This window comes from Falco rusticolus, chromosome 3, assembly GCF_015220075.1.
Source record: "Falco rusticolus isolate bFalRus1 chromosome 3, bFalRus1.pri, whole genome shotgun sequence".
Taxonomy (NCBI): Eukaryota; Metazoa; Chordata; class Aves; order Falconiformes; family Falconidae; genus Falco; species Falco rusticolus.
The window spans coordinates 98,544,936-98,833,293 of NC_051189.1; positions in this window are offsets into that span (position 1 = coordinate 98,544,936).

The following is a 288,358-nucleotide window of genomic DNA, read 5'->3' on the forward strand; positions in this document are numbered from 1 at the left end:
GCCCCATATTACCATGTAACTTCCCAGCAGACCCGGAGATCTTTGCAGAGCTTCTGGAATAATAAAAGACACTGGGATGAACTTAGTTTAATAAAGCAAAGTCTGCTTACTATGGGGAATTCTTTCCCCTTTTTTACTACATTTTCTGGTATCCCTGAAAGAAGGAATGAAGAAACCTTTGAATTTCAAGAGTGTTATCTCCTGTGGGGGGACCTCTGATGCTTCAGGAGCAATCCTCCCATGTGCAGTTGTCTGTGGTGGCCAGCCTGAAGAACACACTGGTGCAGCCAGTGCGGTCACGTTCTAACAATATATTTCACAAAAAAAAATGCAGCGCTTGCATCTATGGTGATTTTCTTTGATCAACAGTTGTTAATCTCATTACTTTAAAGACTTGCCTTCATGGGATTGGTGAGTCAGTAATTTGAGTCTACTTTATAATCCAATCTAATAGAAGTCAATTATGAAAAATAAGAAATGGGAAAGGAAGCAAGCTCACTAGGTTCATTCCTCTTTGGATTTGTCATAAGCTGATCTTCTAAAGAATGCAGAGAAATATTTCCTTCCAGCCAGCTTTGTGGATACAACTCAGGTTTCAGAAACTCAACCTCTGTCAGCTTCCTACTCTTGCATGTAAATCCTGATGAGGTCTTTTTTTAGTTTTATTGTTTGTACCCCTTTGTTCTGAAGCAAACATACTTTTCATTGAAGGTGCCAGTAGTCTCATTGGTCAAATGTACAAAGAGAATAAACATAAATAATCTTTTTTTCTCTTTGTAAATTTTATAAGATCCATAGGTTCTACAGAAAAAAAATCCGTTACATTTTGACAACATATAAATACCTAGCTACATAGGAAGACGAGTATACTGCAGCATTGGTAACTGTCATGGGAGCAGCAGGTATTCCGTAAAATGCCACTTTATTTACTTGTGTCCATGAGGGCACTTGCATTTAGAAATGGGAGAAAGAGCATGTACAATCCCTTCCTATTACTTGAAAAATTGGAATTAAGTGAATCTCTCTAACAAATGTTCTTCCCAAATCTGATTCTGGATATTACCGAGTTGTTTTTGTAAGATTTTTTGGGGCTTTTTCTTCCAATAAGGAATTGCTGAACATTGTGATCTGATATAAAGGTTTATGTTTAACACTGGGGCTATTTGCAAGGCTATTTGTAGAAAGATGTGTAGTGTGGGATCAGTGATCAGATATCATACCCTCAGAGTGTCATTAAAACTCAACCTTTTTTGTAGTGCACTGTTGTGAACATTTATGATCAGGCTATAACAAGAGAAGGTAATGTTAATGAAGTTGAAGCCATTTAGTACCCTACCATCTATTTAAGACATCATGCAGAAGAGGATTTACTTCCAAAAGGAGACTGAAAACAGCAGACTAAACTTTGCAGATTCAATACTTGACCTTCAATCACTACCATGCAGGTTTGGGGTGGAGAGGGGTTGAAAAAGAAAAAGCAAATTGTGGAAGCAGCTAAGCCCTAACCTGGGTTCAGAGCAGCTTTCCTTCTCGATGTAAATTTAATATCACAACATCCTAAAGATCTTAGTGCATTATCAAAAGAGTATGCAGATTCTCAATGTCACAACTCTCATATATGTGACTGGAAATATTAGTGTAGTATTGTGAACACTCTGCACTGTTAAGCTACTGCTGCCCTCCACATCCAGACACAACCAGCCTTCAGTTGCCTGTGAAATCACAGCAGGACACATTACCGTGGAGAAAGCTCTGACTCTCTGTGCCTGAATAACATGGGTATACTGTTACTTGCTGTGGAAGCCTGTTGGATGAGGCAGTTTTATTGTTACTTACTGTCCTAGAAGCTGTCAAGCTGCAACCCAATGCACCTCCCGAGAAACATCCCTTTTGTTAAATCACAACAGTTTTTTCCATGCGTATCCACCAATACATGGATTTTTTTGAAATAGCAAAGACTAGCTGCTTGTGAGCTCTACCACATCAGTTTTACCTGAATTGATGTGATAGTATGAACCACTGTGAACATAAGAACCTTGGAAGTACAACTGTGAGGAAAAGTTTAAATTAGATTCCATCAGAACTTTGATTTATTACTAACAAAGCAAAAAAATATTTGTATTTGTTGTGATAACTTTAGAACTGTGATGACTTAAGCTAAAAGAGATATTTTTTTTGTTTTCACAAGAATGTAAGTGCAATGTTATTTACTTCACCTACTGGCAGCTTCAATGAAAGTTCAGCTTTCAATGGGAGGAAAGATGTGTTCTTAGCATGTTTCTAGCATGCAATCAATAGTAATTTCCCTCTCCTGGCCTTCAGCTTGAATATCCTGGTGCACTTCTGAGGGACTGATAGGAATTTTGGTGTACAACAAGGTGTACACAGTGGTTTAATTCACTATATGAATGTGTTTCCATTCAGAGGAAGAAGTGACATAGCAAGGTTAAGCACATTTTGGAATTATTTTATTAAATCCCAATGCCTGCACTGACTTCTTGCCTGCAAACTGGAGCTCATCAGCCTGACCATTGCCTCTGAACTAGGCTCATTTGTACTGAATTATGGAACTATAATTCCCACTACTGTTTATGTGACATGAGCATGTTGATCATGTTTTACCTTTTCTAGGAAATATTAAATACTGCAAACCGGGAGATACCGAGGTCAAAATGGATTATGCTTTCTTTCCATGCATATCTGCTTTACTGTAGAGGAATGAAGCTGGGTTAATTAGCATTGATAACATACAGTTGTGGCTGCCTTCAGGGGTGGTGGGTTGGTTGATGTAGACAAGGTGCAGGTGTGGCTGGTTCTGTTAAGTGATTGAGAGCCAATGAAGAGAGAGCAGCCGAGGAAGAAGCAAGGGGAGAGAGAATACATGCCCTGGATGAAGTGAGGAGAGGGCAGCAGAAGGACTGTATGGAGAATATACTGGATGAGATGGTAAAAGACCTTGTTGCAGCTTGATAGTTTGGAGAGTGCTGTGACACTTTACTTGTGCCTTCTTCAGAGAAAAATAAATATATGGGTAATTGTTCTATGTTGCATTTAGAATCAGATGTAGACATCATTCTAGTCCAGTGTTTACTTTGCTTTACTATTTGGTGATGTTTTTTTGGTTTCTAAGACCACTTTGGAGCAGAGAGGTTGTGTATTGACCTGTGCATGCAAAGAGAGCAAAAATGCTGCTGGTGCAGGGTCTAAAACCTGATGTCATTAACTTACCTCTCCTAAAATTAGGGCAGGTTCCCAATGATTTATCAGCCTCTGTAGCTAACAAGCATTGCCAGCGAGAGTATCACCCACAGAAACCCTGTTTGACTTCTGCCCAGTGCAAACACGCTGGCCCCTAAAGCGAATGTGGTGAATCTTAGCTCTGGCTGCTCAGTCCCTATCGCACCCCACCTCCATAACCCCGGAAAGCAGACGCAGTCCTGTGTAATGTACAGATATAGTAGCTTGCATGACAGGACCACCATTCTGAATGCAAAGATATACAAGCATTCTGTTCCCAGGGCCTTACAGGTCTAGCATAAAGGTTGTTGAGAGCTGCATCTTGGGGTCATGGCATCGTGTAATCTCATGGGTGTGCCCCCACTACATATGACCTCTTGATAATGTTGTGGAAGCTTTATTTAAAAAGAAGACAAAACAGTTCAAGCCCTCGCTTCAAAAATGGGGAAATAAATGACATTGTCTACAAGCTCAATGAGCCATATTTCTCAACTTACAAGCAATGAATTAACTGCTAAATAAATAGGTTGACACAATCAGAATGTAAATTGTAAGGAGGGGAAAGGAGAAGAAGGGAAATAATTTGGAAAACTTTAATTGTTCACAGTAGGTTAAATTCTTACCCTAAGGCACATTGACAATAGCTCCTTACAAAGCCTTCTTGTAGTAGTCAGTGGGTGTACCACATTAGCATTTGAGTTTGGATCAGGCATGCATTTGTGCAATAAATCTCCTGGCTGCCCCCACACTCCTACTACGCTCGGCTCATACTGTGGAGTGGTCTTGGAACATGCAAACTGGGGTCCTTTTAGATGAAACTCAATTGCAATATGTGCTCCAGCAGTGCACTTAGTGTGATCCAGCTGCCAGTAGAATTCATAACTTTGGGACCAAACTAAAGCTAGTATAAATTAACCCCCAACCAACCACAGATAGTGCAGATATGTGATGCGCAGTACCATTTATTCCACTCTATGGATGCTCTTTTGGCCACAAGACTTGCTAATGAACAGCCAAGTTGCTTGCTACTACTTTTTCTCTGGTTTCACTCTTCTCAGAGACTGCTTGTCAGGCTCAGAAAGGTCATCTGAAAGGTGTTCCAGCCAAGGTGAAGCTTGGGTTAGTCATTCTGAACATGCAAAGAGTAGTTGTTGCATACACAACAGTGATAATCAGAGAGATTAAAATCGGGAGGCACCAAAAAGGAGAGCTGTATTGCTGTTAAAAGACCACAAAAGTGTGAGGGGTGAAATCTGATGACATTTTTGCACCTGAACTTTGCAGGGGGTTTTCTAGGCTCAAAGCAGCTTTGGAATAATGTTTCCTGAGAAGAATATAAGGCCAGAATAAAGATCCAGTGCAATATCATGTCTCTGCCTGTGGCTGGTAGTAGAGAAAGAGTAAGGAACGTAAACTGTGGTTCTAGCTTCAGAAAATCTGAAGCTTTTCCTGACCTGTAAATTACATCTACATCATTTAACTCGTCACAGACTTTTCTTCCATTAATTTGTATAATTTCTTTTTGAACTCATTTATGGCTTTGGCCTTGCAAGCATCCTGTGTAATGTGTTCCACAATTTCATTATGCTGTGTGTGAAAAAATACTTCCTTTTGCTTTAAGCCTGTTGCCTGATAATTTAATTTGGTATCTTTATTTCTTATGTTAGAAGAAAACGGGAATCATTGTCCCTTGTTTACCTTTCCCAAGTAATCTTAAATTTTGTAGACCTCTGTTATAGCCCTTTCCAACCACTTTTCTTCTACTCTGGACAAGAAGATGCTATGTAATTAAAAAAGGCATACAAACAAACCCCCAACCACTCTGTCTGTACATTAGTACTTTTGTTTAATGTGAGGTCTGAAGCAGCTACTTTAATTTACTCTTCATTGTTTGGTTGCTTCTGGCTGTACCAAACAAGAAGCTCTGCCCCAGGGTTGCTGTAAACATGCTCCAGGTCCTACCAGAAACAGAAGGGTCCAAACCACTGGCTGGTTCCACAGTCAGCTGTGGACCCCATGTGTGGTAAGGACATTCAGCCAAGGTGGCTGAACTAAATCTAGCCTGAAATGATTGCCCTTCAGATGCAGATAGAGCTCTCAGCATCAATTGCTTCTATCGGTCAGTCCACTCTTCAACACCCAATTACTTCCTAATATAGATGTGACCTTATTCTTCCAGTATGGAAGCTTTATCTAAATCCTAGTCATCCCAGTTGCCTGCTCTGCACTTTGTCTCAGTCTAGTGATTCCTCTTTGTGGTAATGGGAGCAGCACAAAACTTTTATACAATGTCATAGCCATGTTTTCTTTTTTTGCCCTCGATTTCTTCCTAACTAATTCTTAACATCTGCTTTGCAGATGATAGGTGCTGAACCGATGTTTTCAGAGCCTTGTCCACATGACGCAAAGTCTCCTTCCTGAGTGGTAAGAGCTCAACCAGAACACACTGTGTATATGTGTACATACATCGGTGTTGTTTTCTTAATGTATGATATTTCACAACTGTCAGAATCAGATTTACTTTGCCCTGTTATTTTCCAGTCACTCAATATCATGAGATATTCCTGAACTCTTTGCAAATTGCGTTTTCACTGCCTTGAATTATTTAGTATCATCAACATACTTCTTTATTTACCCAGGTTTTCGTCTTAGAATATAGCTCCAGTACTCATCACTGTGATTCCACTAGGGTTCCCTACACTGTCATATATTCCTTTGCTTCCTATCCTTTACCAGTTTACCACTTCACATGAGAATCTTATCTTTTACTGTAAGAATTAATCAAAACCTTTTTGGATATGCAGGTAAACTGTGCCAGTGAGATCACCCTTCTCCAGCTGTCCACCCTCTGACGACCTTCGTAAGTTTCGGTGGTGTGACTTCCTTCCTCAAAAGCTTTGTTGACCATGCCATTATATTGAATTTATCCATGTGTAAACGGATTACTTTCTTTTTCATAGTTGCACATAATTAACCTGCTGTGGAATCAGACAAATTGCCTCTAGTTTTCTGGACCACCTCCCCTTCAGGACTCTATTTTAATTAGTGGCAACACTTCTGCCATTTTCTGAACCTCTGAGATGGAGAACAGTTTTCAATATTTTAGTTTCTTCAGAACTTTTGGGTAACTCCACATGAAAGTAAGAATTTACTATTAATTTTGATGATGTATTTTAAAACCTCTTCTACTGACATTTTGATATTAAACAGTTGCTCAGACTTATTCCTTCATGTTCCACTGTGGAAAATTCCCTAAGCTTTCCTGTAATGAAAACTGATACAGGCAATTAATTTGGGTTCTTGTGATTCTGGCTAAAATACTCTAGGTTTTCATTCACAAAACTGTCTCAGATTTCCATTAACAAAAAAGCCCAGTCATTCCCACTGAAGTGTTGCAGATCATCAGGAGTTAAAGAAGTTGCAGAGGGAAGAGCCCTATTACTTCAATTGTTTATTCTCCTTGTCTCCTCTGAGATCACTGTGGTGGCTATGCCAGATAAAGCTGTCTGTGGAAACTGGACATTCTCTTATCTCTGCTACACCCATCAGTGAAATACCAAGGTATCTAGGAGACATTTAAAAGTAGAGATAAGTTGTTGGGTTTTTTTCCTGCTTCTGACTTCTTTTGCTATTTCTTTTACAGAAATCTCATTGGAACTCCATTTACTGACAGAATATGTAGGGTAATTAAAAAAAAAAATCAGTATCTATACTCCCAGTCAAGAAGGATTCATTGACTTTCATGGTTTCTTTCCATTAAGACCATTGCTGTCTACTCATAGGACTTCCAAGCCTTTTGTTTTCAACTTTCTTCAAGGATTCTGGACTCTGACTTCTCATGTTGTGGATCTCTAATCAGGAATCACCAGCCAGCTGGAACAGCAGGAGAAGGATAGTTTGTACATGCCCTGTGCTCCAGTTAGGCTCTGTGAGAAGTGCACAGAAGCTCTGCTGTTTCCTGTCTAATGCTGGCAGAGAAATTACCAGCAGCTTATCACCCCAGCAAGTTTTAAGGTAAGCTTAGCAGCTAAGTGTTGATACTGGAATATTTGTCATCAGCACTCAGGGGAACCATTCACACCTCAGATTTGTATAAACTTTACATCTTAATGTGAAAAACCATATGCATCCAACACATGTAAAGCTGCATTTGAATTCAAATGAGATTAAGAAGTGGTTCCCTGACAGTCTTGCTTTTAGAAGTCCGTAGTAATGCCTTGCTGCTGAAATATTTTTCTTTTTTTTTTTTTTTCCTTTTTTTATCTTTTGGTCCCCCGTGGTGCTAAATACCATTTACTCTGAATTGCTGAACCTTCAACAACAAAAGCAACAGCAAACCTTGATTCCTATGGCAGAGGCCACTTCTGGCCTTTGTGAATTGCTATTCCTATATACTTTTGCCATCACTGTTTGTTAGGGTTAAGTCCAACAAATGGCCCTTTGTGATACTGATATGAATCAATGGAGATATGTGGAAGTGGGAGATGACAATAATTGGAGAACCTTGATGACTAAGGACTTGCTAGCTCAGGGACTTCCAAGTAACAGCTCAGCCATCTGGCCAGCCATTCAGCTGCCTGCTGTGAAGGCTCTGCATTTAAAAATTGTGTTATCAACTTTACAATAAAGAAGCAGCCACTTGAGCATCAGCTTGCAGAGCAGACAAGACTAAGGGATCCATTATTTAAATATGACCCTTTCAGCCAGATAGGAGTAGGAGGAAAAAACAAGAACTCTCCCTTATCACTCAACCACCCAAGCAGCAAGAAATGAACAGAGAGAGACAGGGTTTGAATAGTTACTTCATGTTGCTAGAGGAAGATCAAATTAGTGGTGGTGTGTTCTATCCATCTGTTCCCCACTACCTTCTCCTCCTTCCAGAGGAACTGCACAAGGTACTGTTTCATATGAAAAACAGACAAATTGAAAGGCACTGCCAAAATCCATACCTTAACAAAAAACCCAACCAACCAAACTACTGAGTGCTTGCATAGGTGATGAAACAGATGTAAATAGATGGGGAAAAAACCAGCCTCTGATAGCAGTTAGACAGGCTAAGGTCTATCTTGGCCTGAAGAACCACCTTAGATGGTTTTGTGCAAAGATGGATGCTTTCTTCCTGGGTAAGCTAGTACAGCAATTATGACAGCATTTTTTTCTCTTAGTTGGCATGCAATTGTTAGAGAGAATAAACTCCTCCCAGCACCATCTTTACAAGCAATAACTTGATTTACTGTGTAGAAGATTCACTGGACATTTGGTAAAGCTGCTGTAAGAAAGCAATACCCTTCTGCTGCTGTGAACACGTCATCTGCTCAATGCAGATAATCCAAGCTCCCTTCTTTCAGGCATTTAGCCTTACTAATAATTCAGATCTTCCTGGGTAGTGACTGTAAATGTTGTCAGATTGAAGCTGCCCACCAAACTAATTTTTCTTGCTATTCTGGGAACTAGGTACTGGTTACCTTCTTCACTCATATGAACTAATCATTAGCTGTAAGCAGTGCATTGGTAATGAAAGAATAACGAGTATACAAGTATACAATGACTTGGCAAGTTTCACAGAACTGTGCGATAACATGCTGTGGGGAAAAGGTGGGAGGCAGGAGACTTGCCTGTGATTTCAGTGACTCAGAATATATCATTACACACAGTAACATACATATGTATATGTACGTGCCTGCCATCAAATACTGTTTATAATGGTCCAACAAAACATTAGCCATGAATGTGTCCTTCTTGTTCTTGAGAAAAAAAGATTATTTTTTTTTAGTCTTATTTGTATGTTATATGATTAAAACATTCATACATTTACTGTGCATGTATTATGCTCAAGTGCTGTCCTACAACTGGTTTAGGACACATTTTTACTTCTATCGAAATTAATAGTGAAATCTCAGTGTCCTCTATTACAGGAATGGACTTACAGCTTTTTAGTGGTCTCTGAAAGTAGTACACAACTCTTTGTTGTGCAGTGCATACTAAAAAGCTAGTCAGGGGCTAAACTTAATGTCAAGGCTTAGACCCTTAGATATGCCTGACTGTAAAGTGAATAGGAAACACACTTTAAGTGTACTTATTTGCTCACTGTGTATCTGCCTCTGTGATATCATCAAGTAAAACAGTAGTTTGGGATCTCTCAAAGCACACAGAGCCTTGTTCACCTCACTTGGTTTCCTAAGGGAAGGGGACTGAAGGTCAAGACTGAAGGTGTAACTTATTTCTAATTTCATCCTCACAATCTCTGAGTCAGCAGTAATTCTCAGTTATAAAAAGGAGGCACACAGTTTAAGCTTAAAAAACCCGCTAGAGCTCTTCAGGATGGTTATGTTTTGAGCCTTATAGTTGTGGCTGCTCCCTCACACCTTGGTGAATCCTGTGGATGTCCTTCAACAGGCCTTCACAAAAATTCAGGATCCCATTTTGGGTGGTACACTGGCCAATTCTGTGAAAAGAAAGGAAGAAACCTGTTATTTTCCTTTCTCCCCAGGTGAGCTCTCTGGTGTCCTGTTTCTTTGGAAACCTATTTCTCATCCAGAGAAAAGGAGAGAGTGGGTGAACAGACACTGGGGAGTGCAGATGCTTCACAGACATAATTTTTTCTTTTCTCAGCAAGGTATCATCTGTGCCTCAAAGTACTTTATTTTCTCTTCTGCTTGCTTGGAAACATGGTCCAGACAAGGATCAGATGGTTTTTGTCAGCTCCAGGATGGATTATTGACTTGTGTCATGTCTGAATGTGAACACAGCATGCAAGTTCTGGCTGGTATAGAAATTGGCTGTGCACTTTCTGGAGGGTTCAGTCCTGTGCTCAAGTCTCTTCCTAACTGGTTCCCAGACAGCTTCTGGTTCTTCTTCATTTGCAGAAGAACAAAAGGTTCAAGCCTTTTCTATGTGGGACACCGCAGTTTGATCTAGGAGCTATCTTTTTCCTGGCCAGTGCAGATTTCAAAGCCCAAGATGAGGTGTGATAGGACTGGGAGTCCCTCATTCCTTGTGACTGGGGCCCAGCTATGTACTGGAGCACCTTCCAGAAGAGATCAAGTGAATCATGAGTCTGCCTGCTTGCATTAAGCATTGAAAAACCATCTTTGAGGGGCATCTTTCTTTTATGCTTCCAGATCAAAGAGCCCTTTTGTTCTAATGAATCCCTCAATCCTAAACACAGTTTTGACTTTCTAAATGCCAAAGCGCTAGATAACACAAAGACTACTGCTTTTGTGATTTTATGCTGATGGGGCTCTGTTGATGATGGACAGCAAATATAAGACTCTTCTTAATGTTGAACATTGATACCAAGTCTACTTACGTAATCTTCTGCCTAATTTTGGTCTCCTGTGGAAACAGGCATTGCAGAGGCTCAGAAAGCGGATAGGGAATTGATACGCTTAAGGATGGGAAACCCTTTTACTCCTAGCTTCAAAGCTTGAAAGAAAAACACAGAGAATAAAGAAGAGTCTTCAGAGCCTGTCTTCTGGCCTAAGGCAACGGAACAACCCTATAATAGGCTCCTTTTTTTTTTCTCAGGCACCCTGGTAACATAAATTACTTCTGTTCTGTCACAGGATCACATTAGGGATGTGTCATGTAGGATCCCACAATCTTGAGGCATGACTCCGAATGGCAACAGAAAACCACATGAAGCTTCACAGAGTTATTAACTCAACTCGTGTCACACCCGGACACAGCCAGATATAGAATGTACCATGGCAAATTACCACCATAAGGAGCTTTGGCAAAAATGCTACTTGACAAGTGAGCTCTTTGTCTCGACAATCCCCCTAAAAGTACGATCAAAGAGGAACAGGTTTGCTTTTTTATATTGCTACCAGGAGGATACCTATGAATCTCAGTGGTGCAGTGCTTTTAAGTCTTGTAAGTCAGTAGTAGCTACTAAGGGCTATGATACCCAGCTGACACTGTCAAATTACTGTGGTTTACCAGCTATTTTACCAGGCGTAGCAGACTGGTGCATGACCTGTTTAAATACCAATGCAAGCACACTCCTGATTGAAGACACACACACAGGAACTGCTTTAGAGTTGTCCTTGGTGGGCCCACGATGCCCCACTGATGATTTGGGTTGCTTGCTCCTCTTCCCGCCACACTGTGCATAACATTTGGGATGTCTGCTTCTCTTCCAGCACTCACTTTTCCTTCACAGTTGCATATGCCCTTGAAACAGGCAGAATGTGGAAGTTTGTGTGTGGGAGGGGGTGGGGAGGCATTGGGGAAGAAGTGGGACACCTTCATGGAGTACTGTGTGTTGAATAACAGACTGAGAGAGGGAGTGATGAGTCTCTCAAGGAAGCATAAACACTATGTACTCATTAGAAGACTCATTATAAATAAAGTACAGGGAAGGTGCTCTGAGAGCAAGCTTTTTCGTTGGTATTTATTAGGACAAAGATCTCCTTTAATAGGGCAACTGAAAAGCACTCTGCCGCAGTCATTAATAGGCATTACCACTTTTACTGACTTCTTGGGAACAGTTTTGCCCTTCTCACTGCCTCTGCATTAAAGGGACAGGCTCTTTATTTCATATTTATTCCAAAAGTACAAACCAGGCCAAAACTTGGGGGGAAAAGTGCAAAACCCCAAGAACTTTTACATCTCAACCCAGAGGCAAAGCTTTGCTGATGGAGCGAGACACGGCAGGCTGCTGGTAGACTTGGATAGGCTCTTCTGCCTGGATTTCCTTTATTTTGGGAGGTCCAACTGGGTACCTCGACCCACCAGAGGAAAAATATAGCAAAAAAGGGGAGTAAGAGAGAAAAAATGGAGCTTAGTCTCTGAAGTTCCACTATGTATTTTATCACTTCTGCCAGGCTGGAGCAGAGTTGCCTGCTTTAACTAAGAACTGTGCTTCTGGCTTTCAAACCACTAGGATGGTTGTAATCTGTGCCTGAAGATGGCAGCCATTTTCTCTGTCAAGTTAACATGCCTTTCCTGGAAGCTGTGGGAACCACCAGCCTGCTGGAATGCAGCTGTGGTGAATGGGAAGGTTTGCTTTCTGCCCTTTTTAGGGTTTTTTTTATCCCTCTGCCCAGTAGAATTTTAAGGTATGAAAACATTACTTTTTTTCTGAGATTTCTTTCCTGCTTGTTGGTGGATTTTACCAGGCTGCGCTTGATAAATGTGCATGGAAGGCTGAGCACTGTGAACAATTTGCAAATTTTGCATTATGTGATCTTGAGCCAACACATGTGATGAGCACTTGGAAGGGAAAATATTACAAATGATTGTAAAGAGAAGTGAACTTTGTTTTTTCCTTTAAAAACATACACGTGACTTTGAATTGGCTGGCTCTTCCATCTGTACAGGCACATATGCACGTAGAAGTCCTTCTGCTTTTCAGAAGGAAATGAAACAGGTGAAATGTTTTTTTGTTGTGCCTGCAATTGCAAATGTTGCGTTCCATAGATATTGTCCCTGTAGGGCTGCAGAGTCACCACAGCAAGGTGCAGTGGAGAACGAGGCTTGGAGTAACCTGTCTCCTTCACCAGCTGGATGAATTGCATGGTGCTGAACCCCACCGGACTTGGCTACATTGCTTCTGGGCTAGAGGCGCTTGCTTCAGGCTGTCCCAAAATGTAGAAGGAGTCGATGCACGACAGCCTATGCCCAGAAAGGTCTGTGTCTGGCACTGCTTGGCAGACAAGCACTGCACAGAATGTGAACTTCTGTGCATCGCAGCTTTAGGTCCTTATTATTTCCCAATTTTTCTCTCAAGGCAAGCACATCAGCTACCAGTCAAACCCTTGAGAAGACTTTGTCTTCAGTCTCAGTTTCAGTCCTCTGTGTTTCTGTTTTCTCTTTGCTTGCTTTCTCCTTCTCTCCTCTAGTTCTGTTTGTACAGTTCAACACTGCATGGTTCCCTCAGCCCCTGATGTGTGGCAGTGCTGGGTGAGATCAATGGTCTGCCCTGCTCAGCACCTTGTTTCTGAAAGGAGCCAGAACCAGGTGCTCTGAAGAGTGCAAGAACAGTGCAAAAATGTGGATAGAAGTAATGTCTTTGCCTTTTCATATAACATTAGGCTTTGATTCATATAACAATAACTTTGATATTCATTTTGTCTATAGAGGAGCTTACTTAGAATGAACAAAGTAATCTAGATGAATTCTCCGGCCCATTATTTCTCATTCTTATTGCTGTCACACAAAATAAGAATCTTTTTCTAGGTTGCCTTTGCTATATATTTACTTAGGCAAAGTATTGACCGTTCCATGCTCCAAATAACTTTCCTCAGCTGCCTGCAGTGAAGGTTAATGAGAGAACTGTCAAAATCAGTATCGAGCTGTGAGTTTTGTCTTTGTGAGAAACATGCAGCATTTTGGTCAAAGGTTTTCTTTTAAATTCATGGACTTGTAAACAAGTGCATAGCGCTCTTCAGACAGGCTTAGTTCATTTGAAATCAGGCTTATATCAATTTAGATTAGACAGACAAGAATCAATGCAAGCTGTCATCCATGCCAGCCAATGTTAAATTGAACTGAGAGCAACCACACGGTGGTTTACACTAGTTTAATCACTGGTTTAAAAAAGAACTTACATTGAACTGCTGTGACTACGGTGTAAAGAGAGGGCTTTGCTTTATCCCCAAACATGTTGGCTGTGGGCTTTAGCTGAAACAACAGGACCAACAATGAGCATTTCTTAGCTTTCTCTGTCTGCATGCACCTCCCTCAAGATCTATTTCATAGGGTAGAGGCCCCAGGAGGTTTTAAGAAAGGGCATGCACAGGTGGTACAACCCAGCACTGTGTAGCAGTACTTGCTCCAAGCAAGGTAGCTCAGGGGCTGTGTGAAGTGTGATGCCTCCTGCAGTGTAATGTCCAGCCTAATTAAGCTGGGCTATATCTGACTAAAAAGGTACAGCTAGGTAGGACTGTGGGCTGCATGGCAGCTGAGAGGTATATGGCATGAAGAAATGCGGATGAGCATTTAACCCTGTTCTTGCTGACCTCCCATTTTCTGCTGCGGACTGCTGGGCTCTGGGTAGGAACATCTGCTGCCATTCCCTGTAGCACAAGCTGAACTCGGAGCCTCCTGGAGCAAGTGGAAAATCCCCTCAGAGCTTCCCTCCTGATGCAGACAGACCTCTGGAGGAGGCCTCTTTCGCTTTTGAATGTTGTAGAGGGGGTCGAGTGATTATTTTACAAAATCTCTCTGAATTTCAATTTGCCGAGCAGACCTAAAAAGCAAAATGATGAGAGGTTTGCCTATTAATAAGTTGCATCCAGGTCACTAAAATTTGCAGTTATGGAAGAATCAGGGGAGCTTGTGCTCTCTATAATGTCCTGATTGCCTTATGATGGTGTTACAACCAACCAACACTACTCTTCCCCAAAGAAATCAAGGTAGGAAAAAAGCCCCAAACCCAAACAACCTTACTTACAACAGGCCTGTGGTGAGTATCTAACTTCCTTAGAAATTAATCTGGACAACTTCCCAGGTAACATAGCTGCCCCTCTAATGCCTGCCTCAGGGATGAAGCCGATCAGAGAAGAACTGTACAGGACTGGTGAGTTATTGTCAGTGTTTATCAGGGTAGCACCTGGAGGTGATCTGATCTTCCCGCCTCCTCAAAAAAAAGAAATCTGTCTTCCCTTGGCTAGCTTGCAAATCTGTGAGCCAAACAAGTGCAGGTGTACAGTATGTGTGTTACTACTGAGCCATCTGCAGCCTCCCCTGCATGGCAGTTGTTTCACTTTGGAGTTCCTTTCCCAACCAAATGGAAGTCCACAGAACAGTTTCAATAGCACAAATTAAGAAGCTAATGCTTTCTCACAGTGAGATCAGCTCTGCCTGAGCTCACATTGCAGGAACAGGAGATCTTTCTCTCATCCTGCTTGTCTCACTAGAGAACATACATGACAGGCAAAGGAAGTGATATCAGAGGGTCCAGCTCAACCCACCACAAAGGGCATTAGTTGCACAAACAGTCTCTCTGAAGGGAAACAAATGCTAGGATTAATTTTCACCCTGAGGAGTTTTGGTCAGTTGGTCAGAGCATCATGGTCTGACAGCACTGAGGATGTGTCCTCCCCCAGACCTGGCCCCCTTAGCAGTACAACCCTTGATCTCAAGATCACCCTGAGCATCCACTGTCAGACGTATGAGGCATCCCAGCTTCCCAACCCTCTCCCAAAAAGCACTGGCTTCTCCCCAGAGTAAGCCATTCCCTCTCTCTAGCCCCTTCAGATCATGACGTGCTCAGCATTACTGTGAACAAACAATGCAGTCCCTGTGTTTGTAAGAGAAGGCAGGCAGCAGTCTGTCCGTGAAACTGGGAATGTCACCACTTCTAGTTCTTGTTCCAGTTGGTGCAACAGAAAGCATCAATGTGCCCTCCTGTTTTTCTTGTAAACCTCAAGGAGCTGCCAGCCAACACGCTGAGCTGGTGAAATTGATGGCTGACTGGATGAACAAAAGTGCACTTTGGGGACCTCCCCATAGTCTGTCATTCACTAATGTTGTCCTCCCCTTGACTTCCGTAGGCTTCCCGGGGAGCCAGCTGTTCCCCACACGTAGGTCGGTGGCAGTGTTGTGTTTGCGAGCTTAGGCACAGCTGTGAGTGGTGAACCAGAAACGGGTAGAGAACTTGTCCTAGTGCCAGCAGGAGGTAGTATGGATGACGTTATATCTGGGGGCTTCCCGAAGAGTCTAGGCACTTCTGCCTAACGTAGCTCCAGATCCCCAAAGCTAAGCCCAGCTAACCACAGGGGGCCTACAAATAACATGCTTTTTTAAAAAAATCCAACACTGAAACTTTTGGCCCTACTGAGCAGATTAATTGTGTAACGTTTTCAGAGATCTCTTCCCAAGAAAAGGCAAGTAGAAACTGTTCTCTGTTTATAGTTCTTCCTGTTTCTCTAGCACCAATATTTAAGCCAGTGTTACTGTAGAAGCACACTCTGCCTGTGCCCACAACTGTTCAGGCCCACAAAGAGAGGTGGAAATTGTGACAGGATGAACAAAGTAGCGTGTAACTGCTTTGAAAGAAGTGTTAGCTGAACAAAGTCTGTTTCTGCTGCTTATGATTTCAAGAGCTTGTTTTACTTGCATGTTTTCCATGCCCCTGTATGCTATATTTTAGCAGGAGGGACAAAAGGGTGATAGTCCATATCATCTGATGAATAGGAAGAAGTCCAGGATGTGGAATGCTGTGTGTCAATGGGAGAAACATGTCAGCTCAGACTTTTCTGGACTGCAGTCAGAATGTTTAAAATTTAAAAGTGAGCCACACAGCAAAGGTATGCTTTCCCCAAAAGTCTAAAATGGACTCAAAAAATTGTTGAGATCCTCCATTACTGGTGTCACATAAATAATCTGGACAGCACAATATTTAATGTAAGGAGTCAAGCTGTTTGCACAGGGTTGAGTTGCATCGACAGTGTACTGCATTGGTAGAAATACTGCCTGTGTTTGCTGAAACAGCAGAGCGAGCCTCAGCCAGTGCCTCAGGTGAGTGCAGGAGTTAAGCCTTCACTTCTCCCAGTACCTGCAAAGCACTGACTGTCTGCATCTCTTATAAAGTTGCCGGTGTCCCCAGTTCTGAGAAGTCACTTAAGGTTTCTTCAGTTCTACTTTGTATTCTCTTTGCTTTCTCCCCCTCCTCTTCCCCTGGCCCCCACCACCAGAGCTTCCTTTTGCATGTTTGTGCCAAAACAGAACAAGAAAAGGGAGAAAAGTAGCTTGTAACTGGCATTCAATTATCATAGAAAGTTTTTGTATATGCATTTTTTAAGTTTCAGTGTGTGTTCTTTTTACTAGAAAAGATTTACTAATCCCTCTGGAATGAAAATGATTCAGAAAACGTCGGTTCAAAGTTATTTAGAGAAGTAATTAGCAACCTTAGCCAGCTCTTAGAAATATCTGTTTAGGCCAAATCCTTTTGCACAAAACTTTCTAATGACTTACTGTGTCTGCAACTCCGACCTTGAGTAGATATTCTGTTCACTGTTTGTCTCTACATGCAAGTAGCCATTAATCTAGTGTAAACATCAATATTTTTGTAAAATATAATCTTCTCCCAGCATCACTTTATGACTCCATGATTTACGAAGTCTTCAACTTAGTTAAAATCATCACGTGCATTGTTTATGGCTTAATTACATAGCTGTTTTCCAGCAACAATCAGGTGTTATTCACACAGAACTTCTTGACTGTCCTTGGCTCTGCCTGGAAAGGGAACACACCCTCTCTGAGGCAGAGATGCAAGAGTAAACATTTGGCAAAGGTTATGTTCCTTTCCAACCTGCTCCCTCTGTGCATGGTCAAGGATTTTATTTTAGCAAAGGTATTGTATTCTTTCCAATGAACCTGAACACTCTGCTGTCTTACTGACATCAATCTGGCAGTTTCTGTGTGAATGATATCACTGTCATTCCCACCTAGAGGAGCTGTTTGTAAAAGCGAGCAGTGGCATCAGTTTCCAAACAGACTAAACACAATGGCCTGTCTTACAAATAAAGCACTTTCCAACCTGACAGTTGTCAAAGTGCCTACCTTCCAGTGTCTAGCGTGCATTTTGTTTTCATTTTTAAGTGGATTTCAGTCAAAGCATTGGTGTGCTTGCATACTGTATACGAAATCACCTCTGAAAATGATTCTTTGCTTCCAGCCTCCCCGGGTTTCACGGAAGCTTCTCTCAGTCATATGTACAGAAGAAACCAGTCTGGGATCAACAATGTTATCGTTAGCCCAGAAGTTTCCTCTTTGTAAGTCCCCAGGGTGGAAGACAGCCATTCCTTTTTACAGGGCTGTGTTCTGGTATAAAAGGTAGGAACTGAGAGCTTAGCAACATTTGGGAAGCCAAAGCATTACTTTAATGGAAGAAGTGATCAAATTAGCCAAAGAAACTTAACTATGACAGATGCCATCTCGACTGAGCGGTTTACAATTTACTACCACAGAAAGAGCACAGAGGAAGGTGAATACTGACAAAAAAGCGTTCTTTTCCAAGCTAACTGCTTTTGAGATGAATGTCATCTCCTTACCTTATAATGAGACATATCTATAAATCCTTTATGTGAGAGGTTAATAGGAGCTGGCAGTCTCTGACTCGTGTGGTTCGTTCAGTGCTACAAGGAAGGAACCACAGGCGGCACATCAGCAGAAATGAGCCTAAGTGCCAGGAGTCAAAACTGGTATCCCCCACAGTGATTAGATGGCACATTTGATATATGCTAGAGCAGGACGACTGACAGATAGCCCTGTGGAAGTGGCAAAATCTTATACATAATAACTACTTTGGCTTTCTCAAAGCAAGCTATACCAATAGCTGCATATGTTTTTTAAGAAGTCCTGAAAAACTAGAGCCAACCACAGTAATGAATTCAGGGGGTAGTTTAATGGAAATCTCAAGAAGGAATGTAATTAGATGAAGTCAATTAGGCTGCTTGGGGATTTCTAGCTGCTGTTGTTGCTATCTGGGAACCCTAATAGGACGATTAGGATTAACTGAAATCAGCCTGATTGATTAGGGCATATAAAACCTACATATGCCAAATTCCAGGGGGACAGTGTGCTCGAGCTTGAATCCATCTGGAGCTATGAGTCAGGAGGATGAGTTTACTTTGCTGGCCTTGGAGAAAGTGACAGATCAAGACTAGATACACACAACATAAGCAAAGCCAAGCGGTGACACAAAAAGGCTGCTAGGGAAAGGACTGATTTTATCTGTTATGGCACTGCGTGTGAAGGCCATCCAGTCTGTCCTGAGGAAGTGAGACTAATACCAAGCAGATCTTTTTCTTTAACAAAAAAAAAAAAAAAAAAAAAAAAAAGGTAAAAAAAAGGTAAAGTGTATATAATAAAATACATCTACATCTTCTTTATACAGCTTTTCAGGTTCAAGTCCTTACTCAGTATGGCTGTGAAATTTCCCAAGGATGTTGGAATCTTGTTATTACTGCATTTCTGTTAGTTTTGTAGCCAAATTTGCAAATGTGAATTTAAAAGTGCATGACAAAACTGTCAGTGAGTAAATCCTGATGCTTTTGTGTCATGGGGTCAAGCACACAAATGCTTATTTACATACATTTAAAATCCAATCTACTCTGTGCATGGGAACCCCACCTGCAACCTGCTTAGAGGACAACTGAGTTATCTTGGCTCTATTTGTTGCAAAGAAAGATCCTTACGGCCACTAAAGAGTTTCAGGAATAAAGACTGGTGTATGTGTCTGTGTGCATGCGTCTTGGCAGGGGCAGGGGGAAGTGGAGGGAATCGACGGGGCGGGGGGGGGTGACAGACCAGCTCTCTGTTATTCAAAGAAACTGCTCTAAAGCAAGGTAAAGCAGTCCAGGCAGGAGCCTGAGGGATCTGATCCCAGTCATTACCACTCATGCGAGGGAGAGGATATGTCAAGGGTAGGGAACGTCTTGGGGGACCTGCAATATGGTAACTCACTTTCAGCTAAGTGGAGAACAACAGCTTTAGCTGTACAGTTTAATAACAGGCTAGGCCACTTTGTGCACCGGCAGGGCTGTTAATGCACAGTAGTCTGCCTTTCATTGTTAGGAGAGGAACCCTGCAGTTCCCATTTGACAGCCAGGAGTGAAATTATTTTGCCGCTAACATTTCTCTTTGGCAGGAGACAGTGGGGTTGCGCATTGCACTCATCCTGCCTGCAGCCCCCTGCACCTGCAGCTCCCTCCTCACAACACAGGAAGGTTCCCATGGGCTTGGAAGCAAGGGTTTTTTACTTTCCTCCTGCAGCTCCTGTGCTATTCAGCTCTATTTGGGTGGCATACCCGCCTGTGTACCATGGCTGCCAGCTGTGGAGTGCTGTGCAGCATCCTGGAGTGCCTCCAATGGTATTTTGAACAATTAGTAACCAGCCCGGCATGATCATATCCTAATGAATTACTGAACTGTTTTCTTCTGGTTGAATACTGGGCTAAATGCTGAAAGAAAGTGGACACCTGCAGATAGTATTGGCCAAAACCTGTCAGTGAGAATTTGCCTGAGTTAGGACCACAGGACTTGCCTCAATTCTTCCCAAATATGTCCTATATTCACCTTAATATTGTTAATTTCTCTTGATGTTTTAGAAAGCATGTGTCACACAAGCATCACGCAGCAATTCAAAGAAAGAGAGGCCCTATCATAACATCAAATACCACAATCACTAAATGGCCCTTTCCTTAGTTACCTGTTGACCCATGAAAGCATTTTTCTTCCATTAACTGGGCTTTATTAGGAACTGATGGGGAGCAGAGGATTTTTCCCAGTACTGCCACCTTGCCGATATTAATAATAATCCAGCTCATGTATTCACAAAGCCAGTGTAAATCTTCCAAGAGAAAAGCCATTATAAAAAATAGATTACTCAGAGAAAAATGTCTGGATTTATCCAATATTTTTTGCATCTCTTGCTCTATTTTGCAACATCTTTATCAATACATTAATTTGGATGGTTATAAAAATGCTACTGATCACTGTTGAAATCACCTTAATCAAAGCACTTGCTTTACTGAAAAATACTGTATAATATATTCAATAACAATCTTAACATAAAATCTGGTAAAAATAATGACAGGAAATCTCCTTTGAATTTTGCTCAGTAGAAATTATTCTGCTATTACCCCCCCAACAAGTCAAGGATGTTTTTTTCCTTTCATAAACGTTTCATATCTATGGATCTGACTTTGTGGTAGGTGTAATCATAGAGGTAATTCTTTCAGCAAAACAGATCACCTCTGACAGCAGATACCACTGTGTTTTCTCTTCTATAACAAACCAGTTATAATTGACTGGGGCATCTGCTAACAGAGCTGTTCTTCTTTGTGCCGATTTTTTTGTGTGCTATAATCGTTTTCATAATCTATTTTTCAATAAGTTGTTTTATTGCACCTGGCTTGCAGGAAGATTTCATCTATATCATAAATGGTTCGACTGTTCATTTTTTATTCTAGTTTAAAGAACTAAAATCACCATATATCACGGAGTTAATGTCATTTTTCTTCACAATGAATCCCAGTATCCAGACAGTCCTGGATACGCAAGAGATACTGCAGCCAGCACTTCCTTCTATTGCTAGACTATTTCACAGCTTATTTCATTTGCTCTAAGTTTTCACAAGGTTCGATAGAAAGTCTGTAGGACTTTGGGGGAAAAATACAGATTGTTTTTTAACATGGTGGCATTTGACCAAACAGGAGGGAAGAGGAAGGGGAACGTGAAAGTCAAAAGTGTAATAAAGGCTGGAAATTCTTGAACAGATGTAGCAGGTGTAAACATGTTTCCTTATTTTGGTTCCTGGATTTAACATCCTCCTACAAGACTTCCATGTGCTCAGAAAAAAAGGTTATATGTGCAGATGGTAAACTGCTAAAATGCCCAGAAGGTTCAAACTCATCTGTGCTTGTGAAGACAGGGAGAATTTCCCATCGTCTGACTCACAGGTGTTTGGAGCACTCTGAGTTAGAAGCAGGTTAGGCAGTGCTGCTTTGCTTGAGCAGATGCCTTAGGTCGTGTGTTGGAAACATGCAGGCTCTTTTTCTCATGATGTCCAAGCGGCTAAGAACATTAGGAGAGCTCCCTGGAGCAAGGAGGTGGGGAGAGACTTTTTGGCATGTGGTCCACACAGTCATTACAAATTGAGGCTCTGGGCTGTTGCTGTCCCTGGGCTGCTGCTCTCTCTTCCTGACACATTGTGCTGCCTCGGGTCACTGCCTCGCTGCTTGCCTGCCCATTGTAGTTTTGATCATGCATTCCCTTTTGGCACAGGATGATTATTTTCTGCATTCTGCTAGGTCCTCTTCCTGTTTGTCCCTATTAGTCCATGGCCAGCGCAGGAGCGAAAAGAAGCAGGTGTCTTAAACGCTTGGCTGACACGTTGGAATGGGGACGCACCGGGGACAGCTCTAACTGTGCAAGTACCGCTCACAGCATGCTCTGACCAGCCTCACTCAGCACCAACAAGCAGCGAGAAAGCACAGGGCCTGCCTCCAAAAGCCTTGCTCGTTATTAATAATAATCATACCTGCCTTGCGTGTAGGGAGGCATGGTGATACCACCACGAGATGGTATCAAACCTCCCTCAACGCAGGACTGCCCTGGGGACTCTCAGGCCACCACACCTGTCTCAACTGCAGCATCCAGCTGAGGACATCGCACCGCCATGTCACATGTCCCCATCCCCCTGATGGGCTGACTAGCACTTGCGACTCCATGTCTTTGTCCAGATCCTCGGCTAGCATAAATTGGTTATGTCAGCTGAACAGCTGGCCCTACGCATGCCGGCCGGCCTTCACCAGCATCCCTCCCAATATGCTGCAGGGTTGGAAAGAGCCTGCCAGCACCTCCCTGAGGAGCATCTGGCTCAATCTAAACCTAGATGAGATGTAAGCCATGCTGATGGAAAGACAAGAAATAGTCAAGGTACCCACTACCTCCTCCCCCCAGCATCCTTTGTGTTTTGCCAGGATCTTAAGTAGGTATCAAATTCATCTGCTGGACTCACATACTGGAAAGGGGATGAACAGCAAGGTGGCAAACTTGTGGGTGACACAACGTTATTTATGGTAGCAAAAACATGACACATGACAAAAACACCATCTCATGATACTGAGTAATTGGGTGATAAAATGAAGGAGGAAATGCAGCATAGATATGTGTATTACAATGTCAGTGGGCAAAGCAGACAACTTTATGTACAGAGCTGAGGGTGCTGGACTAGCAGTTAGCTCTCAGAGAATAAAACCTTGAAGTGCTGTGAAATCTAGACATATTTATGAAAATGCCAGATCCATCCTTAGCAGTATTCAGAAAAACAAATCGAATTTAGGATTTAGTATGGAAGGAACAAAACTGAAAATACTGCTACCTCCTGGTATAAACACATTTGACATGCCTGCACCCTGAACATGGTGTTGTTCAAGCCCACTAGCTCAAAAATGGTAGTGGTGGAGGTAGAGGAAGGTCCAGGCATGTTTCTGGGACAGTTTCTGTATTAGGATTTCAAAAAGCATATGTATGTGGAAAATGAAAATGTGAGTAGGATATGAGAGAAGTCTACAAAATCAAGAATGGCACTGAGAAGGCAAATGGGGAATGATTGTAATTGACTCTCATACTATGAGAACTAGGAGCATCAGATGAAATTATAAGGTGGCCTGTTCAAAACAAACAAAATAAGGGCTCTTTATACCCTGCTTTGTTGGAGCGTGCCACTAATTGTCACAGGATGCTGCAATGTCAAAAATTGATATGGGTTCAAAAAGCAATTACACAAATTCATGGAAGCAAAAATCCATCAAGGGCTATTAAATTTAAAGATAGCACATCTGTCTCAGGGAAGTCCCTGAGCCACAGCTTTCTGGAGTTTGGGACAGCATGCCAGGGAACTATCACTGTGTGCTTAGCCCTCTCTTATGCTGTTCCCCAGGCATCAGCTGTTGTTTATGTTTGAGGCAGGCTACTGGGCTGGATGGACTTGTCTCAACCAGCATGGCTGTTCTTATGTTTGGATGCCAGGAAATTAATTTTTCCACATCCAGTCTGTCGGAAATGATGGCCTTTCTTTCATACAAGGACTTGGGTAGGATCATTCGTGAATTTGCTATCTCTTGATTATTGTAATCACTTGTAATGGGATTTGAAGTCTGAGGCAACACAGGCGTTGCTCTGAGCAGAACATGGTAGTACATCTTGAAAGCACGAGAAAAAGCAGGGGGTATATGCTTCGCTGGATTTTAGGTCCCCCCACATGCTAATTCCAGGCCTAGTGCTCAGTCTTCAAGGCCTAAGTAGACAGGGCTTCACTGATAATCAGAAATTCACCTAGCAGAAGTTTCTGAGACACACTTTGAGGTCTCACTTCCGTGGGACTGGAGCAAACTGCAGAGGCTTATGAGAGCCTGAAGCCTCACAAGCAGCCTGTGACAGACAAGGAATCATTTCTTCTTTAATTATTTACAATGTAGATATATTCTAAGACGAAGCCTACACTTTATTTTAAGCTTTTCACCACCCACCAATGCATCTAACTGCAACCGATTCCTATGGTCACCAGCTTCCTGATGCTCCTAACGAACAACAGATCGCAGATACCTATTTTTTAATCGCGAAGGCACATGTCTCCTTCACATTGTGCTGGCTGAGGTGAAGCCTGAGAGCAGCTGCACCATGAGTGACCACAAGTTACCATGGTACACACACCAGAAGGTTGGCCTTTTCTGCCCATTATCTTCAACAGCCGCATGGCCGCAGAGCCCCGACCCTGTACTTCACAGCCGTGCAAAGCCCACACAGATCTAAATTTGCCTGCAGCATGGCTGTATTAATCAGCTTTTCAGGGGAAACCGTATTTGAGTTAATGGGCCCCATGTGTTGGTAGCTATCGTTTGAGGTGGCTATTGTTATTCCAGAGCCTTCTGCCTTTAAAGGGGGATGTCCATGTAATGATTACTGATTAATTTTGTAATAATTATTATTGTTATTATTTATTACTACACAGATGCTGAAGCAGGGGGTGACCCTCCTGGCTTGCAAAAGCAGCTGTGAGGCTCGGCACCCCTCACAGCTTGCCCCCGGCTGCCACCCCGCTTTCCCAGTGGGCCCCAAGCCAGCATTCGTAGCCGGCTGCTGCGCTGCGGCCGCAGCCACCTCCGTGAGGGAAAGACGGAGCCCCGCCTTGAAGATCAGCCCCTGGACAGATCATTAATTTAGCGCGGGGGTCCAGCGACCCACCGGGCCACACCGGGCGGAGCCCTCAGGTAACTGGCTCCGCGCCGGTCTCCGGGCAACGCCGCCGCCCGCCGCCCGCCACCCCTAGGGGGAGCCCGGCGGCCGTTGGCCGCTCAAGCGCCGCCCGCGGTGCCGGGGCGGGCGGTGCGGGCCGCCGAGCGCCATTAGCGCGGGCCCGGGGAGCGGCGGCCTCCGGAGGCAGAGTGCTGAGGAGGGAGGGCGGGAAAACTCAGCCCTCCCCACCCCCACCCCCCGCGCCTTTCCGTAAGGCGGGAGGTCTGAGGAGAAAGCTGCGCCTCAGCCTCGGCGTACCAAACATCCCTCCTTGCCAGGGATTGCACGTACACAACGAAAACCAGTTTTCACTTGGGGTTTTTTGTGGTAATCGTGCGTGTTGAGGAGCTGTTTGTTGTTTGGTGGAGGAGAGGGGGACACTAGGGAATCTGCAGAACATTTCTGTTCGGATTTCTGAGGTGGCGAGGGTTGTCCTCCCCACCACCACCCCCAGATACACACCGAAAAGAGGTTACAGACTCAATCCCCTCACATCTATCTACAGCCAGTTCTTGCCACACTGTTGTGGGGCAGATGAGTAAATATTGTAATGAGAGTAAATCCTTCAGTATCTGAAATACTCAGTAAAAGTACAAGTAAAGGAGTATACAAGACAATTAAGTTAACTCTGGTAGCTGAGTCAGGGCATTGGGGCTTGTTATACCACAGGGGAAGATGGGGCATGGGCAATTTGCCCAAGGTCATGGAGGCAGCCCTGGCAGCGCCTTGTTGGAGCCAGCTGCTGTCTGATCCTGTTTCCTTGGGGCTGAGCTTTACTCACAAGCGTATTGCCTGCGCGGTTTGTGGTGGGTAGGGCTGGGTGGGCATGAGAGCGTGCTGCCAGCAGCTCTGAGGTTATATAGCCAGCACAACTGTAGGACAGAAATGACAAGTGATTTCAAAGACAGAGTTTGTTTTATTCTTAGGTGATTGCACACTGTTGCTTGGCTCTGGGGAGAACAGAGGAAGCGGGGTTTTATTATAAAAAATAATAATGTAAACTGACAATTTATGTTTTCCCAGAAGGTATGTAGGGGCCGTCAGCTCTTAGAGCCAAATCTTGTGTTTGGCACATTCAGGGGCATGGAGGTATGCTGGAAATGAGTGTGTGTGTGTGTGTGTGTGTGTGTGCAGACACAGGACATACATAAAGGCTCTGTTTTGCCATGGCACAAGTGTTTCAATCCTCCTGCTTGACTCTGGTAATTCTGCTCATAGTCAGTGTTGGGGAAGGGATTTTTTTTCCAATGGATGGTGGACAGACATCTGGAAAAGCCTCAAAGGGTCAAAGCACACATACAGAGCAGCTCCAGACTGGCATTATGAAAATGCAGAGTCAAAGAAATCCCTCCTCCAGCTACTTAACTTCCCTGCAAGAAACTTTAGCATGCAGATGTGGTGAATTCATGCAACGGCTGTGTTGATGTTTTGATCCGGTTGCACTGATTCAGCCTATTTCTGCATCTCACTGTTGCTGTCTTGATCTGGCAGTGCTGCCTCTGTTATCAAGAGTGTACTTCTGTACATCTCACTGACTGGAGGGCATTTTGCAGGGAGGCACTCAGGCCCTGGACTGTACGTGGCAGGGCAGGTGCCATCCAGAAAGCTGTGCCCTTGCAAGGAGGCTCCTTCCATTAAACAGAGGAGCTCCTCAAGCACATGCAACTACTGAATAAATAGCGAAACAAAACAAGCTAGCTAGCTGAGACCGCCACTGGTGGTTTCTTGATTCAGCAGGCTGGATTGTTTAACCTGGAGAGTGATATTCAGCTGAGGAGCTGTATCTTCTACCTGAATGTATTTCCTTAGAGGTGCTAATATGATTTAAGTGTACTCTTGCCTTAACCCTGAGGAAAAGAGATGCCTCCCACAACATTACATTCTTTCTGGCATACCTCTAATCATCTGTCACACAACTACAGGTAGAGTGACAATGGAAAGATATGAATGTTCCTTACCTTTGTCAAAGGGTGCCAGTGATGATCGCATTAGTGTTCTTTCATAATGAACCCTAATCATTGGCAGACAAGTTACAATCAAGGTTTTCTTTCCGTCCTCGTCCCCACTGCTGGTTTGAGTAGTGTATCATTAGAATGATTGGATAACAGGTTCATGCACAATGCTGAAATTAAACTTGACCTGTCTAATCATATCATGAACAGCAGTTGGAAGTTGGGTTTTTTTCAGCTGTCAACCACAGATCCCATCTAAAATGTGTTGACATTGGGGAAACAGTTGTAGTTGGTAAGAGGAGGAGGAAATATTAGCAGAAAAGGTATGCAGAACATCAAGATACACAAATGATCATGTTGTACCTGAATGGTGTGCTTGTTTAGGAAAATACCTGGGGAAAAAAAAATTTCAGTGTATTTGGCACCTGGGAGGCTGAAGATGAGTGCTTCGTATGGGACTTCTGCATTTGGTTTGGCATAACTTTGCAAAAGGTTAACTGGTTAGGCCTGTCTGCCCTTGTCAGTGTTTGTCAACAGTCACAACAGTTGCCAAGAGAGAATTCCCCCTCTATACACTGAATAAGATATAGCTGTCCCCTCTCACACACCACTCTCGAGTGATGAGTATTGTGCAAGGTCAAACAACCCTCTGTGGAGCTTTAGGAAAGGAAAGACATGAGAAAGTGCAATAATTTAATGAAGTGTCATAACAAATAACATAAATAATCTATACACCACATAAAAGTGTAATAGAAACCAAACCAAGAAACAGATTCTCAGGTTCTTTTAAGACTTATCCAAATTCTCTGGTGTAGAGTGTGATAGAGCTGATCCAACTTGGTGCATTGCAAGGGAGTTCACTAGAGGTCTATAACAGCCACATTTCATCGTTCAAGCCTTTGCTCAGTAGTTTAGTTGTGAGAAAAGTGGGGAAAAAAAAACCCCAAGTTAGAGTTTATCATATTGTGGTGTTTTTAAAAAAAGGGAAGGTAGGATGAAACAGAGACAGGAGACTGCAAAATCTGTCCCAATATTACATTGTATAGTATCCCCAAAATGCTGTGAGTTAGCATAAGTGCATAATGCATACTAAATGCACAGTTTGGCCTGTTACGTTATTCCAAAAGCAGGCATGAAGAACATGAGCTATTATTCCAGGTAGCACCCAAAAATCCCAGACAGAAAATACGATTCATAGCAAGATCAGCAATATGTTACTGAAAATCTTTATTGTCTTGTAGATGGGGAAAGTTCAGAATTTATGGAAATAGTTAAGGAAAATATATTTTTTAAGATTTAGGAAAAAAGAAAAAAATGCAAGAATTTTGAAAGTATAATTCAGAGATGAAAAGGTTCTGTTTTATTTATTTCAATGTTCTTTTAAAAAAATATTAAGGGTAATTTCTATTTAAGGATTACTAGTAGTGACAGATAATGGTATCCATTTAGGATAAGTGTCGTCTTTCCTAGTACCGAGTGTCTCCCATTTATGTTGCAATGTTCAGACTGTCAATATTATTTCATTACAACACAAATAGGAGATATATGAGTATTACAGTTGTTTTGGTACTAGATAGCAGGAGTCCTTAGTGATATGACAGTATAATTAAACCATTTTTCAACTGTCCTATTATCATGTAGGTAATAATAGTGCATATGACATGAACTATATGTGAACATGTGAAGACGGTATGAAAAGGTCTGTATAAAACTTAGCCAATAATACAGTATTTTAAATTAGCCTTTAAAATAACATTCAGATCTTTCAAATGTGTGCAATATCTGCATTTAGAAATAGGAATTTTTTTGGACAATGGATTTTTTCCCCAGAACTGTATCACCAGCAATCTTTGATAAAAAAATTCCCACTAGTTCTTGCCATGTATAGGTTTTGAAAGGAATGAGTCAGCTGCCTGACCTTCCAGGCTCCTTCTTCAAGCATCCCCCAGGGGAAGTGTGGCTGAAAGGCTGCTGTCTCTGATTACTTGTTCGTGGACCATGCAGGATGGTCTGATTGCCCCAGCATTTCCATACTTTCAGGTGCACCTATGGAAGAATGTTGAGGAAAAGACATATGCCTAGCACAGATTTTAGACTTCTCCTGGGCATCAGGTAAGCCTCAGTGAGCCCTAGGAAAGAATCAATGGGTAACCATTCCTCTGTTTGCCCAGGTTCAAGCACTGTTATGCAGAACCAAAAATCAGACCCTACCTGTGCCCATCATTTTTGCTTGACTGAAAAGACTAGAGAATCTTGGAGTCTGCTTTTAAACCTCTCTGTGCTCTGGACCATTGTTCAGTGCTCTCAATCACTTGTCTTTGGTTATTTCACAGGGAAAGTAAAAGGTATTTTAAAGTCTAAAATGATGACTTCTATAAAGACAGTGTGTCCAGTCTTTAAAGTAGTGGTTTTCCACCTTCTTTCTTTTTTTCTTAAATTTGTGGCTGAAGCAAGTATAAATCCTTGTGTGGCCAGTTTACACCCACAGGCTGACACTAGGTTTGCTTGTTGTGGTTACCCTTCATAGACCTCCTTTAGAAATAAGCCATGGAGCAGGAATCTGCAAGGCAAAGGTAGAAAAATCTGCCTCACGATAATGAGACATTGCTGGAGACAGAAGGTACGCAGGGGTTCGCATCTTAGACCAAGCAAAACTGCATTGCTGGCAAGCTACATTCAGCAAAGAATTAATTCTTCCATGAATTATTTACAGTACATACTGCCTTTTCAGTAGAGATACGCACAGATCCAAACTAAATAGAGCTTCAGTCACTAGGGCCTCCGAGTATTACCACAATGCAAATGTGAAACAGTAATAATAAGGCCCTAACTACAACTGGTTTCCCATTTACTCGATACGAATATTCAAACCTTCTATTCCCAGTGAACACATTGGGCACAACACAGAGCAAATGATAAGCCCAGATTTTTTAGGTATATAATAAAAGAGGGTAACACACTGAAGTGGATGAATTTCAAGTGCAACCAATAAAAGTAAGCTCCTTATGTAAGTATTTTGAATATATTCAATGCTAGCAAGATGAGAAATCACATAAATCAAAAGTTAGCCATTGCAGAGTGAAACCTGCTGTGGACAGAGGAATTGTAATTTTATAGGCAACACTTAATTCAGTTCCAGGCAAAATGTACACCAAATATAGCTGTCTTGACAACCCCATTCAAAGAGCTACTCAAGATGGAAGCTGTGTGAATAAAAAGCCTTTGGAAACCATAAAAACAGCACTCTGAATCTAAGGTGAAAAAGCTCTAAATTACTGGGATGTGTCACAACCTGTCAATTTATTAGCAGATGCTTCTAAATCAGGGTTAGGAACAAAATAACAAAACCTACAAAAGTGGCATAATGGAGCTGTTCTGAAAAGGGAGAGAAAATATGCGCCACAGGACTGGGGTTTGTAGGACTTTTGCTAATGATCTTCAGAAGGATGTAGACAACAAAGCAGGTCGCAAGCAGCTGATGTCAGTTTTTCAAAACAGTAATTGATTTTAGGTGTATAGGACCAGAGAAATTTTGCAGTGACTTTCTGAGGAAACTTTTTTGTCAGGAATATAAATAGCTAAGCAAAAGAATAAGGAGCTGATTCTGCTCTACCTTGCCTTTTGTTTAGAAAGTGTCAAATGCTATCATCAAATCAGGATTTTTCTTTCCCACAGGGTTGTGTTAATATTTTACTTCCAAGGATAGGCATGACTATAGCTAGTGACAACAGACAGCCTATGCAGTCTAACCTAACGTTAAAGGGTCACAGCCGTTGATTCAGAAGGCTTTTGGCCTGTGGGTTAAGCAAGATGTAGCTTTAGCTGAGTGTCAAGAGTACTGATTCTCAGCAAAAAGCTGCTTATGACGTCTGAATTACCAGATTAGCAAGAGCAAAGCTGAGAATAGATCACTGAATAAAAACCTGGGACTAGATCACTCCTAACAAAGCTGAGGGTAGGATCGCTTGCACAGGATGATGGAAGTACTGAGGCAAGTCCCAGGTCAGTTTGTTGAGAAAAAGGATGCTTAACTACTGCAAATGTTCATTCAGCAGCAAATGGTGTACCTGGCAGAAAGGGAGGAAGGTGTAAGGGCAAAGGAAGGAATAAACCACCTATCTGACCTCTTTAAACATGGTGGAGCTTTAAATGAATCCTGACAGCTTGTTGGCTGATGGCACAAAGGAGATCCTGACCTGACGCATGAATTCTGTCAATCAAGTCCTAACAGTTAGGTTAGGATTGGGGGAAACTGCCTGCCGAGATACATGGCAGCCTTAAGCCGGGTGCTGTAAACAGAGCAAAAGAGCTACGGAGGAAGGACGTAGGCAGGAGGCAGGCAGCAGGCAGGAGGGTGCCTCAAGCTGTGCAGCAGCAGTGGTGCTGCGGACTGGAACCTCGCTGTGGGGTTGCTGCACAAGCCCAGGGCTGCAGAGCTCTTGCAGCTCGCGCTGGAAAAGAGCCGGATACACCTGCGGTGGCTGAGAAGGAAAGGACAGGATGAGACGGTTACCCGTCTCCTACATGGGGAGTAGTCACAGCCAGAGCAAGGGGCTAGGGATATCAATTACCCCAAATGCCATGCCTGTCCTTCTCAGATGATGTGTGGCTAAGCAGGCCAGCGAGTACTATGGGGCTGGAGGCGGCTTGTCGCTCCTGCTGACACTGTTCCACTTTGCTGAAGCGCTTCAGTCCATGCTGGAACCCCTGTGTTTCCCCTCTCCGGCAAGTGCCCTAAGCTCTTCACTAAAGAGTTATTCTCATGCTCTCTGACTCAGTGAATATGCAAACATTGCAAACAAAGTGGAACAGATCCAAAAGGAGAGGTTGAGGCAAATAGCCTCATAAGGCAATCTCCTTGCATTTAGGGCAAGCTTCTGAGGATGTGGTTCAGTGGTGCATTAAGTCCAGTTCCAGTGCTCCTCCTATGTGCTCAGATACATCCCAGCTAGATTTGTATGGCAAGTGCTGACACTGGGTTCACACTGGTTCCAAAAATGTTGATGGCTTATCTTTGACACCCAGCTTCATGCTGGCTGAGACTGGCTGTTGTCTTGCAGCCAGCAAAAGGTCAGGGTAAGGATAAAGGCAGCATAAAGACCAACCACATGGCACATCCAAGAGGAATAAACTTGAGTGTTCCCCTCTGGCCTGGATCAGTTTGGTACTGTTGATGTCTGTACTGACTTGTACAAATCTAGGATTGACCCATAGATTCAGAGGGGAGAGACGTGTTCTCAAATCCTTGCTCTGAGAGTGATTGGGACAGAGAAAGAATAATGTAGAGTAGATTATTGAAGATACTTGGTCGAGAGGGCAGATCTTTTGTTCAAACTCTGATCAAGTGACTGTCAATTTATTGAAAATGGAAGAAATTAATGACACGTAAACCTGAGAATACCTACTGTCTCTTATGTGGCAACCTTACCAGAGCTTGTTGGAACTGTTTCAAAGTTTTAAAAGTAAAATGGATTTTACTCCCACCCCCAATCCGTTTTCCTCTTACTCAGAACGCTTGTGGTTTTCAGCAGAAATGGAAGTAAATTGGCAATCCCAAACTCCGTCTTCTGCTGAGGACTCAGCAGAATCAAGCACTTTAGTTTACATACCATCTACCCATAACTGGATGCTTCATGCAAAACGCTGCTTACCTTCTCCAGTGCCTGGGGAAAACTCACCCCTTTCTCAAAGGCTAAGCCAAATATATACCATTCACTGGATGTTAATGAAGAAACGATGGTCTCGGCAAAGGGCATTTTCTGGGGATTAATGACTGGATGAGTGAGTGGATGGCCTGAGATTTTTAATTAAAAGTGCAAACTTCCTCTGTTCTGGCACGTGAACTTCCATTTAAATCAGAGGTTTTTCATGGCATGAAGTTCACAAGTGCTGACAGGTCCATGCCTGCCTGTTTAATGGGTGGCAGCACACTCTAGAAGGACAGGTTTCAACTGTCTCATCAGTGCCAAAGTATTGCTGCCGTGAGTGTGGCCAAAGACACCCATACTGATGGAGCCTTCAGAAAATTTAACTGGTTCATCTGTGGTAGCGAAGAGGCATTGTTTTCAAAGTTGTAGGTGTGTGAGGTGATACCAGAGGATCTTTTCCATGCAGAGTCTACACTGAACCCCATCACTGCCCATCACCTACATAAGGATGGATGTGGGGAGTGGTAGGAGATGGGTTTATGGAGAGAATGATAAAAAGAGAGTATATGGAAACCAGAGATGTGTCTTGCCTGAGAACAACTAGAAGAAGCTTCCTTATGTGTCGAGTGGGCCATTTTGATAGCTGTGGCATAAACTCAAGATAAATTAAAACTCCTTGAGCTTGATTCCTTAAAAGCAAGAGAAAATGCAGCTGTTATGAGTTTTTTGCTGGTGAAAATCAAAGACCTTTGCCCTTCCTGAGCAGAGAGTATGCTATATGCAACCTTTGTTCCAGTTGAAGAGTAAAGCCCCAAGGGCCAGCAGCAGAGCTGCTGCCAAAAGCAGTATCTGTGTAGCTCAGTCAGGCCTGGACAGACCTGTTGGTCACAGCAGAGGTGGGTTGAACCCAGAGCAGGAACACTAGTTACCTCTGTTGGGCATGAAAATGTCTCAACTGCTCCACTGCACACCTGCCTTTGGTTACTGAGCTGGGCCGTTATTTCTGTCTTTAGTTTGTCTGAAGATCATGCATTATCTCCCTTTAGTACTCATTAGCAAAACAAAAGCAGGATCAGGCCCTAAATTTATGGAAATTAAATGCTGTCAAATCTGTTTAACTCCTCTAGGACTTTTCCACAACTTTATTATAGTTGCATCAGAGGCTGCTTTGTTAGGAAATAGTAACATATTTTCCGCTCCCACACCTCATAGCACTACTGTACAGAAACTGATCTGACAGGGAGCAAAAATACACTATTGGAAATAAATTCGTTCTTATGCTGAAAGTCAGCCATGAAATCTCACTGAAGATGGTGGGTGAGAAAGCTTCCCTCCTCTAAGGAAAAGCCTATGGACTACGTTTTTATGGGACATGCTCATGGAGATCCCAGGAGCCATACCGTACACACCACAGCATGCATACCGCAGCACACATGCCTGGCAGTGCTGAGCTGTGGGGGCCGAGGCATTTCTCCAGGATCTAACTGCAAATGTTGGGGACAAGGTGACATATGATAAAATGGAGTAACTCAGAAAGTGACAGCAGAAACATCAGAGAAGCAGACAGAGGAAGCTGCAAGGACACACCAGAGCCCGCAAGGAAAACCCTTGTAGCCTGACCCTGAGAGAATGCTAACAGAGAGCGAGCTTGAGTTGTGGCTTAAAGAAGCTTGGAAGTGTGAAAGGAGAAAGCACTGCCTATTGTTTTGACCTCCCGCTGGTGCCCAGAGTAATGGGACATTGTGTGCATTTTTTCTAAACAAATAGAAGCGTGTTAAAAGCCCAGTTCAGTCCCTCATCCATTTATTCTCCAACAGAAACACCTGTAGGGACCCTGAAATATTGGCTAACCACCCGGGTTAAAGAGGGTAAGAAGAAGTATATTAATAAAGGGAACTTTCTCTTCAGAACTGATTTTGTCTTTTCTTGCCTCTAGTAAAGATTTTAGTCCTTGTCTGTGGTGATATTGTCATTAGCATTGTCATAGCAACTGATAAACAAGGAGAAAGAGATGTGTAACACTTTTTTTTGTTTTGTTTTTTTAAACAGGCAGTCCAAATGTCGTTACTAACAAGTAATTTGGTGACAGAATTTAGCAAGCAGTTGCGCAGTAAATGGGTTATCTTAAACATAATGCTCTTTTCCATTTTAACTGAGCATAAAATTGTATCTTTAAAAGAATCGGCAAAAAGCAGGGCTTCATGCCTCTTGAGCAGTTTCATGTGACATATGGTCTTTTCAAGCAATAGTTTTATCGGCTATGCACAGTAGCGGCAGATTTGGAGCTAATGTTCCTGTGAAAACAAGTAAGGGCTTATCCAAAAACTGAGAAGGGGAGGAGAAAGGCACCTTTGCCCTGCTGTGCAGAAAAAACAAATCATATCTTACGTCAAACTTACGCATACCTCTATAAATATAGCAGATACTGGTAGTGACTAACTTCAGCACACCACTGAGTGGGTTGAAGAGGGCTCGGTGACCTGTTTGGTTCCCTGCCCACCAGTGATGCTCCCAGTGTGTGTTTCAGCCACATGCCACCTCCGAAGCCTTGGATGGAGCAGGGTGGCTTTCAGGGGCAGGTAGGGCATCACTGCCCAGAGGGGCTTAGCCCCAACCTTGCTGTGTGACCAGGTCGCCAGTTCCCAACCACAGGTGCTGTAATCAGCATTGAGCGCTCGCAGAGAGCACGTGTTGTCTTGTTGCTAGACGAATCGCATGGGTTGCTGAAGAGCACCCTGCCTCTCTGCTCCCAAACATCCTGCTTTGTGCTGGGAAAAGGGTTGGGGACTGTTGCTCAGCAGCTGGGCAGCAGTGGAAGGGCAGGATGAGCCTCGCACACAAACACACATGCCCTGTGTTTATTTTAGCATACAGCTCTGGCCAAATATTGGCCTAAAATTATTTTTGAGCTCACTGCTACCTCGGTTGGGGACCGCTGCCACTGACTAGCACCAGAAATAATCCCTTTAAATTAATTGGTGCTGGCATTACAAATGCAGGAAGAAGGCAAAAATTAATGGATGCAAAACATTTCTGCATCTAAAGGATCTTGCTATAGAAGTTGTACACAGAGAGAACAGAAATAAACAAACATATGCTCATATGGTTTTATTCCTGCATACACACAGACATACATACAGATATTTATATTTACATTTACATTTTTATGTGTATATATAAATAACAGGTAACATAGCAGGGAAAATTGAATTGCAAAGGAACAAAGTTGGAAAAAAACTTCCTGTGGCTCCATAGCTCCACAGAAGGCATGTTTTCAGAAAAGCTTTCAATATGCTTGAATGGCTCTATGATGCTTTTGTAGTCATGAGTGATTTTCTCTCATTCTTGCAACAATGAAATAATTTGTAGGTTGAGTTCCTCAAGGCCTTCTCATCAGCAAGAATGAATTCCCTCCATTTGGAAGTGTTTCATGAGCACTTCTCTCTCCCCTGCTGTTTGTGCCTCCCTCTTATCCCCAAGCTCAGTAATCAGTTTACTCCAATTCTGTCCGAAGTTCAGTGAGATTGGTTTCTGGGAGGTTGCTGAGATCTCTGTGTATCAGTCATGCAAGTTTTTCAGAGCTGACACGAGGTTTCACAGTTGCAGCGATGTTGCCGTTTTATACAATTGTGATTCCCCCCGGGCGCCATGGAGAAAGATATTGGTTCAGGGGAACATCGGAGTCAGAACTGAGGCAGTCCTAAAACTGCAGGGGAAACAGATATGCATTTGATTTCAGACCTGCCACTACACTTGGGAATAGCATCTGCCTGTAGTAGAACAACATGGTGAAGAGTAGGAGATTACTCTTTTGTGTTCTGTAGAGATACAGAAGGAGCAAGCAGAGGCACAAAAGAAATACCCACCATTAGTGATGGCCAGAGGTGAAAGGCTGACCTTCGAAAGCAGGAAACTGCATCTCCTGAAAGTGTCTTCTCTTCTCTGAGTTTCTCTTGGGACAATGGCACTGTGCGGAGTTACTAACCCCAGGATAGTAATACCAGACCTTAAATACTGCATGCTTACAAAGGACACCATGTTATACACACTGCACACAAAGTACTCTGCAACAAAGTAAGAAAGGCTTTGTGCTGACTCAGCAGAACTAGGTAACAAATGCAGCTTTAAAAATAGCTCTGTCTCAGTAAAGGGTAATCGGTTCTTGCTTTTTCTCATTGTGTGAGATACTCTATAGACTTTATTCATTAGAGAGCAGTCTGCAAAGCTGAAGTAAGAAAAAGGAAAAATAAAGATGGCAATAGAGTTGTAAATTCAGGTTTATGTCAAGGAAATGACAATAAACTGATACAAGTTCTTGAAAAAATCACTGTTATATATGCCATTCCTAGAATAAAAGTAACAGACATTCAGTGTACTGATATTTGCAAGGTGTAGATGAACAAGTGGCTGTCACAGAATCAAATAATGGCTGAGGTGGAAAGGGACCTGTGGAGATCATCTGTTCCACCCCACCCCTCCTTCTCAAAGCAGGGGAAACTGTAGCTCAGTCCTCAGGGCTATGTCTGCTGAGGTTTTTTTGAATATCTCCAAGGAGAGAAACTCCACATCCTCCCTGGGCAACTTATTCCAGTGTTCAGTCATCCTCACAGTAAAAAAGGGTTTTCTTATCTTTAAAATGAATTCCCTGTATTTCAGTTTGTGCCCATTACCTCTTGCCTTGTCACTGGGTGCCACTAAGAATCTGGCTGCAGCTCCCATGCTATTTACTGTTGGGTGTTTATATATCCTGATAAGATCCCTCAGTGCCTTCTCTCTTCCAGGCTGAACAGTCCCAGCTCTCAGTCTCTCCTCATACATCAGGTGCTCTAAACCCTTAATCATCTTTGTGGTCCTTCACTGGACTTGCTGCAGGAAGTCCATGTCTCACTTATACTGGGGAGCCCTGAACTGGACCCAGCACTCCAGGTTGTGTCTCACCAGGGCTGAGCAGACAGAGGGGATCACCTCCCTCACCCTGCTGGTGGTGCTCTGCCTGATGCAGCCCAGAAGGATGTTGCTCTTCTTTGCCCTGAGGGTGCATTGCTGGCTCCTTGTCAACTTGTTGTTCACCAGGACCCACACACAGGGAATTTTCTACAATGCTACTTTCCAGCCAGTTGGCCCCAGCCTATCCTGGTGCACAGGGCTGTTCCTCCCTAGGGGCAGGACTTGTCATTTCACTTTGTTAAACTTCATGAGATTCCTGTCAGCCTAGTTCTTCAGTGTGTCAAGGTCCCTTTGAATGGAGCCACAATTATCTGGTCTAACACTCTTCCCAGTTTATAGCATCTACAAACTTGCTGAGGATGCACTCTGTCCTACTGTTCAGGTTGTTAATGAACATGGCAAATAGTACTGGTCTCAATGTCTTCTCCTGGGGTACACCACTAGTGACTGGCCTCCAGGTGGACATGCCAGTGATCACAAGCCTTTGAGCCCAGCAGTTCTGCCCGTTTACAGTCAACCTCACTGTCCATTTCTTTACGCTCTAATTCATCAGTTTGTTGGATGTCATGTGAGTGGTGTTATGAGAGACAGTGCTGAAAGTCCTGCCAAAGTGGAGCGAAATCACATCCACTGTTTTTCCCCTAAAACACCAAGCCTGTCATTTCATCATTGAAGTCTAAAGTCTGCCAGATTGGCCAAGCATCCAATAACTTCAGTGTAGACCTTGTTGGCTTGATAGGAGAGAGCTGAATAACTTCTAAGGAATCATTTATTTAGTGATATCTGACTTCCTGATCAGAAAATGCCCCTGAGCTGACTATATCTCTGTCTCCTTCATCCTCCATGCCCCCTGCCCCCCAATGTATTTCACATACTGAGACTGGAGTTATTCTTGATCTGCATGTTATTCACATGGTTTGTTATAATGCTCAGACAATTTGCAAAACCTTAGCTGATTGTTGTGGCCATTTATTCATGTAGCGTGCTTTGGTTCCCTGATGAATTCTTAGAATAAGGCTTCAAGTACATCTGGTCAAAATTGGCTTTCAGCAAGTATTGATATGCAGTGAAAAATCACAGGATTCCATGTACATCACTATATTTTTACTGGAAAATTCGGGGAAACTAAGATGTGGACTGAAGACTAACTTAAAGTGAGAGCTAACATCATCAAAACCTGAATTTTTCATGAAGGTCAAATATTTAACAAAAAGACTGTAGCTTGAGATTTTGTTTTGCTGTTCTTAGGGTCAAATTTGTCAAAATACTGTGCAAATCCTGGGGACATTCTGAGAACTTTCATGTTTGTTCCTTCAGTGGGTTCCCAGCTCCTTGGTTCCTCGTGGATGTAGACTCCTGGAAACAGAAGGTAACTAATGACCCTCAGTCTCGTGAGCTGCCCTGCCTTGTGGCACTATAGCCATCTTGCTTGGAGTAGTCAGGACAGCCAGAATTCAGGCCAGGAATCAAGCTACTGCTCTTCTTGCTTTTCCAACCTTTTCTTGAATGGAATATCAACTTCTTTAGGCTGAATTAGACAGAGAAGAGTAGAAACAACGTATGTATCTCCTTTAATCTGTGATATATTCACAACAGCTGTCAGTTTTAGTTTGTTCATCGATCATTCAGTTGAGCAAGAGCAAGAAGATGAAGGACCATTCACCCCTTGATGTTGTTAGCAAGCCTGTCAGGCTTTGACAGCTTGAATGAGAGACATTTCATAAAATTATGAGTGAAATTTTAAATGTCTCATTGAGGCATACCACAAAATCCTTTGCTGTCAAAGGAACACTTGCAGTAACTTTTTTTTTTTTTCCTGACTCAATGCTCTGCTCACATCAAGACCCACTGGGTTTTTGGAAACATGTCTTTTTATAGTGGGCATTAACACAAGCGTTAACACTCAGTTTACCTGCTGACATTACTGTTGCACAGCAGTACTGTCATTTGTGTGGACACAGCAAAAGGGCAAGATAGTTTAATGAAGACTTTTTAAAATGGACTAAGTTTCTCTATTTTCCTTTTAGTACCACCATCTGATTCAAACTTACAATATTTACAACCAATTCAATGTGCTGCTTCTCCCCTGCCACTGATGGAGTGAGTGGTCCACATGGATTTTAGGTGATGCTTTAATCCCACAACGAATACCCTATGTGTGTGGATTTTAATGACTTCTTACTACAGCCATATCCTGACCTCACACATTTTGCAATATATTTGGCCTTTGTCCCAAACAAGAGGCCTTGTGCAGTAGGCAATGCCACCAGCATTTGTAAGAACAGCTGTGGCCCGGTTCTGCTGCCCATCAGTCTGGCACAATAGCTGCAGGAGCCCTTGCATCTGCCATGCGCGATGAAGTCCATCACCCAAAGCACAGGGCCAAAGGTTGGTTTGTCTTTCACTGGGACAGGTTTGTTCCAGCAGCCTCTGCAAGGGCTTCCCAAACTTTGCTCTTCAAGGTGCATCAAAGTGTCGTAGTTTCTTTCCACACAGGTTTCTGCTGAGGAGAGCATAAGCAGCCTTTTCTCAGTTGCCTACAAACCCCATCTGAATAGAAAATTTTGTTTTCATAGTGTACACGCGTGTGGTGCCAGAAGGATCTATTGTATTAAATGAATAACAGTCATTATAAGCTCGCTTCAAACAGAATACGTATCTGTTTCTGAGCAGTAGCCAAAATTCATAGTTAACTAGGTAATCCATCAGCACATAGGCTTCAGCTTGGAAAAACATTTTGAGTACTCGCTTGACTCTTAAGTGTATGTTTATACGTATAGATTTCAGTGGGGTAAACATATGTGCCTAGAGCTATGTGTGATTTAAGTGCATCACTGAAAGAATGTCATTAGAAAAAACCCAAAATTTTAGCTGTATGGATTTGTCTAGGGGTAAATATAACATAGCTCTGCCTTGCCTGGCTCTGTTTCTTTTTGGTGTAGTGCAATGTAAGCAAGATCCTATTTCTCTGCAATATGGATGGCATACCTTCCTGCATATGTGATAACACATTTCCAGAATATTATATAGTTTAAAACTGATCTTTTCCACTACTGTGATGGTGTTTTTTCCTGTTTTACTCCTCAGAATCTTCTAGAAACATTTAATATTGATCCTGTGTGTTCAAACTATTTAAGGAGGAGGACCCTACGCAGTTTCCTATTTTCTTACTCTGTCCTTCTCTGCTGCCCTTCATGTCCATACTCTTTTTTTCTTGCTCAGGAGCAAGCATGCTGTCACTTTCAGCGTATTCCTGTGTCACACATTCTCCTGCTTGGAGCTCTTTTGTTCTAATACTTTTGACATTTAAGCTTGGGCACTTTAAAGGTTCTTTCTCTTTACTTTATTCTATGATTTATTGATTACTTCCAGCTTCTGTTTCCCTAAGTCTATTTCCTTTCATGTTTTCTCACCCTTCCCACTTCTTGTTATTTTATCTCTCGATACAAATAATCCTTCACAATTCTGGTTTTAAAGCCACCACCACTACACACGTTTTTCTCCCATTGGCTTGGCATAGCAGCATTTTTTTTTTTTTACACATGGAGGCCCAAAGGCATTGTAAATGATTAGAGGGGTCATTGTTGCTGATGAATGTGTCACGGCCACAAATTTACAAAGAGGCTGCTGAGCTGCCCTGTCCTTTGCAAGTAGTCCCTCTAGAAGTCATAGGCCCTACTCACAGATCAAGGGACTACTCAGTGTGGGAAAGTGACACTCCACACTGGGACTCAAGTCAGCATTGTATGGGGAGAAGCCTCCTTCCCAAAGGCCGAGCTACCCTGGCTGTGTGAGCCTGATTTAATACCAGAATAGCTCTGACGCCAAACGAGGGGGGTTGCCAGGAGTTTAGAATTATTGCATCTACATATTGTGGGGCAAATTCTGTGCTAATTGCTACCTGGTCACAGCTGGTGACAGAGCATGGCTGCCTGTGCCCTTATCCACACTTCTGCAAGGTGCTAATTTGTGCTGGTTTTGCTTACCATGCAGCAGCCAAGTATAAAAGGAGGCAGGCTTCCATTTGCCCGAAAGACCAGTTCTAGCACAAGAAACAAGCATGCAGCAGGAGCTGTGGGTCTCAGTGTGAGTCTTGGACTGAGTTACCTAATTTGTCTGTGTCAGCACTTCCCTGCCGTAGTGTGGGCATAATATTTGTGTCCACCTTGGCATCTTCTGATGACTCAAACTATGCAAATAGTTTTGAAATCATCAGATGAGAGAGCCTAGAATGGAGCAAAGCGTTACTGTGTGGCCAAACTCTATGCAAGGCTTTGACTAGCCTTCCTTCTCTGTCTCCTGACTTGTTATGGGAAATGGCCATTGTCTTTCTCATCGAAACATCTGTGTTCCCATCCTGGACTGAGTGAAAACGTTGGGCCCTTTTACTTCCCCTCCATGTCCCAAGATGGTGCAGTGTTTTGCTGCTGTACGTATGCTACAGCAAAACAGTAATTCACCTAGATTCAGCTAAAAGTTTGTATATCAGGTATTAAGGGGTAAATTGCCCCAAGGTACCAGCTCGGTTCTGTGCAGTACAGTGCTGTGTTTGGATGGGCACTTTTGCCCACTTCAGCTGAGACATTGAGAAGCAGACTGTAACCAATACTCGCATACAAAGCATGCTCTAGTCAATTAGCGAGTGATTTTCTGTCAACCAGGACTGGGTGCAAAAGAAGATGTATCAAGGATGTAGACAACAATTGAACTCAGCTGAAAATGTACCTCTTGCTTCTGTTCCAAAGTAAATACTCTTTTCTAGCCAAAAAAGAGCATGGTTCTTTATATTTTAGCATCTCAATACAAATGAAAAATGAAATTGCCAATAAAATTTTATAAGAAAGGAAATTCTTGTTAGAAATTTTATCTCAGAGTATTGATTTTGCTACTGTGGAGAAAATTGCTCCCTAAAAGTTAATAAATAGGAGTGACTTTTGATTGTCTGATTTAATTTAGAATCTTCTAATATATAAAATGCTGGTAAGATTATGTTTTAAAAGAAAGAGGTAACTGTCTTGTTTTCCTACATTTAAGTGTCAGTTAGAAGATTTTGGATGGTGAAAAGTTGGTCTTGGGTATGTGTTAGTCTATGAACATAGCTCCTTATTAATCTGTGAATAAAGATGACTAAATCATTGGCTTCTGGTTTGCCTGTCAGATTATCTGATGCACATACCAGAAGGGTGTTACTTTGGTTCATTTATCATACAGCACAACAAAGAGGTCTGTTGTCCTAGAGGCCTGAGCTAGGTTTTACTTTACATTAAAAACTCAAATAAAAAATGATGCAGCCTAAGACTGAGAGATTTTTAAATAGTAATAACAGTGCTTTCACTAACACCAGAAATCTGGCAGTTATGCTTCTGGTGAGAAGATGAATTTTACCAATAACAAATATTAGTAAGAAATACTGTCGCTGGTTTTTTGCACATATGTATGTACGTATACACATATGCACATGTGTATTTTACACATGTACTTGCCTTTGGTTTAAGTCACCACACAATGACGTCTTCTGATGAATAAGAAACTGAATGAGCAAGTAAGAGAATGCTGTAGGTTTTTTTCTTTTTCAGCAGTGGAAATAATATTACTCAACTATGTGGCCAGAAATATTTTGGAGAGATCCTTCAGTAAATTGCCATTTATTTTCTCCTTTCAGAATCTCCACAAAACACATAACAAAAAAATAGTCAAGATATTTCAAGATGACCTCTTCTCCTCATCTAAGAGGAATTTTAGCTACTTTATAGAAGCTGTTGGTTTGTTTCTTCCAGATTGCCTGAAGAATTACCCCAAAGCAACCAGAGATGTGTTCCCCTTTCCTAGTACTTCAGTATGATCCACGGGACCCCAGTGCTCTGCCAACTCCAAGGGTGCAACACAAGTGAGAGATTCTGCTTTGGACCCCCACATGGCAGAGTGATGCTCTTACATGGGTTTTAACAGTGTTATCCTCAGATGAATTCAAGTGAGGCAAGCTCAGGCGCTGACAAGCACAAATAAATCTCCAAGTAAATGATCTGGTAGTTTGTGTGTGTATATGTGTGTGTCCTTCTTTCCTATTTAATTTTATTTCAGGAGTGGCTACTGTCTTGTGCTGTTGTGGCTTTGTTTTCTAATCTCACGGATGCCTGCCAGCTGCTGGATACTCAGAAGAAGACAGTCTCTTGGGCAATTTTCCCATAAACCATGTCCCCAAGTAAGTTCTCACATGCAGAATAGAGATTCAGGACAACAAAAAGATATCAGTGAAAAGGTTCTTTTAGAGCAAAAATTTGGTGGAGATTAAAATAAGGCAAAAGTTCAAACAAGAACGAGCCACTGCCAAGCAAGCAAGAATCTTGGCAAAAAGGAAGGAAAAGAAACTGGTTTAAAAGGCAAGTAACCATGGCAAGGCAACAGCTCAATACTAGAATTTGGTTAAGAACTAATATCACACAGAGCTGTGATTGTTTATTCAAGGCTAGCCCATGAGAGAACAGTTGTCTCCAATGAGTGTTCTCACAGCTTGGATCCAAAATTATAACCACTTTTTTAAAGCATCCAGCACTTCTTCACAACCCATTTGCTGTTAGACAAAAGAAAAGGAAAGTACAAAATTTATTCTTGGTGTCCCTTGTGTGTTTAAGGCACAGCTTTACATATGGAAAGGCATTTCATGTCAGCTGTTGAACCGATATCATGCTACGCTGCAGCAGTTGCCAATGGAAACTGTTGATACATTCTCAGTACCTTTCCCAAGTTCCAGAAACTGGAAACATTGTATGGTGTAGGCATATTTTGTTATGGGGTTTTAGAGGGTGAGAGAAGAGGTCTTGCACCTATGAGTTGCATTACTGCAGTAGCAATATGGAACAGATAACGGACTGTGGGAGCTAACAGCTGTGGAATTAAGTTTAGGAATGAAATAAAAATAATGGCAGCTTTGATACAAGTAATAATTTACTGAAGATGTTTTGTGGCTATCAGCAAACTCACAACATATGCACACATCCATACACCTGCTTAAGTTGTGCACCTGTTGTCCTACAAATAAATCAAAAGGAAAAAATGGAAGCTTCCAATGTTCAGCTATAAATAAAAGATGATTAATACCATTATAGTGACAAACAGGTATTGGCAGCACACAGAAAGAATGGAAGATTGTCATCTAATTTGTGCTTTTGTTTCAACATCTAGATGAGCTTGGAATACTATACAGTGCTAGAGGGCACAGCTGCAGCCCAACAGATGAGAAAGAGCAGGTCAAATTCATCTCTCATTGTAAGTCAAAAGTAGCTCAACCAAAGCAGGGTTTTTCATGGAAATGAACACAACCTGATTTTTCTACAAAATGGGTAATTTTATTGCTTACACTATTTTATTACTCAGAACATCTTGGGCTAAACGAAGATACAATGGTCTGTACTGGGTCTGCCCCTCTCAGCACTTCTGCAGCTATTCTTTGGAGACCTACCGGTCTCCGTGGAATGTCTCTTTTTGGAATTAGTATGCATGTCCTTAAAAATATCTTTCATGCTAAAACCTAAATCACCACATTTGCACTTTTTGGAACCATTTACACGTGTGCAGAGGACAGCTTTGAATGTTGCTGGAGTCTTTGGTCTCTTCAGGTCAACAGGGCACATGAAAAATGCTGTGTAGACAACTTCAAAGTCAGTTCCCTGTTTACCCACAGACTAATTAAAATGTAGGGAATAGAAGCACAGTATCTTTGAACTTTCCTACTCCAAAGCTGGCTATACTGGCTGTCAAGGTGATTTTGAAATAAATTGTTCTTAAAGGAGAGGATTGGATTTTAGAGGGTAAAGCTAAAGTATTTCCTTTTTGCTCCTGTTCTTCTCCTCTTCCTCCCCAACGAATGGATGCCATTCCCCTCCACCAAAGCAGCTAGCTGCCTGTGGAATTGCCTCACCTGGACCCAGGTTCTCTGGTAGGCTAAGAATGGCAGTCAGACAAATCAACTTCATATCAGCACCACCCCTTGTTTTATGGGGCAAGGCTACTATTCCAAGATGCAATTTGTTTTGGGGTGTTTATGGGATCTCAAGTGTGTTTTGGCCACTCTTAAGTAAAAGTAACGTATATTAGGGGCAGGTAGCTGCAGTGCTGTGCGATGGAGGGCTCTGTGTCTGATACGACTGCATTTTCCCTATGCCTTCACAGTTCCAAGAAGTACCTCCCCGAACTCCCATCTGCCATTGTATCAAGCCACAGTGCTACAGCATGTTGGAGAGATACACACAGTCTTCTATTCCATTTTTTTCCTTTGTCTGTCATCTAAAGTGAAATCGCTTAGAGCAGGAGTCCTTTGTCAGCCTTTCTAAATAGAAAAATCATAATATTGTCTTTTTGTGGTGCTCTGGATCCCAACTGCACTGTGCTAAAGTCCTAATGTCAAGACTCTGTCATTGTATCCCTGGCACGTCAATGGAGCTGCACAGGGAAACAGAATTTGGCACGTTGTTTTTAACTATTTTTTATTTAAGAGCTCAGAGGTCTTCAGGAGCACTGAGACTTTACGTTTATTTTTATTATTATATATAATTTCCGGGGCACAGACCACAGGAATGACACATTTGGTCCCATGCTTTTGTGCAGGGCAAAATCTGCTCTCAGATTCCCTCTGCATATCACTGATCTGTTGTGAAGATCTCTGTGGTGTCTTTTGTATTCACAGCCTGATCCAAAGGGCACTGAGTCCCTCTCTGTGCAGATAGATCACTGCTATAAACAGGCACTTGTACAGAAATCAAGAGGCAATCCAAAGCATATGTGAAAGCAGAACTTGTCCCACTGTTAGTGCACATCTTAAGTCTGCTAAAGTGGAATATATGTTCCACTTTTGTGTCATTGTCTTTTCCTTGGTTGACAATGAGAACCTTTGGATTCTGCAGTATGAAGTGGGGACATGTTGTCATTCTTTCTTGACAACCTTCCCATTCTTCATCATTGTCAGGAATTCACAATCCAAATGACTCATGTTATGTGAGCAAATATTGTCTTAGTTTGAATTATTTTATTTTCATTGCAGCCACCTTTGAATGTTACTATAGTAATATCTCTGTTTTTCCTTGTCAAGGAACTGTCACAGACAATTTCATAAACCTTTTATGTAGCTATAGAGCAAAGAAAATTATGCATTTATTTTACTCTTATGCTTGCATGTAAATGAAAAGGATATTTTAAATGGATACCATGTAATTGCATCATAAGGAAAGAATATGAAGGTACCAGAGTCAAACAGATTAAAACCCAAGGAAATACTGGAATTAAGTTTGAGATTACCTTCCTTGTTCAACCTTTTCCCAGAAGTCTATCTCATCCTTTTCACTTCTTTTTCTAAGCATGAGCAGATGGAGAACTAGGAATTGAAAGAGAGAATTCCCTGGCTTTGTGCTCCAGTGACAGTAACACTTTCAGCAACTGGAAGGGAAGACTAGGTTGTACTGCTGGCTGGAATGTGCCAAGTCAATTCATAGCAAGACCGTGTAATTTGGTCTTTAGGCATGAGAGGATGAAGTGTCCTCACTGGAAGGGTCTGAAAGTGGGACTCTAGATACTTCAGTTGCTAAGCTTCAAAAAGTCTTCTCCAGACATGAACATATGGTGATTTTCATTTTTATATAATTTGCCACATTTGAGAAAAATGTCCACTAAAATGGCAAACAAGCATATGCACAGTAACATCCTGAAAGTAGGTAACCAAGTTTCAAGTAGCACAGTGTTAAAGCGTGTTAATGAAAATTGTATACTTTCTTTTTTCCTAAACAAATATTCTTCCTTGATTTCAGTCTCAAGAAAAAAAAAAATGATGAAGTATTTTGGTTGAACCTCTCCCAGATACTTATCTTTGGATGGAGAACAGGAAGACAAAAATATTCTGTTCAATAATTTTGTTCAAACAAAACAGAATTTTGATAAAGTTCTGAGAACATGAAAGCAGCGTGTTGCAATGGGAAGACCTTCATGGTAGAAAGTAAGACCTGTGTTTCCTCTGAAGCAGGATTATCCATCAGGTGGGCCAGTTCAGTCTGGCCTGCAGACTTTGTCCACTGCAGAGCAATGTGACACCCTAGAGCTGAATGTCACTGGTGTGTGTGGAAAGACACCTAGACTTCTGAGACATCCATCAGGGGTGGAAGAGAGACTGGTAAGGGGTCATCTCATCCACATGGTCTTAGAGCAGACCTAATAGCAATACCTGGTCTCCCCACAGCCATCACCACTGTTGTCACAATAGAGGCTGTGAGACACTGCTAGCATTGTTTACATACATGTCTATCCTGTTACAAATAACATCCCATACCAAACAGGTCTGCCTGGCACGTCCATGTGCGTGGCTTGGTGCATATCGTATGGGTTGGCTGCCTTGCCTTACATTGGTTATCCAAGCATGGCTTTTTCTGAAATTCATAAGTTTGCTCAAAGCACCCGAGAAGGGGTTGATTTGTGAACCCTGCTCCACACGTTGACATGTGTGCAGTGAGCAGGCCAAGACCCAAAGGGAGAATTCGACATCCCTGCCGTGTCTGGCAGGAATTCCTCTTTCTTCTGCTCTCTGCCCCTCTTGAGCCTCCTGCTGCCAGTTCTCCCCCTCGGAAGAATGGGAACACCAATAATAGAGATGTCAGAGGCTGCAGAAGACGCTGGCTGCTGCTGTATGAGCAACGCCAGCCAAGTGTCTGAGTTTGTGTTTGAGCAACAGGATCTGGCAAAAAGTGAATACAGGTTTTCTCTGAGCCTGAGATGAACCAGGGAACCATCCACACTCCTGTAGAGCCTCAGCAGAGCCTCAGTCGGCACCATCCAGCCCTGCCCTGGGAAAGTGACCTCTCTTTGCAATGACTTTGTAGGTTTTTCATGTGGGCATTAGGAATTCTTCACTGAAACCATTCCTGAGTAAATTATTATCTCTTTAAAAGAGATTGAAAGCATGGACCAGCTGGGAGAAGGTACAGTATTCTCCATGTTCAGTGAGGTTACGGTGGCAGAGTCCCACTGCTGGAGTCACAATTTTCTGCTGCTATACCGTATGCTTCCCAGGGAGGCCTGTTATTTAAGTTTCCTTATATAACCTTCAGAAAATGGTGCTGTTAGGTAACAAAAATCTGCCAATTTCTTCATGCTTAGACCAGCGTTAGACCAAAGACAAGGATTATTGCATGGATGGATGCTTTGTCAGGGTCATGAACCAGCCCACACAGATTCATTTTATATTTTAGGCTTCTTGTGGTTGCCATTTTATCAGTCACTGTAAGAAGCCAGCAGGCTCTCATTTAATCTGTGAAGAATGCAGCATTTTAGATGATGCAAATGGTGTTAGAAACTTGACATAGCTGTGGGATAAGATCTTTAAAAAAGAATGTGCCTGTGCCTCGTGCAAATGCAAACAAATGCCCATAATTGGCTAGGGGCAAAGGATGAAGGAAGTGCTAGTGTGGAAACACTGCTTCAGGACAGCTGCCAGGGGAGCTTACAAGTTCTAGCTGGAGTCTACAGACTAGACAGAGGGTAAAACGTGATGGTTCACGGTGGGCTGTTGCACAAAATGTCCAAAAGGAAAGCCAATGAGAGAAGGCAAGAGTGAGAAGAGAAGCTTGAAGAAAAGAGAACCACTGGAGAAGGGAGCAGCCGACAGCACAGGCATGGCATTTAATCAAAAATAGAGAAATGAAAAAGTGCAGGAAAGAAATATTTTAGCACTGTAGGAGGATAAGCTTGCAGACAAATTCTGTTTACTTCCTTGGCCAGAAACAGGCCCTCAGACTTTATGCAACAAACAAAGCTCTGGTGGCATCTCTTATGACAGCTCACTGAGCTTTCTGCTTCAGAGGTAACCACTCTTTATTTGTGTGCCATGGCTGCTCTCCCTGTGGTGCAGGAGGATGGTGCTTGGGAACATTTTGTCAAAGTCATTTTCAATGGGACAAAATTCCAGTATCTGGGGCTGGGGTCCAACCTGAAGAACTTGGTACTCCTGAACAGTTTAATCTCAACCTTTTTTAAACAAAAAGTATATTTGAAAAGAGGAAACCACTGTTCAGTATTTCACTTAGCAGCTCTGAAATGAGGCCATATTCAAGCTATCTGCAGGGATGTGTTTGCAGAGATTTCATCACTAGCAAACAATTCTTGGTAGGCTCACAATGTAAAGTAGAGACTTATTATTTCCCATCTGTTTTACCATTTAGCATTTGTCCATCTTGCACTGACACTTCAAGCTGGCTTGCTGTGATTAGCTTAGTGTGGCAGAGATTGCTCACATCATCAGTCAGGGCTCAGGCTCACAGTCCTGGGCTGAAGTTGCAGGTTAAATCCACACTAAATGCTTGTACTGTCGTAACAGCACTGGTGGTATGGGAAAATTATTTCCTTCTTTCTTTCTTTTTTAGAAAGTTTTGGTGAATAAGGTCTAGAAACAAGAATGAGGTGTGGGGGCGAGAAAGCAGCTGTAGCAGGGGAAGGGCAGAAGAGACAACCCGTTTCATACATATGTACTGTCCATATGTCATGACTCACCAGGACATGAATCTGCAATGGGAATTAAAGAGCAAAGGGGAAAAGCAGAGTAAGTTTTTCATCTGGAGTCACAGTGGCTTTTCTTATGAAGTCATCTTGGTCTTGGCTTTCCACAGTGTTGGGACTGGTCAAGGGTTTTTTAGTTAAGTAACATTTCCAGCTAAAGCTGTTAGTAATAAGAGGACTGGCTGGCTGATGTGAGCAGTGATCAGTCAGCTGGGTCACCAGTTGAAATGTGCTCAGCTTTGTATGGTAGTAGTTCCGACTGGATGTTGGTTGTGGTGGTAGCCTGTGTGAGTTCGAGATCTTGGCCCAGTTTTCCTTGGCCGCAGGTTCATAGCACAAAAAGGAAGGACAAGCTCACATTTAAGAGTTTCCGTGGAAGTCTTTGCAGATACCACAAAAGCACAGACGTAAAGGAAAAAATCCTACAAAGTGAGAACTTGCCGTTCAGAAGGCAAACCCATCACAGATGTGTCACAGGTAGGAGAGAACCTCTTGTGTAGGATTGTTGAGCACCTTCTTCTGGTGAAGGGGCAGAAAATGCTTGACATTCTGTTACTGCCTGGCTGCCATGGGAGTCCCTTCATGCTGTAAGAAATCATGACAAAAAAAGACAGTGATCATATCACTTTAATTTATGCAGCCAGCAAGGATGCAGCATTTTGAGGGAAATATGTAGAAAAGACCTACCCAGACAGGAAACGCTGCATATGGAGACCTATAGGAATGTGAGGGCTTCCAGAATAACAACTCACCTTTGTAAGAAAAGGAAAAGAACTAAGTTGTGGGGTTCCCCCTTCCCCGCTCCCCGCCCCCCGCCCCCTCCCCAAATACTGCTTCTATTTAGCCAGAAGCTCCTGTAAGCAGGGGCTAGTCTTGGTCCCACAGAATACAAGAGGAATACGCCCATTCAGTTTGTAGATGCAGAATCGATTCCTGATTTTTCCTGGATCCAGATACTTTAAGGGTTTTTAATTTAGTAGTTTCCACTGAATTAAGAATTGATGACATTTCTTCCAATGCAGTAAATGGAAGGTCTGTTGCCAAAATTGCTGCTACTCTATGAGCGTGGAAAACCTGATGGTTTCTTGAGACATAGTATCTGAATAACTCTATTGACTTGCTACGGAGCAGCACTCCCACTGAAGAGCTACAGTCCTTTGAAATGTGTGTTGCTGGAAAACAATTAGTACATAAGGCACATGCCAGTTTAAAGCCAAGGGAGGTGTTATGGGATAGGTAAGAAATGTGCTTTTGGAGTAAGATGCCTCAATAGGTAATCAAGGCCACCTCAGGCACTCTCATAGATGAGGTATGGTTGTCTCTACTCTTGCCTTGACCTCGAGTGCCAAAGGCAGGGAACAAGGCTGCACGTCAAGTCATCCTGTTGGTGCTTCTCAGCACAGCAACCAGTCCACTGTATAACGAGATACATGACAACATGCCTGAGTTCCCTGTTGGAACAGCACACTTCTTAATAAAACAGGGTCTCAGAGGCTTCATTTATTCACCTTTTGTCACATCTTTGAGATCAGAGTCACGGAAAGGTTGAGGTGGGATGGGACCTCTAGGGGTCATCTTGTCTGACCCCCCTGCTCAAGCAGGGCCACCTGCAGCACGCTGTCCAGGACCATGTCCAGATGGCTTTTGAATATCTCCAAGAAGGAAGACTCTACTACCTCTCTTGGCAACGTGCGCTAGTGCTTGGTCACTCTCACACTGTAAACTTTTTCCTGATGTTGCAGGACCCTCCTGTGTTTCAGGTTGTGCTCACTGCCTCTGGTCATGTCACTGGGGCACAACTGAAGGGAACCTGTCTGTTGTCTTTACATGGTCCCATTATGTATTTATATACTTTGATAAGATCCCCCCTGAGCTTTTTCTCCTCCAGGCTGAACAGCCCCAGCTCTCTCAGCCTCTCCTCATACGAGAGATGCTCCAGTCCCTTAGTCATCTTTGTGGCCCTTTGCTGAACTCTTACCAGTATGTCCATGTCTCTCTTCTGCTGAGCAGCCTAGAACTGGACACAGGGCTCTAGGCATGGCCTTATCAGTGCTGAGCGGAGGGGAAGAATCACCTCCCTTGACCTACTGGCAATATTCCTAATGCAGTCCAGGATACCACTTCCATTCTCTGCTGTATGGGCACATTGCTGGCTCATGTTCAACTTCGTGTCCACCAGGACACCCCAGGTCCTTTTCTGCAAGTTGCTTTGCAGCTAGGTGGCCCCCAAGCTGTCCTGGTGCACTCATGAGAACAGACAGCAAAAGAGATAAAGCACACTGTGAGCAGGCCATGGCTATCAGATTGCTAAGACATATTTTACCCACAAAGGACAAAAGTAATGTGTAGTCAGACCTAGAGCAAACGTTTCCTCTTATGGAGGATACAGATGCAGTACAAACCCTAGTGCTGTTACAATCCTCTTCAGTGACAGGAATAGCTTGTAAAACCCTAGAATATCAAATCATGTCTGAAGCAATTTTCACCTATTGCTGTCCATGGTGGGGAGGATAAGTGGTTCAGGTGATCTCTGCTGATTTGTGAATACACGTGTGAGCACGTGTATATGAATGTGCTGATCTAGGTAGCCTTTGCTATCTAAATGCTCAATAGATAAAAAGAAAGATTCGTATGGTTTCAGGTTTTAAAACCTTTCTCCCACTTCTGCATGTTTTCAGTCCCTGAGTCTCTTTTCCCTCTCTTCCTCTTGGATGTTTCTTCAGCTACGTGGTAATCAGCTTCAGTTAAATCTGAAATACTCTGAAATTTTCACTGCTGTGCAAATGGTAGAGAAGAGGAGAAGCTTGCAGGTGATTTGCAAGGGTTCAGGTGTGGGGGACTGTACAGTGAGCTACATTGGCTCTGTCAATAACTGTCTAAGCATTACTTTCAAATAGGAAATTATTGCAGGTTTGAGGTTTGTTGTTCCTGTAATGCAGGTGAACGCATGCCATTCTCTCCCCCTCCTGCCTCCACTCAGACCCAAAACTGGCAACTGTCTTTACTTTTTTTGTTCTTCATTCATGAACAACATGGCTAACATTGATTCTGGGAGAGAAAAGATGTGAAGACAGTAAATGTCATGTTTTGTGAAATGAATCCTCTCTACCTTCACATTTTAAAGTACTTTGGACCAGTTTCATTAGAAAAGGTAAATCCCTGAGCCCAGAGACCAAGAGCTAACCCCCCCCCTCCCTCTCACCATACAGGGAGGGGTGGGACAGCAGGTGCCAAGGGTACCCAGGAAGAGTGCCCCATGCTCTGGTGCCCGTCACAAACGGTGCCCACCTGGCGTGGCATCCAGCACTCCTAAGCTGTGCTCAGCACCACCTGACTGAGGAGGAAGCTGGCACTGCAGCAGCACGGGCAGAAGCCCTCATGCTTCTTGTGGTACTGTCAAAGACACCCAACTGCTGCAAACTCTCCTTTCCATGGGAGCTCAATGAGCTGTGGGACCAGATCACCTCCTGACAGAAATCCACTCCAGGCTCTGACAGGCTCTCTTGGCCCACAAGCTGTATGATGGAGGCCAGGCTGGTGGGACCATCCTGCCCCTGTGCCTTGTCCTCATGCTGGCAGCAGAAGTGCCTTGGCTGGCTTTGGCTGCTGCACAGGGCCACAGAGCTAGCACCCATCTCAGATCACCCACATCCTAAATCATTCAGGGCTGGTTCTCTCCCTTTCACACAGTAACTAGATTGATAAATTGAGACTTAATTAAAAATGATCAGCTACTGCAAGGACAGGCTTTTTCTTTTTTTTCTTCTTTCCCCAGGCACTTGGTTTACATGTTTACTGTGCTAAAAACAGTTACGAGCAATCTGGATAGCCCTCTGTTAGCTGTGATGAAAACATTCTCCAGTATATCTGACAGTGCCTGCCACTGAAGAAGCCCGAGAAACACTGCAGCTCGATGGGGAGTGAGCCTTGCTTCCTACAAATAGTACAGTGAAGACCTGACGACGGCTTTCACCTGGGGTCAGTGCTGTGGCATTCTCCCTGGTGGGCTCTGGCATGTTCATGGCAAGGTGCCTTTGGTGATTCCTACAGCCATGACACAGGTAGCGATGCTTGTGGGCATCTTCCCACCACCACGCCACACCGCTCACGGAGCTGTGGGAGACACAGATGCGTGACGCAGAGCTTGCCGTCATGGCTCTTGGGGATGGCTGCTGCATTCAGCAGAGGGAATAACAATTCCTAACAGTCCCTGGCCTTCAGTGAGCTCAGGCACACAAAAACCAAGCTTATTCCCAAAATCTTTGCAGAAGCGTTACCCCAACAGGAGGCTGGGTAGGAGGCAGTAGCAGCTGAGAGCTCTCAAGCCAGATGTGTGTCTGCCTCAGAAATGGCTGACCATTGCTTGCCCTCATGGGACACAGCTGAGCACCACTGCCCAAGCAGCAGCAATGTGGTGCTGCGGCCACAGCCAGCTCTCCTTCACCTGACTTTACTCTTCAGGGCATGCACAGCACCTTTCTCCAGAAGCGATGATTCATACCTTTCTCTGGCTGCAAAGCTGGTTTCTGCTTCCTGCTTGCCAGTGCTCATTCCCATACCCACCCTGCAGTTCACCACCCTCCCGTGCCAGTCTGGGGAATCTGTGTGCTGGGTCAGGGTTAAAAATTCCTCTGTGCAAAGTTGCACAGAGGTCAGTGGTCAAAGGGGGCCACTCCTGTGAGCAGGGTTGGTGAAAAGAAAAGAATGTTCATCTCTTCCTTTCGGTGATAAAGCATCTGTGCATTACCAACTGACTACTCCTGAGAGTCCTTCTGGTTTGCTCACAGACGTCTACTGGTAATGCAAAAATTGTCCTTCCTTCCTGCCTCACACACGGTATGAATATACACGCAGATACATGCACACAGATATAAACATTAAATTAATCTTGTGGTTAGGATTTTTTTTTTAGGTGCTAGTGGGCTGTAGCGAGTCAGAACATTCCCAAAGCAAAGCTGCTTTATTACCAATTTTGAAAACACCCCTGTCCATCATTATCAAATATCCTAAATACCCGTGTTCAGCAGTGTTCTGCTGGTACTTAGATTATGAGTCACTGGGTAATTTAGCCCTGTGAGGGAGATTGTAAGCTCTTCCCCCCCTGTCTTTTCGAGAGAGGAGATGCCAGTGGGGGACCTTCATTAATATTCACTGTAATGTACATCTGTTTGCCCCCTCAGCCACTGCATGAAAATACACAGGGAGAGGGGGAAGGGCAGAGGGAGAGCTTAAAAATGTTTGCAGCTAAGACAGGAGCCAGGGGTGCACCCCGAGCTGTTTCTGTCAGTCTGACAGGGACAGCAAACATTTACCATCTCTACGAGCCATTCTCTGTGGCTTTACAAGCACGGGAGCATTTGAAATAAGAAAGGCGCTAGCCCTGGCTGAGGAATAGTAGCGGAGCTCAGGCTGATAATGCTCCTCAACAGCTCAGTGTTAGGGCTGGATCTTGGGTGTGGATGCGAGTGACCCACTTAAGATTTTTTGTTGCTGTTGTTCAGAAAACCTCACTGTCTACCTTCTGTCCCATTGAGACTTGGCTACGACAGAGTCATACTTCATATTCATCTATAGGAACATCTGGCCCATGTCTAACATTTAATTTCCACACCATTAGAGTCAAACAATACGTGTACATCAGTAGATAATGTAATGCATTATCACGCAAGGCAGAGAGCAGCAATTTATTAGCCTAATTTAAAATAGCCTTCAGCAAAAAATAGTGCATCTTAATTCATGGATCTGAAAGGAATGACTATTTTCCTGTAAAATGCAGAGGTATGAACAGAGACATGCTTTTCCACAGTGGTGCATATATTATTTCTTTCTCTTGTAAATCTTTTAAAAGATGAAATATCAGTTCTCTACAAAAAAAAAAAAAAAGGAAAAGTTCAGAACCAAGGTACATCCATAATAATACAAAAGGAGAGATCTTACCAAGGGGACAAAAGAGAAAAAGCTGCCCCAGAACACAAGCAAAAGTGACCTTTCCTTTATAGCGAAGTTGTGATCTGAATGTGAAGATCACTCAGACTTTCCATGTTCATATTTGAACAAATCCAGGCTCCTCAAGTGCACATCAAGCATTTCCCCCTCATTTTTTATCTGTTGGGTTTTTTTTATCTGTCTTTTCCAATAAAGGACATTCCCAAGATAGGACCAAAAATACAAAAAAAAAATTGGAAGCCTTTGCTACCCTAGCAAAATGAGTCACTTTTCACAAGACTTTGATTAAAGACCATAACTTCCTTCTAGGGGGAAATTAACTTCCTAAATGGCAGAACAACACCAGGTTTATGTGCCACCCAAAGTTCAGTTCTCTGATGTGGGATGGATTTTCTCACTTTTGGTTCATAAATACATCACGGGCTCTGGACATTCTGCTCAGCTTCTATCTCCAATATACCCATAGTTTACAGCTGTCTGAAGCTGAGATTTGTATTTGGCATCATTTCTGTCTATCTTTTTTTTTATTTGACATCAAAATGCCATTGAAAAAAAACACATAGACAGGAGCCTTGGAGCAAAGTCTAACCCAATAAGTCCTGAATTGTCTTTCCTGCAGCGTTACAACTGGGTAGGAGAACTGGGGGGGGGGGGGGGGGGGGGGGGGGGGGGCTGCTCTGCCCAGCCTGGGGTACAGCCTGGAGGTGGGAGAGTGCCCGCTCCCTCAACAGTGCTTTAGAAGAAAGCAGTATTATGTGGGCAGCTCAATCCTGCTGGCATGTGTCAGGTGCTTTGAGGGCTTCTTGGGACACTTAGGTAGGAGAACCCACAGTTCTGGATCTGATCTGTTTGAGCCCTGCCAAAACTGAAACTGCAACATTTGAAGCAGGACTTTTAGATGATCAGGAAACTTTTAAAGTGTGTGTGTGTGGGGAACATCCTTTTCTCAAAGATCTGTGTCAACACCACCCTTGTTTGGCAGCACCTGAATGGGGATTCCCAAGATCTCAGCTGTGGTCATTGTCCCAGGAAACATAAATGAATATCCCAAATAAAAGCTGTACAGATAGTTATTCTTCCAGCATCACAGCCAGTTTCAAAGCCAGTTATGTCTACTTCATCAGGACGAAGTGCTTGCACAGAATAGCGTCAGGATGATTGGTCATGGGGAATTATAAACATAAAAGAGGTGACACAGCACTGCAATGTACAGAGAGAGAAAAGCTGGCAGTCCCAGGTTCAAGTGGGAGCTCTTCTCATCAGCCATAGGCAGGACATCACAGCTGTGCAGAGGCCGAGGGGCTGGGCTGGGAGGGGGGGCAGGGGGAGTGTTAGCTGTTCCCCTCCGGCTGCTGGCAGCTTTCTGAATGGGTGTGTGGGCACACCGGTCAGGTCAAGTACAGGCTGGTGGTGACTCCAGGAGAGAGCTGCAAGTGCCAAGGACAATGAAACTGGAGATACAGCCCCATGCAGAGCATCCCCCAGCAGAACTGTGGCAGGGCATGCCTGTCAGCAGCAGCAAGGGGAATTCTGGAGGTGAAGGTGAAAAACTGATGTGTTTTACAGAATGAAACAAGCCTTACTTCAACCTGGCAGACAATCTCCCTGCTCAGAGGAGGGCTGGTACTCTTGTACTTATAAAAATACTCTGCCCACTGACTTGAAACATGAAAAGCAGCAAGAACAGGCAGGATCCAAGATCGAGGCGGGTCATCCAGCTCAGCAGTCAAATAGACCACTGCTCTGAGAGGAGGAGGACTATGGACACAGTAGGTCTTGGAGATTCACAAGTCATGCTTGACGCATGTCCACTTGACACATGACAAGAGAAAGAGAAAACAAACAAATCTTACACCAAACACAAGTTGTCTCATCCAACGGGCTGGTGTACTGGAAGGCTTCCTTTGGATGGTTTACTAATTGGCTGCATCACAGCCCGGTGGCTTGGGGCGGGCGGTGGTGGTGGCCAGTCTTGGCCTGTGTGTGGAGGAAGTGAAAGATGGCACATTAGCAAAAGATTTTGGCTGCCCATCTCAGCTGCAAAAGAAGGGGAGTCTTCTGTCTACCTGACCCCATGGCATATAAAGTGGCCTGGAATAAAGCTGATACATCTCACCTGACCTTCTGTTTATCATCCCTTCGCTAAGAGGCAGGTGGACATATTCTCCTGGCACAGTTATCACCCTTAGAAGGATAAAGCTTATGCTGAGATACCTGCGTCTCTCTAGGAAGGAAATAAGACAAAGAAAAGGTGCTTGCATTAATGCTGCCTCAGGGCACCAGCAAGTTACGGGTTGGTGGGTTTTACAAGACTACTTACTATGCTATTCAATTAAAAAAAAGAGCAGTTACCATAGCAACACCCACATCTAATGGCTCTTATGCTACCTCTGAGATACAAAGCACCTTCTTACAGAGATACATTGACCAATACAGCATGTCGTGGGAAGTTTTATGCTTCTAGCGATGGTTTAAGGGGGAGAATGTACGTTCCAATAACCAGACATATTTATATCCCCAGGTTGTAATATTAATTTGTAACAAATTATTTTGGTTCCTTGATATCTCTTTTCTTCTCATTACCATTTCCTTTCTAATAGCGCCTTCATTTTTTCTACTACCCCCCACCCCCCCTTCCCCCTCAGATGGATGATATTCGATTAAGTACAGGATGAGATTTGCATATGGGAGCTCAGGGATGTGTCCGGCAGTTAGGTGGGTCATATCTGTCTGTAGATCTCATATCTAGGAAACGCTACCACTTTATCACAGTTGAGCAGTCATGGCCAAGTGGAAGCCAGGGGCTAGAGGGTGTTTTTGGAATGCAGCCTGACACTACCATGGTAAAGGATGGCTTTGCTGTCCTGAAAAGGGATGGAAGGCAACATTTTTTAAATCTCTTGCCCAGGGGGAAAAAGTGGGAAGGTGAAGGGGTGGTGCAATGCCCCTGGCAATGGAGAAGAGGGTGAGGAAGTCTCTTTCTTGTCCTTCCTTACAGGCATGGTTGGATGGGAGAGAAGTTACCTGACCCCCTGAACGTGGCAAGGGCTGAGCTAACATCCCACAGGCACGCCAGAGCTGGAGGGCCACTGTTAGAGATGTGAGGAAGAGAGAAGGGACAGCTGGGCCTCAGGACGTCCTCCTCAACCCTCGGCCCTCTCTGTGGGTATTTTATTTCTTTGTAACATCACAGAGGGCACAAGCACTGTTTGTGGAAGAGCAAGATACTGCAGGATGCTGTGTCCCTGTCCCCAACTGCTGCTTTAAATACATCCCTGAGAAGTGGCGTGTTGCTGGACCATCATCCCTTGGGCAGGTGGGACTGGCTTCTGCCCCACAGGAGCTTGAAGACTTGTGGGGCAATGCGAGGGGCACAGGGCTTCTTACCCTTCCCTGGGCAAAGCCCAGCTTGGGCTCGCTGGGTCTCACAGCTCACCTGCTGCTTGAGCTCCCACTTCTGAAAAGTGGGGTCAAAACTGACAGTTAGTTTCCAGAAACGGCAACAACAAAAAGAAAGCGAATCTTAAATAACCCTCGATTTTCAGTCATCTAATTATGTAGCCAGCTCAGTAGGAGAGGAACAACATGTTTGTCCTTCCTACAGCAAATACTCCTTGTAAATCTAAAAAAAATTCCAGACCCCCCCTAAAGATTTAAAGAAGGAGATAGATACAGATTAATCACAGTAATTACTATTTAGATATAGATGATCTGCATAAACACAGGACACTGCTATTTTGTTACTGCAACATCACTGAAAAATCTCTTTCATTCAAATTGCAAGTCTGAGTATCAGTTCCATGTTATTTTTTCATGAACGTAGGACTCCATGTATTATTTGCAATGCTCCTAATTTTTAATTAACCCAAATTAAAACAAAGGGATGATATATGGTGAGTGAAACCAAGCATATGTTAAAAACATCTAAACAGTTTTACCTGGGAAAATGAACAGAAACATAAATTGCTTGTAGTGCATGTTTAAAAATTCAATAGCAAGCTAAAATTATCATTTGCATTAATGTATTCTGAAATATGAATTATTAAGTGATTTGCATTGGCGCAACAAAAGCCAGTTTGGAGAACCTAGCTTTAGCCTGAAGCATTCCTCAGCAGCCTTATCTTCCCAGTCCCCTCTAAATAGTGCTAAATATATAAAGGAGATTCTTCTAATTGGAAAAAAGTATACACAACACCTGTATGAAAAAAAAACCACAATCCTCCACTTTTCCAAGGGGCTTAAAAAACCCCAGCCCTCTCAAACAAAAGAAATTCAAATATTCAATGCTATTCAAATCTCCCGTCTCTTTTTCTTTCTTTCCTTTTTTAACCCCCTTTGTACTTTGCACTCCTGTAATTTTTTCTTTGCTTTAATCCCAGCCATCTCTTAGTTTATTTTTTTTTAAATTTTATTCCCTTCATTCTTTAAATATAGTCCCATTGTTTAGAGGTCAAGGCAACAGCTTGCCAGAAGGAAGCATGGTGAGTGCCTGGGTTGCAGGGGGAGCAGCGGCAGCAGCAGCCGAGAGGAGCAGCGGACGAGCAGTGGGACGAGGAGGTTTCTCTGCCTGTGGGTCAGGAACGCTGCCTTTCTCCTCTACACAGCTACAGGGGGGCCGGGGGGGTGAGCAGCGTAGGGAGGCTATGGCAAGGGGAGACATCATTTGGTGCTGCACCCAGTAAAATCTCAGTTCACAGAGATGCTTCCTCCTCTGCATTGTGTAAGAAGGGAGAAACCTGTCAGTGGGGTTTTCTGGGACTGGGGCTTGGACTTCCTAACTCACGATACCTGTATAGAGGATTTTTTTTCTGCCCTGCCTTTTTGTTTTGGGCTGAGGAAGTGAGATCCTGCTGGATAGCAAGACAAACAAGTGCTAGTTAAAGAGGGACAGCCCAGTGACAGAAAAACAGCCCCAGATCACTCTTGGACTCCTGTCCTCCTGCTGACGTGCTGAAGGTCAAGCAATGTGTTTGTGGAAGAGCCAAAGTTAGCAGCCTGTATTCCCAGCGCTCTGCTTTCACTGTACAGGCTTGATTTCCCAGAACACTTCCTTAGCTCCGGTTAACTTCAGTGAGAAGACGGTTGCAAAATATCTTTGACTAATCAGTACTGAGATGCTGCTGCTTCTCAGAACAGGTTTGTCAGTCATAAATGCCAGATCTGTGATGTGTGTGGTGCAGCTCAAGATTGCAGACTCCTCCTGCACCGACACAAAAAGCTCAGCAATTCTGAAATTTAATTTCTCTTTGTGCCATGTGATTACAGATATATTCTGACTTACTAGTTCTATTTCTCTTATGTATTAGTAGAAAGAAAAAAAAAAAGGTTGGAAAAAAATATCTCTGTAGCATTATTTCTATAAAAATTCATTTCATATGCAAAGTGTTACACTGCTCTGGGAAAAGTGACACCAAAGGACTTATGTGTAATTATGTCTATGTGTTGTGCATATACAAACACACACATACACAGCGCCTGATGAGCTATGCTAATAAAGAGACATAAAGTGGACGTGACATTTACGCAATACAATAAACATAGGTCAGAAAATAAGTTGCCATGGGATCATTGGGAGCACAGGTATACATAGAGACCTTTACATGACCAGCAGTATTGCTAGTCCAGGGTATTGTCACCACACAAACACCCTTATGAACCCTTGTTCCCAGGAATATTTTAGACCTAGGCACAGCTCAATAGAAATGGGTATAAACCTTGAAGTTGAAGAGATTCTTTTGCCTTTGTCAGTTCTGTTATCTTGTGAGGTATCAGGTCCTTTTAAAAAAAATAAAAATCTGCTATGTTCTTGGTCCCTGAGATCACCTGGAGCAGTGAATAGATTAGTTGCATGCAGGCATAATAAATCACCTGTCTTTCATTAGCTTTCATTTTTCCACTTTCCTATGTCTTTGAATTTCCCAGTGTTCTGGTACCAGGGTCCCATCACATCTGCTGGGAGAGGAGCAGGCAAGGCAGGAGTTGTGGAACAGCTACTTGCTCATACAAAGCTCCCATGCTTCTGTGTAGGAGACCCCAGCCCAAAGTGCAGCTCTCAAGCTTACCCGTTGAGTCCATGCTTTGTGCATGCCCTGTGTTGGTTGACCCAGGGAGACCAAACATCATTTAAAATACATGGAGATCAATGTGGAGGTACTGCCCCATGCGAATTTCCAGGTGGCCAGGAAATGCTGACAGATGAATGGCAAGAGGAGCATCTACTTTGTCCCACTTTGCCCACACTTACTTCAGACAACTGTCTCACACTTTGCTGCTTTTCATGAGATGTGGTCCCTAGTCCGAAGTCAACATGGGTAAAGTGGCCTGGCTTCACCTACCCCTGAAGAGGTATTCCCAGGGAAACACACTGGCCCCTGAAGGGATGCTTCCAGTCACTGGTGGTCTAGAGCAGCCAGATCCCCCCCTAGTTCTCCACATGGGACAGAACTGAGGCCAACATTTCCCCCAACCATCCCATGCCTCATCATTCTCCATATCAAACCATGGCTGGGGCTACCTCCCCAGGAAACCAGGGCTGAGCACCCTGATTCACATTCCTTTTTGGCAAGATTTCCAACCTCCTCCTGGCCCAGCAAACCCTGGGTGGAAAGCACTCCTTTTGGGCACCTCATAGCTGGGTGCCAGGACCTCTCGCCTTGCATCTGTCTGCTGAGCATAGAGCAATTGCTGCTTGGACCCCTTCCTGTTGCCTCTCTCTCCCACCTGCCAAGCTCAGCCGGGCAGTGGTGAGTCAGGGGCCACACTTGCCCATTTCTCCACATTGTTTCACGTTCAGTTAAAAACAAAGCTGTCAGTAATTAACAAAACATGAGATATTTGAGAAACCAGATTTTCCAAGCTGCTATTTTAGCAAATCATAATGGTGTCGCTGCCAAAATCATCACTTCTCTTCTCCCCTCTGCCCCCCCTCTGGAGTCAGTGGTGTGCTGTGAAATTGAAAAACTCTGTGTGCAGGAAGAGAGGTTCAAAGAGAGCTGTGGTTTTTCAGTTTGTTATACTACCAATGCAAAACACGCCGTAAAAAAAATTAATGGCACCATCTAAAAAATTCTCGCTTCTTTGATTTTTTCTTAGTTTCTGAGTAATAATAATCAAGCCCGTCCTAATCAAACAAAGCAAGCACCTACCAAAGAGTTCTGTGAAAAAATTATCATTCTCTTCCTCGAAACAGAGGAAAATCCAGGCTGGCAGAATTGTTTAATTCATACAGTGTTGTTTGTAGGCCAGGAGTAAAGCACAGAGCTCCAAGGACTGGGACCAGCACATCAACTGCTGGGCTGCGATTCTGTTCCCTCCGGTGGGTGACCTTGTTGCAGGGTGGGCTCCCACCATCAAAAGTTATTATAGGCTTCATTCTGCACCACACTTATTTAGTGTTTTAAGATGTGCATAAGTCTGGTGTCTCACAACCTGTAACCTCTCACCCTCTCACCAGAGCTGCTCAGTATTAGCCAAAACGAACCCTATACTCTATAAAACCTTATTGTCTAGATGTGTATGTGTTTAAAGAAGTTACATATTCAGCAGACTTCAGGCTTTGTTCTGAGTTCAACAGTGCTAGCAATCGACCTTGCTATTTCTAAGAAATGAGTCGGAAGTCAGGTACTGGACAGAATGAGATTCTCTCGTTTTGTTACAGGAACAAAGCCCTATGAGGTCAGACACTAAATAGGTTGGAAAAATGTCATATTAAAAGCCTGAGTCAAGATCTGTTTGAGTCATCAGAAATTTTCTGTCTGACTTCTGCGGATGCTGGATCAGGCTGTGAAAGAACATGATGATTTCACATGTCAGTATTCAAACTTCAGGATGTCAAAGTTAGGCTATTTACACTGCCCCGAGGCGTTTGGATCTGATAGCCCTGGTTTTCATATAACCCAGTCCAATAGGAGACAACTACTTTTAGAGACCATACAATAAACCTTGAGGAATTAATTCAATACTGGGATGCTAATGTTAAACTTACTGATGTAATGGATTAGCACATCTTTGTTGACTCATGGTGACATTTTCTAAAGTGCTTAAACAGCTGAAGGATACAAAACAATTAAAATGAATTTACCTCCCATTGAAAAAAGGAGGCCTTTTCAGAGGTGCCCAGTTTGGCTACCCTTTTCCCACTAGAAATGAGGGACAATTGAGTGTCAGCTTTCTAAAACTAGTTTTTAAAATCTCACCTTGACTTCTTTCTGTGGCCCATATTTTAGTATTTTTCCATACCAACACATTTATGGAAGCACCGTCACTCCATCTTGCTCTTCTAACAGGTACTTTCACCAAACACAGCAATACTGCAACACCCATGTAACCAAGATAGCTCCTCCAGTGCTGCAGCATCACACTTCTCAACATGTGAGACAACATCTATCCAGGGATTTGATGGAATTTCCTGGAGTACTTTAGCTTCTCTCCAGTTTCTCACTCTCCTCTTACTAGTTGTTTCTTATCACAGACAGCCCCTTAAAATACAGTCTGCCACCAGCTGTGAGTGCATATGTAGACACAAAGTTGCCTTATTATTCCTAAGAGTGACCCATCTCAGCTGAGAACTTTGCTGAATATTTTTATTCCATTGTGCTCCTTCATGGGGACTGTAGACACTCCATGTCCCTGATGTGCTGCTAATATGGGAGTTAACTTTTACAATTACTCTGACCTCTTCCTAGAGGCATTTGCATAATTATTTCACGCTAAGTAGAACAGCTTCATGTCTTGAGGAAGCTTCTTTGCACCATTTCCAACAGTGCACATGGGAGCCCTTGAGCCCCTTCTAGTGTTCCTTCAAAATTGGGTCTCACATCTGAAGGTATTGTTTAGCATGGTCACTTCTCCCCTTCCCTCCTCCCAGCACTAGCCCTCGACGGCAAGTTAGATATGCTCTGGGAGTGCCTGTTTGGTTGGGCATACCAGGTATTAAAGGCAGAGGGACCCCAGAGCTTGAGAAACCCACCAGACCTTTCATGTGAGGTAGGTCTCCAAGCAGCTCAACAGTTACACGGCTTAAATGGTTTTGCAGGTCAGCACAAACAAGCGTGGCCGTTGGAGGGCTCTAGGTACCTCCACAGTTAGCAGGCAATTAGAGTCCGTGATGTTCAAACACTGAGATTAGACAGTGCTCAGAGATGCTGTGTAGGCTGCTGCTGGTCCACACCAAAATATTGCTTCTTCTAGCCCAGCTCCAAGCGTGGCTGATTGGCTACCATGTCCATAACACATCTCAAGACTTATACTCCAACCCGGTTAAGGGAAAACAAGCTTGTTTAGCCTTAACATTTTTGGTAAACGGTGTTTGTTGTTTTTTGGGGGTTTTTTATTTATTTATTTTTTTAAATAAAATATTTAGACCATTTTGGCCAGGCAGGGAGTTACAAAGGTACAAGCAGTTCTGAACTGGAAGGAGAGAGGGAGGCAAATGCCTGTAAGGAAGATAACAGATGAACAGCTGAGAACATGCTGTGTTTGGTGATCTCTTAGTCCATATCAGCTGCAGCCAAAAGTGCTGTTTTACATCTGATTACCACCTTTGTCTTCTAAAGAGCTCTGAGTCCCTTGGTGGATCTTAGCAGTTTCAAGATCTGCTATCTGCATATTCTACATTGGTTAGGTATACCATACCAGTAAGATATTCCTTACTGCTCCTCCCTCAGACACTCTGGAGACAGGAGACAGACGATTCCAGTCTGGATCCATTCCACTCCAATTATCCACTGTTTTTTTGTAACATATTTTTTATTTAAATAAATCAAGAGGTTCCATTTAGCACGTTGCGTTTGTCTTGGCATACACTTCACACATGCAGAAACTCTATATTAAGGCTTTCATACAGCCGTTAGTGAAAGAAAAGCCAAATGTATCCCTGGTGTAACTCTACTGATTTCAGTGAAGTTTCACCAGGGTATCCCTGTTCTGTTGATTTGTCCCCTTCTTTCTCATTCCAAAAGACAAAACCCAAGAAAATGTATGTTTGTATTTAGTTTGCAATGTATTCCCTGTATGATAAACATGTAATCTCCTGCACTTCATTGTCTGCTATATTGCTTGCCGGTTTATAGGAATGATTTTCACGTTTATATATCATTCTGGTTTTACAACAGGTGTTGTAACAACATAGATGTCGCAAGAACAAGCAGTGGGAAGTCAGGAAACATTAAACTTTAAGTCGCTGTTTGCCCCATGAACATAAGCCAGCAACCTTGAAGCGAGCCTGCTGGCACCAGCAAACGTAAGAGCAGCAGGAGTCACTTAGGTGATGAGTTGTGAGTGCCAGTCTCTGAGGATCAGTTCTTGATGCTATTTCAATGTAAGGGTTGGAGCAGCAGCATCAGAGGTGAGAAGAAGCAGCTCAAATAGCAGGGTGTTGGTCTGTGTGAGACTCGTTGGTCTGGTGGCCAGGGTGGCCTGGCTTACGATGGGGTGCCTTGCATTGCCTGGGCTGTCCTGCCACGGCTCCATGTGTGCTTCAACAGGCGTCAAGAGATGTGCTGCTCCGAGCTGTATAAAACCCAGGTAGGCAGAGCAGTGCCTACTGCGAGGGTCAGTTCAGAAGAACTAAAACAGAGTGATGTCAGGCAAGGAGGTAAGACTTGGGCGAGCTCTCCTACACATTAATTTTTGCCTCTCTGCTGCTAAACATTTTATCAATGGCATCGATGGAAACACAGCTGCATTACCAGCTGAGTCTACCCTGACAAAAAGTCAGTGGGAGTGGTGAAGATGGCAGACCACCAGTCTAAGGCACCTGCTAAATCAGGTACAAGCAAATGATATGCCTGATGATACAAGCCTATATCTGCTAACAGAGCATTCCTCGCACCAAAGAGATGCACAGGCTACCTCAACAGTCACTGTCCAGAGGTGTGGTAGGTGACATGGCAGGTGGCATCTAAGGGTGCATCAGCCATTGTGGTGCTTAGTTTTATTAACAGAAAATATTGTTTCTCCTGCCATTGGTAGGTCTCCTTTGTATTTAATAGTGGCATGATCTCTGCAGTACTGTGTCTGTTCCTGGCTGTGAAGGCATGTTGAGCATTCCAAAAATATCCACTCAGGGGAATGATGGGCTCAGGGCACATGACTAGGGTACAGACCTGAAGGCAAGAGTGTGGTTATTATGTCAAGGAGAAGGTAAAAGACTTATTTATTCACCATCAAAACAGGAGGCAGAAACCTGAAAATGTGTGAGCTTTTCGGTTTAGCAGCTATATAATGACATTCTGTGGCTGGAAGTTGAAACCAGTCAAATTCAGAAGTGACATACAGATTTTTAACATTCAGGATAATGAAACAATGGAGTTGTTTCCCAAGGGCTATAATAGAGTGTACAGCATTGGAAAACTTTACAATCAAGAGAGAATGGTGTGTGTTGTTTTTTTGTTTTTGGGGTTTTTTTTGTGGTTTTTTTTTGGTTTTGGTTTTTGTTTGTTTGTTTTTGTTTTTTGTTTTTGGGGGTTTTTTTGGTTTTTTTTTTTTCCCAAAAAGATATGCTCTAATTCAAGGAGGAATTAATTGATGCCAGTACTGCAGTCTGCGTGATATAGGAGACTACATTAAATGTAACTCTTGATGTTTTGGACATCTCCTACTGGCATAGAGGCCCAAAAGCATGACTGTACATCAATAAAAATAGTCTTATTTATTGCTAACACACACAGCAGTGGGCCAGGACTAACATTATTTGGCTAAGCATTCATATGCTGAGTATCCACAGGCAGTCACCTTGTGAGTCTCTGCTGGCCAAGGTGCTGTCAATCAAGCAGACATGTCAGCCCCTGTTTCTCCTTAGAATAGGCTGATCCTCAGTCCTGTTGACGCACTGCCTTCCTCCTCTCTGCCTCTTCTCATAAGGTTTTTAGATCTTGTCAAGTCCATGATGGTTTTCTGCTTTTTTCCCCTGCTGAATCTCTGATGATTTTACTTCTCTGCTTCAAACTGTTACTAACTGGTACTGACTCAACAAGCTCACCTCTGTGGTCCCTCTTTGTTTCTGCCTTCTTGCCTTGCACGGCTTAGTTGCTTATAAAAATCTCTTTACTTCCAGATTAAAGTGGGAATGACAGCTACAGCTCTTCTCCATGAAAACTGAACCCTGAGTCACGTAAATAGTTCCAGTGGTACCTTTTGATTTTACAGTCAATGAGCATGCTAGGACACTAGCTGCTCCAAGACTTCCCTTCACAGGTGGCATCCCATGTGAACATATATCTTAATGGAAAGTGCCTGCTCATGCACGAGGGTTGCAAGCATACATGAAGAGATAAAAGGAATTGTTCCCACCTTACTTACCTCCATATAATGTGAGCCATGACTATGAAAAGCTGAAAAATCAGTAATTAAAAGCAAATTCTGCTGCTCTACACTAATACTGAGGGTATGTATGAGAGAATAAATATTCATTTACTCATAGAGGTAAGTGAAACTGTTAGATAAATAGACAGTAATAGGTACTGCTCTGCTCTTAGTTTCACATTTCATATCTGGCCTGATAACTTAACTACTCAGAAAACCCAAAGGCAGAGCTGTGGTTGGGCTAATGTATGTGCCAAAGTTCAAACATCTACACCAATTCTCTGAGGTGTTAGAACTGCCTAAAAAATGTAACAGAAAGTGTATTTCCTCCCCCCATTCTCTGTTATTCAAAACTTATTTACAAACCAAAATCCAGCAACTTCACTCTGGGCTCTTCAAGGGATATGTAACATTTTGGGCAAAATGTTGACAGAATGATAAACATTCTGCAAATGCCTTGTAGAATAGAAGTATTTTAACTATGGGGGTCTCCAGAATGTAAAGCAAAGGATTTTCTAGCACTGATAGCACATGAAGACATAGTCCTGCTTGTACTAAGGTTCTTAAGACACTTAAGCAGGTACTTAATGTCCTGATTCATAAGCCTTTATAGCATGGCCCTATCCTGCGAGCTACACAGAACCTGTGCATGCGTCCCACTCAGCACTGCTAAGAGGCAATCAAAACTTCCTTCAGCTCTGGTGCAAGCCCTCGTTGGTGGATAAGCAAGTAATGTTTGTTCTGGCTGTAGTAGCTCTTTTAAATGTTATATATTGCAGTGTCTGGAAACTCCACTAATGGCTGTGTGTGAAACTGTGACAGATGGATTACAGAGATAGATAATGCTGGACATTTTTACGTTCTTGTAACCTGATCAAAAATTTTTCATTTTTATATCCATGGATAACTTCAAAGAGTAAAACAATAGGACACCCCCACTCCCAAACACTAGTAGAGATGCAAAAGAATCTAAGAAGACAATGAAATTAATCATACACACATCTACATCACCTTGAAATAAGATTCAAGTGAAGTTTCAGCAGGAATCACGCTTGGGGCTTGAGTGCCAGTCACACCAGCATGTACTGCTGGTATGCAGAGCTAAGAAGTGATTTTCCTTTTTTTACATGAAGCTCAAGGGATGCAAGAGAAGCAAATTCATCCCTTTTGCATTGCCTCGACTTTGATCATTCTGGTGGCACTGCTGCAGGTCCACAGCCCACGAGGCTTCACCTTGCCACCCCCCCTCACCGTTAACACGTTGGGATCTGCAGAACTGCCCATGCTTTTGCAGAAAGTTAGGGCACACCCCCAAGAGCCCTCCGAAAGCTCCCCATGGGAACCTTCTGCAGTGGGATGTGACATGCTTTCAGCCTGGCTCACAACTAAGAGCCCATCTGATGAATTTAGCTGAAAAGTCACTGATCTGAATGCCACTTCACATCTTTATGCTTATGAGTACCTTGTCTTCCTTCAGGTTGTGGAAGAGAAATACAACACATCTCTTCTTCTCTGTCTCCTCACCCAAAGAGCACCAGCGTGATTCACAGAAATTTGTAAATGTTTATATTTGTTCCTTTTTCTAAGAGTCGAAAAGATTACCGGGTAACTGCTCCCCAAGCAGGACGCTACTCCTGCTTCTAACAGGAAAAATTACAGGGCAGATCTGTACTAACTGTTTGCTGGTTTTGCTTTAAATTAAAGCACTTCCATTCTCAGAGAGACTGTTTCAATCTGGATGTTGAAGCAATGTTTGGGTTGTTTCTTATTTAAAAGTGCTCATCCATTCTCAGTCACGGCAGCAGGTCTGAGCACAGCATTACTTAGGTGTCCGCCTGGGGTGTGTATATGCACGCGTATGCATGTGTCCTATTTTTGAGCTATTTTAACTTATGCTTCATATTCTAGCGCTTTCTGATAAGTAGAGTTTATGTCAGAATAATTGGCCTGAGGATTTTTCTTTCCAGTCCAGTACATTTCTGAGGTACAGCTACATGGGAGATAATGGAAATGCCTCTAGAGTATCTGTCTGGCAAGGGAAATAGCAAGAGTAAGAAGTGAACACAAAACAGGGACCTTGTCAAAGAGTGTGCAAGTGAATCAGTCCAATCAGTCACTGTGGGTGACGTATCTGAACAAATTGAAGCTGACACAATGGTCAATTTGACTGGGGAAAGTATAATTTTGGATTAGGGTGAACACCTTTAATCTGTCAATTGTGGCAGTCTTAAACCTGTAATTGAAAGAGCACAGCACCGCTTTACTCCAGATGTCAGTCAAACCCATTCACCACCCTCTGATCGCTGATCAGTTTGCAGTCCCTTCTGTGTTTGCTTCTTAGACTCCTCTTTACTTCCTCTTTTAGACAAAATTCTTTGCTCTACTTTAAGAAAATCTCGATGTAATAAGGACAGCCCTTCAGAATAACACTTGGATTCACCTGATTTTCAAGCAGATGGTATTCAGGGCACAGGAAACAACAAAACAGAGTATCACCATGTGTTTAATTTTAGCTCTCACTCCCTGAATTGCTGTTTCAACCATAAAACACTATCTTATTTTTAGTCTGCTTGTGTGCCTGAATAGTGTCAGCCCTTGCCACTCCAGCATTGCAGTCACGCCTCTCCAGTGTAATTCAGAGTGGGGTAATTTCTGCCCTGGGAGCACTGCTCCCAGAAGGTGGTTGAGCTTCCAGCCCAGCTTACTTATTCCTCCTGTCCCAGTCTGGAACAGGTAAGCGAGTGATTTCCACAGGCGTCTTACCCATAGACTGGTCTGTGAAATACAGGGTGAGGATACCGACTCACGGGATGCAGGGATCTCTTAACAGCTTCAGGAGAAGAATTACTCCATCCCTACCCACTTGCAGGCAGATGGTTCTATGATTTATCAAGAGAAATGGTCCATATGCTGCTCACAATCTCCTGAGACTTTTACCCCAACATTACCTCTTCCAATGTTTAGATTAAAGCAACGTGAAACGGAGAATACAATTAGCCTGACCTTGCAATAAACAAACAGATAACAGAATGACTTGCTGTGTGAGAGGCTCTCCAGTTCTATTCAGCATCTCAGGCAAATTCAAGACGAGAGTTTCCTTATCTTTGCTCGTGCTGCAGGTAAGCCATGCCCCACACTAACAGCCTTCTCGGAATAGTGAACCTGACATTCTCCACAGCATTTTGAATTCTAGCCTCTTTAGTGTCATGGTTATGGCAGATACAGTTGTTTTAAATGTTTGCTGAGCCTCTTCTGTCGCAGCTGTAGAGGCAAAAGGAGAGAGAAGCCTCTTGTTATTCTTAACAGCAATCTCATCTTTGGGAGGCAGGCCACAGGGAAACACTGAAGAAAGGAGCAGATTCCCATCCCCTGGTAGGAGAAAATGCAGCAAAGGATTGAGGCAGCTAAGCAAACTCATTTCTTCAGCATGTGAGGTTGAAATAAACAGGCAAAGAAGCATCCCACCCTCCAGAGCTTCTCAAGAGTAAATCATCCAAACTATTAGTTATCTGTCCTCTACTCTGTCATTATTCTCTGCCTGTCAGCTCCTTGTAGGGGCTGTCTGTTCCATCCCTCTTGTGTTATTATGGTTGCCATGCCCTCCTCTCAGCAGCTCCTATCAGTTATAATGAAACAGTGAGGGAAAAAAACCCACAGTTGGGCTCCCAAATTACCAGGAATTAAAGGAACAACAACAAAATTGTTAAAAAATAAAACAAACCAAAACCAACAAACAGAATAAAAGGAAAACCAAAAAGAGAGAGTGAGAGAATTTTGCAGTCTGTAGATGATTTCTGCTTCTAGGATTACATACGTCATTAAGATTTATAGGCCAGTCCAGAGCTTAAATAGCAGATGTTTTCTCATTCTTTATCTTCCTAGCTAAGTCACAAGATTCCTTTTTAAGGAAATCTGCGTAACACACGCAATGAAAATAGACCAGGTCCTAAGATCAGCCCTTCTAACCAGCTCATAAAGGCTGAGCCGAAACATCCATCAACAAGAAGTTTCATTTCACCCTTCCACAACAGGAAGAAATGTGCTCACTAGGGTCTGATCTTGAAAATTTCAGATTAAATAGCAGAATAACAGAACTGAATTTTATCTCTTCTGGGCGTCCTCTGACTATGGTTATGAACACTTGAAGACTTTCTTGTATGAACAGTCAACTGCCTAGCAGGCTTCAGCTGCTGCACCCCATCCCAAGACCTGGGTTTCTGAGCTTTAATCAAAAGAGGACTCTAATCAAAGTACTACTCCAAATAATATCACTGCTATACATCTTTATAAAGCACAACCTGTTAGTGCTCTGCTGCAGTCACCCAAACTTATCAAATTGATGTCACTTCCACACTCATAAGAGCCCTTCTGGGCTTTTTACATATGCAGTCACAGAACTGAAACCACTTTGAAGGATCTACTTTTCTAACCATTGCATCCCTTTGGATTCAAATCAGTGGCGACTTTTTTCCAAGCTGTTTGCAAGCTATTTGCATGTGCCATCATCTGTGGTGGAGGTGGAAGGGAAAAATCAAACCAAACAAAATATCCCAAAAAGCTTGAATTCTGAACTTTATTCTTTTGTTCTTGACATCAGAAACACCTGCTGATTCAGAACTAAATATCCTTTCCATCCTGTAACATACTTCCAACACATAACGCATTGCACATGTTTACAACCACTACAACTTTTGCATGTACTGTTCAGTCTTTCCAGTCAGTGTAATTGGACTGAATAGGGATCCCACATTCGCCCAAGCCAGCTGAGTCAAGGTCTGACCTTGGGAGTGTTTCTAAGTCTGGGACCACAGGATAGCTTGTATGTGAAGATCCCCTTCTGGGCTGTTCTTCCCAATTCTCCTCCAGGCCTTGCAAGCACTACCGAGACCACTCATGCCTGAACAACCTACTCAAAACCATGCACCTCCAGGGTGATGGATTCACTTTAGAATCAAAAGTAATTAAGAGAAAAAGGAATACAGATTTGCACAGCAACTTCAGTCTCAAACCACACAAGTGTTACAGCTCTTCCAGCAAATCATAAAAAGCCTTCATAATCCTTGCAGTGTCAATGGCCTCTTCTTTGGAGTCTATGGGACCTCCTTGCCACTGCAGATGTTGAGGCACAGAATGAAAGAAACCTCGTCCCTTTTCCCGAGATCTCAGTTTCTTACACCAACCACCCTGCTTCTCGGCATCTTCAGGCAATTAAAGCCCAAACCCCATTGCAGATGAACTGGAACAACCAGTTCCCTTGAGCTTGCCTGCCCTGATTAGCAAATCTTTTGCTCTGAGAAATACCGCTGCTGACCCCCACAGCAGCTGTGATGGTGAGGTACCATGTAAGACTTTAATTATAAGCACTGCCCTGCACAAGTGTTGTGTAAGCATCACTCCTCCCAGTGCACCTCTACACCCAAGGGCGCTGCTCATTTGCTGCTAGTCCAGAGCTTCAGAGCACCGAAGTCACAGCACCTGCCTGCTCCCTCAGCTAGATCACAGCCAACAGTAACTGCAGGAAACCTGAAGAGCCTCTATTTCATAAATAACTACAGGCCTGTCAGCCTGACCCTGGTCAGGGAAGGTCATGGAGCAGATCACCTTGAGTGCCATCATGCACCATGTGCAGGACAACTGGGGGATCAGGCCCAGCCAGCATGGGTTTAGGAAAGGCAGGTCCTGCTCGATGAACCTGATCTCCTTCTATGACAAGGTGACCTGCTCAGTGGGTGAGGGAAAGGCTGTGGATGTTGCCTGCCTCGGCTTTGGTAAAGCTTTTGACACCATCTCCTACAGCATTCTCCTGGAGAAACTGGCTGCTCATGGTGTGGACAGGCATACACTTCACTGGGTAAATAACTGGCTGGATGGCCAAGCCCAAAGAGCGGTGGTGAATGGAGTGACATCTTGGTCACAAGTGGTGTTCCCCAGGGCTCAGTGTTGGGGCCAGGCCTATTTAATATCTTTATCATCAATCTGGATGAGGGGATCAAGTGCACCCTCAGTAAGTTTGCAGATGACACCAAGTTGGGCAGGAGTGTTGATCTGCTTGAGGGTAAGGTGGCTCTACAGCAGGTTCTGGACAGGCTGGATCAATGGGCCAAGGCCAGTTGTATGCGGTTCAACAAGGAGAAAGGCTAGGTCCTGCACTTGGGTCACAACAACTCCCCGCAATGCTACAGGCTTGGGGAAGAGTGGCTGGGAAGCTGCCTGGCAGAAAAGGACCTGGGGGTGTTGGCCAACAGTTGGCTGAACGTGAGCCAGCAGTGTGCCCAGGTGGCCAAAAAGGCCAACAGCGTCATGGCTTGTATCAGAAATAGTATGGCCAGCAGGGCCAGGGCAGTGATCGTACCCCTGTACTCATGACAGGTCAGGTTAAAAAAGAGACAAGACCAAAGACAAGACTGGAAACAACCAAACAACTATGACAGCTGGGAAAGCCATCCAGAAAACAAACCACCTACAACATAGGAGATGTCTCCTCCATCCAGGAGACAGTGCCAGGGACAAAACTAGAGGCAGGCACTTGTTTCCCACTGTATTTACCACTGGTGCACCCTCACCTTGAATACTGTGTGCAGTTCTGGGATCCACAATTTCAAAAGGATGTTAAGGCCCTTGAATGCATCCAGAGCATGGCACCAAACCTGTGTCTTGGCAGTGGGTGCTCCAAAGACCTGGGACCCTGGAAACAGCTCTGCATCCCAGTTCTTATGGCTGCTACCACTGGCTCCGCTGGAGATGAGGATGGAGAGCTCTGCAGTGCTCCTCCAGAAAGCATTCCCTTGCTCTTGCCACTGCTCTCCAGCTGAGAAGGCCTGATAGCCTCAGGCACCTCCAGCTCTTGCTGGTTCTTCTCCTCTCCAGCAGCCTTCTTCAGCCTCTGTTCTTCCTCCCTCCCTCAGCCCCCTCCAAGTAATTCCGATGGCTCCTCTAGGGCTTCCTCTTGCATACCTGTGGGATGCCCCCTTTATCCTGCCCCTGGGCCTTGTGACTGCTGTGCTGCCAGCTGGTGGTACTGACACAGGGATGACGGTCCCCCCACATACAACCCCACCTGCTGCCCCTCTGCCTAGCATCCCTGGGAGGAAGGCCTGTGGGGCGCTGGCCTAGAGAGAGCCCCTGTTCCCTGGAGGCTCAGGGGGCTGTCCTTGCCCTTGGTGGCCATGCACAGGGCACAGCTGCTGGGTGTCCCTGTTAATTCAGCTGTATGTTCAGACTGTGTAAATACAGACATTTGTATCATAGGCATTCATTTGGTTTTGGGGAGGCCAAAGGCCAAAACCAGAGTTTGCTTCCTTCTGCATTAGCTCCACAGGGGTGTAGGGAGCACACACGTTTTCCTCACCATTCCCTAGCAATGTACTAAGGGACATTTGCTGCCACACTGTTGATGGTGAGGTCTTCCGCTTGGAAAGAAGTATTGGTTAGTGTTCCTGACTTTTTCCTTCACTTCAAGAACTCTTTTCTTCCTTTGGCCTTTGTGCTTGATATCTTTCTTGAAAGCAATGGCAGCTCTCTCACCCTTTGTCTTGCTTCTTCCAGTCATCTTCTATAGGCCCTCCAAGTCCCTAACTGACTGCTTAGTCTTTGCCTTCACCCCAGATGAAATTTATCTTTCTTGAGTTTAAGAAATGAGAAACGCCAGTAGCAGTACATAGAGTTCTCACCAGGGCTTTGCACAATGCTGCCTTTCCTCCAAAAATATCTTGCCTGACACACAGGAAGGTATTTGCCTACCATTGGTCAGGTTCTACTGTCCATGCTGTTTTTCCATCCTCCCAAGGCCAGCCCATACTCCTGGTCTCTGCTTCATCCAGGTGTTTCCTTCTCCAAGCTCCCCCTCCATCCAGCCACCTCTCCCACCCTTCTCAGGGCTATTTAATCACTTTGTGGGAACAAGCTACAGCTGCACATCTTCCATGTCAATCAACCCACTGCCTTCATTCCTCTACATTTGCCTGTATCACACTGGTGGGTTGTAGTCACCCTGTAATCTACTTATGCCTCCAAGAACACTTACCTACTCCTGTGTTTCCAAAGTGGAGCAGAAAGTCATGGTGCTCCACCTGACACTGTGTTACCTACTTCTACCCTGCAGTTCTTCATGCATGGTTGATGTAGGGGCTATCTCTTCTGTCAGAGCTTTGGTTGGTATGGAGTATAGTGGCCACAGAAGTATAACATGAGATACAGCTTTTTCTGGTTTGTGGATGGCATCAAATCCAGAATATGATGGGGACAATGAAGGAAACCTACATATCTTAAACAATTTTTTTTTTTTTAAATCTAAATTTAAAATACCTCATCATAAACTTCATTGTTTTGTACGTTTGACGACATCAAAGCATGAAGGGTAGAGCCTGAGAGATGTGTTCAAGGAGGCTTCTACTCATCAGTAGCCTGCTGGAGTCTAGCTCCATGCAGTCAGGACCAAGCAGATCCAGCCTTCCACTGGCCAGGTGAGCAACGGATGCACTGTGTGGGTGGGCTCTGAGCACGAAGCTGGTAGTCTCAGTCTAGTCACTTTAGAAATGGATATCTTCTCCTAGGAAAGGAAATGACCACAGCTGGCATTACTTGAGCTGCCAAATTGAAACTTCCAAAACTTTTATTTTGGAAGTGTCATTGGAGAAAGTGCCAGATCCACCCAGACACTGAAAAAGCTGCAAGAGATGCAACACTGGAGGGTCGGTGTGATGCAGTTTGTGATGCTGCTGCCTGTGGGGATAAGTGTTACTCTCCAGGAGTGTGAAGACAGGTCACTGAGGTTTTAAATGAATTCTACAGGTGTTTAATAAAGAGGGAAGTTGTTGCTGATCGTGCTGATATTGGTAAGGAGTTGGCTGGCCAGGTGGTCATCTGACACTACAAGGCAGCTGCCTCTCTGTAAGAGTCCCTGTGTGCCTGTAACAGAACTGCAAAGAAGGACTGAGGATTCGGCTTTTTATACGCCTACCTGAAACCACTTGAGAATGTCAGTGTGATGAAATTACTGATGATGTTATTCAGATACAAAGGAACTTCATTGTTTGTTTGTTGAGGGTTTTTTTTTTTGTAAATTGATAAATGAAACTACAAAAAACACTCTTCTAGCATACACTCGGTAATTAGTTTGCAAAACTGGTGCAATTAGTGCAGAAAGCTGCCAGCGTATGTCTATTCGGTTAAAGAATCTCAACATTTTGATGCCAGCTCAGTGGGAAGAGACAACCAGCCCAAACATGGATCTGGTGGATCAGCTGGCAGTAAGGCTAGAGCTGAATGCCCTTGCCATGGGTGCCCCCTGTCCAGAGGGCTTTTAGAAAGAAGACAGGCTTTAAGGGGCCGGGAGCTCAAACGATGTGGAGTTTGTAAGCTAAAACCTGTGTTTTGAGTTACACCTTGAGTTATGAAGTGGTAGCCAGTGCTTTTTCAGACCATGTGTTCCTCTTTGCAAAGGACCCCAAAAGGCAAATGCATGCTGAAGTAGCACATCCTGAAATAATTTGCTGTAGCTGTACTAATTGCATTCCTGTACTGTGAGGGAACACCGTATGGGAGTGCAATCCCATCAGTTGGTCCCCACAATTTCAAAAGGATGTTAAGGCCCTTAAATGCATACAGAGCACGACACCAAAGCTGGTGAGGACGCTGGAAGACATGTCCAGTGAGGAGCAGCTGGGGACACTGGGTTTGTCTAGTTTGGAGAGAAGGAGGCTGAGGGGTGACCTCAGTTTCCTGACCTTAGAAACCCTTACAGTTTCCTGAGGAGGGAAAGGGGAGAGGGAGATGCTAATGTCTTCTCCCTGGGATCCAGTGGCAGAACATGTGGGAATGGCTCAAAGCTGTATCCCTCAGGGGAGGTTTGGACTTGACACAAAGAAGCATTTCTTTACCAAGAGGGTGCTCAGACCCTGGCACAGGCTTCCTAGCGAGGTGGTGAATGCCCAGTGCCAGTCAGTGTTGAGGAGGTATTTGGACATTGCCCTTAATAACATGCTATAACTTTAGGTCAGCCCTGAAGCAGTCAGGCAGTTGGACTCGATTGTTTTAGGCCCTTTCCAACTCATCTCTTCTCTTCTATTCCATTCCACCTACCACACAGCTCAGAGGTGGATCCCAGGCCTGAGCTGGAAGGGGGCTCTTGGGCCCCTGGGAAGATGTGTGAAAGGAGGTCCCAGGTTAGGCTGGTCATGACCATTAAGACTTATTAGTGCCCTCAGGGTACTAGATGACATCTATCATGGGGCATTGACCTGTCCACCTTTAGGTCTGCCAGCGAGGCACGTCAGTTAGGCTGACCTCCCTATATCACCCATGGCAGATATTCAGATTCACTTGGACAATTGAGTGTGGATGTGCTTAGATTAGCTGGCTGGTGTGGTGATCCCAGTGCAGGCCTCACTGCCTGACCCGCTGCCTGACCTGCTCTGCAGGATTTTGCTTTAGGTAGACTCCACTCTCGCTTTAATCTTGTGAGTCCCAAAGTTTGCTCAGTCCTTCCTAGAGCAAGTCACCCTCTGATTCTTGTCTTTAACCTCTTTCCCATGTATCTGCATAGCAGCTTAATGAACTGTCTGTGGTGTCAGTCCATCCAAGCTGTTCCACTATGTCATGATCAAGTAAAGAAAAGGCGTTTTAAAACTCTGAAGTCAGTGCTGTGTGCTAACTGGATGTGTCCTTTGGAAAATATTTGCACTGTTTGTTGTTGATGTGAAAGTTCTTTTGATACTTTGTATGCTGATTTTAGCTCTTCAGGATTCCCTCCCTCTTTGGCTTCCCTGAAGAAATGTGCTGTACAGGCTAATATGAGCCTTCAGCTGAGCTCCAGTCCAGTACTTTTCTGTATTAGGCAAAAATGTTGTTTTCATTACCAATCTTTAATCCTTTAAAAAAAAAAAAACAAACCCTGCAAATGAAACTGTTTCTCATAAAGTCCACATTGCATAAACTGTTGCCACAGGTCCTGGGAACAACAGCCAGTCCACACATGGACTGCGCCACAAAAGCAACAGCTCTTAGTGGTCAGGCCAGGGCAGAACAAGGACGTTCTCACTTCAAGGGACAGATGGTATCTATTTAGCTCAGCATTCTTCCACTAAGGCTGTTTTAACGCCCAGATCATTTTTATCAGCTTCTTATCACATTTGGGAGCCCAGCATGCTTCTGATGGAGGCTGTGTAAGTGCTTCCCAGAGTGCTGTAGTTTCAGGGTTCAAGGCAACATACCAGCATGAAGAGGAGGTGTGTGGATGTGGAGGGGGGGAATAAAAACAACCCCATGCCATGTTTGCTGATTTTGAAATGTTCTTGGATGAATTTCCAGGTAGAATATAGATACAAGAATGTGGGAGGCCTCCGCCATCCATACTCAGTTTTGCTGTACGTTCAGGGCCAGACTGTGAGCCTTTAACTCATCTGTGTCTGTGCAGTCTTTTGTAGGCTGACGTGAATGAGGTCTGCCAGTGCTCTGAACAACACAGAGATGCCTTCCTGGCATCTGTAGTGTGGTATTAAGCCCAAGCTATCCTGGCTCACATCTGACTGCAAAATTCAGTGTAGACATGCAACTTAGCCTGGCACCCACTCCTAGGAATGGTTCCCTTCCCAGATACTTCTGTTGTGAGGACAAGGTGTTACTCATCCTCACTATGCGTATCGCCGGGTGCCTTACTGTTAGACTGTCAGGCAGAGCTGTCATCTGAAAGCTCCAGTGCAGTGAGGTGATACAGCCCTGTGTCAGTCCTCTTGAACTGTGAAAGTACCACATGCGAAACTAGGAGCGTGACATCTGCACAGTGTAGCATGCACCAAAGCACCGCGATGTAAAGAACGGGAGGGCGTTCAGAGAGAGCAGAGAGGAAAGTGTGGGACACCTATGAAAGGCAAAGAAAAGTCTCTCTCTCCCTTTCTTTCTTCACCAGGGAACTGGCTCACACAGTACTACAATAACAAGCACTGGCAGGCTGCCCAGCATCACTGTACTCTGGCTGTAAGTGAACTGTGAGGCTCAAGCAATCTTCTGGGAAAAGTTCACACCGAATATATGTTACGTTTTTCCCTCATTGTTTTTGGTTTGGATGGGTTTTGTTTGTTGTTGGGTTTTTTTTGGGTTTTTTTTTCCCGCAATCCAGTCTATTATATTCCTTCTCTGTTGCATTATGGATTTCTTTAAGATCCCCAGGAGCTGGCCTTTGAAAAAACCAAACACTGAATAATCGAACAGATCTGTTTTTTAACATTACACAGGTAAACTAGTAATCCCCCTCTCAGACACAGCCCTTAGAATAAAACAAGGGCCACAACTTATGAAATGGTGGGGATTTCTGTTGCTGGGAATTTGTTTGCTTGGGATTTCTCAGCTAAAACCAAGAAGTTAAGTGAAAGAAGTGTGTTATTAAGACACTATCATTATCCAGGCAATGTATATCTTCCATGGAGTGGAAGCCAAAGCAGAACAGACTTGACACTAGTAGTGCAGTAAAACGAAAAATGTTCCAAAGTGCATGTCCTGTGTTTGACCTGCACCCTTCAAAGCAAGTCTGATGTGGTTTTATGTGATAGTCCTGGTCACCTCGAAGATGCCAACTGTAACTCCCAATGTAAATTTAATGGGTTCACAAGGATTTAATAGAAGTACATGAATCTGTAGTGCTTCAATAGTGAAGGGAGGAGTCCCTCGTTCTGTCCTGAAGGCAATAAAAAGATGAATTCATTTATTTTTGACTGTTCTCAAAGTGGCTCTTACAGGCTCATAAAAAGACAAATTTTCTAAGTTCACAAAAACTGTGAACACACTGGATATAATTTGTCCAACAAATCAGACCATGGACAGTCAGTTGGAAACTGGGGAACAAAAGGGGGCCCATTATACATAACCAGCCAAACAGGTGTTCCCCATTGCCCTGCAAATACAGATACTGTTCATTTATAATTTCTGTTGTTTTTTACTAATTAATTCTATTGTACTAGTGCCTAGAGGCCTTTGCTAAGCTCTGTGTGGCGTTGTTTGAGATGCTGTACCTATGCATAGGAAGGCTTAGGAGGTTAACTGAGGGTTTTGCAGATGTGATGGCATGGTCCAGACAGCCAACTCGCAGCAAACATGAAACAGTTCATTCAGCTTTAATCTGCAGTGGTATTGAGCTCCTGTAATTCTCGGAGACCTTAGTAGGAGTTTTGGGTGTTCGACACTTTTGAAAACCAGACTGGAGTTGCTTGCTATGCTTCTGACAAAAGGTCCTTAGAAATTAGAGAGAGAAAAGACTTATAAGGTTATCAGGCCAAATTCATCCCAGAAGAAAACCCATTGAAGTCAATGGAATTTCATTGGGGATGGATTTACCATAGAAAGATTGTTCCCTGTAGTATATTTAGAAGTGCTTTGTCCTATACAGTTTTAATTAGCTCTACATTAGTCAAGGTACTGTACCATTGTTTCAATCAGCTACCCTTGCAGAGAACTGTCTCTAGCTATCCTTGTCCATGTTTCCCCTCCCACCCCCATCTCTTGCTGCCTCATTCTCATCCCCTCATTTTTTCATGTCTAATTTGGCTAATGAATTTCTCAGACAGAGCCTTCTTTCATGTTTGAGAAGAACCTAGCCTGTATTGAGGTTAAAAGAAAGAAAAAAAAACCCCCACAACCCACCAACAACTGAAAACCACAAAAAAAGACCAGGAAGAGAGAGCAAAATCTGCTATTGAGAAAAGCAAAGGTGTTTATGAAGCCTGAAGCTTTCCTTTGTCCCTCCATCAATCCACATATAGCGAGGCTACAGTTTTTCACAACATATTCTGCATTAAGATGAACATGGGTACTTTAGTCTTGACTTCCCAGTTTCATCACTGACTCACTGCATTGTTAGAGCAAGTGGCTTCATTTTTCAAATCTCAGCTTTACCACTATTGCAATAGCCATAGTCATGCCCATGTAAAGAATTTCTCAAGTTACTTCAGAGAAATCAGGAAAACATGTTAAGTTCCATAGTGGAAAAGCACAGTAATACAAGGCAAATGACAGTTGCCATCAGTACTACTGTCTTTTTTTTTTTTTTTTTTTCCCCAATCATTCTAGCACAAACATTCATCTTTTCTCTGAATCTTGCCCCATTATTTTTTTATACCTTCTGTAATGAAAGTTCTGACAACATTATAAGGAATCTGTACTCTCTCCCTGCTTTCAGTCATATAATTACAACTAAAACAACTGTGTTGAGAATATCTGCAGAAACCGTGGGTTCAGTGCTGCCTTCTGCTAAAGAAAAAAATGTCCACAACTAAGAAACAGATTCTAAAACCACATTGGACAAGTTACTAAATCCCATCTACGTAAAGACGTGTGTGTTCACTTCTGAGTCACTGTATCATTTGACCACGCAAGAAGCAAGACAGTTTGCTTGTGGAATGTCAGGAAGACCAGAATATAATTAAAAAACAGCTATGTTTTCAGTTTTCTTAATGCTCTTCTAAAACAGGAACACACTCACTTTAAAATTAACCACAGAACCTAATTAAACTTCTGATCGTGCCGGGAGGGTTCCATGTTGTCTTCCTGTGGTCATTTCGTCAGCCAGGGCTTTTCATGTAAGAATGTGCTGCATGCATGTCACAGCATGGGATCTCATCACAGACACCTGCTCTCAGCCTGTGAACACAGATTTTAATCCCCCTCCCCTGCAAAAATGATGACAGAAGGGCATATTATTTAATTACTCATGCATGGTCTCCAAGACAGGGTCCACAGCTCCGCTTGTTTCATATGGCTTGTGCTATTTTTGGGGGGTGATCAAATAGGATGGTTGTTAAAAAAGGAGAAAGCTTCACCACAGCCTTCTCCTTGCTGTTTGATGAGAATGATAGATGAGGAGATTGGCAAGATGAGAACAGTTAGAACAGGAACCGAAGAAAATCTAGGTACAGTAAATATAGTCATAAAAATTATTTGTGATTTCTTTAGCTCTCACTGTGAAGGTATGTAAGCTAAGCTGCACTGTGTTGCTTCACTCTCCTCCACTACAAGACCATGGAGCCAGCAAAAATTAGTTGTGATAGCCTGCTCTAATGTACTGAAGAAGGTGAAACCAACTTAAACGTACTAAAGCCTTCATCTGAGTTAGACATGCATTAGTAGTTATGTTTCACTCAAATGCCAGAAGGGGAGAAAAAACAGGTGGAAGACAAAAGAAGTATGAACGTTTAGCTCTGCTGAAACAATACAATTATTAAATCACTTCAGTCAAAACCTTTCAGCACTTCCTACAAAATCCTATCATGGACCAAAGCAAAGCAAAACTAAATGAAATGTTACATATTGTATCCGGCAAGCAACCACCATACTTGCATTCCTACTGCCCTCAGCAGCACCTGCATTCTTTGATCACAGTCCTTTTATGTGCTACGCGGCATACAAAAGACCAAGCCAGCAATTAGCCATTCTAGCACTGGGTCCTGAAATCTCCGCAAATGCTTCAGCCCTTTAATGAATTCCTAAATAGAAGGAAGTTGCAAACAAAGTTCAGCTTGTGTATTTTATGCCAGGTTCCCACAGTACTGTAGGTTCTTAGAGCTTAATTAATGACACTTGCATCCTGTATGCCTTCCAGAGTTTTAGTGGAAATTTTACTGGTCACTTCAAACTCTGACATCTTTTGGACAATTGTCCTCAGAATATTGGGCAACGTCCCCAGTCTTTAGAAGGAAAAGACAAGGCTTTGCTGCTAATCATGACTCATCTGTATCAACAGGATGGGCAAAAACTGGGGGGACAAAATGTGCATCATTTAAAGTAAACTACTCATCAGAAATCCTATGCATTGTACAGGAACCAAAACGGACGATGAAAATGAAAACCACAGCCTAATATACCAGCATTTGGGAACTCTGCCAATGCCCCTAATTAAAATTTTGTACTAATCTCTTCAGGGAATCGAAGAAATTCTTTCAGAAAATGGAACATTCTTCTGTGCACATCCAACTACTTACCCTGTAAGAGGGAATATAAAGGAGATTGTATACGATCAGACAGAGGTCAGTGGAGTGGAAAGGACAGTGTGAAAGCTACAGGAAATGAGCCATCTATGAATAAAAATACTGGAATCCCTTCTTGAACCCTGACTCACATCATATATGATTTTCCTGGTCCTGGTCTAAGGATCATTACATCAATGGAAAGACTTAATTAATTTTAGTGGGGTTTTAATCAGTTTCCAAAACAGAAGAATATGAAATAGGTATTTAAAATTACAAGGTACATCAACATGTCCTTTCCCTTTTCCTTTTGTCCTACCATCATTAGAGAGCTTGGTGAGAGTGGTTTGAGATGAATGAGGAGTGTAGAGGCTGGACTGGAGAGGGTCTAAGAAAGCACCTGACATTGGCTTATAGGCAATAAACAACACATTCAGTGCTGTTAGAGATGCAATTACAGATGAAAGGAAGGAAAGAGTTGGTAATTGGTTGGTAACTGGAGAGGGGAGGGGTGCTGATATGTAAGTATTTCTAAGAAGGGAAAGACAAAATCCGCTTTATTGTTCGTAAAAAAAGAGCCAGAGTGAGGTTTTAAGAAGAAAAATAGGGTGATTCGCAGGTGTGAAGGGGAGGGGAATAAGGTAACTAGAGCAAGCTTACAATGCTAAGTTAGAATCTCATCCATCTGGATGGAAAAAGAGACAAGGTAGGTAGGAGGCATGAGGAGAGTCACAAAGAGCAGGGAAACATCATAATACTTTATCAGTTTTCTCTTTGGAGAAACCAGCAGGGTCCTCTAAAGAAAAATAAGTAAAGGCAGTAGGAGAGAACTACCAAAGATGAATCTAGGCTGGCTCTGCACTAAGTAAATCTTCTGTTTAGTTATGCAACTGAGCCTTATAAGTCAAACAGTCCTATCCTGAGCTTGAGTTACTCAAATCTAAGGCTTTTGTTTGGCCAACGTGGAGCTACAAGATTTAATCATTGATTGTCTTACACCTTCCATAGCCCCTGAGACTCACCCAAACTGGCTGAACCTAGCTAAAGGGAAATGGAGGCACCAGCATGTATGGCATCCACGCTTTGCATGGCCACAAATGACTACGTCAAATCAAGAGAGTGGGGACTCGGTTCCTTCGGCTAATTCTCCCAAGTGAACGAGATCTGCAATGAACGCAGAGGACCTTAGCACTGACTCACTTGTCATTTGCAGAGCTTTTCCTCTGGGTTAGAAACAAACAAAACTTCCTCTCTGCTACCTTTTTCTAAAGGATCTTTCTGTGACTAAGCCATTTATGTATCTATATTACATGTAATTCTTGGACGTCAGATGAGATAACAGGTAATCCTCATAAAGGATTTGTGGTATTATAGATTACAGCTTCCATTTGTGTGTTGTATGCATTGCCTTCGAGAGGTCCTAAGTGATGCTGTAAGATCTCTGCATTCAGATATAAGATATCTGCATTCAGCACTGCCTTATTATAGGTTTAGAAACACCAACAACCCAGTTAAGCGACCAGCTGTTCCGATCTTGCTGTTCTCTTAACCTGTGCAAAGGTAAAATACTATTGTGGTCAGTGGGATCCTTGCCAGGGTAACAAGATTTAAACCATTTTCCTTGTATTTCTTCACCTTCCATTTCGCTATAAAATAAAGTGATTGCTTAGCAAACAGAACAGTTTATTCCAGAAAGAAATCACCTTTGTTTCAACCATAGTTTGTACAAACCAGAAAGGTACTTAATTACTGTGCTGTTGTTTGGGTTTTTGGTTTTCTGTTTTTTTGGTTTTTGTTGTTTTTTTTTTAATATCTAAACCCCAGTTGATGCAACCAGTAGGAGTCTTGACATTGGATTTTACTTACAGCTCAGGGCCCTACCTAGGGTTTAAATAGTTCTGTGAATCTGCCTGAAGGTGCCCTCGGTGGGCATCTCCCAGGAAAAAAACTGAACAGTTACAGCTGAACTGCTGCTCCAGAACTCCGTTTCTCCACCAGGAGAATGAATATGGCATTAATACTTCCAGGAGGCAATAATCACTAGGAAGATCTTAAGTTGTGTTTCCTGCTGTGCAACGCACGCTCTTCTGATGAAGAAACTGAATGATTTGGGGAAACACAGAGGAGCTATGCTCAGCAGCTTCACAATATGGGTGTTCTGATACAAGGCCAAGTTTGGCTCCCAAGCCTGGAAAACAATATAACCGATCTCTGTGATTCCGGAGGGTGTGAAACACTACGCACACAACAGTATATCCTGCTCAGCACATGTGGGCTATCCCTAGAAGAAATGTGGCTGATGATAAACTCCGGTGACATTAATACAGATGTCATGTACAATGTTCTTTTGCCTAATTATTACTGTATTGATGTTTCTTGAATCCTACAGCGATCATTTTTTAATTTCCTCTCTGATGAGAGCATTTAGTAGGGTGGGGAAATTTATGTTTGCTCTCCAATGATGGTACGTCAATCTCTATGGCAAAAATCTGCATTTTCTAGCCTCACCCCAGGGACGTTTTTGCCTGCTGCAGCTGAGCTCCTGAATGGATCAGCAACGTGCAACCAACAACAGCCGTTTCCAGTGTGGAGCAATGATCTACGCCTTCAGAGAAGTCTAGGCACCTCTGGATTGCAACTACTTGGAAAGAGAGAGTGAAGTATGTAGCATAATTCTGCTGCGTACAAGCAGGCAAATATCTAATGGAAATACACCTTTAGCAGCTTGCGTCTGTGATTTAGGATGTCACAGATCTCAGCTGTGTTGTCTTTCTGACTCCCCTGGCTGTGTTGAAATCACCGCTGTGACAGCCAAGATGAAGTAGCTGACTGTGTGAGCATTCCTCGTCCTTTCCAATACACAGCAAAACTACTTAGCTTAAATCACCACTGACGGGAACTAACTTCTTAAACAGGTTTGAACTTGATCCTCGTTGAGCACATCTGACTGTGCCCCAGATTGCCTAGTTCAGCTCAAAGCCAGCACATGTACCCTATTATCAGCAGCAGCGGCTCTACATCAGTCAGCAGCTGGCAGGCGAGCCCTCGGGGACTTTTCTAGCTAAGGCTGGTGCAGCCCTATGGCTGCTTCGATATATTCTCTGTGCGCAAAACAGGACGTATCTCTGCGCAAATTGCTGTTGTTGCACAATGGGTGTCATTGATAGCAGGAAAGGGACAATGCTTGGGAGCTGGACATGTTGTTCAAACATCATTCCAGTCTTTTTATATACTCTGATTAAGGGCCTTTACTTAGAACTGCCATCATGCTGCTGCTGGCTACTTGGAGTGCACTGAGAATATCTGAAATCTCTTTTTACCCGTCTTTGAAGGGTGAATTGAGCTGTATGGCAGTGCCTGAATTTCTAGAGTCTGTGACATTTTCTGTAGATTCTTCATGTAGAGTCTGGCTTATCCGCAATCAAATACACACACATCCACCTACACAGACGGGTACCACCGTAGCAGCCATCTTTTCAGGCACTACATACATTTTCACTATTAGCCCATTCAGTTTCTCCACTACATTTCCAGGTCACAACCCCGCTGTTGTCAGCAATACTTAGCCCTTGACTCCCTAGCAGTATTTCTTCAGCAGTGGCAGGCAGGGCTGTTAGGCAATGAGGAAATCTAAAACAAAGGAAAACTGTTACAAGGAGAATATGGGACAGGCAGAGGAGTGAGTGGAACTAACAGACTAAAGGCCCAAGGGAAAGAAATGAAGAGAGACTGGGAATAAGGACACCAACGGTCAGGAAGATTTGCTCCCCCCCAGCGCAGGCGGCAGCAGCAGGTGCCAATGTGGCCAGAGACAGTGCTGGGTCAAGCAGGAGTTCACCTGTTGTGACTGTACAGCGCCAGCACAGGGCTAAAGCTCTTAGCATGCCATGTTCAAAACAATACACAACCAGGCACCAAGACAGAACATATGACTAGCCGAAGGGATTAATTCCCTGAACCTGGATGTCTCTTTTAGATGCCCAAAGTCTCTCCCACAGGACCTTCGATGCATCTACCAGCCCTGTGCTGATGTCTCAGACACCTCCAATCTCTACGTTTAGGCTACTGAGTACTAACCACTGTGTCCTGGTTTAGGCTTTGACGCCCTGCTCTTCATCCTCAAAGCAGGACAACGAACGGGGACCAGCTCCAACCAGCTTGAGACAGAAGAGCTCCATGATGACCCAGGTGGCACCTGCAGCTCGCTGACAGACCTCACCCCGTGTAGTGGGCAGCACATCTCCCTGTCTGCCTCAACCACGCGGCCACCTCTGATGCCTTAGAGAACGCCCTTCTCCCTGTCACATGCACTGAATGCAAACCGCGTGCAGCCAGGCGTTGTCGTTTCCCACAGGCACAGCTGTGGAGCTCAGAAGAAACAGCGTAAGCAAGCGCCAGGCATCCCCATCACCATGCAATTGCAGCCTCACCACATCACAGCCTTTTCCCCCTACCTGTCTGCTTTTACCAGGTCTCTCTCAGCCACTGCCATCCCTCACCGAAGCTCTTAAGTGGCCGTGACAGGAATGCCTGAGGAGATGAGACTGAAGCACACCTACAGCAAATAAATAAACCAATAAAGTAATAAAAAGACAAAAGTGTGAGAACAAGGGGGACGTGAGCTGTTTGGAGGCTTGAAGGCCAGCCCATAGAGTCACTCAGTCTAGACTCCAGATGTGAACGCAGAGTCTCAGTGAGTGCAATACGGGACCGCGTAAATATCTCAGCCAGATGTCTCAGGGCCCAAGCTACAAATCCTCACAAATGGTGACAGAGTTGGCTGTTGCTGTTCGCAGAGCTCTGCTTCCAAGAGAATCGGTGGTCATTCAGTCAGCAGCAGTTCAGTTTTGCTGCCAGATGGGAGGGAAAACCAGGCTTGGAGTTGCAGTTAGTCTCATAGCAAACTCAGCAGTCGGTGGATGGGTCACGGATCCCTCTGTGGGTGCTGAGGTTAGCTCAAAATAGAAATCTGGGGAAAGAGCTGAAAAGATTATAGTAAACATAAAAGCACATGATCCTAAACTCCCAAATGGACTAAAGTAACAGGCTGTCGTGTTAGGCACCTGAATTCCAATTTAGACCTTCCAGACCCCTCCCATTCAGTCAACTAAGTTTACAGTCACTTAATGTCACCGACAGAATAACCTTACATCTCAGGTGCTGAAGATATGCATTACGCTGGCTCTAAGGAGCTTGATGTTTGTGTCTGCACTTTCACAAACTAAGCATTCCTCTGCCTGACTTTTGTGTTCCCAGAAATTGTCTCCTAGGGGGGTGCCTCACAGAAAACACCGGGAGGGAACACGACCACCTTCCCATCTGTTGGCAGCTGGATCTGTCCCTTGGGAGGCTGGAGATTAGTTTCAGCCTCCTCTTCTGCCTGAGTTAGACATGAGATTTGAGCCTGTCACTCCCAGGATACATCTCTAACCGCTAGGCTATAGTGTATTTTAATCCAAAGCTTTGCCGGTCTCTTGGATTTATTCCATACTCCATAAAAAAATTAAGTATTTATTGCAGCAGGGGATAGGACCTGGGGCTCTGCAGTGAAAGTCCTTATATAATCCACCCTGTCACTGGCCCAATTTAGAATATATCAATTTATGACCCAGATTCTCTTCAGCAAGTCACCCAAAATTGGAACTGGCTGACTAATTTATGAGATGATTTGTAAGCAAAAGCCCTGAGTTGGGTTACTCTGATTCACAGGGATAACATTATTGATGACTTTTTTGTTCAGACATAGGGCATGAACATGTTTGAGGATGGCCAATAATTGTCCCAAGATTTGCAGAAGGATTGTTTCATTTTCCTGTTTTAGAGTGCCAATAGCAAAGTGACTCATAGCAGTATAAAAGATGAAGTTTTGAACCAGGCAGCCCAGAAAAACTTGATGAAGAGACCTGTGCTACCGTCTCAGCCTCCTGCTCCTGTAGGTGCAGTTACAGCCTGAGATTGGAACCACTGGAGAAATATCTAAAAAGGCCATTGCTCTTCTCCTGTCTTCAGACCTAGCTCACAGAGATAACTTAGAGTCAAAAAAGATGTGGATAAATTGCATTACTTCATACTTGCCGCAGCCTACGAGCTCACAGATGAGCAGTAGTTGATGCGGGGTGACTAGTTAAGCTGCCATGGCAAACCACTTGGGACTGCGAGCCCCTACTCACAGCCACCTTTCTCTCATTCCCAAGGTCCAAAGGGAGGTCAGACCTGCCAAAGGATGTTCTGAACAACACTGGGCTCTCACACTGGTGCATTTCCCATAAAGGTTGCAGGGGCTTACTCTGTTTTATACCTGTACCACATGTGACCCTCAAACGATCACTGGCATCCACTTAGTTATAAAAATCCCCAGCTGCCACCTTCAACCCTGGGTCTAAATCAGATTTATCTGAACTGATGGGTGTATAGTTTTAAGGTTTAATTAATTTCCCTCCCTATCTTGCACATGACCCCCAAAAACATGGTACAGAGAGCCCTGTGCTGGACATGTACATCCTACCCTTATTATTTTGCACTTTGTTAAGAGAAAAAGCATTTAGTATAAAGGTCTAAATAAGAGTTAACTCCAAGATCTAAACAAGTATATTGAACAATTTATTTGAGCACATCGTGCTGTTCTTCCACCTCTTTGGTAATGAATGCACAACATCACTGTGGCTGAAAGTTAAAGGGGATATTTCTTCTGGCAGTGCCCTCCAGGTCCCTTAAGCTGGCTTATCCAGCAATTGTGTTGGCAGTTTGGAGTTTTTCCCAGGATCTTCGATGGCCAGGGATGCTACAGGCCATTTTATTAAATGTCAATGCCCATTGCTGATTAATTTTTGAAAAAAATAAGCCTTAGAATATTTGTTTTCCTTTTGTTCCACGTCAAAAGCACATCTATTTAAAGGTCTTTTCAGAGGGAGTCCTTTCTCTTGGAGTGAAATAGCACGATAGAGTTGTACTTGTAACCCTACTGTGCGCCACTGACTTTCCCATACCAGGAGACAGCAAATTTTCCTTGTCCTCAAATCTGCAGCAGTGTTGCAACCCCTCTTCCAGCACGGGCTCAGAACTCACCTCTGACTCATATGTGCCAGCTCCAGGGGGTAAACAGTTAATCAGCAAGTTGACAGAAACATACATGAAACTTTTCCTCTTGCTATACAGATCTCAGAGAGGTGGAATTCATGTAGGATCAGTAAAAAAAGATAGGTGCTGAGATACAGTGTTGGAGGAAGGTGCAGGGATTCCAGAATCCTTATCTCCATACCTGGAAAAAAAAAAAAAAAAAAATCAGAGTCCCTCCAACCACAGATCACATCACGTTCCTTTGTGGAAGATCAGATTTATTTTGCCATTCGTACAAATGCGGTAGCCATCTGACAGCCTCAAAGTTGCATTTCTTGATGCCTATGGCCATGTCAAATTTTTGGGAAGACACAAGGAACCATTTTCAGGAAAACATTGCTTCATTTACTCTTTGACTCTCAAAGGATGTTTTTGTCTTCCTCTCTGTTTTGTGAAGTGCTGTCAACACTTACAGTGAAGTTTATTGTAAATACACAATAATAACAACTTCGCACATACATCTCTGACTCCATTCCTATGTAAATTTATGTTAATATGTATGGAGATTAAGTCTGCCCCCTTTGGTCCTGGAAAGTTGTCAGAATGACACATTGGTTCTGAAAAGGTTGTGTACTACTGATCTGCAGTTTCGGTATGGTATTCCATAACTGGCAAACCAACAAGAGACTGTGGATATTTCTCTGACTTTTTCCAGGTAAATGAGTGAAGTCTTCTAGACAGAGTTAAAAAAAAAGTCTCTAAACCCACGACCTGCCCAATTTTATTGCTATTTCATGACAGAACAAATATTCACAGATGGGATCGTTTGAGGAATGGGGTGGTGCAAGGGAGTCCTGCTAGTAAGCCTTCAAGAACTGATATGGCACCTTCTAGAAAAGAAAAAACATTTTTCTCACTAATATTTAGTAAGTGCTAAACCAATACCTAAAACTCATGGAGAGCCCTCCTCACTTTTTGCTACCTAAATTAGTGCAGTTTTTAAGAGAGCTCAAAAGAGTTGCTTATTTTATTCTCTTTCTCAGCCTCCCTTTTCTCTGTTTTAACACAAAAATACACTGATCTTCCACCTGTGCGTGTGGTCAGAGCCATTCTGAGCGCTCAGGTCACTCCAGCCAGGAGATGGCTGGGGTGCCACAGTTAGCTGTTCCCTGCTCTCCTGCCAGGGATGCTTGGCTATGACACTTTCTGGTACTTTGCAGTAAATAGAAGCTAATCTTTAGTTCATCCCAGGGCTAAGTCCCTACAAGGCTCCCAGGCACTTCTTAAATAATCACAACGGGACATAAATTGGGACTTCAAGAGATACATGTGCTCTTTGCAGAGGGATGAATTTCCAGTAATCCAAAAGGGGATGGGGAAATTGCTATCAGAAACAGCAGGCACCACAATTGTTGGCTAGGAAGATACACCAGGCAACAAAAGTCCAATTGCCAGAAAGTATTTATACTCCTGCGGTTCACAGTTGAGGACTTGATCCTGACCTTTGATAGACAAAACAGATTTGCTCTGCAGCTGGAAACTGGGTTGCAGCGTTCGTGCTCGGAGGGTGAGATTGTGCCCAGAGCCGATAAAGGTGGAAGCTGAGTCATCAGTTCTGAAGTAAGGCAGCAATCTGGCCAAAATCGCTTCCACCCTAACGACACTTAATGGACTTTGAAGGTCGGTCATTTGGGGAAGAAAACCCAAGTAAGAACAGGATTGTACCCGTACATATAAGATAAGCATACATACAGATAAGCATTTCAGTCACCCATTTCATTAAAGACTCACACTGAGAAAAACCCTTTCTTCTCCAAGCTCTTCTCACTTGACTCTGGTTTAGAGTGCTATTTTACTCTACTTTTTTTTAATCTCATTTTACTGAAGGCAATCTTATCCCCAAGAGCAAAACAAGTAAAATAAAAGCAATTAAAGCCTGGAAGGAATCTATATTTTTTCTTTGAAATAGAGCCCCATGTCAGACGGCTTTCCACGTAACTCGTTCGGTGTAGGTTACATTATGGCATCCCACCAGGACCATTCAAACCAGGTTGCAGAAGTATTGTGGCTGGGATCCAATGCTGCCTTCCTGCCTGCACTAGCTGTTGGTGGTGATTTCATCTCAATCATTTTCTCTCTTTCCACCTCTCATGCAGCTGCCTGCCTGTCTTGATAGGACCAAAGTGTAGCTCATGGAATCTATATGATAATCACAAAAATAGTTATTTCTGCTGAAAAATGGATTTAATTCCCCCTCTAAACCTTTGTGGATTGCCAACTGGGGGTGTGAAACCAGCTGGCAAAAGATGTATTCATTTCAATTTCATGACTTTCATATACTGCATCTTCCTGACTTTAAATCGTTCCCCCCCACTCTAATGAGAGCACCAAGGCCTTGATTAACAGCCCTCACTTTAAACAAAGTTTTGAAGAAGCTTCTTTTCACGGGAACTTCTCTGGGGATGTCTGACAGCCTCCTCAATCCAGGGCAGCTGAAAGCCTCTTCTTTCACAGCATGAGCATTTGTCAGACAAACTAGGAGTCAGGCTCGGTGAAGATTCGTATCCCTGAGTACTCTGCAAGTAACTTGCCCAGCAGCGTGGGAAGGAAGCTTGAAAGTAGTGCTGGTAAAACAGTGAAAAGCTAATTTCATCAATGTTTTCAAAATGTAAAGGCTTGGAATGGACTCTGTTTTACTTTCTTTAACTCTTTCAACCCTTTGCTTATAAGATACATATTTGTTTACTGAAAATCTTGTCTTCGGTACATTGTTTGCTAATTTTTTTAGTCCAAATAAGACTTCAGAGAGATGACTCATGGGAGAAAAGCCTGATATGTTTGTTGACAGTTAATCACAGAGAAGGGAAAGGCTATCTCTTGGGAAAGAGTCCTTCAAGCCAGGGAGCCATCTGGGTCAGAGCCTGCAAATGGTTGAACAGTGCTTTAGGATGTAAACATTGAAATCAAAGGTATTGCCCATGGAAAAGTACTATTTGCTTGCAGACTCCAGCTTTTCAGACTCTTCCAGCTGCCCATTCAGTCAGTGGAAGTCTTTAACAGGTGGTAGATGAGGACCTTAATGATAACTGAGTCCTTGAATCTGGACTTACAGAGATTTGAAACGGGTTCTACAAGCAAGCTGCTTGTTCTACAAGGACTGCAGTACATATCTTCCTCCCTGGTCGCAGGCCAAGGTGCTCTCCCTTTGTGACTTTGCCTCCTTTTTACTGCTCTCCCCTGGGAGAAGGGAGAACAGCAAGGTCCCTTCAACACAAGCCTGCTGATCATACTTGAAGTTATGTCTACATTGCAGTCATATGATGGCTGCTGTGTGGCGCAGGCTAGTACCCCAAGCTAGACTCAAAAACTACCTGTGGACCAGCAGTAGTTGTGTCAACAAAGAACTCGGCAAACCTACGTGAAAAAGGTATGGCTAACTGACATGTGCCAAGTACTGCATTGCTGTAACTTGACTGCCACCAGTGCTTTTCAACTAATTTAAACCTTCCTGGATGTGTCTCTGCTGGCTTGCTGTCACTGTGATTGCCACATGCAGGAAAGATAGCACGTGGCTAATAACTTGACAACCCCAGAGGGCATGACTGTGCTAGGGTTAAACCAGAGTTTTGTTTAACGTTTAAATGAAGTTTTGCCTTGGTTGTGCTTATTTATGGGTTTGTTCTTGGCTGTCAGAATGTTTCATTTACGTTCAGCCAAAGCATGAAAGGAAATACTGGGGCTTAGGGGGAGTGGAGGGAAAATGGAGAGATGGAGGAAAAAAACCAACTGTAAACAAAAGCTCTTGTGAAGTTGATAGCATCACCAGACTAACAAAGCAAGCAAAAGAGAGTCAAAAATTCCAGACAGACAGAAGTCAGAAGCCACAGCTCTCTTCCAGGGAAGGAATACGCTGCATCTCATTTCTGCTGTGCCTACTGATACCATCTACAGAAAATCCATCACCAGTTGAAAGAGGGCTGCATTCATTGTCAGTGCATTCCAGCACTTCGCTGTCCCAACTTTCATGAGTTTATTAGATGCACAGTCATGGACTTTCGTATGAAATAGAAAGACAATACAAGCTCCTTTATTGTTGCCTTATAGAACCATTAGGAACTCTGTTCCTTTAACTATTAATTTCCCCCCTTTTATTGCTTCAGCTATCAGCAATTACTATAAATTTACGTTAAAGCTAACTGTGGCATATATCTCTATATATACTTATACACACACATACAGGTGTATATATACAGATACATTTACAAAGCCCAACAGTGAATAGAAAAATTTACTGGAAAGTGAGGAAAAACCTAGCATATTCAGAATCAGGATAAAACTAACTCTTAATTATGAAGTATTACAGCTTAGACATTAGATATTCTTCACATTTCCTTTTTCTGTCATAATTCTGTTTCTATGACTATGATGTTTTCTTTTTGTTTACCTATCCTTCAGGAAGAGAGCCCTTTGGAAGATCCCGTTGAACTGGGATACTCACAGAAAATGATCTGACTATTTGTATAGAGAGAAAACTTTGGAATCAAGTGACTGAAAAGAGCAAGGCTGAAGTCAAGTTTAGATGACAGCACAGTCAGTGAAGAGTGGCAATAGTGGAGCCTTTTCCTTTGGGTGGAGCTGGAAAGCACAAATAGGTTCAAGCTAACAGTGCCAGAATGGCAACTCTGTGAAGCCATGGTACACGGCCCCACCAGCTCCAAGGAGCTTTGGTCCAACATTAGGACTTGTTCCTGCACTACAGTTTCATTCTCATGTAATACCTCCCTCCATATGTATTTGCTTATAATAGCCATATGGATACAAACTTTACTCAAGGGTTGGGTAGGACTGGGAGAGCAGACTATGCTCGAAACATGATTTAAAAGGACTCCATCAGAGTTGGTGTCAGTCCTTCCATCCCTAAGACTTAAGAAAACGGTAGGTCTCTGATCATCTTAAAAGACTCTTCTCTCTTGGTTTGCATTTAGGAATGTCTACAAGAGTCATAACAATACATTCTCGTTTTCACCTAGTCAGTGCCAAATGCAATGAATAGAAAATAAATAAAAATCACCTGCAAGTAATTGCTGTACCTCATAAACAGAGCACTGAATCGTTAGTCACATCAAAGGTAATAAAAGCAAGACTTGTCATCTGGAGAACCTATGAAGTTGCTGCTTGTGAAGCATCATTCAGTCCTTGTCCTCAGCCGCAGCGATGGGAAGCGAAGCTGCTCTGCCGCTTTGCAGAATGAAGAGCTTTTGGCCATTAATACAGCACACACCCAGAGTCAGAGCCCCGCTAACGGACTTTGCTGCTGGCAGGGATGGTGTCAGGTCGATGTCATGATCAATACTAGAGATTTTCTGTTGTAGTATGCCCTTGGTGCACTCTAAGTGGAAATATTATAGTCTCAAGCTCCAGACCCAAAGCCGTACATACTGTTTCTCTTAGCACTTCATTATGTACAAGAGACAACTGTTATATAAACCAATAAAGATGTACGTACCCTAACGCAGAAGGCAGCAAAGACATGCAAGTCCCACATGTAATTCAGATTGAAACATTAGCCAATATGGCAGGCATCCCGGCATCCTAACTTATAAAATGAGCATTTTAGAGCTTTGACAAAATAAATAAATAAATTTAAAAAAAAAAAAAAAGAAAAGGAAATTAAATACTACCCCAACATCTTGAAAGGAAGCATCCAGGAAGCATCCACCTCTCCAGGACTTCTTCCTGAATTCAGCAGGGCTCCTTGCCTTGGCTGGGTAGCAAATGAAGTTTCATAGTCTGTGTGTGCTCAGACATCTGTAAAACAACATATTATATTCCATAGCCAAAAGACTTTCTTACTTTCCCTGACTAGTAAGGGGACAGCTCAAGCCAATGTCACTCACCCTTTATGTCTCACAAGACACTTCTAATGTAAAAACAGAGGGAAAGTACAATCGGTGGGAAAGGAGGAACGAGGGGAAAGGAGGGAAGTAAGTCTGACCTTCCACAGGTCACTTCTATAACCTTCTGCCAAATCTCACCAAATGGCATTTTCTTCATGAGTTGGTGAAACTGGACCTGGAATCTGCTCTGTCTCCCCCCAAAATCCATGTCTTTTGTATTGAGAACGGGCTTTGGTTGCTCTGTACTAAGCTGAACACCATAAAAAGGACATGACATAGAATCCTCCTCAGAAACATCAGTTTGTGTCAGAGGATCTCAAAGTCTAAACATTTCCTATCAGACACTTTATTCCCAGAGGAGCCTGGCTTTCTGCAAGAGCCTTTGTAGTCCAGCTGGATGTCATTACCTAATTAAGCATATGAGCCAGGAGGTAGACTTGAGCATGGCAATTTTACAACATAAGATCAAAATGTTATTCTTCCTTTCAAAAGATGTAGTGCATTTGTTGTAATACCTTTATGCAAGGGATCAAATGTAGTATTGATTATTCATTATTACCTTTAAAGAGGTCAGTAAGCTTCTGGAATTCAGAAGACTTCTGGGGATCTGAAGGGATATAAGGCCTGAGGGCTTATGACTCATCTTGACCTGGAGCTTTGAAATATCACCTGCTGTCTGGATTGCTCCTGCTTGCTGCCTGGGATTTCAAAGTGTCTCTCTTTCCCTTTTTTCCCCCCAAGGCATCAGTCTTACAGACATCACCAGATCAAGAGAAGCAAAGAATGCAAAAGGAAGTGAAAGTGACCACGAGTTGGGAGCCCAGCTGGCATACATCTGCTTTGCTAAGCTTGAATTGAAAACGAGTATCATTATTCTTGTTCTGCATGCATCCTACTGGGTTTAGTTATTGAATCACATAGAAGAGGCAATGGGCACGGCCTGTGGCTAGCTCCATTGTGTTTGACATGGGTTAACTAACGGTTCAATATCTTAACACAGGGAGTTTTTCAACCTTTCTGTGCCAAGTTGATCTTCAGGCATGTTCAAATGGAGGAATGTTGAGAGAAGACTAGGGGTGTCATTATGTGGAGACCCTGACAAAATTTACCACACTATCTTTATTGACTTAAGAAAAAAGTCAATATCACGTTCATCTAGACACTGTATTAAAAGTTTCCATTTTCAACAACATTGCCTGTATGTTGTAGAATAAACCTCCAAGAGTGCTTTTTGGCAGATGGTTAAATATTTAAGTAGTTGGCCACAGATTTTTTTAAAAATTGAGATAATTAGAAGACTTGAAGCAGTTAATATTTATTAGTCACGAAGAGTTTGACAGATTGGATGTTTTCCTACGCACACATTCTCTAGCAGAAAAAAATAAAGCCCTTATCTTTCATTGTATATGAAGCAAAAGTAGAAGTCATGGACTTTCCAGGTTTCTCAGTATGAGATGCTGAGGTTAGCAGCTACCCCTTAATTCAAGGACAAGCCAGAAACCAACATGGAAATGACAAGGTCTCTGTGGAAATACACATAGTTCATCCTGAAACAGTCCAGGACTGACTCTTCTGCACCAGTTCAGCTTCCATTATAAATGATGGTGTCTCTAGCGAGGTTGCAGGGCTACTCCAGTTGCTGAGGATTATCAGACAGCCTGTTTTCTATCAGGTATCCCTTTCTGTTGGCCTTGCTTGGAGGAGAGGAGATGCATGGAGCAAAGGCAGACCAGTTCTGTGGCACTCCAGAACTGCATAGACTTCTTAAATAGTGAATTGAACTGGCAGAGAGGCAGCCAAGAACTGATAGATTACTAAGGCTGCTCTAGGGGCCAGTTTCACCACAGATGCCCTCTTGTACCTGTCCAGAAGTCTGACTGTACAACAGCATTGGGACATTTGCCTAGGCTTGCTGTCTGCCCCACAGACAGGTCTGAGCAAGAGCAGCAACAGGCTTCTCACCAGGCTGCAGATGCCTGGCGATGCTGGGCGCACCAAGGAGCACAGCTCAGCACTGGCCTTGCCCAGCCAGGCCAACACAACCGCACTGAGCCCACAGCCAGCCCACACAGCAGGCTGGATGAACTCGGGATGGACGTATGGGCATCAGCACGGCACATGTGTGGTAGGTCTAATGTGTTGCCCATCTGCCCGACTGTCAATACATGCAAACATTCAAACAGTATCTGTGTGCAGACAGAGCCTGTGCAATGGATGTACACATTACTAAGGTATAGAGCAGCCACATGACACTGTTACCTGCTTTCATAAGATTGATACTGTGTCAGTGATCCATGAAAAACACGAAAGTCGCACTAGCATTACACTACATAGACTGTGTATAGTATGACTGACTATATACTGCTGTGACTGGCTAGAACGAGACGCATCCCCATTGTATCTTACCTCTCTTTTCCTAATAGCACTGCTGAATGGTCACTACATGCCCCAGTATGAAATCCCTTGGGCTCCTTTACCTTCAAAGGCAAAGAGAATGTAAGATAAACCCAGACAAGGCACATTAGTAATGACATTTGCATGTATACACATGTGGTGTTAAAAAGAATGGGTGCACGGGATTAACTGTGGCAGGCAGGGGGATGAGTGCAAAGGATTTTCATCAGTGTCTACGCAGCAAGGCCAAGGGCAAACAGTAATATATAATATATCTGCTATAACCCTTACCTGGTACAAACCAGTATGGCATGACCAACAGGCTGAACGCAGTCCTGATTTGGAGTCACCCCAGCACTGTCCTCAAAGGAACGCAAAGAGAGGGATTGGGAAGCAGCCCTGGATACTGACCTGTGCTGATACCAGTTTGCTCCCCAAGGGGATGGCACTTGGAGCACAGCAATCCCCTGGCTACATCCTCCCTCACTGGTCAGAAGAGATGAACTGCTGAACCCACTGAGGGGAGTTTTCTTTATCCTACAAAAAGTTTTAAGGACCATCCTCATCATATACAAAAGGGTAAGATAGTTTTTCAGCTTTTTTGCCCCTCTTTATTAATATTATTTTTGAAATATTTTTTCCTTGTCTTCAGACAACAGCAATTCATACTTTATTTATCTCATGGATATAGTGAGACACTGGAGGACTGGAAAACTGGTAGGGTTATGAGACACAATGAAAGCAAAATCTGTTTTAAATTAACAGAGACTCAGAAGTTTCAGGCTTTCATAGGCTCTTTGATTGCTAAAATCATGTTGGAGGAAAAGTCTGTTAAAGTTTCAGTATCCTTCCTCTTCAAGGAGGGATCCACAATCCTCAGCCCTAAGAGCTCCAGCAAGACTCACTGCAGACCAGAAGAGAGGACAAGAATAGAACCTAGCAATAAAAAAGAAGCTGCAATCTTTTAAAAAACAAATAGCACAGGATTCCTTTACGCACCATAAAGAAACGAAACGGAAACAAACCCACATTGTTTCCTCTTGAAGTACCCAGAAGAAAAATCCACACCTTAAAAAGGTTTGACCTCAATATAGGCCATAATATAAAAATGCGAGGATCTTGGAAACTTGTGCTTTTCCTGGACTGAGGCCCAGATTTTGTAATATATCTTGCCTGTTACTATTTTTCTTGCTTATTCCAAAGTAGAAAAGGCTCTTTTGAAGAAACGTGTTTTCTAGACACTTTGATACGCCAGAGTTGGGGTCTGTTTAAATACTTTAAGTTTGATATATACACATATAGTTGTAACACTTTCTGGATAGGAGCCAACATTGCCTGTCTGGATCCAGTTCTTACTATCAATATGTTTTGAGACACGAGACAGAGTGGTCTCTACCCTGACACGTAGAGTATAAGCTAGGCCAGACAGATAATGGCAAGACAACTTGCTGTGCTGTTATCTTCTTCGTCACAGTTTTAATGAGCAGCACCTGACAGAATTTATGCCCATATTGGAATCTCCTGCCTAAGTGAGGACTGCTAGCACACGTTGGCAGTGCGTCACATCTGCTTGGAAAAGGAACTTTCTATTTTTTTTCTCCCCTTACTTTGCACAAGGAAATCTGTCAACGGATCCAGTGACTATCCATTTCAGAGGCCAGTTTGCTCCGCTGGCCACAACGTGCTTTTCTACACTGACCTGCTCTTCTGTTCCTGATGCTCTCCAGGCTGAGCTGAAACTGCGGCTACAAACCAGTGAGCCTACCGTAAGAAACATATGGACTGTCACATACATCTCTTGGCTCACTCTACTTGGTATCTCTCTCTCTATCTATTTATCTATCTATCTATCTATCTATCTACCTACCTACCTACCTACCTATCTCTCTCTCTATCTATTTATCTATCTATCTATCTATCTATCTATCTAGATACCTTTCTATCTAGATATATAGAGAATATACATGCAAATGCTTTTGTTACCTGTCATACCAGTTGACTGAGGCCATCAGAGTAACTGAGAGACAGTCTCTGATTAATATTGTTCTTCCAGGTAAACCTCTAAATCCAGCTAGAAGGGGGGCAGCTGTACAATAATTCATGTTTACTAGCCCCACTAAAATTAATTGCTGTTGTATCTTATCAAACAATCGGCTGTGAGAGAAAGTTTTCCCTACTGGAACATGCATAAGTCACTCTAACTTTTGTGGCTGCGAACTGAAAGCAATTCCTTCCCCACCTTCCAATGTTTGCTCAGGTGCAGTTTGGTTTCCACGTAAAGTGATTCAGGAGAACCTGCCCCAACCAGTAAGCTCACAGGAGTCACCAGCCACCTCGCACCGCCTGCAAACAAAGCCCTCATCCTGAAAGAGCCTGTTCCATAAAAGTACGCTACATAAAACCATCTTTGTGTTTGTGACTTATTGTAGGTCCTTCGCTGATTCGCCTTTAAGGATGACTACACTTCTAATCAATCAGCAAAGCGTGCGGTATGTAAAGTTCATGCTAGCTTGAGCGGCGGCGGGCGGTAGTTTTCCCCCGGTGCACAGCCCCCGCACAGCCCATGAGCTTTAGCTGGTGAGGTTATGCAGGCTGCCTATTAGGGCTGCTCTCCCCGCATGCCTGACTGCACTCTCAAGTCTCAGGGCCAAGAGTAAACTTTAAAGGAACTCTGCCAATTAAATGTAAGCAGAAAACAAAGACTCTATTTTTAATGAAAGCAAACGTGATCAGAAATGTTCTCGTGATGCTGGCACTGATAATTATTCTTATTGTTTTGCATTCAGCAAAGATAGCTTTTAGTTGAAATGGAATATTAAAATCTGTCATGAAAATGAAGCTATCTAAAAATTAGAGTTGATCAAATTGTCCACTGGCCATTGGCAGTAAATTAAATACATTTTACTAGTAGTGAAAAGTAAGCCTAATTTCAAAAGATAGTAAAAATTTTGTGCCAAATGTTTTATAGTCTTGTTTTGTGGCTCTTACAAGGGTGGGTGTGTGAAAAAAAAGCCTTGATGGCATGCATTATCTACAAGAGGTAAAGACAAAACATTGCGGAAAGGTTATCCCAGATGAATTCCAATAAACCCTTTATATCATATCATAGTCAAAATAGACTACAGCAGGTTGCAGAAAACATTTGAGGAATGACATAAGGAATTTTGTAGAATGTACTTGGATTAGTTTTTGTACTTTCTCCTCTTGAAATATAATTGATTCAGTCCTGAGTTCAGTTAAAATAATATTCCAGTGTCAGTGTTTAACTGTTCTGCTGCATTAAGACCCTACCTACAATGACTTGTAACTGCACAGGCAGACTTCAAAGGGGTTTTCTAGACTTAAAAATGTCAACATTTTCAATCCCTTTATCTTGTTTTTCTTTTCAACATTAAAAGCAAGTGGTGAGCACACTACTAGGAAGCTCCTCTCCAGTACTCAAAGGGCTTCGCCACTAATCTTGTCATGCTATGAAAGAGCTAAAAGCTATGACAGGGGAGACGGTCATCCGTTTGCTAGAGCCTGCCCAGAGCTTCTAGTGCGGCATGCTACCAAGAAAAATAAGAAAAAAATCCAGGGTGTCCAAAACAGATGATGAGCTGCCCGCTACACTGCATCAACAGACTTCTTGGAAACAGATCTTGCAGGAAGGTATTGGATTCATTTCTCTTGGGGCCTCCTAACACCCTCCTGAAAGTCCCAGGTATGTGGCTGAACAAAAGGGAGAACAAAGCATTCTGCCTTACAAAGTCCTTTGATCAGAATAACTTTTGCTTAAAAGAGAAGCCAGGATGTGACCATTCCAAAGGGATCCTGGTAATTTCTACCATGATTTCCATAATTCAATACCTTAGAATTACACATTTCAAAGTCATCTGAAAGAACCAATAAAGACAGATTGATTACTTTATTTGAATACATCGCTATGAGACATTATCACTCAATGCTGCCAACGCCAGTTCCATGCCAGCCCTTGATCTAAAATTAGACTAAGGACAAGGAAGTGTTCTTTCCTCTACAATGATCACCTAAACCCACATGAGACGCAGAGGCTGAGAGTCTGCAGAGCAGTCAGTGATGAAAAATCTCATGACCTCAAGAAAAGGCCCCTCAGGACTTTCCTGAGAATGTATAGAAATGTCAGCACCCAGTCAGCAAGGTGCTTAAAATATCCACTGGGGATAGGTCTTGAAATTTCCTCAGAGAAACCATAATCGGTCATGAGAGAAGTAGGAAATATTCTGCACCAGCCTCTTCTCCCCACGGTTGCCCCACTGGGAAGAAGAGATCTCATGGTCTCCATCCCTGCAGTCCTTCCCAGCCTGAAAACAAAGTTTCAGCCCTGTACCTGGGCGGAGATAGTGCCGATTAACCGAGCTGCTCATTTCTCAGAAACTCGTGTGTCGTTTCCCAGATCTACTGAGCAGAGGTCAAGGAAATGTCTTTTGGCTCTGGCTTCTGCAGACATTTTAGCACTTCTTCATACCCATCTGATTGCACTTGGGTTTGAGCACTTAAAGTCGAGAATCTGGTTGCTCGGTGGAAGAACGACGCCTTCCATATCATCGTGACCTAACTTAAATATAGGTGAGCACTGAACTTCCACCATAGCTGCTCCATCTGGGACCACCTGTGGGAGCTTACACTGAGCAAAGGACTGTCCTTATCTAACTCCACAACTGCTCAGCCTGCTAGCACCTTAAAATACGAGGTAGGTTTGTAGCTGTGTATGTGGGGACATTCGCCTTACGGTATTTTCTATGCATACTTCACGTGCACACACCACGCGTAGCCCTAGATCCACGAGTGTGTGTGTGCATGCGGATAGATAAACAGATAATCTGGAATTATTTCAAAGCAAGTAAAACATCTTTCTTTCTTTCTTTCTAGTTGTTTCGCAACAACTTGGCCTTGGGATCTTCCAGGGAGCTGTATGTATGAGTGACATACTTGCCTGTTTTTGCAGCTCCTGCCTTATGTCAATTTAAGCATCTTTCCTACACCTGGAGGAGTTCAACAAACATCAGCTCACAGGTGTCACCCTCCACTGGCTGAAGGCTGGCTCCAGAGAGTCTAGCCAATATCTGCTTTGGCTATTAACAGCCTCAGAGAGGCCAAGCTCAGTGTGTGGGGGGAAGCAGGGGGGAGGAGAAGGTGGAAGGAAAAGGAAGGGAGAGGGGGGGTACATGTATGTGCATGTGCATTTGCTGCTGCTTTAACTTTCCATCCATTTAAGAGTTTAAATACTAGTCAAGCACTTAAAATAACATTAGGACACATTCCAGCTTTCTCTGCCAGTTAGAGGGAAAAAATGTTTGAAACCCTGCATCTCAGCACCCCAAGGGCTTTATGATTTGTTAGGTTTAGTAGTTCAGAGGATTAAAAAGACAGAAATATTAGTAGAAAAAGAAGAGGGAAAAGTCAATGTATTCACTGAAGCAAATCTAATGGGTTGCTGGGCCAGAGAAGAAAAGGTTCTACTACTTGACTGAATCTTATTTATATTTCTTGCTCCACAATAAAAAATAATTTTCTAGACATTTTCACACACACCCCTTTTTTTTTTTTTTTGCTATGCTAGTCACATTTCCTAAATCCTTTATCAACGGCTGCTCTGCATATGAATGGGCTGTAATTGAACTGTCACATTCATGAAGGTCAGTAACCTTTCATTAGGAAGAATGTGTCTTTCTTGATAAATTGGAAAGTCCCTGAGGATTTGAAAGCATTTTTTTTTATTTTATTCTTTCAAATATACCTTAAAAATCTAACACAGATCTTTCTCTCTCTCTCTTTTCATAGCACTCTGACAAACCCCTCATCATTGTCTTTGTCATAGGCAGTTCCATGCAAAAAATTAAATCACAAGCTTTCACTGTGACCTTCTTAAAAGCAAAATGAGAAGCATAAGCCCCCCACCCTCAACCTCTCGCTTTGAATTGCAGATAGTTGATACTTCTGCTTAAAAAGAAAAAAAAATCAAAAACTTGAGATTAGAGTTTTTGCCGTGTTCTTGCTTCCTCAGACTGACTTGATTATCTACTCTAAAGTGACCTAAGTCAAACTGTGTTGGTGCCAGTAGATGTGTCCACATTTTTGGTCTGTCCATTTATCTGCAGGTGGACAGCCAAACACCTCAAGTAGTGACAGGCTCTATGTGAAACACAATTCATGGGAGAGAATTGTGCTCAAAAAAACCCAATGACCCCACAAAACTTAGTACTGCAGACAAGTTTTGATCACTACCATAGGTTGGCTCCATACAACTCAGTCTTCCCTATCTAAGGAAAAGAAGTTCTTCAGAGGAATGCTTTTGCACCTTGGTCTGCACCCTGATACAGCAGGGTCTTTTAAAGAAGGTTTGTGGCTGCCAAACTCATAACTGTTGCCAGAAGCTGAATTAGTCTCCAGATTTTGATCAGAAAGCATGCAGCAGGATGTATGGAAATGTGTTGAGCTTCCCACCTTTACTAGTGCAAAGGTGCCTTAAGACGTCTTAAAAATACTACCGAGGCTGCTGATCACAGGGGCAGAAACCATCTGTTTCTGTAAATCCCAAGACTAGGCCATGTTCTAGCTAGCTAAGCCTGGTGCCCATCTTCAGGCAGTTGACCAGCTTGATCTCAGGGGGTCAGAAAAAAGTCAGCCTGGTGACAAAGTCGGTCATTATCAAGATAGAAGCACCAGCATGGAAAAGGGGAGACTTGATAAATGGAAGCAAGCATCTGGCCTTTCATGTTAGCTAATCAAATACTTCAAGAAGTAACATGAATTACAGGTTCTCCAGAGCTGTCAGACCATCCTTTTCTTGTCAGCACCAACAAAATTGTGGTGATTGAAGATTCACCACTATGAATGGAATATATAGGAAAGAGGAACAAGGTATAATGGCAAAGCAGGTGGAGTCCTTTAATGGTGCAGGCCGCACTGGCAGCTTTTCAGCTGGAAAGACGAAAGGAGCAAAACATTTCTTTGAATTTTGCAGGAATGGTTGAAGAATGAATATTTCCATTAATTAGGCTTAACTTACTTTTCTGAAGCCCTCTCTCAACTAGTGGACTTCTTATATGCCCAGCTTTGAATGGGAATCCTTTACTGCAGTGCCACAATATAGATCTTCTTATACTAGTAAGGGAAGCCAGAAAAAAGACTCTTCTAAAGCAAAAAAAGAAAGGTGCTACCTGACTTCCATATTAATGCCCTCCTCCGGCAGCAAGAGTACGTTTGAATTTGAATGGACAGAGCCTTTATTTAAAATCTCTTCTGCTGCAGTTCTGCCACCACTCTCTAGACACAGAGTTTATGGTGAAGGCTATCCAGGTGTGCTGAGAAGCACAGATCAGCCAAGATCATCATCAGAATTCTCTCTGCTGCTGGTGAAGTGCAGGTACCCGTGATAACACTGAGAAGAAAAACACCAGCCTTTATCAGTGGCTAAAGGCAGGTGGCAAACACTACCTGGGACTCTAAAACAGAAAGGGCCATGTTCGGGCTGCCCGACGCAAGAGCCTAACGCAGAAACCCCGCTACAATGGCATCTAAGATCAGTGGGCAAGGAGTGATTCAGACCCTACCCTTTGTGAGCAGCAGTCACAACACATCAAGCAGGCAGCCTGGACTTCTCTGCATGCCTAACTTGGGTACCAAGATGACTTTTTTCCCCCCCCCGACTGCCCAGCAAGGCAAGCTCTAGCAACTTGGCATGCCAGGTGGTCACCATTGCTCACCAGCCTCTAGACCTGACATGCTGTCATTGCTCCCATGTTTCATACCAGGCAACGGGAATACAGCTCAGTTTCTAGCTTGCAGTACGATCCTTGCTCTGTGGCAAAAAAAAAAAAAAGAAAAAAGAAAAAAAAAGTGTTCTTGTGTGGTGCTTTTCAGCTGTACCCCAGGAGATGACTCTATAGTGAGCCCCATTTCAAAGGCAAGATCCTGACTGCTTCACGAGAGAGAGACATGAGTAAGCTAAGAAGAAAAAGAAAGTAATTTCCACATAAAGCACAGTTTACAGGCCAGTTTTCCCAAGAGTTAATTTGGAGATCATTGTTGTTTTAATCTCCTGCAATGTATGTGGGTGTGCCAGTGATCTGGAGGCTGGTTTCATGCAAGTGCCCAAACATTCAGGTACTTGCAGTTGCCAAAAATCCAGAATTAACTGCCAGTCAAAACTCAAGTGGAAGACTGCAATCTTGGGAAAGAAATGTCATCAAAAGGAGTATTTTTAAAGATATTTTCTAGCATACCTGGTTTGAAATACCCCTGGGGCAACACTTCTTATGGTGTATTGTTATTTCTCTTCTCAGATAAAAGGTTAATAGCCAAGTGGATGTTGGGTAACTGCTTACAAATCCCTGGAGAGATTCCGTTCCTATTCACGCTCTTCTGTCCTCTGTCCAGAGCATCCAAATTCCTTTCCTCCCTTCAAATTGGAGGTAGTTTCCTACATCACAGTGCTTGGATTCGTACACAGCGAAACCTTTTTATATATCAAGGAATGTGGATTCCAAGGTTTTGGTTCAGGACTGTCTCAAAGGAAGCTCTGATAACTGCATATGGAAAAAAACTAAGAGCGATGTATCACCTCATTATATACATTCAGACCAAAACAATGAGGCTTCTCAAGCACTCTGCACTGTGTATAAAATAAAAGTGGTTAAAGAATTTGTTTAGAAGTGTGTTAAGCATTTTCCAGGCAGGCGGTGAATAAATCCACTTTACCACTTCATGGCTTTACAAAGAAGCCCATCCATTAACATGGGAACCCTCTTGTTTGCATTTCTTAACAGCTGACATTTGTACCTTTCGAAGGAAAGTGAAGGGCATCTCATTGCCTTATTGTTTAAATCAGTGTGGAAATAATGGGGATGATAGGGAATTGGAGCTAATTTCCTTTGTCTCCTATTCAGCAGATAATGGTGGTATGTGCAGGATGCTAAAGGCCAGGCAGAGGAGGTGACCTGAAGATGACTTCATTCTTATGAGGTTTATCAAAGGCTCCTGTCAGTCAAATGCATGCTGAGAGATTGGGGACTGGCCATCTGGTCCAAAGTTAATCAAAGAGGAAAAAGGAAAGCGAGGAGGTGAAAAATCCCCCTGTCAGCTTTGTGCAAGGTGGAGGGAGGTGCAGACAGAAGAGGGGACTCCTGTGCTCCAGCAGCCCAGCACCCGGGCTGGATGGCCCCGCTAGGCAGAGGGAGAAGGGCAGCGGAGCGGGGTGGAGCTGATGGGGGAAAGGGAACGATAGCGTTGTTCTGAATTTTCACGGCGATGATCCCACACCGCTTTTAAGTGGCAAGCCTGAAGGTCACTGCTGCTGTTAGCCATGCAGAGCAGAGGCAGAATTGTTTCAATTGTCCTCAGAAAAAAAAAAAAAAAAAAAAAGAAAAAGAAAAAAAGAAAAAACAAGAGGGAGGGATTGACTCACAGTAGGGAACCAGTGTAATATAAACCACAGGGTTTTCTGTCAGAGAGCCAGACATCTTTCCTCGGAGTTTTGTTTCTTGCAAGCAGGAGCAAGAGGTGCGTCCATGCCACCTTTGTGTCCTGCAGACACAACCTTGCCCAGCTCCTCACTCGCTAACCCCTCACCCCACTGGGCTCAAACCCCGGTGTCCTGCCAGCACTCGCCAACTGTGGGAGATCTGCCCCGCTGCCCCGTGCCACCCCCCTGCCCGTACTGACCCTCAGACACCCTTACACCGTGTGTAAGCTAAGAGGGGTATGGAGAGGGTGTTTAACAACAGCGGGTTTGGTTTATGCTGAAAGGGTATCACACAATGCGTGTAAGCAAGGTTGAAGACACCGGTCAGGCAAATGAAATGCTCTTTAAATGTGTGTGTTACGTAAAAATACGTTATTTCACCACAGATGCATTCTGAAGTAAAACACCCGAGTGTGACAGCCTGTTAGTCTGATTTCCATAACCAGCCCTGTTCAGCTGCTCAAATCAGCTAAATAGAGACATATTTTTAAAACTACAAACGTCCAGATTGTGAATCCCTCCCTCACGCTGGCAAGTAGTCATGCTAATGAGTAGTCTCCTTGACTCCAGGGGAAAAATTCTTGCCAGCAAAGGTTTCACAATCCCAGCCCTCAACATTTCTAAAATGATTAATCAATGTGAACCAACTTAAAACAAAAAGAAAACAACAACAAAAAGGAGGAAATAGGGGAAGGTTCTTTTGAAGAGCTGCAAATTCAGGCTGAGCACTAGGAGATATTTTTGTGGACTTAGGCAGAGCAGGGGATGAACGTGCTGTCTCTAGTACACACACCCCACTCCCCCGGACAGAAACGTGATAAAACCGGAGAGAATAAGAACAAAAGCGTTTGGCTGCTTCATATACCTGAGGGTGGGACTCACTTCTCCATTAAGTTTCCATTGTGCTTCCTCCTTGGGTCGAGATCCAGCCAGGCCCCCATAGAGAGGAACATATGGAAAACAGTGGCAGGGAGTTCTGCTCTACCTGCAGCTTTGCTGGGCTGCCTCTCCCCCGGTGCCCTGTTCGGAAACATCACTTTGCATGGCCGAGCACTGCAAAACAGAGTGGAGTGGAAGCACACAGGGTGTTGAAAACAAAAACAAATCTTTACAAAGCACCTAACCCCAAAGAACCTCTGCTGAACAGAAGATATGAGCCAAGAACATACAGCTCTGTCTCTATGTACACAGCTATACGCTGCTTGCTGCCCTCATATTTTTAGTGAGTTTTTAAAATAGCAAACAACCTGCTGCACAATAGGCAGCCTGAAACAGGCACAGCCAAAAGGGAAGGGGGGTGGAGACTGGGAGGCTTTGGATTTTCTTGCTGCTAATGACTGACATGACCTCTCTGCATGGTGGTCAGTGAAGAATCTCATGGGCACCAAACGTGCACTATGATTTTACCTACCCTGACTTGCACTTGCTATCTACTGAACTTACCTGAGCTGTGGTGGCTTCAGAAGGAAGGGAGTTAGCAGCAGTAAAGGGGCGTTTTGTGGGTTGTTTTTTGTTTTTCATCTGCACAGCTGTAGATCTGGGAGAAATATGACTAAGAAAATGATCTTTCCCAACCCCTGGAAAGAAAATGCAGCCATGTGGATCCCAACATAAAAACAAGCATTGGCATGTCTGAAATACTGTGCCTGCTATAATTAAAACCCACACGCAACTACAAAACAACTCTGCTTCTGGTCTTTACAGCATGAAACTTACAGAAATTTAGAAATGGGCTGATAGAAAAGTCAGCAAGGAAATTTCACCAGAAACCTGCTGTCCCCTGGATGAATTAGGGTTTTGATCAGGCAGCAAGCCATTACCGTGTTTTTATGATTCCTCTTGCCCAGTTCCCTTACAGAAGGAAAAAGCTTTAGACTCACCTGTGTCTGCAAGGATTCCTAGCCTAACACATTGGTTGGATAAACAGGCATGAACACACTGTCATCAGCATGTCCTCCTCCTTCTCGTGAGCTCGAAATAATTTGACATGCCAAATTAGACAAAACCTTAAATCAAACAGCAGCTCAGTTTTCTTCAGTGGCTGAGACTATTTCCAAAAGCAGGGAGGGGATTTAGCTACATAACCCTAAACAGATGGAAGATAAGTGACTACATCCCCTTGAAGACATTGAGAACATCCAACTGTGGTCTTTTCCCCACACCCTCTGCAACTCCCTTATTTCCATGTAATTGCAAATATCACACTATTAAGTCCTTCCTGAAGAACCTTTTCAACTTTCTTCTCTTTATGCCGCATGGTCAACAACAAGCATGCTGAATATATGTTTTAATGATTGCCACAGCAATAACTCACAGAGAAACAGTTTTCTTTCACAACACTTCAGAATAGCAAGGACTTGGGGGGAGGGAAGTTATCAGGATGCTGGAAAGCACATATACAATTTATTAGACAAACCCTGTGTGGATGCAATGGCAGGTCTGCTATCAAAGGCAAAAACCTTCAGGCATTTTACATCCCATAATCCCAATGAAAGCCTGCTTTTGCAGATACCCTGCAGTTCATGAATCACTGGCTGTAGCATACAAAATCCCTTATTTAAGTAATTACAGTACAATACACAAATCTGCACAGTGGCGGATGTTAAATGAAATATTCCGAGACAGTCTCAAAACTACAACATAAAAAAAGAAAAAAAAATCCCAACTGGAAACAAGTATCTTGCAGTAAGCATATTTTGTGAAGTAGGGGATGCTCTGATCTAATCACATTAGGTCTCTCCTGGCGACTGGAAGTGGTCTGGTGATACAGGGACCCAGTGAGCCATGGACAGAGAATGGTTCCTGTCTCCAGTGTTTTCCATTTGTTTCCATGTGGTCTTCAGTACACCCTCAAGCTCCCCAGTTTTACATAGTTGGATGCTTTTGTTATTGCCACCTTAGTTTTCAAACATCAAAGAACATAAGAAGATCTTGCATCTCGAGCCTGGCCTTGGGCATGCATTGCCCCAGTCACGGGGCTGGCTTCCATTTTTTCAGCACAGCAAACCAAAAGCCTGGTATTATAGGAAAAGACCTAAATTCCCCCAGGCGGTATGAAGTCTCATCTCTGTACTCAGTTCTGATTTGCCTCCACACCCGGACAGTTCAGCTTGTACCTTCAGCAACAGGGAAGGCAGGCTTTCTTTTATGAAGAGTCCTTATTTGCCTAATTCTGGTTTCATCTACAGGTGGCACATTTCACCAAAGCTTCTACCCTTCAGCTGCTCTGCAAATCAGTCTTGGAGCAACAAGCGGGTGGCATTTTCCCAAGTCACTTCCAGATCAGACCAGCAACTCTCAGCCATACCCGCATAACCAGAGCATCAATGAAGAAGGATAAAGAAGGGCAGAATTGCGTTATGATTTATAGAGCATGATGAATGTGTTCAATTTGGATTAATTAGGAAATATGTTCTATTCTTCTACTTACAATTTAAGATCTGGCAAGGGTCACAGTAGAAAGAAAATCTGAACTGGAAAATGAGCATTATTCTTGTTTTAAGAATTTGCTGACTTCCTCTTTCAGAGGAAGACACAGTCCTCCTTCAGTGGAAGTCATGGTTTTAGAAATGTTGATCTGAATCAGACTTGGCATTTTCAGAGATCTCCTGTACCTCCTACATGGTCCAGCTCCTCAGTACAAACTTTATCTTCTTGTTCTTGGTGAGGAATCTGAAGAACAATTGGAACTTGGTTTGCAAAGAGAAAAATGATAACGGCCCACAAAATATAAGCTCAATTGACATCTTGGAAGTGTTTTATGAACTGGAAATCTTTCTGCAAAGTATTTCACCTCAGCCCAATAAAACATTACATGCTGGCAGAATTTTATCCTGTTAAAGTTGGCAAAGGTTTCTTCACCAAAGAGTAAGTTTTGTTCAGGTTTAATTTACTTTCATACCCCCCCAAATCAATGTCATTGCTCAGGTGCAGGTTGACAGGTTCCTGAGATAGTGTCAATTAAGCAACCCACAGCATCCAAGGCACAAACACCAACCACACAGCGAAAATGGGGAGGAACAGCAACCACCATTTCATGCAAAGGCTGCCTGTGTTAGGGCTGCGTGCAGCTCCCAGGGCAGGCTGTTAAATTGGACATAAGTTTTTGTTTGAAGGAAGGCAAAGCCATGATGTGGAAGGATTTGCTGGGTTAGGTCTGCCTTTTGCTACAAGCATCAATCACCAAGGGTGCAAGCAGTTTGAGTTAAAGACACAGCGAAAAGTTTGGCAGAAGTTTGGACTGCTCTGCGTGTGAGACGTTGTGATTCCTCCAGCTGCAATTCCCTAGGATGCATTTCACCTAGCCAACACCTGACAGGAAATATTTAGGAGGTTATAAGTCTTCTTTAGAAGAAAATTACAGCAGAAAGAGGTCCAATATAACAACTAAAACATGAGAAAAAGGTTTCTCACAGTTTGTGTTCTAGATGCCCAGCTGAAATCTTGGCTCCATAAAAAGTCTTTTGCTGTGCACTTCTAGGAGGCCAAGTTTGTCAAAGCCTAGCTAGCTTTCATATGTATTTGACTTGTTATGTTGCCTAGCATCGTAGTCAAAGAAGAGTAGATTCAGTCGCACTGTGAAGAGCAAGCATAGCACACACTGAGATGGAAAACTGTTTTGCACAGCCCTACGCACCTCAGCAGGCAGCCATTCAGTAATACCAAGGTGTCCCCATCCTTCTCATTTATTGGATTTATTTGCCAGAGGCAGGGAGGCAGAACTTTGACACCATTTTTTAACATGGTTGATGTGTTGACGCTGATTTTAATTTTTCTCTAAAGAGTTTTATTGATTCGATAGAATACCAAGATTTTTGGTCCAGGGCTCATATTGCTACAGCCTGACAAATGATTTGTCTGCTGTAACAGAGAAGGGTTGTACCACGGTATCTAATAATCCCTTTCTATATCCATATAGAGATATATATATGCATATAGATATATATGCATATTTTATGGCTTTAATTTAAAGAAGAGAGCAAAAGATCCAGCCTTATGAAAAAGGTTAGTTGTGGCTGTCATACAGATGTTTTGTTAAAAAAAACCCTGACTCAAAATTAAAGCAAAGCAGAGAGGTGGGAAAGAAAGGGTGCAGCCTGTTCACTCCTACCATTTTATATTAGTTTATATATCAGCACAAGGTAACCAGCATCTTCTCCTCATCCTCCCAGCATCTAAATTCAAACCCCAAGAAACAGAAACAAAAGTTAAAAAAACAGGCAATTTTTTTCATGAGGCACGTCAAATGCCTAATATCTGTGTTTTTCCCGTGTTCATGGTTAAACTGTCAATGTGAATGAGCACTGAAATGAGTGTGCATCCTGGTAGGGTGGATGAGCTCATGATTCATGAATAAGATTAGACAAGAGCTTCCAGAAAAAACAGGTATTAATCTATGCCCCTTTTCTTGTACTTCCCCTTAGCAGCCATCCTTCAAAAATCCAGAGAACGAAATGATCATCGGACGAAAATAGCATTAAAAAGAAAGATAAAAACCCCACAGCTCCGCTAATCACTTGGAATAGTCTGTATAACCACTGACTGAAGCAGGGATCTTTGGTCTATTGTGGTGTATTATGTGACTTCAAGAAAATGAGATGGGAAGGTAAATATACAAAGTAGGATTTAGCAAGGCGCTGTGTGAAGAGGGACAAAACCCCTTCTTACGGTTGTCAGTAAAAAGGAGGGTGACACTCTTACAGAGTTAGAGAAGGTCAATAAATCACCATCCTTATCTTGCAAACAGAGCCTGTGACTTCAAAAATTAGCTCATTTATTCTGCACAATTAAATTTATTGAAGTGTGACAGAAAAAGTTTAGCAGTCACTGATGCAGAAAGGCAGCAACAACAGAGGCAGGCAACTGACTGAATGACACAATTAGTTGATTTTCATTTTATTTATCAATATAATTATTGAATTGTATTTATCCTATTTCACAGATTTTTACCATTATTAGAGCCTGGGCCTCAAGGGAAAGAATTAGTTCAAATTTTCAGTCTAACTTAATGTGATTATAGAGCTGCTAATAAAAGAAAAGTTCTATAAAGTGCTACACAATCTTGTATTCAATGTCACCCCACCATCAGGCTCTGAAATCCGGAATCCTTTCACGTAAAGGCAGTAAACAGAATATGAATTGTGAATGCGCTACATTCCCTAGGTGGCAACCAAGCCTATGTTTGCAGGACCCTACCCTCAATGTTGCCTTCAAGGACCCAAGATTACTTCTCAGTTTTAAACTCAGGGGTATGTTTCTTTCCTTAAAAAATAACAATAATTACAAAAAAAAACACGCCTCAAAACCCCACCACACCCCCTTTGTCCCTACCCCTATGCTTCGCTTCAGTAAACTTAGTTGGAAGTGTTGTGAAAAGAGTGCAAGGATATTGGAGAAAGACCACGGTGCCAGAGGCGCAGTGCACGAGCGTGGTTCTTACACAAAATGACAGCCTTAACTATTTTGGTACACACTAAAAAAACGTAACGCCAAAGCTTCTGACAAGATTTTTAAAAACAAAATATAAGCGATTGACAGATTAGAAAGGTATCTGTTAGCCAAAGTTACTTTTCTTCTTGTCCGCTCCGGTTTAGAAGCCCCCAGACTGCTCTAAGTTCCCTGTCTGACTTCCTGGCGTGCCTTTTTGTCACTTACAGGGTCTGCTTTGCTTTTGAGCTTGTACAAGACGGGATGAGAAGTGCTGGACCTGACTCACACACGTATTCCACCCTTGCCTGCTACATACATGAGGAAGCAAGCATATGTTCCGCAGTAAGCTATATAATAACTCATGTCCTTTCTCACAGGTTCAGGAAATTAGACCACATGCTATTGCGAGTGTCTAACTTTTCCAATGTTTTGAAAGACTATTTCCATTGCAGCTAGCTTATTCAGTTCTACCTTCCACTTCCATTCCATAAAAAATAATTTATTTGCTCTGAGAAAAAGACATACAGGCCATTTTTCTAAATGTTGGTCAAAGTGTCATGGAGCATTGCCTAAAACATTAAAAAATGGAGATGGTCCAACATTATTCTATAACCATAATTAATAAGAATGAATATTTTTACTTAAAATTAATAGCTGACTTTGGGTGATAAGATACTTCCAGAATTCCCACCAATTGAAACAACATGTTCCAGTCACTGGGATTTTGATGTCTGCGTAGGCTCAGACTATATTTTGGGAACTTAGTCTAGTGACTTCTGCAGGAATGGGCAAGAAGGGATGTTTATGTATATGTAAGACATATAAATTATTAGAGTTAATAAACCAGATCTCACTGGGACCATTCAAGTTAAATTTGACATGCACTATCTACGGAAAAATGGATCAAAAGAAAGAACGCCATACATTGCACAATTTTCTTTTGTGTGTTTCTTTTGGATAAAGCCTTGAAAGTTGCCTCTCCATTTATGGAGAACTGCATGCCCCACTGGGACCTTGAGTTGATGGAAACCATTCCATAGCAGCACCATGTGGTGACCTGCCCACCTCCAGAGACACAAAGCAGAGGTGGCCCTGTCTCCAAACAGCCTTCCCTTCAGCATCAGAAAGGATAGAGCATTGGGACAAATGGGACCAAAAAGGGATCAAGGAACAAAAGAAAATTTTAATATTTTAATTGACTGAAGATGCTTCCACCTCAGCCAAGACAAGCAGAATCTTCATTTGTTTTGCTTGTATTCAGTATCAGCAGAGGACAATAACATACCTTCAAGGAGTAACTTCTTACCATCTCTGCAGAATTCAGCAAGATTCATCGGCAGGGAGAAGCTGCACGTGAGTGCAGGTAATAGGCTTCAAGACCTGAATGAGTATTTGGCCATTCAATAACCGTGATTTCACTCTTCCAGGGTACTTCTCACTCCCACAACCCCAATCACCTTGCAAAGAAAAAGCATCCTTGTGTTATGAGATCCCAATTTGGCAGGCAAACCTCCCTTATCTAGGCTCTCAAAAGAGCTAAGGCAGGCTTTTGAACCTAAACCAACTGAATTTTGCTAGAATATAAATTAGAATCCTTAACTTCTCAAAGCAGTGTAAACTGGACTGGCTACGTCAAACACAACCGCCATGAAATGGATAACATACAACACATTTTCCCTGCCCGCTGCATCCTTGCAAGAATGCCTTCTAGTCTGGTTTCATTCAATTCAGTCAATATCTGGACCACAGCAAGCCATGCGTGGTCCCTTCTGGTCCCTGTGAAGCCTCCTCTTCCCATCCCAAAGACACCTGATTGTGCGTCTGCTCCTTGTTCATCTCTGCTACCTTCCAACTGGGCTGGAGGCCTCTTACTGGGTGGTTGCACCTCCCTGTTTGCCGTACCCTACCTCTCCTGTGAAATCACCTCCTTGTTGACACCACTGCATGGACATAAAGGGTAGGAGGACCCGTCTTCTTCTCACAAGGGTTGCAGATGAGCCAACTATGTCTTTTTAAAAAGAAATCTAACTTATAAACTGAGAACAAATAAAACAAGACACTGTCCATCGGACCTTGGCATTATTCTCATTTTCCAGTTGGGAAACAGGAGCCAAGAAAAGGAGACACCCAAGATAATAAAGATTATCAGGAGACCTCTGCCTTCCCCCAGTGCCTTGCCTGACTCTCCAGCCCCCCTTTGTTGGCTTACACAGCATGCCATGGAAACTGAGCTGAGCCCATTTTAAAGTCTTTCATGTGCTGGAAACCCTGCCAGAGTTTACACACTCATTGTGCAAAAGGATATTGTTCATGTGCATATATACAGAACATTGGGCTTGATCCATCTGATGTACAAAAATTTGTGTCTTAAAAATATCACAAGCCTGGCGGATGCTTTTTTCCACTTGCAGCAATCAACATTTCTTTGGTTTTCTCTCTATTTTCTGAAATAAAAACTTAAGCAGGGCATTTTTGATGAGGGATGTATTTTTGACTGACCTCACAACCTACCCAGATTAACCCTGTGGACTGCTGTATAACCGTCAGGTCTCTGAACTGACTTTTCATTCCAAATCAATGTTTTCTGAATAATCATTTCCCCATGAACAGGTCATACAGGCCCTATGGCAGTGTTTTCCTCCCCCTTCCATATGCAGAATCATTACTCAAAAGGGCAATGTGCCTCAGCTTTCCAGGCTAATCACCAATTCATCTTTTCTTTAAGCCATATTATGCAGAAGTATTAATGTGCCGCACCAAAGCTGGAGAAAGTCTGTCCAACTCTTCAGAGAAAACAGATTAATGGAATACAACCGGTAAGAGCAAAATGCAGAGGCACCCCAAGTATATGAACTTCCCAAGCCCCTCCTCAACTTGTGGATTAACAGGGATCTGGGCAACAGTAAATACCAGTTCTGCAAAGCACATCATTTCATCTGTCTATATATCAGTTCTCTTATCAAAAAGGTGAAGATTTACCAGTTAGCCTGAAACGGTCAGTACTGCAGTGCTACAGGAAGCTGCCAACAGGGATTATTCCTGAAACTGGGCAAGCTGGAGGAAAAGGAGAGGATCACTGACGTGAGTCCACAGCATTGAGGAGTACAAAGAGGTAGAGTTGCACAATGTTTCAGGGTGCAGGAACCTACTCCTCCATATGGTTTTTGCTGGATTGAGCAACACCTCCTCTTGGGCCTGTCCTGGGTTCAAACACAAAGCAAAATTCCCTTACAAGAAAGCACAAGTGCTACAAAAGCTGGCTCAGCTCTACCAACCCCACCTTCCCCTCCTGTCTTCTGCCCACCACTTCCTTTGCAGCTTCACTCAAATTATAAATAGCTCTGCATGACGGATCTGACCTTCACCTAGGTTGAGCTTAGCTGGTGGAAGGGCAGGATAGTGCTCCTTCAAAGCCGGTGACCTGGACGTGAACATGGGCTCTATGTCAGTTCAAGGGACAATAATTGGAGCTGACACAACTGAGCATGGACAGGCAGCAGGGCCAGGACCTGAGTTCATGACTCTTCTCCCATGGCTCTGATGAGACTATGCAGAGCAGGATGTGCTCAGGGCGTGTAACACCACTTGCACAAAAAAAGGACAATAAATAGGGAATACAGCCTGAAACAGACAAGTTATGACTACAGCTGATTATGGCTAGAAGTCAGATCCGAAAGGAAATGAGGCATAAACTGTGGAAAATGGGACACTGAAAGCCTCTGTGAGAAGTGGTTTTTCCTGTGCCTAACTGCAAACAAGATAAACCAATGCAGATCAAATAAACTGTTCCCTCCCGCCAAATCTCAGAATCTTTGAACAGTAGGAAACCCACCAGTCTGAGGTTGAACCAAAAAAGTGCTTTGAAAGGAGTGGTGTGACCAAGGGAGTAGGCCAATACACAGGCTTTGGAAAAGGAAACGCTATGTTTAACATCCATTACTTGCCTTTATGCCATCTAAGATGTCAGAACACTGTCTGGGCCTCTTCCCTGCATCTCAGTCACCAGAAGCTGGCGGTCAGTGGGGCACCCTGTTGGTGAAGCGAGGAGGTCATTAAGAAGACAGAGCCACACTCTTCACAGTGGTGTGTGATAGGAAGACAAGGCATAATTGAAACAAGAGAAGTTCAGACTCCCTGTATTTTTTTCCCCCCCTGAGGACAATCAGAGCTGGCCAGAGGTTGTGTAGCCTCCCTGGAGGTCTTCAAGGCCCACCTGGATAAATCCCTGAACAATGTGGTCTCATCTCATGGCTGATCCTGCTTAGAGCAGGACATTAGACAAGAGACCTCCTGAGGCGTTTTCCAACCTGTACCGTCCTGTATTCTACCTGCACTGAAACTGTTTGCCCACTGCATATTCACTGATGGTGCACAAGAGAGCAACTCTACAACACATAGCAAGAACTCTTAGTTTTGAAGTATTTGAGTTCTGCTCCCTTTTCTAATGGCCAGTTAAGTACCACTACAATTACGTTACAATTGAGATTAAACTCAGATGTGTAGTACCTCTGTGTTCATACCCAAGTTTAACATCCATGTGCCAACAAGCAAGTAATCTCCAGCACAGAAGGGTTCTCATGCTGTACATCACTGTACATACTACCTACAGCATAGTGTTTTGCTACGGTGACCCATAAGAAGAAAAAATACATGCACATGGGAAATTAAGCTTCATCTCCTGTGGCTGTAGCCGTTCAAATATCCAAGGTTCCATCAGACTCTTCCAGCTCAGCGCCATCTTCCCTTGCATTTCTGGGAGATGAGAACATAAGGAAATGCCATTCCTTTTACAGCTAAATCGTGCTATTACTCGAACTTCTTCTGAGATACTGGTACTGTTTGTTCTCCTAGCAGCAACTTCGAGGAACTCAAATATTCACATATTGCTCAGAAAAAAATACAGAAGAAAAACAAGCTGAAATTTTGGTGAAGACCTTAATTATGAACACAGAAGGCGAAGTACATTTTTCTTCTTTAAGTCCAGAGTGTCCAGCCTGTAGAACACAGAAAAATTCCTAACCCTTCTCAAGTAATGTCATTGATGCCAGATATTTAGCGTGATGATTTTCGGCAGTGAATGTCAAATCTCTCTCAAATATTAGCATGTTTCTTAGCTCCTAAACTGACAAGCTTTAATTTAAGCAGATATAAGTGAAATATGCCACGGCACATGTTGGTTAAAATATTGAAACGATCCAGGCCACAATGAGAAAGACGCAGAGCACATGCAATCCTCATTAGAATCAGTGTGGCAGGGGCTCTTCTTATTACAGTTACTTAGACAATAAATTAATTAAAAACTCCTGAAAAAGCCCAAGCCCAAAACTATTCAAGATGTGTGGGAAAAATGCCACACTCTTGCAATCTGCACTTCATAGAAAAAATGGCAGTCCTCTCTTTTCATCTTTATTCTCATCCTTATTCCTCTTCTCCCTACAGAAACCATGTGGAGTATATAATACATAACTAAGCAAATGAGGCAAACCCATGTGGAGTATATAATACATAACTAAGCAAATGAGGCAATGGAAAGTGCGAGGATGTTAATTCCTGCATCATACCTCTAAGCAAGCTCATGTCAATAGACTCCAGCAGTGTAGGTAATGGCAAATTTAACCAGGGATCTCATCAAGTTGCTAGAAGAATTCCCCGGCCTTTCTAACATGAGTCCTTAATATACCTTACCCTCCTCAGACCATGCTCTTATTATTTTGCTCATCCTTTAGAGGTACAGTAAGCATCGCAGGACAGACACTATGCCCTTTATATTTTACTTTTCTCGGGAAAGCGCTACACGTCAGCCCGTATCTTATCTGTCTTCTCACCCCACACCAAAGCCTTTTGAACCTGTTGGCACATTCCAAGTCAACCTATTAGAGGACAAAGAGTTAAAAGATGAAATTCTGCAAATGTTGTGAAAGTAAGAAGGCGGTAGAGGAAATAATTGCAGTGCTCTTAACAAAGGACACCTCTAAGAAGAACTCTTATCATATTTGTTAGTTACCAGAGAATCCCCAGAGGCAAGCACTTTCAGGAATTTCCCAACCACAGCTGTACCTTGGAGTGGAGCTCATAACCTTCTTAGACACTGGATAATTCAGTCATGAGATCCAAAGCCACAGAAAATCAGGCTTTCACATGTTCCACTCATTAATTCCAGCTATCAGACCCTGATTCTAGACCTGCAATTGAACTAATTGGTTATCTCCCACCTGCCACTTCAAGTCCGTGGAGGACAAAGGACTGGATCTAAGCCTGCAGTTAGGTGCCCACGGTGCTGCTTGGATGGAGTGGAGAGGCCTGGCAGCAAGTAAGTGATCTTCTGTCCCTCCCCTAACTGGGTCCCCCTCCAGAGCACTTACTGAGGCACCTTTATTTCTTCTACTGAGGACGTCCAGAAACATAACTGTCTTGATGATGTTGGGTCAAAAGTCTTGGAGCCTTTGTGCACCAGAAGCCATTTGGGACTTACGAACTAGGTCCTGTATGTTCATTTAGCATACAGCTGGTGGAGTGGAGACAATCCTGCTGAATCTGTCCTGTTATACAACCAGCAACAGCTCAGTTCCTGGGGCTGAGTGAGACCGCACAGGTGGGACTCCTTTTTGGATCTGGTTACGTTCTGCCCAAGGTGCCTACGTTCCAGGTAGCTTTCAGAAATGTTCTCTTGATCTGAAGCCAAGAGAACTCGCAATGGCAGATGATGATAATGATTAACTACAGATGTCCTGTTAATGCCCTGCTGAGATGATCAGCCAATAAATTCCCATCCAAAGAGAAGTGCCTAAGGAAATGGAACATAACTGGAACATGCCAATCTCTCTCTATTAACTGAAGAGGCAGCCGAGACCATTAAACCTCTGTCTGTTACACAGGTACCTTTACGACCTGTTCTTCAGACTCCTAAATAGCCAACTCAGTTCGGAAATCCTTTGAACACGGAGCAGTTTTATTTTTAATAAACAATCCTGACAAACTTGTCAGAATCAGTTGGAATACCTTTCAGACTCTATAAATAATGTTCACATCTTTACATTATAAATGTAGTGCAGAATTTCAGGTCTTACTTTTCAGATGCCAAATCATTTTAGTGGAAAGCTTTTTAGATAATAGGATCTTTCTTGTATAATGCATTCATAAATTTCCTTCAGTGATAGGGGTGTAGTTCAAGGATCATTTCAACACCGCTGATTAGTTTCTTAATTAAATTGCTGTGTGTAAAAAGGGATAAATAAATACTGGTCACAGTTTAAAGGGAAGGAAAAGTGGGTTACAGAACCTGAAAAAGCTGCCCAACAAAATAAAAACAACACAACATTGTGTTTTTCTCTCTAGAGAGGTGTGTTTGTGAAGGGTTGATGTGAGCTGTCTCCCTCCCAAGAGGTAGACTGGAAACCCTGGGCTGAGCTTTCATGAAAGACGGGGTCAGCCGGGGGTGTTTTGTAAGGTGGGGAATGAGATCTACAGCAACATAACCAGTTGGCCAGTTCATCATTACACACTCCACATGGCCTAAATTAGGAGAGCGCGAAGCAGGTGGATACATTACACTGTTTGCTGAGAAGCATATTGGGTGTTGTTCTTGTTCCAGTTCTTTGAGACTCAGCACCACATCTCCCAGGAATCTGTAAATCAGCAGCAGGTGATTATTTGTTGGCTGTCGCACCACAGACGCTGAGAGCTGGTTACAACTTTCGCCTGGCGTTTTCTGCTCATGTTTTTAAAGTTCTCTTTTCCTGGAAGCTGCAAAACAAACCACAAACCAACAAGTAAAGTAGTGCAGCACAAAACAAAATTCCAGAGATAAGAGACATGCTGATAATATAGTCTTTGACATTTGTTTGGGAGCATTGCTGAGTTAAATATCAGCCCTTTACCACATTAATAAATGTATGTCTGCTCTCTCTCCTACTCACCTATGTAGGCCCTGTCAGTGCAGTATCTGAACACCCCTGGAAACACCAGTGAATTTACCCTCGCAGCATCCCTCTGAGGTAGCAAAATTAACAGACTTGTCTGAGGTCAGATGGGAAATATGTGGCAGAGAAAGGCCCCCCCAAATTCTGGTTCCTCATAACCCTAGCAGAATCATCCATGTTGGAGGGTCCCCCATCTGCCTGGTACATAAAAGGTTGTTACTAATTGCCTTTGTGGCCACTGAGGAGGGGACAAGATTTGCATCAAAGACAACAATGCTGGACACCAGGGAACTCTTCTGACTGCAGAGAGATGAAGAACTGTGATAGGATATTCACAGCAGTGCTGTGGCATATCCTTCGTGTAGGTTTTTACGAAAAGCCTGATAAATAATTCTCAGGAATGGGTCTTTTGAAAGAAAGAACTGGTCTGCTGTGTCCTGCACTGCGGACATGACAGCCTGGGATATTACCTAATTTGCTGCACTATCTTTAGCTTTGCAGTGCATATCAGAACTGGAGTGGTAGACAAGTAATGGTGACATTTATTATCACCACAGTAAAATAGGGATGGGTCTAATTCTAGGGTCAGAAGATACACAAAATAATATACCTCACCAAGTTATTAAAACAAATCAAGCAGCTACAAAGGGCCAGAGACAGGCTGCCTCAGCAACGCTGCACCACAGTAAATGGAACATGAGGCAACATCTCCATATAAAGAGACTTTAACATGGACTATAGGAATCATGCAAGGTGTGCTGGAAATTAAAGCGACTTTCTGGAACTCTCAGCAGCTGATCCGTCAAGAACCCATGGGATGAAAACGCAAATGGAAACTGCCACATCTGCATGGGAGATGAGATCTGCTATGGGTTCAGACCAACTCATTTTTTAATTCAGCAGAGCACTCCCATCCGACTTCAGAAACTTGGACTCGGCTTCCCCTTACAAAAACTGACCCAAACGTCATATTTTATAAGGGGCTGAATTCCTAGGAAATGCCAAGAAATTTAGCACCCTCCAAAGGAGTCTCTTGTTACAGCACATTTGCGTGGGGTTTCTGAACCTCTGGAAGCCTGGAGACCCAAAGTTACGGACAAATAGCGACTGCACACATGCAACAAGCCAGATGTAGCAACAAGCCAGACGTAGCTTCAGTGCACACACCTTCCTGTAAGGGCATTCAGCAACTCACAGTGTACAAGCACTAAAATGCAGGCACCCCGTTTCTGAGCTGGGCCTTCCAGTCAGAAATGGATCTGTGGATGTATGCTTGACTCATGTGACCCAGCCATAATTTTGCAATGCATCTTCCTCCCCTTCCTTGTTTGGATGGGATTTGCCTCTGCCCTGTTTATAGAGATAAAATAGTAACAGTGAAACAGTTGACATAAAGCATGTGTTCTGAATTATTTATGAGTTTTCTAGTGTGTTGATTTTTTTTATTATTTGGCTTTTTTTTAAAAAAAAAAAGAACAGAAAAAAAAAACCAACCAAGAACACCACACCCCACCCCCACCCCGACCTATCAGAAATACCAAACATACCTACCTAGCTATGCAGCAGAAATGGACTTGAGGATCCAGTAACAAATACAACCCAGTGTAAAACTGGTTTTCAGACTGTGGAGAAAATACTTATCACATCATGTATGGGTATGTGAGTTTTCCACAGATTAAGCAAACATCACCATATGCTGCAGGTCAAAAAAAAAATAATATGTATGTGCGTGTGTAGAGATACAGATATCTATCTCTTTCTGCCATTTGTAACAGCATGCAGAGCTCGAGTTCATAGCAGCATCTGGCACTGAGGAACCAACACGTGCGTGTGAATGTGGCCCAGCAGAGATGGATACATTTGTTTGTATACTTCTACTGCATCAGGAGTGGAATATGAAGTTCATTTCTTCTCTTCTGGCTGATCTGGGGAAGGCTCAAGCCACCGAGCCCTAGCAGCATATCACCTGATAGGGTGTTCCTGACCCCAGCCACAAAATCCTTGGGGCAGCCAAGCTGCAAGTGAATACCTGAGAGTTTCCACAGCCCAGCTCACCACACTATAGGATCACAACTGTGATAACACGATCATCACTACTCTCTAGGGAGAAACCTAAATCAAAAGGTTTTCAGAGCTACAGGCTTCGTTTTTCTGTTCATGGGAAAGCCCGTTTCTCTGTGGTCGTGGCATGCTGCATTTATCTGGAGAATATGCTCGGCTGTTCCCTTTCCAAACCTTCTGATACAGGTGCCGGTAGATGTTCACTAGCCTGCCAAGGATAAAACAAATACAGGGGAATCTTGGAAAGACATCAAGCAGAGAGGAACCTGGATCACAACAATGAGATAGCAAGTCTGGATAAAGATCCAAACGTATCTAGGGCCTGGGGTGATTTGATTAGTTGGCCCTTTTCTCTTCACAATGTCAGTGCTTACAAAACCCTCCAATCTGTCAGACGAGCCACTTCTGTGACATTGGCCATCGAGGAATTCATGCTGCTTTTGGTAAACGCTGGGAAAATTGGTCTTTTTGGCATGGAGTCACTACTTTTGCCTCTGGGAAGCAAAGAAAGTAAAAATAGATCAGTAACTACAGCTTGAGAGAGAGGTTTACATAGCCCATGTAAATGAAAAATTTGGCCATACTTCTTTTATTTCCAACTGTTTCATCTTCATACTATCTTTTCAGCTTTAAAGATGGTTCTTATCATAGAAATTAGACTCAAATGGAATGCCAGATGTGGAACATCCTCCACCTGGGTCAGCCCCTTTTAACCCCATGCCTGCCCATGACAGCACTTAAGCCCTGGTTCAAAACGAGCCACAACTTCCAAGCTGCCCTCTTTTAAAAAAAGAAACAAAACACTTAAATCTCTTTCTAAACTTGCTGCCCATAAAACTTTCCTTCACTCCAATTTAGCCTTTCTCCCTGCAGGCCATCCCACGGCCACTTCAAGGGAACCTGTCCTTTTGCTCCATACTTTCTGCCTCCTGGAGCCAGTATGTGCTGTTCAGCAAACAAAAGCAAAGGCTGGTTTTCCAGTGTGACGTGACCTTATAAGTCTCTTACAAACACATCTCCTCCCCTTTCTCCCTGTATGGCCAGAAACCTGTTGCTACAGATTTTTGGTACTCAGCACTGGAGCCAGCCATCAGAGCGATGAGGGGAGCGTGCAGCCACTCTCTGCTCCCGTGGTGAGTGCCACAGGGGAGGCTGCCGGCGTCTTTGTCCCTACCTCAATAAACATTGCTGGCCAGATACTGAAACTAGTTGCAGATCTCCCCTTCTCTCCCACGAGGAGCAGCTCCAGACCGCTGACTCAAAATCTCCGTGCTCTAGGATCCCTTTCCTGTTTTAACAAAGACAATTTCAAAATCTGGTAGCTTGGAAACTCCCAGGGCTCAATACAAATTACTTTAGGTCCCAGTGGAAAACAGATTCTTCCGTTTCACTAACATGCAGTTTGTTTAGAGAGCTGGCAACTCAGAGGACACTGAACAAGTCCCTGCCAAACCTGCACCTCACACCACAGCAATGGGGGCAGTGAGTAAGGATGTATTTTTTCCCACAGTGGTGGAATTAAGACATCATTCGTGTAGATACTTTTCCCCGTGTTTTAAATGACGGCGGTTTAAGGATGTCCCCCACACTTCAGGAAGCTGAGGAAGCCCCTTTGTCACCTGCTCTGGAAAACTGGTCAGGTCATGTACCTCCAGCAATCTCTTGGTTCAGATACCTCTGCTGGCCTTTGAAAGTTCTCCTAAGGCTATGTAAAGGAGAAATTTAACAAGACATTATAGATGAAAAAAGATTTCTCCTCCTTCAGTCAGCACCTGGCAGTGGTGAAACTCCTCACCAGTTTCTTTCATCCCAAGCCTCACACCAATAACTGCCCATCACTCTCAGAGACCTTCTCAGCCTACTAGAAGCTTATGCTAAATACTGATCTAGCCTCAGTACCACCCAACCACCAATACCTTTAAACACCTTGCTGACTTACTAACTGCAGGGAAAGAGGGATTATTCCTTGTCATCCTCAGCCCAGCAGACACCATCCTTGTCAGTGACATGAGTCCAACACCATACAGTGGCTCAGGTCTTCTTTATTGGCAGTGGTTGCTGTTGCAGCCCTGTAGGAACCACATGTACTCCCTCTCTCCTCAGAGGAAAACGCCAGCACCACAAAGAGCCTGCCTCCCCAAACCGCTCAGGGGTTAGCACAGCAACCAGCAAGAGCCAGAAGCTTTCTACAGAACCCAGAGCCAGGACTGCCACTGGGGTCTAGCAGGGTACAGCTCAGGCAGGTGTTGCCAAAGACATCCAGCTGCTGCTTAGCTGGTTGCATTTTGGGTGCAACTGGGTCTGAAGCCAGCCAGTGCTTTGAGGTGGTCTTCTCACACTTCTTCCTTAACATAAGCAGCATGCCAAAGGGGTGAGGATCTGCACAGATGTGAATCCAGGCTACTCAAAACAGAAAGAACACTGATCTTAGAACAGAAAAAAACAGTCCCCTCCACCCCTTCCCCACTGCATCTTCCTGGCTGCTGTGTGTTCACATCTTAGGGAGCTCCCAGTCCTTCTCTCAGCCCAACAGTGTTCAGTGCACTCTGCTCAGCCCCAAGCCCTGCACCACTGCCACTGGCTCCCAGGAGACCCTCTGCCAGGGCCACGTGGGGATGTCATGGCCCGGCGCCATGTTCAGGAGTTTCCCATGAGCTCTGCTCAGAGTCTAGGGGTGTGTGTCAGGAGGAGGGGATGCCCCACACCACCCTCTGTAATATTTCTTCTGCCCTCCCCATGGCCTTCTGAGAAGGGAGAGTTTCCTCCTCTCTTCAGAACTGAAGCAGGCGGAATAAAACAGCCTTCCTCTTTGCTGCTCACCCACAGCTTTTACAACAAAACAGAACGTGCACTAGCCCCAAACAAACAAAATAAAATATCTACCTCCCTTCACAGCAAATAAGACAGCTTTCTCTGTCATATTTTTCCACCCTAAAACTATCCCAAGAACAAAAGCAGTAGGAGTGGGCCCCATCAGGAGTCTAGGGACAATACCAGAACAAGTTCTACCATAAATCACTCGTGTAGCCTCAGATACACATACAAGGATGAGGACGGAGAAACCTGTGAAGAAATCAGCCATTGTGTCATCAGAGCAGGGCTTGAAAATTGCACAGAAAATAAGACTGGGGGCCACACACACCAAACAGTAAGGAGAAAACTAAATATTAAGTTTCTGCTCAGTAATTGAGCACAGTCCATTCTGTGCATGAAATAAGGCAGGGATGAAAGAAGGGGGAAACAGCAGAAGCATATGTAATTAAAGGTTACAGCAGAAAAATATTCACTAACTGAAGGTACCAGGGGTAACTGGAGTTCAGGCATTCGCTGAATTGGAAGTGTCATGCACATGTGTGTATGAGTACATGCGTGTGTGCACACGGTGCACATTTGATTACCCCCACACAGGTGACCCACACAAAACGGGTGGCCGAGTCCCTTGAAAGGCTTCTACAGGGAAGGGAACTGAGGCTGGAGGAACAAGTGTCAGAGCTCCAGCAGCACAAAAATCTGCAAAAAGCTGATGTTCCCTTATACTGCTTATGCACATAATAATTCCCACTGATGCAGAATTCAGGTGAGTAGGGGGGCAATTACAGTCAAGTTGCAGATTACCTGCCAGAAAAGCAGCCTTGCCTTTGAACCTCTGAAGGCATCCTTTAACTAATTTCTTTTTCAATGTGTATGCATTCAGCTTCAGTGTGAGCAATGGCTAGAGAAAGAGAAATTCATGATACCTGGCTTCTAGTGATAATCTTTAGTGGGAAGCTAGACACCTACCCATCATTTATACCTTTAAAAAACCTCCTCCAGAATGCTGTGCTTTCCTGCAGATCACGCAGCTCAGCTGGCTTTGATAAAAAACAGTTGTTCCAATTTCTGGGACAGGCTAGAGAGTGAGTGTAGTTATCCTTCCCCAAGGCAAGGCCTGGGTGGAGCTGGAAGGAATGACAGCAGGCAGCAGATGGGCAGCGGAGGTAGCCCAGGGAGGAGAGGCAGCAGTGGGATGGGAGGGGAAGCGGTCAGTTTTAGGGGAGAAGAGAAAATAGAGGGGTTCTCTCTAGGCACTTTATTGCAAAGAACAAAAAGCAGCATGCAAAAGGGAAAGCAGAAGGCAGCTCTCGTTCCTCTGATTTCTGGTGACCTGGGAAGCTTTGTCCTGCTCATTAAAAAAATGACCAGACTATAATATAGCAGGAGAGGAGAGGACCAGCCCAGCCATTTGTCTGGGGCACTGGCTACCTCTCTCCCCAAACTCACCAAAGCTGCTGGGAGTTTTCCCACTGCCCTGGGGGTGCCAGAAAGCCGATTGCTAATCTCCAACACATGGGTTGTCTCAGCAGTTGCAGTGGGGTGCGGCACTGGGGGGGTAATTACTGCTTTACATCCTTCCTGCTGTACACCCAGCATGCCTGTCCCTTCACCACATGGCTTTGCTACTTCCACTCCTACCATTTTCCACCTTCTGTTCCCAAAAGTTGGCTGCAGGGCCGGGGAAGGTGGTGAAGCGCCAGGCAGGACCAAAACCCAAACACGGCCACTTAAAGCAAATATTATTTTTCAGCTGAAAGACTTTCAAAATTTTTTGCTGGTTTATTTGTAGAACAATGGTAAAACATACAAATCCTGGAGGCCTCAAGCACTTTCCTGCTGTGCTAGTGACTTAATTTATTTCTTTAAATTTTTAAAACCTCACCAAAAGAAATGTTATTCTTTGGAGACTTTGCTAAACCAAGTTTTGCATGTATTATTTGCTGCAAAAGATTAATGAGGTAGAAAAGGCAATTTTTAATGGATTCCCTTGGTTTTCTCTCACTCTCCCACACTTTTTTTTTTTTTTTCAACTCACACGGCAATCCAGGTCTGTGAATCTGGTAAGTGCTCTCCGCAGGCAGGATACAGGATGCGGGGAAGAAAGTAATGAAATCAAAAAGCCTCTTTCAGAACCTCTCCCTCTCTCTTTCACCACCCAGAGACACCACGCTAACCACTGCACTGCACCAAGCACCTGCAGCTCCGGCGCCTCGCAGCCCCTCTCCTGGGCAATGCTCCGAGGGGTGGACAGAGCCCTACACCCTGAGTTTACAGGAAGGCTGTGCGTGTGACAGCAGCTAATCCCACGCATAGTTCAGAGGTGCTGTCAGATGGCCAGGCGGTGGATGCACTGAAGCCCTTTCTCTTGGCTCTGTTAGAAATCTGCTGACACTCCCAGAGACGCTCAGGGAGCATTTTGGAGCTCGGCCGCAGAAACCTTCCCATCGACCTGCTCCTCTTACGGGAACTGAGCACTGCCTGGAGCGTGGCAGCAGTGCAGGGTTCGGCAGCGATGGCTAACGATCAGATCTGCTTCTCTTCCTTCACCCAGAATAACCGGGCTGTTTGTCACGAAGACGTGCCACGCTTAAAGGCGTCTAAATCCTTTCTCCTCTCTTGGCCCATGTGCAGCCTCTATTGCAGAACAGCTCTGTGGGCGAAATTTTTGCCTAACAGAAGACAAAATGGAGGAAAACAAAAATTGAGGGAACACAGAGAAAGAGGGTTAAGATGCTGGGGTCAGGGCAGAGAGAGATCTGACAAGTTCCTTGTGATAGCTTCAGAGACAGGGCAGGTCTGTGGAAGGGAGAAGAAACCACAACTCCCTGCTGCAGAAGCGAGGAAGAGGAAGGTGCAAGGCTTTTGAAAGGCAGCTGTCCTGGTTTCAGCTGGATGGAGTTATTTTTTCTTCTCAGTAGCTGGTACAGTGCTGTGTTTTGGATTTAGGATGAGAATAATGTTGATAACACACTGATGTTTTTAGTTGTTGCTAAGTGATGTTTGCACTAAGTCAAGGACTTTTCCATTTCTCAGGCCTTGCCAGCGAGAGGGCTGGAGGGGCACAAGGAATTGGGAGGGGACACAGCCAGGACAGCTGACCCCAACTAGGCAAAGAAGTATTCCATACCATGGGATGTCGTGCTCAGTATATAAACGGGGTAGGGGTGGGGGGTGGAGGTTGGCCGGGGTCTCCCGATTTCTGCTCGGGGACTGGCTGGGCATCAGTCAGAGGGTGGTGAGCAATTGTATTGTGCATGACTTGTTGTTTTGTTTCCCTTTCCCTTTGGATTTTTGGATTTTATTCCTCTCTCCTTCCTTCTTCCTTCTGCCTTCTTCATTCTTCCTCTTCTTCTTCCTGCTATTGTTGTTATATCTATTTTATTTCAATTATTAAATTGTTCTTATCTCAACCCTCGTGTTTTAACTTTTTTTCTGATTCTATTCCCCATCCCGCTGTGGGGGGAGTGATAGAGCACCTGCGTGGTACTTAGTTGCAGCTGGGGTTAAACTACAACAAAGGGCTACGTATGTCTATGGGGCAAATCCATGCAGCCCTCTACCTTTTTTGCCGTAGCCTCAACCCTGACACCTTCAGGACCATTGCTAAACACTTCTCACTGTGCCACTGGTGGAGCACTGAACCTCATAATCTGCATTTGTGCCTGCACCAGTGTGTTGCCATGACCAGCCAGATTTCTGCAGGCATTTGCATGCTCTTTTGGGCACACCTACCTACCCTGCTTCAAGTGTCGGTGCCACAGAGGCACAAAAGTTCTCTGAGAGACCTGGCCCCTACAGTGTGCCATTCCAGCAAACACACCAGCACATTTGTCTCACCCTGTCTTTTTTTGTTTTCCTCAAGCAAAGCGGAGCAACAGTGCAGGAATAGAGAAAGGACACAAGAGTACGTGCCTGGAACAGCCAGCTCAAAGGCAATGACACGTGGTAAATAACCCTGAACACTGAAAGACAGGGTTGTCCTCCTCTGTCATGCTAGAAATGTTATAAGCCACAACAGAGACATGCAAATGGTTTGAGGACCCCAAAGAAGAATTTTGATAGCACCATATTTCATATCTTCTTTCGGTATCCTGTGGGCCAAGCTCCCTGATCTATGCCCACCTCTGCCTCCCCGCTCACCGGCACTCACTCCGAAACTCGCAGTCTCCGCTGCCATGGGTCTGTTGAAGTTTCTGGCTCCCATCTTCAGAGGCAGCTAGGTCACTCCAGCACACATAAAACAGAGGGCTTCGTGCAATGTGCTTAATGCATGGTGCTTAGTGCTGGGATCCAAAGGATGGGCTGCTGAGGAAGACAAAAAAACCCCAGTTAGCTCGGTTCAGGTTCAGACTAAGAAGCAAGCTCACCTGGAGATGTCCCTGGTGTATTAATCAAGTGTCAGAGGCAAGGCTTCTGCCCACGCTGACCTCTGAGCTACTCCAGGTATTTCTAGATGAGCTGCAAGCACAGCCTTATTCCCTCTAAGCTAGCCTGAAAAAAACAAAACCCGATTGCTTCTACCAACAGAATTTCAAAATGTGCAGAAGTAGCCCTAACACCTTTGAATATCACTGACCGGATTCCCTAATACATCACTTCAGTCAAAAACTCATCAGGATTCCCCTTCTGCATTTTTATTTTATTTTTTTTTTTTTTTTTTGAATGGGATGACACATGATGAACAATACCACACAGGTGTAGTAATGGTACTTAAATAATCCCATACACAGCAAAGATTCCTGTACACATTCATTTAAAGTTGGCTTGAGGCAAGTCAAATATACAAACAATTAAGAGATCTGTAGGCATGCCAAGAAATATTCACGCAGCATATAGGCCCAAGAGAAAATATAATGAAGATTAAGAATATTATTAACACATATATGGAGGTAATAGTATTTGATGGATTTCTGTATGAGTACCTCTGTGATCCTGGCAAAGCGCAGAAAAGGACTGGATTGACATTTTCCACATTTACCTACAGCTGTCAAATCTGTAGCACTGCAGTAGCTCTAAGTATCTGAAATCTAAACGGCTGCTAAGCCATCTTCCTTTGTTTCGTTACACAGTAATTAGATCCACCTCATTCACTCGGTTTGTGACAAATGTTTGTTTCACTGGCATCTCAAGACAACTTCTATTGCCCTCTTCTTGATCAGCCACCCACCCCAATAAAAGGCTATTTTCCCCCTGAACCTTCAAAGTTTCGGGTTTTTTTTTTTTCCGTCCGACTACAGTCCTTAGCACACAAAGCAGGTTGTATCAGAAGTGCAAAAGCTTCCATATTCTTTGCATTGCTATGAACAGCTGTATGGTTTTGTTCGTTTTAAGTACCCAGTCTTTTGATATCCTGGCCAGACCATTCTGTGCTCATGAGTTAACAAGACTAGAGGCAGGGAGAGACATAAGAAAGGCCACCCAATTAAAGGGAGAAAATGAAGATCAAAACAGGCTACTGTGCTGTCGTATGGTCAGGTAGGGAACTGTGCCTGGTGCAGTCACTGATAACAGGCTAGTTAGCACTGCACCTGGCACTTTGCTGTGACCTGCACCAGTCACCTGCCTCTAGCCTTATGGGAGCTGACTACCTTTTAAGTTAAAAAGGCTGACGATTAAAAATGCTAGTAACCCTGGAAATCCTCAAACAGCTTCACTGAAAACAAGAGGAAAAACTTTGAAATTGTAAGTCCTGTGGGGAGGACTCTGTGTAATTTGGTAACAGACACAGGTTTTCTTCTTCTCCATTAAACCAGAATAAGCTGAGCACTGGAAGTCCATGCCTGCTTAAGGGAAGGGGGACTGTCCCATGTTGCGTGTAAGCAAGAGGTTACCCAATGTCCAAATCCATCCTTGACCTGCTCAGATGCAAGCTGCTCCACACAGCACGTACTGCTCTCCTGATCGTGCATCCAGAAACCACAGCATCAGCAGAAGGTCAAAAGCAGAGCTCTGAAATGCAGTATGTCATCAGCACCCCAAAATGGACACAGGGACCCATTGCTCTAGGGATTAATGCTGTGGGGTGAGCGTTCCCAAAATCAGCGTTCCTGCTCCCTCACACACTGGGTGTGAAGTGAGAGCAGGCAACTCATTGTTAAGCAGAGACATAGGTCTTCATGATTAAGACAGTCTGCACTTCAGAGAGAGCTCGCACCTGAAAATTGCTGGGCAAAACAGGACACAAATCTTATTTTCAAAAATAAAAAAACCACCATCAGACTTCAAAGGATTCTCCCTTAGGAGTATTAAAAGAAGGATTACCTCTTCCTGCAAATTGAGGAGGCTGGCAAGGGTTTAGCAAACATAGCAAATAAAGCTCTTTTTAAAAACAGAAAACATACCACAGAAATTATTTATTGATATGTTCTGCTGCTTTTGACCAAAATTTCTGCAAGTTCAGCTGCCATCAGAACATTCAGTGAAGGAGAAGAGGGAGCCTAAAAGGTTAACAGGCCACGCGCTCCACTACACATTCCAGTTCCCAAAGAAGGCTGGCCAGTTTACCTTCTGGTGAACTTGGTATTTTTACACCACGAGCTGGAAGGATTCCACCTTAAATAAGACATTAGGAAAATCCAAATAACTGGAAGGAGGGTACAGGTAAGATTTTGTTACTCAACACATCAAATAGTTTTACAACTGGTCTCTCAAAAACAAAGGAAAAAACCCCATCAAAATGCTGGATTTGGCTTCCACAATGCAAGGAACAGCTGGAACATTTCTGCATGACTTAGTTTAATGCAGCAAGATTGGAATTTTTAAGTTCCCAAGGAGAAAAAAAAGAAAAGAACAGCAGAGTTGCTGTTCACTTTCTTCTATCTGTACCAGTTACCAACTGGATCCAACTATTTGTTGCCTAGGTTCCAACTATTCAAAAATCCACATAATTATTAGCACCAAACCAAAGGTCTGCAAAACATCCGTACTCCAGGAGTGACCTTTTGATGCAAAGAGACCATTCCTTGACTCCCCAAGTCCTACACCTCAGACTTGAAAAAACTGTTTCCCATAAGAAACCTCTTACCAGCCCCAAGCCCCACCAGCCTGGCAGTGAAGTGCAGGTAGGATATAAACAAACCCAGGGAAAAGGGAGAGATTTCTTAGGTGTTATTGTCGGTTCAGCAGGTTTCACTAATTTGCCTATTCTGGGAACATCCAGACCTCTTTTTCTCCTTCTCAGATACCTTCCTGAAACTTGGACCACAGCAAACTGGATTAGGGAGGACAGCTTGTGTGCCACTGGAGTTAGCAAGGCTGGACGTAGATCTCAGCCCACCAAGGGACCTGCACAGTCACAAGGCAACGCTGGAGAATGACGCAGGAGTCACGCACCACATCAGCTGGAGCTTTCTATGGGGCCAGAAGAGCAAGGGAACTGGAACCTTATTTGCCCCAAATTTGCCTCCACATTCCACGTTTCTTCCTATGGAGTCCTCTGACACGCCGAGGCATGGGTAGGGACCCAGTGCGTATTGCTGGGTACTATTCTTTCGGACACAAATCATACCACCACTCACAGCCAGGCACTGGCACTCGTTCCTAATCTTACAGGGCTGTTTCACCTAACAGCTCCCAACCTGACTCCCTGAAAACAGCAGGGGACAGCTGCCGAAACCCCATCAATCCAGACAAAGTCAACATGACTCGTGGATGCGGTCCAGCTCCGCCTGGAAGTGTCTAACAGTAAGTGTGGCTGAGGAAATATTATCGCAGCCTGGAGGCTTTCTCATGCATGGTGCTATTTTGGTGCACTATTTCTTGTTGCACAAGCATTCTGGGCATTTTGGAAACTCCAGATGCAGAAAACAGTTCTAGTTCTTCAAAATGTTTTTACTGGTACAGGTTTCACCATCCTGATCTGGGTGTGAACGCTTGTGAGTGTTGCATGGTTATATACTGTGTGATCACTTGCTGTGACTCAGATCATACAATGTGCCCACCAAAAAGCATGGTAAAGAAAATAATAGTGTTTCTTGCCAGTCCAAACAAACAATTTTCCATTACTAGCAGAGCAAGACAGTACTAACCCACAGAACTGCAGTCTTTTAGGACTTCATTTAGTAGTAGCAAGAAAAAAAACCTACACTGCTGTGAAGTGACACAGAAGTACACGTAACAGTTTTGTCATCAACACAGAGCGGTGGCTATATGCAAGGAAATGTTCATTTGATCCATTTGCTAATGCAAAAATCAACTTGGGCTAAAACTATTTCATAATATGCATTCTCAAGCAATGACCCAATTTGAAGTGAGCTATTTGAGGCGATCACTGTGTTTTTCAGGCAAGACAGCCATTTGAGCAACCAACTATAGCTTCTCTGTCCACAGACTGCAGAGTTAGCACCAGGAAGAGGGCTGCGATGAAGATAAATTAACCTGTTTTATTTGATCCACTTTAATTATTTTTTCTTAAAAAAAACACACCACCACCTCCCAAAAAAACCCCCAAAAACCAAGAAAAAACCCCCTCTGACTTAGCTAATGGGAAATCCTCAAGGATTTGGATAAAGAAGTCATGTATACCCACTTGCCCTAACCTTTGTTTGGCCTTCTGGTTAAGTGCAAGGGGCATATCAGTTAAGTCTCTGACGTCTTCTCTTCTCTCTGGGAAACTCAGTGAGTTAATAACTCATTTCAAACTATTATGATTTTCATGCATGGAAACCCCCCCCCCCCCGACCTTGGCTTTCCTCAGACAGTACAGCTGGGTAAGTACAGAATTTCCTGGTACTATTTAGGCCTGGGTGGGGTGGGAAAAAGAAAGAAGGAGAAAAAAAAAAACAACCGAAATAAATGAAGTTTATAAAGAAGGGGAAAAAAAGAACACAAACCTTGCCAGGAATTCAGGCAATCTTTCCTTCCTTGTTTCGCTTATGGAGATCACATAATCCAAATTAAACATGAATCCCCTTGCAAAATGCTGGTGGCTCTACCCACACTAGGGTAGCTAAGGTGCTGAGAAGCCACAAAGCTTATCTCCAGTCCTTCATATATTGATATAAGCAAGTAGCTTAAGTCTCATGTCTGCAGGATCAGCACTCCAGACAGACAGTTCCTCAAGGAGGAACTGACCTTTGTGTGTGCCTACAGCCCAAACCAGCTACATCCAAGTCCTCACTGCGGACCTTCTAGGCACCTCCACAGTACAAGTAGAAAATAGCAACTGCAGATGAGATCATATGATCACAGCAAAGCCACTGCCACCTTTCAGGGAGATCTCCCTCCCCGCAGCAAAGGAAGACACAGGGGATTGCTAGCATCTTTCCCAGCTGTCACACCGCCCAATGAATGGCATTAACCACTCATGGCACGACCCGCTCTGCTCGGTGCTGCCGTGGCTGAGGCTGTGCTCACAGCTGTGCCTGGCCTCTGGGTGGGAGGGCAGAATTCCAGCCCCCAGGAAAGGACCTTCTTATTGCCTGTTAAGTTGGTCTCCTGTCAGCCTGGAGCCATACCTTCAATTCAGATCCTCAATTTCATTGCATTAAATCACCTGTTTTTCACCTGAGCACCTCAAAAACAAGCAGCACGTGCTTTTCAAGCCCTAGAAAATCTACGTATCATACTACCTGTCCCCACTTGCAAAAAACAAGCAGTGCACAAACAAATTAAGTCAACAAAGGGTGCATGGCAGAAGTCAAACCCGCTGAGTCCCATTCACAAAATGACCTGTCCTCCATCCTCTCACTTTGACTGTGGTTTCCCTAAGCTACAAGGTTTTTCCACCTAGGGTTTTCAAAATGCACAGGAACAGATCCAGGACCATGTCTACACACAATATACGTTTATGAATATTTGTTCCACATATTGATTTTACCAATATTAGTGACCCCCCGACTTTCTTCCTGTGGCCAAGCAAGAGCAAATAATTTTTTAGGAGAAGTCTGAATTTAGGAAATACATCATGCAGATGTATGCAAGCCAGTACCTCCCACACACACCCAAATTTGGCAAGCAGAGCTATCAGAACCAGCTTGCAGGAGATGGCCCTGCAGACATGAAAGCTTTTTAAAGTAATGCACAGGTACGAGGATGGTTTTCATGTCAAGAAAGTAATGGTAACTCCATTAAAAACCCTGTTTACTGCAGTGGTTCAGACTTGTGAAGTCCGGAGAGACCCCTGGGATCCCACCCAATACAAAACACAGCCCACAGGATTTCATTCAGCGATTCCTTCATTAAGCCCCTAACTTTTGACTAATCTCAAACTTGTCTTCTAGAGTTAAAATCAACTTAAATTCAGAGAGTTCAAGGCTCTATCAGCACTGCCTTGTGTAACACAGACCTGGGGGCAGGCCACTACAGCACAACTGTGCAACCATATTGCCAACAACCTGCTGCTCAGCCGCCTCCAAATCCCACAGGGCTTCTTGTCATGCAGTAGGAAGTTTTCCATGAAAGAACTTGGGCCACCCACCTGTCAGGGACATTTCGTCAGGTTTGACAGGATGGGCATTGATGGATACAAGCCAGAGTGGGTGTATCTTAAGAAATGCCCTATCCTGCAGCCAGTCTAGTCATAGTGAGAGGATAAGTTTCTTCCCTACCACATGGTGAAGCTGATCCAAAATGAGTATTCAGTTTGGATGTGAGATGCACTGAAGAATGACTTCAGACTTGGAACCATGCTCAAAAGGCAGCCCAGCCATAGCCCACATGCAAAGAAAACCCACCACCCCTCCTTCTATCAAGTTCCCTTCATCTGGAGCACTCCCATCAAAAAGCAAAAGCATGAAATCCCTCCTCACTAAGGGCAGAATTTTGCAGGTTAAAGAAATGACTGGTATAACACTGTTTTAGGGGAAGGAGTGCAATGATGCAGTGCAGCCCTGTGAAAATCAGCCAGATAAACTCATCACCGATGTAAGCCATCACAGCATTTGGCCCACTTACCCTAGTGAGTTTCTGCTTTGTACTTGACTCTGCAGCTGCCTTGCACCTCCCACTCCTTCTTCTTTACCGTCTTCATTTAAATAAAAAAAAAAAAAAATCAATCAAACCTCACTTCATCAGTAATAAATCAATCACTTGGATCACTCGACTATAAAACAATGACCTTGTGGCTGCAAAGGCAGAGTATGCATGAGCACGTGGATGACAGCAAGTGAAAGAGAGAAATAAGTATTTTATATATGTATTTGCTATAGTTCACAGAGAGTCTTTTTTTTGTCTTTTTTTTTTTTTTCCCTCTGGCCACATCTGAGCTCTCCAGAAGGGCTGTACTAATAGAAATTCTCATTTCTTGCTTGCCAGTCACCCCCAAACAAATCAAAGCATTCCTATCCTCTTTCTGTGTTATTTTCTCAGTTTGTATGCTGTATGCATACCTTTTTTCCTGAGTACAAATGTCAAAGGCAGACTAGAAATGTTGGGGCACACACAGTACATTCTTGGTTTCTCCTAAAGATCAGACCATATCACCAATTCCAAAAATAAATAATGATTAAAAAAAAAAAAAAAAAAAGTACTCAACCTCCACCTACCCGCTTCCAAACCAAGATAAGGAAATATCTCAAACATTCCACAAAGCCCTGTATTACCTCCCATGGAAGCAGTAAGGCCTGAGAATCCGCCCTGTTGCTTCCCTTGCTAGCGCTGCATGCCTACAGAGCTCCTGCATTTGTTGGGAGCTTCTTGTTGTTGTTATTGTAAAAGCGAAGTGTTACACAAGACAGAGAGCTTGACAGCTTTCCCACAATCCTCAGCATGTGGGAATAGCAAGTAACAAAGTGTTAACACCTGCCAACTGGTGGTTAGGTGTAAATGTCTCTGTTAACAACAAACACTGCTGCTAGCAGTCATCAGAGCAAAGCAGCAAATCTGTTCCCTTCTCCAATGTGGAAAACACCAAACAATAACAAAAAAAGCACCTAATTGCTTGATTAAGATGTACCAGTGTTGGAAACTGCTGATCTAGAACATTGAATCTCTGACATTTGCTTCACTCTTGATTAAACAGAAATGTTTAAAACCAGCTATTGTGCAGGCAGCAGCCCAGAGCACTGTGTACCATCCAGGGAATTGTGACAGGGAAACTTTTCACAACGAAACAAAATCAGAACCACCTCCTCTCTGATGTCTCATAAAAGCGTCAGCTGCTGAGACCCTCTGGCTGTTACGAAGAAGGGATGGAAGAGCACTAAGGAAAGGTTAGGAGCCCTTCAGACTTGGAACTATGGTCAAAAGGCAGCCCAGCCATAGCCCACATGCAAGAAAACCCACCACCCCTCCTTCTATCAAGTTCCCTTCATCTGGAGCACTCCCATCAAAAAGCAAATGCATTCAATCCCTCCTCACCGAGGGCATGATTCCACAGGTTAAAGAAATGCTGGGTATAACACTGCTTCAGGGAAAGGGGTAAGGTAACTCTTTGGTTCCCTTTTCCCCATGTGGAACTTAGAAACCTTGTGAAAAAGTCCAGCTCCTGTGCTGAAAAATGCTGCTGAGCAGGGAGGTCAGGCAGGGCTGTTTCTTTAGGGATGGAAGGATTGTGTGCTTTTAAAAATCATGTTTTCGGTCAGTGATTTCCCAGGCAGCTTCATGAGCCGTGTGGCACCGGCGTATCACCGATCTGCATGTGACTAAAGTCTGAGACCTGAGGCGAGACACCTGTTTACTCCAGATTTGCCCTCAGTAGACAACTTGCTTGTTTTCTTCCCATTTCCCCATGACAAAAAGGCAAGGGAGCAGTGGCTCAACTCACTTGGCTCAAGTAAACTACAGATTGCTAAGTCAGAAGAAGGTAAACCATGGATTTACACTACCCACAAAACCCCACTACTGCCCAGATCTCCTTACTCCGCACACAGAAACTCCAGCTCATCTGGGAGCGACATTACTCCTGGTTTCCATCAGCCTGCATTTCTTCAGTAATTGCTATCAGGAAAATATCCCATTCTTCAGGGGTGGGGAGTATTTCACATTTCTTTCTTTTCCTTGAACATACTGTCTGAAATACTTCAGACACCCATGATTGTACCTGATTAATCAGCAGTTGACTGGGACAACAGATAATTTTAACCTACATCAGTTCCCCACTCTGGGTCACGTGGGAGGAGGAGGGTGAGTGGAAGGCATGGGTCACTTCTTCTGGTGGCACTACCAATATACGCCAGCGTTAATGATGCATGAAACAAAGACTTTCAATAGTAAGCACCTTGAAACAGAGGACACGTGTTCTCCTTATTTCCTGAAGCGTCAAGTATTTGGAAGTTCTACAAGTAGTAGATGGGTAATGGTAATAAATTGGCTTACAAAGACTGGCAGAGCATTGTTCCAACTCTAAACAACATCATTCACTAAATTGTTATGGTGAAGGCTCAAGCAGCATTTGATTAAAGTTTCCTGCAAATGGTTCTATGCGTAGAAAATGGACAAACAATTGTTTAGTTGGCCAAAAGTGTCTTTCCCCACCACACATGGGTGAACTGGATAATAAACTTGCCTGCCAGCAGGAATATTGACCTATTTACTGAGGTAGATGTTTCCAAACAGCAGTTGGAGAGGGGTTTTTTTTGCTATAGGAGGTTTAGGATCACCTGCACTAGAATAGTATTAGAGGAAAATTTCCAAGTTTCATGTGAGTATTCAAGCCCCTCAGCAGCTGAATTTAGACTCTCAGTCACACGGTTTCTGTGACTCAGCCATTTCTTAGTCATCCTCTGCCTGTTATATCTCAGGAAAGTTACAGATACCCATAATTAGTAAGGCAATCCCCCTCCTTCTGTCTCCATTCTGCCTGCTCTCTAGCTATCATGTCCTCTCACTCCCTCACTTACCACAGGTCATGTACTATTTCATTCTCATCCCCTAGATTTATTTCCTTACAGTCTCACCCATGTGATGCCCTTACAACACTCTCTGTATCTTACCCCACATGCAGAATGCTCCAGATCAGCTGCTGCACTTACACCCTGCTTCAGCCCTCCCTTTTCTGAGCCCAGCAGCCCTGCCCTGGTCCTCATCTCTCTCTCACACACGTTTTTATCAACAGCTTCCCTCTGGGCTCTTGCAGGCCATATTCAAGACAGCGCCATCCTTGTACAGTTTGGAAGCATAACATGAGACAACTTGGTTGCTTCTGTCTAAACCTATCCTGGATGAGTTTCTCTAATTTGTCCGAGTTGTTGAGCTGTAGAGCTGGCATTTGTGTGCTTCCCTCAAATCAATGTTACTGCCCAGCATGTTATTTCCACTCTTGCACACTATTCCCTCCATGCATCATTCCACCAGCTTTCCCTCCTTTGCTGTATCAAACAGCTTTCTTGGTTTTGCCTTCCAGCCCACTATCTTCTCTTTTTGCTGTTCAGACAACCAACTCCCACCATCCCTCTGCCAATGATAACTGCATTGATCACAAGCAGATATGGTTTTCCCTATACTCCATAACAGATTTTGTAGTTCGGTAGTTTTTTGTTATTCTCCGTTTGGTGAAGAACAGAGATCTCTGAACTAGCAAAGCCAGAGGCACAACTGTCCTTGTTCAGCATGAGACAGCATAGCTCCCATTCACTAGGACAATCATCCAGGAGATGCTGGATTGAATAATCAACGTCTGATCTGCAGGAGGCAAAAGGGAATACTTCAGTATGCAGCGCTTAAATCTCAGATTTATGGTCCAGGTACTGGGAAGCCAAAACCAGGACAAGGAGAAGACTAAGATACACACACGCCCTTCTCACACTCAGCCCACTCTGAATACGAGGATGAGAGCCCCTTTCACACAAAACCCCATCCCTTTTAAAACTAATGGGTCATCCTTCCCTCAGGAAAAACATTTTCAGCTGGTACTAATGTCTCACCTCCTTCAGTGCCTATTATAAACAGCCCAGGCTGACAGCCACTGTCCCCTTCCAAATTCTTCCCGACTTACCCTTTCTTTGGTGATAGAAGACACCAGCTTTGTTATTGGCTCATTCTCCCACTCCTTCCTCCCCACCACACATACATGTGTATTTTACCTAGGTATAACCCCATCTTCTTCAGGACAAGACAGGACAGGAGATGACAGGACAGCCCCTTGCCCAGCAGCACCCGTACCCCTTGGCGGGTCTGTCACTGAAGCAGCAGCGCAGGCAGCTGGTGCACACCAGAGCCGTAAGTCTAGCTTAGATCCTATAGGTCTGAAATTTATCCATTGTATTTCTTTTTCAGACAACCATCTCCCAGGCAGCAGAAGAATCTTTCTCTAATTCTCAGACAGCTTGTAGTACCCTGAGACCACAATGCTAGAATACTCCTGAGCCAGAAGACCTAAGTTTAAATGCAGATTTGCATTGCAGTTAAAGCACGTGGTCTGGATTCCTCTGTTGCCTTTGACATGGCATTTCTGTAGTACCTTGGCAAGGGCACAAAGTAAGCTATCCAGTAGCAGTTGCCCCCCTCCTACAGATGCACAAAAGCCTGTAAAAGTGTTGCAACTAATTTGCATCATCACCTTTGGAAGTCTCCCCCTCTCCTGTGCCCCAGCACTCTTTCTGCAGCGCAGGGGTGAAGCTCAATCTACCGCAGAGTCTGGCTCCATCCATCAGTTTACCAGGTGATGAGGATTCTGCCAAGCTCTGATTTGGCACAGGTGAGGTTACATGCTTTCCCTACTGACACACACACATTCCAATGTTTCATTTTAACAGTATCAGGTTAACAAATCTTTCTTCTCTCACTATATTCAAACCTCGACTGAAAGCTACATCTGCACAGTATTTTCCTGTCGTGTCAATGGCAGCCAACAGTGGGGCGCGTACTGTGGTTGTTTAGCTGGATGTTATTTAGCTGTGGGTGCCCCATCCCTGGCAGTGCTCAAGGCCAGGCTGGTTGGGGCTTGGGGCAACCTGGGCTTGTGGAAGATGTCCCTGTCCAGGGCAGGAGGGTTGGAACTCAATGGTCTTGAAGGTCCCTTCTAACCCAAACCATTCCATGGTTCTATAGTTCTTAGTAGTCTTTGAACAAAAGAGATGAGTTGTCCATTCTATTCCACACTAATCTTAATAGTTTCCACTACAGGCTCTTCTATATTACTTAAAACTGGTACTGATTATTTTTTTTAACTGAAGGGCAGCTGTGAAAGAAATAGTTCTGTTGGTGATGCGATGGAGGACTCAAATGCACAAGTTAGAACAACATAAGGACAATGTAAGCATGTGAAAAATACTTCAACACTTACCTCCTAGTGAATTCAGGTGTGTTGGCCAGCTTGCTTTGTTTCTTGGAGCATTTAAGGTGTTGGTGCTAGGCAAGGTTTGTTTCTATTCCTGTAGATCAAGGCTCCAGCATCACACTTTGATATCCAGTAGCGCACGCCGCTTGCCTTTTATCCTTCACCAATGTCATGCAACATTTTTGCTGTTGAAAATCAGATAATCACAGACTTAATAAAAAGGAACCTTTTGGTGTGGTTCTAAAAACCACTCAAGTGAAAGGTGCATATGTTTAGTCTCAGGACTAAATGCAGGATCTCTCCAGACTAGAGCAATCAAAGAATCTTGTCAATGCTTGTCAGGTCCTGAACGTTGGAGCCGTCCTGATTGCAAGCTCTGCAATCCAAGGAACAGACCTAGCGAGGGGCAAAGACAGAATCACATATCACCAGCTCTTTGGGCCATACAGTTAGCCAAAGGCCCTGCACCTAAGGCAGAGCTACATATGACATCTGTTTGATCAGCTCCTTTGTAAGCAAAGGACAGCATGGGGACAGTCACCTCTTATTTCTAGCTCCTTTGGCTTCTACTCTTCAGCACATAAGATGATGTCCATCTTACCCGAGGCTGCCTCAAGCGTCAGTACAGACAGACTATGACTCCAGATCCCTTTCTGTCCCATTGTCCCACGTTTTAATTCCCTGCCTGTGAGAACACAGCTGTTTGCACACCAGAGCGATGGGAATTCTGGCAGTGAAGAAACGTCCCTGCTAACGAAGGGTCTTGGGGCTATTTGCATCTTTGGGGGATGCGGATGCACTGCAGGGCGAGGCTGGGCCTCATTTCGAGAGAAGGCTCCAGCCCACGCCAGTGCCAAGAGGCTGACTAATGCAATTATTTCTTTGCGAAGCAGCATTTTTCAAAGTGCTGATTCTTATTAAGGAAAAGGAACGGATTTGGAGCTCATATTTTGATCTGGTGCCCAGGATTATTTGGAAATTCTTTTTCCTGGAACGAGACTTTTTATTCCAAATTTCTCCATGGTGGGGAGAGAGGGTTTCCTGGGCAGAATTAGGATAATGATTACAGCCTGTATACAATCAGCTCTAACCACTGTGGAACTCCAAAAATGAGTGTTATTGCTCAGTGGCTTCGTTGAAAACAGAAGTATTATTTAACCAGAAGGATGGCAACACATGGAAATAGCTCATTATCATATTTTCTCCCTATTTGAAATGTCACATTGAGTATGTATCTTTCACGTCCACTACACTTTAACTAATTTGGACTGTGTTTAAATATATTACACAGCATGCTTTATTACAAAATTCTGACGCATTCTCATCGATGAAACAGGCTTTCTTTCAAACACATGTAAACAGCAGTAGGAGTTACCCTGCCTAAATATTGTTTTAAATACAATAAGAGCAGCACATCATCTCTGTGTCAGCCCGTGTTTTTCTGCAGTATGGAACACATATAGCAAAAACATTACATCCAAAGCTTGCTGTTTATTGAAGGACAATGACGTTAACATTATTATTCTAGGTCTAAATCTTAACTACTTACCTTATTTACATAATTGCAAGACAAACATATATTTTACTCAATGGCTGAATAAGATTCCAGCAGCGTGATTGCCTAGGAATTAAAAAGTGGAATTGCAGGGTGTATGCGGGAGATGAAAATGGCTTGTTTTAACACAGCTGGTGCAGCTTATCTTCTGTGCACTTTCAAACACAGGTCTTACAAAGGACGGTTGTCCTCCTCCACCCAGCTCTCCAGCAAAGTGGAGGATTTATTTCATTTGCAGACCTTCCTCTAGAATTGCAGTCACTCCAAAAGTTACTCCAGATTGATAAGCAATGGAGGGAATCAAAGCAGTTTTTAAAACCATGTAAAAATAAGAGCATTCACTTAAACTTTTTTTTGGTTTGTTTTGTTTTGTTGGACTGAAATCTTATATTGTACGGAACCCTATGTTGAATGGGATTAGGGATTTTGTAGAATGTATGCCAAATATCTGACTGATAAAATGTCATCTCTCTACTACTGTCTCTGTTGAGGCACTCTTGAATTAGCTACTGGACTACTGTAAAACCAGAATCTTAGCCTGAACCATCCTAGGTTCAGCAGACATCTAATGACATCTCACCCACTGCTCCTCAGGGCAGTTCTATCCCACTCTGTCATACCAGTCACACTAGATGCCACCAAGCACTGACAATGCTTGTGCCAGGAAGGAATCTCCTTCCTCGCTACTCATGTTCAGGAAGGTTCAGGGACCATCCGGAGCCAAGGCTGGTGAAGGAGACCTGCTTCATTCACTGGGAGCCAACTGACTGGCATACCTAATGCAACCAGCCTCTGCATGACATTACAAACCCAACAGCTTGCTCTAAAACGTGTTCCAGGGACAGCTCCTTGGACCCTTGCTTCCTCACCCATCCTCCTAAAAGAGCAGTAATCAAAGCTTTATTCTCCAAATCATGCACTTTAAAATATTCCCCCCCCCCCCCCCCCCCCCTCCAGTAGATGGCCTTTTTCCAAATAATTCCTCAGATTAAAGTTCTTATCATGGGGAAGGTAACTCTGTTCTGAAACAAATTCCCAGATGGGGCCACGTGGAACAGTACTCCTGGAGTACACGTGTTGTTCCTTAGATAAAGGAAAGCTGTTAAACTGCTGAGCACTGTGTGATGCTGCCATGAACGAACAGCACAGATCTGCTCTGTGCTATTAGATACTCTACTACTACTTCTTCTGTCCTGAGTGTTCTTTTTGCACCCCACGTAATCCTTTCATCAGGAAACATTTACACTAAGAAGAATAATGTTTCCCAGCACTTGAACAACAAAAAAAAAGTTGCATTTCAATACAACACATGTCTGTCTTCAAAAATCCGGATTAGTTTTGTATTAAATTCATTCAGTGAATTGTAATAAATTAATAAACATAATCTGGAGAAGAATAAAAAAATGAACTGCATTGCTGGAGCCAAAAACAGTAAGTGTAACTCGCTTTTTCCCTGCTTCTTCGCTCCCTCGGATCCAAGCATTGCTGTTGCAATCTTTTTTTAATTTATGCGTTTTGTTTTATTTGATTTCTGCATTAAAGAAACCCACCAGTGTAATATAAAAAGATACTATAATCGCTACATCTAATTACAAAGAAGAGCTGAGTATCTAATACAAAAACGTGTAATAAAAAAAGAATAATTAACAATCAGATCGAAAGCCACCAAAACTTCACATCTGCTCCTCTGGGGAACAGAATGCTTTGCCACGTGAGAATACTGGAAAAGGTGCTGGATAATCTCATCTAGAATCCCTCTCCTGTGAAAGGTTGGACCAGATGACCTTTCGAGGTCCCTTCCAGCCTGGGCTGTCCTGTGATTCTGCAAGAGGGGAAGGTCTCCTCTGACAGATGGCTCTCAGCTTAACCTCAGCTTTTCCTCCTTGGTTTCTCTGTAATTTCAAGAGTTTGCTCTTACTGTTTGTTTTCCCCTGATTCCCCAGAGTAACAGATGTGAAATTTTATCCTTTTGGCTGCAGTGGGCAGGATCTTGTGTTCTTTACACATTTAGATTTCCCATCGAAATCATCAGGAATGTATTAAAACAAGCAGGCCAGTTTCCATCTCTTGGCACAAGTCAATGAAGCATTTAGATGTACATGGAGCGCAAGGCTGAGTGTACAACTGGCAGCTTCCAGAGAGGATCAGATCATTTAAAAGAGTTTCTGAAGGATTAGTATTTCTCTACCTGGCCACAACCATCCCCACTAAGAGCAACAGTAAAAATGCACAGAGCCTTACCGTCCACAGTTTCACTTGCACTAAAAAACAATTTGGGTTTGTTTCGTAGACCTTTAAAAATCCAAAGACCACCTTGTATTAAAGGCGGTTCATTACTGTTGTCCATATGCAAGTGGATGGGAGTCTAATGTGCCAAATTCCAGCCTGAAAAATCATTTAACCGTAAATCCTCTCAGTAGACAGAGGCGTGAGTGGCTTTGCAGGATTTGAAGGCAGAGGGACGAAATGGAAGAAGAGCCATGGGAATGAACTTTCAGTGGTTCTCAACACCATCAACCTGGAGCATCAACCGTACTGACTGAGCACAAGACACTTTGCAGAAAGGAAAAAGAAAAAAAAAAAAAAAAGATACTTTTCTTTGCATCTGATGTGTAGGACTTCACGTACACCTGTTTCCTTGTGACTTGGCAGTGCAGCAACAGCTTTTAGGGAAGATACCAACAGAAGATTCGTCAGCAACCATATTGACATCTGAAGAAGCATATGCTTACAGGCAGTATTTTGCCTGTTCCCTTTAGCCTGATATTTAAACCCACAAGGTATAGATATACCTTGGATAATGCCATTTTCCCCATACACAGATTTGTGTGTTTTCTGTGCATTTAAGATAATTTCAGTACTGGGTAGACATTTACTAAAATCCAGATTGATGCTATAATTATGAGACAGACAAACAGAAACATGCCAGGCAGCATTGGTTGTTTTTGTTATCTTATTTCTATTTAGCTTTTTATATAAATTTTAAATAAGTTTTGGGATTTTTCTAGCAGAGGACAAAAGGCATGAGACAAATCATACTTATTACAGAAGCATTCTCTATAGATCAGTTCCCACTAATTCAACTTTCTGTTCACAGACCCTGTTCATTTTTCCACGTTGATTTGGCAAAAGCAGTCTAAAGAGTTTTAACAACAAGAGAATTACAAATATGCTGAGGAAGGGAGAAGCTTTTAGACACAATATGTTTTTTTCAGAGGAAAGTCAGTTACAATCAATTGGCTACAATGGTGATGCAAACATTCAAATCCTCCTGCAATTTCAAAATAAATTGATTTAACAAAGGTTTAGGGAAGTTAAGTATGTCGTTTAGGATAGATCCTAGTCCAAGCGAGTTCTGGCTACATACACCAGGCAATGATTTCCTCCAATATTTGCAATGGTGTTCATTTCTTTACTGTAGTATTCCCATTCTGCATGCAACTTCCCTTGATTTTATCATTACTGCGATTAATTTTCCTAAATCTAAAACAGTACTGGAAACAGAATTTAACTTAGACAAATCAGGATTAATTTGCAAGAGATTCAGTGCAACATAATCTCTGCTGAAATGTTTACAAGCTGCCTGTAGAGGAGAACTAAAAGCCAAGAGGGATCTCTGGAAGATGCCTGTGGAAAAAACAAGTTTACCTAACTACACATGCCATGCCATGCCATGCCATGCCATGCCATGCCATGCTCGTGCTCTTCTGCTTCCAGGGTCTTCAGTCCTGCCAAGTATGTGATTTCAGTTCTATACACTGCACCATTGATTCAAAAGAAGAAAAAGGGGATCCAACTGCTGCTACGTGGTAGGTGTGCAAAATCAAATTGCTACCAGCAGCCTGATGCAAAATCCTGCATTAGTCCAAGAAATCTTTATCCTTTGTTTCAGTGGGCTTTATTGCTTAGATTTGTTTGCTTTTAGGGTTTTACCTCCAGTGCCCTAATATCTTCATGCTCCACCTGTGTCGCTGAGAAAACATGAGTGTCCCCATGACTTCTAACTGACTGACATACTGGAGCAAAACCTAATCCAAAGAAGAGATACAGACTGACCGTCAATTCAGTCAGCAGGCACGATCCCCACAGTATAACCTTCAGAAGCAGAAATCCTACCTGCTACCAAATGTAATGAAACACCTCACTGTTTCTAGAAATATTAGAAAAAAAAACTTTTCCTGCCTCCTCTTTGCCAGAGAGTACAAGAAGTGAAAAGTCTGTCAAAGACTAACACGTTATTACCTTGACAGGACAAGGTGCTTTTAGGCTCTGAGTAAGAGATTGAGCTATTAAAGTAAAATCCTTGGCAAATTTATATAATTCTTTCTAGGTGGCTCTAGAAAATTCATGGCAAATCGAGTCTGGGATGATGGGCTCTTGCTTTAGAGGGAAGCTACCCATCAATGTGGAGAGCATTCCAGGAATTCTGGTGTTTGCTGGGTTCACAAAATAGAGACAATACCACCAGGCACAAAAACTTACCTAATATTACTAAAAGCTTTAAAAGCATAAAAATATGAACGTATTCTCTTACAGAAAGAACACACTGCTCTGGGCACACTGGATAGTACTTAAACCCAGCAGTGTATGCACATTTTTACAAATATAGTGTGGTCTTGCTTCCCAAGTTTGGGGATTATTTTTTCTTTTTTTTTTTTTTTTTTTGTTTGGTTGGGGTTTTTTTTTGTTTGGTTGGTTTGTTGGTTTGTTGTGGGTTTTTTTTGTTTTGGGTTTTTTTTGGGTTTTTTTGGTTTTGTTTTTTTTAACACCAACACAAAACTGAAGTGTTCTGAGAATGAGGAGGACATGGGAAGGTTATTTTTCAGTAGAATTAATAACCTATTTATAAGTTGGATTGGTTTGCTGCTTATGGTTCCTAGACCAGCAAGAAACTGCTGATGCTTTAGCAGGCTCCATGTGTAAAAGGGCTACTTGCTTCTATAGAGGCTCAGCCTGTTTACTTGCAGGCACAGACTGGGCATCCAGTTACAGACTCCATTTGGCATCTAAAAGCTGTGTCTAGCTTTCTGAAATTCTGAGGATCAGTTATGGAGATATTTTAAAGAGACTACCAAATATAAACTACATAGTACAATAAAATACATATAAAAATGTATGACATACACATTTAGGGTTAGAAAGAATGGAAAAGGAGAGGAGGGCTAGACTGGGAGAACACAGAATGTGTCCAAGGTGGGTAGATATGATCTAGGTTACTCTTCATCTTATAGATGAATCAGAACATTTCTCAGTAGAGGAAGATGGCAAACATTGACCTTGATGAGAGAGAGCACATGAAGTTCAAAAAACACATGGGCCTTAGAGACTCATTTACTGATTTAATCCAGCATTTTGAATTTGCTAAAGTTTGAAAACAGAGATGCTGGAAGCCATTAAAGAAGAATTCTGTGAAAACCAACGTATGAAGCAACTTGAGATGTTGTTCACTGATGACAGCATATGAGCAACACAGACTTCCACCCAAATAATATGTTCTGGTTTTACACCATTAGCCTGGATGGAATGGGGAGGTGGTTAAAAGCTGAACGCTAATGACCCCAGTAATCTGTAGGCAGAAAGATCATAATTCTGATGAACTCTGGGAAATTATAAAGAAAGTGGCTATTATATTATGGCATCCTAGAGATCACAGGGAATTTAGGGCTAAACAGTGAGGAAAATGGAAGGAGCAAAGAAAGAAGTGAAAGTCTGAACCAATAAGAAGACAGAATTTGGTGCCTAAAGGCATCTGATTTCCCAGTATCTCAGGAAAGCAATAAGGTTGCAAGCAAATCCTATTGAAACCTTGATTATTGCTTTTGCCACTGAGCTCATGTCCCAGTAGGGCTTTCTGCTTGAATCAGACTCTAGTGTGAGACATTTTAATTGTGACTGCTGGGCCAGCAGGAAATGGTGAGCCTAATGGGCTGGTAATATTTAAGTCAAGTCATCGAAGAGAGAGAACAGTGTGCAACACCAAAGAGGAAAAGAAGTGCCAAAGTAATGAGTTACCTGGGGTCAAAGAGGAAGGAATTTGCTGGTAGAAGTAGGGGTAAATATGCCTTGAAGGAAAGGTGGGTGGCTTCCTGCTTTTGGGTTGTTGCATTTCTTTAAATATATTTCCCCAATCTATTGGTGGTGGTGTGGCTGAGCTATCTCAGTTTAAGTGCAAAGTGATTTTTACTTGGCTTCATTTTAGTTTCCTTATAGAGGCATATATCTAGCAGAATCCACAGTCAACTTTACCTTAAGCAGAGAACACTGCAGAAATTACTGATCCATAGAATCACTGAGGTGTGAAGGGACCCCTGGAGATTGTGTAATACAACATCTCTGCTCAAAGCAGGAGCAACCAGAGCAGGTTGGTCCAGTAAGGTTTTGAGTAACTCCAAGGATGGAGGCTCCTCAACCTCTCTGGGCAACTTGTTCCAGCGTTTGACCACCTGTAGAGTAAAAAAAGTTTTCTTTTATGTTTAAGTGTAATTTCCTGTGCTTCGGTTTGTGCCTATTACCTCTTGTATACCCATTGAAAAGACCTGCCCTGTGTCCTCTCTTGTCTAGGGTGAACAGTCCCAGCTCTCTCAGCCTCTCCTCATATGTTAGATGCTCCGATACTTCAGTCATATTCATGGCCTTTTGCTGGAACCACTCCAGCATGTCCATGTCTCACTGGGGAGCCCAGAACTGGACCCAGAACTCCAGGTGACTGTCACCAAGACTAAGCAGAGGTGAAGAATCATCTCTTTTGACCTACTGGTGATGCTGTACGTAATGCAGCCCAGGAGGCTGTTGACCTCCTTTTCTGCAAGGGCTGGCTTTTGGTGAACTTGTCCTGGTCAACTAACTCTCTTCAAAGCTGTTTTCCAACTGATTGACTTTCAGCTTATCCTGGTGCATGGGGCTGCTCCTCCCCAGGGGCAAGAATTGGCATTTCCCTTTGTTGAACTTTATGAGGTTCTTTTTGGCCCATTTCCCCAGCCTGCTGAGGTCCCTCTGAATGGCAGCACACCCATCTGGACTACCAACCACTTCTCCCAAATTTGTATCATTTGCAGTCTTGCTGAGGATGTCCTTTGTCATATCAATGAGGTCATTAATGAGGACATTAAACAGCATTGGCCCCAGTATCTCCCCCTAGGGTACACCACTACCGACTGGCCTTCACAGTCCAGCAGCTCAGCCAGTTTTCAGTCCACCTCACTCTACATATCTAACCTGTACTTACTGAGTTTGTGAGGATGCTATGGGAGACACTATCAAAAGACTTACTGAAGAAAAGGTAAACAACATCATTTGCTCTTTTCACATCTACTAAACCAATCATCTCAGTGTAGAAGGCCATCAGGTTGCTTAAGCATGACCTCCCCTTTATAAAGCCGTGCTGATTACTCCCCACCATCTTGCTGTCCTTCATACGTTTGGAAATGGTATCCAGGGTTATTTGCTTCACCACTTTCTCATGGACTGAGATGAGGCTGACCAGCCTGTAGTTCCCTGGATCCTCCTTGTCCTTATTTATGATACCAGTGAAATTTGCTTTCTTTCAGTCTTCAAGAACCTCCCCCAGGCTCCATAATCTTTCACACATTATTAGGGTGACCTCACAGTGGCACTGGCTAGCTCCCTCAGCACTCATGGCTGCATCCCATCAGGCCCTATGGACTTGTGTATGACCAGTTTAAGTGTTCCCGAAGGTGACCCTCCTTCACAAAGGGTAAGTTACTCTTGCTCCAGTCTTTCCTACTGGTTTCAGAGACCAGGGATTTCTTGAGGCAAATCTTAACAGTAAAGAATGAAGAAAAGGCGTTCAGTACCTCGGCCTTTTGCCATGTCCTTTACCATCGTGTCCCCTGCTCCATTCAGCAGCAGGCCCATGTTATCCCTAGTCTTTCTTGTGCACCTGATATACATGTAGAAGCTCTTCTAATTGCCCTTCATATCCTTTACCAGATTCAATAGGTGGTATTTGGCTTTCCTAACCCCATCTCTGCATGTTTGGATGGTGTATCTATATTCTTCCTGGGTCACCTGTATGTACCTGCCTCCACCTCTTATACTCTTCCTTTTTACGTCTGAGTCAAAAGATCCTTGTTCATCCATACCAACCTCCTGGCACCTTTGTTTGATTTCTTGCACATTTGGATGGACCAGTCTTAAGCCTCCAGAGGTGATCCTTGACAATCAACCAGCTCTCTTGGACACTTCTCATCAATGCACTCCAGAAACCTCCTGGATTGCTTTTGCCTTGCTGTGTTGTCCTTCCAGCAGATACCAGAGTGACTGAAGTCCCTCATGAGGACCAGGGCTCACAAACGTGGTGATTCTTCCAGCTGTATGAAGAAGGTCTCACCTACTACTTCCTGATCAGGCAAGGCAGTAGCAGACACCCACCACAATGTCACCCACATTGTTCTGTCTCCAGTCCTGATCCGCAAGTTCTCAGCTGGCTTTGTCCATCCTTGGGCATAGCTCCATGTGCTCTTGCTGCTATCCCACATGTAAAAGATAACTCCCCTCCTTGCTGTCCAGACCTGTGCTTACAAAAGGGCCTGTATCCAGCCATGCCAGGGCTCCAGTTGTAAGAGTTATCCCACCACATCTCTGTCATCCCAAAGGAGACCATTGACCTCTAGCTGCATGCAGACTTGTAATTCTCCCTGTTTGCTCCCCTGGGAGTGTGTGTTGGTGTAGAGGTATTTCAGACAGGGACCTGGTTGTACCGAATTTCAAGATAAGGCACCAGTGCTTCCCACTCATGCTGTCCTGCAGGCACTCCCTTAGTGTGCATACACTTGGGGTGAGATTCCGTGGGTTCTATCTTGTTGGGTTTAACAGGTCTCTTGTCCACATCACCTTGCACCCTTTCCTTACCAGCCTGGATGGTTGGTTCCATCCAGGTTTTCTCACTTGTTTGTGGGTCATCCTGTCCCCCTCCAGTCATTCTAGCTTACTGGTCTCCCCACCAGGTTGGCCAGCCTGTTGGCAAGGATGCTGTAGGTGGATCCTGCTTTTTTGTAGCAGTCCTTGATGCTCAAAGATGGTCCCATTGATTTTTTTTTTTCAGTTTCTAATTACCATTCCTTCTCCAGAACAGCAAATAAGAGAGAACTATTGCAGAAGATCAGCAAAGGAAGACACAGCCTAGCACATTTGCAGAGAAGACAATGAGGGGAGCAGAGTGACCGCGTGGTATCAACAGTCCAACCTGGTTACATCAAAATATCTCACAGGGTTTCTCCATTATGGACCATTCTGTCTTAAATATATCTTTCCCACTGACTCTGGCAAAGACTTGCCCCCCAAAAGACACATTTCAACTAAATTTTTAAAAATTATTCATCTTTTTCAGGATTGTTTACCAGAGTTGCTCACAAACTGCTACAAAACCTGGATTTGTACAGCAGCAGCATAAGAGGAGCTATCATCATCTACTACAACTGCAAAGAGACCTTTTTCCGTGTTAACTATCCTGGCTCATGAGAAGGAAATGCAGTACCTGTCAGAAGCTAGGCAGAAATCACCATCAACATACTGAAGAAATTAATTGTAATTTTTAGAAAAAATTTCACATTTTCCAGGGGCAATCGTAATAGCACACAGAAGCTGAGATGCACATTTATAGCCCTCCTTTTCTTCTCTCATTACAGTGTACACCCTCCTGCCTGTGAACAAAGATCTCTGCAAGGTAAGAGTCACAACAGGTGGTAAACACTTCAACATTTAAGCACTTGTTTAGATGGTAAATGGAACCAATCCAATTAAATCAGTTGTAAATCACACCCTTAGCATTTCAGCAGTAGTTAGTATGAGACACAGATTTCAGAGCCATTTCAGTATAGCTTAATGTGATTTCTTTTATCAGCTTAAATTACAGCAAAACCAGGGTCTACAAATAGACCTTAATCAAAATATTATGAATGAGAATGCAGTTATTTCCTTTGGTTCTAGTTACCACATAGACTAATCCTAAGACTTTATAAACATACGCATATGCACATAGAACACTTACTGGTTCACTGGGAAGACAGATCACAAATTACTCAGTGCTGCCAATTAGTGAACAAGCAGGAAAAAATATATCTGTAAATACAAGTAAAGCAGGATGCTTCACAAAATGTATGCCATTTCTTTTATTTGATAAATGTCATCACTCATACGGTATAGCGTCTTACCAAAAGAACTAGTGAACATCCTGTAATAGTAGCTATTGGAAAATATATAAGAATATATGACACACAAGAAAGAAATTCTCATTACAGCACTTTTCTAAATATTTAGCAAAGATTCTCAGAAAAGAGCTGTGTCAGCTTGAGGTACATACTAGCAAATGGCAAATGAGGGAGGTTTTATGCTGATGTATTGACATGATGGCTCAGGAGTACTGCAAACAAGTTTCTGCAGGACCCCTTAAAAGAAATCAGTGCTACTATATACATAATCCCCCGTTAAGTTTTCTGCCAGCATTTCTGTGGTCATGGTAAACCAATGCAAATCTGCAAGAGCAAGCAAATCTGTAACTCTGCATATTCTGCAGAAAGTTTGCAAATCACTTCCTGTGAGGATTCAACAAAAAATCTTGACCCGCTAAGCTCATTCAGTCAGGGAAGAAAAACTACGCCACGTGACCGATAACAAACAGGCAGCACAGCCTGAATTGCCAATATTGAACACCTCCACAAACCACAAAGTCATTTACAACACGTCATTCAGCTGCAAAGACTTTTGAGGCAACTGCAGCCAACTGGGAGATGTTGCATAAAGAGTCATGTGGGCAAGATTCAAACAAGCAATCGATTCAGCTTTAATACATACGTAGCTAATGAAGCATCTAGATTACTTTCACTCTAGTGTCAGCAAGTGGGACTGTTTTCCATGGAACACATACAGCCTGTGCTCCGGCACGCAGCGGCTTTCTGTATCAGGGAATTCCATGCTATGCTCTGCAGGGAAGGATGGCCAATACGTAAATACAACTTTGCAAAATTAACATCACCGGCCTCCACTTGGAATCCTGTCCCCAAGGTACAAAATAGCGCAGCCACAGCCTGACCCCAGGTAGATGCCATATCCACCATGTCCCAGCAGTTAAATGTGAATGTCTGGGTGAGTTTCTGGTGCTCCATAAGGACCATTGTCAGATGCTGGCTCAACAGCAAAAGACACGGGAAGGGGTGTGATTAGTTTCTACAAATATACCACGGAGGAATTACATGAGAGGAGGAAAGAAGAATGTAAAGACAATGTTGGCACAGCAATAGGGAGAAGTCAGCCAGAAGTATGTTTAGATATTAGGAAAAAAAAAAAAAAAAGTCATAAGCTTCAGGGAAATAAGGGTGTCTCTGAGGCAGATTTTGCATAAAAATAACAAGGGAAAAACCTTGTCCTTATTTTTAACATGGAATTTTATCAGTTGATACCAAGCACAATACAATGCAGTTACTTGTGACAGGAGGGGACAGGCCTGGGAAGGTCCCCTCTACTCTTGCCAAAACTTACATAGATACAGGTTCGTTATATATAGCAAGGTGAGCCTCAGCAAAGTAAGATCACAAAGGCAAATTTATTTTCTCAAAGAAAGAAACCCAAACCAGCCGTGACTAGCTAACATAAGCAACTGCTTTATAACATTGGCCATTGCTTTTTCAAAATATTGGCATGCTGTTGTCATGCAGCTATTATGAAGAAATCACACTGTGAAGCAAGAAGCCTTCCTGCAAACCAGGATGGGAAGCACAGAATCAGCTGCAGTTTTTTCACTGCAGGGGTTTCTCTAAAGAAAAAAAAAAATCTGATCATTGGTTTTGCACGCACTAAGAAAAATTCAGTTTGCAAACAATGAACATCCTTTGTGTTCAGCGTTGGCAAAGCAATTGATTCTAGTTTGAGATTGGACCTGTGCCACTGCAAAGGCAGTTCGTCTTTTCTGTTCTGAAAAGTACCGTAATGAAGAGCTTCAACAGAGAGGATTTTTATCATTAGACTCGGGCTGTGTTTTCTTTCAATTTCTCTCACTTCACAAAACAAAATGTATGGAATCCATCATTCCAGCATATTGAGAAATAAAGTAATTCTGAGATACTGCAGAAAATGTTAGGACTTAATATATAACAAACAAATAACTTCCAATATGCTGTTATCTTCCTCCTTAACGGGGTTTTCCCTGCTTTCTCCACCAACATTCAGGAACACATTGTGAGGACGTGGCTTCCCATTGCATGAATACCAACATTAATGCAAAAATTTGACTCTCTTAAATGAAATAATCTCTTTTTTAATCAGAAGATTCAATGGATATTTCTTCCAGCGGGTCTCAGTATGCATGCTATACACGTGGTGGAATAACAGAGAACATCCTGCATAATTATCAGGCAAGAAATAGAGTCACACCAACAGCAAACATGCTTAGAGTGCCAGAGCAATTTTCTCTTGCACCCTTACATGTTTGAGTGCTTGCACTTTCTCTCAAAGGAGAGAACTTTGTATGTCCAAGCAAGCAGAATGAGCTCACCTGGAAAAAAACCTCTGGCCTTCCAATGGCATCTTTGTGATAAAGTATGAGTAATTCCCTACAAAAACGGGGACCTTACTACTGGTTTCTGAGCCCTAAAGCTTCTTTTTTTTCCTAACTGTGTCAGCGTGCTTAACAAAAGATTTCACTTCTCCCTGCAAACACTGCATCTCTCCTATCCCCAGACCATCTTGACTACAACAACCCCTCTGCATTAAAAAAGACTCACAGCCTTAAAACTTGACAGACGTTTCTTTTTAACACCTTTTTATACAAAAGCAATAACAGCAGGTAGTAAACCAACACTGCCGCACAGCATGGTGTAGGAAGGAAGTGCTATAAACCCTATCACAATTATTTCAGTGAAAGACAAGGCCATCATTAGTGTTGTATTGATCAATCTCCCCCTCCCATCTCCACTGTTTGGATTTCATTCACATTATTATTGCTGTTCCAGACAGTATTATTATAACAGACCGGCATTATACAATAAGAGGCTTTGGTGTAATTGACATCTGAAGCACCAGGGAGCTTGAATGTTTGCTGCTGGTTAGAATGTGGTCTCCAAAGGGAGACTTTCCTTCTCACAAAAGGAGCTATCACACAGTCATTGCATGCGTAAATCAAATCCGCAGTGACTGCTGTTTTTTCATTACTCGCCTGTGACCTGGACCTAGATCTCGGCGATACCGTACTGCTGATCACCCACGTCTGGAACCCACAGCAATACACCGCAACGATAAACCAACACCTACAAACAGGGTAAAGCAAATGACCTACCTGGGTTAAATCAACAGGAAACTGTTTATTTTTTAGCCTCATTTAAGTAGGAAATTGAAAATATATTCCCATTGTTGGGGCCTTGGTGCTGTGGAAAATCTCTGGCTTCCACGCATAGCTAGGCACAGGCCAGACGCAGGAAGCACAGGTAGGTTTAAAGCATCCATTCCCCCCAACCAAATTACGCTTTTGCCAGAGGTGGTCATTAAAAGACCCACATGTTGCACATTAAAGGCCACGTCAAAATAAAAGACAGTGATTTCAATATGGTTTCTGCTACAAGAGCAACACAGCACGCAGGGAAAGCCCAGGCACGCCTGGGACCTCAGCCTGGGGGAGGCAGGGCAGGGGAGCCCGCGCAGCAAGGACACGTACAGTCCCACCGAACGCCACCCCCCCGCTGGTGGCCGGGCACTGAGCAGAGAGCATGAGCAAAATCAGACCCCAGCCTCCAGATAACACGTTAGAAAGACCAATTTTTAATGCCTGCCCAGGGCCAGCTCCCACCAGTGGTATGACGTCGAAGGGGGAATCGAGCCCACAGCGCTCTCCTCTACCTTTGCCGGGACATGGGGAAATGCTGCTGCAAACCCCCAGATCAACGTCATTTGCCCAGTTCATACTCTGTGTGGGCAGGCCTGAGGAGGAATTCCACCCACGCACCGCCTGCATGGCTTCGCGAGCCCAAAGGCCCTGGTCCCATCAGCCTCCCTGGGCTCCCCACCTTGCCCCTGCCAGCCATGCGGGGCATGGCCAGAGAGCAATGCTTCATTCCCTGTTGCTGTCACGGCTTCAGGGAAGTGCTACAAGCTGGCACAGGTCACAGCCACTTATTCTTAAGTCAGGCCCTGAAACAGCTCTGCTAATAGCAGAACTGAGGAGGGGGAAGCAGAGGGCAAGGGGGAAGGCTGAGCAAACTGCAGTTGTCTTAGGGGTGGCCAACCTTGAACCGAATCAAGGGCAGCTTTGCTCAGGACACATGAGGGACCATGAGGTCCTTCACCCTCACATGTACTTTGCTGGTATACTCATGAATTCATGTGGCAGGAGAAAGATCACACTATTGTGTCCGCAGCCTGCCCCCCTCCCTAAAACAACTACTTTCACCCTACCCTCAACTATGTAGAAACAATTCTGCAGCACGGACCAGTGCCTCTTCCCCATGCTAAGCTGGATTCAAAGCCTGATACCATGCTAGTGGCTGGTCACTGCTTTGATTTACTGGGCTGGGGTAGGTGGGAAAGCAGGAGGAGAAACTTCTTGACCTGGTATTGGATGTGCTTCCTTACAGTCGAATGAAACCCTGGTGCTTTATGAGTAGTGAGTCAGAGAAAGGCAGGAGGGGGCTGTTTGCCATCCTGTTGGGGATGCACGTCTGATTAAATGGGCAGGGAAGCGAGAGGTGCTGGAATAGAGGCCAAATCCAGGAGAAACAGGGTAAGTTTGCTGCTTGCACGCAAGTAGGGCACATGGATCTAATTCTACCCACAAGCCAAAAGTGACCCAGCCAGTCCTGCACTTCAGAAAAAGAGAGGAGGTGTCTAATGGAGTTCACTTAGGAGGGGGTGAAACACCAAAAGGCCTGGCGGCTGCAAGAATGGCACTGGGCTCAGTTTTGCCAGTCACTGCCAATCCCTTTGGCTCCCTCTGACAAGAGTGGAAGATACAGGCGCAGACCGAACACAGTAGATGATCCAGCAGCCCCCACACACCAAGGCAGCTATGCCAACATTTGTTTTCAATGTTGAGGAAAGCCAAGCAAATAAGTCTTAGCATTCGGTACTAAAACAAAACAACAGAAGTTGTGGCTCTGAAACCTCAGTGGGGCTCTCCTGCAATTATTTCAAACAAGACCCATCTTATTCTCCTGTATTTGTACTCGGCAGGGGGAGGTGAACTTATCTGCTGCCTGTGATGTCGGCTTAAGAGCTCTGCTTAGGGCACCGTCATAATTCTTGTCTTTCTTTTTTGCTAATGGTTGCATACCTTTGATTAAAACCTGCATGGTGCATTAAAGGCTAAAACAGATGATGAATGCCACATAGTACTTTGCGTTAGATCAGAGTTGATTAGAATTTTTGATGATCCAGCAACTAGAAGAGGAAACTGCATGAGCAGTGAAAATATTCAGCTGTTACTATTGTAGGAGGCAGTGGCTTTTGTTTGACACTAGATACAAAACAGTAACTAAATGGGCAATGTACTTTTTTGGTCAATGAAAGGCTTTATACCACAAAAGAGCTCTGTAAAGAAAAGCCGGTGAATTAATCAGTCCAAATATTTGTAAGACTTCTTGCTTGTTTTCAAGTGGGCAGCCCTCCCCACCCCCAAACAGTTTTGGAACTGGATGCTAGTAAGTTTATTTTTCACCACTGCAAATATAAAAGTCAAGTATTTTAAACAAATAGGCAAACAACAAAGCACTGTAGTAAAAATTAAAGATACTGACCCAAGTGCATATCACATCAGCATCCAGACAGATATCTTTAGTAAACTCTGCCAGCACACCAGTTAAGCAAAACACTATTGCTGCTCGGGGTGAAAAGATTTTAGTTAAACAGGACAGACAAGCTGCAGAGGAGGAAGCTGCCTGATTAAACATAGTACGGGCAGAAAGCTGGCAGTATGAGCAGGCTGAACTTGCAGCTGAGGGAGGTTCACTTTCCAAGGTCATCCAGAATTTGAAGAAGAGCACATAGAACAAGTGCATTGAATAGGAACAGAAGGAAAGTGCTGGTGGTGACCAAGGAGAGATGGAACAGTGAAAAGAAAGGGTAAAAAAAAAAAGATAACAAAAAAAAAAAAGACAGCATACTGTTTTTATGGTGCTGTGTCCAAGCAAGGAGAGTGGATTTCATGTTCTTTGGTGGTCTTATTAACTTAAAGAACATCAGGATTTTTTTTTTTTCTATGTAGCTTTTAAAGGTCCCTTCCTCCATAAAACAATTTTCAAAGAAAGGCAGTTGATGTAGCTATTTTGCAAGACTAGGCACAAGTTATTATCTTGCTATTTGTAAAAACACTGCTAAGTATGATCAATGGCCTCTTTAGTCCAACTGAGTTTCAGTAACTATCTCAACATTTCCAGTGCAGTATGATGTTGCAATGGTTTCTTTTGCATTTAATGCCCCTCATATACACTTCTAAGCTAGATCACGGCACTCACATTGATGGACAGCTAAGGCTACAGAGCTGAAGAAAATTTAAATCCAGGACCTCCCTACTTACACTACAGCTTCAGAGTGGAGTCAGATGCAGGAACACATCATTTTGAAGAAGTATCTATACCTTTGGGTTCACAGGCCAGCTATTCTATTGTTCGAGTTAAAGTTACCTTTAAAATGAGTTACATATATGTAAATTTGGAATAAACCACCAAATCCCCTTTGGTTTCAAAAAGGCAGAGCTGCATAGAAAGTATACCTTGGGAAGCCCAGCAGTAGAGGAAAGCCACAAACTATAAAACTTCTATAGGTATCATGTAAAGAGCCAGTTCCACAACAGTAAGAAAGCTGTGCCTTGGTCTTGCTCCCTGGCCAAACGCCCTGCTTACCGTGCTGACAACTACAAGATGTTTCTCAAGCAAGTTCTTGTCTGAATCCCATACAGAGGGTGCTGACCAGAGAGAGAGCAGCACCTCTCTCCCGCACTTACTTCACTAATCTTAGGTCCTTGCTTGGATGATTCTCTCTGATGCAAGAAACTTACCTAGTGCATCCCATGAAGACTAGGGTGTGCAAAGCAGGAAGAAGCCATCACAAAATCTACTTGGCTTAAATAATTATCCAGCACACTGCAGAACATCCTATCGTGTCTAGGCCAGTGTGAGCTGGAAGATCTCCCGTCAGAGTGAATCGTTACTGCTATCCAGACAGGCTTTTCCTAAAGAAGCTAAAGAAGGGCTTTTCCTAAAGAAGGCTGCTGTCATCGGGGGGGGAGGGGGGGGGGGGGGCAGAAACACAAACAAAAAAGAAAAAGAAAAAGGAAAGAAAAACCCCACATAGCTGCATTTCTAGCTTCAAAGCATACCTAGTGCTATCTCCAAACATGTATCTTCCAGTTTTTGCTACCCACAACTCTGTTGCAGCAGATTACGTATTTAAGATGCATAAGTGAAAAGGAAGCTGTCTTAGAAGGAGAGAGAAAAAAAAAGTCAAAGTAGTGCAAAGTACATCACAGACATCACTGACATCTTCAAACAAACTACTACAACAAACTGAAGAATTAACTAAATAATCTCTTCTGTTATGGAGATAATGGATTTTGATTCCCAAAAACTGTATCAAATTTTGTATGTATTCACACCCTGTTATGGTTAAGTGCTCTTTCCCCTTAATGTTTGAAAGGGAACATACTCCAAAGGCACACTGCTAGATTACATGGACACATTATAAGTTTCACAATCTTGAGAGCATCCTACTTTGATCTCAGAAGTTGATTGTTGGAGCCCCACAGAGCAAAAAGATAGCGCAGGAGAGTCTTTTCACTGTTATACACATAAGGAAAAATTTACGAGATTTCTGTGAAATTGCTTTGGTTTAGAATTTTTCTCAAGTGTTTCATTTCAACTATAAATAGAAACTAGGATCTCATGACAAAGATGTAGTTGACATAGTGTGCAATTTATCATCTGAGAGCACATTTCAGAGTACTTGTCTCAAAGCTGACATGCTGTGTGGACTGTGGAATATGACTCTTTTAATATATTCCATGACAAATGCAAGCAAAACTAGCTAGGATGCAAAAAATCCACTAAGAAAATTCTCCATTGGCTCTCCTGATCCGGCCTTTTTTTTTGTGATAACAGATAACCTTGCAGAGCCAAAACTCTTCAGCACAAACGGAAAAAGCATTGCTTTTCTGGCTCACTTCCTACCATGCTTTTGCCATGACTTGTAAAGAGCTATTTCTGGAAGCACACTATTAAATAGATTTGACTTCTTTCCCACCTATAAAAATACCACAGACATGCAAATGATCATTAACATACATGTAGACAGCCACTGAAGTCAACAAACTAACATAAACAAAACAAAAAACATCTGATGCCCAGGTTGTTACTCCCTTTCACAGCATCTTTCTCCTGGAAATCATTTCTAGCAAGAATAAAAAGTAACAGTTTGTTTTGTTTGCACTAGGCCACTTACTCTAAAATATTCATATTCTTCCACACCTAGGACAGCAGACCCATGGGCGTAAGTACAGGTTTACTCTAGTAGTACCAGTGAAAGTGGTACAAGTGAAAGAAGCAGCTAAAATCCAATGTAACACGTCGAGGGCTGTAAGTGATTTAGGGCTGCAGCACCTGGGAGGTGAGGTGCCCAACCTCAGAGAGCAGATGGGGACTACAATGGAAAAGGGTTCTTAGCTTCAGCCCACGTGAAGTTCCGCCGCAGTGACTACACAGTACTGAACGCACCTGGATTTCCATGGAGATTTTTTTTTTTGTGTGTGCTCTAAGCGGCTTCCCATGAGCTGCAAGGGCAAACTCATAACTTTACCATAGATTAATGGTCAAGCAGTTTGAAGGTTTCCCTGTCCTCCAAGCCACTTTCCAACTCTTTTTGCACAGGTATAAATCCGGAGTGATGAGCCTGGCTCCAGCAGAAGTCTCTGGATTTGCATGGGGTTAACCCATAGCAGACCTTGACCCATTGGTTTTGTTTTACAATTTTCATATTAAACTAAAGCAACAGCAGACAACAGTTCGTACAAAATAAGGCTCCCACCAGTATTTGCTCGTTTTTTCTTTGCTTCCTGTAGTACCTGCTTCTCTCACACAAGAAGCAGGTACTCCTACAACCATAAAGAGCAACAACCTTATACTCTGGTGGACGTACCACCAGAGGGCAATGAAGCACATGGACTGTGTCACGTTGGCATTTTCTAGATGGAGCTTTTTGCCCCCGCAGTATGGGAAGTTAAAAGCTCCCGTGTTAGCCATAAACACAGTTAGCAGCTGCTGTGAGGAGACCCGGATCCGTTTTAAGACCATATCCTGCCCAGCATCACACGAGGAGGATCAGGCTGCAACTTCTCCTCTCGCACTGGTCAAGCCTTGCAAAGCTAGTAGCTTCCATAGTCATAAACAGACAGAAAATTACTGGTGACCTGGGAGTCCGAGGCAAGTCCTTCCAGAGGAGAAGCCTTACCCAAGGCTGTCCACATGCCATCGGCCTCATGCTCACTCACCCCTGGCACCTCCCCGTGGCTCGGGTGAGGGGGACATCTGTGTTCTTCCCAAGCCCTGCCGGCCAGGGTGCGGCTCATTCTGATGCATCTGATGTCACTTCGGAGGAAACTATGATGTTCTTTGGCACATTATAAACTGTCATTGAGTAGTTTTCACTCTTCTGTGTCTATTATTTGCAAATGCTTTTGAAATCCAGTCAGAAGCTAAGAATTGGTTATACATTTTTTTAGTGCTAGGAGGTTACACATAGAAACATATGTAATATCTCTGTTTTCAAGTTACCTTCCAACATTTTATAATTTTGAAGAGTAGTACATGGTCATTAACTACAGATCAAAACTGAATTTTGCATTTGTGGGTGACTGATTCTCTAATGACACTATGTAATCATCTTCCTTGGGCACCAGAAACTACTGCCTGGGATTTCAGGCACCACATACAGGATCTGGGTGTCCTAGGTAAATTCAGATTGGCCTAATCCAGAAACCAGTTACTTCTATTCATACAATGGGAGCACTCTGAACCAGCAGCCTATTTTGACAGTCCATATATTCAGGAGGTGTTTGGGTTGAATGTGCACAGGTGGGACCTGGCGTAAGAACATGTGTCCTACACATGATGCATGACCTATGAGTAGCTCTGCTGGTCTCGGCTCTGGATCACACCAGAACAAGCTCAGAATTATGCATGCAGCATCTAGGTACCAATAGCCTTCCCTGTTTTCCTTGCCACTAATCTGGGGTCTGATCAGGGAAGGTGTCGAAATCCATGGGAGCCAAAGCGATTTCACAACTTCACAGAATCAGCATCTTAATCGCATTAAAAATATTTCATTAATACAAAGCCAAGGAATGAAGGCAAACATTTACCCTAAGTAATTAGAGCTTTAAAAAGCAAGTATGCTGTCTGCTAGATAGTGCCAGCCAGCATAACTTTTGTCCTCCAGGCATGAGTCAGAAGGTTAGGTTAACTTTCAACACTACTATACTGGCACTACTGATTGATATCTCAAAGACTGATACCATGGTAGAGTTTGTGTTTTCATTTACCAGTGAAGGAGCATAACTCCAACAGGTACAAAAATAGAGTTCAAAAAAGTCTCAGAGTGCTTTGGTCTTAACAGAGGGACTAGAATAAGGCTTCTGTAAAATGAAGGAAAGTAGTTGGGGCATGTAATAGATGGAGAGATTTAAGAAGTAGGGTGGGAAGGGAAGAAGAGAAGAACCAAGACTGGGATTTGGAACAAGATTCTGTAAATGTTGCTTTAACTATTAATTGAAGAGTAAACAGCCTATTAAATTCTTATGGAATATGTGCATGAAAAGCAGTAGCACAAGTCAGATCTGCCCCATGTGGATGTTGTTTATGAAGCAGCCTCCTTGGAAATGTTCCTCAGACTTTTGACAAATGAACTTTCTGTAGGTTGTACGTTTGAACACGGAATGCCTATTGTTTCCATCTGCCTTTGGCTTGTACAGTTCCTTGGGGGCTTAATACAGAGACAGACATTTAGTGGAAGGAAGGGTTTATTGAGTGGCAAAAGCACATTCTAGGAGAATGCACTAAGAGGAAAAAAGCACAACAAAAACAACCCACAACCAACCACTGGCTTCTACAGAAATTAAACCATTGCAGAAGAAAAATGTTTGTTAAAAAATGCATGCATTTTTCATGGAGTGGGCCTAAAGCACTTATTTATATTTCATCTCTGTATGACACGGTTTTGCTCATCTAATTCCACTTAGAACATTACAATTTTTGTTTCAAATGTCTCTGTGCTGAAACGTATTCTCTAAAGTGCCCTGAAGCTGCTGGTATTGTGAATGTTATCTAAATGACTCATTCGAATTTTTAAGGACAACTCAGCTAGAAATACAGTATTCTGTTTTTCAATTATTTTTATATTAAAGTTTTTCATTTGGGGTGCAAAGAAGAAAGATGTAGAACAACAGATAGCATTTGAATGGAGTCACACAATTGCTTGCTGTTTTGTACTTCACGGGATGAAGCCAGACACGTGTGAGTGTCGCGGTTTCTCTGGGTACGCACAGGGTGAATGTGGATTGCTTACGGCATTCCTGCAAAGGCCATTTCACAAAAAATACAAATCTCTCTCTCTTTGATCAGGAAGCGAAAGACAGCTATCAAATACTTCTGCTTATATGATGTCTGCTCCCATTGTGCTGCTATGCTTTCTATAAATAGCAGAACTTCAACTTAGCATTTCATTCACACATTGTCTTTGCACACCTGCATATACCTGGATCATGAAATTCCAGCTCCAGTGAAAGGGTAGTTTTCTTAAAATGCATATTATACCATAATATTATGCACATAAACATTCACAAATACTTGCCTGCATATAGAGCAGGTCAGGTTCTGTGTCATGTATATCACAGCCCCCCTGAAGCTGCAAAGCCTGTATTTTGAAGGCAGGCTTTCTTATTTTGCTGAAGTAGACAGACTTAAGGGTTATATTGCATGCTTTTTTTGAAAAAGGATTCAAAAATCAGGAATACCTCATTGACTTCACTGACATTGAAGAGACCCTGTGGAAATGATACTCCTATAGTACCAGCAGACAAGAAAACAGGACTTCATTGGCTATCTAGCTACTTTAACTACAAGACAAACACTCCGAGTTATCTTTTCCTTCGCACTGGTTGTTTCTGTACAGAGCCAGAAAGCTAATCGAAGGGGATATCCTTTCAGGCGGTGCAGGTACCTAGCTGAGATCAATCTACAGAATTGTGTGGTTTTACACATAGAAGTGCACAACTTGAACGGTATTTGTTGACTGGTCTCTGCAATTAGAGTACAGCAAGCTGTACTTCTGCTCAGTAGAGATTAAGCTTTTCTCAGGCTGCCAGGAGAAGCCCTCTGAAGGAGGCAAGCCTTTTTTCAGAAGACCATGCCTTCCTAAATAACCACCCCAGCCCTAACTGATCAGGCAGCATATAGATATCATTCCCTAAAAGTTAAGGCCAAAAAGGGATACCCAATGCACCTACTACGTATTCACAGACCATTAACATTAGCCAAAGCATCCTAGTAGATGCCCAAAGACTTTAGAGAGGGAAAAGCACTTCTGTGCTTAGAAAACTCTCTGCCACAGATACGGGGTTGGGAAGACCTGAGGAAGCCCTGCGATGGCAAGGAATTAATCATGTGAGAGATACAGAAATGATCCTAGCAGACTAACCACACCTCATGCTATATGAGATGAAAGATCCACGAAGCCTGCCAACCTGACCCAGGGAAAATTCCCTCCCAAACCAACTAAGGCAATCCGTAATCACTCTCTGTGCCACCTACAAAGAGATCTCCTGCTGAGGCCAATCTCTAATGCTGCAGGGGAAAGCAATTAATAACAATGAAAAGAAGCAGCATACAGAAATCTTTGTTCATGGCGCAGGGGAGAAGATGAAAAGAAATCTGCACTGATCATCTGCAGACAGCTCAGTGAAAGTCTGAGCCCTGACATCCAGGTCTGTTAATTGTCTTAACGTGGAGTGCTGGCTATAAGCTCTTGTGTGCAACACTTTCCCCTGAAGGGAAGGGACGAGCAGGGCTAGCTGCACAGGGCGCAGCCGTCCAGCCCAGCCTTATCGAAAGGCTTGAAGCCATCACAGCTCTGTTTCTTCCCCAGAGGAACACTTTCATGTCCAACAGCCTGAAAGCAGCTTCTTATTTCAAGACCAAATTAGCTGCACTTCAGCTTCTGTCAACCAGGTGGAAAAGCCTCTGCTGTCAGGTGTCGTCTTCACAGTGACCTCACAGCCTGGTCTTAAATTAGCCGAGTACATTAAATTCTTAGAGCCCCTCATCCCAATGCTTGTTCTCCAGTCCTTAGCTCATTTTATAGCCCAGCTTGGGCAGAACAGGACAGATGCCTGAAGAGGAAGCCTGCAAAGAATGCTATATGTTTCTGTGTCATGGATCACTTCAGCTCTTTCTTGCCACAGCACAGCAGCAAACTTCAAGTTAAAGACATTACCTGTGATGCCACCTAACTCCTTTTGCAAGGCACTGCTTGCCACAATGTGATTTACTCCATTCCTCATTCCAGTAGGTACTAGATAGGGCTTGACTGTATTAAAAAACTCTGTTTTGTTGGAACAGCAATATTAAACTAGGTGAGCACTCTTTACCTGGCCTTATTGTTAATGTCCTTGCTAATTTTTGCATCAGACTTGACCAGCAGGTGTTATACATCACTGACTAGATTGCCGATCAAGATTTGCCTGCCCCACCCTCACAGTGTACGGAGAATAAATTTATTATAAAAGTACCTGAAAGAGCCCGAATGAATTACGGGGAGAGGACGCTTGCCTATAGAGACTGTCACAACTGGAAGCAGAGAAAGATTATTGAATGAGTATTTTAGGCAGTGGGTAAGCTATAAAATTGAAGAATTTCTTCGCTTGTACAGAGAAAAGAAAAAGTAGAGGAGAGATTTTGCTCAGGGGATGTCAACTGCATTGCTGATTGAGGTGGAAAAAATCTGTGAAGGAGCCCCTTGTTAGAACACTTGGCAGTGTATCATCCAGCGCTGTACATGCTTTCTCTGCACTAGGCAGAGATTTTAATTTCATATATCATTCAGAACTTGCTGTAACCCTTCGAAAAGTCACATTACATTGTCATAGACTCCCATTAACACAAAGACCTTCACTTCATGAAGAAACAGGCTGCTCCAGAATACAGGCATAGGGAGCAGGTGCTAAAGGTGGCCTTTTCACATTGGGATGCTCCACTGCCATGCTCAGCCAGGGAAGTGAATTTTCTACTGCAGATTAATTGCATCTCCCCAGCTTTCAGCACTTGTCTTCTGCACGGGGCTTTATACCTGGGTGTTCTGCATCTTTCTATAGTCCTTCACCACCACCACCACCACCACCCCATGCCAGTTCTACTACTTGCAACATTGCCAGCCAAATTAAGCACAGGAGCTGCTTCCAAGAATGACATTTCTGAAACCTAAGGAAAGCTCAACAACGTATCTTCAGCTATTGCTACAATCCTATTCCTAAAGATAGGAAGGCCAGGCCATATCATATTACCTTCATAGGAAGGAGGTTGCTTTTCCCCTCAGCAAAAATACTACCAAGCAAGCTGTGTCAGAAGTAAATGCTGTACTGACGAAGACCTCACTTCTTAGATGAGCTCTCAAAGGTCTGACCGATGGAATCAGAATATCCAACACTAATTTTTGCTCCAGAATTTACACATCAAGTCCAGTATACTGGCCAAATACCAACTCAGGTAGCTCTATTCTGCCACCTGAGGAAAAAAAAAACCTTGCTGCTGATTTTGTTGAAAAAATTAGTTTTTAATGTCGTGCACTTGTGACATGATATTACACAGTTGCCACACTCTGTCCCAGAAGCAGTCACCACATATGCATGAATCCTTTTTGCATCGTTCTAATACCAGCTCTTTAAATGCTTTGTGCATCCTGTGGGATGGGACAAAGTTGCCACATAATAGGAGATTAATTATGCTGTTATTTAGACACAATCTTGCTGATTCTTCTTCTGACTTCTATATCCAGTATCACTTGAAAATCAGTGCAACAGAGTAATAGAGCTCTGCATCAGCCCACACAAAATAGTAATTAAAGTGAATTGAACTCACCCCTAACATAAGCAGCTAAATATACAAACCATTAACTATCCACATACACAGCAAACAGGAACAAGGCTCACCTAGGTTAGGAGAAACTGGAAAAGGACATTTTACAGTGTGGCTTTTGGCTTTTTGCCAATACAAAAGGAAACATCTCACAGGACACATTACACAAGTCCAGCACTATAGTGCTGATTCTACTGCAGGTATAAACCAGTTACTTGGCTTCCTGAAACGTGACCATTATGATGACAGCAGTAATTTACCAATCTCATCTTGCTTCCCACAAAAAAGTCCTGATTACCTTTTTTTCCTCTCTCAGAACTGCTTCTCTGCCAAAACTGAGAAGTGTCTGTCTATGGAAGCAGTGTTGGAGCCCAAGAAAGCCAATGACCAGGCAAAGCTGAGGCATGCTGTGTCTAGTACTCTCCTATCGTTCACTCATGCAGTACCTAAAACAGTTCTTTCAGTGGTCAGGAACGCCAGCACATCAGTGCTTCAAATTGCCATTCTAGAGTAAGGAAATGAAACAAACATAAGTCAGTCTGCAACTTCCACAGTTCCACACCTTCTATGTTTTTGCCTATTGCATCTACATGAATATCCCTGATAATCATCCTTCAAGGTCAAAGAAAAAAAGCAGAGTTTAATTTGACCATTGTTCTCCTTTAATCTGTGCAGTTTCCATGTGTCTGATCTTATCAATGTACAAAAGTATGGCCCTGCTGCAGAGGCAGAAGTGGCCAAGGAAGTTGCATAAATATCAGATAAGCTTTCTAGAATACAAAGCCCATGAAATACTGTGTTCAAAGAATAGTTTTAATAGCAAATTGTAAACAGGCTGACAGAGATATTTCAATGAAGCCTAAAGAGCAAGAGAGAAGAGTAAAACAGAGGAAAATTATACCACTTTGAGCCTCGGTGTCCTGCTTACTAGAAACTCTTGGATCTTTACCTTAGCCCTGGGAAAGTAGATGGAATCACTTTACAAAACCTTTTCCTCTCTCTGAGGAGTTGTGAAGTTTGGGGTTATAGCTGTTGTTCGAGTCACCCAGGTCATAGCCAGCACTGATGAGTGAGTGATATTACACACCAGTGCCGGTGGCATGAAGTGGTACAATACTGAGACAGTTGAGCCCTTTCTTAAAGGGTTCAGGTCATTTGAATGGGCAAACACATCCTGCCCTACTGCTGCACTCAGACATCATTCCCTCTGATAATAAATTTGCTTTGAAAAGTACAGCAGAATTTGTATATATGTATTTTTGATACCTCTATAAATTTATATATGGCTCCGGTTACTCTTCCAGGATATAAAAAACTTGATGGTATTAATCACAACTAACAAAAAAAGGGGTGGGAAGAAATCTTTCTAGAGATCATGTATTACATAGAGCAACAATAGTTTTCATGTGCTTTCACCACAGGACTCTCAGTTTTAGAAAGACCCCTCCGTGAGATGGAGTAAAATTGCACAAGCAGCTCAGAAACACTAACTGCATTCAAGACACAGACAACTTTGTCTGTCCAATACACTGCTCACCCCCCCAGTTGCTGTGGACATTTGCTTCAGGTATTTTCTGGTGGAAATACTTGCCATTACCAACAGCTAAGGGGAGCAGCTATGATTCCAGAAGCAGTGGTGGCATTCAGTTCCCCCAAATCTCTTAGATGATGCTGTCCATGCTCCAAATATTCACAGGTTGCAAGGAAAGATCTTAGCAGAAAGAAAATAAAAATAAAAATAAATCTTATGGGCAGAAAAAGAATTCCAGGAGAAAAATTTAAATCACTAAAGAGAAAACTCTCCACCTTCATCATGAACAAATGTTTTTAAATTTCTTTTCAAACATACTTATTCTATATCCTCTTTGCCAACATACTAAAAAAATGTCTTAAAGGCACAGACCTAATCAGAAACTTCAAGAGCCGAGAGTTGATGGCATGCTGCACTTACTGTTTTGATGAGTTTACACTCCATGAAGAGGAAGGAAACATCCCCCTGCACAGCATATGGCATCACTACAGGAGATAGCAACAAGAAACGACCTTCAAGGGACCATCTGCCAGTTCTGCTCCAGTCACACCTCCTCCTTGCCCACAACATGACCCTTATACCAAGGAGACCAGCAAAAGGATGCACATGGGAAACATCCTAAACAGTTAAAGCTCATGCTAGGCTTGCATCATTCATTTCACCTTTGTTAGAGTTTTTCCCATCAAATGCCAAGAGCTTTTAACCTTTAACACTGTTGTCCAGGAGCATCTGAACATACCACTGAAACCATGGCCCAGAGGTGGTTATCCATTCCTCGCTGCTTCCGCGTCTTCAAATATTGTTTCAAAGAATAACAAAGGGAGGAAACTGCTAAAGACAAAATGTGATCTTTATGGCAGATGGTACCACAGGATAAATGGCTGTCGGTCTGCTGTAAATAATTCATCATTGTCAAGTGTGGTGCCCCAGTCATCTCAACAGAAGTATATGATACGAAGTAAAATGTAACATTTGTCACAGAAGTACCACATACATCATGGGGCTTTCTTTTTAACCCAAGTTAGGCACAAGAATAAAATTTACAGAGTCAAGACTTTAAGGATGCAGAAAAACAACCTTCCTTATACACCCCCCGCACCCCACCGCACCCCCCATGCAAGCTGGCTGACCCTCGTAGCCAGAGAGGAGTGAGCTGAGCAGCGTTGACTTCCCACGCGCTTGTGAGAAAGTGGACAGGGAACACAAAGAAGGGACAGGAGCCTTGTTCTGTTTCTCTCCTAAGCCCCCAGCATGGTAGCAAGTGCACATCGTGTTCCCTGTACATTTAGGTCACCAGCAATTTATTACACATGTCCTAGAGGAAAAGTGAAGCAGGGAGGCAACTGGGACTCATGAGACATTGCTCAGGCTCACAGCTCCTAGCATGAAGCCTGGGACAGTGCAGCTCACGACACCCCTTTGCCACTGTGTTCAACCTCCTGTTTTGGCATCATATGGGGACAGCTGGGAAGGAGGCAGACAGCAAGTGGAAGGCACATGCTGAAATGCAGCTACTTATAACATAGCTGCATTTACTTTACACAGCTCCAAACAGCCCAGTGCTACAAGAACTATTACTCCCAAATTACAGGGAAGACCAGCCAAACAAGGAACAGCACTAGATGATGCACAGGGAAAAATCCAGATAAAGATCCATATGCACAGAGTTACTTGTTTCCCACACTTGTCTTCCCAGTAAGTGCAGAGACATCACAGGCTGCCTGACCTGGAAGGGTGGCTTGAATCACCTGTTAATCTCCTGCCAGAAGAGATCCCTTAATCCATTTTAGGTGCTGAATGGCAGCATTGAATACGTCCTTAGGGATCTCCTTCTTCTGCACCTCCTACAAAATATACAAGGCTGTTACAGCCCCCAGCTTGAGAGTATGGCTATTTAGTTCAAGATAAATAATTTTTTTAATCTCCCGCGTTTCCAGCTGCTGTTGCTTGTGCACTCTAAGCAACAATGAGACTGGCTTCCCTAACAGCTGTAATAGATGGGGCACAATATCAGCCCAAAGGATTGCCTGAAAGAGATCTCTGACTCCTGCCCTGGGCAGACACGTTACCCTGAACACCAGGTATAGATGGGCTGCCAGTGCTGTTCCAACCTTGTATGGGGTCTGGCAGAGCCCCCAGTAGCCCCGGCAGCGCTGTGCTGGTACCAGTTGCTGGTGACGCGGTGGCAGCACCGCAGTGCTTTGGCTCCTACCACAATGTTGGACGAGCTCTGGGGGGGACACACAGCCAGGACAGCTGACCCAGGGTGACCAAAGGGACATTCCAGCCCCTATGACGTCTGCTCAGATAAAAAAGCTAGAGCAAGGAGGAGGAAAGGGGGACATTTGTCATTTACAATGTCTGTATTCTGGAGCAACCGCTGCGCACACCAAAGCCCTGCTTCCCGGGAAGCAGCCTTACATCACCTCTGATGGGAAAAAGAGAATAACATCTTCTGTATTCCTTTGTTTGTATGCACACAACTTTTGCTGTTGCTTCATTAATCTGCCTTTATCTTGACGCACAATTCCCCCCCCCCCCCCTCCATCTTATTTCTCCCTCCCCAGTTCTGCTGAGGAGGGGAGTAAAAGAGCATCTTGGTGGGCACCTGGTGTCCAGCCAAGGTCAACCCACCACCCACCTGTAGAAATAGCAGGTAGATCTGAGATATGGCATCAATTTAGCATTCATTCAAACAAAAGAAAAAAAAATGCTTGCGCAATTTTGTGAGAGGAAGTAAGCATAAACAGTCTTTCTCCCATTTGTGGTTTGGTTTTTTTTCCCCCCACTTGTCACTTCTCTCTCATTTCTGCTCATTTTACCCACATTACAGCTGTAGCTGTATAAATGACAGGCTGCGGCCTAGCATCATGTGACAGATCATCCTACATCAGCTCTGAAAAATGGAGATGCTGTCAACTGTCTGGTTCTCCTCACATTCACTGTCAGCATCAGTGCATTCAGGCAGCATGTCACAGTCATCTGAACAAGATGAATACAGCACTGTGAACATCAGCTTGGGAACCAAGTCAATCAAACATGTGACCACAACCACACAGAAGTGTTTGTGCTCAGAAACTGCCAGAGAGAAAGGGTTTCCAGTGCCCTGCTCTGTGCTGCCACTGGTAGTTTTTAATTAAAATATCTGCTCAAGCTAGTTTCTAAAACAAAGAGGGATTTTTGTGGTGAGGCTTTTTATACAGAAGCTCGTAAAGAAAAATCTCAGCAGCCTCTGGGGTTGAAGACAACCTCAGTGTGGACTAAAGCTGTCAGGGACCAGTCTTGCTGTTGCTAATCTCACTGGACCCATCTCACTGACAGGCTCCCACAGTGAAGCAAGGGCACGGATTCTCCTGTGCTTCCCACACCAGCCTCCAACAGAGGTGGGTCAGTGGAGACAATGCTGCCTCCTTCCCCCCACCGTTCGGTACAGCTAAACTGGAAAGGAGATAAAATTTAAGGGACCAAAAAGGAGGCTCTTGCCATTTAATTTCCATTTGCAAAAGCAGAAATAGCAATGGGCCATGCAATGGTTCATTGTTACTGTCTGTGGGACAACATGGGTGTGCGCTGCCTCCTCTCCTGCCACCCCTCCTGCAGGTTCCTGGGCTGCATATCCCAGCCAAGTTCCTTGAAAGTTGTGTTCCTTATCCAGGCACCTTGGAACAAAAAGGCCTTTTCCATACAGCAAGAAGCTGCACAGTGAAAAACGGTGTAGGGCACGAAATAGGAAAAATTAACCTTTCTCCTGATCCACTGTATTTCATCAGACAACATCCATAGTTTTTCCTTCTTCCGATCTTGCCTCCCTCTGTCCCTAAAATTTTCCTCTCAAAAACATGTACAGGTCCTTCCGTGTATCTCACAAAATGCCTGTATTCTGTTGCCTGCTACAGGTTGGTCTCAGAGCTGCAATCGCTACACAAACAAGGAAAGCATTAACCCATTGTGCCTGCGCTGAAATTGGTTTCAACACCAATGAAACAAAGCAGTGGTCTGGGAAAACAACAGAAATGCCTCTAGCGACACAGTGATAAAAAGCGCTATTCACTCAGCTGAAGTGGCATTTATGGGCAAATTTTTGAGCACTGTCCCAAATTGAAAAATGTGCAGTACATTAAAATGAGTATCATAGAAACATCAGGAAAAATGCCAAAACAGCAATGACTGTGTAGCAGTTAAAGAACAGTCCTATTCAAAGAAAACAGGACTTCAGCTCAGACAAAAGACAACTATTTCGGATGTGTTGGGAGGTTCTCCAGCCAGAAGATCCATTTGAATTGTCAGTGGAAGTCTGGACTCTCTCTGCCAGCTAACGCAAATGTTGAAGCTCTTTCTGGGGTAGCAGAACCTCTGCTATGTGGTCACGCTGCCTACAGCACAGGGGTAGGGGAAGAGGAATTTATGTTCGATTACAGAAGCACTTCTGGCTTTATCTTCCCAACAGAAGGTGATGGGTTAAACTGTGACCGTAAAGCTGCACAACATGCCATTAACAGTACAGTGACTCCATGATTTCGGCACTGCTTCTCTCAGCCTTGCCCTGATCACCATCTCATTTAGTACCTTCGTGAGAGTACCTTAACTGGAAATGAAAATTTACCCGAGTCTTTTCCAGAGAAGCAAGTCAGCGGCACAGCCACACCTCTGTGCATAGTCATTCTTAGAACGGGAGCAGGTGAATGCTGGCTAAAGACCATCCCCTTCCACAAGGATCCTTCCATGGATCTTCTGCTCCTGACAAAAGGAAAGGCTCCTTGCCTTCTAGACGTAGCATGCACCTGCAGCTGAGCTAGGTAATGCATGTGGAATACAATACCCATTATTAAAAGCTGCAAAAATGAAGACATTTTACTTAAGTTAGTACAATTTTTTTCCCAAATTCCAAAAGAGAATCTCTATAAATCCTGCAGACTTCTCTACCATTGTCCCAGTTAGCAGGGGCAGCCACACAGAGAAGTTACGTTCATGTGCAACTATGGATATGAATCCAATGAAGATCCACTTCTGAAATACACATCAAGCTGTCCAAGCTACTGCTGCTCTGTGATTTGCCTAAACAAATTGATGTATTTATTTAAATAGCTCCCTACACTGACAGGGACCTCAAAACAGCTCAGCATCAGTGCATGACAACTAGAAAGCGAAATTAGCTCAGAGCTGAGGGGTCATATATATTGTGGAAAATTTCTGCAGTTTTGTATCATGTCCCCTGCTCCTGCCACCCACACATGAGAAAACAAGCAGTGAAGCTAGGCTGAGACTGTACTTGGTTCTGCTAATATTTTGTCTGCTGAAAGACTTAGTCCATTTGGGACATAAACCAATTCCATTTTAGTTCGTGAAAGATAGAACAAAACCGACTTTTTCCTTCCTACCAATAGCCTTTTCACCAGTAACACAGGGAACCTGCAAGAGATTTTACTTTGTGTTTAAGAAAAAAATAATAATAATGGCCGTTGAAACTTCAGAACAATCTGTGTTAAAAGAGCTAACTCTTCAGGACCTAGCAAACTGGACTTTTATTTGCAATAAGGTACAGACACCTGACATATTATCAAGCTCACAGATATTTTTTAAGTTAGATCTCATTCTAAAATGCAGGCTGTCTGCTGCCAGCATCTGAGTAATGCGCTGGCTCATTAACAGATCTCTTTGTACAAGAAGAGGTAGAAGATTATCCCTAAGCTCACGTCTTCTAGCCAAACAGACACATTATTCTTGCTGTGCTCAAAGTTCTGAATGGTCATTTACAGTAAAGGCAACAGCTTTCACTGGAAAACAAGTAACTTGCCAAGAAATGATGAATTAAAAAAAAAAAAAAGAAAAAAAAAAGAAAGAAAAATGAAAAGCAGATCTACTGCAAATCTCTAAAAGATGAAGCTTTGTTAAGGAACAAACTTGAGAAACACTAACTTGATCGTCTATTCCATACCTCAAGAGTACTGGTATTCCTTTGGATCCTACCAGGAGAAATAGAGAAAAAACTTGACTTTTTTTTTTTGGGGGGGGGGGGGAGGGGGGGGGGAGGTGTGGATGGGGGAGGGGGCAGGGGGGATTGGAGGGAGAAGAAGGAAGAGGGAAAGAAAGCTATGAAATGTGATAAAAGTACGGTGCCAAGTAATGCACTATTAAGATGAGCTGACATTACCAGAACAGATATAATTCCTGGCCCTATTTGATGGAGCTTATTCACTGTGTTCATCACTTCTTATCCAAGCTGTCAGGAGAATTGTAGCACTTACCATACACAGTATTAACAAAAAACACACCTTTGAAAACTGTGTTAAACAAACTGAGATAATTCATGACAGAGTTGCTAAACTAACAGGAAACGGGTTTGTTTTCTGACCACTGAGCCAAAATCTTTAAGATTTTTCATGACAGGCACTTCTCATGTAAGCATTGCTTAAGTTTTTCTCATCAAGAAGCTTTCTCAAATCTCAGTCTTGTGGGGTAAATGCCAAGAAAATAGACAACTTCAAATTCTTCCAAATCTCAAGCGTTCATCGATGGGTCAAACAGAAATTTGTGGGTCATCTGTGTGCTACATCACCACTCTAGTCAGTAGGAAGCAGTACCTAATAGTCCAAAAACATTTGGGATATTTGTTCATGTTCTTTTAAATTAACTTTGCATGTAAATCATTCTACGTAATTGAGCTCTGGGATACCGTTGTGGTATTAGGGCAAGATTTGAGCCAGTCTTAACTGTCATTACTGCACTAGAGTAGCATAAATACAATACCCAGTACGGAGCCTGATCGCATTTGTTTGACAGTTGCATGCAGAGAGTGTGCCTCTGTCATCATTTACATCTCTGCATGGGAATTAGAATTCTGTCAGCATCAGTGGAGTCAGTCAGACCAACATATAGCCACAGTGAAGAAGAAAAGGGAATCAGCTGTGCTAGTCGGAGGAATCATCCCATGCTAGCTGGAGAAAATAAGCAGAGCTGGTCAAACAGTGAACTAATTCAGAATTAAGTCATTACATGAGTTAGCTCTGATATTATTCACTGAGTTGCAGTATTCAATGCATGCAGATAATTACCAGGTCATTTGCAAAATACTTTTGGATCATGATAACTTCACAAATTTTAATGACAGTTCTTCTCTTCAAAAAGAGCTTCAGTCACCCAATGAGGAAACAGGGGTGAAAAAAACACCAAACCCAAACATATGAACTCGATAATCCATTATATATCATAGGCATTGTCTAGCTGAAATGAACCTGTCATGAATAATCCATAAACCAAAATAGATGCACCTAATGCTTAAAACAGACACAGTCAGAGATAGCAGTCTTGGTTTGCAAACAATAGAAAGTAGGTTGTTTATTGCATAATTTATTTGCAACAAATAAATCAGGGTGCTGATCTCTTTCCTAGAGCACATTTAAAATAATGTCTACTTTGATAGTAGCAAACCGATAAAAAATTAAACACATAAATTTGATATCTTTTAGAACAACTCAAAGAACTTGGAAATTTACTTCAGAGCTAACAAGAAAAAGAGCAAGATTAACAAAAATTCTATTCATAGATTTTATATTGCTCCTCCTCCTGGATGATAGAGGAATGATATTCAACAGTTTCAATAAACTCATAAATTTGCTGAGAACATCATTATCATTGCTGATGAAAAAAAATGCCCGCTACTCTCCATTAGCCTCAAAACCTCAAGCACTTTGCTACTTGCAGAAGACCATCCTGAGTACTGCCTTCGGTGAGGTAGTTCCAGTAGTTAACCTCTTATCAAGAGACAGTGTCACAGAAAAGACAGTAGTGAAAAATCTAAATTACTGCATCTGATAATGCATCACCACTTAGAAATAAAATAGGGCTTCACTCTTCTAAGGATGTGTTTTTGCCACCTCCTGTTGTAATCTTTGGCATTTGAGGAGATTAATCAGAATTAGGTGTCATCAGTCCTTGAATGGGAGACTCCTTGAGAAATAAGAGCTTCAAGGACGCAGGGAAAATTATTCAGACATTTTCTCCATGGAATTCTTATCACCCTTTGAAATTTTTCCACTTGAACTTCCAAATCTAGGTCTTCCCTTAATGATCCAGCTGCCTAGAAAATGGCCATAGTTTCCTTATGTTCACCTGTTTTATCATTAAGTATCTCCTTAAAAAGCCTTCTTAATTTTTTTTTAGAACTAGAACTACAGGGTTGCTGGAGATGAAATCACAGAGATGGCAAAAAACCCCACCCCACATCAAAATCTACAATATTACCTGGACTTTAGGTTCCATTAAAACACTCTTCCTCAAGGAGAGGAGTGGTGGAAGTATGTTCCGAACAAGACCATTCTAATCTGCTTTTCTCTATTTTTCTTAGTATCTCAATTTACAAAATCTGTTCTGAATCCCAGGGGTGGTTGGGGATGACCACTAAAGGGAGCTGCACTGAACTAACACCAAGCAGCTGAAAGTGTTGCGAGCAGACCGAGGACTTAGTTCTGCAACGTCCTGTTCAAACAATATGTCCTGTTCTTAATAATGTGAGTATTTGACCTTCATGTAAAATTTCACATGAGCAACAGCTTGCAAGACTGTGCATATTTTGCAGGACTGTGGAATGTTTTCTGATGAAAACCAGGTGTGCAAATTGTCTTTTGTGTGTTTTCACTGTAGTTAATAAAGGGGAATAATTTTCTAGGACAGAAATGGCAAGTGCGTGCCTGGTGCCCAACAATCACTCTCAAAATACTTGAGGGACCAGGGCAGGGCTATTCACCCACCCCAATGCACAAGGAAGAAAGAGGGTAATCACTTCACATAACTTCCCTCAGGATGCTGAGGATGAACTGAGAAACAAATCTGAGGTCACCGCAGGCCAGCGCTGCAACTGCCTTACCCTCCATTTTCCCCCAAGGGGTGTCACTTGTGCCTTTATGAATTTCAGAAGAGAGCTCAGCAGATGCTTAACTTCCAAAATAAAAGCTTCTCTCAAGGGTTTGCTCACAGGCAAAGCTGAAAAGTTAGGGGAGAAGGTCACGCTAAAGCATTCCCCCAATTCAGGGCTTGGATGAATAGATGAATCTTCAGACTTGTTTCAAATTTCTTATTACTCTACCCTGACTCCAAAATATTCAGTGACTTAAACCATGTTATGTACATTATATTTTACATTATCTGCTCCTAAGTACCTCTTCTACTTTTGGCCTAGCTTCTGTTAGCCTGTATCTTTTTACAGTTTCAGAAAAATTCTGGAAAGTATGCTTGTTTTCTATTTTTTTTCTTTTTTTTTTTTCTTTAAAGTTTTTCATATTTATCTCTATGCTATGTCCCCTTGAGATATATGAGTCATATCCATAGCAATTAATGGCTGTAAATAATGCAGTGTCATGTAACAGTATGAAGATATGAAAGCCATGTGTTAGAAAACTGTACTTGGAAACAACCAGCTTTTAGTGAAACTTGACAATATTCTCAAACATCTACCTAACTCAGATTGGTAGTTTTACAAGGAATATAAGATCTTGGTCTAAATCTCCTTCAATGTTGTGTAGATCCAAGCATAATGATCTCAAACATCTTTTTGGTTTTGGACACACATAGAGTGCTTTTCATATGCAAGGAGAAATAAAATGCAAAGGGAAAGAGGAAGAGAAAAATCAATATGATTTATTAATATAAAATATGCATAATCATTGGCAAGCCATTCTATATTCATCACTTACAGGAAGGCTCACCATTCAAATAATTTTTGATGCCACTGCTATTTGCCTGATCTTGGGGCTGATCCTCCTTCCCACTGAAGCCAACAAGACAACAAATTCCAACTTTTACAGCAACCATACCCACTTTGCCAGATACGTGCCCCTTCATGGCAGCTGAAGAGCTCCCTCCTCATCTTTCCTCTATTTCCAAATAAATTACCTCCTAGGTCTCTTCCTTCTTCTTTGTTTTTCCATCATGACTTCTGTACACTCATTTTTTTTAGCCACTGTTTTAATCTACAGCAATTGCTTCGTCACTGAAGCCGCTGAGAACATCACAAGGTTTTCTCTGTAAATCACTCCATTATTTGCTTTTATGTCTGACTTTCACGTGTTCAGCCACCACAAACGTAAGGTCTGATGTAAACACATGCATTTAATGCTCACCTCCCACTAAAATCACTACTTTCAATAGTGCAACACGGTAAAAACAACACACGCTTTGACCAGGAAGCCTACTTAGCAGAAGGATAGTACATCACTGGTGATACATGAAATATGTCACCTATCTATCAGCATAGCAGGTGACATCTGCCATGTCATACCTTTATGTAAGAGAATGTCTTGCTTTTCTTTACCTGTCAGACTGGCAATTTCAGAAGGTGAAAATCTTCTGGTGCTCATACCCTGCTGCTGGAATGAGGGTCAATCAACAATTACCTCTTCCAACAGACACCAGCTTGTGCAGGAAAGCTCTTTTGGGAAATTGCAAATCCACAAGCCCCTTGGTCCAGGCCAAATCTAGAAGTTCACAAAAGCCTGGGGTTCATTACAATCCAGAGCTTGTATATAAGCTACTGATTTGGGACAGTGGCTTAGACAGACTTGGAAAACAACTGGACAACAGGCAGCTAAATCCACATGACTCAGATAAACAAGCGTATTTCTTTAAAGGTGTTATGCTACATGCATCAGCAAGCAAAACAATCACACAATTCTGCTCTGCGTCACAAAAGGTTTCCCCCCACACACACACAGAGGACACGTTTATCATTAAACTACTCCCCACAACATTTTTTTGTCACTGAAACAGCATTACTGGAAAATTGTCACTGATTGTTTTTTCATCTTTCAGAAAAAAAAATGCTTCCCCATTATTTTATTTAAAATGTTCACATCACTTTGAAGCAATTTTCAAAATTGCTGACATTTTTATTTCACCAGAAGTAGTCTTTTCTTAGCCTTCACTAAACAAGAATGTAATCCCTGCTGTTTGCTGTGAATTGGCATTTTCAAAAGTTATTTTGAAAATTATTCAAAAATTGGTTTTAGTCTAGTTTTCAGTGCAACACAGCACAGAGAAGTTGATTGAAGATGGATCCATTTCAAATGGTGTGTTTTGGGTTGTTTCAAACACACCCCCCCCAAAAAAAAAAACACCCAAAAACCAAACAAAAAACCAAACCTCCCATACTTTGAATCGTCTCATTAAACCTATGATAGTTTCTATCAAGAGCTCCTGAGGGTACTAATAGACTATAATGGGAGCAACACACTTCAGCATCTCACAGGTACTTCACATGACTGGATTTTCAAAGGACAAAGTTTCTCAAACTACCTTTGTCCTGAAAGAATTCCATGTGGTCAGCCCCGAAGCTTGTCTCATTCATACAATACATGTTACAGTAAAGCTCTTTTTCCCATTGTCCAGTGCATAACTTTCAAAAACAGCTATTAAATTGCTGCCTCCTTAGCTCACAATCTTTTTAACTTGCAAAACTGCTCATCTCTCTACTGGAATGTCACCAGAGCATTCGACCATTGTCTATTAGGGAGGGTCTAACTCTATCTAAAGTTGTAAGAGCAAACAAACAAACAAAAAAAAACCGGGGCAGGTTTCTGACAAAAAATAAGCTGATTATTGGTTGCACAACATAAAAGAGTTCTGAAGACTTCAAGCCAAGTTAGAAGGTTCTGGATTTGAAACAATGACAACAATAATAAAAATCACAGAAACTGAATTGACTAAATCAATTTTCTTGTAAAAGTGTCACAATTACAGATGGTAACAATCTGGAAATAACTGCAAAGAGAATATAATTACAAAAGGATGAAAATGTATTAATGCTCAATCGTTCTAGATGTGTGGGAAAGTATATTCTGATATATTCCGGCTGTCCTTAATTCATCATCCGACTGCACTAAGCGCCCACTTTTACAAACAAAAACATTGCCTCTGTTGTTGAAATCCTTTATTTAGTAAGCTGTGTAGGCTGAAATGTTGAAAATGCTTTCTAAATTCCTGGCTTCTGAATTTGCCTTCAAAGTTGTCTTTGTCTATATTATTGTACAGCTGCAGGCTTTAATTAAAGGTCAATAGATTTACCAATTTCTGTCAGACATCCTAACATCATTCCTTCCAAGGAAATACCTACTATTTTAGAACTTGCAACTTCAAGGAAATGCCACTTAATCCCCAATTTTTTCCAAAATGAAGTGTCACATCAAGGATGTAAGGCAGGAAGAGAAAAACCTTGGAGTATTCTACAAAGTGGATGTTAGGATGGTTTAAGAAGCTGGAAAATAGCAGAGGAGATTTAGCCAAAAATCCAAACAAAGTCAGCAGACTTCAGGCACCCAAGACACCCATGTCCTTTTTCAGGCACCCGCAAACAAGCAGAGCTCCGCAGACTGCCGCACGAGCTGAACAAGTACCCCGCTGTCAAAAGTCGCCTCGGCTGTCAGTAATCACTGCCTCACATGCCCCCAGTTGCCCAGTATGGTTTAGAAATGAAGCCCCAATCATCTGAGAAGTCCAGCCCAGTAGGTGTGCTAAAAATTCACCTATGCATCCCGAGGATTGGGCACCATGCAGAGCGCGTGCCCTTGCCGGGAAGCAGACAGCAGTGCTTCACGCAGGTACTCTATAGGCATCCTCCAGGTAATTCCCTGTAATTGTCTTGGAAAAGATACTGTATCATATTCACTCTCTTGGGTTACATCTGCAATTCCATTCGCATTAAATGCAGCCTCGGAAGAAGTGTGAAAAATTAAGCATTTTCACTCATTTATAAATCACAAACAGCTAGTCTGATACATACGTGCTCACAAGTGCAGCAAGGACATCTGCAATACCCTCTCTTTTGTAATCCCATCAAGGTACTAGGCTCAAGGAAAATCCTTGATGTTTAGGACATTTGAGAGCTGCCAGTATCAGCAAAATGGGAAGAAAGAGGCAACACATGCTGACAGGGTGCACCACTCAGCAGCAATGAATCACTGCAGCTTCCCATGAGATGACACAACTACTTCATGTCCCTTGCTGAAATGATGTCTTTTAACCTCCCATAAGCCCTGAACAAGGATAGACAAGAGGTGTTCCAGAAATGGAATCACACTAACGATAATAATATTGGGGCTATTTGATACCCTTTTCTACAAATGACTGCAAAGTGACCGCACCATACTGCACAGAGTAAAAGATGCACAAACACGCTGCTGCCTGGACCAACAAAAGCAAACAGTACCACTGCGTACAGCTGTCTCTCTATATGTGAAATCAAAACCCACAGACACTACCATGTTTTTTATTTTTCTGCTCAAGCCATAAGCTGATCTATTTTAGACCATGCCCCAGATAGACTAGATGTTTTATGGACCTCACCAAAACCAGCCTGCTCCATCAAGCTCAGCCCTAAAGCAAAGAACCACAGGAGACACATTCCCCACCGTTCTCAGTGCCGTTGGCAAGACCTGACACTGTCACAAACAGAAATGATAAAACAAAACTTAGCACAAGACCCAGGCTTGTGGAACACACATGGCAGAGCCCTTCAAGTGTCAAAGAAAAGCAATTCTACCCTCCAGGAGTGGAATGAGTTGGGTTTTGTGAAGAGATACATAAAGGGATGAAGTTTTGCACACACTTACAATGTACTGCATATTTTCCAGCTGTCCAGGCATTACAGGACTAAGACAGATGTTTACACATGAAGCTCAGCTTTCTTTCCAAGCAATGTACATTCAGAAGACCTGCTAAACACTGGATGCCTTTATGTCACTGCCAAGCAGTTGTAATGAATGAAGCACTTCTCAATCCTAGCTAACATCAAAACATTATTGGTGAAGAAAAAGAAAGGTCCTTCTGTATTAAATAAACCAAAGCTTCTGCACTGCCAAGCAGTCCTTTGGGGAGTTTGAGTGCAGACTGAGAGGGACACAGTAGGGAACACAATACTCCCTCTCCTGCAGAAGCAGAAGAAGAGTGCTTTCCTTCTTTCTGGCCCTGAGAAAGTGGTTTTACCCTCAGCTACCACGTTGTCTCGGCTGGTGTTATAAAAGGTTCCATCTGCTTCAGACACAGACTGGGTTGTCTTGCGCTGCTTACTCCATGCAGGCACCCACACTATTACCGAAGATTAGTGTTCATTACTGAAACTATTCAAAGGCAAAAAGCAACGAGCGTTTTACTCACAAAAGCATCCCAATGGACACATGCCCCCACCCTCACCATTACTTAAGTTTTTCCTTCATATTATTTTGAGAAGATGAGATCATCCAGATAGACTCTTATCCCGACAGTCTAACTGAACTGAGATCTGGCTTTCTGAATATCAACAAAATGGTTTACAAGCAAAATATTATATGCCACTACGCAACAGCATCAGCAGCACAATGCTTGTTCATTTTCTCCAGGGTTTATGATCAAGTGTATGCACTACTGTACAGAATAGTCAAGACTTCAGAACAATTTGGTTTATTTATACATGGGTTTGTTTTCCTTGCATTACACAAAAGGATTTTATTGCCAGAGGAAAGTTTTAGGTATTGTAGTTACTTGGGCAGAACTGTGCCTGGGTTGATGGATCTGCCCACAAAAGCTAAATAGCTTTAGCCACTTCAAACACAAACTGTGAAGTTATATCCCAAATTGTAGCTGCAAAAGCTCCTTAGCATCCTTTGCCTAAACTATGAAGCATCTTAGCTATGTAAACACTACTTCTTCGGAAAATTAACAAGTTCCTGTCACAACAAGTTCATAAATGGAGTTTAGGGGAGGAAAAAGCACGAGAACATTAGTTCTAGCAAAACTGTAGCTTAACTGCCCCTATTTCCCAACCAACACTGGGCTTCTCAGAACAGCAAACCATCATAACTCTCTTGATATGTTTTTACCTTGTTGGTCAAACTGAAATAAATAGAAATATATGAAGAAATAAATGAAAACAAAAAAATATTTGTAAAGTTCATTCTTTTGTTACTAACAAAAAGAACTTAAATACATATATATAACAGTAATTGAGCTCAAAGTTTCCTGAGGGATTTAATTGTTAACATAAAATCAACATTAGGTTTATCCTTTTTTTAAGGACTGCACATTCATGCCAGGCCTCGCAATACCTATGAAGCACATTCTTGATGTCAACAGCAATAACCACACCAGGGTTCTACCGGCAAAATCCTTTGGTCTCTTAAGTGGGTACATTGAGTAAGTCCCTTTTCAAGTAACTTTAATCTGCAAAGTTCCACCTGAAATAGTACTCATTTCAAGGTTAAAAAACAACAACAACAACCAAACAAAAGACAAACCAACAACTGTCTAGTTATTTTATCCATATACTCTTCCTTATTCACCAAGTTTCCAAGAGATATTAGAAATGAAAAAGAAAGGTTTTGAAATGAAGTAAACAAAAATTATTTAGTAAAAACTAAACAACAACACATAAGATCCCACTTTCTCAGTCAAGCAGCGTGATGCATGTCCCAAGCTATGGAACAACAAGATCACTTCCTTTTAAAAATCCCAGTGGTACCAAATTGGAAAAGCAATTTCGGAACCTATGGAAAAAACACAATGAAACCAAGGCCTATGAAAAAATAATCTCTTACAGATACAAAAGTGACCAAAGCAGGCTTGCCCCAGTGCCAGCTGTTGGGATTGAATGCTCACGCCCCCCAGAAGCTGCCTCTCCAGCACAAGGCAGACCAGCGGAAGCACTCACCCTACTTGTAAGACTCTACTTGCCCTACATCGTTTCCTTAAACCTTAATTACCATGAACACACTAGCTGTTAAGTCAGGCTAACCTGCATTCTGCTGAGCATCTCTTTCATGGTTTAGGTGAAAGAGGTTGCTATTTTTCCCTAAAATCAGAGCACAACAAAAGGTTATGCAATGCAACATGCACCACTCCGCAAAGCAAAGCTCAAATATGATGTTGCTGCATATACGTACTGTATATAAATAATACTGTATGCATACACTGTATGTAAATGAAGTTTGCCAGTAGTTAGCTTTTGCCCTTTCTTCTTCAGAGCAAGCAAAGAGCTTTCTGGATGCCTAACCTTTCTTACTGAGAGCTTGTGCATGAAAGGATGGTGAGATGGCCTGTTCAGAAGATCCTTTTTCTTACAGTAACCCATTTCCTCAGGCCAGCTATTGACAAAAGGTTTGTACCAGACATAGCCATGCTTTTAGCACACTTGAAGAATCAAATACAACTAATGACAACACAGAATCCTTGAGTGCAACTCAAAATGCTTGCTTGATTTCCAGTGAATTGTACAGAGTTATGACTCTTGCTATGTGGAAGGCGGCTCGCTGGCCCAGGATCAAGCGATAAACCACTTTCAAACACAGAGTCAAGTACTTAACTTTTGTAAGAGTGTGAGCTGCAACCTCCCAGCAGTAACTGCCTTTAGAGAGAATGCATTTGAAAAAGACAATCTTAAAAGTACAACTGAGTTTAGACCTAAGCTTATTTTTAAACAAATAGAGAAATACCATTTGCATGTTAAAAAAAAAAAAAAAAAACAACAATAAAAAAACAAAAAAACACCAACAAAACAAAACAACCCACCCCTCTGTTTGCTGAGTAGACAAAGTCCATTTAACCAGGAAAGATCTAGGCAGGGTTCCCTTTCCATAAGCACTGTGAATAACATACCTCTAACAACTATTAGAACACCTGTAGATGTTAAAATCTCTGGATTCCAGCTGCTACAAACTTTTACTGTCACACAAGAAGTCATACTCATACCAACAAGTGCTGGCTACTCAATTATCTTCTTTTTGAGAAGGAAAGTTCAGCTTGAACTTTCATCATCCTCAGGACCCTTTATTCTTTTTAAAGATTACTGTCAAACAATGTTTGTGCTCAAAAAAAATTCCTCTTCTCGTGGTTCCTTAATTACTTATGTATTACCTTAAGATAATCTCTAAAATACTAGTAATCTTCTTTAGAGCAAAACCCTTTGGGTATAGGAACACAGAGAGATTCAGAGCAAGTTTTTCTTCCCAATCATTTGTACCTGTCTTGCTAAGTACAGTATGTCAACCAAGCCCACATCCTGGATTTAAATTTATAATGCTCAGCTCACCAGAGGGATTTACCTTTGCAGGCAGGAAAGAGGCCTGTTCAGATGCATCTTAATGCCTGAATCATTTTCCGAAGAACTGATTATGCAAATTAAGATGAATAGCATTAGAAAACGTATCTTAAAGTTCGGAGTTTTAGCAGGAAAGGTTGGTTTAGCATGCTTCCCTTTATCTGCAGTTGAGCAATACCAGATACTGTGGGTTTGTCAGTACTGGCCACTCAACATGACAGGGCAGATCCTGCTATTGATGCCAGAGCAATTCCATGGTTTCTTCCTTTCTCCTTCCACTTCCCTTCCCCTTATCCATCCCCTCTCTCCTCTAAGACATGCTAAGAAAGGTTAGCATTTGTTGGATTCAGATTATACCCATAGTCTTACACTTTAATCTTCTGGACGCTAAACCCCACTCACAGGAAAATGTGTAATGTCCTTAAGAAGCTGTTTACCAAGCACCTCATTGAACCAACATAATTAATGAATATTAATCCGGACAATAACTCAGCAGATAGACAGGAATGCAGTGTCAGCACCCAGCAAGATGAAAATGGGTTGCCATCATGTGCGCAAAGAAGGCAAACACTTTCATATTAAAGGAATTTAAGGAAATGAAAACAGCAAAGGCTGGGGAGTTCAGCTGGAGGTAGATTTGCGCACTGTCAGGTTTCTATTTCTGAACCAAGTTTTTACGTTTTGGTTATAAAATGAAAAACAGAGAACCTCACTGGGGTCCTAGTAAGTCTTAAAAGGTAGTAAAACACAGCTTTCCAGATTTCTTGGTCAGGCAGTGAGAAATGATTAAACTCCATGTTGCCCAAATTAGCAGTAGATAACTAATTTCAGTTACAGCACTGAAAGGAAGGCTGGGAGAACAATCCATCTTCTTATGTCTCTGTGCTGGCTATGCCAGCTCACAGGGGGAAACTAGAAACTGGGTTGTCTGCCATACAGCCTCTCCAGTTCTTGCAATTTTATCCCTGGTCTCAGGGTATCTGATGCTTATTTAAAAGCCTAGCGCTTTGGATCTACTGCTTAGATGTGACACTTGGTTTTATTTGAAAAGTTGCAGATGACTCTGCCCTGGGAAGGGAAGAAGCAACCCACTGCAAACACACACTGGGTCATGGAAACCTATACCAAGGACTGGATGTATCTCTTTGCTCCATATGGAACTGTACTGAGCACATTGAAGCAAGATCAGATTTTTTTTATTATACTATTTCTCCAGAGGGGGGAAAAAATAATTATCTTTTTCATAAAAAATGTCTGCTTTTTTTAGTTAAACTGACTTTATTTATTGTGCAATTATCCTGGAAAGTCATGTATACTGCAGCTTCACATAGGGAGCTGTATAGCTCTTTTGAGGGCAAACATAAGAGACCTCATCAGAAAACATCAGCTAAAAATATAAATGTATTTTGAATACAATGCTAATTTTTCTAGACCTATGCACACATAAAAACATTAATTTGCTGAATAGATGGTTATGGGATCTGTTGACATATTTTTACTACCATTTCTTTGGCAGTACAAAAATTCCTTGAAAAACAAAACTAATGAAAACTGGCTGGTTTCCTATCAATCAGGACTCCACAGCTCAACTTTCTGCGTTTAATGCCATTGATGCTTGAGTCACAGATATTCCTCCATGTTTGGGACATTTGTAACGTCACTCTCCTCTGCTGACCTCCACTGCCTGGTAATACATTTACATTGCTGCCTTTATATCTCCTCTGCTTACTTTTTTGAGTCATGCAGTTTTGCAAGCTCTATAGGAACTAATTTTCCTTAGAACTACTGTCAAATCAGGTTAAAATCAGTGAAAGTACCGAGAAGTTAAGAGCAGAAGGAGATATGTGTGCACACAGACACAAAACATGATCTTCTAAGCCAAGTTTCCTCAGCAAATCAAGCTAAAAAAAGGAGTATGGCGGTAGGTTTTTTCAAAGCTAGTTCAAATAAGGAGATACATTGTATATCCTGTTCAGCGTGCCTTTTTTAAACTATTGGAATGCAGTTGCATTCATAAACAGCTATAAATACTTCCCATATAAACAGCATATAGTTGCTGTTTCTCCCTGCTCCCGGCCAAACTTCATCTCTCCAAATGTAAGACAAGAGCCTATTTTGGAAACTAAACTTTAGCAATGCATGTATTCCTGCAACTTGGAAAAAGACAAGCTTTTTGAGAAGCAAAAGCAACATAAAATGCCCTTCTATCATTAGATGTACGGTTTGCTTTCACAGCTAAAAGCAGCAATAATAGTAACCTTGCGGAGATTAGGGAGCAGGAGCTATCCCTCACATAAAAAATTGGTGAAAAGGTTCTTTCACTTTCACTTGTAAATAAAGAAAACTCAACATCTCATACCTGCCTGAAGCTGTCACTTGTAAATCGACCTCACTGTAAAATGAGAGCAGCTTGTTTTCATAGTGCTTTCGTCTTGGAAAAGTTGATCCATGCCTTTACCAGATCAAAAATAACAATTCTGTAATGGGAGGGAAGGCTTTGGGAAAGAGAGCATGACAAGCACAGTACAGACAGACTCATAAGGGTGTACAATCCACATTTTCAAGAGATTATTTATTTGAGACAACTTTTATCTCTAAGCTGCAAGCCCGCAGTTGCAAAGCAAGATGCGGGCCAGGCAACGTGACTCCACATTTTCTGTTCAAGCAGCAACAGTAGTCCGGGACCTACTTCAGTGGCACAACTCATGAGAAGAGAGCAACAGCCTTCAGCTTTATGTTCACCAGAAGCTCAGAACACATGATCATGCCAAATACTTGTAAAATCATTTATCTCTTTTCCAACACTCCCTGACCTCCAATTCCGAGTTTGCAAGGCTGACATTTAATTTATTAAGTTTAGCCACATACTTTCAGTGTAAAAATCGCGTGTGAGGGAGGGACAAACAAACTGTATACAGGGCTCCTGCAAGCACTATGGTGTGCCTGCAAGATCATGGGTTAGTACTATCACTGTAAGCAAAAGAATCCACAGGCAATGCCTTCCCAACACTTATGCAGGGAGTGGAACCAGCCACGGCTAACTGCAAGAAAACGAGTTTAAAGAAGGAGTGGTACAACCCTGCTGACAACCCCCCGACCCCTGCACTGCCACAACCAGCAAGAGAAATGGAAAACCCCTTTGAAAACTGAAGAGAGTACAGTTCTTCCCACAGGCTTTAATTCCTATGACTAACAGGACTTCTCTAGAGCTTCTGACCAAGGCCACCCTTCTCTATAGCAGAAAATTTGGTTTTAAGGAAATCTGCACCGGTTCAAACCCATCAGCAAAGTGCTGAGCTATGGCAAACTTATTTCCACGTCAACATGTTCAAAAAGAAGCAAATCTGAAGGGGTATCTCATTTCTAGCTACTTTATGCTGGATTAGGTATTGTCTGTCCTCCCACAGCTGGCACAAACCAAGCATAAGTTCCACACTGTGTTCTGCCTAATTTGACACTTGATCCAGATCATATTTGTGCTGCTTGGTGACTTGGTATTAATGAATGAGAATCAGGTTTAGGAAGATTGTCCCATCCTAAGGTCCATCAGGGTAATTATGATCACTTAGCTTTTTATTCCTGCATTACAGAGACAATCTGCACTGAAACAATGCAGGCCCACAAATCTAAAAATGCTTATCAGCTATAGTTCAGCCCTCTCACCAGTTCCCTCTAAGGAATCTTCAGACAATACTGCATTTCACGAATTACTAAAAACTTAGCGCCAGAACTATGAGTTTTGTAAGCTACTTTTTCTCTACTCTCTGGTGCCTCCCTCCACCCAACGGGGATACCCATCCAAACATACAAAAGTGAACGAAAATAACAGCTCTACAAAAATAATGACTGTAACCAAGTTACAAGAGTGCTTATTCATTAATATGCCACAGCTAACTTGCAGCAGCGCTGCGTGGAGAAGGCTTATGCTGATTTTCCTCTAACAAGGTCTTCTGTCACTGCTACCCTCTCCTCTGGGAGCTGTGCACATGTGCTTAGACTGGCAGGTTACTCTTCCCCGGTCAGGGTCATTCCCAGAAATCCCTGCATCCCAAATGAAGAGTAACTTATTCCACCTCACTGCCTGCTTTCCAGATCTATCCTTGGCCCAGCCCCATGCTGACTGGTGCCTTCACCTGCAAGAATTTCCCCTGGCACCAAACGCCAGATTTGCGGAACCACAAGACAACAGGAATTATCTTTTTGACACCCACGTGAAGTCAGGAGTTTCATTTATACATATGTATCTATTCCTATGGGAGAGGTCAAACAAACGGTTTAATCAAAACAGTTTGTCCAAATACAAAGATTCAGAAATTAGCCATTTATTCTTTAGCTTAGCAGAGAACGCTAACACTAGGTCCAAACTCCTCACCTGGGCAACATTAGCGCTGACTTCTACTTTATAGGCTTGACCTCTCATTAATGCATCAAATTCATATAAATGACAACAAATATATGACTGAACTGTATATTTATAGTCTTAGATCTCAACTTGTAAGGTGGACTTGGATATAAGTTATTAATTCAGTGATCTGCAAGAGCTAGCAATCAGCCATAACCTTTTCACTATAGCAACTAGATGATTTATATAACAAAGTGTAGTACATCAAGTCTGATGGTTTTATGATCGTATCTTGAGCTATTCATCAAAACCGTTCCTCAAAGATCTAGACTTGGTCTATTTTTGTTTAGAGTTGATTTCAGATATGGCAAGTCAGAAATAAGTAATGTTTATAGCTTGTCTTCATGGAAGATAAATAATTGAAGTATTCATTATGCACCTTCTCCATATCTGTAAAGAAGAATTTTAAAAGCAGCTTACACCAAAGCCAAAAGAGCTGAATAAAACTTAGATGCATACACAGTGCTTACTGAACCGATGTGCCATAATGACCACAAACTAAACTTACTTACACACCTGTTTCCAAGGTGGCTACAGAATGTAATTATTACTCTAAAACCTTGCCATTGGAGATCAAATTTTTCAGATGGGAATTTCAATTAATTATTTGATATCCAGTGAGTATAATGTGGCGAGGTTATGTATTTAAATGAAAATAGGTATCAATTTTGTATTTGTATGTAAAAAGAAATCCCAAAACAAACAAACAAACAAACAAACCAAACCAACCAACACCCAACCTTTTCTATGTACCTGTTATCTTCCAAAGAGTTTTGGTCAATTATGGCAAAGTTCTCCACTACTGTAACACTGTCACCACACAGGCAGGTGTTCCAGCACAGAACAGGAGGAGTCTTCATGCACCATACTCTAGTGGAAGTATCTGAGGATTACGGTAAGAACTTCACTCATCTTCAGTAAGTCAGTAAGAGCAGGACTTGAACAGTTTGAGGAACAGGATGTTTTTTTGAAAGGCAGTGCCATCATCAAACTTGAGAACGAAGCAATAGTCAACCGCAAAGCACCCAGAGCAATCACAGAATGGGTTGGGTTGGAAGGGACCTTAAAGATCACCTATTCCCAACCCCCCTGCCATGGGCCAGGACACCTTCCACCAGCCCAGGTTGCTCCCAGCCCCGTCCAGCCTGGCCCTGAGCACTGCCAGGGATGGGGCACCCACAGCTGCTCTGGGCAGCCTGGACCAGCGCCTCACCACCCTCATAGTGAAGAATTTCTTCCTGGTATCTAATTTAAATCTCCCCTCTTTCAGTTTAAAGCCATTCCCCCTTGTCTGATCACGGCATGCCCTTGTAAAATGTCCCTCTCCAGCTTTCTTGCCAGCCCCGTTAGGTACTGGCAGGTGCTGTAAGGTCTCCGGAGCCTTCTCTTCTCCAGGCTGTCTCCATGGGAGAAGGGCTCCAGCAAGCTCCCTTGATCCTATACTTGCTCAAAGAAGATGCAACAGAATACCGAGAGATCTGAATTGCTGGACCTACAGTGACTTTCTCAGCCTTCCCGTGGATCCCAGAGCAGCAGCATTCGCAGTCTCTACCCCACCACACTTGGCAGTGACAGAAACTGGCAGGAAGTGCTGGGACTGCTTCACTCCTTGGGACCATGCTACTTGCCAAAGGGAACTGCTACAACCACCAGCCTATTCAGACATACTGAAAAGCAAATAAACCTATTTGGGAAGGACTACAAACATGCTGGTTCACCTAGCGCTTACCTTTCTTTCTCTTTAACTCCTATCTTCAGTTTCCCGGCCCATATTGTGGTTAAAATGCCATGATGTAAAAAGACACTGCACAGAAGATAACAGCCCTCAGGTGGCTGGTTTATTTCAGAAATAATGTACCTAAAACACATGTTGGACTGCAGTCCTGTAAAGTCAGCAGCAAACAAACTTCTGAAGGCTAATGCATCCCACGTAAACTCATTAAATCGTTACATAAACCTGTCAGAGATTTCCAGTCGTTACTTACCACTGAACAAAGGTAAGCAATACCTTTTATTCATCCAGCTGCTTGGATATATGTGTATAGGAAATAATGCCTCTCCACACTGGCTGCACTATCTGTATTCTTAAACACCCAAGGTATATGTATGTATGAAGGCACTTATAAGAACAAGAAGATATAAATATGGCTACTCCCACCCTCCAATATACATCAAGATTGGAGAAATTCCTCACTTAGAAGGCCAGAGGGGCATCTGAAAGTTTCTAACCTGGCATCCTACATAAAACAGAACACTGGTCTTCACTCACATGCATTGTATCCATAACTTTAAAGTGCTGCTGTGCATATATACCTATAAATCACCGATACAGTCCAGAAATTTGCTCACTTCATGCAGCGTTGTCTAAGTCCCAGGGAGATGTGTGTGTCTTATGACAGTGTACTACAGATATGTGTGCAGTGTAGCATAACTTGGTGATGCTTCTTACTGGTAACCCATCATCAGCCACAAGGATGATGCAGCAGAAAAAAAAGCACCAATGTGGGTACATCAGCACAACCATCTTCTGAGGGAGAACTGTAGCAATAAAAGCCTGGGGTTCTCTTCCAAGAACACCTCATTTCTAGGTCCCTTCTTCATACTATTTTCAGATTTGCATCATATTACCATACTGTTTAGGAACTACCTGCAAAGAGAAGGACCCTACTGTTCCAAGCACTGCACAGTCCCAGAACTAAAACTGCCCCAAGCAGTTTGTCCATGCCAATGTGCTCATCATTTTCACAACAAACAGAAAAATCCTCCTCTACAGACCTGGCAGCCACAGCACTCGTGCCATGAACTGTCTGTGCTTCAGCCTCAGCTTCTTCCCTTGTCCTCTCTGTTCATTCTGACCAAGTAGTCCTACGCTCCAAGCTGGCATCTCTTTGGCAGTTTGGGACACAGGAGTCAGACTGAAAGAGAGCCACCCTTGAGAAAACTGTTGTCCAGCTGATGAATCTCAGTCCATCTCCGCTGTCTTAATAATGGCAGATTTCCCATGCACAAATAAAACCTCTTCTGCCAGTACTGCTGATTGACTTCAGTTGATGGAGAATTCCTCTAATGCCAAAAGAGAATATCTCCCCAGCTTTCCCAGGGAACCACATTTGCCTTCAAAAATACAAATCTTATTAAGGATTTCAAATCCTGGGGAAAGAAAGAGTTCTCAGGATATTTAATGAGAGAGTCAAATGGAACAGTAGCCCCAAGGAGTACAGGCCTCAGCAAACGGACTAAACCCAGGCTTTCAAAGCCACAACACAGCAGAAATTCCCACAAGGCTCTTCTGCTGGTAAAAGGATGCTGCACACTTATAATTAATGTAAAACTTAATTAGAATCTGTGGGAAAAAAAAAAAAAAAGAAATCCATTTGGAGGTAATTATAAAAAGGAGGCAGCTATAACAATTATTTATCATCTTATTTCTGGAACAGAAATCAGGGCCCTCGTTCTTGGAGGCATTCAACAAATACAACGAGCAGTCAGGTTCTGCTTGCCAGCACAGAGACACTCCGAAGGGTTTGCACCCGTGCTGATCACCTCCACTCAGTCAGCATTCCCGATGTATAACCAGCTGAGTCATTCCACAGCACAGCTGCTGTTCCAGGATCTACGTATCACCTCCCTTGTGCGCGTTGGCGCAACTCTTCCACGCCACCATCACCACATACTTGGGAGACAAGACTTCTCACCATACAGCACGCGGCATCTGCATTGCCTCTGCAGCCACAGGATGATGACGTGAGCCTGGTGACAGGTGTCCTGATGTTGAACTCCAGTCGGTCCATCATGGAGCGCTGGAGGTTATCGGTGCGCAAAAACTCTGCTTCGTGTGCACTGGGAAAATATCCCACAGACAGTGCTCGTGGGAGCCATCTACTGGCAATTAGGGATTAACCATTTGCATGTCTACAGGGAAATCCAAGAGCCACTTGTAACTCCACCATTTCAGGGCACCTCCTAAACTCCTGCATTCATAACTAGAATCTTTTGAGGGATCACCTGTAAACTAGTTATTTAACCATAGCTAAGCATTCTAGCCCTATTTCATTCCTAGCGCTTCACATGCTTAGCATGCTACTGAAACATTGTCTTCTTTCCTAAAGCACACGGGCTCTAAGAGATGGAAAGCACTGTAGAAGTCGTGCATTATTTTCATGTTAAATGCAAAGTCCTAGTAAGCACTTGTGTAAAAAGTAGAAGAAAAATCCAGGCCACAGAGCAAATTGAAGTGCCATGGTTTGAAGACTCAACTGCATGACTGGAAGCACTTGGTAAAGAAGCCAAATTAATTCCCAGGAGCTAGGTGGGAAAAGGTAGCTGGAAGTTGCACTGGACCACTGCCATTGGGACAAGAACGTGTGAGATGCATGTAGACAACCATGCAGAGGAGAGCTGGTCTTCCCCTACTGCAGCACGGTTGCGTGAACACAGCCCCTTGGGCTACTGCAGATACATTGCAGGTGGCAAAATGGGAGAGAGCAGGTGCTGATTACACTGCATCTCATGCTTGGATCCCTGCTAAGTGCAGGTCCAAAGCAAGGAAAGGCTTGCAGCAGAATTATTGAAAGTGCTGAGGGGTACTTAGAGGAAAAAACCTACATGTTCAGAAAAAGTGGTTACCTTTCCAGGAAAGAAGGATTTTCTGGCATGGGGACACACTCACAACTCACCACATCAGTTCCCCAGCCTGAGGGTACAACCCTGTTACATCCACATTTTACAGAGGACAGACCTGGCAGCACACATCACTCACCCACAGTGGGGGGAATAACACGGCCAGTCCTGCAGGTCTCTACCCTCAGTCCCCAGGATTTCCCATGGATGGAGTCAAACGGGAGGCCTGGCACCTACTAACTCATACATAGTGTGGATAACTACTGGATTAAGGGAAAAAAAAAAAAAAAAGTCTGGAACAGTCTCCCAGGACATGAAGTACAGCCAGAGTCAAACTAATTCAGAAATAACAATGTCTACCAGGAAGGTCTCAAAACCAGTGTCTTGGGACTCACAACAAAGTATCAGGAAACCAGTACAGAGGAAGTGATTCATGTTTATCCTACAACACTTTGCATGGCAGAAGGTTTCCAGGGGATTCCAAGAGTCTACCAGACACAGCAGAGGTGGGTACCAAAGTAGAAAAGAGCCCCACATTCACTATAGGTTTAGAAGTTATTGTGCTGCAATGCATAAACCAAAGAATGGAAGTAAAAGCTATGAAGTAACGTCATTACACCTCCTATGTGAGGTATTTTATTAGCCAGAAATACACAAAGTTTGTTTACCTGTACACAGATTAAAGGGTTTTACTTGCCCTACCATCTGCTAGTTACAAAGGAGAAGATGATGGCTTAAATGTCTGTCCTATTGCGTGTTTTGTACCTAGTTTTAGATATAAAGCTATATTATTTTTAAATTAAAAGTAGACCCAAAACTGTCCTGTTCATATATCATCACTACATCAATGATCAGGTTTCAGGCATCCATCGCTAAAGCACCAACTCTGTATTAAGACCTAAAATTCTGCCAATTTTGTGTGCCCTTGCTCAAGGTCCAGTTAGTTTCTTAGTGTAAAGTCGTACTGTTTCTCAGCCTGGTAGCTGTAGTGCTCCGTGTGTTTTTTTCCCTCCTCTCTCTTCTTGTCCTGTTCCATGCCAGTATGTCCCAGTGAGGCTGTCTGGCATACTTCTCCATTCTTTTTAATGGTTTAAAGAAAACATTTTTCATCAAATAAAAGCACTTTGAACAGAATCTATTATGAAGGAGAGAAAAATATTTTTTTTCTCCTTCTGAGTGGCAGTTTTGTTGGGCACTAAATTCATAATTTGAGGTGTCTGACATTGCTAAATTTAGAAAGTCAACTAATAGCAGTCCTACGTGGGCCAAAGGATGATCTAAGGATGAAGGAAGCAATATATCTTTTTAACAATTGAAAGAATTGGGAATGTTCCCACAGTGAGAACATGCTTAGCAAATTTCTCTGCAAGCAGGACACTTGGATGCATGGAATATTTCAGCTACAGCAGTAATCCCACAGCATTCTGTGCTGAAAGCAGTGGTCAGCCTTAAGGGAATTATATTAGACATACAGTCAGACAAGGCAGGCACCTTGGAGAATAGCTCCTTGCGCAAATATAAACACACCAGCTGCATGCAAGTTTTTGCTTCTAAGATGCCACAGCCATCCCTCCAATCCTCTCTACCTGCCTTTTATAAAACCAGAATCTGATGCCATGCTATTTTAAAACAACAACTTTCCTTCCTGTGCAAACATCATCCCGCATTCAAGTAAACATGGAGCAGATGGGACAACCATATTCAAAACAAACCACTGCTCAGCCGGGCTGTTAAGGCACGGGTAACGTAACATTCAGGACTATGTCGCCTAGCCCTGTCACATAGGGAACTACTAGGAGGAGGGAACTCCGTGCCAGATGTTCTCCAAGGATGTGAAAGTCTCCCTCCTCCTCCTCCTCTGGTTAGTTATGCTGGCCCATGGGTCCTTCTCTGATCTGTTCTCCTTGCCTGTGTGGCTTGGGGAAGGCAAAGAACCACCCCAGCTGCGTTTTATTGCTGTTAGGAGTCAAGAAGAGGAGAAAGCCACACACTTGTCAAGCGGTCAGGCACATGCAGACCCCTATGTAAGTAGCAGAGAAAAAAGAGGTAGTTTAAAAACTATTTTCTGCTATAATTTAGTTTAAATCAGTTTGCTGTTGCAGCTGAGGACCAGAAAGAATCATTGCTTAGCATTAGACATGACCCCAAGCCATGAGCATCCAGATGCAAACTTCTCTGAGGCTCTCTCTGGATCCAAGAGCAGGTCCTCAGCCAGGAACTGGACCGTAGTCAGTGGAGCAATGGAACGGTTTTGAATACAGCACAACAGGTTTCAGAAGATGAAGGGCTGATTGGGGTCAGGTGGAGTTTGGGGCATGTCACCCCAGGCATTCACCACATTTATTTACCCCTCTGCCTTTTACCAGGTGCATCACGCTTAACTGAAAGAGAATTAAACACCAGCATGTTGGCAGGGCATGTGTGTCTCTCAGAGCAGCCACATGATATTACTCACCCCTTGTTCTCACTCCCCGTGCCCCCCCCCAAGTGATATTCCCCTCTGTGCATCCTTTTATTGTCCCAGGTCACAGAGCCACGTTCCAAACATTGACTCTGATCACTTATCAGGCTCCATGCATGTGAAAACTCAACATCTACACTGAATCCTGCCAGTTTCCAGAGTAGCTCTGGGCGGGTGATCCACACAAGGTGCATTAGAGGTGCCTAACCCGGGTGATCAGCTGTGCTTTAAGTTCACCTGAGAGAGAGCAAGGGCAGTCCCTACAGCTGGTGACTCGATGCCAGAGCCTGAATCACTACCTCTTACCACAACCTAGAGAGAGAGACCACCCTCCAAGAGTGATCACCCATCTTGGATGACTCAAGTTCAGCACTGTGGCCCTCCCCTTCCCGGGCAGGCAGCAAGTGATTAATCCAGAACTCTGAACATATCAGCTCAGGACCTGAGATGGAAACTCCTGTGTGCAGGGCCCAGGTGTTTTGGTACAATGACTGTGGGTTTTAAAAACCCTCAAACGAACCCCGCTACAGCTTGCTGGAGAGCCCAGAAAAAGTGGTAAGTCTCCACCCTGAAGACATGCACAAGGCCAGGAGAGAGGGAAAGAGAGAAAGACCATGGCCAGGTCCAGACTGGAGCACATTCTGGGTTTTTTTCCATTCTCATCTGAGTGGCAACATATTTGAAAGAGCAGCCTGAACCAGTCATTATCTGGGATCCAGGAAGCACCACACACACATACCTTACTGTACTTCCCCTCCCAACGCAAGCTCTTATATTATGAAATCTAACCACAATTACTGTTTTATAAATAGTGCAGTGTCAAGATCCTGCTGAGTCCCAAGTCTGAAATTTTAAAAAAAGAACATTTACAACTAGCCTTGCTCATTCTGAGCACAACCACAGAGCAGGAATAAGAAGAATGGATTTATAGCAACAAAGGAGTTGATACAGCTAAAATAATTCCAGACTGATGAAGGACCTCAGCGGCTTATTACTACTGTTTTCTCCACTCTGTCCTAAAACCTGCTAGTTTCCCGAAACATAGTTCTGGTAGAGACAGCTTGGGGTGGGGGGCAGGGTGTCTGGTTCTTATATATACTCTCAGCATGATTTAATATACATACATACATAAACTCAGCTTGGATTTCAAACCAAAACTCAAATCACCTTTTTTTGCTGGTGTCATTGGGCAGGGAACACCAGGAATTTAACAACTCATTAACTGTATGGTTCCCTTTCCCCCCCCCCCTTTTTTCTTTCTTTGATTTAAGTTAGAATACATTTGTTGTATATGTTATTATAAACCCAAAGAATAATAATACAATAGGAGAAGCTGGGGCCTGAAAATGCATGGCCTATTCTGTGGACTTGATGATCTTAAAGGTCTTGTCCAACATAAATGATTCTATGATTCTGTGCATGTCTTACCTTGGGTGAGCTAGCCTATTGCCCTCCAGCTGAGCTACTTCTAAAATAGGTGCCCTAAGTATCTGTTTCAGAAGGTGGTGTAAATTAAGTTCTTCAGGTGTTTTGAGATCCTGAGAAGAACAGCCATGTACCAAGTGTAAAGTATTTAATAACTGGGAGCCAGGAACAGAAGGGTAAACTGATCACAGGAGTTGCAAGACATTTGCAAGAGAGGATGAGCGGAAAAAACAAAAAGAGAGCCTGGGCTTCGCAAGCAAAGTGCTGGTTGGTGATCTCTACCTCTGAATGTCTAAGCCAGCAGTTTCAGTTCCAGACTGAGCACCAGTTTGCCTGCACACTGCTGTGAGGTACAGCTGTTCATTGGACCAGAAAATCCAAAGGATGATTCTAGCCAGAGATCTTGGGTTTTAATTAGGCACTCAGTGGTGACAGCATCTCTGGACGCTGGAACCATATGGAAACCTACAGACATGCGACTGCACTGAACAAAAGAAAGATGGTTTCATTTCTGAACTCTCTGAGCCTCCAGACAAAAGGCTGTGCAAATGTTCCAGCAAGATATCCTGGACCAAACACATTCAATTCATTGGAACAGACAGTAACATTTTAAGTTACTTTCACAGAATGTACCTAATTATGTCATCACAAACTATAAAGACTGTAAGAACACATGCTAGAGCCAATATCTTGACATCATGCACACATGCTTAATGTCTTACTAAATCTTACAAGTGCAAGAATAACATCTTTGTTTAACAACAAAGAAGCAATGCTGGGTTTACTTGTCTTAATCACCTTATGTATAAGATTATTTTTTCTAGAAATCCCTACTCATACAAATGAGCATGTTTACTAAAGCAGTGCTATCTTCCACTTGCTGTTTATTTTTCCATTTTCTAGAAGAAGGGTCTCAATGTGCTTCACAGACACTAGATCAGGTATAGTTTCTGGTTTTCTTTTTGTGATTATTCATGTAAAAATAGGACTGTGAATAACTGAAATAGTGTAATAGCTCAAAAATAACTGCAGTAGTAACAACTAGCAAATATTTTCAGCTGCTTCTGTGAGGAGTTAAGCAAGCAAACCCATTGGCAGAAACAATCTGAGTATTGGGAAATGTTTGTGGAAATCAAATTTGGGACTTGAAATTGTAAGTATCTGCACCCATAATCCTGATTCCAAGCACTAGTTTAATCCAATCAAAGTAACCAATACAGTTCAAATTTTGTATCCTGTGTAGTCAACAAGCTCCTTGAGAACAATCTACACATCAAGCCTATTTCAAATGATGAATAAATTCACGAAAGCCCTAAAGTGTTTAGAGATTGTTTAAGCACAGGGAAATGAGGCTAAAAGCATCACATCTACTAGATTTTAAAATTACATTGGAAGATAATAGTGACATTAAAATATTAATGAAGTTTGATAAAATACTTGACAAATTTGAGCATGAGAACCAGTCAATATAAACAATGTTACAATATACACATTTACCCCCTATCCCAACATCTCTGTGTCTTACCAGACCTCCAACCTTTAGTTGGAAGCATTCACCCATTTCCATGTTTTTTATACATCTGGCCTGTAGACAAACTCCAAATATTCAGCCTTGGGTTAAATGCTAATGTCTTCTGGGTACATGCTTCAAAGAGCAGAAAAAACTTAATTATTAGGGCAAATAATTTAGGGCAGGCCCTTAGTATTTAAACCCACCATCCTTGCAAAGCTGCCCATATTTATCAGCAACGTGATTAATGGATGAGTGGTTTTCACTTGCCAGTGTAAAAGATAAGGTCTAAACTCAATGGACAGATGAAGAGGTTATACATCACATTTTATACAGTCTCCTCCATCATATCAGATGAGTCGCTGACCTCTGAGGATCTGCTACAAGCAGGGTAAGTGTAAGCACCTGAAAGCTCGCCCTCTATTTTACAGATAGAAGGGATCAGAGGTAAACCCCCCACTTCGATACGTCTTCAGGAACTAAAAAGTCACAAATAAGGCAGTGAGGTGAAGAAATGGACAGTTTCAGGGCCACATCTGGAAAATGGTCAGAAGAGAAGAAGAATGTCCAAGGGGAGTATTGATGGCGAATATGAGCTACAGCCAAGAACACAAGGTATCAGTGTATAGGGCCCTAAAAGAAAGCACAAATTTTCAGCCTCTAACCTTTCTCTGGGTCCACCAAACTATCAGGTAAGGCATGCTAGGAAGTGACGTGCCTCCTTGGCAGACTTCTATAAGGCAGATAAAGCAAAAAGGTCTTGGCAGACTAGTGAGGCACAGACAGGCACAATGAGACATGCCCCCAGGCAGCAGCAAAACCCAAGGTTGTCTCTTCTTGAATCCCCAGCTGTCCGGCCTCCAGGCACTCACCTCTTCAACCTTTAGTCATTAGCAACAAATGGAAGGTGACAGCTCTACTCTTCCCTTTCATTTGCTTCCTTTAATATCGGGAGCACAAGGCAAGAGAGTTGGGCCAAAGCAGCAGGACAGTCACTGCAGACAAAGACTGCAACTCTGTCGGATCTCGTCATGGCAAGGTTACTACCTCTGGGGCTGTATTCTTCTCAAGCTTCATGTCTGCTTCCTAGCATGCTAAATTTGCCCCTACTCTACGCTGCCTGTTATATATGAAACCCACAGGCAGGGTTTTCTCCCTTTTCCCTGTTCCTACCTGACCTGGAGTACTACCCCCAGCCCAGCCAAAAGCACTGCCTTGGCCAAGAAGCTCAGAAGAGAAGCCCCCACAGCAATTATGCTGTCAGCTTTCTCAACCGCTTCTCGCAATTGGTTCTGAGGACTCTTTGACTGTCCTTCCTCCTATTCCTTTTTTACCCTCCAGATTACACCTCATGGCAACACAGAGATATTGGAAAGCACATGATGCCTCCAGCAGGCTCCCAAGGAAGTTTGACAGCAGCAAGTTCCCAGCTCCTCTGGTCATGCTCAGGTGGATCTGCATACTAATGTAAGAATAATCTATTACGTATTACTACTAGTCATCATAAACTTCACAGGACAGCTCACAACAAGAAGATTTTTGGAAGCTTTTCATTTTTAATGTGAAGCCTTGAACAAAAACAAAACAAAACAATATCTATTCTGAACTGGCATCACGTACCAGAAGATTTAATATATCACAAGCCAAAGAAGTACACAGGCATCGTTTCAAGTTGCATACAATTAAATGGTTGTCTGATTATAATTACTACTTCTAATCCTTCAAAGGCAGAATTCAGTTTTGATATGTCTGTCTCAGTCCCCTCCTAATTTAACTGAGACACTTTGAACTGGGATACACCACCACGACAAAGTCTAGCTCTCAGAATTCCAGTTCTATCACTGGAGTTATCCTGCACAGGGAGCCTCATCGTGCCTCACCTGGCAATAACAGTCAAAGATGTCACAGCTGTGCATATGTTTTCAAAAATACAGCAGAGAACACCTGATACCAGTTCATGCACTTTGGAACACCATTCATACCAGTACACTGTGCTACCTGAACTACAGGACGTGCTACCCAGAGAACCCTGATGTTGTATGCAAGGCTCAAAAATTGGCTAGCGATTTTAGCATCATAAACTACAAGAGGACATATCCACTTAAGTATTCAAATGAATAGGAAACTTTATTACTTATTTTATAAATCTAATAAATGGTTGCAAGAGCATAAAACTAGCCAATGGACCTTTAATAAAAGAGCTGATGGTCTTTTGGCTTGGGATATGTCCCTGCTGCACAGGAAAGAGCAGGACAGAGATTCTTGCAGGTGGGTGAGTTCTGAAACTGGAAGCGTGACAGCCAGATCACACTGAACTACACCTGCACTAAACAGGCCAGGTCACGCAGGAGAAAGGTCTAAGGAGCTGCTGCCCTGACTCGCCTGCCTGCATCACCTCACCGGAGGAGTTCTTTTGGACATCTGTAAACACAGATGTCACATCAGTGTGACCTGGATCCAGCAAATCAAGCCCTTGGCAGAGCTCCTGCAGACACTTCTGGACAAGGGAAAGAAAGAGGTTTTCAGAAAGCTACAGCCTGTGAAATGTGAAATGAACGTGGAACTGGGAATGGCACCGGACATTAGCAATGGAGACAAAAGATGACTCTGATGCATTAGAGTCCAACTGCCAATTAGGAAAATATTTGTTCCCTTTTATTGGCCAACATCACTCCATCAGCTACATGGACAATTAGAAAATGTGCACAAAATATGCTCTAGCTAGAATCCTCCTAGCCGTGTTTGCATATGAAATAAAATCAATACTTGATTTACTACTTCTGTCTAGTTGAACAAATTCTGAGGAAACTGCCTACTTGGGAGTTACCTTTCAGCCACTAATCCCAGCATCATTCTGCAAGTGGGATACTCCCCTTACTTCCAGTAATGCAGTTAACTGGGAGGCCTGTGCCCATTAATGAATCTGCAAAAAAGAAAAATGTTTCCATTATTTACCATTTTTACTGGAACGAGCATCTCCTAGAACAAAAGCTGAAATCAAGGCAAAATAGCTTTTCATGTGAGCAACAGAACAAAGTCATTAGCTATCCCAGAGAGTGCATTTGTCTGCTGTCCCACAGGGTTTAAAATTCCTGACCTGTAAAAAAAAGAAAATCTGCATTCTCTTCTCATGCAGAGGGAGCAGATAAAGATGACAGGAAAAAGTAGGTATGTGTACAAAGAATCACTTTAAAGGAAATACGCTTAGATCTCAATGGATGTCCCTTTTGGCACCAAAGATATACTTTAATGTATAGCAGCACACACTATAGCAAAATAGAAAAATAAAAATCTTGCTAAAGTTCCCCAAGCTTTTGCTGTGAGCAGGGATAGCTAAAGGAGTTACAATAAAGAAAAGATTTTGCTTTGGAGCTTATTATCTGAGTGTCGCTTAACTATGTGACTGTCACTGACAGCTAACCGCAGATCTTTGTACAAAAGACAAAGAAAGGATTGTGACATTTGCAGTTGTGGTATAGCAGAACAAGCAGCAGCGTAAGTCAGCTCCCTGCTCTTGCAGGCAGGTAGAACTCTTGCATATATGTATATATATACACACACACGTGTGTGTGTATAAAACACTGCAATATCCTCGCTTTCTTATTCACAAGAACAGAAGAGGAAGGAAATTATGCCTGGACCCATTCTTCTGTCTTACACAGAAAAAGCTTTGTCTGAAGTCAAAGTTTTAGCAGGAATCATAGCATTTCACTTGCTTAGCACCTTCCAGTGCACTTTCTAACCTCAAAGCGTCCCTCATTAAATGAAGGATAAAGAAATGCAGCAACTTATACCAGACAAAATAAAGTTGCAACTTGCGCTGATAGTGCCTCTGTAATTCATGCTGCTTAAATCAATGGTTATGTAGGATCTGGCAAGTCAATGAGCCTTGCTCAGATTACAGGAACTCATTAATTCTACCTTTTATGAGTCTTTTTCCACCCAGTCTGAGGACATTTGGCCCATGTTCACAGTTCAGGAGCTAGCAGAACCATCCCTCAAAGAACCAGATGTTTACTTTAGCCGATTAAAAGCACAAAACCTGTTTGGCCATCCTATAAAGTGCATGTTTCTGGGATACTTTAGTACTTCCACAACAAACCCTAGCTCAAAAGATGATCAGAAACAAAACATGAAGAAATAGAACTGGGAGCCCATCCAACACATATGAAATCCTGAAGAATGAGGATTGTTTCTTTTAAGGGCAGGAGGCCATAGCAGGCACAGCTCCACTGCCAACTCTGCTGCTAGACGGCACAGGGGTCTCCAGCACTTCCCTTCCCTGAGTGCATTCAGTTTCCCACTCAAACTGGGAAAGGGATGCTGGAAAGTTTTCAGTTGCAAAGAGGTAAGAACTGGGCACCACTGCCTAAAGCCCATTTGCTTTCAAAAATCTGTGCATTCCCTTGTTAAGCTTTTTAGGTCGCAGCTACTGACCTTTATTTCATGTGCTGCAATGCTATTGCAAGTAAAGCAACGGTTCGCTATGACACACTTTTATTAACAGGGCTGGACAGAAAAATGCCTGAGGTAACAACTGGAGATGTTATTCAGGCATGGAGAACGAGTGCCTTTCCAGGGTTTCCTTCAAGAATAAGCCTCTGGAGTGCTCATGCACCTGGATTTGCCAGGGAGGTGTGGTACTCTGGGTGTTTTTCGTGCCTGCAAGCCGAGTCATAACTTCAGCCCACAGAAGCAAACCTAATGAAAGGTGAGATTTTTCTTTTCCTTGCCACCCTTTGACATGTTTCTGTGAAGATGCCCGATCAGTGGAACAACAAGTACAGCCAGTGAGCACCTGCTGTTGATGTCCAACTAACAAGAGGGGCTCATGCCAATGTACACTTTACTCACATGCACATCTCCTTAGTAATGCTGGATAATGCTTTGCAAATAAACAAACGTACCAAAATCACTTCTTAGTCTTCTAGTGGTGAATAAGAACAGAGGAAGCCACTGGAGACAGATAAACAGTGACACACAGGATCTTACCTGCGACCCGTCTGTTCTAACACCCTGCCTCTGGCCCGAGCTGTCTACAAAGTGTCTTAGAAAAAGAAACAAGGAAACCTACTAGAGGTAATATTTGGGAATTTGAGATGTGTCGCCCCTTAAGAAGGGGTTTTCGTCACTATCCCTAAAAGTTAAATGCTAAACCTTGAGGTCTTTATACCCATCCAAAATGCTTTGGGTTTTTTGTTTGTTTTCTTTTTTTAGCTTAACAACTATAATTCTGGATATTCTGGTTATTTATACAAAAGCATTCAATCCCTTGGTTAATCCTGCTAAATCTTCTGGCCTCAGTGATGCCTTATAGAAACCCTTTTCACAGTCAAATCACATCCGTAGTCAGGGACTCCCGAGCTTGCAGGCTTGCTGCCTCGGAACTGGTAACGCGGCGGCTCTGCGGGCCTGAGGAGACTCAGCACCAGCTCGGGCTCTTTGCCTATGGGGCACAACAAAGTAACAAAACCACCAGCCCTGCTGGGAAGCAGGGTGCAAAAAAAAACCAAGGCAGAAATTGGCATCTAGCCCCCAAATAACTCAGAGCTAGTTTTGCTGCCTGCCCTGCACATCAGGATATTTCTGTCCCCATTCTTGGCACTACAGTAGAACCCAAAGCTCTATAACATCTCACAGCTGGCGTAGATGATCTAGGACTTCTGGGTTCCCAAATTCTCTTTAGTTTGCAGGACTGGCAAGCAGCCTGTACTTGAGAAACAGAGCTGCTGCTGAACCAGGAAACTTACAGCCTGGGCTCTAAAGGTTTTATTTCAAAGTGAAATCAGAACAGACCAAGAGCAAAGTACTTAATTTTCAAGCTACCATGGAAATGTTAATATTTTTTCACCTCTTAATTTTTTTCTTCCTCTCTTTAAAATGGAAAAGGGGTTTTATCTTCCTTTCACAATCAGAAGTTTCGCACCTGTGCCAAACACACCTTTGGAATTCCTGCAGTCATTCCTGCCGTCAGCACAGGACTTGTGAAAGGTGCACACAGCCTGCCCTAAGAAATGCACAGCCAGGTTTTCGCACATGGATTTTAGGAGACTTTCTATGAAAATAGAGATCAAAATGGGAAATGAAGGACAACAGCTGTTATGCAATGTAACGTACACAAAGGAAAAGGTTTATCCTCGTTGTGATTTGTTATCACTACCGTTTCAGGGACAATTAAAAGCAGCGAGTTGACTTTGATGTGTTAGTTATAAAACTTGCTGCAGAGCCTGATGGACTGCACAGAGACATCTTTACTGAAAAAGGTCAGAACTGCTTTGCATTTGAATCGCTGCTCTCTCCAGACATGCTACTACAGAACTCTATAACCACACACCAGTCACATTTGTAAAAAGATTCACTACCTGGATGGAAGAGGTCTATATTCTGTCATCATGCTACCTGCGCTAAAGTTATTAAAAAAAAAAAAATAAACCAAGCATAGATCAACATTATTGATGGCAACTTAGGAACTGTCAGGCCATTGCACACTTCCATAGTTTCACTCTGAATCTGTAGAGGTTGACTATTAAAAATAGTGCTGTAGATGATTCTCTTAATGTACTAAAAAATAACCCCAAAACCAACCAAACCACCCAATCTGCCTTCATCAAGGAGGATGAAAGATTCTGTATAAATTGAAGAGAAAAACAAAAGTAATACTTCTAGCAAATAATTTGTGACATGACATTTAGAAAGTCATCAGTGTAACATCTGAGCTGAATCTGTCAGACGGAATTAAAACACCACAGGCTCGTGAGCGTAAGTATTTCTGCTGGGTTTGGTGCTCTGCAAGGTCTCAGAGAAAGCTGAAATTTGACAAGTTGGGAAGAAAAGAAAGAATGAAGTTTTTAAAAAAAGAAACAAAAATCACTCAAGATCATTTTTGAAAGTATTGTGGCGTTTAGAACCAATTTCAAGATATTGTAATTAAACAGGGAGAGAAAACTCATGAGCTTTAAAGACTTGGATTTGACAGTGCTGGACTATTACGCTGACTTTCACTTCATTGTGGGATTCAGATCAAAATAGACTGCCTTGTTTTAAAACCCTTCACGGGCTTACTCTTGCCAGCCAGTGAACTGTATTCAACAAGTACTGGCTTTCTTTCCATCCTTTGACAGATTCTCACCTCTAACAGCGCAAAAATTCTTTCTCTCTCTCTACTCCCTACACCTGCTTTGTGATCCACCAATTTACCTGCACAAACAGAACTCAACAGCAACAGAACGCAAACCCCTGCTCCCACAAAATCTCCTTTCTCCACCTTATTTTCCCCTCAATTTCTCCTCTCTCCTACTACTGTTTGCTATTTGCCTTGGTACCTCTGCTATCCTGACTGCAAAAGTCTACTCAGAGAGGCAAGCACAGCACAAAGTGCTCCACTTCCACTCCGCTTTCCATTTCCTACTCAATGTAGTTACCTCTACACTTGCACCAGAGTGCATACAGTATCCTGTTTATCCCGACAGTGATGGCAGATACTCTGGGAGGGATGCCTTACAAAACAAAAAGTATCATCCAGCTGCAATATTAGGATTAAAAAAAAAAAAAAAAATGATGCTAAGATTAGAGACTGCTAAGGTGGGGAAAGTATAGTTCTAAAATAGGTAAGATTTCAGTGCTTCCAGAAAACAGCATCGTAATATCTTCTCCCATTGACAAAACACCTACAGCAACAGTTTTGTATGGAGTAGTAAACTCTTGGTGGCTCTGCTTTGGAAACAGCACTAGACTTTAAATCCTCCCTAAGCACACATGCTTAGCAGTTTAAGAAAGCCCTGGAAGAGCACAGCAAGGACTAGATCCATACCTGAACATACCTAACATGAAATAGCTTACAAATTTAGTGGCTTTGGAAGACAGGGCCAGATGTCTGAAGTGTTTCCCAATGCAAAACATGTAATTGCAAAGGTTATTTTATGACAGTACTATGGGGTTTAAAGATATAGATATATAGATATATATATTTGAGTTGACAGATTTTGACTCAAAAGAATACCTGCACCAACATGACCTCTGTAGCCACGTGGAGGATGGAAAAAATCCTGATTTTTTCACCTGATACAGGTGAAAAGCTGTAACCTTTTCTTGGGTTGCTTACAGTCAGAAACCAGTAGATACTAACTCCTTGTGCATACTCCAGGTGCATGCTCATCACATATAGGATACTTGCAGCAGGTGGAGAGGAAGACTATCTCTCTTCAAAAGAAGCAGGGTATGGTAGGTGACGATAAGAATCCTACCCAGATGTACTTAGATCCAGATCCTGGAGGAGTTCAGCAGAAAACCTGCATTTCATAGAATTATTTATCTAGTAATGGGGAGAAAGAGGAGTGCCAAAATACAGGCTGCAGTAAAGGACACTGTCTTCTTTCTCCTGCTCTAGGAGGTTTTGCTCAGTTGCTCTGCCTGCTCATAAATCCTTCAGCCAAAACCCAGACCTTTCAACAGCCCATTCCTCCCTCTGCCTCCACCTTTTTGTGGTGTGCTTTTCTGACCTTTCACTGTGAAATCTTTCCCAATTTGTGCCATGAGTCAGGGGTTTTGTCCTTCAGACCACACGCCTCAGAATCACATCCTCCACAACAAGAAATCTGAGATTAAACCTTTGATCTGATCATCTGTGCTCTTATATGACTTTCACACATGGACCAGTTCAGTGAAGTATAATAAAGTAGAAATATTCAATAAATATAAATATTTGGGTTATTTTGTTGCATGGAAGCACATGTGCAGCAAGTACCAAGTATCACAAGCCTGAACAAACCCCTCCATATCCAGCTCCTCAAGTAAAAAGCAAAACCAAGTCTGTGGCTCAGTGCAGCTCTGCCCTCAGTTTGGTCTATCCAAAATGTATTTTCTTCATCCCAAGGTTGTGACGCTACCTTGTGTGTATACAGTTGCTAAAGAGAAAGAAGAAACTAATTATCAGAAAACAGAGGCCTAAAACACAGGGGGACCAGCACTTAGTTAAGGCAGTAAAGTGTCAGTCAGTCCCAGAGTAAGAAAGGATAGACGGCATTTTGTCCTGCGGTGAAAGTGGAGCTAAGAGGGAAACTGAAATAGCACCTGGTAAATGAGGCACTGGACACAAGAGTTTAACATATTTAACAGAGGAACTCCATATATCTATAGTCAGGTCAAAAAACTTCAGCAAGCCTCAAGGCAGCATCTCAGCAGTGTCCCAACCTAGGATGCAACGATTAATTGAGGATGCTTAGAGTGCGTTGGGTCCTGCACCATTTGAGGTGTAATGTTGCCACACATCATCACACCACTTTGGGACTCCAGGAACAGCAAAGAGATTTTTCCTATCTAAGCAAAGCCTCACCAACCAGCACAATATGAGGATGGGGAAACAGCCCCCTTTCCATTCCTCATTTCCCCCTCCCGGGTTTATTCTACTCCCTCTCCATCATCTGCTTAGAGATCATCCCACAGCCCAAACCCAGCTGGCACTCCAGTATACTCATACCCACATTTCCAGAAAAGCTGTGGCAATGTAGCTTCTGTCCATCTCTGTTCCTATAAATCAGTGTGCATGTGCCTGTGTTGGGTAAAGGAAGGGCAAAGGAAATCTGTGACTTCTGACCACACCCCGCCTTCAAAATTGGATACAAAATCCAGACTACTGACTTGCCGTCATTGAGAGGAGACAGGTTTCTTCCTCTGATTTGTCATGCCTGCAGACCCCAAAGCACTCTGCTTCTTCAGGGGGATGCCTGGCTTGCTCAGTTGTTCCTGTGCTGAGCAGGGACTTCAGATATCCCAGCACCTGCTGGGAAGCAGATGCTACCTCTCCAGCCTGCAGAGATATTCAGAGTCTCTGATTTTGCACCTTTAACCTGAATTGGGTGCCAAGGTGAATGATAACAGCCCACAAGTAACTTGCAAACTTCCTTAAACACCAGAGACAAGGTATCCAGGAAAAAAACCCCAAACCCATTTATCCTTTGCATCTTTCCAAGAAAAAAGTAATCACCATTAACTACTAAACACCATGCAACATTTGGTCCGAAAAAAAAGTTAGAAAACAAAACCAAAACTAGGTCAAGATCACTACATTATGTGTTGGCCCATCTTATCTAAGCCCCATGGAACAAATCCCTTGCTATTGTCTTCCCACTATTGGAATTCTTTATTTTATTTGCCATTCTTAAAAAAAATAAAAGCTAATACCAATACAAACGACCCAGATACTCTCCTTTAAACCACCAACAAATCATTAACTGAGCTCAGAGTTAATAGCTTAAGAATATAAAGTATAATGTATTGTAACAGCAGTGATAGAAAGAAAAAGATTTAAAGAGCATGGAACTATTACAACTAGTTTTGAGAGAGCTCAATGTGAAATCAACCAGAAAATGATCATTCCACCACTATAAATACAAAGTACTAAAACCAAAACAAAGTCTCTAGCTTTGTGAAAAAAAAATCCATAAATAAAAAAAACCACCACCCTAAACCATTTTAGGGGAAAGTATTTAATGCAGCTATAAAATAGAGAACTTGTTTTCTTTATATTAAGTGTAGCCTTGATTGAGTCTGTAGAATTAAACACTAATGTTATTGTAAGTAAAACACAAGGAACTAGAATTTGTGTTTGGCATATAATCAAGAAATAAGCGAGTCTCAAAGTTGAAGGATGTGATATGCCTTTATATGGCTTAGTTAGGGTTATTTTTCATGCACTGTAAAATAAAAGTATTCCTTGTGCAAATAAACAAAAATCTTTTCTCTTCAAATACGCACAGAGAGCTCACACTCTAATACTCTGTATATATACACTCGCTTTGCAAGTACAAACAGATTAACATGTATAACACTTTTGGGGTTTGGCTGGACATGTTCGATAGGTATAGCTGATTCTCAGCATGTTCTCAACTACTTTGTACCAGACTGAAGGAACATACTATTACATTTTATTTTTTACAGCATTTTAGATGGCCCACTACAATTGATCATGCCTATAAAATACATTGGCAATAAGAAAGCTCAGTCTTACCAGGTCTGATGGTTTCAATCCTAAGTCTTACAGTATTTGATGCTTTGGTTAAATCTCCAGCTCCCAAAAGTCAGCAGTTGTGAGACCTGCAACTTCTCTTTAAAACTAACAGTGGTGTAAAAAACAAAAACAAAACCAAACAAGCAAACAAAAGTCCAAAAACCTCAAAGCAAACAAAAACAACCCACACACTTGAAATCATGACCCAATTGGCTCATTGAAACTTAAAACCCAGAAGAGACTATAAAAGACAACATACCACACACACACAACCCTTATCACTTAATAATTTATTTTTCTGCATCTCACAACATCAACCTTTTGTAGAATTAATTTAACATCTTTTAAATATCTGGGACTGGTGGCACCAGAACCCAGACAAGATACTAAATACCAGCCCAAAGACTCTACCTAGAGACCTCACCCTGCAAAATTTCCAACTCTCCTTCTCTCCCTGTCAAAGCCAACAGAACCCAGTACTTGTGAGCTGAGCCACCAATTTCTATAGGTATCACTGTGATATATTAGCATAGTGGCAGCATCCAAATTCCAGTTTCCAAAGCCTTTGGGACAGCATTAAGTTAAACCTCAAATATATAGTTGCCCTAGACGCCATAATTCCGTGCTAACAGTTCTGCCATTGCTCCACTGCAGTGGCAAACTGAGACATTATAGTTACTCTGAACTGTGTAATCTCAACCTATGGAAAACCCTCTGCCTGGACTTTCCTGCTCTATCTCCCATCAGAAATCAATAGACAGGACTCATGTAAGGAATCTATGTGACAGAAAACCGGTTGCATCAAATCTCAGACTGAAAAAAAAAACCCAGACCTGTAGTAAAGCATATTTACAGGTGTCCAACAGGCTAAACATATATCGGAGTAGTGACAAGCAGAGGAAAGGTTATCTGAACGATGAAAAAGCCAGCCAGTGCATCAAAGCTACTGCAACGCACCCACATTGCTACTGAACAGCTAAAGGTCTGATCCTGGAGTCACTGTGAGTTGAATCATTAAGTAACAGAGATGAAAGGAAAGCTGTAAGAGTAAACAAGCATTTTTGGTTTGTGTGGAGCGCGTGCACTCCATCTTTCTAATGGAACCATCACTGAAGTCGATACAAATAACAGACAACTTGTGATGGCTCAGGAAAGCCACAGCCAGCCCAGCACACCGCTGTACTGTAGCTGCTGCAGCACTGTTCCGATATCTGCCTTCCTCTCCCTTGCTGCCTGCCTTCCTTTCCCTTGCTAGCTACCCAATTGCATTTTATTTTTCTGCAGCTAGAATCTAGCCTGCACCTGTTGCTACTAATTATAATTTAAAAAGTAACATGCAAAGGACAAGAATATACCAGTGGAAAGCCTGCTGTTAAGCCTACTGTTAAGATTTCATGTCTAGTGTACATATATATAGTGCAAGCTAATATGCACTAGCACTCGGCTGCTTATTCGGTTGCACTGTATGTGGAGCTTTATGAATCTGCGTGGACTTGGGATGAGTCAGTGAAATCAGATTGGTACCCCACAGATCTGTACAGAAGATTATACTTATTAAGTGGGCTTTCTCTTCGGTTTAAGGATATACAAGCGATCACATTACCACTGCAAGTCATGGTGTATAGCATACTGTAGGCAAAGAGTATTCCTGCCTAGTTCCTCAGCATGCCAAAAGATGCACTCAGAAAAGAACAAGTATGTAAGAAGAGGGGTACATTAGTATTTACACTTTGAATTCATCTGCATGACATTGCTTTATCTGGCCAGACAGAGGTTCAAAGTTGAACTCGCCCAGTTAAAAAGACTCAGTGGGAAATTAAAATACAGCCAGTGATAAGACATTTCTGGGTGAACAATACAGGAGCAATTAGAACCACAATGGTTATGTCATTAATTGGGAGAATGCTCTTCCCAAGCCTCATTCAGAACTTACACACAGAGAAGTTATCCCAGGCATCCTAAAACGATCTCCTGAAGAAGAGGAAGCGGGTAGGGGAGAAAAGAGAGGAACAAAAAGCGTTTGTTTGCATCAGGACAGATGACTAACACTTCAGACATGCCCGATTCCTGGGTATATTCATGTTTTCCACATTTGCAACCTTTTTCTGCCCAGTTTTGATAAGAACCTTGACAAATAGATGATAGTTTAATTTGGAAAGTGTTACTGAGAGTAATTCAAGCCAGGTTAAAAAAAAAAAACCAAAAAACAAACTGAGGGAGGATAAGGTAACACAGGCCTGTAAAATCACAAGAGTACAGAAGAGATAGGAATCTCTGATGCTTTCTTTCTCTCCCATTCTCTCTCTCTTTAGAAAAATGGGGGGTGGGTGCGGGAGAGAGAGTAGTTGGTTTGACACGTGACTATGCAGTTCTCCACACAACAGTAAAGAAACACGTACGATCACTTTCCAGAGGATTCTGCAGATGCTAAACGCTGGTGGGGAAAAATTTGGTGAGTTTTTGGAAGATAAATCCCATGAGGGTCAGTAAGGCCACAGGAAACACTTCCAGCTAAGGCAGGGATGGGGGGCTACTGTGGTGAAGTATCACACAGGCATCCCTGCGCTCCCCTTGCTCTTTGTTACACAGCCCGCCCGCAGCCACAGCTGGAGAGAGCCTGCTGAGACAGGCGGACCTTTGCTCAAAGCCAGTATGACCACTGCCATGTCCTTACAAACCCCAGCAGGCACGCAGTGCCGGCTGCCCAGGAAAGCTTCCAGCCGGTCTCAGGTATAGCTAAACCTATGGCTGTAACTCAGTAGCAAATGGTGATGGGATGATGGAGGGAGACTGATTAACCTGTGACATGGAGGATGTGAAGCTTCATCTGAAGAGAGAAAGCAGAGAGATCTACATGGATATATGCACACTAGAGGACTCGTAGGGAGCAAGGCACTCTTCCTTCCCTCCAGAGTGAGAGACGGAACAGAGACCATTATCATGCAAAGATCCAAACCTCTCACTGGGATACACCCAGATAGCCCCATAGGGGAAGCTGTGACACTTGGAAAGAGTGATCAGAGATCACAGGTACAGCTTTCTCCTGTGTCTTCACGTAAAGACCTGTTTTACCAAGAACTCACTAACAGCACTAATAGAGAACCAAGGACCTGCCGAGCCCATTTCAGCTGCTCTGCAATGCTTTGATCCCAAGAACTTCCTGCAGGGAAAAGGAGGGAGTATGCTGATAAGATGAATACAGATAATGTTAACTACCTTCTGAAGATAACCAAGAGGCACGGGGGTGGAGTGGGGAAGCACTAAATTACCTTTGGCTGAGAGGTCTGGCACATATGATCCAAATTCATTCTCAACAGCAATTAGCTTCATGCCACAAAATGGTTGAGATTGGCAGTAACCTCTGGAGGTCATCTTGTCCAACCACCTGACAGCTGCTGAATAACTCGAAGGAGAGAGACTTCAGAACCTTCCTGGGCAACCTGTGCCAGTGCTTGATCACCCTCACAGTAAAAAAGTGGTTCCTGACATTCAGAGGGAACCTTCTGTGTTTCAGCTTGTGCTCACTGCCTCTGATCCTGTCACTGGGCACCACTGAGGAGAGCCTGGCTGTGTCCTCTCTGCACCGCCCATTCAAGTATTTATATACATTGATGTGATCCTCCCTGAGCCTTCTCTTCCCCAGTCTAACAGACATCTCCACAATCTTTCTTGCAAGAAAAACAAGGCTGCGCTCAGGCCAACAGACATTTCCTCTACCTACACACATACACCTATTTGGAAGTGAACTGGGACTAAGTCATTCAATATTTCATCCAGCTAACATGATCCTGACCCTGACTGGTGACTTTGCTGACTTATCTGCAGGACCGTTTGCAATTCAGGCTGCCAATGGCTATTTAATACAGGCGATACTGGGTGTTACGTTTAAACACATTTCTAGGCAACAAATTCATTTGTTGGGTTGCTTGTGTACAAACGTGAATATTGCCGTTTCACCACTAGATCTACTTGCTAAAATTAGCAGAATATAATTACAGGTTTTTCATACAAAGTTATCCTAAAATATCTGTTACTACACTGTGAGGAAGAGATATCACATGATTAGTGTGTACCAAAGCAGACCTTGACCCCAGCAAGTCTGGGACAAAAATGTTTGTCTAGTCACCTATGGCAAGACAGGATTTTCCATGTGAAAACATTTCAGCTTAAGCTGAATATAAGACTTTGTTGGTGGAAGAGAAATCTAAACACACACTATGGTTGCAGAGATATTTTTTCAAACACGCAATACTACAGCACTGGCTTCGTAAATCTGATACCGCTGATACTGCTGTCTGCCTTTACTCACAGTAGTGCAGACCCCTGAACTGCAGACCCCAGTTCCTTGCAGGCTGCCTCATAGCATCCTATCAGGGTCTTCTGTACAGTTTTAAAAATACCATACAGCTCTTCTGAAATGATTGCCAGTTCTTTAAAAGAACTGAATTCAAGCAGGAATCTAGATAGAGTCTATATTTAGACTCTGATTACAGTTTAATCCTGGTAAATGTAACCCAATTTAGCAATACATTTACAAATAAGTGCTCATTTCAGTTATGAGCAGGGGTGGTGGGGGTTTTTTCAGTTTACCCTACAGCACCCTGAAGCAAATTTGAACTAAACCAAAAGTGGCCATTCCCAAATTAAACAGCCACTGTCTGAATCCCAAATTTCAAGCTGACTAGAGTTCAACAAGAACTTGCCTCCTCTTATGGAGGCGTGGGTTTCCTTCTGCCCCTTAGACTACACATTAGATGAATCTTTTCTTCTTCTTTGATTCCATAAATGCAGTCAAGCAACTACTTGACTTTACTGAAGTACCTAACATAAACAGATGTGGGTTTGTGTCCCCCACTGGGAAAATACTGTCTCTTCAGGCAAAGACAAACAGCATGAAAGATGTCCAGAGAAGTCTAACCATAAATTTCTGCTGCAATCTACAGATGAGCTCTGCCCACTTTCCAAGCTGAGCAGAAATCTTGGAGCAATGAGTTGTGCAGAGCTGGACTCGGCCACTTACCCCTCTCATTTTGTCACAGCTGATGGAGCTCTCTGTGTTCTCTGAGGCCGTTAGGGGTATGACCTACTGCACATATGAGTTTAAAAGTTGGCCCCACTATACTTTAAACTATTTGCTATGTAGAAAGCATTAGTGTTTTTTAGGAATCCCCTGAGTTCACACAGGAATACCTGGTAGAATAGTAACCCAAATTCTTTGTGGTCAGAGCAACTCCTGCCTTGGAGGTGAAGGATTAGCTCATGCCGGTGCAGCTAATTCCACTCAGGGCTGGTACATCATCTTAGCCGCAAGCACAGAAACACAGGACAGACAGCATTTCAACACTTCTGGCTAGGGGATCTTGCCCTCAACACACATACTGATGCTTGTACATGGTCTCCTGGCTGTCTATACTCCTGTCCATCTGTTGGGATGGCATTATGCCAGCTAACAAGGTAGCACGCCAGCTTCACTAGCACAAACGTGCCAAATAAAGATAGGTTGTTTTGAATGCACTGCTTTCAGAAGACTGCAAGGACCAGGTAGATCCACTAAAGAAAAGAGAAAAAAAAAACCAAACCAAAAACAAAAACCCAAGAAGCTTCTGCACATTGCCAGCTCTCCTACAGTTATTTTAGGTTTGATCTCTCCTTCATTTGCAATATTCAAGCACCTTTCCAAACATGGAAATCTGAACAAAGTTGTTGAATATCAGAGATTGCCAGGCAAAGCAGGTGGTATTTTAACAGACTCACTGGTAAGACCATTACATGCCTGCAGGAGGTCCTATCTCTCTCTCTCTACATCCCTCTTAACATCCTTAGGAGAGAGCTTTTGCGTTTAAATCTGCACATTTCTTCACTGTTTTCCTTGTAATTGGCTCTACTCCTTCATATTTTAAGGGGAGCTCTTCTCACAGAAAAAAAGTATAGTTTTTCAAAGTATCCATTAGCCTATTAAATAGAGCCACAGTTCTTGCTGCTACAGCAAGTATATAGGAAGCTTTTCACATCCAGTAGTACTCCGTTAACTTCAATTTTACTGTAAGCTTGAAAATTACAGAACCAGCTCAGGAATCTGTGATATTGTTGTAATCACAGAGACAAGAACCTCCTTATAAGCACTGATTTAGGAGTCCTGAGAAACAGAGTCCCTCTTCTGAGAAGTCTCCTTGTGTTTGCAAAGCAGACAGCCTCAGTCCCCAAGACGAACAAGTCCGAAGAGCCATGATCTATAGGGATTCAGAAGCCAGCCAGCTTGCCACCTCTAGGCATTACTGAGCACTCTGGAAATACTGGAAATTCTCTTCCATTAAAGTTTTAAGCCCGAGATGCACGCTCGCTATATAAAGAGTTGGGCAAACCTACAGTTTGTAGGGTGGGATTTATTGATGAACATTGAGAGGAAGCAGGAAAATGGAAAAGAGTGTAAAGGACTAAACAAACAGGAGCAACATGGACTGACTCCCCCTGGATTAATATTAAAGCCAACATATAGCTGCCCCACAGCAGCCACAAGTAAGTACAAGAAAGTTGGTTTTCCTTTCAGAAGCAGAGCTCAGACAAGGCCACCTGCGTGCCTCCGAACGCCCTTCCTCAGGAGGCATTTCCCTGGGTGGAAATGCTCCACGTCGTCAGTGTGGGCACCTTTCGTGTTCTGGCACAAGCGCTGGCTCCACATTCCCAGCAGCCTGGCAAATGGCACTGCGGAGGGACAGGGACAAAGAAAGGGGGGATGTCTGTCTGTCTGTCCCAAAAAAGTTGACTGACAAACCAAGGGTCCTGCCTGCCTATATTTGCACCAAGTTCCCACAAACATTACATCAACAAAATGCAGCCATCCATCATTTTCTAAAGTCATCGCAGTAGCGGGACCTTTTCTTCTCAGGTCAGTTCAGTCCAGTTGCTTCACTGCTCTGTCATTCAGATCCCACCGCGTCCGATACCAGCACAGTGCCAGGCTGGGCTCAGGTAAAGGCAGTGTTACATTCCTCATGACTCCAAAGCCAAAGAACAAGCCACCGCTCTACCCTACCCTTTCCTTTCCTTTCTCCCACAGAGCCTGTGCCCTGTGAACAGAAAGAAAAGACTGTAGCTCAATCTACATGGTCTGGCTTTTAGCCTTCAGTACAGTTTGTCACTAACGTCCCTAAACAAGGATCATACCCAGAGCATCATTTTTGACAGCAATAGAGTATGTGCTGGTAGGGGGAAATATGAGGTGTGGAGACAAACAGATCTGGGAAAGGTTTGTAATAGTAAACACAGCCCGCACAAAGGTAACCATCTGCTGGGAGGTGATTCTGACATGTAAAATATTGAGCAAGTATGAATGAAGAGCAGCAAACCCCACCTATGCAGCAGACACAATCAAATCCGACCCCCCTTGAAATTTTTATTTGAATTAATGTTACCTTTTAATAACCTTTCACTGCTCTCTGCAAAGCTAACAGGTGTCATTAAAACAGCTGTCACCGTGCCAATCTTCCCTGAGACACCTATTTATTTGGATCTTTCAAGAGAAACATAAATGAAATCAGTCATTCTATATTAGAGGGTTCCTGGGGACAGTTAGTTGATTGGCATCTCACACTAGTGGGCAAGTCACTGCAAGACACTTGTAGAAGAGAGTATTTTCCCCGAAGTCCTGATGATTTAACATCTGACAGGAATATGTATATATGTATAGATTGATTTTTTTTTGATGAACGATACTCTGTGAAATATCAGAGAGAAAAATGTCAGACGTACATTGCATAGCAATCGAGGGCTAATGAAGATCCAGGTATTAAATCAATTAAGAAGTATCAAAAGCTACCTAATCATCAAGGAACAAAATTGGCACCACAATATGTAGTGAGTATGGGAAAGCCTAATTTACTAAACATACCCTGCAGTCACATAATTGCATGTAATTTTACCAGCATAATTAACTAATTTAATTACCACTTCTCAAGTGCATCAATTATTGACATTACAGAGTTTTCAGACAGCAGAATTACTGTGTGGTACATTCAGAGAATGCAAAATGCTTTGTACGCCTATTTTCCAGTCACAGTCAACAACTGAGAGGGAACACAAGCAGCAAAAGGGGAAAAAAATTTGCAAGTGCACCACACAGAGCACAGTTTGCCGGTCAGGTTTAAGAGGTGAACCAGACAAAACCATGTTTACATAGGACTGAAAAGTCAACAGCAAACAGTCAGAGAAATCAATGAGACAAAAGCTAAGCAAGGTGCTGAAACAGATGACTCATTTCTGAATAACGAGGTCTATTTTCAATGCAATCTATCCAGGAGGTGACAAGCTCTTTGAGATCTATCAGCCACCCTTATCTCTCAACCAAGGGCTTGATCTTACAGTAAGATCTGCAAGGCTACACAGATACCTGCACCAAGCCCCACTGGCCTCACTGAAGAGTCATAAAGGTGGCAGGTCAGTCTGCCCAAGTCTCAAAGCAGAATCAGAGCCCAAGGAGACTCTGGCTAGTATGTGGTAAGAAACAGGGATGTGCCTGAACCAACCCTAGATGCACCAATTCCCTCCAAGACAGGGGGAGAGGAAAAAAAAAAAAGTACAGAGATAAAGTATGGATGCATTCTTATTAATTAAAATGTAGCTTTGCCATGTGGGATCATTACTCAGACTTGAAGAACTATTGATCCCCTGTTTAATGTTTAGGCACTATATGTAAATCTTTGCATAAAACCATTTTGTTTCAGCAATGAGCTTTTCAAAGTCAAGAGAGATGTCAGCATCTGCTCCCTATGGAGTCTTAAGAGTCAGTGTCAGTAAAAAATGGGCAGCGTCAGTAAAAATTATGCCCTGTCTCAGTAAATTTGTTAACAGGGTTGTTGGAAACCCTGGGAGCTGTGGTGTCATTTTTTTTTCCCATTGCCCTCTTGTACTTGACCTTTGCACAGCTGTTTCACAGTATCTGGAGATGGCTGAACTGTGAAATAGTGATTACAGGAAAGAGGGCATTTTAATGAGACAATACAACCTAGAACAAGAAGAGGGCATTCTTTCATATGCCAGCTGAGATCTTTAAAGTCTTTTTTGTCTTTCAGATTCAATTAAGAACAATCACCACAACTCACCCTTTTAAATCTAATGCTGATGTTCAGTTGCCCTTCTTAAGGTCACAAAAGATTACTAGATTCATCGTAGTGATTATTCCATGCAAGCAGAGGCACTCCGTTGAAATAAAAGTTCAAATAAACCATCAATACCCAGAAGGAACTTCAAGTCATACAGAATAAAGCAAGCGCAGGCTGAGTCCAATCAGTCGCATCCCCATCAAGTCGCTGGGCACAGTAGCACGTGTGGTGAAGGCTCCTTCCTCATAGATGAAAGAATAATAATGTAGAAGAAGAAACCCCACCAGAGTAAAGCTACTGCTACCCTGTCCTGTTAAGAAGTAGACTTCACCCTCCAATGAGTAGCAATGGCGCTATGTGAGGTCCAGCTCAGGCAAAATTTAAGCATGTCCTTAAATTTAAGCAATGGCTTAAGTTGAGCAGCCAGCTTCGAGTTACGCAGATATGAATGTCTTTGACTAGAGATGTATCAGACTGGTCTGGTGCATGTGGCAGTAATGAAGCTTGCTGCAAAAGCACCAGTGACTCCTTGAACCTTCTTCAAAGGTTCTATGCAACAACAAGACACAACCTAGTCCCATCTGGAGAGTCCTGACTTAAAACCACCATGTAAAAAAATCCAGAGAGTGAGAAAAACATGTGTTGCCATCATGGGCAGCAGAAGGAAGAGAATGGAGGAGTAAGGGAACCACATCATTTTCACACTAGCAGTCAAAATGACTTTTTGTAAGCAAACCTGATGAATGATGCTCTTCGTGCTGCTCATTCTGCAGACTGCTCTCTGTACACCTGCCATGTGGCCGCTATCAGTGAAAGCAATTCCAGTAATGACATTGATGTGTGAGGGGCCTGCACTTGTGAGACACCAGGCCTACAACATTATTCATTGCAGTTTTAAGTGGGTGGTGGAACTTAACCAGTCAGCTGAGTAAGTGCATATAAATGAGCATAAACAGACAGCAAAAAGAGCGGATGAGTCAGTAGCAGCAGGAAAGAAAAAGAAAAAAAAAAAAAAAAAAAGAAGAGAAAATGCAGAAATCATCCTCATACACTGTCAGCCCTAGCAGGGACTGTCACACTATTCCAGCCTTCAGATGTGCTCTTGAATGATGACTGAAAAACCTTTAAGAGGGCTGTGATCTTTGCAAACACCAGCAAGAGTTACCAATCTGTGGTGAATGCATGCTGCTAGCTGTATGTATTTAGCAAGCCAAAATGCAAATTACTAATAGCTTGTGCAATGCAGAACTTAGCAATTTGTATAGCCATTTGTATTCCAAATTGAAAAATTGCACCTTGAACTAGCTATTAGACGTCATCATCCCATACACCCTGCAACTGGTGTGGCCTGTCGTGCTCTGTGTGCAGTCACTGATTTAAGACTTTGTCATGATGGGAAAGTTTGAGGTTGATCACAGATGTGGCTGTGATGTGCTTCCCTCGCTGCGTGCGAGCTGAGCTGCCCACTTTCCTGTTTCACAGGGATTCAAGAAGTGGAATCGGGCATTCATGCTCATCAGCACTGTAGCATCCCTCTACCTGAGCTAGGGACCAGACGGATGAATTGGAAAGAATAAGATGTTTCCTAAGTCATCTTCTCTTTTGTCCTTTCCAAGACCTTCCCTGCAAAGTTTTTCCTCAGCCTGTCTTCTCAGATGAATTAATCTGGGTGAACCCTTTTCCCACATGCTCCATTACCCTTTGGCAGAGCCTGGGAGTTTGGTGACGTTTCTTGGTGGGTGCTCTTACTGCCACCGATAAAGGAAATCATGCTGCACGCTTCACTAACTCAGCCGGACACTATAACCACCCAGTTATCATGGAAGTTAAATCCTCTTCAGCCTTAATTCCAAATGTGGTATTTTGGACAAAACCGAGGTTTTCTCCTCTGTTGTGTACCCATGCTTTCTAGATGCTTCAGCATCCCTTCAACATGGAACGTAGCACTGCAGATACAGATGGGAACAAAGCAAGAAGGGCAGCACAACACTGTGAAAGGCGCATGACCAAGAATAGCTAACCATCTGGCTCTCCTCATTGGCATTCTCAGTATCACGGTTTTCCCTTGCCGTTGTATGAGGAGGGAAAACAGGTTGAATCTCTTCTCCTACCATACATTTGTGAACCAGACTGCAAAAACTGGCCCAAAAGGTAGCACATCTGGTTAATGTCTCAGTACTCTGCTAATTGTTTAACACAGAAAATCTGTTCTGAGCTGCTCTGGATCTCTTTTACATAGCTGGACTCTCATGTAATTGCTATCCATGCACCAGGGTAGCCGAGAAAGCAGCAGCCTGCATACCACATGGGCTACCAACGCACAGTAGATGGCAAGGAGGGTCAGTACTGGGCTTGGCAGCTCTGCCAGAGCCCTTCAATTAACCCACGCACCATGGAACTCCCAGCAAGAAAAGCATCAATTATTAGCCAGCCTGGCAATTCCACATTGGGGTGGGTGGGTAAGAAAACAACCAAAGTACATCACAGTAATGTAGTGAAAATAAGGAGGGGTGGAGGTGTCTGGGTCTCACTGAGGACCTTCATTCTATATTACGTGCCATTTTGGCAGATGAGAAGGAACAGAAACAGAATTAAAATCTAGTGCTGCTTACAAACGAGCGAGCACGGCTCCATTACATCTATTATGTTCACACAGCACAGTCAGACCAGCTACCTTCCCACTTGGTGCTCTTCAAAGGTCATACCATTAGGGGCAGGTCCAGCCAGCAGAAAAAAGAAAAAAGAAAACAAACAAACAAAAAAAACCAAACCCAAACAATTCATATATATATATATATTTATAAAATGGGAAGATGACAGTTGGCAAGAGCTTAAAAATATTTTAGTAGGTACCTCAAAAGCCACAGTGTAATGATTAAAAAAAAGAATCACACTGGTTACAGAAGTGTAGCCACACTTACAATGGCAGTGAAAGCATCTGTAATTTTTCAAATGCATATATACAAGTGGGAGAAAGAGGAAAGTTAAAATTATAAGAATAAAACAGAAATTAAACATTGCAGAAAATGGAGAAGGGAAGCAAAAAGACAGAACAAACCAATAGGCCACAGAGCCAAAGAACCAGGACAAATACTTTAAAGTTCTTTATGAACAGAAGGACCTTTCACAATGACAATAATCTATTACTGGATGAAGAAAGTTGTTTTGTGAGCAATAATAGCAAAAAGCTAGAAATCTAAGAAAGAGCCAGATGATCTAATACTGGCTGAACAAACCAAAAACAAAATCCCCAAATATGCCCTGCCCTCCAGGGAAAGACAGTGATCCTTCCACTGTTTAGTTAAACTAGAAGAATAAAGCAAGATTTTACTACAATTTGTAGGATTATTAATAGGGAGCTAGAATTTTGTAGCTGTCTTCTATTAAAGGGCAAAATAATGTTGAAAAAAACCAAAATAAGGCTTGAAAGCTGCAGAAAACAAACCACAAATAAACCTGAGGATCTTATTTTGAGTTTTGTGAGGATCTAACCCATTGGCTTAGTTCACTGTTCTACAAATGCTTCATCATCCACATTCCCTGCTCTCAAAGGGCTGATGGACTAGCATGACCTGAGGAGAGAATACAGTGCACATGCACACGTTGATTTATACCAGCAGGAAATCTGGCCCTCCAGGTTTTGGGAAGAACTGGGTTTTATTCCTATTTTTGTTCCCTTACCAAGATGAAAGACGAGAAGAATTCAGAACCAGTTCCAAAGGTGCAGGTGCTCTGCACAGTTCTGCTAGGGGGTGGGCAATATTGGCAGGACCTCCTCAACACTGCTACATCAATACCACACCTTGGCTCATCAACCAGTGAGACCAGCTGCATGAGAGACAGTTAGGAAGCTTCCTTTTACACCAGTCCAGACATTTCCTTTCCACTACCAATTAACTACCCACAACACAGAAAAGCTTATCAGCAACATCAAAGACTGCATTCCTCACTAACATACACAGTATGGCAGATAACGTCTCTGGCTGCATCAGATTTTCTAATTAAGCATGTGGGAGTAAGGGAAAGAACAGGGGGGTTTAAAAAAAAAAATCAAGCAGAGCACACTGTGTTGTTAGCAGTCACTACTGTAAACTGAAATACAGGTGCCATTAGCAATCTGCTGTCTGCTGAGCTGCACTGCTCTGGGGCCTCGCTTCCCAGTTGGTCTCTTTTGTCTCTCTCAGAAAGCAACGTACAGAAGGCTCCTTCAGTGTGGCAAGGTGAAAAAATAGCACAATGATTGTACATTTGCCTTTGATACCTAGCATCTCACAGGGGAAAAAAAAAAAAAAAAAGAGAGAAAAAAAAAAAGGAACCAGATAATGAAAGCCATTGATTTCATAAAAAGACCATGTTGCTTTAAAAAACAAAAGCCAAATGGAAGAAGCAAATAACAAAAATGTAATAGCTTGAATTGCATATTAAACAGTTAAACAAATAACTCACTATAAGGAATTTATTGGATTAATTCAGTTCCCACCCACCCCCTCCCCCAGCAATTTAAAATTCACTTGAAAGTATCCAATTGAGTTGAGGGCAAATCTCTATTTCAACTCTCTGCAAGTGCAAGCACAGACAGTTCAATATTTTCCTTTCAAGCTCTATCAGTTAATTGAGAGTATTTACACATTTTTTTTGTTTCCTGAATGAAAGAGTGCACATGCACTTCCAGCACAAATAATTGTGCATGTAGTTTAAAAAATTGGTGTCTTTACGTATTTGTGCCAGCAAAACTTGACAGCAGGAACATTCGCAGGAAGCAAACACAAAGAAGACGTCACTACAGATGAAGCAAATTAATTTTCAGATTGAACATTCCCAAAAATACTCTCCAACTACAGACAGATCATTATGCTGAAGTATGAACTGTGAAAAATTAGCAACAGAAAATATGCAGTGCTTACTTTGCAAGCCTCAAATTGGGTAAATCACCTTAGGTCTTGTGGCTGCAGTAGCTGCATTAATTGCTCAAGATCTTGTTCCTAGATAAACTTTTCTGCATGGAAAACAAGTCTTTGTTTCATTATTAAATCCTAATGCAAGCTGATGGTGCTGTACAAAATCTTCTCTTGAAATTCCAGTAGCAGCTCAATTCAGCTTGAAATTGGAAAACTGCATTATTCCGGTTTAGATGTAGGAACCTGTCACATGCTGCTTTTTGTTGTGTTAAAAACAAAACAAAACAAAACCACAAAAAAACAAAGACAGACTTAATATTTGGTTAATATGTTTCTCTTTGCATAACATTGCTGTCTATATGCAGGAAAGAAAGAAGCAGCTGTTGCAAGCCTAACCCTTACTCATTAATCTTTCATCATCTTGGGACTTCCAGTGTTGTATTCTCTCTTACAACACCAGCTTTCCATTCGGCAGTGGTACCCGAGCACAAATTCCCTACAAAACCACCATTGGACCTGCTAGACCCGCTTGTACCAGACCCAGACACCGAGGCTCCGCACACACCGTCACCCAGCAGGGCTGGGGCATGAGGTAGCACCATCTCCACCTCAGTCTTGCAGAGCCTCTCTACTAGCAACTGCTTGTTTCGAGGGGCACATGAGGCACCCCAGGTGCAGTATTTCCTCCCCGTAGCACCAGAAGCAATTTCAGCTCCCTTGCATCAAACTGCTGTTCTGAGGTCTGCGCTTACTCAGACACTTGGCAAATAGCCTGAACCTTGGAGTGCCCAAGTTACACCCAGAAACTTAAAGATTCAACGGCAGAGGACTATCTCCTCCTCCTCCTGTTGCAATGGGCTCATCGTTGCCTGATTTTCTTCTCAGCCTCCTTTTGGATGCATGCCCAAATCCACAGATGTGCACAGGAGGTAGATGGCACTAGAGGTGCCCTTAAGCACCTCAGCTGTTACTTCGCACTGCCTCCCAGGTGTTATTAGCAGAAAACATGCATTGCAGAAACCACAGTAGGATTCTCTTTACACCAATCTTGTTTTTAATCTTTTCAAATTCTCAGGAAACAGAGTCAATGGGTACTTGGGAGTCAGAGCTGTACGACTTCCTCCTCCTCATTAGATTCAGTATTTATACAAACATGTAGTAAAGCACATTCTGGTTTCAAACCTCTGTTTGTAGCATGTCAACACTCACTCCTGTAGTAAAGTTCCCACTCTGGCCAGCAATCATAGGCTTGCCCAGCTGACAAAGTAGCATCCCCCACCGCTTGGCTCTGCCCTCAGCCGCCTCTCTGTGGGCGTTCAGGCTATGGGCACCAGACAGGGGAAGGACTGCTGTGTCTGTGCTGCAGGCAACTTCATCCAAAGCCTCACAGACTGTCTTTAAGCTCTTCTGGATGAGTCTGTGGCCTGACATGTCACTGTTGCACTGACTTACATATGAGGTAAATTCAGTGAGACCATTCAGTTCCTCACAGCGTGCTCTGATGGTAGGAGGTAACTGGTGTTACTGATGCTGTTCCTCACCAGCTATCCATTACCACACATGCACATGCTGGTACGAATATAGGCTGGGACACATTTAAGAACAGCATAAGCTAGTCAGAGCAAGAGTTATGCAGTATTTCTTCTGGAAGGTGCCTGTAGAATTTGTGATGCTTTCATAATACCCCTTATAAACAATTTCTGCTAGCATACATACAGACCGCATACACCAATAATGTGTGTTGCAGAATTACTAAGTCACATAGCACTCATCTCGATGGAACTGAGCATAAAACTAAACTAAAATAGATAATATGGTCCACCTTGGGATTAACTTCTGTACTTCTTTTTATTCAGGTGACACATGTCCATACTGTCTTTCCTTCTGGTAGTCGGCCTGATGAGGATCAAAAAGCACTCTTACCTAGCACAGTAAATGCAAACTAGCTTTCACACTAAAAAGGGGAGAGAAAAAAGTGCCAACACTTATTATTCTTTGTGCTAAGTGTGTTACTTATGCTTACCTCATCTGCGTTTAATAGGTTGCCTTCAAACTCCCTCCATAGAGCTACAGATTCTCATGTTAAACACGGAAGCTCCTGACAGCTTTCTCTTTCCTAGGGCAAGATTGCTCAACTAACAATAACTAAGATACCTTTTGACGAGTGCAGCTAAGAGCCAGTAAAGCTTAGTCAATCTGCATCAGTCTGTCTTGGCACCTTTCTTTCAGTTCCATATCTAAGCGATGGATGCCAAAGTCTCCTGCAATGATTACAGAAAATTATAAAAAGGAAAATGAATGCAAAAGCAGAAATCATATTAATCAGTTGAAGGAAAATACTTTTCCAACTACAATTGTGGCTAAAACCCATAAATTAGATGACTGGAGTAATAAGACATGTGAAATGGCTTTTAAGTCCAATACCAGCTCCATGCAATAAATTTCAAATGACATCCAGGCTTTTAGTGGAGGGGATGATTTATTGCAGTCTGCAGGAAGAGAGCTTTCATGGATTATCTCTAAAGTGGCAAAACTCTATTCTGAATTTTTCAAAATTAGTGCAGCTCAGTGAATGTTACTGACAAGCAAGCCCAAAAATGCTTAAAAAAAAAATGTAAGAAAAATAGCAAGCATGATTTAGGATATCCATGGAATTTGCTAAGGGAACTACATCTTGTCCTTTCATAAACCAGAAGAAACAAACAAACAGAAGTAGGAAAAGAAAGTTGCTGCATGCGTTGTGTTCACCTGGGCTTCCTTCAACCAGAGGTATTTCACTAGTGAACTTTCTAAGGCAGCATTACTCACCTTTTGATGCTAAAAGTCTAGAAAACAGTTTGGCAGATAGTGCAAGTTACCATAAACCCCACAAACCTAAACGTACTCTTTTCTTCTATTTGTGTCATTAGGCAACACGAGTGAAGCACTGGCCCCAAAAATGCTCTCCAAAGACAACCTGGAGCCTACGTGGTCCCATTTCCTTCGAGCCTCCAGAAACAGACTTTTTTCCCTCTCCTCTGGTAAAAGGAATCAGACAAAAACTTGCCTGCACTGGAATCATAGGGTGCCGTGAGGTCAGCGTATCAGCGCTGTGATGCTCTCTGCAGGGCTCCTGCATTGCACCCAACTAGTGAAGCGTCGCATGGTGCCCCCGCTCCAAGTCTGCTCCTTTCCCTGGGATGAGGACCACTGGTAAGAGCCCTGGGATGTTGTCACAGTTGCATCCCTAGGTACACCCCTGCTCAACACTAAAAGCAATTGTGTCTAAGGAGAGGATATTCCAGGGGACAGGCATAAACCTCTTCAAGAGGCATAGATGTACCTTGGCTAAAAGCTGTTAGATGCCATTCCCTAATTCCCCTTGCTTTACTGTCTAGTGAAAGTAAATAATTCTGGTAATTCTCAACACATGGAACACTGAATTTGCATACCAATAGCAGTTACAAGTAGGGTATATTTGTGTTAAGTAATGGAAATGTTATATACGGAAAACATCTTGCAGTTTTCTAACACCTTCCATCCAGAATAGTTCTAAAATATTCTATGGACTAAGTAGAGATCTCATTTCACTGGCATTCAGAGTAGAAAGTAAAGATCTATGCTTTAGCCAATTAATTTATATAGAAAATATACAGTGGTGTGGTTTAGTCTCCCAGGAGAGAACACAAGGAGATACCGAGAGTAACAGCTTGGCTTTTACATGACTGTTGATGATGCTTTGGCTTTCATTAGACTCTTTCCTACTAAAGACTAACCATTAGCCTTTAAAAGCATGTGTTCAGAGCTGGCCTGGATTAAGAACAGTATATCACTAACTCCACGGTACATATAGCTCTGAGATTTCCCCTGCCAGTCACCTATCTGAAGTTCAATAGTAACACTTTATAGGAAGTTCTGGAAGCAATAAGGGATTCATGCAAATATCTTTTAAAAGGAAGTCCATCCTAACTTGAGACCTACACTAAAAACAGACTTGGAAAAAGTAAATTAACAGCTTTACCACACAGCCCATTCTCATCTACTGTTTTGGTTTTTTGAGCAGATCACAGCCTCTTTATGAAGCTAGTCACCGACGTTATCTTAGTTTTACAGATAAAATGAGGCACAACCCAGTGAGATTACTGGCTTGAAACTGTTGGCAGGCCAATGACAAAGCTCCAAACAGAACCCAATGTTTCTCACAGAAGTGCTGTAAACAGTCAGATACACTGCAGGTAGCACTGATTAGAAAGTACGTAACTGGGAAGGCTTTTGAATTAAATGGATAATTTTTACATCCTAACCCTATCTGTGTTCAAGTGAAGCCAGACACACACCCTTCTTCATCCTTGGCTTAGGGTATTCAGGCACATACTAAGCATTTGTCTTACCCAGTTCTCCATGTAGCACAAGCCATGCAAATACACTGAAATCTTTAAGCAATGGCAACTTCTATTCATCATCAACTACAGACAAAATTCAGAAGTCTCTTTTGCTGTCATCACTTAATAACCGCATAATTTCCCAAATGCCCACAGTCAGAATATTGGGATTCAGTCTATCAAAGATCAGCTTGTATCTACTTTGCTGTAGACACAAGATAGAAGACATTTGCTTTGACTAAGCAAATCTCATTCTTTGGATGATGGACCCAACTGAAAATACAATTAAAAACATCTCTTATAGGGCTTTAAGTGTAGAGACTACGTTAATTTGCAAATATTCACAAGAAGACAAAATGGACTTTGTTATCCATGAATACACAAGCACACCACTACAGTTCACTTAAAACATTTTAAGTAAATTACAGGCTCAGTATCCAGAAATTTTCAGGTTTTGATTGTGTGTATATCTTATATTTTAGGCAATGCCGAGTGACCACTTTGCGCATAGTGGCAAAGTGATGATAAATGACAGAGTACTTAGTGCTATTGCAGCACAAGCAAGCTTGTGCATTTTTATGAAAACTAAATGAAGAAAGATAACTTTTATATTCTTTCCCTACATCCTAAAAAAACCCCACCACATAAAAATCTGTAAGTTTTCATGAAAGAAATGGCATGGGGAAGACAAACTGTTACATCAATTATTTATAAATCCACATTGAAATGCATGCAGAAGTCTTCCCTTCTGACCTAAGCATAGAGTTTCATTTGTACCTATTACTTCTGTAGAGCTCTACACCAGTTTAACCCTCCAAACCAAAATTCCTACCTATAGCCTGACTTTATAGGTGGGACTACGTCTGGAGAAGCATTACAGTAAGCAGATAACAGAAGGCTCTTGCCTGACATGTCTAACTCCCTTTCTCATTAATGGGCAATATGCCTGCACCGACAGGAAAATTTATCTCAAAGTCTGTGATAAATCAGTCAGATTTGATCTGCTCTATGTAAAATACACAGCCAACACTGATTAAATGAGCAGTGGAGTGCTCTTTCAATAGTGCATCAATGCTTTTCAACACATAGGCATGGACAGGCAACTTATAGCTATAAATGAAGGGGAATCATGACCTAACGTTTTCAGTCAGTGAAAGAATTAATGTAAAATATGAATAGTGACATGGCTTCCTTTCCCATTTCTGTTCAACATGCCCATTAACATGTTTTGCTGGTCATTCATATTATTATTATTATGTGTGACAATTTGGGGTGCAAAGAGTTTTACATGCACCGCTGTGTCATTTTGAAACACTTTGCAAATGAGCTTGGATTGTAGTGAAGTACATAACCCAATTTTAATAAAATTATTTTTAAAGAACAACTATACTTCCAATCCTCAGTCCTGTTATCTCTCTCCCTCCATCTTCCTAAACCCTTCCTTCCTCACTAAGAAGTCTTCAATAAAGGCTAACCAAGTATGTTTCCTAAAGGACAAATCACAAAAATCAAGCGTCCAAGTTGAGCCTATACTAGTGGTCCAGAATGATCCCAGTTCATATATATGGCCACCCAACCATCAGAAGCAACCCACTGCCTTGACTCTACAAGCAAGTCTACACAGAGCTTTGATCTACAAGCTCTCATCTAGGCTCCCTCTCAACCTGCCAGCCTCATCACAGTAATAAGAGGCAAATTTGGTATAAGTAAGCCCCTGTGAGTCCTCATCAGCACAAGACCCCTCTTCCAGAAAGCCAAGGAAAGGTCTGCAGTCTCAGCAGCAGAGTCTGAGGCTCTGATATTCAGGGGACTCTTCTTTCCTCATGTCATCGAAATCCAAGATCAGAAGGAAAAGAAACTGAAGAGGGAAAATTTCAAGCAGATTTGCCAGAAAAAATATGCTTTCAGAATGATTTCTGAAGTTGCACATAACAGATGAGTTCCTACACTTAGCAAAACTGGAGCCAAGACTCACCAAGACAGAGAGGTTCACTTGGCACATTCAGGAACATGTATCACATCCATCCCCGACAGAAAGGCTTGGTGCCTACTGAGGCAGGAGCGGGTTGAGAGGACTCCTACGTTTCACAGATATTCGCCTTATCATCCTGCTTGACACATGCTCTGGCTAGCGCTTTGCCCATAGGCTCCTTTCCCTCACTTCTAACTTGTAAGCTCCCAAACTTGGTCTTGCAGCTCAGGGTGCACAAGTCCTGTTTATAAGTGCCTTGGGTGTGGACAATGCAAGAACAAACCTGGATCACAGTTTCAAGAGCTCCACGGCAATAGGAAAGAAATATGTGATATCTGCCAGCCCCTTGGAAACCAATCCTTAATAGGAGACAAACTCTAAAGTAAAAAAATCTCTTCCACTGAGAAGCAGAACAAGGAAAATCAATCACAAAATCTGGAGGCAGAGGGAAATGAAGTATTTCACATTAACCTGTCCTTTGCAGAAGGATGGTCCAACATAATTTAGAGGTTCTCCTCAGCTGGGACTCCCAAGTCAAGGTAACACTGCCAACAAGGATCTTAATTCCTCAGACATTTTCCTTTCCAACACAACTTTGAGGGGACTCCCCTTTCTCAGCAGGGTTGCAGCTGAGGGCTTGCAGAGACTCTGTACTGATAGTTCATTCAAGGCACTGACTCGTGTCTTAACCTAAAGAGATCATCCCTATCACAGCATCACTTACCATCATAAGAACACCTCTGGTATGCCACTGCAGGGGTCCCAGCCAGATTTCATCCTCTGTAGACCGTACTCAAGCAAAATCTCTTCCTGGAAGAGAAAGAAGTTTCACATAATGTGTCCATTATGTGTACTATTATGGAAAGTTTTATTTCAGAAATAGCCATTATGAAATCCCAAAGGAACGACAGATGAGGCTTGTTACTAGTGCTAAAGACAAGCAAAAGTTGGCAAACCAGCCTGAGACAAATATATGTTTAAACTGGAATGGCTGGAGATTATTCAAAATATAGATTTTTACCTCCTCAGCAACCAGGGGAAAAACACAGGAAAGTTAGGAAAGTACAAAAGAAAGGAGAAAGAAAATAAGTAAGGGTAGGGAAAATGAATGGCTTTGAAAAGCATGGCTAGAAGGAAAGGTGTGAAATTGAGAGGGAGCAGAGCAGAATCAGGCCAAATAAACAGCAAATGTCCCAACAATGAGATCCATTCATTGTGGAATGATCTCTCTCAGGAACTGAGGCAGAACCCCATTACCTGTAAGGCTTTTCTCAGATATCATTGTAATGAGCTCATTAACACTGGAACTTGTAAACCCAAACTGAACCAAATGCTTGGTAATGTAACACAAGGGGAAAACTTTGCACAGACAGAATGTTTCCATTTCTGTCACTGTAAGAAGCCCTGGATGACTGTGTCTGTGTCGTAGTGTAGTTTACAATGTTCTGTGAGGAAGGGAAAAAAAGGGGGATGAAGATGGGAAGAAAAAAGCTTAGGGGGAACAGCTCATGCCCCACAGAGAGTCAACAACCTAATTTACCATTTGTAAATTCAAAACTGAAAATCTTTCGAAGCTAGCAAGGTAGCCTTTGAGATGAACGCCAAGTACTAATCAGCAAAGGCAGATCTTGCTTGTGTTGCAAAGAATTCTATTTCTTACAGATGCTATCCAGCTTTCACTGAAGACAAAGGGATGTTCCTGCCTTAATTCCAATGGAAAATTGGATTAGGCCCTAAAATAAACTAAGAATCAGCTCTTGAAATTGTTTTCACAGCCCTGAGAAACTGGAGAGAACCATAAAAAAAACATGTTGCTTTTGTTTATTTCCTTGCCCAACACTTTGCAGTCCAGCAAAAAAGATGCCGAGTTGCACAAAGTTTGACTCCATTCTCCTTATTGTGCCAAAAGACCATATGACCTCCAGAGCCCTGAACAAAGACAGGATGCATGCCAAATCAAAATCCTATAGAATCATGCATGGCACATTTCTCCTCATGAATTAAACTACGTGCATATCAGTCATAGAGTCGTTTAGTTTGGAAAAGACCTTTGAGATAGAGTCCAACCGTTAACCCAGCACTGCCAAGGCCACCACTAAACCCTGTCCCTGAGCATCTACAAGTTTCTGAAACGCCCCCAGTGAGGGTGCCCCCTCCCCGGGCAGCCTGTGCCGGTGCCTGACCACCCTTCCAGGGAAGAAATGTCCCCTCACCCCCACCCTAGCCCTGCCCTGGCGCAGCTCGAGGCCGTTCCCTCTGCTCCTGTCGCTCCTTCCCTGGGAGCAGAGACCGACCCCCTGCCCACAGCCCCCTGTCAGGCAGCTGTAGGGAGCCATCAGGGCCCCCCCGAGCCCCCTCCTCTCCAGGCTGCCTCCCCCCTCAGCCTGAGCCCCAGCCCCTGCCCCAGCCCCTGCCCGGCTCTGGACACGCTCCAGCCCCTCAGCGTCCCTCTGGCAGCGAGGGGCCCAGAGCTGAGCCCAGGGCTCCAGGGGCGGCCCCGACAGGGCCCGGCGCGGGGGGACGGGCACTTAATAGCACTAAATCAAAGGGACAGCGAGCACCTTTACATCCGTACACTAGATTCACCATGCGATATGTGCCAGAGGACCCTAGGTATTGACCCATTCCGTGAAGAGCCCACAGGTAAACGACTTTTGACATGCAGAATCAGACAAATGATGCATTTGAAGAACCACCTACCAGACACAACTGTCAATGAAATGTGGTAAAACAATCATAGAAGGTTTAGGTCGGAAGGGAACTTTAAAAATCATCTAGTCCAATTCCCTGTCATGGGCCGGGACATCTTTCATTAGATCAGGTAGTTCAAAGTCCCGTCCAACCTGTTGTTGAACGGTTCCAAGGATGGGGCATCCACAACTTCTCTGGGCAACCTGTCCCAGTGCCTCAGGACTCCCATGGTGAAGAATTTCTTCCTAATATCTAGTCTAAGTCTACCCTCTTTCAGTCTAAAGCCATTCCCCCTTGCCCTATCACTACATGCACTTGTAAAAAGTCCCTCTCCAGCTTTTTTGTACCCCCCTTTAGGTACTGGCAGGTGCTGTAAGGTCTCCCCAGGCATTCTCTTCTCCAGGCTGAACAGCCCCAACTCCCTCAGCCTGTCCTCATGGGAGAGCTGCTCCAGCCCAGCCTTCAGAGAAGTAACAGCCACGGGGTAAGGGACCTGTTTTACACTAAAAGGACATAGAGTCCTCAAGCACCCAGCTAAATCAGGAGCAAGAACAAAACTGAACCCTGGCAACAAATAGGTGCATGTAGAGCAGCAGTAATCCCAGAATAGACTTTATTAGATGACCCTGCCTTCTCTTTTCGGTTCTCCTTGCAAGCCAAAGTCACCTGCCATTATCTGCTTATGAAAACCCCTAATGGCATATGCACAATCTTTTTAGATATCAGGTAGCCAGACAGCTGCAGTCATCAATGGTCATTTCTTAAAACTGAATGAACACCAGGATAAATGCCCCAGCTACAAAAGCTTAGAGAACATTTTAGATATCAAACTGCAGAGGTAATCATTATAGGAAGTCCACACAACAGCTTCTAGAAGTCTGTCATAGTTTAGTTCTAGGAAGAGTTTTGTTCAACTGGGGCACTATACAAATGTACTGGAAAAAAGATGGGTGCTGTCCCAAAGAACTTTCATTCTTAATAAAGAGAAGAAAACAAAAACCCTGGGTGACACAAAAGGAGAGGAACAGGCACGTAACTCTAGTAAATATGAGAGGATATGTTAGGACACCAGCGGACTAGCAGCTGACATTGGCTTGCTCAGTTTTCAGTATTTTATTTTTAAATGGACAACATGAAAAAGGAATGTATGAAGACAGTGTGTATGTTTATGAGGAACTCTTCCCAAATTGCACAGTGTGGAAGAAACACGGGCAATTATTGAGCCTTTAATAAGAAGGATGCAGAAACTGATGTAGGCCATGGAAAAGCAAAAGTTCTATTTCAGTAGTGTATAAGAGATGGTAAGAGAACCTATAAGAAGGCCAAAATGCCTTGGAAATGCAAACAGCTTACATATGATACAATAGGAAAAGGAGGGACGGAGGAAAGATACAGAGAAAGGAATGACTTGGACAAAAATATAGAGTAGCACAGTGATTTTTATATCAGTATTATGGGTGAATTTAAGTGGATTGTTTTTCCAAGTCATGTTTTCTTGCATATTACAGTTTATATATACTAAATTTGTCATTACCTTGTAATTACTGAATCATAGAGTTTTAATTAAGCAAGTACTCTGGAAGAAAAAAGCACATGGTTGCATGTATTTATGCTCCCTCCATTATGAAAAATCCTACAGTCTAATTTTTGTAAATGTGTGTTTTTCTGTGCTGAGCATTCTCCATGTCTGACAGAGAAATGGGAAGTGAAAGAGGACAGATGCTTCTGCTTCCAACATCTCCCCCGAAATCTTCACCCATTTGCATATTATAGCAATAGTGTTCCTATCTCCATGGAATATATGTACTTAAGAATTTGTCTCAGAAATCCATACCTCAACTTTTCTTTGTTTAAGCAACATGAGGAAGGAGCAGAAGTAGATCCAGTTTCTTTCATGAATAAGGTCCTTCATTCATGTTTTTCATGGTACAACGCACGGAACTTTGAAAGTCCCAGTCAATAGCTTGGTCAAACAACCAAATCTGAACTCTGATATCAACAATTCAGCCTTCTGAAACTAATTACTCATATTGTATCCAGCAGTAATTGTGGTTCAACTCCCACAGCCAACCTCAGATTACATTTTAAAAGTAATTTAAAAATCAAAAAGCACAAATTAATGTATTGTGCTGTTTCACATGAGTTTTTAAGCAGGAAACACTGCACCACGTAACAGGCTTTGCATATTTTAGATAATTGAGCTGCTCTGTGTGTAATGGTCACTATTATACTCTCACACTACACTGCTGCCTGCAAACACAGTTTTGGTGTCTAAAGGAAGGAATGTGGGGGACCGAAAATATCAAAAAGTGGACTGAATAATGCTAGGAGCAAGTTAGGACTACTGTAACAGGAAAGTTTGTCCAGCCCATTTTAGTGCAAACTGGAACAACTGCCGTGCTTTCATACCTTACTAGTGGGATTACACACAAGCAAGTACCCGTATTTTCAGTAAAAACACTCCAAATTGGGCACCAGCAAGACATTTTACAAGCTTGTTCAAATTTAAACAGGATGCTTTTGTTTTTTAAATCAAAAAAAAAAAAAAAGCCATAAAAGCTAAAAACAATCAAGTAAACTATTTTTCATCAGTTTTAGTCTTGTATAAACACTTAAAACTTCTTGAAAACTAAACAGGCTTTATTCCCAGTGAGTCAAAGAACCATGTTCAAAACATGACGGTTTCAGCCGTTTTAAAGTTAAACTGACAAACATAAAACCTGTTCCATCCAATCTGAAATAATTTTCTGTCTCCAAATTTTGGAACAGTGAACAAACAAAAAGAAACTCAGTTATTCAAATAACTTTGTAAATCCAAAACATCCTGAAGGAAGAACAGCCTACCCAAACTTAGCAGAGATCACATTTACAGTATTTTTTGTTGCTTCTGACTCTCTCAAGATAAGTGTATTACATGGAAAATGGTGTAATACCACGGGTGAGACAGTAGTCAGTATCGCTGCTGACACCTTCCCTGGTGTGAATGGTAACACCAGGTCTTCTAAAATGAACAGCGGGACATACTTGCCTTTGACACTACTGATGTTGGACACTCTACAAGAGACAAACTGGTTTATACCAAGGAAAAAGAGCTAAGAATTATATTTTAGCATGGAAATGCACTCCTCTGTATAGAAGTTTCAGTGAAATTCACATCTACTGGTATATGTTGAAAAAGAGGGTAAGGACAGTAAGTTAATTCTATCTTGTTCATCACTGCCCCTCTTGAAGCATATTTCTTTTCTACAGGCAGGTTCTTATGTCTTATAGAAGTCTATATCTTATGTCTTACTGTGTAAAGTAGTTTAGTATTTAGATGGTCAAATGCTTCTGCCCTCTAAGGTATTTGGGGTCATACATCATTTAAGGCATCAGTTTTAGAAAATAAATCTCCTTGCCATAGAAAGGGACTACAGGGTAACACAGCCACTCTCAGCAGTAAAAAGAGGTTTCAAAACAAAGTATGCCATGGCCTATGACCCACAACATTTCTGTCTAAATTGCTAAATGTAGCCAGTGCCAAGTCAGAAATGCTTCTCCATGTGTAGGACCATGCACTGGTATGGGCATTAGTTCCTCTCACCAAGGAAAAGGGCATTACCACCCAACCAGATCTCATTTTGTGCTGCAACCCCCTGAAAAGGGCTGTGGGCATGTCCAACATGATAATGACTTCTTATTTCAAACATATGGGAGTAACCCAGTCAGATTAATGTTAAAAACTGAGAAGACTTGGGTATTCTGGGCTCTTCCAAGGAGTCTGGAAGTTCAGTCATTTATACGCTTCCCCTACCAAGACACCTCAGTCACGAGAGAAATCTGTTCAGATGAAGATGCCTTAATGCTTGTTTCTGAAAAGCCAGAACTGCAACTATCACACACAGGAATGAGCACACCAAATGTGCACAACAAAATGGATACCTGAACCACCAAGTGTGATGACAGCTAATATTTAGGGTCATCAGCACTCAGCAGCAGCATTTACACGCAAGGTGGCTGATTTTACTACATCCAAATCAATATATTCACAACTCTTAACAACATGCCATTCATTCTTCTGAACTAGAGAATGATATTCAAAAAAGCTCAGATCCTTCTCCCATACTCAGCTGGAGACCATGAATTATTTAATTTCTTGGTTGCCTTTGTGTGTGTAGCAGGGGGACCTAGTTTTCATTTGGCTTGACAGTTATATCATGCTGTATTTCTCTCTCCCAAAGCCTTCATGCAGGTCTTGATATGAAAGCTTAGCTTTTCTGTAGACAACTGTTATTTCAAATTAAAAGCTGCATGCGTTTTTGTCAGTATAAGACTTTATATTTAATTTTCCCTTCATAGTTCACAAAACGGCTATTTCTATAATTCATTCCATGTTACTTCATAGAGAAGATTACTATTGCAGCGTACACCCATCAAAGTCATCTTTCTCATCAACAAAACGTTGTTTGTAGCAGCCACACATCAATGAAACTTCTTCAAGCCTGTGACTGTTGCTTTTTCATAATTATATTTTCTAATCCCCCTTTACACACGAAAGCTCAATTCACTTCCTGGTACAATGCATTAGCATCCTCTTCAAATCCATTAGCAGTACCACAAGATTCACAGCATCTCTCCCTCTTCAAAATAGTGTGTTATTAAGTTACCATACAGCAGGCTGAAGACTATGAATATTTTAAGTCCACTGTACCTACCAAATCAGAGAAATCAATCGTAGTTTTTTACCATATTGGCAATATTTTTTAAGAGACGCTTACGGGCTTTGTTAAACTTGTATTGCTAGCACAACGATAGATGGTATATTTAATAGAGAGATTTAATGTGTAATATGATGGTAACAGCATAATCTCTCCAGTCATTTTCAGCCCGTAGCACTCAACAGTGGGTGACCTCAGCCTACCACCCAAGTCAAGCCCAGTATCTCAAACTTCTGGTAAAACAGAACTAATTTATCTAATGAGTTGTTGTTAAGAATATCAGGTGTGAAACATATTATCAGATCAACTAACAGGGTTTTTTCAGAGCACTTCACAGAGCCTAAAAGTGGGTTGAGTTATACTACAGCCCTTTTGGGATTTCTTTGTATCCACCCCCCCAAGCCTTTATTTTGAAGCATTTGAGGCATTTTAATGAACCACTTATCAAACATTTATGCTAAAATTCATTTAGCCTTTTTGAATTAATGGTAAAATCTGCAGCCAAAATAAACTTGCCCCCTTTGCAAGTACAGCTCCAAACCAAGGCTGACAACCTGATGTCTAGCACAAGTGCAGAAGATGCAGATGACCTCAGTTAATTCCCAGCTCTCACAGGCTCCACCAGCAACAAATCCCACAACTTTTTTAAAGGCATCAGCAAAAAGATCCCTCTTCTAGAGATTTTTCCGTGTCAGAAATCCAGGTGGGTTTACATATAGGTTTAGAAATTCCTTGGGTGGCATGTAGAGCTTCTATGTTTCAGTCCAAGAGCTTTGATCCAATAAAATACACACAACAGCAGCTCAAATCTAATGCTATTCTAATGCATAGCCCTGCAATGAGTTTGAGGTATTCTGCATGGCAGTAATCCATCTCCCAGTGTTAAGAGCGCCGATGGAGCCATGGAGCCACACTGGTCTCCTTAAACTTCCATATGAGCAGCATAGGGTATGTGAGCAGAAAGCAGCACATGATCACATGTCACAGCATGGGTTTGTCCTTTCCTTTTTATCCACTCCACTCCAAAGCCAAGGGAAATTTTGTTTCAACAGTTTTCCAGCATGAGCTAGCCTTTATTTTTATTTGTTCTTTTACTACTTTCAGTATTTCAAAAGCCACATTTTGTCATTTTCCTGCTGCACCTGGGAAATGCTTCTAAAAAGCTTAAAACACAACAACAAAACCCCAACCAATAAGTACTTCTGAATAAAATGTTTAAGCAAGATAACTCTCACCCTCAGATACAGAAACTCTTTTTCAGAGTGGTGGCCTTTCTTCCCAGTTTTACAGCTGAAATGCTTGAACAAAATTAAGGGTGAGCTATTTACCATCATTAGAACATTTTCCACAGGCTGAATTTGAACCCTTCAGGTTTCCAGCAGTTTGCAGTATCTATTAAGCTACAGTTACAGGTCTGGCATGCCTTCGGTTCCTACAAAACAGCAATGCTGCTGTAGCACAAGATGACTGATATCAAAACAGATGCTGACATACCAAAACCAGCAGGAATTCCTCAACTAAGAATCGCCAAATGCTCTTTCATAGGAAATCTGCCTTTCTTGAGCTGCCTGCATCCCCCCTTTGGACCACAACCATGTAGAGAGCCCATAAAATGAATAGGGTCAGTAATTTATTCATTCATTTTATTTAGATTAAAAAGTCATCTATATCATATTTGAAATCATATTAGTAGCTGCATCTGACACAAAAGTAAGTACTTTTGTAGCACTGTATGAAGGTCCAGCCCTATCATCAGCAAATTTGCAACCTGCTAGTCAGGAAAATTAACCACAGGGTAAAGACATAAACCACAGAATAAATAAATGGAATAGAAATATGATGTCAGAGTTTAGGGGATAGTTAACTTTAAATTCATTTCCCCAAATTCTGAGAGCACTAGATGCAAAGGGTTTCTATTTATCACCTCTAATTTATTATTACAAATTGCACATGATTCAGTGATGTCTGCTGAGAAAAAGAGAGCGCATGAGCAGGCAATCAGCGGTGCAGTTCCCAATAATCAGACAGATCAGCCCCATCAAAGTACAGAAACCAGCGTTCCTCATCAAATTCCATGCTTTCCTCCCATTCCCCTTTTGCAAGCCCTGAGTGAGACAGCAGCCACAGCAGGAGACATTAGTCTCTCTAGTTAGTTAGTAGTAGCAATAATAACTATGCACAAATAACATCTCTTTCCCATCTTCTCATTATAAGGCATACATACTTCAAAGAAATTCCTGTTATTAAAGCCATAATATACTATACAAGAATAAAACAATGAAAGAGTTGGAAGCAGCATGGAACAACCTAGTGGTGATTCACAGTGGGAGTTATCAGAGAGGCTTAGTAGGTAACCTGATAATCAGATAAAAGAATTTGGTCAGAAAAACCTCTCATCTCATTATATCCAGGTGCTGCAAGTATTCACACAGAATCTGGTAAAACACAAGCATTAGAAGGTATACATACTGCCTTTATAGCTTTTGCATGTTTACTCAGCATGCATTTGCTTTCTCATGCAGGCTTATTTTGATCTTAGAAGAGCAGTTGCTCTTTTTATAGCTTAAAAAAGTTTTGTGCCTCATACTGACAACTGTAATGTGTGCTGTGAGAAGAAGCTTCACTTAATGGGGTTGATAATCTACAGACTACCTCTGTAATAATTCATAACAGGCAGTGATTCAGCAGCAATCAAAGCAATCACCCCAGAATTGAGTTTGGTCCGTAGAACTTCATGACAGACTGTGTTTCACAGTGCTGCAGTATCATGAATACTTGGCTCTCTTCCTCTGAGAGCACAAGCCTCTCTATGAATGCTGGCTAACCAAGACTTTCTCCATTGCAATAAGAACAAGAAATACATCCCCATTTCACCAAGAGGGAAAAATGAGACCTGAAAAAGTCTTCCAGCATTTTAGGAGTAAAAAAGCAAGTGCTTTACAGGAAGGTAAATAGAATTACGCTCGTTTTACTAAGGTTGCTGAACTACCCAGTTATCCCTAGACGCGTCTTTTACTCCTAGCTTACGGGATGACTCTGACAGACCTCCACCATGCATTCACCTTTCAACTATACTGTACCTGGACAACAAACCTCACAACAAACCAGCTGTTCCTGTGCTTCACATGTTCAAGAAATTTGACACATTCAGGGCATATCACACTTAGTACATGTGCTACAGACATCTGTGCAGCTTCAGATCCAGATGCATCACTGGCACATCAGGCAGCATCATTTTTTGTGTTCAATACAGAAGGTCAGGAACTTTCAGTCTTATAGGTGGAGCAGCAGATTCAAAATGCAGAGATGTAAGTTCTGCCCTGGTTTAACTGTTCAGTCACTCTTTGGCCACCTTGTACCTTTTCCACTCACTTCCCTTCTGGCCTTTCTATTTCATGATGAGCTTCATAAAGCAGGTACCGCCTCTGTTTGGGTTCCTGGTATGCATGCCAAGGAGCTATGGCTCATCTGGGCATTTTCTGAGCCGCCTTCTGGCACAAATCAGCAGTACGAATGAAGCACGAACCTGACAGAAATCACTTTGTCTTGTGATCACCTAGTGGGATTTAGAGGTCTCTCATATTCAAGGCACAAGTTACACAGGGTGTCACCCAACTGCCAAAGCACAGGTGGCTAGTGCTATTTTAGAAGTCATAAAAAGTGCTATTTTTAAGTGTTGTACAGTATCTTACATAGCTTTTACTTATCTCTCCTAGATAGCATGCCTATCCCATAATATCCAGTACCTCACAGAGCCATGCACGTGGCTCACCTTGGGCATCTAAAACAGCATTCACCATTGATAGGCAGCAGACTACTGGAATATTCACTAAACAGGTACATCAGAAAACTAGGGGGGAGACCCTACAGACTAACTTCTAGTAGCGTGCAAATAACTGAATTTCTCATTTTCCCTATTTGGGATGCAAGCAAAATAGCATGTCTTTGACACTATATTGTAAATCATAATTTAAGCCTCACTTGTTAAGTCCTTTGAAGGAGAAAAGAAACGGGTAAACGTTAGTGTCATTGTTTCCTCCAGATCTTATTGTCAGTAGACCTTGGCTGTGGTAACCAAGAACTTTTGTACCTATTCTCACTCCCAGAATGCAAAGGCAGATAGCCATCCAGTTGCAGATCTTTTTAAAGTATTTAGACATCCAACCACTCCGTGTCCCACTGTCTGGAAGCCTCAGCCCCCCTGAAGTAGTGGTCCTGGGCCACACATTGTGCTGACAAACAACTTGTAGACATGTGTTGCGAGTCAGATCAGGGTTAAAAATAAACACTCACTTTCAGAGGACTACTTAAAGCAGCTCACTGAACAGATTAACAGCGTGTGGCCCTACAAACAGTTGTATCAGCACAAGTGACAGGGCAGGAGGCTGTGGTTTGGGGGGTGGCACTGAGCAGCTGTGGCTGCAATGCCTCAGGTGTGACCCTCCTCTTCAAGTTGCTGAAGCTTGAGAATACCTGAGAGTTTGGCCCCTGGTTCTTTAAAAAGTGTGCAGAGGGTCTTTTCCAAATGAAATAGCAAATCATGAAACCAAAGAAAACTTGTCAGAGTGTGATTGCAGCAAATAGCATGAAAACATTGACATGGTATTTCCAGTGAAAAGGAACATTCTGCATGGATCAGAAAAGTCTGGTAAAAGGGAAATTAGTCCCTTTTAATTAAAATTAAAAGTCTCATGTTATTTTCATTCTCTCCCTCCTAACCCCATATAATTCTCTTATACAAAGTAAAAAAAAAAAAAAAAAAAAAACCCAACAAAAAAAAAAACCCCAACCAAACCCGAACAAGAAAGCAGGACATATTTAATGAAGTAGGTAAATGTTATGAAATAGCTGAAGTTCTTAGAAAATTATCATTCTTTTGCACTTATTAAAGATCATAAGCATTCAAGGGAATTCAAACTGCCTTTCTGTGCCCTTTGAACTTAATTGACACCAATGAGTATAACTGTGCAGATACAACAGAGGTGGATCAATCCTCAGCAGGTTCCTTTATTAGCAGCACACTGCAATTATCAACAAGGTGAATCAATAAGCATGAAGTACGCTGGGCTGCCTATGTGTGACTAATGCAGAACAAGTTCTGTGGCACTCAGAGCCAAGGAATGCCATGCTGTTGCACAGGTCTTCTACTCTATGTCCTACACCAGTGCCAAAAACATCCACTCCTTGCAAAATGGATGACTTATTAAAAAACAGTTTGTTAATAGGCAAATTCCTATGTTAGAGGGGGGAGCTTGCAAAGCAGAGCTAATGATTCCACATCTTTGCCAACAAACACTGTAGCAAATGGGAATTTCTCTCATTAATTTTAGTGGCTTTGTTTCAAGTCCTTAATGATGAAAGGACTTATTCTATCTTCAATTAAGATACACGTCACTTCAGTCATCGTGATCTAGCTAAATGGTAAGAGCAATAATGCGTTAGCAGTGTGGTATTCACCCACTCATTTCACACCAGCAAGAAGCAACAATCATTTTTACTAATCCAGACAGCCACCACGAGATATTTCTCTGGAAAGTGCTATGCACATGTGACCTTAGAGTCTGTCCTAAAGGAGCAATGACAGTGACTTTCAATAATTACTTTGTTTGTCGTCACAAACTCCAATAAGGCTTAAAATGTGGTAAATCTAGACCAGCACCCATTTCAATATTTTATATAACTAAGTACAGCGTCCTAATTGCCACTTAGCTCTTGTCTTGCATGCAGTATTGTAATAAGGGATTCAGCCTTGCAGTGCTTTCATTTCCAGGTCTTCTGTTATACTGGGATACTGGCAGACACCAACGCCAGCCCTTGGATGGTGTTTCTCTTGCAGTCCACATACAGTCAGCAGAGGAAGGAGAGGTGTGCTCCTTCAGGCTCCAGAAGGACATGCTACACAGAAGAGTAGCATTTATTTCTGGTGACAGGCAATAGAGACAGGAAAATGGGATGAAACTGCACCAGGGGAAGTTCAGATTAGTCGTTAGGAGAAGGTTCCTTGCTGAAGGTGGTCAGTCACTGGAACAGGTTTCCCAGTGAAGTGGTCATGGCACAAAGCCTGTCAAAGTTCAAGGAGCATCTGGACATCACTCTTAGTTATGTGATTTAGGTTTAGGCAGTCCTGTGAGGAGCACAGAGCTGGACCCTATGATCCTTACAGGTCCCTCCCAGCTTGAGGTATTCCATGATTAACTCAGGGGTCCTGATGTAACCTGGCACTTTGACTACAGAAGATCACAAACTTCTCTAGGCTAAGGTTAAGCATTGAGAATAGACTTAAAGCAACTGATTTTCTCATTTGCCTTTGGTACATGTTAAGATAAAGAAAATAATTATTTACTCCAAGAATGTAGCAAAAAAAAGAAAAACGTCTCCTAAAATTTGTCCTTTGTTGGTTGCAGCTCCTTCATGCTACTGGAAAAGTATGCCACAGTTGCTAAATGACAGATTTATAAATACTCCTGGTCCTAAATGTGAGCACTGTTCATTGCAATCAGAAGTTACAGACATCCCCAAGTTATGAGACCTTTCCCAACAACGTTAGCTTCCTTCTTCCACAGAGCAAGGCATTTTCTGCAGCCTTCCCTACCCGTTCATAGGCAGTGGCAGCCAAACATAACCAAAAGTTGTCATAAAGAGCTTTAACATCAAATTTTAAAGTCAGCCAGTCTGCCTCTGTCTCTCAACTTTTACATTGCAATGTCATTGCAGCTGGTGCAATATTCACACATGTGAAGGGACACACACATTCTTGAGCATCACAAACCAAATCAACAGTAGCCCAAGCTACTAATTAGCTACCAAAACCCAGATCTCTTGGGACTATTTATTCCTCCTCAATTTTATTTTTTTTTTAATGATACCAGGAAACGTTAAGATTTTTTGAGAGGTGCTTTGGGTATTTTATGAAGATGACAAATCACTGAATTTGGACTGAATAATTTTACAGCAGATTTCCACAGGAGTCTAGCACATGTTAAGTGTAAGGCCAGCTACTTACCATAGGTGAGTTCCTCTGCTGCCAGGGGACATACTAGAGGAGGCATTGAGGCTGCTTAAACATGCATTTGTTTGCAACATTTGGTCCTTTATCTCCAAGTTCAAAACCAAAAAGAATTTCTGGTAAGGTATTGGCACTGGACCATACTAGAGAACTCCTTAATGAATTCCTGTTTTTAAACTGCTGTTCCAATGCCTTTGCATTAATGTTTGTTGCCTTGCAGTAATCAATACAGAGTTTAATAAGTCCATAGCATATTAGTTATCCTGCAAATGGAACAGCTGGCTCTGTAGCCATTTGGTTTTTTTTAAATGAATTTATAGCATCTTATCAAACACCAGCTAGTGTCATAAAAAGATAACTTGAGGAATTTAAAGAAAGAAAATAATATTTGCAGTAGGACGTCAGATAGGAACACTTGGGATACTTATGCAGAGCCCGTTCAAGGTTTTTGACCTTCTTGGTGGTCTGCTCTACTCTTCTGAGGCAGTCTTGTCTCAGTGTAGTTTATCCCTTATTATTATTTTCTGTTGACTTACATAACTTTGCAATTTGAGCTGAAAAAAGAATAAACTCCATATGCATTTCCAGTATAATACTAACTGCTTTGACCTTTATCATACCTCTAGCAAGCGAGCCACAAAGAAGAACCTCTGCTAGGAAAATGTGAGAATTAATAAATGCTCCTGGCTTTAGTAAAGATAAAAGTCAAACTCAAAAAAGGCAGAATCATGAAGAAAAATCCTGACTAATGATCAACAAATTCTGCTTTTGGTTTTGACCACTTTAACTTTTTCAACCTGAGATTATGTTTCTATAACTAAAAGCTACAACTTTAAGTTATGAAAATGTCAATATGAGATGTTTTGACAGTTCAAACCCTTCCTTTCACACACACTCAAAGATTTTCACTTTGAAAAAGGCTCACCAATAAGCCTGTTCACAAAGCAATTCGTAGTTTGTGAAAACAGCCATTTTTGATTAAGAAAATCAATTTGTATTGTACAGTGTGGGGCCAAGAGGTTATATGTGCCAGACTGTCAAACACAAGGACATATGGGCTGCCCTTCACTTTCAGAGGAAAACAACCTCAGAATACCTTGCCAAATCCAACGGGTACCCATATCTTAAACAAATGTGGGCTGGGATGGAGTGTCTGTTACCGCTTGCTTGGACAGAAATGCTTGTCACTCAGACCCCTGTTATTCCCCATGCAATTGTCGTCTTGAGTTTCTGGCAATGAAAAGCTTTTTAAATACCCACAGCATCACATATTCTAGGCACAGACGTATCTAGTTTCACTCCTTATGTCCAAGCTTTATCGTCTCCATTGCACACCTTGCTGCTTTACCCCTGGCAGCTCCATGCCACACTCCAGGATTGGGGGCTGGATGCGGCTGCATGGCTCGCAGAGCAGTTAGGGCTGGCACAGGGCTTCCAACGAGGGCAGGACACTGCACCAGGGAACATGAGCCTCCTAACAGCACTCTGCACGCACAGGGAGCCTGGGGGAAAAGCAGGCTCTTCCTGGCTGCAGCCCTTTTGGGTCACATCATCTGGTGCAGGAGAACAGGGAGAAAAGGAGGGGACAGAGAAAGCCCTCTGATAGTCACATGAGTTGCCATACAGAGCTTCACTTGTCAAGGAAGAAAAATCCTGAGAAGCCTGTATATGGTTCCATCAGTCCCATGTCAATGTGCAGGGTAGGTGAGGAATGCTACGCCTCCCTGCTGCAGATACCTAAGCAGGCAGTGTGAAACACTCCCGCAGCGTTCCATGCGTTCCATTTTTTCCTCCTCTCACTGTATCTGTGCCCACCAGCTTTTAAATGCCACTAATTTACCATGCTTTCAATATCAACACACAGATTCCAGCTACACAACTGGTAGGTTTGGGGGTTTGTTGATTTTCTTTTAAATATAAAAGAGGTAAGAGCAAGTAAACATATGAATTAGTTTCTGTGGAGAAGCTAGCAAGTTAAATACTGCTTTGACATTATTGCCGTGGCTCAGGCTTGCACTCACTTTGCAGACCTGAGGAGCACAGAGTCACTTTTTTTAATGAATGCATTGAAATTCTTCCATCACTGCAGTTGGTTCATCAATTGTTTCAAAACCATGCACACAGAAGAGGCCAGAGCCTTTCAGAAAATTGTGTTCTCTTTCTTAATAGATGTAACAAAACACAGCAACAGCAAGCAATCACGAACCCAAGTTTATCCTCCTTACATTTTTGCATGTGTCAGGCTTGCAAGAAGTTGATGTGTAGATGCAAAAAATCAGGTATTTTCAGACATCACTCCCAAGCAAGAATCCACACAGCCATACATTAATCTAGTTGCCAAGTTTGCACCTATCTACATATACTAGGTGTGTGCAACATCCACAAATAATTTAGACTGTCCCAGTCTTGCAACTGGCTATAAAATACCAGCAAGTAACACTGAACTATGGCCCGGCAAGCTCAGAAAATACTGTGAAAGGAAAAATTAAGGAAAGACGTCATTTCTGCTCTACCTGTTTAATGCTAATCAAGGCTTGTAGCAATGACACCTTCCCGTGTGTTCTGATCCTACTGTAAATAAATTGGAAACACACATTCTGGTACACCAAGCCCCGTCAAAAGCATAGGTCCTGAAAACAGAATAATGCAATCTCTCCCCTGATCTAGTCAATGTTAAAAGTGAGTACCTTAAAATGCCTGATAAACAGTATACAGCTCACACATGCTCAGAAAGTAGGCTGGTTAATATTTTATAGTTTATCTGATAAAGTTAACAAAAGAATTTAAGTCAGAGTGGAGGCATACACTGAATATTTCATCACCTTCTTAATTGCAGAATACAGACAAGACATTTTTTTTCCCTTTGGGAAAAATAAATGTTAAAAGTTATTACTGATGGGAATCAGTTTGGCAATTAGGTTAAATTCAACTGAAACCAACCAGAATTGGAGTGCTGAAAACATTACAGAGCTAAAATACATTCAGCCCACTCTATTAATGTACATGATGAAGCAGAAATGTTGATAGCATAGCTTGTCTAACTCTGCAAGTGAGGTTACATTAACACAGAAGAAAACACTGCTTTGTGCTTTTTCCTTATAGTTAATTTGCAGTCTTCAGAAGCTGCTATTCTTTTGCACAGCAGACAATACGATATACCTAAGGCTTTTCATTCCAACTTCTGATTTAAAGGTCTTCAGCTTGTGCTACAGACCTTAGCCTTGAAGCCAAGTGCAAATTAGCTTTAAATCAATGAAGCTGATTAAAGCTTCATTGTAGCTGAGCCCTTTAATAGGAGAAGGGGGGTGGAGGGGAAGCAGGGTGGGCAGAGAAGACACGCTTGAACATGGCAAAAGAGCTGCCTCTCCTCTTGGAACATATGTAATGCTTTTCAGCTCCACTTTACCCTGACAAAACCATGAAGGGTTTAAGGCCATTTACCTGATGACAGGATGAAACCAAAGTCCCAGTTCAGTGAGAAAGGCCAAAAATCAGAGATGTTGCTATGCAAGCTTAAAATAAAAAGTTGCTTTCAAAAAACAGTGGGGGAAGAGAAGAGGGCAGAGGCAAGGAGATAGACATCAAAACATCTCTCCAGGATGGAGCCAGGCAACAAACTTCCTGCCCTGCTGCTGTAGCAGCATTTTTAGGCTGGTTTGTTTTGTGGGTTTTTTGGTGGGTTTTGTGCTGGGTTGGTTGTTGGGTTTTGGTTTTGGTTTTTTTTTTCAGGGGGTGGGTGGGATGGCGAGCGGTGCTAAATACAGAAGTTCCTATTTAGAGAAGTAAGCTGTAGGCAAGTTGCAGCGCTGTGAAAGGAACCAGCTCTTTCATGGAGTTCCATTCTCAAAACAAGCCACTTGTCTCCAGGGGCTCTCTTTCACTTGGAATGCAGACAACCTGCCAGATTCACCTTTAAAAAACAATAACAGTACCAAATGAGAACAGGGGAAGATCCTTGTGCTGCTTTGAATACCACCGTGGGAATTCGCATTGCACAAATGCTGGGATTGCTCTCCTTTCTTTCCTTACCCTTATGTTTAGTACAGATCAAATATCTGTAACTTCAATAAAATGGCTGATAGGTGCTTGTTTTTTAAAAAAAAATATTTACATACATATTTAGGAATCTTCACAAAAGGTTAAAATATAAAAACATTGTACTCCATGATACTGAAATTCACTTCTCCCAGCAGAGTAAATAAAGCTCAATGTATTGCTAAATTACACTCAGAGCACCAAGAAAAAATTCATTCCACTCTCCTGTTTGAAATCTTTGCCTTGAAGACAAATCCCTCCTCTGATGACAACTCAGTCACACCAAGTCCCTCATTCTCTTACATTTCACCTCCAGACACAAAAGACAACACTGAAATACCTCAGACTGTAAGATGCTGCAAAGGGTGAAATCAGTCTGCAAGACATTGAAAACACTAAAAAAAAAACCAAAACACAACATAAAAACAAAAACAAGTAGCAACAATCACACTTAAGTTAAACAATGAAATATTAGAGCAGAAGATTAACAATACAGGCCAGTGTTTGACAAATAAATGTTTGAATCTATGACCTGAAGAAATTAAGAACTGATGCGAGGAAAGCGATCCTGGATAGCTTGCTTGGTGTGCAAAAGTTATGAGGTTAACTTTTAAGCTAGCTCTGCTTCACTTACTCTTCCCCGATCTATTTATTATACAATTGTTCTGAGCAGATGTCAATTTAGCACTAGCACCATACTCCACTAACTTCACGTAAGTCATGATAGATGGGAGCATGTTGTTACAGAATGTGTTACAGAACATTAAAAACCTGCCACGAGGATTCATTCACCCAGGACTACTTTTTGGAAGATAAAACCAATCTCACAGATAAACTTGGACTTCAAGATTCCCTCAGAACAGAGCTTAACACATGGGCAACGTACCAGTTGCATCATTCGATTCCCCGACTTTACTACCTGTACAGCAGCCCTTAAAGAAGATTGTGCCATTTTCAGGAGTTATCAAAAACATTTAGGAGCACGTAAACTCTTCATTCCACTATCACAACTCACTCACATACTAGTTATGTTGACTGGGACATAAATATTCCACAACTTTGACGGAAGATCATTCGTTAGACTTCAATACGGAGGATGAATACAGCCTGCATAGGCAGTGTGTTGTCCTGGGCCTCCACAGATACCTGATCAAGTTGACCACATACAAGGCAAGGAGGTAAGTCTGTACGGAGCTACATCACCGTGGATTATCTCTTTCCTTCCTGGATTTCAGTAGTGATAGACCTACACTGCACAGGGAGAAGCAAATATTTGTTCTTCACTACACAGGCTTCTTCTTAGCCAACCTACACATCATCTAGAATGAGAAGCAACTTTTCACCACAAAACTAATCAAAATAAGATATATTTTGAATGACAGCAATGTGGCTCTGAGTGCACAGAGTTCCAGATGACAGTAGCCACCCACCTCATACATCCAGGCCCATTAACAAGGGACCCAGTGCAGACCCACTCCCGGTACAGATTTACAGTTTTAAGTGCTGGTCAGCAAGTTGGCAATTCACTTTTGGAGGCTTGTGTGCTTTCTTGCTTTCTTTTTATTATCTACTATAAAATGTCAAGATTTGAAGCAAGGAGGTGTATTTGCTGCACCAACATTAGCGCTTGTTATGTCATTTTTATATTTTGTTAGTGGGCATCTCAGATGCCTCAAATATGGCAACTTTTAGTTTGGCCAGAGCAGCAATAAAAGGATATTGTAAGTGAATAAAAATCCTCTTCAGTGGTAGATATTTCCACTCTGATACATTTCATATTTTGCTGCTTTTTAAAAAAAAAAAAACAAAAAAACAAACAAAAGCAAAACCACCAACATCAGTCAGGCTGGACTTCTGTGTGCTAGCATTTCCCACTCAAATCTTCTGCTACTCATGGAATATAGAGGGATTAATATTTTCTGTAGCGTTGACTAATTGGCAGGGTGTAGAGGGGTTATGTGTAGTCAGTATTTATGGCACTCTGAAAATGCATTAGTTTGGAAATACATGAAGAAATAAAACTTTTCCATAGATCAGCACTCATATTTACCCAAAAAAATTGCAATAGACTTCTCAAGCTTTTAAAGGCTACTGAGCTACTATCCTATTTAATACTGATAGCAGTAGGTTAGACATCATAAACTGACAATTTGCTCTCGGTACTCTCTGTAATAGGAAACAGACAAATTTATAGGAGCCAGTTTTCAGATCAGACCTTAGCTCTTCTTGGCATAGGATTCAGAGACCTCATTTCACATCTAGCTGCACTCCTCACAAATCTCAGAAGTGAGCAGCATCACTGCTCCATTTCCAGTCTGGGAACAGCCTCCAGTGCAGAGCAGAACAGGCAGAAGGACTGGTACAACCACAGTGCTCCACACACAGGGTTTTTTCCACTATCCCTACTAAAACAAACCTGTTATGCCACTCAGGGGCTCAGATCCAGCAACCTTCCGATCCCCCTGTGCCAGGAGACACAGCATACTGCAGAACATGTTTTTTAACAACTATACAAAGCTGCTACAGACAGGACTTGTAACCAATTGGTTCAAGGCATCTTAACACTAGGTGTCCTAAATTAAAAGAAATATCAAGTGCTTATAATTCAAGGAATCCCAGATAATTGCAGGAATACATTTAAGACCAAGAAAAGTCAAACATTACTATATGTGACCTAACACTTCACAACCATGGGCAGAAGGAACGGAGTTTTGGAGAGCCCTCAACATAGAAAACAGCTAAACATTCCTAAACGGCACTTATCTGCTAGCAAGAGAGGCACCGGCTACTGCTACATCACAACAGTATTTGCTGGTGCAGGAAGAAATGTGATCCAAACACTACAGCGTGCCAAAGAGATCTGTATCATTTTCATCCATCCATTAGGGATCAGAGCACCATTTCTCACCATTTTGACTCAACAAAAGATATAAAAGAAATAGCTGATGACGTTTGTCATTTCTGCTGTCACAAATCAAACCTCATTTTTTCCATGACTCTAGATAGGGTTTGTCTGCAACAGCAGATTTTTGGGAGATGTTTCCCTATGTTATGAAAGCATCTTAGGGATCAGTTTGATAAAACCCACCTATTGCAAGACAAGTAGGACACTGAAAGCTCCTCTTCCCTCTCCCAGTTCACAGCTTGTGACCCAGATTCTTAAGTACATTAAAATCATTTTGCAAGGCACAAAGTAGCTCTAAAACCAGGATCACCACTTGTAACCTTAAATATACCTCACCTGGTTTTCAAAGTATAAGCTCACCTCTTCACCTACACAATTTTCCAAAATTTATAACTCTAAAATCAAGACAAATGAAAAGAAGGATATAAAACATGGCATAGTTAGTTTAACAGTCAGCATCACCTACTTCGTATCCACAAAGCTGACAGAAAGATATAAGGCAATGAGGAAGAACAGTATGTTTTCTGGTTCATTTCTAATTCTCAACCAGTGAAAAATAAGCTGGGATTGCTATCTCCTGGAACATATTTATACTTTGCATAAGATTGTAGAAGTGCAAATTGAAAAGTCTGCTAAGGAATTTCTAAATGCAGCCAAAACATAGGCCTGAGCTTGTTGCTCTTTTTTTTTTGGTTACTTAGTAGTGAGCATGAAGACAAAAAAAGCACCTGAACAGGCCAAGCACATTCACCTTTTTTTTAATATAATTTTATTTAATAAAATCGGATGAGATAAGAACTTGGCTTATATTCTTATCGCTTCTCAGGCAAAAGTTACAGTATACAAGCTCACATTACTACTGTTTTGATAATTCTGGAAAATTTAGCCCAAGCAATATCTTCATTATAAAACCAACACCAGAAACTAAAGTTGATGCGTCAAAACCAGGTAAATGGATACAACTAATAGGACCAGAAGTGGGTTTGCCATTTTTTTGCATACAATCCGTACAGCATAAGGTAGAAAAAGCTCAGTTGAAAAATACAGCAACAGCTTCATTCTGCTTTGAAAAGCACAAATTATCAATTTTAAAGTTAAGTCAATCAGGGGATGTCATATTTGATGACAGTAAAGGGAATGAACAAAAGGAAGCTGGTCTTTCTGTTGATAATAAAATCCACCTGCCTCCCTGAAAGACATGGAAAGAAAAAAAACAAAAACAGAAGAGTTCAGAGCGGGTATTACCTTTGAGAAACCAAAGGGGCGATAATATGTATTGCAAGAAAAGTGCAACAGGCCATCTATTTGAAATTTGTTTTTCACACAGTTAGTACAAAAACAACTGCTACTGCAAGAGAGGTCAATCTGCCCACGCATTAATCCCCAATCAAGCGGCACTCTGAGAATCAAAATGTGATTGCAAATCTCTTGCATGCCAAGATGAAGGAGTTTTTCACTTCAGTCTATTACTATCAGCATTTTACATTCATTATGGTCAGGGGTGAAGTGACTACTAGGTACTTGCTGTTCTGAATGCCAGCACTTTCTTGATTGCATTACCAGAGAATTAACATACAGAACCTGTATTAAAGCAGTACAAATGGGCTTACTTATGGCCACTTTCCTAGCTAAAGCTTTCATAGCAGTCTTACGTTCCAGCTCAGAAGGTTAAAAGGTTAAGAGGTTAAAAAATAGCTGTATAACCTATCCATTGCTACAAAGGCAGGGCTAAAAGCCTCAAACATTAGAATGACACGAAGGCTGTCTCTGCGCTTGTAAGCATTTCTTTAATACACACTGTTGGCTGGGAACCCTTGGCTTTGAGGGCGGGGGTTTTATTTTGTTTTGCTTTTTTTTAAAGCTGTCATTGGGCAGATCAAAATAAAACTTACAAAACATTTATACAAACTCCAGATCTACAACAGGCTAGCACAGGTATTCACTCTTCACGGTAGAGATTGCTACAATGACAAGCTACATTGACTCCTATAGGGTCATTACGATCTGCAAACCTTGGGGAAGACCCAGGAAAGAACTATTGAATGCATTAAAGGCAAAGAGGATCTTACCTACAGCAACAAGTGGAATAAGCAGTCTCAAGAGAGTTTAAGAACTTACTACACTTCTTGCAGAACTTCCTTTGCCATTTACATCATAAATGTAAAGCGCCCCAGTCAGGGACCAAAGTAGTGAACATTTCCATAGTGGAGTTATGCATTAACTCATCTGTATTAGGAGTTTAGATGCCCAATAAATGCATCAAGGGATGAAAAGCGAGGAAAAGGACAGTGACTCTTCTACAACTGAGGCAGTGTAATGTATATTATTAGCTCTTGTTAGCTGCATGAGAGATTGTTTAATCTAATAATTCTTTGAGTTTACAGTGTATTTATACAATGACGATATAAAATAACTTCTTTGAGTCTCATATAGGTTGCATACCTTTTTTTTTAAGAAAAAACAACCTTTTTTTTCCCATTGGATTTAAATTATTTCAAAGAAAATGCTTTTTAAAAAAAGCTTCAGCATGGCACTGCATTAATGTAGATTTATTATTTCCAAATTCTAGTTCACTTACACATGGCCAGCTCACACAGTGGGCAGAGCTAACTCCAGGGGGGTTCTAGGAGCAAGAAAAAAGGAATGCCTGTCAGAGCTATCAGCTTCGGGGCCAGCAGCTGAACCGGCCCCATTCTCTGCTCTACAGAAACAATCCAAACACCTTATTAAAAAAGAAAACGGATCTAACAGTGTCATACCCCATACTACATCACACATGCCTTGCTGTGAGCAATCAAATGCTAAATACGCTTGGATATTAGGCACCAGTTCTGCTGCTAAAACAACTAAAGAAAGACAGAGCTAGCTGGATTACAGTGCTCTACCTAGAGAGCTAGATCTTTACCACTGTAGGGGTAAGGCATTCCTTGACATGTGCTGACATGATCTTATGATAACAGGAATCAGAAGAGAAAGCAAGTCCTTTCACCCAGAAGTTCTCCAACTCCAAAGAACAAACAACAGACAATACCAGTTACAGCTACCTGAGAAATAATACCAGGCAATTTTCTGGACAACAACCTGGTGGTTATTAATCCAGTAACAGTTATTCTAATACCAAGTTCCAGCCATCACCAACACTAAAAATACATAATCACAGTTTTTTCAGTCAACCAGTAAGTGGTCATGGAAGCCAAATGCACGCTCCTCTGCTAAACAACATACCCGCTTAATGAATCGGCAGGTTCATCAGACTAAATACAATACAGTACTAAGTGTAGACTGAACCACATAGAAATAGCCTCATGAAAAACAAAGGTTCTCACACCCTAGTACTTATTATTCCATACTTTGCAAGTTTTTCCTCAGTGGGAGGTTCCACCAAGGTTCACTCAAGCTGGTTCACTGCTTTGCACTGGTTTCTTTCACTTTGTTCCTACTGACCGGTCTTGCTATGTTTGCTGCAGTTTCAATGTTTTCAAAGCATTTCATGAACTCAACAAATACAAGATGCATACAGTTGCATGAATTCCAGTTAACAGTCAAGGGAACCACTTACTATACGTGGTCTGTTTCCACAGGAATAGGCAAGTCAGGTGATCATTTAGGAGCCAGATTCTACAGTTGTAAAATACTTTGTGGGTTCAGATGACAGGTTAGACAAGCATTTGTCAGGAAAGACATGGTACAAGTGATCTTGCCGAAGGATAAGGAGATGGACTGGATAGCTTATTGAGGGCCCTTCCAGCTATGCTTTTGAGGATTCTCCATTTTCTATCCTCTTGAAAGCTTAGGGAGAATAAACCAACATGTCTTTGCTTCTCAACATATAGCTTATGGTACTAAGAACAAGGATTTTGAGACATTTGTACAAAGTTTCTTGTGAAAGAAAGCAGCCACCTTGCTCAGTAAAAAAAAAATAATAAAAAAATAATTTAAAAATGCATTCTGAAAACCTTTTCTGTGGCTTTCTACAAAAGAAAACTTCTCCCAGAGTGAGGAGGTTAAAGCTTCCAGATACTGGGAACCAGCAGAAGCCCCTTCCCCATTTACATGAATGAACCCAAGACAGAGTTTGCAGCAGAGAACTCACATCAAAAAACGAGGTCTTATTTGATTTTAGCTGATGCCTTGGCACCTAGGCAAGAACATACTTCTCCCTTGCAATCACTGGCCAGTTACCCCTGAAGCACATAAGCTCATCTCAGAAACGATTGCAGTCAGAAGCAACAGCATCATACTGCTGTTATACCAACCTTACAAAGGAGAAATTCAGCAAAACGCCCAAAGGATTTACAGGTACTTTGATGCTACTGAAAGTCAATGTGAACAGTGACAAAAAAGGCTGTTTGGGAAGCTTCTAACCAACAAAAGAAATGGAAATATCTGTTTGTCAAGTATTATTATACAGCATTAATATTATTTCAGGATTGTGGCATACTAAAAGCAGCAATGGAGAAACATGAATCTGCTTCACAATCGACGTGCCTCACAGCTTCCATGGAATGACTGTATCCCAAGAGTTGTTGCTGCCGAGCATTTTACCAATGAAAAGTTCACAATGAAGAGTTTGCACTCAGCAAGCAACCAGGGAAGCAAGTTAAACAGAAACTAAGACAGGAAAATACGTATTTGACAGGAGTTCTTCCCACCTGGAATTCACTCCTGAGCATCAGTAAATGTTTTTGGACAGCCACCCACCTGGGTATTTATGAAACCGATTACCCAGATCCTACGTGTCCCTTCTTCTAAGGGCACTGGGGAATGGTCATTAGCATCCAAGACATCTGGGGGCTCATTAAACAGCAAGATGCATCAGGGTTGGGGGAGGGGAGGAAAAATCAGGAGTTTATTTCAGTAACAGTCACTTTAAAAAAAAAAAAACACACAACAAAAACATCGTTTATAATGTAGAACTCCCTCCAAAATTAGCTTACACACTGATATAAATTGGTTTTCTTTGTGGTCTAAAATTGACTTGCAGTTCACTACTTAGTCAGAAAATAGCTACTGAAAAGCCCTGGCCTCAGAGCTTTTGGACTGTGGACTCCTTTCATCGTGTAAACAAATGCTTCAGATTTAAAGCTTTCCCATAATTGTTATGCTAACCTTGGAGTGAAACCTCTCCATTTGCATTTGAAGGAGCTAAATATTAGGCAGGAAAGAAAGTGGTCTTTTTAAAAGCATGAGAAAATGCTCCTTCTTTTTGGTCCTCAACCATCTGGGCAGGCCCTGCTCCTCTCTCTCTCCGTGGCAAAGGCAGAGAGAAGGAAAAGGGGCACGGATGGCGGTAATCTGGCTGAAAGAGAATTAAGAAATTCCTTCAAAACATGAATGAATGAGACTTCCTATAGGGGAGGGGAGTCTGTGTTCCAAAGAGATGTGAGAGGTTGTAGGCAGGGGGGAGGGAACTGGGGTACAAATACATCACTGAGCAATGTAAGAAGCACCTACGTTTTATTATGTTTTTCTCTCAACATGTTCTGGAACCCAAAGCCAGATTTCTTTATAGACCCCGCGTGTGAACCCTGCAGCTAATGGGATGTTAATGTTTCCTCTTGCGCCCTTCTGAAGCCAGGAGGGGTATTTGCCTGCGTGTGCGTGCACACGCATACTCATGAGAGCATATGTATACAGGTAAGCAAGCATAACCATGTCAAAACAAAACAAAAAAAAAGAAAAAAAAAAAGAAAAAAGAAAAAAGAAGAGCCATGGATTTCAGTCCCCGGTTTGTGATGAGGAAATTTCATTGAGTATTTCAGCAAGGGCAAAAAGGACAATACTTGCATGACCCCTACCCCCCAGTTTTGAGATTTCTAGTAACGGGGTTTAAATAAAAATTTTCACAAGAAGAATCATTCCTGTTTTCAAACAGGTCTATGAGGGGGGCTGTCTATCACTGCACAGGTCAAGGGATTACACTGTTTCGTCTGTTTAGAGTCAAAGCTGTAATCAGTAGAATAAATATTTGATATTACCACAGTATGCATGTAATAGAGAAAAACAAGACTGACAACCTTCTTAAAAATAATCTAGGCCAAATTATCTGCTGGCACAACTCTTGCTCTTGAAGTCATGCCAGCAGGGAGTTTGGTGTTACATTTTGAGCTGTTAAAGGAAGTTATGACAACACACTTTCTCCTAACAAAAACAAACACAAATAATTGTACTGGAAGGAAACTGAGCAAGGATTACCAGATTACCACCAGCCAGAACAACCGAGTTTATGTCAGCTGTGTTACCAGTTTCTGTTTTCCATCCATTTCCTTGCAGAGCAATGGGTCAACATTGTCACCTTATTTTCTGTTAGTATTAGGAGAAAATTGATGGTTGAATGAGCAAGTGAGATTCACTGCAACTCGGTCATATAACATGAGAAATAGACTGAATTCCCTTGATATTTTCTGTTTCATATTAACATTCAGGATTGTATTTGAGTGAAAATTCCCGTTTCTAGAGGGAGGACAATTATGAAATACTGTTTGCCCATTTTACTCTGAGATAAAATAATTGATGTGTTTCATTCCTGGGCTGCACAGTAGCAAGCAAGAGATCTGACTACCAGGAGGACTCCACAGAGATTTCCTGGAACTGCCAGGTATCCTTGCACATGTAAACATGAGATAAGCCCAAGAGGACATCAAGGGTCACCAAAACAGTAGCCCTGCATTCTTAAGCATCATCTTTGTGCTTGACTGCACAAAGTGAAATTCATCTCATAAAGGCCAAGGTATATGGTGGGATTTAAACTGACTTCACTTCTAGAGAAGTCATAAAAGATACTAAACACAGGTAAGACCAAACCTTGTCTTCATCTGTACAAGTGCAGGTCGTGTGAAGTCTCCCACAAAACTTTACTCAGCAGGAGGATGGACAGATGTGAAGAAAACTAAGAACCTTATATCCTAAAAAAAAAGGGCAGACACATTCATTAAGCCTTGGGACAAGTTCTCCTCTTTCTTTACCAAAAAGTAAACTATTTCCTTGCCTCCCTCCCAATAAATAGAACAACAAACCGGAAAATGTGACATTGGATTGGATTTAATTGCCATGTACATGTTCCCTACTGACACATTGGAAGAGGGTGCATGACAAACTCCAAACTCTTCTTCAAGTGGGATGGAGTATAACACTTTTAACAATTTTTACTGCATAAGTTAGACTAGCAGCAAATATTACAATTTATAAAAAATTATATTTGAACTCCAGTTTTTGGTATTTTATTCTGAGAGTAATGCCAGCATGTGAAAACATATTTTGCATTTATATAGCTTGTATTGCCTGTACCGAGCAGTATAAATGTACTCAAGGTACCGTTTTATCAACTGTAGCCTCTGCCAGTTGCAGAGCCTCCATTTTCTCGGGTAGGGCAGAGATCTAAAGTCAGCAATCTCATCCACATTTCACCAACCCATTGCCAGGGGAAGCAAGGGAGAGGAGGCAGGTGGTAATGTCCTAACAGTTGGGATACACCATGCAACAATACCTTATTCTGATACATCTGGGGTTTGGAGTTTATGCGGGTGACATGAGCTTTTTCCATGCAAAAGATCCCTTTTAGACTGACACAAATCCTAGCAATGCCTCAAAAAAAAGGTACACATCCTAAAAAAGCTGACAAGTAGTATCCATTTTACAATAGCTCAGAAATCAGTTACAAATTGTATATTTATCAGCTGAATTATTGAAGTTTTTGTTCCTAAGTGTTCAACCACCACAAGCTCAAGAAGGAGGAAGGTAGTAACTCATTCACCATTTGCTCTCAATCCCCATTCCTTGCCAACCCTGTTTGTGACAGTTATTGCCAGTTCCAGATCAGGGTGCTGGCAGTTCACTGCCCACCTGCTCATTAATAAAACCTTTGTTCTATTTGTTGGTGTCCAGTTCCAGGCAAAATGGAAATTCTTTATTGCTCGCACCAGATACAGCAGAGTACTTTTCCATTGGATGTACTGTAATGAAGCCGTGGCTACATATATACAGGAACAATGGTCACTAGCCAAAAAGCGAGGCCATTGACTCTAAAACCAGATGTTTCTGCAGTAGCAGAAGCTGGCAGCCAGCATTATAGTCACTTCATAGTGTCCTTTCTGTGCCCACCAGGTTTCTTACCCGACCCACCTCGGTACAGCTTTGGATGGAGCCCAAGCTCCCCAGCAGCGCTGAGCTGTTCCTTGGGCAGTTAACCATTCCATCCTCCACCTCTCCCCACATCCAGGGATCGCTTTTCCAGATGCATTAGCCAGCTGCTCACAAACATAACAGATGCTTAGTTTGACTGGTTTTAACCCAAAAGATATAATTAGTGGCAGTTTAACATAAACACCAAAGAATAAAATTTTTAACGATAGTTGTACACAATCACACTCAGATAAATGTTGATGCTGAACGTACAGGGGTACGTGTGGTTGGAACCTGAATCTGCAACACACAAGCTATCTGATTTTTAAACTGTCTCACCCTCTTTCTCCTAATAGCAAGAGAAGAATCATCTTCCTTGGGGGAAAAAAAAACATTTGTCCTCATCAGCAGATCACTGATTTTTACTGCATGGCTATACCCTTGATACGATACCTACTCGCTAACAATGAGTTAAAGAACATTATTTCTGGGCTGATTTCTTTTCAGGGCATCAGTTATGCAGCCAACACATGCAGCTATTTGGGCAAATTCTGAACTCTGGCATCACGTGCTTTCCCATGTAGCTCTTTACGTTCTTTCTCAGTACATAGTATGGTTGCAACCTGAAATCTTACAGGACTTCATCAGTGTTAAGAGTTAGGCTATTCTGTAAAACATCTGATGAAATAAGGAAACTCCAGTAAAAGCTGTCAAATGTTACTGCCTCAAGTCAGACTCCAAGCTCTTTATCTTGACAGCCGAAACAGACATTCTGTTTCCAGAGAGGATGAGTGACCCTATCATATACTTTCTTTGCAGTTCCAGTTTTAAGCAACCAGAGCATGATAGTCTTGCATAGATCCTAATTAAAAATGAAGTTAACAACAGACTTTGGAATGTATTTAGAGCTTTCAGATGAAGTTAGACACGCTTGATGCCAGATGCTCAGTGTGGCATGACACACCCAATAGGACTTAATATCTTTAAATTCACACATTCCTGAAAACAACAAGGATGCACTTCTGAATTTAAGCCTGACATCCATCATCTTTCACAGAGAGGGTTCCTACAGGGTTCTTAATCTAGAGAGCAAAAGGCAGACAACAGACAAAATCCCTGTTGCTGTTATAGGTGGTGGACTCTTGTTATCAAGCTCTTGGCAGCTATCATAGAAGGAAGGGGACATAATTACACACACTCGAGGCTTCATTTCCTTCACAAGCACACTTCATTAGTGCTCACTGGTAAATACACTTGCACATCTTCAGAAAGGCAAACACTGCTTTTGCAGGATGCCTCATCAATGCACTAATTTGTGGTGACAAAACACATAGTAAATAATTTATCAGCATTTCTGTGGTCTTTCCATACACTGGGGAAGTCACAAGCTAACCCCACATCATCTGTTGATAACAAGGGCCAACACATTTCATATGGTTCGGTCTGCTTTGTTTCCTGCCCATCACAATTAAAAACAGCCAGGTATCCCCTTGGAATAGAAAGGTAGGCTATTGGCTTAAGCGATACCACAACTACCTTGTAATAGAGTGCTACCTGAATCCCATTCAGAACTGTAAGGTGGCTGTGTCAAACTGGGAGATGCTGTTTGGAAATCAATAGGCTGGACTCCCACGGACTGGTCCCACTGCTGTCACCCGGCAGCTCTGCGGTAACAGCAAGGTCAGCTGCAGGAAGAGCTGAAGAAGCAGAAGGCACTGGGACAGCCTGCCCACCTGCCTGCTGCCCGACGACTAGACTGCAATACCCCACGGTGCCGTGTTATTTACCACCAGAAGACCAAGTACTGATGTCATGCAAGTATCCTGTTTTATTTTGCATTTGGCTTTTTTGTTGGTTTCTTTAAAAAGTAAAACCCCAAACTCTGCTACCGACTTTCCCTTTCCTTTGGGCAAGGCATTTCACCCCCTTCCCCTCACATCTAGCCCGTATGTTCTTTGGAGCAGGAACATTTCTATATGACACTTCCCACAAGGGATTTTGTTGGAAGTGTCTCAGGCTGTGAACTCCTGGCTTAATTTCCTTGTCCACTGCAGACTTTTTATGTGACAACAGGCAAGTCAGTGAGGCCATCCACCCTCCTTTGAACACCTCTAAAATGGACAGAGAGCAGCACTGTGCATATTGCCCCATTAGTAACAGAATTCACAAGATGACTGTTGTGCTGAGGATTCTTGGGCACTGGTAATACTCAGGTGATAATATCCTGTTTGAATCAACATTCCTCCGCAGCCCTTTCATAAAGCTTCAAATCAGGTTTTTATGATGCTACTAACTTACAGCTTTCTACTTTTTAGACTGTCTTGCCGAGCTGTAACAGAGTAAGATTTCAGGGAGACATCCCGTAATCCCATGCATTCTCTGATTTTTCCAAAGGGCAGATAGCTCTCCCAAATCCTGCTCACATGTAAAACATAGGTACTGTCCCTCTCCCTCTCACACACAAACAGAAAGAGCACTGATATTCCAGACAGCAATTTTATTTCCTTTTTTCACCCTTTCCTCTAATTTCCCTTCTAAAGCCTCTGTGAAGTTTTGGGACATCACCAGGCTTATAGAAGCAACAACCTCTCCTCTCTGTTCATTCATAAATTCAAAAGTACCCTGCACAAACCAAAACCTCTTAGTGGATAAGATGAGGTACATATCATTGCATTAGCCATATTTACGAAGCTATAAGCAAATTATGTTTTGCATCACAGCCGTGAAGACAAATATAGTAATAGAATCAGGTACCTTTCCAACCAGATGGAAATTTGCTAATGCAATAGGAAGTTGCTTATTAAATACAATGAAGTTCTGGTGTCAGGAGATACAAACTGCAAGCACCGCCAGGTGAAGGGAAAATGACTACTGTAATGATCCTACACACAGATACATAGATTTTTCCCGATTAGAAAAAAACCTGTCAATACTTAGACTCTCCTAACCAGGGTTGTTAGTTTTTTGGTGTGGTTTTTTGTATTGTTTTGGGGTTGGATTTATTTTTTTTCATATACATCATAATTTACTGCTAAAGAAAAGACTGTTGTCATCTTTTCACAAGTGGGAAAAAAAAAAGAAAAAAAAAAAGCTGTTAGGCAGGTCTTGACTTCAACCCAATACTGGCAGGCAAAACAAATCCTTTAAAGCACTCCTACAGTAGCCTTGTATACAGACATTCTAGACCTTTCAAGCAGAGATATGGCCTGAGACAGGCTGTACTGATATTTTTAACAAGCAACACCTAGAACAAGAGAACGGTGCTTGCACCTAATTTGTAAGAAACCACATGAAGTGCAACTTGTGAGCTGCAAACAAGCAGAGCGAGAGAATTAGCAACACATTTGTCGTTATCAGAAGAAAAGTTCTTTCCATAGGCATAAATCAACTCCAGGACGGGAATTAATGAACAGCTTATCTCTTGTTGATTACTTCTGCGCAAAGCGTACCAGTCACTGAGCAGTAATTGAATGGTCCCAGCTTGCCATGCCTTGCAAAGACGGGTAAGCCCACAGCCTCTAAGCACTATACACGGGTCAGGGAGTGGGCTCCATGAGGGGGTCAGAAAATAGTTTCAGAAATAGTTTATAAATATAGGGACAGAGTGGTGAACATCTCAATCACATCTGAGATATTATGCCATGCTGTTTAGAAGATGGGATTTTGATAAGGTTCTCAAAGGAATCCGCTTTCTAGAACACTGGTCAGTATTACTGGATATTTTTTTTTTAAATCACCCTCAGCTGTCACCCATCCAGAAAAACTATCGATGCCAGCCTTCTCTTCTGCTCATATTAGGCTTGCAGTCATCACGGCAAAGCTCACACCAAACCCACAAAAACTAAAATTTCACCTTCACCTGTAAAGCACATCATCTGCAAACCAGACCCCGCACGATGAGGCTGCACATAAAAGATACAGCCAAAACATACAACTATGACAAAGCTCCAGAGGAGCAAATTACTTTTTTTTAGGTGCACTGAACTGATTTACTGGAAAATGGCTGGATGAGAGCATCTGGGCTTGAACTGCCTGACAAACTGTTCTGCCATGGAGACGGATAAGTAATTCCTGTTGGAACAGTCCTCCTAGGTGCCTGGATAAAGGGCAAACTTTATCTTTTTATAAAAAAAAAAAAAAAAAAAAATAAAAATTAAGTCCAAACCAGCACAGAGGTGCCAATAGATGTTCCATAATTAAGGCTCTATCAGTATTTTCTTCTTAACGGGTACTTGGCAATTTTCTAATTCTCTTCCACCTCAAATGTTTTGTTTTGGCAGTGCTCTCCACAGCAAATATTTGCCATGTGGATTTTCTAAGGGTACTTCCGGGTTTTAGAGGGCTAAACTAAGCAAGAGAATTTTTGTTCTGGGTTGCAAACAACAGCACACAGTCCATTCAGCATTTGTGCACAATAACCCACCTACTTTCTTCATAGAAAAAATCTGTATTGCAGGTCAATATTTAAAGAGGGGTTTGTTTTGTGCTAGTTTTAAGTGACAAAACTGCTTGCTTATCCTGTCAGAAGGCTTCTAGCAGAAGCGTGCATTTTCAGTCCAAGAAGCTGCCACATCAGCATAGTTCAGGGACACAATAGATGTTACATCGTCCACCTTCTCATCCTTCTCTAAGAACTCAACAAAACAGCCTGCCACCCACCACAGTAACCCAAGACAGAAAACACCGATTCATACTTGCAGAATGAGAGGAGCTTGTAAGCAAAACCAAATTCAAAAGACATACACACTAAGGCTATAGCTGAGCATCACAAAGCAGTGTCATAGCAGGTAACAGCTCAGGAAATATCCCACTAACACACTGCCACCTCTCCTACACCCAGCTTCACCTAACCTACGCAACACAGTACTGCTCAGACCCACTGTTGAAGGCTCAGGCTCAAAGATCCATTTCCTTACATCAAAACTGTCATTGGTAAACGTATGGTGTTTGCCAGCTTAACTGCCCAGGAACTATGGGCTAAGGAATGCATCAACCTGAGGCTACAAAAATGCCACAAGCAGTACTCTCACGGGAGGTAAGTCATGTCTGTTGCATTTGCTCATGTGATCATTGAAGTGGACTAAATGGGATCCACCGAGGATTAAAGGGATCAAATAGAAATGAAACTTTAACAGTATGAAATGCAAGGTCATACATTTAAGGGCTAATCCCATTCTTGAGACTATGGGTTTAACACTAGAAAAGGACAAGGAAAAGAACCTAAGAAAAGCAGGTGATCACTGGATGAAAATGAGCAATCCATGTCACAGGGCAGCAAGAAGGAAAAGAAACTCTAGGGTGTATTAATGGGGGGGGGGGGGGGGGGGGAATTAGCAAGACTTCATCTCAAATGCCAATGTCAAGCTCCAGCTTCCAATCTCTGATTTTACCTTCTCGAGCGAGTTAAAACAACTGCTGTAATGGGTTGTAAAAGTTTCACTGCAGAAATGGATCGCTACAAGGCAAGAATACTTTGGGAAAGGGGCCAGAATGCATTGGGAACCACTGCAACAACCTCGAAGAGACACATCTGGATGAAGTTAAGCTATGAGACCACCAGTGAACTGTCCTGCACTGCACAAGTCTCACCTTTTAAAAGGCTTCAGTTCCAAGAAATACCAAGACAGACACACATCCACTAAAACAAACACTCTTTGTGTACCCGTTAGTGCCAGACTGACTGACTGATATTACTGGTTTGGTGTACAAGACATACAGTTTGCCTCTGGGCACAAGATGCAAGCACTGCAGACATCTACATATCATAGAGGCTTCAAACCTTCTACAAAACTCTGCACCATGCCTCTATGCCCTCTTGGTGAATCTTTTGCTAAAGCAGGCATAACACATTTCTTCGTGTTAGCTTATGCCCACCTTTACCTGTGGAGGTACGTTTGTGCAGGAAGAGAAAAGACTTCATGGCACCTTGTGTGGAAAAACACATTTAGTTTTTCCTTATTGACCAAGTCCATTAAAATTACCCAAAAGGTGAACATTTTGCTCTATTACTGAAAGATTGTTGCACCAGGGTTTCAAATCCAGCATTATGTCAAGAAATTCCAGCCAGCTAGTAAGAATATAGTGTCACCAAGCCAGGTTTCTTTTCCTTGTAACTGCAAAAACAGTAATGGAGAAGAGGAAAATAACCCCAAAGCCAGTCCTCTGTAGGTCCTGCTGTTGTTTTTTCTTTAAGCTAGCAAAAGATGCCATACAAAAAAAAAAAAAATTGTTTTAATTACTAGAGCATTAAAGAAATATATTTCATTTTGTAGGGCTTGAAAATTTGACATCATTCCTGGCTTCAGTATCATCCCCAATTAGAAACCCCTAGACGAGTGAGAACGACAAGAGGCATTAAATGTGTCACAACACGAGGTGAAGGGAAGAAGTGCTGGAAGAGGCTTTTCTAAGAAAGCATAGGAAATCATGCTGCAAAATGAGAGCAGAATATGGGGACTTTCCCCCCCCTGCCCCCCCACGACACACACATTTTATGGCCTAAAAGCCAACGCAAAAGGGTGTGTTCTTTCAGGTTTATAGCCTTGACTAATGGAATTGCTCTAAATAACATTTTGATCTTGTAAGGTCACACAGAGTGCTATACCTTTCCTTTAATGATTCAGGTCTGGACGAAGCATTTCCCAGAATTGAGATGGTAATGAAGTCATTAGTTTCTTCCTACTTGAAGCTCTGGCTAGGAAAGTGAATTCTATGGGTAAAGTCTGAGAGGGTCTTTTTCATAAAGCTCATACCCAGCTGAGCTGTAACACCTGTTACATTTTCCCAGGAGCCTGGGCTGCGGAGCATTTCCAATCTATTTGCTCTTCTTCTCCTACAGCACATTGACAAAAGCTGGGGGAATGGGTTTTCTAAGGGAGTGCTAATTGAAAAAAATCTATGGCTGGTGCAAATGTTAACTCACATCCCAGCTAAGACATTGATGATTATTTCCTTGTTTTCTTGGACAATACAAGCAATTCCAGACTGCATTTAAATTAAAATACATGTTTGAACCAGCTTCTTTAATAATTCCTCACCTTCTGTATATGATATAAAGAAGGAACGATTATTCCAAAGAAACCTATTGAAAACAAACCTTTATGCTAAAAGTTTTGATACCAAGATACACTACTCAGTGGAGAAACACAACACTGAGTAAATACAGAATTAATAATTACATAAAAATTCTTACAAAGCCAAATAATTTTTCTTGGAGAAACATTTTTAAAATATGGTTTGTTGAGCAAACAGAACAATAAGCCTGGAAGATCAAGTTCTACCTCTGAGTATCTGGGGGGAGGGGTGTGTTTGTTCATTTGAAGCAACAATACATATAATTTAAGGAAATTCCAAGTCACTAAAGGACAACATATCCACAAGTTAGACTCAAAACTGAAATACTTCTAGCAAACAGAGCTATTTCAGTTAATACCTCTATTAATATAGTAATAATTTATATTAATTCTGTTAATATAAAACCATCTTGTTTTGCCAATAGTACCTTCTCAGGTCTCCCTCCAAAGTGAACTCATTTATAAAGTATGTTTCATAGAGCAGACTCAGGTATCCAAATGCACTTTAGCCTCACCAGCTAATTAGCGCACATGCACACACACACACAGAGTGATAGAGCTCATTAGACAGGAAGGTGGTAAGAGGACATTCCTTGACGTAGGTGTTGTCTTCCTCCTACCAGATCAAAGTAACCCAGACTTAGTGAACCCCAGAACATGGCACCAAAATCAGCTCTTCTCTGTGGTGAGTCTAAAAGGGAGGACACTTCTTTACTCTTTTTGCCACAGACCTACCTGGCAATGTTCACATTGAGGCTTTATAGGCAGAGGTTCTGAATAAATGTCTGACTAGATACTATCCCCAGTGTCCTAAACCTAATGTTGAAGCTTCAGTATACCTATCATGGGAGTCAAAGTACCAATCTGATGCATTGCACTTCGGTTCCTCACTTATCTCTGAAAAGCAGTTCTGAAAAGCCTCCAAAAAATGACTGGGGTTTTTCAGTTGGTGGTGGTACGGGGTGTTTTGTTGGGTTTTCTTTTATATTTTCTTTTTATTTTATTTTATTTCTACACCATATTGCACAAACTTATAGTATAAACAAGTGAAGTATGGTGTGGAAGATTTTGAGCATCTTTATAACACTTAGGAAGTCCATATGCAAGAAAGAAGGGGTATACCACTAAAATATAAAATTAATCTTGAATTTAAGAAAACAGAATGTGCATTCAGGAAATATTACAGTCCTCATTTTGTGATTGTTATTTTAAAACATCACACTAGAAATAAGCAAAGCGTTCATTATGACAAGCTACAGTAGGGGCTTTCTCTCTTATACCTTTCCCCCAGAAGCATCAAGCCAAGATATTATTGTTTTTCTTTTAGTATTACAAATCTTAATGAAAGATCTTGCTTTTTTAGAAAGTAGGCAATTATTACAGACTAATTTCTGATCATTTTGCTCACAGAACACAGCATACTTACCTTCCTGATTTGCCAAGTCTATTCTACACAGCTGAGGGAAGTAACCTTGCTGCCAGGCTTTACTAAAGGTTTTGTTGGTTTCCCAATAAAATGAAGTGGAACAGCTTTCTCTCAGCGTTTATATCCCCAAAATCACTGGGTACAATCACACATCAGAAAATGGCTTACACAAGGAAGCATACCTGAAGGTTTATAGTGTAAGTATACTTTCATTTTCCTTTGCCTTTGGTTTTGGTCAACCCCAGCTAGGCAGGTAATCATGCTGTATCACCCCAACGAAGGAAGAATCTACAATCAGGAGACAGCACCTCCCAAGCCTTTAATCCCCATTCTGATGAGCTCAAAATAGCTTAAAATTTTCCCTTGTATAGCTCAGCATTAATTCTTCACTGTAACGCATAAATTTGGTATTTAATGCACCTGAAACATACCTACTCCCATGTTTTAACCATGTCCCACCAGCTACATCCCCATCCAACGCTTCACAGAGTCACAGACTGGTCGGGGTGGGAAGGGACCTCTAGAGATCATCTAGTCCAACCCCCAGCTAAAGCAGGTCCACCTAGAGCAGGCTGCAGATCCATAAGTATTTTCTCATTTCCTTCCAAACCGCCCCTTCACTCAGCATGCCATGTCTTCCCTGTACAAAACCGTTCCACTTCTTTAATTCAACCAAGTAAGCTGCATAAAGTCCAGTTCATCCATTTCTAAACACTTCACAAGCACCTTTATCTGTTCCTGCTTTACACTGGTTACCTCTTCATATCAGTACCCACTTCTGAAAGCAAGTATCAGGATCTACTGGTACTCTGTGAAGGGCCAAGTGCCCCAAGGTGGCCAACCATATTGTCTATCCCAGACTAAGCCTTCCTAGACAGCAGTGGTTCCTGCACCACCTGCAAGCAAAACCTGCTGGTGGAGAGGTAATGGGAGCTCTGTAAACTGGCCTTTTGGAGAACACAGGCAGACCCTGGCAAATAACTGTTTGGAAGTGACTGTTCCCTAAAGGCTCCAGAACCTTCACACTTCTAGTTGCAATTTTCTCCATATTTATGTATGAGTTGGCCATGGCCTGACAAAATGGCCAGACTGGAAACCTGGGATTTAAATGCTTTAGCTGTACTCTGGAATTTGAACAGATGTAGTAAACTGATTCATTTCAACTCCATGCTTGGCACGAATTGCTTTCAACAGATTGATGTAGTGCAACGTAAAGCAGCAGTGAGTTGTTGCTGTCCCACATGCTCTGCTACCCAAACAGGAGCACAGGCTGAAAGGTATGGTTCAGTGGGACTGGGGTCTCCTGTGGTGTAAACAGGCCATAAATCTGGCTGTGTTTGGACAACATCAAGAACTACCACAATGCAAAATGCATATTAACGTGGACACAAAATAAAAATTGACTTGACTCGTAATCAACCACAACCAGCTCACCAATAAACTTCATGCACAAATACCTATTGATGCCTAATAAACTTCCATATTTTTGCCATATGGAATGACTCACTTCGTTGCACTTTTCCCAAAAATAAGAGGATCAACAGCAGTGCACGACTTCAGGTTGCCTGTAGAAGAAAACTTCAGCAAGGCTATCAAACAGAAATATATCACCTGTAGCTCAGAGCAATCCAAGAGCATCACTGGACGCTCAGGGAGTATTCCAGGCAAGTGCCACTGCATGCCTGCCCTGCTCCCACACCGCTCCTGGACACCTGCAGCTGGTCACTGCTGGAGACCAAGCAATGAGCAAGATGGACCTTCAGACACTCTCCTGTCAGAACTCTGCAACAGAGAAACCACCGCTCTCAAGCACTTACGGAGCTCACGGCACAACAACATCCCAACTTTCCATACTCATGTAAGTTGAAGAAATGCAATTAACCTGGTTTTACAAGCAGGGATCTGAGGCACAGTGCAATTAAGCAAGTTCTCCAAAATACCAAGGGAATCTGAGGGCACCATTTGAGCCACAGTTCTGAAGTTAGATCATGATTCCTCTAAGGCACGAGTACAGTCAACACCTTCATTTCCAGAGGTCATGAGGGACATGATCTTATAATCTTGTTCTCATTTGTAAATAAATATATAAATAAAACCTTACTAACACTTTGACCCCTCAAACTGAATTTAGGTGGTCTCAATACAGAGAAAAAGTTTCCTCTCAATCGCCAGCAAAACCAGGCAAGCTATTTTTGAGTGTGAAGAAAACAGATTAAAACCAACAATTTATTTCTTTAAGAACATCCCTGAAATAAATATACATACATAAAATAGATCCAAAATGACACATTTTATTTACATATGTATACATTTTATACCTCACTTCCACAACAATATTATACACAAGTTTCTAAAGCCAATCCCTGCCACAGATTTGGTTCAAGCAAAATTATCCCAAATGTTTTGCAACCTTGTTTAGTTACTGTAAGAATTCTCTTGTAAAAGTATTCAGCCTACTGCCTCTCTTTCCCAAAATAGTAATTCTGACTTTGAACTAACCTAACAAGCTGTTTATGATCATCAAGTCATCATAAACACCTCTGTCTTTTCACAAAGTTACTGACACCTGCCAATGAAGTGCAGTATTTCAGATTAAGGCAGCACTGGCCACTGACTGTATGCATCCAGAATGAAGAACATCAGCAAAAACCACCCTCAGACATCAAAATCTACGGAAATTAATTTAAATAATTCAATATTTAAAAATTATTCATAACTTCTATTACTAAAAGTTTCCCCACATTTTAAGAACTTAACATTAGTCTTTTAAATTCCCCTTTTTATTTTAAAGCAAAAATCTTGGGCTTTGTCACCTGAGGGCTGACACTTAAGAGCAGAGGAAAGAGGAGAGGTACCAGTTATTTATCCAAAATAAAATCAGAACCAGCAATACAGAACGCGGCAGAGATTTAAAGCTGAAATGGATTAGCCTTTGTATGCTCCAAAAGGAATTTGTTTTGAGGAAGTTAATAGCCTTTGAAATATCAAATACGGAGCAGCACATTTTCATCATTTTTCCCTCTCTGCTATTCCAAGTGCATAACTAAGGAAGAAGAGAAGAATGGAAAGGAGCTCAGGTCTGACTGCTATTCACACTTTGAGTAGTGTGCGATGTACAATGAGTTTTACCGTGAACTGACTTGGAACAGAGCTCGTGCAGAACTTTCTTACCAAAATCACATTTTTCATTCAACAAAATGTAGAGTCACTTGGAAGTTATCGCATGTCCAGGTGCCATTCCTGGTCAGTGACCTTCCCTCCCACCCCCATCTCATGAGAGCCCAGTAACTGGGAAGCTCACCTGGGGTAGACATCCCAGTTGAAGTCCCCAGCCTGGCTGTTTCACAACAACCAGAAGATCTAGCCACCAAGCATCTCCCCTTTCAAGACTTCTTGTTGGGGCTGCTGTATCTTGTATCGATAACAGGCAGTGTACCACAAAAAGATGGGGGGGGGGGGAAGTGGTAAGCTTGGTCACTTCCCTGGGGTTACAGAAAGCACCAAACATGACAAGTCACCTATCGTTCAGGCAGCGCCCTGACCATGGACTCTCCTACAGTCCTGTGCGCCCTCCATCCTACCCTGCCGAAAGGATTGGATACAAAAGGTCAGCACGTTCAGAGCAGCGAGGCAGAGACCTGAATTTGCAGGTAGCAGTCTTGCTGGCTTTACAAGCTAGGGTCCGAAGTCAAAGGGAATTCAACAACACTTAAACCACTTCAGTGTCCTTGAAAAATCCCCATAAGTGCTTATCCTTATGTGTCTTTCTGCACTTGAGAGCTGTGCCTGAGTGCCTTGTATAGGTTCTATAAACGAGGGAGAATCACCTCGCGGGCACTGTAGAGGACAGCAAGCAAATTCTCCAAGGCAACCAGCGTGGTGTTTACTGACAGTAAAGCTTCACCACACGGCGTTTTCTCAAAGTGGTAGGTGTCTCAGATTCTAGGAATGACATTCCCAGGAATTCTTCCCATGTCTTCCCCTTTAAATGTTACAACAAAGATTTTTTTTATGTTTTTAAGATTTCACATAAGATTTTGTGTTGAAATACTGGTACAACACATTCACTTCTCAAACTCTGTGTCATGATCACGGAATTACTTTGCCTCTCCAATCAGGTATTTACTATGCAAAAAATAGTTCGTGGCAGGATGAGACAACATGTCCCAAAGAAAATCAACTTCAGTGAAAAGCCTCCTCAAATTTTGTTGCTGATGCACTGGCTAAAGAAAAAAAAAAATTAAACAAGCATTAAGCTGAAATTCACGTCACCAGAACCAACAGCATCTGTCCCTACCTTCCTTAGCAGATGTGTGATCTTTAGCTGTGACTGCACATTATTCCACCAGCGACTGATCTGGTTTAAGTTTGTATCTCCTTTACTTTTACTTCTCTTGGGGGCTACTATCCTTCAATTGTGCTGACTCAAGTGTTTGCCTAGCCGTATCCTTGGTAGGATTCTGTTAATTTTATTTTTTATTTTTTAAATCAAATAAAAAAACCCCAACAAAACAAACAAACAAAACCAACCACAAACAACTTTGCAAAATATTTCAAAACAAAACAAAAAAACCCAAATCCACAAACAGACTATCTTAACAGATCTTCCTTAAAGTATGACAGTGCAAACACTTGAATTGTGCAACAGGGAGAAAGCAACTTCTGGAAGCAAATAAAACTAAGCAGTAGTATGTTGTGTAACGTCCACACTGTATCTGCTCCTGAAAAAACATTAGCATAGAACCACAGCTTTGATATTATAAGCCACTTGCTTTCTTGTCTCCATCTGTGATCATCGCACACTCTTCCTGCCAAACTCCTCCCTGCAGGAACTGTGCTCCCCACTCCCAGCTTTAAAACTGGTGTTTGAACATGCTGCTGGTCATATAGCTCTTTACCACCTTTCAAACATAAAGTTCACACGCAGCTTTATACTAAGTCAATCGGTCTATCCAACACCAGAGAACTGTAGTAGTAATTAACTTCTTTTTTCCTTTTTTTTTGTTGATTGGGCATATGTTGCCCAAGATCAGTTTGAACACTCCATCTAACTGCCATCACACCACTTCCAAACACTGATCCTCTGCCCTGTAGATTTGGACTATAAACTGTTGGGCAGGCACCATTTACACACAGCAATTGTACACTCTGTAAAGCACCAGAAGCTCCTACTTTTCCTTGGTCTTGAAGGTAAAGAAATAGTAAGAATCAATATCATGCTCAACTTTACATTTCCAGTTATTTGCAATGAAAATATTCTAGTTTATTTAGATCACTAAGGCTTTCTGCTCAGTTAGCTCTGATACTAACCACTCTGCTCATGAATTTCTGGTAAGAGACACTAGCTGGGGGGGATGGGGGGGGAGGGAAGTTCAACGCAGACAAAACAAACCAAAAAGAAAAAACATATCTGAAAAAAAAGATATGGTTATCACTTGGATAGCTACATACATCATCACATATTGCAGTACAAACTACAACAGACTGTTTTAAAAAAATGAAATATTACAAGATATTAAATATATCTAAAGTTTCTAGAAAGCAGGCAGCCATTCCAGATGAGAAAGTGGTCACAAAATTAAAGACTAGTGTCAGTTCTAAAAGAGCAGCACAGTTCAGGCTGACGAAGGCAATTTATTAAGCAGAGTCTGAATGTCTGTGTTGGGGTTTTTATGTGTGGGGGTTTGGGGGTTTTTTGTTTGTTTCTGGGGTTTGGAGGGGTTTTTTGGTTGGGTTTGGTGGGCTTTTGGGGGGGGGCGTTGGTGCATGTTTGTTTGTTTGTTTGTTTTTTGTGTGGACTGTTAAGTGTGAATTGCAACTTCACCTCCCAACACCACAAGGTAAACCAGAGTCAGGTGCTGCTTAGTTGTTTCCAGAAATTACTACGCGAATGCTGACTCTGGTTATGGTGAGAAGAGGGCTTCACCTGCTGAATACACGCACAGTGACACTGAAGATGTAGAGAGAAGAGACAAACAATATCATTGAAACTAATGATGACACTAAGGAAAAGCTGACGCAGAGATTAAAAGTAGAGAACAGAGATGCAGCGTGTTATTATGAGTTTACAACAAAAATGTTCTTGTCTCTTGGGGGGACATCGCTTCTCAGCTGTTTGGTGAAGGCTGCCTGTCTCCTCAGCAGTTTCTGGGTAAGAAGAGAGCGTAAACAGTGCTTACCAATCCTCCCATGCTGTTGAATAAACAAAAAATAAATAGCGATCAGAGGCAGCTGGCTCCATCTCAAAGATATCTTGAAGGAAAATTGGGGTGGACAGGCCACCATCCCGGTGGGAAGGCTCATGACAAAAGAAAAGATGCTGTACATCACTACTACTCTTGTGAAACGATACAAGAGGGGAAAATGAAGGAGATCAGCGCATCATAAGGTAAAAGACTCCTGGAATAGGGGAGGCAGGTCAGTGCCATGTCAAAAACTACACAAATGTTTTTGGTGGGAGGTAAGTGACTGCGCCCTGAGAGGTGATGGACGTGGACTGGAGACACTGCGCAGCTTGCTTCGTGTTATCAGGGGCCAGATACGCCTAACCCCAGCAGCCACAAAGGGTGGGATAAGACTTGAAATGCGTACCCTACCCTGGAAACCGGACCCAGATCAGAACCTACACATTTTACCAATGGATGAACTCTGGGAAAATCACTGCATTGAAATTGGCTGTTTCTGAAAGATGCTCAGGAGGTAGCCTACAGTTACAGGCTCCAAACTGGAATTACCAGGAGCAACTCAACAGCCTTTGCTGCAGAAATATTGGGCAAAGAGTGGTCAAATAGTCAATTCTTGCCTTCAAATCTGCCACATGGTCCCTGTGGTCCTTCTCACCTCTGGCCACATAAACAGCATCAGAGGGAAAATATGTTTCACATTGTAGGAACAAGCATAAATCCACTCAAGATATCATGAGGCCCCGTGGAAAAAAGCGCACAACTGGGAAGCACATGGAACATGCTTGAGGAACGAGGAGGGATTCGGTGCTACCTCACATTCAGAGGAGGTAAGAGATGGGGAAAGCAAGGGAGAGGAAAAAACCCCGAATCTGAGGCCTACTGGACATGGGGGGCAGGAAAGAGTTTCAGCAGCAAGCTGACTGAACAACCTTTCCACCCCCTCGGAAGTCTAATTCTCCACAAGGATGCTTGGCTTCAGTTTACATTTGTTATCAGGTCAGCTTTATATGCAGCCTAAACAATAAAATACATGCAGGAGAAGGGCAGGAGGGCAGGCTGACTGCATTCTAATTTATCTCATAAAACAGGGACAGCCTAATTCATGTACTTGTCCCTCATTCACACAGGTAAGAAAGAGGAAAAGGGAGGAAAAACTCCTGAGGGGGGGGGTGGGTGGAGGTGGGGGGGGGGGGGCAGGAGGGGGGAAGGGGGGGTGGAAAAAAAAGCCTTTTTATTTTGCTAAAGGACCCCAGGGAAGGGCCCCTGATGCAGAGGCCCTGCTTTTACAAATGCTTCCCTTTCCTTACACGGTTCCTTTAATACGAGTAAAAATTCCAAATTCCTCATTTGTTTAGCCTGAAATCCCTTGCACATTTCCCACAAACTACTTCCTTTTCTCTCTTTTTAGCCGGACTCCCTCTCTTTTTAATGAAGAGAAGTTCAGAGAGTTTTTCCCATGAATAGATGGCGGGCACCTGGGAGTTATGAATTTTAAAGTGATCATTTTCTTTCAGCCCTGCCGGACAATGGGGATCTCCTTTTGACTCACTTTCACAGCTTTGAGAGGCTCTCAGATCAGCCACATTCCAATCGGACTGGAGTCAGATCAGAGCCAGGCTGGACTGCATCAAGGTCTCTCGCATAGAAAGACAAGGAGCAGATGGCCAACACTGAGCTCTCCTCCCCTTTTCAGCGCGCAATGGAAGGCAATGTGGGAAAGCGTTCCCCCAGCATTGCCTATTGATGCCTGAATAGGACCACCACATGCCACCAGCCTGTAGGTATGAACCTCTGTTAACAGATGGTGAGATCATTATGAGCAATTAATTCCTTTAATGTATCAGTGGGAACATGTTGGAAAGGGTGATGCAAGCACAGGGTGAATAGTGAACTTCTCATTCCTCGGGGAGAGCTGCAGCTACATCACTGAAGGATGGGAACAGTCTTTCAAGAGACTCTGTACGTACTGAGAGCCAGAGTTAGCCATTTGGTCCACAGAAACAAGGCATGGTTTTTATTAACTAATCATCCCTCCCTCGTTGATATGTGATTAACAACAGATTTCTTTCTAGGTCATTTTTGGAGAGGCAAACAATTCAAAACAATGGGAAGGAAAAAAAAAATAATCCCTGTTAACACGATAGGAACCCAGGCAATTCGGTCCTAAAGATGATGAGGGAATATTGCTACCAAACTTTGTTACATAAAATTTAATTTAGACTGCCTATAAATTAATAAGGAAACAGACTATTTTGAACACAACTGTCTGAATATAAATAAATGAGAAGAATTCATAATAGCGCTCAGCACTGAAAATAGAAGCATACAAAATAAGCCCTTAGCAGACTTGTCAGAAAGTTACTACCAAAGGGTCTTCCCCAGAAATTAGAGATGGTACGATTTCAACGTAGACATCATGTTGAAATGCAGAGAAAGCCACAGAAAAATACTGCTTGTTTACTGTTATTCATTGTGATCTGGGTAAATTAAAATTCACTGTGCTAATAACAACTGCAAGAGCAGGACATTCCCGCATCATCTGCTTTACATGCATTTATATGACAGGCTTTGTTTTGTTTGTTCGTTTGGGTGTTCTTTGGTTGTTGGGTTTTTTCTCCTTTTAGAGACAGAAGGAAAAACTGAAAGTGCAATATAGATGGCTAGTTAGCTCTTGGTCTTAAAGATGACAGCAGAATGTGAACAGGAAATACAGGCAACTATTCACTTATTCATATTTAAATGACACTTTTTGCTTGTAATTAAGACACTCAAGTCGTGTCTCTGTTCATGAAATTTACATAACTGTACAATAGCTTGCCTAAGTGAACAGCAAATGGTAGTTAACCTTGAAGTGTATTATCTTAATTGAATAAATCTGGCTATAGTTCAATAAATTTAAACAGAAAGATATCTTTAAACTGCTGAAATAATTTTTAAAAACACATTTGCTTTTACGTGTTAAGATGGCTCACTGTTTTTCTTCTAGATTTTTATTTCTGCTGTAACATTGGTCCTTTAAAAAAAAAAAAAAGGAAATCCTTGCAGAACACTGAAGACATTGATACATGTTTGCTGTTTTCTCCTTATTGTTTGCAGTTCGAGTCAGTGTCACATTCTGGAAAGCCTTGATAAGAATATCAGAATATTGAATCAAAATGTATAACTTGCCTGTTTGAGATAGTCCCTTACCTACTTTCTCTGTCCTTATTGAACTTGCCTTCTTCCCCTCCCCCACCACGTACCAGCTGAGTATCCCATCACACAGTGAGAAACCTAGGTGGGAGAATATAGATTTTTGCATAGGTTAAATAGGAAAGCCACATTCCACCACTCTCCCATTTAAATCAGATTTACATGGGGTGTAAATCCCCTCAGAATAGAGCCATTCACAAAGGGCTCAGAATGTTCCCCTCACAACACTGATTACATTAAATCAGTAGCAATCATGTTTCTTGGATTATATAGTTACAGCAAGAGAAACTGTGCAGCGGATTTATATTTGTGTGAAATAAGTTAATGAGAAACCACCTGTGCCTTTTATCAGTTTACAAGGAAAAACAGAGGAACACAGGTGTTTCAGCAATATAGCTGTGTATTTTTGTATGAATTTGCAAACACTAAAAATGAACATATTGTTACTAAATTTAGCCACATACACACTTTGAAGGAAAATATTTGGGTTTTTGTTTGGGCTGTCTTCGTCTTAAAAAAAAAATAATACAAAGGGCTCGTTTCTTGGCCATCAGCAAGAGCTATAATTTGGGCTTTTCTCCCTCTCACAATGTTCACCATTGTACCTTATGCAACATAGATTGTACATGCTCCGTTCTAACCCACACTGCTGGCAAGAAGCATTCACACTGTGAATTACCATTTCTCCCAGCATCTAGTGCTACTCAAAAGACAGCACAATAATACACTAGAAGTGCCTTTGTCTGTTAAAAAACATTGTTCTTCATTACTACATGAAAAGCAAATTGTCTTTGTATAAAGGAAGAGTGCCACACAGAAGCTCTGGGAGTAGGGAGAAGGAATTTGTATCACTAGCTGACCACCTCATAAAGACACAAGCCAGTTTCTTCCTCAGCAGCAGAGACATTGCTGTTTTGGATAAGATTTTGACCGTACCTTTTTGAATTATTAGTTGTATTAGAATGACCCCAAGGGGATCGTTTGCTTTTGCCCTTGAGGAGAATATCCAAGCTTTTCCATAAATAGGTTTCGGTTTTTTTGCTTGGTGTTTGGAGGAGAAGGGAGCACATTTATAAAACGTGCTTGATCTCTTGACTTGATGCACCCCATCTAAAATGACAGCAAATCAGAAAACCTCATCCTTTCATTGGGATCAATTCAGAAAACACATCAATGGATGAATTATGCAAATTCAAGAACTGCACTTATTTTTGCAATACAGTTGAACAACTGCACTCCAAACTGATGTGTTCTAATGAGGATTTTGCAAAATGTATTACTATGGTCTTGAAATCGGGCAAGTTAGAGGACAAATATCCTTCAAAGACTATTCACAATTCCCCTATGTTTTCTTTTTCCTTTAAAAAAAAAAAATAAAAATCAGTATGTACAAAAAAAGAGTCTACAAAAAAAAATACTTAAAAGACTAGAGAGGGGTGCAACCTAATACAACAGTTCCAGATGTTCATGGGTTGCAAGAGGAATGGGCATCAGAAAGTGGCCAGGTTCACGTGTTCTCTCTAAACAGCATTGTTCCTGCTGCTCTCCAACACAGACTGCTGGATTCAACAGACCCCTGATACGGCCCATGGACATTTCCTATGTTCTTAAGGTCTCCATGCAAAGAAGTTCCTTCCGGGAACAGTCTACAAACCATGTATGGGGACCAGGAATGACCTAGGACCTGTGAAATCTCATGTCATCTACTACCTGGGAACTTAAAGCATGCAATTGACTCTACTCTGGCCTCCTGATTACAGCACTCCAGCGCTTCCACTCACACCTGCCCTGCAGAGCACCATTCCGTGGTTCAGAGACAGTGATTCAAAGAAAGGGCTGAGGCCCAGACTCCTCCTTGGCTCATCTCCTCTTCATCAAGGGATCCCAAATTCCACAATTTTTGTATAGGATAAAGAAACCCGACCAGCAATTCAGCAACTACTCATTGTAGGATGAGAATCTACTGACTTCCTTTCTCTCTCTCTCCCCCCTCAAAAAACGCAGGTAATAAAATCCTCTCAGTTTGCTCCTGACAAAGATTATAATTGTAATTTGCAACCAGGACAGCTGAAATCATTAGTCCTCCCCTAGCAAACTGAAGTGACTCTGCCTGTCTTGGCACAGCCAACTGTATTTAGCCTAGATAAATCATGTTTTAAAGCCTTATGAATTCTAGTTAATGGAGAATACCCTCAGCAATTCTACACACTCATTGGGCTGGTTTGCCAGCACAAGCAACTTCATAACACTTAAGCAGAGACCAAGGTAGGAGAACCCCACTGAGCAAGTGCCCACAGAACCTGCATCCTTCTACCTTCAAGACTGGATTTGGATCCTGTTTTGGGGGTTTGAGATTTTTTTCCAGCTGTTGGTGGCTTACAGTTCAGTACTTACTTACAGGGACAGTTTTCCAAAATCAGCATGTATGTAGGAGCTCCCCATAAAGTCACAACACATGCTGAACTTCAAGTCACTCAAGGTTGGGAGCTCTTGCCCATGTATTTCTCATATTAAAAGTAATCCGACCATTTACAAGTCTTTTATTTATTTTTAGGGGAGCAAAGGAGTACACCTCTGATCACTCAAAAATAAATGTTTAATATATATTAATAATTTCCAAAGAGTTTTAATTACCTTCCTCAATAGACAGTTTCTGTTCTCTGTTAATATGTAGGCTCTTTTTAATTACCGTGTCTGTAATAGCACTTTTCCATTACACGGGCACAGACATGACATACAATTAGAAATATGAATTACTTTCAATTAAGCGAATCAGTTTGAATCTGAAAGCAGAGAACATTCTGGTGGTGGCAGTTGTGCAGATGGGGACACACTTCAGCAAGCTCCAGGATGTCTGAGCACTTGATTCTGGAGACAAACCACCTCCACTGCCAAGGGCTAAGCTCTGGTCAGGGCACAGCACTATGCCACAGCACCAGCACCAGACACAGAACCGCTGGCCAATGTGCCTGCTTACAACTGAACTCCCTTTTGAAGCACTGGATGCTATCTGGCATTGAGAAAAGGCAAATTGAGTTTTTCTGCAAGCACACCAGTCCCAACCTGCTGTTTGATTAGAGTAACTGACTTCAGATTACACACAGCTCCTTCCAGGAGAATACTGCATTGCCACTTCCACCAATAATTGCAAATGGAAAATGAATAGAAAAGGGAAATCATGCTTTAAGTTCACATTACTTGCCTTTGGGGGGGTGGGGGTGGTGGGGTGGTGAGATTTCCAATATGGATAGCTAGTCTAACCAGAACATATCAAACTATACTGTTCAACTTGAACATATAAATCAAGTCGTAACAGCATTTGGCACCAAAATCTTTGGCAACAGAATGATGTGTTGCTTGCATGCCACACACGTTAAGTACTTTCAAGTGCTCTAAGTTTTGATCATTTTTAGCAGCATGTAAATATCTTGTCTGTAGACACTAGCAATGACCAGTTCTGAGCAGGTCCATTTGATTGGAACCAGTCTGCAGAAGATGAGGAGACAAAGATATGCTAGGTATGAGCACAAATCCAGTCCTCAGGCTTGAACGCAGTATAGGTGTTTGCCCTTAATCTCTTCTCCAGAATCAGTTGAAACACACTAACCATAAACTATAGGAAAAAAAAAATCTGGGACATCCAGTGTTCAGGAATATTTCCACAGGTATTCTCAGCATGACCATTTCAGAGTTGAACTGTTGACATAGAATTTTTATTTAATCTTATCTGTTATAAATGCAGAGGTGAACGTAGAAGAGCAGCCCTTCATATCAGGGGGCTACACAGCTAAGATTCACTTAGGAAAACCTTAGTAAATTCTTTCTGCTTACATATTGACTAAAAAACACTACCGATGCTCAAAGGGTTACGAGCAGGCTCTGGAAACTTAAGGATTTACTGTTAGAGAGACACAGTATAGAATAGGCATACGTGCAAGAGCAAAAACCTACAAATAAGGAAGTTCTCCATAAAACAGAAGCAAAAGCCAAACCATGCATATCTAAGGGAAATAAGAGTTGTGGCTTCTGGGGAGAAAGGAAGGTTTGCTTGGGTTTTTTTAATTCCAAAATTCTGTTTGGTAAGGGCACTGACGAACCTGACCCCTTAAGGCTGGCTTCCATTGCCAGCCTGAGTATCTATGAACACACACCTGGGTGAGTTCCCTACTCAAAAATGCAAAATGCTTCCACATAAGAATGCAAGTAGTTTGTAAGCTTCCCTGTGTTTTACTATGTTCCAGTCTCCAGATAAATATGTTTTCTGGATTCAGATTCTCTTTGTCCTACTAGTTCCAATGAAACAGAGCTTCAGGACTCCATCACTGGACCAGTTCTAGCCAAGTGACAAACTTCCAGCCCTTCCATCAGTGAGGTGGATTCACAGCCTGGTTAGCAGCCCACTTTGCAAAACCACTTCAGTCGCTTCCTTCAGCACATGCATTGACCTGCAAGCATATTTTTTTTAGTCCAGGGTCTTGATTAGCCATCCACTTAATCCCAGCATTTTTTTTTTTTTTTAATGACACACTAGTCATTTATTTCCAGCTTGCAGAAAGCATCCCTGCAAAGCCACTGGGGTTCCCATGCTACTGGAATAGGTCCTTCAACACAGAAGTAACAACTCCTAGGTAGACAGGGAGAAGAGGAAACCAACAGCCAAGTCACAGCATGCTGCAGCCTGCCACCACCGCCGCAAACAGAGCAGCAGTAATAGTTCCAAAATAATTATTCCTCTCCAAGCCTGTCCTGCCTGAATGCCAAACAGCATGCAAGCTTTCCTTACAGAAGCAGCTTACCTGAATGTGCTTTCTTCATAACTTGCTTTCAGGGCACTTAGATATTAATTTCATTTTTATCATACGTCACTATGCACATATAGATAGATATAGATATATAGATAGATATAGATATATATATTGGGGCCCATACTCTCCAGTCTCTTCGATACTGACTCTCTGTGAATTTCTGTTTGAAGGTACCAATTCTTTAAATACATAAATTGGAAAGCTACCCTGTTTACTAAAATTCATAGATATGCAAGCACGTTTCTCAAAGAGACACATTAAGGTTCCTGTTAGACCCAATCAGACAGCAGTAGTGATGAAAAAGTATTTGAAGTTTAAGTTGGTTTCAGGGACCTCAAAACGAAAAAAAAGCCAACACAAAGCATGCATCTGCATGTCTTTCTAGTCTACAGTTGCCATTGCTGATACTGAGTCATGCTAGAAACACACAGTGCCACAAAAATAGCTATGTTAAGCTGGCAAAATGCCCTGTGAGCTCAGTGCCCAGGTTTCATCAGGGCATTATCTGTCATCCTCTGACAGACAATAACAGTTTAAAGTTGCTTAGTAGCATCTCCCCTGTCTTGCGAGAAAAGATGCCAAGCAACTACTGATAATAAAAGGTATACTCTTGCAGAAGGTAAATCACAGCAAAAGTTTAAAACAAGGCTTTAATTAACTGAGCCTGCTGCAACTTTTGTTGTTTGATAAAGTCTTGGAGAAATCACAGCCTCACTTAAGCCAACCAGATGTTTCA